This window comes from Topomyia yanbarensis, chromosome 2 (assembly GCF_030247195.1).
Source record: "Topomyia yanbarensis strain Yona2022 chromosome 2, ASM3024719v1, whole genome shotgun sequence".
NCBI classification, from domain to species: domain Eukaryota; kingdom Metazoa; phylum Arthropoda; class Insecta; order Diptera; family Culicidae; genus Topomyia; species Topomyia yanbarensis.
The window spans coordinates 325608206-325884554 of NC_080671.1; the positions used below are offsets into that span (position 1 = coordinate 325608206).

At 39.6% G+C, this 276349-nt stretch overlaps 1 protein-coding gene across 3 annotated transcripts; it reads right to left on the bottom strand.

Annotated features, from left to right (window-relative positions):
* Positions 1-71260: 71260 nt before the first annotated feature.
* Positions 71261-242604, bottom strand: LOC131683823 (basement membrane-specific heparan sulfate proteoglycan core protein-like). Of its 3 annotated transcripts, none has more exons than XM_058966155.1 (10): positions 241579-242604; positions 177847-177936; positions 155847-156232; positions 139457-139602; positions 139148-139358; positions 138692-138949; positions 115393-115490; positions 114865-114926; positions 96119-96570; positions 71261-73012 (listed from the first exon to the last, which is right to left on the bottom strand). In XM_058966155.1, the coding sequence occupies exons 3-9, from the start codon at positions 155932-155934 to the stop codon at positions 96567-96569; spliced, it is 867 nt and encodes a 288-aa protein (XP_058822138.1). In that variant the 5' UTR covers positions 155935-156232; positions 177847-177936; positions 241579-242604; the 3' UTR covers positions 71261-73012; positions 96119-96566. The 3 variants fall into 3 exon arrangements, with proteins under 3 accessions (XP_058822138.1, XP_058822137.1, XP_058822136.1); XM_058966154.1 differs by having other exon boundaries at positions 71261-73016; XM_058966153.1 differs by lacking the exon at positions 96119-96570 and having other exon boundaries at positions 71261-73016.
* Between the last annotated feature and the right edge of the window lie 33745 nt (positions 242605-276349).

A 276349-nucleotide genomic window follows, 5' to 3' on the forward strand; every position in this document is an offset into this window, starting at 1 on the left:
CTACTTGAAAACGTCAAAACCACTGCTTAGAACTACCCCGATGCACCCACCAACACCAACACATTCAGAACGCAATTTACAGAAGAATGAGAAAGCGAGTTATTTACTGGTATATAATGTTTCATATAATAATAAATTCCAATTGGAAACTTCTCACCGGGTCCGAAACGATGGTATCACGCCGTAGCAAAGAAGATTCATCCACCACTGTTGTGGTATTGCATACCAATACCAATATCGTGATAGTTCACGTCCAATGCCAACGCCATCCAACACAATTGTGGCGCTACGCCATCCGGATCACAAAATAAAAAAAAAAACACAAATGCTACCGGCTTGGAACACACTTAATATAGATTTCACAACATTCTGATTAATCATGTCATTCTTGGGACCAATAAGTAGATGATTACCAAACACCGAAACAGTCCATTGCATGCCTTTTACACACTTTTTCCTTAAAACTATAGACAAATAAAACTCTCTCATGAGCTACCACACACCAAAAAAATCTGAAATTTTATCATTGACGTAATTGCAAACATGACACAAATCAACAAACCGTAATTTACGAAATGACGGAACATTACCGTGTTCCATTTAATTTTACATGAAACATATACTTTACATGCGCAATGACATAAAATTACACTTCCTACCATTCAGAACAAACGCTGTATGTGGAGTAAAATTACATGATTTACGAAATTAAACGGCATGTAAAATTAAAATCAAACGTAAAACTAAGTTATTTTTGATGCTCGTATATGTCAGGGTCAGGAGACGTAAATTTACATTATTTTTTCTAGGTGTGCAAGCTCATCAACACACGGATAGCAAAGAAGATTAAACACAAATTCTCAAATAAACCGAAATTCGACCTTTTTTCAACTCAATGTTTTGTTTAACTTTAACTCAACCAGGTTTCAGAATTTTTCGATCACTTTGAAGGACGTTATAAATTTTCATGACAAATACATGTAGTTCCATTAAAAAACTTTTCCGACACGAATGTTCCCTTCCGGTGTAAAATGTCGTTAAACAACAATTAAAAAACTTCGATTCAATATGGTCCAGTTTCGGTCCAACTTCACTCAAATTTTTATTTTGATATCTTGATTCATTTTTCGACCGGCGATGGACAAAATTTCTACAAGCAAAAAGTAACTGACACCACAAAGTTTATGTACAAGTTTATGTGCAAGTTTATAAACAAGTTTATGCACAAGTTTATGCACAAGTTTATGAACAAGTTTATGGGCAAGTTTATGTACAAGTTTATAAACAAGTTTATGTACAAATTTATGAACAAGTTTATGGGCAAGTTTATGTACAAGCTAATAAACAAGTTTATGTACAAATTTATGAACAAGTTTATGGGCAAGTTTATGTACAAGTTTATGCACAAGTTTATTCACAAGTTTATATACCAAATATTCTCAGAAGATATCTTTTGGAAATGAAACTTAGATAAGTATTTGGTATTTAGTATTTAAAGTAGCCACATTTTTGTTGAGCATTATCATATTTTTCAAATTTCATTAAAATATTTCGGGGGCGGATTGTCCCCAACCTCTACCGACCCCCCCTCCCAAACCTACTACGCCACAGCACTGGATCAAAGTCTGTTAGATACACACAGTTGAACAATTGCCAGATATCTCCCACTGACCGTAGAATTGAAGGAAACGCTGATGATTGATGAGGTTCCGAGAATTGTTCCTGTTGTGCTTTCGACGACTTCAGTCGTTCCGAGGAAGCTACTGGAGGCGCTGCAGGAGTTGAAGTTGGAGAGGGAGGCTGATATCCAGAGGTCCGTGATACTAAGCTCCTGCATGATCGTCCGAGAGTTTCTGGAGAAGGACAATATGCTGGTTCCAGATGATTGGCTGAATGAAGTTTGAATGTTTTTTGATACAATATGAAATTTTTGTATTAGGTATGTATCTTGTATTTATACCTACCGATATATTAATATTGACCCAATAGGTGTTTGTGAATGTCGCTTAAATTTTTTTTAAAAGGTAAATAGATAATAAATAAAATAAAAAAAATAACGAGAAATGTTAAACTGTATTATTAGTTTCAAGAAAATCTTGAAATTATTTTCTTTAGTAGTTTTAGAGGATTTTGAAACTTAGGTAACTCAGGCACAAACTGTGCTGTGTCGAACGAAATAAAAAAAAACTGCAATCCAATCAGATTAACCAGATCGGTTGCATTGATGTAGCTTAACAAATTTTAAACCAAAGCAATTATTGCTCGAATCTTGAATCTTACATTTTTTCCGTAGCCTTGATTACGGCAGCAAGTCCTATCACATGCAGCTGGGAAACTCGCCTATCGCTCCATACAGTGCAAAAATGTGCCGGCTTGCATAATTTTGCAGTAATCTGGAATGCCTTCCAGCGCCGAATGAGCTTTTGTTCTAGTGGCCGCAATAAATCAAGCTTTCTTCTATCGTGCGTCCAAAAGGAGGACTGTTGGTTGTACTGAATGAAAATCTTGCAACTGACATTTCAATTCCGGAATACAAATCAAAATTTTCATTCATTCTTTCAATTACTTATTTATTTCTTGGTAAGCTTAACGTTCGGCTTGGTTCGGCCATAAATTTCCGCTCGATGCTAATGCGAGCTGGGCACCTACTCAGCAGCTTGCACTCAGATGGTCGGAATTGGAATACCAATTCGTAGCAACAGCCCTGTGGCATCCAAAATCCGAATATATAGCAGTCCCTTTTGTTTTCTACTGTTTATGGATAATAAGTTGGGAAAAGTTGGGGGGTAGCATCTTCCCCCGTGGCACAGTGATCAAACATTGAGCGATATTTTTCGATTTTGATTGGGAGTCCATTCTAGTTTAGGTGATACCGAGAATTTTAGTCGATCTTCGACCACTGTGTATAACCCAACCATACACGATAACAGAAAACGACATGAAATGAAATGCTCGAAATGCGTTTTTCGGGCTTGTTGGCCGGAAGCGCAGCTCAGCACTCTGCATTGCTTTTTAAAAGCATCTCCGTTCCGCTGAAAAACCAACTAACTGCTAACACCCAGCTGCTCTGCATTGGCCGGGAAATTCAAACATTTTCTCACGAGAACAACCCACAATTGTGCAGTTGCTGAAATCTGTTCCTGATCTCTGTGGAGTATTCAAGAAATTTTTCTCCCCTTTCCAACAGGCGCTATGAAAGCTTATAACGTTGAGAGCGTCAGGATAACCCCCAGGGTGGATGTCGTTTTTGAATGTGGCGAGGCCTGCGGGAGCGATCCATACACAAAGGAACCTCATTTGAGGTGCAAATTTTTCCTAATGCTGTACAGATCATTTTGAGTACTGCCAAATAAAATCACGGATTTCCAGCTACCATGATTTATACGAGAAATGCACTTTCTTTATGGACGAACCCCCGTCATTTCCTGCGGCAGTGATGAAGCTCTCTGAAAAACTATGAAAACTGTGGCAAAGCACACAAACTTATGAACAATAAAAATAGTGAATGCGCTTGGGAAGGCAAATGGGAAACTTGTGGTTTGAAGATAGAGTGCTCGGGGTTTTTCAGATATCATAATGAGATTCTACAGATGACATCGGTTCTATCTCCATAGAGACTCTCTAGCGGATGGTTGTTCACTGTAGCTCGTCGGACAGCGCGGTTGGTTAATTGGGCGGCGCTCGAGGGCGTTAAAGTGGTGCAATAATTCGAACACTCCCACTCGGAAGAAGTGTTCTTTTTCAACAACTTTTATTTGCGCCGTCTCGGGGGTTGTATTTGAATTCGTCACCCGTTGCCTCCAAGCGGTTGCACAAATGATTCACCGAGGCCCGGGAAGCTTTTTTGCAGCACACGCACTTGCTGCTTGTTTTTTCTTTTCTCGTTCGTTCGCTCAGGGTGCGACTATTCACTTGTTGATGGTGGTTGAAACGAAGAGGTAGCAGAAGTGAAACTTTGCTAGTATTTTGTAATTAAATCATGCATTCGGATGTCGCTCACGTTTTTACTTACGTCCGGAAAGATTATCTTAGCTAGTTTAAGTGGATAAAGTTGTGCAGCTTGAAACTTAAGATTTCTCACTCAGAGGAAAGCTGCGTTGGCTGAGAATGGAACAAGAAGCGTGTACGGAGAAACGACGTTTCTCATCTTGCTTGATCAACAAGACCCTGTCTATTACATATGTACATCGCACTGTACACGTGTGCTCTGTGTCCACTAGTAGGCAGCGTGGGCGTCAGAAAGCAACGCGATGACAGAGAAGAAACAAAATATTGAGTTTTTTCGCTTGCGCACTAGTAGGACTTTTACTGCCCGGCAAACTGGGGATGCAAAAAGAGATCTCGGCGATAAGGGATCACATAGCTTGTGGTATTTCTACTGATCACGGATGTGACCGATTATTTTACTTATGTCAACATATAGCGCCATATGTGCTTAGGCAAATGTATAAGTTTGACAATTGTGCTTGGCTGGGCCTTCCATTAGTTGAAAATTTCGCCACCAGAGGCGCTATAAAGTGGAAGTAGATTATTTTGAAAGTGTGTGACTCTGGAAGTGTAGTCCAGAAAGCTAAGGCCTTCTCACCAGGTAGCGCTAGCGTGCATACAAACATACAGCACCTGTTATAATCATGCTAAGTATATCAAGATCATGGTTATTTAGAGAAGCACTGGCTTCAGCAAAGTTGGTCAAGGGGGTCAAGAGCTGACAGGTAGTGACAGATAGAGTTCTGTTTGAACAACAGTGACGATCGGTTCGTTTCTGTTGTCGCGCTCTTCATTTAAGCTGCTTTTACTTTTCGAATCAGTTGTTTGTGTTACAATAGCCTGTGGACCGGCGCAGTGAAGACATTGTAACGGTAGTTCTGTTGTTAGCCTATTATTATTCAACTCATTTTTCATGGACAGCACAAATTCAGCTTTGGTTGGTAAATGACTGGGCAGAGTGTAATATAGACCCGGTGGTTTGCCACAGTGGCCCTTAGCCTCTTGTCCAGTAATTCCTATCCCTACCTCCCCGTGGTGCCAGCTGGGGTACGAGTAACCATAGGAAAGATCGGGTAACCAACCCCGGTGGGATCATGGTCGTATGCTGACGGGGAAGGGGGGTTCCTCTCTTCGGAGGGTGAGTCCATCCGAGCGACCCCATGTTAGGGGCGGCTCAAAACAGCGTCTGTTCTCCATGTTAGGGGCTGCTGATGTATCGTCCTCGTGCCAGCACGGGACTCTAAACAGAGCTGACACGAGGTTGGGGAAGGCCCAACAAGCCGCCCTGGAAAATTAACCGTTACAAACAATGCAGAAGAAAATATGAATCGGAACAATCGGCAAAGACCTACGCGACGAAATAAGGACTACGATTGAAAACTCGGAACATGGAACTGCACGTCACTCTGCTTTCCAGCTTTCGACAGGATAATCTATGACGAACTCCAATCACGCAACTTTGAAGTCGTAGCACTGCAGGAACTTTGCTTGACAGGATAAAAGCTATGGAAAAGCGGACATCGGGCGGCTACTTTCTACCAGATCTGTGGCACCCCCAACGAGGTGGGAATCGGCTTTGATGTGTCATTGCGTGATTGGATGGATTCCGATCAACGCAAGGATGTGTAAATTAAGGATCAAAGGCCGTTTTCTTCAACTACAGCATCATCAACGTACACTGTCCACACGATGGGAGACCCGACGACGAGAAGGAAGCGTTCTACGCGAAGCTAGAGGAGGTGTTCGACGGCTGTTCGCAACGGGACGTGAAAATCGTCATCGGTGATGTGAGCGCTCAGGTAGGACGGGAGGTAATCTTTAGACCGGTAATCGGGCCAAACAGCTTGCACAGCGTATCGAATGACAACGGCCAACGATGCGTGAACTTCGCAGCCTCCCGTGGCATGGTAGTCCAAAGTACCTTCTTCCCTCACAAAGATATCCACAAAGCCACCTGGAGATCATCTGACCAGCGCACCGAAAACCAAATCGACCACGTTCTAATCGATGAGCGATTCTTCACTAATATCACCAACGTTCGTACCTACCGCAGTGCGAATATAGATTCGGCCCATTAGCTAGTTGCAGTATGCATGCGCTCAAAACTTTCAATGGTGTACAACACTCGTCGTAGTCGGACGCTAAGGCCCAACATCGCACAACTTCGAGACTCCGGGGTTGCCCAAGACTACGCACAGCAGCTGGAAGTAGCACTATCCACGGAAGAACAGCTGGGTGCAGTTACTCTTAAAGATGGTTGGAGGTAGATCCGTTCCGCCATATGAAGTACTGCTATAGCGGCACTAGGTTCAGCGATTCCGAATAGAGGAAACGACTGGTTCGATGACGAATGTAAGCAGTTAATAGCGAAGAAGAATGCAGCACGGGCTATGATGCTGCAGCACAGAAAGAGACAGAATGTGGAGCGATACAAACAAGCACGGAACAAGCAAACCTCGGTCCTCCGGAGAAAGAAGCACCAACAGGAGGGACGAGATCGTGGAAGTTCTACGAGAAGCTGAACAGTTCGCGCAAACACTACGTTCCGCAAACTGATATGTGCAGGGACTTAGACGGCAAGCTTCTTACGAACGAGTGTGAGGTGATTGAGAGGTGGAATCAGTACTATGGCGAGCACCTCAACGGTGAAGCAGCAGAGGACGAAGGCGGTATGGCAACGGATCTTGGAGCACGCGCAGAAGATGATAGGCTGCCGTCCCCTGATCTCCAGAAAGTCAAGGAGGAGATCGGTCGGCTGAAAAACAACAACTACCCAGCGAGCTATTAAAATACGGTGGTGAAACACTGGCTAGAGCGCAGCACAGGGTAATCGCCAAAATTTGGGAGGAGGAGATTCTTCCGGAGGAATGGATGGAGGGTGTCGTTTGCCCAATCTATAAAAAGGGTGATAAGTTGGATTGCTGCAACTACCGCGCGATCACACTAATTAGCGCCGCCTACAATGTCCTCTCCCAAATTCTTTGCTGCCGATTGCCACCATTTGCAAGGGAGCTCGTGGGGCACTACCAAGCGGGATTCATGGGTTCACGCGCTATCACGGACCAAATATTCGCGATTCGGCAGGTTCTGCAGAAGTGCCGCGAATACAACATGCCCACACATCATTCATCGATTTCAAATCGGCGTATGACACAATCGATCGAGATCAGCTGTGGCAGATAATGCACGAGTACGGTTTTCCGCTAACACGATTAACCAAACCGACGATGGATCGGGTGATGTGCGTTGTTCGAGTATCACGGACACTCTCGAGTCCCTTTGAATCTCGAAGAGGGTTACGACAAGGTGATGGTCTATGGTGCCTGTTGTTCAACGTTGCGTTAGAAGGTGTAATAAGGAGAGTGGGGATAGACACGACTGGCACGATCTTCAGGAAGTCCGTCCAGCTTCTTGGCTTCGCCAACGACATTGACATAATGGCACGGAACTTTGAGGCGATGTCGGAAACGTACATCAGACTGAAAGATGAAGCCAGCAAAATTAGACTTGCCATCAACGTTTCGAAGACAAAATACATGAGAGGAAGAGGTTCTAGAGACGACAATGTGAACCTACCATCCCGAGTTCGGATTTATGGTGACGAAATCTAGATGGTCGACGAATTCGTGTATTTGGGCTCATTGGTAACTTTGGATTCCGGAGGACGTTCCGGTTGAACACAATTCGTCGCCGCACGAAGTTGATTATCTACAAGATGATGATTAGACCGGTGGTCCTCTACTGCCGCAAGACCTGGACTATGCTCGTGGAGGACCAGCGCGCCCTTGGAGTTTTCGAACGAAAGGTGTTGCGTACCATCTATTGTGGCATGCAAATGGAAGACGGAACGTGGTGCAGGCGAATGAAACATGAGTTGCATCAGCTGCTGGAAGAACCATTCATTGCGCACGCCGCAAAAATATGACGTTTGTGGTGGGCTGGACACGTCGTAAGAATGTCGGACGACGACCCGGTGAAGATGATTCTTGAGAGCGAACCTACAGGAACAAGAAGACGGAGTGCACAGCGAGCACGGTGGATCGCCCAGATAGAGGACGACCTGCGAGGACGAAGAGACAACAAGGCTCTAGCCTGAATGGTACGTAAGTACAAATACAGCTTGCCGGTCAAAAAATAGGTAGTCATTCCAGTATATACAGTGTGTTTGGCTCATGTTTAAAAGCCTCTCGAGGGCTGATAGAGGACCATATTTGGAAAAAAGTCGTTCTACATGTACCCTCAAATCTCAATCGTTACAGAGTTATTAAAACTTTTTCTATTAATAACTTGCTTGTCTTACAATACCTCTACCTCAAAAAGAATTCTTTTAATTTTAAATATTTTGGTTCACTTGGAATGGTGAGAGAATTTTCTACTAAATAAAGCCTTCATATCATTCGAAGTACCCTTGACCAATTGGAGTACCAACCGGCATATTAGGATCGACAGCATTAAGATGATAATTACGGCATATTGGCCGCAGAAAACGGATGTGAATAAGGATTTCATCGAAATTAATCCACGGACCAACAGTCACGCCATTCCCCCACCCTAGTAAGGATGGCCCGATCAGAAACACACAGCAAGAATATTTCAAAAATATATCTCCCGTTGTAACTTGTTATAATTTTCTGTTATTTTAACTACTAACGAGACCAAATTTATTTATTTATTTATTTGTATCATACTCGTATGATATATGTATACTCGTGAAGTAAGGATGAATCCAAATTTATAACACAATTTGTTACGAAAATTGCATTCTGTTACAATCTTATTTCATTCTGAACGGGTGGGTGACACTTCCCCGAAACGGCGAGTGGTCTAATGGTACTGACTACCCCCTGTCCCGTTAAAAATTTGGTAGGTCTCCAAGTACGTTCGAAACCCGGCACCTTAGCCGGTGGTAGTAAGCTCAGTTGAACATTCCTCACTAGCGCCAATCCGGGTCTGAACGCGGAATCCCATGATGGACCGCGTCAACCCTCGCATGCGACTTCACCCCGATCAGAATGAAATAACAAGATTATAACAGAACACAATTTTTGTAACATATTGTGTTATAAATTAGGTCTCATTAGTAGTTAAAATAACAGAAATTTATAACAAGTAACTATGCGAGATATAGTTTTGAAATATTTCTGTTATGTGTTTCTGATCGGGACTACTTGCAAAGGTGACCATGAGAACCTATAGAGGCGACTACTTGGCTTGGAGTTGGGACCCAAAAACGTATGAAAGAATACAAAAACAAAAATAAAATAATTCTAACGGCGCAAGTGTGGTGAATGCATTCGCCAAAGATGGCCTGGCGAGGTCGCCGACCAAGCAAAACGACCAAGTGCAACAGAAAATGCAACCGCAACAGCATCAGCAGCGAGAACAGCCCAGGGAGTTCATACCGAGCACCAGTGGTGACAAACCAATAGGGCACCAAGGAAAGATAAGGTTTCAAGTGCGCACGCCGAAAGCAAGCATTGTCTAATAATACCAGCAGTACGGGTTGCCTAAAGTGACGAATTCGTCAAAAGCAAGGTCAATTTCACGGACAGATCAGGGATCTAGTGATTAGCAACAAATCCGCCGTAGAAGAAGCCAAATGCGAACAGATGGTGTTACTGGAGAGAGTTGAAAACGCCAAAAAGGCACTGAAAACCACGGAGATAGAAAAATTAGAAGTCTATGAGACGCCGAAGGGTGGCCGGTATTCCCGTTTTGCGAAAAGACTAAGGGTAGGAGAAGAGGTGGAATCGAAGAAGCCCAAGAAGGTCGATGCCCTCCAGCGAAACAATCGACAAATGGAGAGTGAATGGCGAACCGTAGAAGAGAGGACAAAAAAAACAGAAAGAACTGGACGAAAAAAGAAATAGAAGAAAGAAGGCCGTACTAGGATAGAAGGGACGCTCTAATCGTCAAAGCAAACGACAATGTGACGTACGCTGCGATCCTGAAAGGTAGGATTCCGGTCGAACTGAAGAAAGATCCATCGATCAAGAGTTCGGCCTATCGGGAACTCGTGGCAGAAGCGATGGAGGAGAAGCCAGCGTGAGAGCTTTAGTTCAGACAGTAGTGGTCGAGTGCAGGAATCTGGACGAGATCACAACGGAAGACTAAATGGGGAACACGTCAACAGAGCAATGTAACCTAGAAAAAGAGCAGATGTCAATCAGGTTGAGGAAGGCGTACAGTGGCACACAGTGAGGAGCAATACGCTTATCGCCAACCAGCTTATGTCGACCGGAAAGATCAAAGTCGAATGATTGGTGTGCTCATTATCATTGAATACAAGAGCCACTAAATGAACGGAGAAGTGTTTCAGATGACTGGGTGTCGGCCATCAGGCAAGAAACTGTAGAGGCCCGGAGAGATCTGATCTGTGAAGAAAATGTGAGGAGAATTGCACATTGCTAGAGACTGCACAAAGCAACCGAAGTGCTTGCTCTGCACAAATGAAGTCGGAAGGGACTACGTGACGGGAGGCTTCTAATGCACAGAGTACAAAATACGAAAGCAGGCCAATGATAATGGAGATAACTGAAACTTTTGGGGCAGTCAACAACAGAAACGACAACGTGTGACTTTGCAATTATTGCAGAGTCGTATTGTGTTACTCCCGATATCGGTAACTGGGTGAGGGACAGAGCAGGAATGGCGGCAATACAAGCGATGGGCGGTTTCTCTGCCCAAGAAGTGTTGGATAGCACACACGCTGGTGGATAACATGAATTGGCGAGTTAGTGGGCAGTAATCAAATAGCGACCACCAAGCGATCAACTACACCATTGGTCGGCTGAATTGTATCGTAACGCGGTGAGTGAGGAGTGTCGAGTGGAAGCGGAAATTAATGGACTTCGACAAGGACGTTTTTATGGAAGCACTTCGTGCTGACATCCTCGCTCCAATTTCTAGTACTTATGAGCTGTCGGAAACATTAGCGAGGGCTTGTGATGCAACAATACCGAGAAAAACCGCTGGCAGTCGGCGTATTGGTGGAACGAAAGGCTCATCATCCTCCGTGTTGCCTTCCTGAAAGCCAGAAGACGCGTTCAGAGAGCAATATCTGAGGCTGACATAGAAGAGGATAAGGTGGCATTATGGTCAGTTAGTGCCGCTTTTAAACGCGAGATAGTGCTTAGTTAGTACACTTGCTTACACTTACCGGGTCGTTTTGGCCAGAATCAAGTGTCCAACAACGCAAGTCGGACAAAATGAAGATAATCGCTAATAACTTTTCCAGAAGCACGACCCAACCGCATGGTTACCTACACCGTACGTCGATGCAGACGGTGGCATTGTTGATGACAATCGAGTCTCAAACGACGAGCTGCTTATAGTGACTAAAGTGCTGAAAGCAAAGAAAGCCCGGACCGTAACCCCAACATGACATGTTCAAGATAGTTCTGGACGATGGCTATTTCCCGGATAGATGGAAGAACCACAAGCTGGTGTTGCTGCTAAAACTAGGGAGGTCCAGTATCGTATCGGCCTATATGCCTGCAGGATACTATTGGTAAACGTTTGGAAAGGGCCACCCTCAACAGGCTGTCGAACTACGCTGAAAAAGTGAACGGACTGTTGCAGACGCTGTTCGGGTTCCGGAAAGTGATATCGACGGTGGATGCCATCAGCACAGCCATCGCCAACTCGGAGAAAGCATCGAAGCAGTAATCGCTACTGCACCGTGGTAACGATCGACTTGAAGAACGCGTTAAACAGTTCCCGTTTGGTGGCAATCGCCGCTGCACAGAGTGCGGGTTCCGGCTAACTTGTTATTTTAAGAACCGAGTACTGGTTTACGAAACGAACATGGGGCAGAGGTCGATTGGAGCAACGGCGGGAGTACCTCAGGGCTCCATACTCGGTACAAGGCTTTGGAATATAATGCACAACGGAGTGTTAACACTGGAACAGTCCAGAGGAGTTGAGATCGTCGGCTTTGTAGATGACGTTGTTCTGACGATAACCCCTCTCACCCCTTGAGGAGGTGGAAATGTTGACGACAGAGACAATAGGCATCGCGGAAACCTGGATGGCTGACGCCAAGTTGCAGCTGGTTCACCACAAGACCGGGGTAGTGCTGGTCAGCAACTGTAAAAAATCCAGCGTGCGAGATCAGCGTCGGGGGACAATCCATTCCATCGATGCGTGCGCTGAAGCATCTGGGTGTGATGGTCGTCGATCGGTTAATTTATAAGAGCTATGTCGACTATGCATGTGAGAAGGCTGCGAGAACAGCTAACGCATTGGCTAGGATAATGCTGAATAATGGAGGAGCAAGAGGCAGCACGGGTGTATCATCCCCAATACTGAGGTATGGTGTACTGGGCTGGGCTGCTGCACTGAACTCAAAGCGGAACCGGACGGAATTGACAAGCATGTTTCGCTTAATGGCTATTCGTGTCGCGAGTGCGTACAGATCGATATCGTCTGAGGCGGTATACGTAATTGCTGGGATGATTCCTATCTGCATCACTTTGGCTGAGAACACGGAATGCTACCAACGGAGGAATGCACGTAATGCATGGGGACTGCTTTGAGCGGACTCATTGACTAAGTGGCAGCATGAGTGGGACAACGCGGAGAATAGAAGGTGGACCCACCGACTCATCCCAAAATGAAACGCCGCCGTGAAACAACAAATCGGGGTTCGGGATGAATACTGCCGCCGGGAAACTCTCCGACGGTGTAGATTAGAACCACCGTCGGGACCAGTTGAGTAGAGCGCGACGTAGCACTGGGTTCGGGTCGTCGGGGCGCTAGAGAACCGGATGACAGGCTTCACCGGAATCGCCAGACCGACCTCGACGCCCTACTAGGTAGCTCGTGAGTAGGCTAGATCCATCACCGGGGATTAGTGAACCGGAAGCTACCCTCCACGCGGAACCGCTGGATGGCCCTCAGCACCTACTGGCTGGCCCGTTTAGTAGGCTAGATCCACCACCGGGGACTAGGTCGAGTAGATCGGGATAAAGTGTGGAGCTAAATGGCTTACAGAAGCCACCGGAAAGAAGCAGGGAGCTAAATGGCTTACCTACCACCGGGGAGTTCATAGTAGGGAAGATTAGCTGCCGTTGACTATCCGGCTAAAATGTGACAAAAAATGGGCTCACAAACCGGTACCGAGAGAAAATCCGTAGCCAGGGAACTCTCAGTCGGAGTAGGAAAATATCCGAGTCGATCCCGATAAAGCTGGGAGCTAAATGGCTCAAGGAAGTGGGTATCCTCCGTCGGGAAACTATCGGTCGGAGTAGGGTGAGTTCACCGTCGGGGGCTATCCAAGAACATCGTGAGAAGGCCGAAAGCTGAATGACTCATGGAAACATGAGCTAAATGGCTCAAACAATCAGTACATAAAAGGGTCACGATGACGAGAGTAGATGGTGACAAGAAGCAAAAGAAGAGTCTAGAATTAAATCTAAGCTCAAAGGTTGAGCCATTTCATGAAGTGAGCATAAGCAAGAGGTGCGACGAAAGCACAACGAACCCTCTTCCCCACGAACTAATACCTTGATGCAGCTCCGTGGGAAAAAGGGCGTAAGGAGTGAGAAGTGTTTCAGAGGTTAGACACGAACGTGAGTTGTGAGTCCCACGCATTTCTAATACACTACAGGCCAGGATTTTAAGCCTGACTATAAAAAACACACGCAGACATTGCCCCAAATCGTTGAGCTGAATCGATTGGTATATAAGATTCGGCCCTCCGGGTATCGCAAAAATCTTAAAAGTTTGAGGGAACTCCATACATTTCTCTTGTACGAAACTAGCTAATACCCATCGAGCGTTCCTGCAACTTTCAACGAAATAGGAGGAAAACTCCATTTGCTCCATAGCATCTGGCGAGCAGATGAGAGGCTGAGAGCAAGAGTTGGTTAAAATTTAGCTAAGAGCAAAAGTGGGTTAAAATATTCTGTTAGATCAGAAATGATATATTCATCACAACCTCAGGCAAAAGTGGGTCAAATATTAATTAGCGCAAAAGTGGTTCGACAAAATTTTCAGGGCAAGACTATTTTAGAATATTAACCCACTTTTTGCGCTAAGAAAAGGATCAGATATTTCTTATTCGGACTTGTGGATAATGAAATTTTGGTCAATGTTTCGATGCCTTAGAAATGATGAGATATAGTATCCGTATAGGTTAGCAGACATCGGAAATGGACAATATCGGCCATTTTGAAATCCAAGATGGCGACTTCCGGTTACGACAAAATAGAGAGAACCACCATCAATATGGGTGTCATTTGAGAGGGGGTGGTCAGTGGATACCAAAAATTGACGATTACCGCCATTTTGAAATCCAAGATGGCGACTTCCGGTTACCACCAAATAGCGAGAACTAGTATCAATACGGGTGTCATTTGAAAAGAGGTGGTCAGCAGAACCCGAAAATTAACAATTACCTCCATTTTAAAATCTAAGATGGCGACTTCCGGTTACCACAAATAGTGAGAAACACCATCAATATGGTGTCATTTGAAAGAGCTTGGTCAGCAGACACCGAAAATTGTCGATTAGCGCTATTTTGAAATCCAAGATGGCGACTTCCGGTTACCACAAAGTGGTAAGAACCACCATCGATATGGGTATCATTTGAAAGGGAGTGGTCAGCAGACACCAAAAATTGGCGATTAGCACAAATTAGAAATCCAGGATGGCGACTTCCGTTTATCCCAAAATAGTGAGTATCATCAATATGGATGTCATTTGAAATAGGGTGATCAGTAGACATCGAAAATTGATGCTAACCGCCATTTCAAAATTCAAGGTGGCGTTCTGGTTGCCACAAAATAGTGAGTCATTATCAATATGGATGACATTTAAAATCCAAAATGGAGACTTCCGATTTCTACAAAATGGTGAGTGGCGTCATTATTGTGAATGTCATTTAAAAGAGGTGGTCATTGGAAAGCGGTTTTAGATTTTTAGGTTATTTAAGTAACTATATGATACCGTGAGAATTGTAGTTTTTTCTCTACTTTTAATTGCATTTAGGTTAACGTATTGTAATGGATTTGTGATACTGATTTATCAAAGTTTTTAACAAATAATTTAAAGATATCCACAGAAGTTACGGCCACGTCTCCTGTCAAAATATTTTTGTATGTACCTAGGGTGATAAGCCTATATCCCTTCCTATGTTTTATTGGCATACCCGTTCCATTTTTCGGATGTACCTCATGCGTTTTTTATTACTTAGTCATCTCACAACATGCTTCTGTAGGCATTTCTAAAGAACGGATAGACTCCACTGGGTTTGCGTCTACTGAACGGCGGGGGTGAGGTGGAAATTTTGGTGGGTGAGAAGATTGAGTTATGTTAGAGTAGTTGCAGTTTTGATTTGTTTTCAAAAAGTTGCGAAGCAAATCCGAAGCGATCCTTGGTAGTCAAGCCAAAAGTAATGATATCTGACCGAAAGAAAGAACTGAATAGCATTAATTTATATAACAGGTTTGGAAGCATTGATACCTATCAAATTCCTTAGGGCATGTTCAGTAGTATAATATTTTATGTAGAAATTTCAAAGCACAAATGTTTCAGTATCATTACAATGTTTTTCTATTTGTTGCCTCATTTGAAACACGTTTAGAACTTTGCTTTGGAAAAGGGTATTCAGCACATACACAGGTTCGGTCGACGGGGGAAAACATTTCGGTCATGTAACGACATAAGGACATGTTCAGTAGTGGTTCAGTTATAGATTCATAATTTTGAAAGTTCAGCAGGGATGAACATGCAGTTTTTTTGTGCAACTAGGAAAAAACATTAAAAAATTAATTAAATCGGGAATCTATATTTTCGCTCGAAAGAACATACTTTGCCATTTATTGTTTGTAAACAATTTCTAATAAATTTTGACCATAGCAGCCCATAGAATTTTGACTTAGCCCCATAGAACAAAGTCTATAGATGTGATATCACTCGATCTAGGCGATCAACTGACAGGTCCATGGGAAATTAAACGTTTTTCACGCAATTATTTCAATGTTTCATTACTTGTGTGCCACGTGGTGCTGTCTTATTGGAACCGAATTTTGTCAAGACTACTGGATTCATGTTTGCGCAGTACCCAGTCTGTTGATATGCTTTTTACCAAGACTCTTCCGTAAAATACGCCATATTGTTGCATACGACAAGCCAAGTTATTGAGAAAGGTGTCAAATCGATTCTTCGCGATCATCCCGTACTCTCGGCTACTGCCGCCATGTTTTCTTCTCTGCGTATTGCATGTGGTCGATTTGGTATCGTCCAATAACGTGAACTGCGACTCTAACTTTTCGATTGTATGGCGAATAGTGAACTCAGTTGGCCGATTATTTCGACCATAGTATGATAGGAGAGCACGAAACTCATTACTTACAAAGCACTGTTTTTCGTAATACCATTGCATTTATTTTTACCCATTTTTGCGCAAAGGTTTTTTTATTCCATTTTTGCTCTGACTGCTACTTAAACCGGTTTTGCTCTTAATAAAACGTATACCACTTTTGCTCACAGTAAATTTTTAACCCACTCTTGCTCTCAGCCTCTCAGATAATCCTCAACTAACAGCACACAAACACGCTCCATCACAAATACCTAACGGTTAAGCCGTTTAAGAGTCCATAAATCATATACATACAAGCATTGACTTTTATATATACAGAAGATAGAAGATAGATAGATAAATAGATAAATATATAGAAGATAGATAGATAGATAGATAAATGTAAAGCTGTCACGTTTGATATGGCGCTTGGTATTGGTGGTATCTTACAGCTTTAATACTATCATTTCGTTATGGAGCTCGGCCTTCTGTTTCAACATATTTCGCAGCCGATTCTTAGTGAACAGGACAATTGCAGGGTTAGTGCTACGATTCTACTGATCACTACAAATTCTTCCTGGATGAGACTCACACATGCGACGAAGCGCCTCACCTTCTGAACATTCAAACCAAAAATCGTTTCAAGGTTGCCCAAAACTAGCAAATATGTCTCCAAATTTATTTAGACAGTTGACATTTATGATGTGTATTTATACTCAGGTTATTCTAAGGCGCACTTCGAGCCACAAGTTGTATGATTATTGAATATGGGTCTGAGAGACCCAACGGGAGTTCTTTGTAAATTCAAAATGGGGTTCTCTGACCTAACGAACAAGTATAGTCAATGAATCTTGAATAATTTTCCAATCATTTTCAGGTAGTTCAGTTAAAATCGGTTGAAAATCGAGAAAACTAGTTCAAAAAACATCTAAATTTTTACATGATAAGAATTTTTTCGTCTTGTTGTCCAAACCCGTAATTTGGCGGGGTAAGTTCTTTAGCTCATGAGTAAAGTTTTAAGTTAGTACACAACAAAATTTCATCTCTACGGTATAGTACTACTGTAAAGTAATTTACCAGTATTTGTTTTTAAACTTCAGGAAGTGTGATATTTTTTCAAGTGAATTATGCTACCACTCTTAAAATAATTTTTTCTCGTTTTCCTCAAAGTCCAACAAGCACTGCACTGCGACCAGTATTTAGATCTATGTGCTATATTCCACTTCCTTTGAATCTTTTTTCTTGTGATGTAGAATTTAAAAGAGTTTATAACCTCTTCTGGCATGAATTTATTCTGAGTTCCAGCTGTGACGCTTATCGTACGCATTGCTCCGAGTTGACCATCTTCGAATTTTCTTGAATTAAAATGCAGTTCACACTCTGGAAATATTCGACAGTCAAGATCTTTGACAATCGCATGTTAGAACATTTTTCAGATACCTTGCGGGATTGAATCGAACGTTTGAAAAGGACAAAGTCGGTCTAACAACACGAAGGGTATCAACACTTCTTAACTTGAAAGGCATATTGTGACTCCAGTTCCCGAACAGAACAATGTACAACCAAGAGCCAAAAAATTACTCATATTGTTTGATATACAAGGATTATATGGTACAAATGAAAATAGTTCCCTTTTCTTATTAAAAAGAATATTTTCCTTATGGATTTAATTTTTTAAATTTGTTTTATGATATTACGTAAGAAAGGGCAAACCCTCCCTCCCCCTCAGATCAGAAGTTGTAAGATATTTTGAAACTTCCCCTCCCCCCATATGCCCTTACGTAATTAGTGTATGGCCCCTGAACCCCGTCAAACGACGGGGATCGGCAGCAGAGGGTTAATAAGCACATTGTATCACACAAAACGAAAAATCTGCCACTCATCGCTGACCCTTTTGTTTTACCCGTACTCGAAATGTGACAAAAACACTACTGAACCCCAACCTTCGATGTCACATTATCGCGAGCCAAAATCATTTCCCAACAATGCTTGCAATTTGTCTTGCGCCTAAAATACCATTAAAACAAAACGCGTCGCATTTGGACTTTTAGATGAGTCGTCCACATCCTCCCTTGCGTTTTTTTCTTTCTTCTTTTCCCGCGTCCGCGATATCGTTGGGTGGCAGGCAGCAATAAAACATGCGGAAAACGTCAAGTTTACGACCAGGCAGCAAATAGTAAGGGTAGATTCATCGTCGTCAGAACGAAAAAAAAACAATTAATCATTCGTGTTTTCGTTTCGGATTGCGTGTTAATCAGAGTAGTTCAAAAGGAGCGAAAACGCGAAAAGGTTCTTCCAACGATGGAGACATTTGTAACAATCAAGAACAGCCGGTCTGGGTGCCTTTTCGGGTGGTAAATTCAAGCCGTGGGATTAATTTTTGCTGTTGTTTAATTATATTCATGGCCCAATTAAAGCCGAACCGTGAATAATCACAGATCAGCCGTGGTTTTTTTTCTTGATAACAATATTGGTGGATAGGTGATGATCGGAACAACTCATCTGTCTATAATAATGGATTCAGTGCAAATTAATTTTCCGTATCAGAATGGTATTGGTGCACATTGAGGTCAATGTTTTTTTGGCAATTATATTTGCGTTGCAGTTTTCAAAAAATATAAGGTTATCTCATGAGCTGATTCATATCCATCTTATTTCAATTAGTTAATTAACTGAATACTAAATTTTAATGAAACTCTGAACATGGCCGTCATAAGACCACACGGGGTCGCTGGGCACTATTGAACTAAGGCCCCTATCATTGAACAGACGGCCCAGAAAAATAATGAATTTTTGAAAACTCAATCGGCCCATCCGTGAGTCGATTCATAGTCCCGCCAGGAGTACGTGCACCAAATTTGAAGCAAATCGGACAAGTCTTAGCTATCGGACCAACGTGTCTGAAGGTTGTATGGGGTTTTCCGACAACTTACATAGAGAAAACCCGCTATTGTCACTGTAAGTGAAAATAAGAAATAAAATTTACTTGTCTACAACTTTGGCGAAGACTGCTTGTCAATCCGGCTTTGTTAAAAGCAGTTATTAAACTTTTAACGTGGTGATGTCTGAGTCAGTTTTACATGGGGCCTAGCTGGAATTTAAAATCATGTATAAAGTTATTGATAGAAAAACTTTTTCACCGATAAGTTCTCCATCATGCAATATGATTGAACATATTTCTTATCTCTAGGTTTTTGTTGACAAAATATAAAAAATTAAAAAAGAGATAATTTTTTTAAATTTTAACTTTCAATATAAATTTTTGTTTTTGTGAAAAATAACACATTTTTTCAGTGTATATTTTTTCGTACATAAGTATTCATTCTCTGTAACTCGTTTTCAGATAGTTTTGCTGTATAAAAAGGGCAATCGAGCAAAAACTTGGAAATCAATGCACGTAGAAACGCCCTTTTGGCTGTGGTCCACTAAGAAGTTGATAACTCTATTATCTTTCTCCGGACAAAACCAGCCTAGAGGCCGCGTGGCATCCGGCGGGTTTGAAGTATGTCAGTTATGGAAATAACTGTCAAATTCATTCGCAAAGGTGGCCGCATCACTTATGAGGAGGCAAAGAGCTTTAGACCGATCAGTCTGACCTCCTTCCTTCTCAAATCAGTGGAACGTTTAATCGACCACTACATTCGGGATGGTAGCTTGGGCGAGCACCCGCTGCATGCAATGCAACATGCATATCAGCGGGGGAAGTCTACTACCACCCTGTTACACAATGTTGTCTACAACATTGAAAAAACTTTTTCACAAAAGCAATCAAGTTTAGGAGTTTTTCTCGATATTGAAGGTGCTGTTGACAACGTGTCTTTCGAATTCATTTTGGAAGCAGCACGAGATCATGGAGTACCTTCATATATCACGAACTGGATACACGCATTGCTTAGCAACCGACATCTGTGCTCATCGTTAAGACAAGTAGAGATGAGGAAACTGAGTGTCTGCGGATGTCCTCAAGGTGGTGTGCTGTCACCACTTCTATGGAACCTTGTCGCCGATAGCTTGTTGAGAAAACTAAATGTGCTTGGGTTTTCGACATATGGTTTCGCCGATGATTATCATATAATGATCACCGGTATTTGCATTAACACACTTTTTGATTTGATGCAACAAGCCTTATGTGTTATTGAGCGGTGGTGTCTTCATGTTGGACTATCAGTTAATCCAAATAAAACCTCAATGGTGCTTTTCACGCAACGAAGGATTACAACCGGAGCTCGTCCATTGCAGTTTTTTGACTCTGAAATTATTGTCGAAGATCAAGTTAAGTACGTTGGGGTAATTCTCGACTCAAAACTTAATTGGACAGCTCACATCGATTTCAGGATCAAGAAAGCTTGCATGGCCTTTGGCCAATGTAGACGGGCTTTCGGCAAATCTTGGGGACTCAAACCCAAGTACATTCAGTGGATCTACACAACAATTGTTAGACCAATACTGGCATACGGGTGCCTTGTTTGGTGGCAGAAGGGAGAAGTCATGACAATCCAATCAAAGTTAAACCATCTTCAGAGGATGGTCTTGATGGCGATGACTGGTGCGTTCTCGACAACACCTACTGCTGCTCTCGAGGCACTCTTGAAAATAAAACCACTACATGTGTTTCTGAAACAAGAAGCACTTTCTTGTGCATACCGTCTTAAGGTTACTGGGCTCTGGAACAGTAACCCAATAGATCGTGTAACTAGCCACACAAGACTGTGGCCCCAAATGGCATGTCGAACTCAAATCGAAGAACTTAGCATTTCAAATGCTATCTACCTTCTATGGGTACCCGGTCATTCCGGTATTACTGGAAATGAATGGGCGGACGAATTGGCTAGAGCTGGCGCTGCGACTGATTTCGTTGGTCCAGAACCAGTTCTACCACTGTCAATAAGTTGGATAAAGCACAAGATTCGCTCTTGGGCTGCATTCGAACATGCCAACCATTGGCGTAGCTTGCAAACTTGCGTTCAAACAAAGGCTTTTCTGCCGGATGTGAGTCCGAAAATGTCAAGAAATTTATTGCATTTTTCCAAGCACAACTGCAGTATTCTGGTCAGGGCACTGACTGTACATTGCAAACTCAATTATGACATGGATACTATTCAGCGCGCTGAGTATTATTCATGTGATCTTTGTGAATCCGATTACGGAACATCATATCATTTGATATGCAATTGCCCTGTATTATTGCAATTGCGCATCCGGTTTTTTGGTTCTCCATACATAGATGAACCTATGTACAGAGAGCTAAAATTTAAGGATATGCTTTTGTTCCTAACCCAGTGTGGTAAAGAGCTATAGTTTTTTAGCCGTATTTGAATGACAATATCTCTTCGGGGGTGTTGTCGTTCTGTTATCTCAATATCCCCTCGGGGGTGTTGATATATCCGCTCACTGTTTGAGTAGAGGTTCTAAATCCCTCCGGGGGTTGGAAGTTTTATTCCTGCTGTTGTAGCACCTGCAGATCGTTCAGCATCACTCCGGGGGTGCAGAATGCTCTGTTTTAATTGTTCTGTGTCGTTGTTTTCCTTACCCCTAACCTTACCACTTCCCCAATCCTTCCCATCAGGAAAATGATGAAAAGACGATTCTTGGCAAGGCACAAATCTCCGATCAACATGGGGAACGTGCCATTTGAGCCAGACGCTACTGATTCCTGATCTTTAGGTTTTTGTTGACAAAATATAAAAAATTAAAAAAGAGATATTTTTTTTAAATTTTAACTTTCAATATAAATTTTTGTTTTTGTGAAAAATAACACATTTTTTCAGTGCATATTTTTTCGTACATAAGTATTCATTCTCTGTAACTCGTTTTCAGATAGTTTTGCTGTATAAAAAGAGCAATCGAGCAAAAACTTGGAAATCAATGCACGTAGAAACGCCCTTTTGAAAAATTGCTTTTGTATCAAAATGTTGCAATTGGCAGAGAAAATCGTGAAGATTTATAAACCGGACACAACTGCAAAGTTTCGTTCAAATCGACGATAGTGATATTTTGCGGTCGGCCAGTTTCCCGTTGGAATTCCTCCTGGCTTGTATCTAGTTGTCATGCATAATAAAAATTTAATATATAGAGTAGAGTGGAGTCAATTAGGTCAGTTTTTTGGCGAGTGGGGTCAATTAGGTCAGTTTTTATGCCTGGGTAAATATTTTTCAAACTAATTTTAATAAAGCGAAGGTACTTCGGCGTATTTAGGCGTGTTTAAAATCTGAATGTACGACAGGTCACTACATTTGAGGTTAAATAAAACAATGTACACGCCTAGAAAATCAGCGGTTAAACTTTAATTTGAAAAGTATGCATATTGCAGATTAATTATAAATAAATGACACAAATAATAAACGCAATCCACTGATGTCATTCAGGTAAGAAAATGAGAAAGTGGCAAATGAAGTGAAAAATCATGAAACCGCGAAAGGAAATATTGAAAAATATGTTTTTTCAGCGGCTGTGCCTGGCTCTGTATTTGCAAATAACTTCTTCGGTATCATTGTCGTCACCAGAGTGTGGGATTGAAGTTGTGCATTCCGGCTCACGTGGTTACTTAGGTGTGCGACGATCACGTTTGCGTTTGGGAGCATTTTTGCCTTTCTCATATAGAAAGGTTATGCAATCACTCTAAAAATCGTCAACCTAATCCCGGCCATAATTTTTTTGTCCTATATAGGCTCAGGTAGGAGTATGAAATGTGGGGTTGTTACTTTAAAATTAAAACTAGTTTAAAATTTCTTAACATTTTCGGCAGGGTCGTGATCCCCCGGATCTTCTGCCTTGATCCGACACATAGTATCTCAAGATCTTGGCTGTCGATCCATTGTATGTATGTGCGAATCGTACTGAATATGTAATATACATTTCCATCATTGTATTGAACATAACCAGCCATGGAATCGTAGTTTGGACAAATGAGAAAAGCCCAATTGCACTACTAGACGAATTAAAACAGGTTTTTTGGATTTCTTTTCCTACTCTTTCATGATTTTTTTCGATTATTCACTTCAACAATACCTTAAATTATTATATTGCTAACACACGCGGAATATCTGACGCGCTTTCGTTGATGATGACGCTGTCCTTTCATACGAGCACGTAATGTTTTTCAAATTTGCATTATAGTGGTGACATATACTGCCTATGATCGCAAGTCAATTCTATGAAAATAGGAAATTCCATAGAAAATGGGACAAATGTGCGATCATGGGTAGTATAGCACCTTCAAGCGGCTGACCTATTGTGCCCCCAAGCGTAAGTTTCATGTAAGTGTTGATGTCCATAAAATATAGAAGTCAAAAATATAGAAAAACCAACACAATACTCGTCATCAGCATTAATTTTTATGCAAGAAAAACTCACTTGACATTTTTCACAATGTATAAATAAACAGTACAAAGGACGAAAGACAATGCAGAACAACAAGCGAAAACATAAACGAAGCCTTAACTAATACCGCTGATCCATTGCAACAGCCGAAATGACAGTCATCAACGATGTTCTCTACCGTGTATCTAACTCACGCAACATGAGTGGCCTCTGCAAAATGTCCAATCTGATAATGTCCTATACCTATTGTACCCCCATACCTATTTTACCCCATTCTACTACACATTGACAAATTATAATACACATAAGCAATTATAATACATTATAATTATAATACACATAAGCAACCATGAAATCCGAGTTCCTGTTTGAAGAAGACCCAATTGCTTTATTAGGCTGATTAAAACAGGTTTTTGTTATAAAATAAATACACAGAAATCTCAGACATTTACGAACGTAATATTAGATATACGCAACTTTTTATGAACTAAATTCGAAATAACGAACTCTTTTTTTTACGAACATAGTTCGTAAAAAGTTTGGGTACGTACAGTACAGTTTGAAGTTGTACATCATTTAACATATTATTTGCTAGCCTATCCCTCTCTCTCTGTATATATATATATATATATATATATATATATATATATATATATATATATATATATATATATATATATATATATATATATATATATATATATATATATATATATATATATATATATATATATATATATATATATATATATATATATATATATATATATATATATATATATATATATATATATATATATATATATATATATATATATATATATATATATATATATATATATATATATATATATATATATATATATATATATATATATATGTATATAAAAGTCAAAGTTTGTATGTATATGATTTATAGACTCCCAAACGGCTTAAACGATTTCCGTAAAAATTTATACACAGTAGGTATTTGTTATGGGACGTGTTTGTGTGTTATTAGTTGGGGATTATATGCCCTCCAGATGGCGCTTTGGAACAAATTGTGTTTTTCTCCTATTTCGTTGAAAATAGCAGCAACGCGCGATGGGTATTAGCTAGTTACTAATAACAGTTTGGTATTTTCGGAATTGAGTTGGCGTGCATAATGGAAATCGATGTCGGAAGCTATCTTGAAAACCAAGATGACTTCAGGTTTAGATGAATTCTCTATAACATCAACAATTTAGGCATTTTAAGAATTGTCGAGTTCGAATATTTTTCATCCAACAAATTTTTATAACAATGTGAAACAACCTTTTTTACGAACTAACACTTTTTTACGAACTATTTCAATTTACGAACCCCCGGTTTGGTTCGTAAATGGAGGTTCCAGTGTGGACGATTTGTGCATTCATTTAATATGGCCGCCGCGGGAAGACGTAGAAAATGAACTAAATAGTGGAGTAGAATGGGGTCAAAGAGGTATGGGGGTACAATAGGTATAGGGCATTATCTTTACTATGTTATTGCAGAGGTCACTCGTGTTGCGTGAATTAGATACACGATAGAGAACATCGTTGACGTTACCGTGGATCAGCTGTATTAGTTACGGCGTCGTTAATGTTTTCGCGTGTTGTTCTGCGAAAACGCAACCATGTAATAAAATGTGAGTTTTTTTTCCTACGTAATTGTTGGTTTTGAATATCTTTGTTTTTGAAAAAAATACGAACATCAATATCATCATAAAACATACGGTTAGGGGCACGATAGGTCAGCCGTTTGGGGTCACTACAGTTCACAACTATAATGTAAATTTGAATTATGTTGACAAGAAAATTATACGTACGAAAAATGCCAAAACTAAGTGCAGAGCACATAAAGAATGCAATTGCATCTGTTCAATATGGCACCAGTATTCGACCAGCCTCCAAACGTCCAAAATAATATGTGCTCGTATGAAAGGAAAGTGCTCGTCATTGATGAAAGCGAGAGAAATTGACGATAAGGAATCAAAAAAAAAAATGGTACGAAGCGCAAACGTGATCTTCGCACAGCTAAGCAACAACATGAGCAAGAATACGAAGAACTTCAATTCCACACTCTGCCGACGATGAGGACACCGAAGTCATTCGCAAGTACAAAGCCAGATCTTCTGTCGTTCTGTTTGTCGCCACGCCACGAACTTTGTATATTAGACTGGTTCAATTTTTGACTTTTAACTCCACCAGGCTTTTCTGATTCCTTTTATGGTCCTAAGTAATTGTGCAAATATTGGTACCGATTGGTTGTGTCTACGGACCCTCCAAAAATTTCAAAGTTTATATGGAAGTTTGTATGGAAAATCGGTTAACATTGAAAATTAATTCTTAAAAAATCACTTTATCAATCAATTCATGAGAACAATATATATTTCTAAAGGTAATCTTCTACTGAGCACATTCGGGGAACATTGCAAGTTTATGAAAATTCGTTGAGAAAAGTTATTAACAAAGAAGCAGTGTGACTTCAAAACTAGTGGATTTTATTAGTAACCATAGCAACCCTGTGGTATCTTCGACGAAGTTGTTCAAAACATAATATTCTACAACTTTGCCGAAGACATCTACCCTCTAAAAATTTTTTATAGTTTTTTTGCTCGGGTGCTCTACTTTAGTATAATAAAAAAAAAAGATTTTATTTACAAAGATGCAGAATAATATTGTACACATATTCTACGTAGAAAAGCTGGCTCGAAAATGACATCTATGGTCTCAAATAGGTTTTGTCGAAACATTTTCGGATTGGTCCCACTGCATTATGCTTTCTAATGAGTCAAAATGGGATCATCATCATACATATCCATGGTTTTTAGTCGGTTGTTGGATACTGCGTTTATATTAAATTCTACCCATGCTCTCCCCGAACGAACAATCTGCTTGGAAATGAATCAACAGAAGTACCACTCCACAATACAATACTGCTTTCCAGTACACAATACAACGCTCTCTTATTCTTATTCATTTCCACCGTTGATTTCATCCGAAACGTTCGCTCTAGCCACAGAAAATGGTAGTTCGCACCTTCGTGGCTGGATTTATTTGTTTCAAGTCATTCAATCGCCGCTTCGTCATTGTGTTTTGATTGCTTGCGTGACAAAGCATGGTCCCATCTACCACTAGAGTATATAATGAAAAATATGGCACAAATTTACAGCATCCTTTTAACTTTCTGCGAAGTACTTTCAACAAGAATGAGCAAGTTTTATCGCTCTTTTCACTTTACGTTTACTAGATCCTTGCGTTCAGGGTCCCTCCGAAAACTACGTTAACGATATAAGATTTCCAATTTGTTTGCTGTAGTCACGTACCGTCTGACATCGGAATTTTATCTATATGGCACGAAGATAGGGCACATATTTTTCTTGCTTCTGTTATCAATAATGAAAATGAAGATTCAAACGATTCAGTAAACAAAGCGTTGGCCACAATATTTACATATGCCCTCGGAAGCACTATCCGCACACAACTCACAGGTTAACAAAGAAATGCCAGGAAAGTTTTCCCTCCATCTTTCTATTTACCCACCACTTCCGGCGACCCACTTCATTGCCGTCGGAATAGAGGACATTGAAAGCCCCCGTGTAGCCAGGACAGCAAACTGATTCGGACAAGTAAAAGTCTCGTCTGGAATGAGTCCCCATTTTTATTATATCGAACCGGGAGTTGTAAATTGAAATACACTCCCAAAAGAGCCATTTTTCTTGCCGGACGACAGTTGGGGAATTGAGTTTGTATGACGGAACTGGTTCACACTTCACCGGTAAGCTACCGGTGGAAGGGAGAAAAAAGAAAAGATAGACCAGATAGCACCTTCTGGAGTGAAAGATAAATCTAGGAGGAACTGGGTTGTGAAATTAATTTACCATATTTTAATCGAGATCTTGATCGATCTGAAGGCATTGTTCTACAGCGGTAGTGTTCTGTGCAAGATAATCTACCTTGGGGATTTTTTTACATGTTATGCACACAAGATATACATTTTGATGGACGATTATTTTTTATTCAGTTCAATTATTTAATAAGGCACGTTTCCGTTAGCTCCAAGGAGCCAATTTCTTTGTTTTACATTGCAAATTTCTTAAAACTAGGGGATTACACACTGAATTTTTTTTTATATTGAGGCTAAGGAAATTTTACAGCTATCTTAGGGCTAGGGCTATATTTCGATATACAAAAGGGGACAACATAATTTTATTCAGATTAGGGTTTCCTCCGTAGTATGGCTCAAATGCGTGCTGTAGGGTCAGTGTATGTTAACTTATACGACAAACATGTTTCTTGTCATCTTGAAGCTTCATCAAATCCCTGACGGTGCACTTTTGAGAATGAGAAGAACAACACAAGGCGGTCGTTCGTTCCTTTGCCTTTGCAGATGCCAAATTGTGTCTCTGACAGTAAGCCATTAGCTTCGACCCAATTGTCAAGGTGGAATTGAACCATTTTCTCGAACAACTTCCGGATTCACGACAGTATTGTAATCGGACGATGCGAGTTGTGAGGCTGGTTTTCCTAGTTTTTGGATGGTGATGACCTTCATTTGCATCCTGTCATGAGGGACAATGTTACCTTCAAGAAATTTATTAAATAAATTCAATAAGAAAATAAGAAATAAGTCTCTGGGTAGAATCTGGCAGATTCTTCAACTTGTTAAATCTAAGTCTATCTGGCCCTGGGTCATTATTATTACATGATAAGAGAGCAAGTGAGAACTCCACTATTGAAAAAGGTGTTTCGTACGCGGTATCGTGGCTTCGTATACGTCGAACCGTGCCTCAAAGAGTGCTCATCGATGTTTCGCTCGTTAGTCCCTCAACGAACCGGCGCCAGTAACTACGTTTCTAGGCTTTCTTCAAACTCTTCATTCGCATTTCGAACGTCGCGTACTGTCGATAACTAGCGGGTAACCCGTCATTCTTAAAGGTCTTATACGCGGTGGTCTTCTCCGGGTAAATGCCTGAGCACTCTTTGTCCCACCATGAGTTGTAGGAACGTCTTTGTATATTTGAGCCGTGTACTAGCTCCGCCAGCGGTGTATTCAAGTCTGGGGGAGATATACAACACCTACACAGATTAGTTCTAGAACGTTGTTGTTACATATTTTTGTTTTGATATCAACTGATTAGAGATTGCTATTGACATTCCACCACTTCGTGTTTTTCATGAAGTAATATTGTCGCGCTCGTTGCAATATACTGCATATGTTAAACCGAACATTTTTAGCGAGTTTATGTCATCGTTCAGCCCCGTTTCAGTCAGTACAATAAGGTCATGATCTTCGTTCGATGCAGTCACGAACAACTCATCAAATTTTATTCGTAGTCCTCTTAAATCTTGGTAGTATATTCCTAGCTCGGAGAGAAACATCGTGGTGTCATCAGGGTCTGGGTTGCTGATCGCAAGATGTGTGGCGGTGACGGAATTGGAGCTATGTTGTTTGTCGGTTGACTGAAAACGGATATTTCATTAAGGGGGGCGGCAGTATCGAGTGTAACTTGGGATGGGGTCTGATGATTAAATTATATAATAGAATCATATATCAGGCCTAAGACCAATTGATTTCGCCACCTCCAAGAACATGGGCATAAGGAGCACCTTCTTCCAGCATTGCCAATTGACGCAAATTGATCATGTTCTGATTGATGGACGGCACTTCTCGGACATTATCGACGTAAGGACCTGTCGGGTGCTATAGAATCTGGTGACGATTAAACTGCGTCAAAAACTATCCGTAGTGAACAGTGTAAGATACCGGCGCTCGCCGCGGTATAACCTGGACCGACTGAGGAAAACCAACGTCGCGACAACGTACGCGCAGCCTCTTGAAGCAGCGCTGCCACCGGAGAAGGAGCTCATCGATGCTCCCCTTGAGGGCTGCTGGACCAAGACAATAGCAGCCATAAGCAGCACTGCGAAGAGCGTCCCGGGATACGTACAGAGGAGTCGACGGAACGATTGGTTCGATGGCGAGTGCCAAGAGATATTGGACGAGAAGAATGCAGCACGCGCAACGATGTTGCTTCAAGTCACTCGTCAGAACGTGGAGTCATATCGACGGAAGCGAAAACAGCAGACTCGTCTTTTTCAGGACAAAAAGCGCCGCCTGGAAGAGTCTGAGAGAGAGGAGATGGAACTGCTGTATCGCTATCAGGAAACGCGGGCGTTCTTCAAGAAGCTGAATGACTCTCGCAACGGTTTTGTGCCGCGGGCCGCAATGTGTAGAGACAAGGAATGTGGCATCTTGACGGACGAACGTGAGGGGGTCGAAAGGTGGAGGCAGTACTACAATGAACATTTGAATGGTGCGCAGGCGGACAATCGGGCGTTCGAGGAGGACGATTATGTCAGTGTCGCAGCCGACGGGGATGTACCGGCGCCCACTATGAATGAGGTTAACAAGGCTATTCAACAGCTCAAGAACAACAAGGCAGCTGGTAAGGATGGTCTAGGAGCGGAACTCTTTAAGATGGGTCGGGAGAAACTGACGGAAAGCATGCACCGAATAATCGAAAAAATCTGGGACAGAGAACAGCTACCGGAGGAGTGAAAGGAAGGGGTCGTCACCTCGATTTACAAGAGAGGCGACAAATTGGACTGTGAAAACTACAGAGCGATCACAGTGACAAATGCCGCTTACAAAGTGCTATCCCAGATACTGTTCCGGCGCCTATCACCGCTGGTAAATGGATTTGTCGGGAGTTATCAGGCAGGTTTCATCAACGGCAGATCAACAAACGACCAAATCTTTTCTATACGGCAAATCCTCCAAAAATGCCGTGAATACCTGGTCCCGACTTTAAAGACCGTGTAGAGCTATGGAAAATGATGGACGAGAACGGCTTCCCTGGGAAGCTGACAAGACTGATTAAGGCTACGATGGATGGTGTAAGGTGTTGTGTCAAAATTTCGGGCGGCCTCTCGGGTCCGTTTGAAACACGCAGGGGACTAAGCCAAGGCGATGGGTTGTCCTGCCTACTGTTCAATATAGCGCTGGAAGGTGTTTTGCGAAGAGCGGGTTTAACAAGCGGGGCACGATTTTCACGAGGCCCGGACAGTTCGTGTGCTTCGCTGACGACGTGGACATAATCGGTAGAAACAAGGAGACGGTAGCAGATCTGTATACCAGACTGAAGCGCGAAGCAGCACGTGTAGGACTGAAGTTAAATGTGTCTAAGACCAAGTACATGCTGGCTGGCGGAACCGATCGCGATAGGGAACGCTTGGGCAGTAGTATTACGATCGATGGCGATGAGTTCGAGGTGGTTGACGAGTTCATCTATCTAGGTTCATTGGTGACTGCGGACAATAATACCAGCCGGGAAATCAGAAGGCGTATTATCTCTGAAAGTCGTGCTTACTATGCCACAGTGGTCCAGATCGCTAATTTAGGAGGAATTTTTACTTTCTGACAAACCTGTATAATTTAGCCGTATCATGTCTTAGGATGAATTTGTGTACTTTAGAAGATGCTTCTTTTTATTGGAATAGTTATTAGGGTGGTTCTAATTTATCTAAAATACGAAAATAAACTTTTTACTGATGAAAGATAGAGCTCCACAGTCTTCCACAAAGTTGTAAAGTAACTTATTTTGAATAAATTTGTTGAACATATTAAAGCTCTATCTCTTTTAGTTTTTGTTATACAAGAAATTTAAAAAAAAAGATTAGGGTGTTCCTGAAAAAAACGTTTTTTTAGTATAACTTTCGTATCTTTTACTTTTTGTTAACACAACCTTTGAACAGCTTATTGAAAACTTCAAGCCGAGTATTTTTCTCCAAGACACCGAAGGTCTAACTTTTTTCTTTAAAAAGTTATGGACACTTTTCGTTAAAAAAATAGCCTATTTCAAGGCTCAATATCGCTGATGCGGGCACCTAAAATTGAATTCTGTTTCCACCACATGAAAGACCATACTTATTAGTATATTTGAGCAAAAATTGGCGAATACGATATTTTTTTAAAATTTGCAATTTAGATTTAAAGTTTGTAGTTTTGCAGGTTCAACGCATTAAAGCATTTACACACATATCGTTGTATTATGAAAAAAGCCACTTTCAAATATCATTCTCTCATCGCAGCAAGCTTTGCATAAGTGAAACGACTGTCAAAAAAGGTTTCTGATTTTATTCGTTTTAAATAAAACTAGTAAATATGGATATTAGTCGAAGAGAGTTGGCGAATTTGCTTATTGCTGGTAAAAAGACAGATGAACTGCTTAAGTTCATTACAAGTAGTAATCCAAATGTAAAATTGAGACTTGTTAGTGTTCGGAAGAAAATAAAAATCTTCATGTTGGAATTTAGAAGGTTGTGGATTCGGAGTAAGCGCACGCAAATTCGGTTTGAGCTGGAAAATTTTGTGTGGCTTGAAGGAAAGCTAAGATTCGAAGTCGAAGGTAAAGGTAAAGGCCGAAAGAGGAAACCATTTTCCGAAATATGTCGCAGAGCCAAAATAAAAAGATTAGGAAAGTTGCGCGATAAGTATTCCACGGAAGAACTTGGTTTAGCGTCAGCCGTCAACGCTAATTCTACTGGTTTCCGTTTAGTTGGCAGACAAATCGAACGATTGTCGAAAAGTCCCGTCAGATCTACCGTAGAGAATTTAGGATCTATGGCTGTCCCGATTGCAGAAGCGTTTACTGCGGAGGAGGCACTTAGATTTATTTGTGAAAATGATTTTTCTAAGGCGCAGTACCAAAACATACGCAGCTCAGTTATGCAGAAGGGTTTGGACATTTATCCCGCGTATAATAAAATAGTAGAAGAAAAGAAACTATGCTATCCGATCGGTATGTACTATTCTCAAAGATTCGTCCCTGAATCAACAATTTTTTTCAGGAATTTCTGTTCAGCCTTCTTGTGCGTATGTTCCCCTTCAAGCTCTTGTTAACCATACCGTGGAACGACTCATCTCGTTTCTGAATATTGGAGTTCTACCACTGCATCCTGAGGATAATACGTTTGTTATCTTTAAGTGGGGCTGCGATGGAAGCAGCAACCATTCCCGGTAGGCAACATTATTTTTCTTCTAAACTTTGACTGACAGTCTCTTTTCCACTTGAACATAGATACAAGCAAATGTGCGTTGACGAAGATGAAAATGGAGAACTATTCGAGTATAACGATTCGCATATATTTGCTCTATCTATAGTACCTTTACGTGTAGTTAGTCGCCGGAAAGATGAGTCAAGAGATTGCATTCTTTGGAATAATGATTTTCCATCTTCAGTATCCCTGTGCCGACCAGTAAAATTAATTTTCAAGAAGGAAAATCCTGAACTAACAAAGGATGAAGTTGCCGCGATGAACAAGCAAATCTATGAATTAGTCCCGACTATAGTAAATGTTAATATGCGCAAGATTCCGATTAGTTCAAGCTTCATATTTTCCATGGTTGATACGAAGGTAGTGAATGACGTAACAGGCACACCGTCTCAAGCGTGTTATATATGCAAACGCTCCGGAAAGCGATTGAATGATCCTTTACTGGAAGCCAGCGATCCACCGGATAGTTTATATGTTTTTTCACCTTTACATGCATTAATACGAGCAATGGAGTTACTATTGAATATTGCTTACCGTTTAGCTCTAGCAAAACCGCGTTGGCGCGTAGGCAAAAATACCAGCGAGCTTAAGGAACGACAAATAAAAATTCGACAAGCGTTACGTGACCGTTTAGGTCTTCGTATTAGCGAACCTTTGCCAGGTGGCGGAAATTCTAACGATGGTAACACAGCTCGAAAATTTTTCAGAAACCGAGATGTCGTTGCAGAAGAAACCGGGTTGGACGAAATGTTGCTAGAACGTATGTATGTGCTATTAACAATCATCAACAGCAAATTGGGAATTAACGCGGATGCTTACCGGAGTTACGCCGAAGATACACGATTGCTTTATGTACGCCTGTATGGTTGGTACGCTCTCTCACCAACCGTGCATAAACTCCTGGTCCATGGAGGAAGCATTATTCAACATAACATGCTGCCAGTAGGTATGTGCAGTGAAGAAGTTCAAGAAACCAGGAATAAAAGTATTCGCAGATTCCGAGAATTCCACGCACGCAAATTCGATCGACTCGTCAATCTTGATGACGTTTTCAAGAGACTTCTTGTTTCATCAGATCCTATAATTTCTCTTAAATGTAAACGTCGAATTCAACGAGCACCGCTGGATATACCTGAAAATGCAATGCATCTACTTTTGAATTAATTGGCATTGAATAAATTCTCCTTATATGAATCATAAATTGTTGTCATAGCCAAATTATTTTTAATGAACACATTCTGTATTGTTGATATGTAAGCAAAACAGAAAAGGAAATACAAAGGCTTTAGGCAATTTCTTTTATGTCGCTATGCGATAAAATTTAAAACTTTGGTTAGTAAATTTAAAATTACATGCTTAAAAAAATAATATTTTCCAATTTTTGCTCAAATATACTTAAAAGTATGTTCTTTTCTATGGTTCAATCCGAACTTACTTTTATTTGCCCCAATCAGAGATAATGACATTTGAAAAAGGGCTATTTATGAGCGAAAAGTTTCCATAACTTTTAAAAGTATAAAGTTAGACTTTCAGAGTTATGAAAAAACGTGGATTGAAGTTTTCTAAAAGCTGTTCAAAGGTTGTTTTAACAAAATATAAAATTTCTTTCGAACATTAACAAGTCTCAATTTTACATTTGGATTACTACTTGTAATGAACTTAAGCAGTTCATCTGTCTTTTTACCAGCAATAAGCAAATTCGCCAACTCTCTTCGACTAATATCCATATTTACTAGTTTTATTTAAAACGAATAAAATCAGAAACCTTTTTTGACAGTCGTTTCACTTATGCAAAGCTTGCTGCGATGAGAGAATGATATTTGAAAGTGGCTTTTTTATAATACAACGATATGTGTGTAAATGCTTTAATGCGTTGAACCTGCAAAACTACAAACTTTAAATCTAAATTGCAAATTTTAAAAAAATATCGTATTCGCCAATTTTTGCTCAAATATACTAATAAGTATGGTCTTTCATGTGGTGGAAACAGAATTCAATTTTAGGTGCCCGCATCAGCGATATTGAGCCTTGAAATAGGCTATTTTTTTAACGAAAAGTGTCCATAACTTTTTAAAGAAAAAAGTTAGACCTTCGGTGTCTTGGAGAAAAATACTCGGCTTGAAGTTTTCAATAAGCTGTTCAAAGGTTGTGTTAACAAAAAGTAAAAGATACGAAAGTTATACTAAAAAAACGTTTTTTCAGGAACACCCTAATCTTTTTTTTTAAATTTCTTGTATAACAAAAACTAAAAGAGATAGAGCTTTAATATGTTCAACAAATTTATTCAAAATAAGTTACTTTACAACTTTGTGGAAGACTGTGGAGCTCTATCTTTCATCAGTAAAAAGTTTATTTTCGTATTTTAGATAAATTAGAACCACCCTAATAACTATTCCAATAAAAAGAAGCATCTTCTAAAGTACACAAATTCATCCTAAGACATGATACGGCTAAATTATACAGGTTTGTCAGAAAGTAAAAATTCCTCCTAAATTAGCGATCTGGACCACTGTGCTATGGACTCCACAAAACTTTGAGATTCAGGAAGCTTCATCACCGCACGAAATGCGCCATGTACAACACACTGATTAGACCGGTGGTTCTCTACGGGCACGAAACGTGGACAATGCTCGAGGAGGATCTGCAAGCACTCGAAGTCTTCGAAAGAAGGGTGCTGAGAACGATCTTCGGTGGTGTGCAGGAGGATGGCGCGTGGAGGAGAAGGATGAACCACGAACATGCGCGACTCTATGGTGAGCCAAGTATCCGGAAAGTAGCTCAAGCTGGAAGGGTACGGTGGGCGGGGCATGTTGTGAGGATGCCGGACAACAACCCCACCAAGTTGGTTTTCACCTTCAACCCGGCAGGTACAAGACAGAGAGGAGCGCAGCGTTCTCGGTGTCTGGACCAAGTGGAGCAGAATCTGGCGAGTATCGGGTACCTGAGAGGTTGGAGACAAGCAGCAACTGACCGAGTGAAGTGGCGGAATATTATGGAACAGATTAAATCATGTTAATATGGTGTACAATCAGGAAATATAATATAATAATATAATATATCAGGACGTTTCCGAGGCCTAAGATTTCTGCTTGGACTAGTTGATGTATGATTTTTCCCACTAGTAACACTCCCCTTCTTCAAAACCTCAGCAAATATACCCACTTACTTTTTAGCAAATCTCCAATTTTCTATTGTTCTGCCCCGCAATACTTCCAATTTCACACCTTCCATTGCACTTTCAATTTGTTTTCCGTTGACATTTTCAAACGATTTCATTCTTTTGCCAATTTTGATTTTCCAATTGGCGCCTCCAACTATTATCAGTTCTATGAAATCATCATTTGATATATTCTAATTAAATGAAACCATTTTCAAGGTTGATCTTGGCCTAGCAGATCAGAGCCACAGCCAGGAAAAAATCTTGGTGATCAATAGAATCAAAATGTTTATTTCAATGATTTTATCATCTAAGTGCAACTGGCCAGAATTTAATATATTAAAGAAATTGGCCACAAATGAAAAGAAAATCACTTAACGAGCGCAATTCCGAATGCACTCGAGTTGAGTTTATAGAAAAGATAGAGTGCTCTTGAGTCGATTCCAATTGGTTGACTCTTTTTTCTATCTTTTCTCCATGATTTTTGATCATTTCTCTCATTTTATTCAATAACGAACAAAAATAAAACGAAAGACTGTCATATACGGTAAACTTGACATCGAAACAATAGTCCAAGCTTATTGATTTATAGACTCAACTAGTTACAACATTATAGTCGCACTCCATGATTGTCTACTGATGTCTGTCCAAAGGGTTCTTCCTGTGGTTTTCAAACGTAGGCATTAACTGGAAACCAAGGAAAACGACTAAAATATTGCTGGTGGTAGAAACATTACGTTCATTATGATTGGTTGACTAATATGTGATTTAGCGTCAATTGACATCCAATGGAAAGTAAGCACAAAATCACGACAGTTAGTCCCACCAATACCGTCTCCATATCAGCAAAATTTAATAATACACGAACGTGTTTAATTCGTGGGTATATGAATCTCTTGGACAAACCACTGCTTTATCACTTTTTGGCTTGTTTACTTTTACACGTTTTTCTTGTTTATTGTTCGATTCTTACAGGGTTTTCCGGATTAATATTGTTTTAGTACGGAACGTATTCCCCGCATAAAAAATTAAATTGAGTGTCTATAAAAATACTATTGCATTAAAATGACACGAAAATGCAAACTGTTTTCTTCTCTGTATCAACAAATTGAAATGTTTTTGCCAAGCACGCTTGAGTGAGGTTCCTGGCGTTTATACAAAGCGTACAGTGCACTAACCTATTACAGAAATTCGTATAATTTAAAAACTTGCCATTTAAATAACTAACTTTATTCCGACCAATAGCGTAATATCTTGGTTTTGTTTAACGTGACAATCACCAGCGATAAAGTCTCATTTTTGGAGAGTTTCTGTGCTCAGTTTCCTATGAAACTGTTACTTTTTCATTTTATAATTATTTGATTTGATTCGGTTCAATGCATTAGCTAAAGGGAATCGTGGGTCTTTCATATATTTTCATGGCACAAACTATAAAAATAATAATATGTTAATGGTCATTCATTTCTATCTCGTACACTTCCATGTCGTCATCATGGTTTCTGCAATGTTCATGTTCGCGAGCATCTGATTTTATATTTATTTCTTGTCCTTGTCCTTGGGTACTAGTGTGGACTTCCTTAACAGTTATGTGTCCAACAAAAAAAAACACCTTTAACAGGCCAACGAAGGTACCCGGGTACCCACAAATTGAAATGTTCATAACTATGGTTTCACTCAACCGATTTGGACACTTTTAGATGGTTTGGATTCAGGAACTCGTCCAATTTTTGATTCCGTAAAACAGAACCGGAATAATGGATCTGGATTTTGGTAATCCGGGTTCTCCGGAGTAATGTTCCAGTATTAGTGCATGATTTGTAAATTTTAATAAGGCCATTACAAATCCTTTTTAAAATTTATGTCACCCCCCCTCCCCCTTCAAAATCACTGGCAAAAATAGCTTTCATAGAGTTTTGCTTTTCGTCATTCAAAACTATTCTAGTAGTTTTGGAAATTGCCATCCCATGATTTTTTTTCATTTTGACCAAGAATGGTCAATATGGTAGATAGGTCGTCCGAATAAAATCTTTGATCCAGTCTAACATCAAACGAAACGTTTACTGTTCACGAAAGGAAGGACCCGCCCGTGAATTCTCAAACAAACATCTCATGGCAAGACTAACAGACCGACTTCTGAATCGATTCCATTTTAAACGCAACAGTCGATAGAGATCGGTTGTTGCATTCTAAAATAATTTCTATAAGGAAACAATCTGAATTCACATAAGACTCCTGGCGATTTATATGTGGTTTAATATTCAATATGCATGAGATTTATCGAAAGGCTTTTGAAATTTAAAGATTTAATATGGGATCGCAGTGTTTAATATATTAAAGAAATTGGCCACAAATGAAAAGAAAATCACTTAACGAGCGCAATTCCGAATGCACTCGAGTTGAGTTTATAGAAAAGATAGAGTGCTCTTGAGTCGATTCCAATTGGTTGACTCTTTTTTCTATCTTTTCTCCATGATTTTTGATCATTTCTCTCATTTTATTCAATAACGAACAAAAATAAAACGAAAGACTGTCATATACGGTAAACTTGACATCGAAACAATAGTCCAAGCTTATTGATTTATAGACTCAACTAGTTACAACATTATAGTCGCACTCCATGATTGTCTACTGATGTCTGTCCAAAGGGTTCTTCCTGTGGTTTTCAAACGTAGGCATTAACTGGAAACCAAGGAAAACGACTAAAATATTGCTGGTGGTAGAAACATTACGTTCATTATGATTGGTTGACTAATATGTGATTTAGCGTCAATTGACATCCAATGGAAAGTAAGCACAAAATCACGACAGTTAGTCCCACCAATACCGTCTCCATATCAGCAAAATTTAATAATACACGAACGTGTTTAATTCGTGGGTATATGAATCTCTTGGACAAACCACTGCTTTATCACTTTTTGGCTTGTTTACTTTTACACGTTTTTCTTGTTTATTGTTCGATTCTTACAGGGTTTTCCGGATTAATATTGTTTTAGTACGGAACGTATTCCCCGCATAAAAAATTAAATTGAGTGTCTATAAAAATACTATTGCATTAAAATGACACGAAAATGCAAACTGTTTTCTTCTCTGTATCAACAAATTGAAATGTTTTTGCCAAGCACGCTTGAGTGAGGTTCCTGGCGTTTATACAAAGCGTACAGTGCACTAACCTATTACAGAAATTCGTATAATTTAAAAACTTGCCATTTAAATAACTAACTTTATTCCGACCAATAGCGTAATATCTTGGTTTTGTTTAACGTGACAATCACCAGCGATAAAGTCTCATTTTTGGAGAGTTTCTGTGCTCAGTTTCCTATGAAACTGTTACTTTTTCATTTTATAATTATTTGATTTGATTCGGTTCAATGCATTAGCTAAAGGGAATCGTGGGTCTTTCATATATTTTCATGGCACAAACTATAAAAATAATAATATGTTAATGGTCATTCATTTCTATCTCGTACACTTCCATGTCGTCATCATGGTTTCTGCAATGTTCATGTTCGCGAGCATCTGATTTTATATTTATTTCTTGTCCTTGTCCTTGGGTACTAGTGTGGACTTCCTTAACAGTTATGTGTCCAACAAAAAAAAACACCTTTAACAGGCCAACGAAGGTACCCGGGTACCCACAAATTGAAATGTTCATAACTATGGTTTCACTCAACCGATTTGGACACTTTTAGATGGTTTGGATTCAGGAACTCGTCCAATTTTTGATTCCGTAAAATAGAACCGGAATAATGGATCTGGATTTTGGTAATCCGGGTTCTCCGGAGTAATGTTCCAGTATTAGTGCATGATTTGTAAATTTTAATAAGGCCATTACAAATCTTTTTTAAAATTTATGTCACCCCCCCCTCCCCCTTCAAAATCACTGGCAAAATAGCTTTCATAGAGTTTTGCTTTTCGTCATTCAAAACTATTCTAGTAGTTTTGGAAATTGCCATCCCATGATTTTTTTTCATTTTGACCAAGAATGGTCAATATGGTAGATAGGTCGTCCGAATAAAATCTTTGATCCAGTCTAACATCAAACGAAACGTTTACTGTTCACGAAAGGAAGGACCCGCCCGTGAATTCTCAAACAAACATCTCATGGCAAGACTAACAGACCGACTTCTGAATCGATTCCATTTTAAACGCAACAGTCGATAGAGATCGGTTGTTGCATTCTAAAATAATTTCTATAAGGAAACAATCTGAATTCACATAAGACTCCTGGCGATTTATATGTGGTTTAATATTCAATATGCATGAGATTTATCGAAAGGCTTTTGAAATTTAAAGATTTAATATGGGATCGCAGTGTTCATACCGTATTTCCGCACCCATATGTGCGATTCGTATGAACTTCACCAGATCAAAGTCTGCTACTAAACCTTCCATTTAAGACTAAGCTTGTGAAAATCGAATTAGCCGTTTTCGAAGGAACCGAAGAGACTTTAGTTCTGAAATATTCCAAGAACTAGGGAAATGCCAAATTGTCGAGAAGGACGCTGGAATCAAAAGGACTTTGTCTGACCATCAGCGATCAAGAAGACTCTAGCAAAGCTAAATGTAGATCTTACAAACAAAGATACCATCAGCACTTATCGCAGAGAGAGAGCCGGGAATCCTTTATCCATGTTAATGTTTGTAGCCTTGTAGTGACAGGAAAGATGGACTGAAGTGTTCGAGGATATACCCACAGCGACCATCAAGGTCGGTTTGGACACGGTTTGAATAACGAGTGAAAGTGGAAAACAGCGATCTTTCACAAGAACGTGTCCGTCGAAGAATTTAAATTTGAGGGCATCCTCTTCAACCTAAATGCGAACGAGTTAATGACAGCACTAATAAGGGCGTGTAATGCGACCATACCGAGAAACGGTCGTCGGCTGTAATACGACGGTTACCGATTTACGTATACGTTATTCCGAGCTTGGAGAAGAAGTTAGAGTGCTTGTAGTGATACCGAAAGAGGGAAACGAGCTGCACGAGGCGCTCTTAACAAAGCAGTCGAGCTGAACAAGAAAGCTTGAATTGATGAGCTTTGCCACAAACCCTACGCGAATTCTCGGGAGACGTCTACAAAGTTGGCATGGCAAATATAAAAGGCCCAGCTGCACCACCTGAAAGGTGTCCGGAGAAGCTAGAGGTTACCATCGAAAGGTTTTCCCCGCAACTTGAACCAATCTTCGCCGTACAGTGAGGAGGATGATCACGAAGAAGAAGCTCGAATTACCGACAAGCAGCTGATCGAGATGGCGAAAGTCATGAGTGGAAGGTCCCAGTACCAGCCTCTCATATATCGCTGAAAAAAACGATATATGAGAACCCGGATATGTTCAGAGAGAGAGAGAGTAATCCTGGACAAGCTAACCAAGTACACGGATCGTGAGAACGGCATGTCAAGCAATTCGACTTCGTTATAGGCAGGTCTACAGTGAATTCCACCTGAATGGTTGTGGGATCTGTGGTGACAACAGAGAAAAGGATATCGCTATTGCGTGGTGGTTATCTTAGACGTGAAGAATGCTTCAATAGTACTAGCTGGGAACCAATCGCCCATTCGCTGTACAGCATGAGTAACTCTATAGGATATTACAGAGCTACTTTCAGTACCGAACACTAATCTATGAGACAGACAAGGGAGAATGACAACTACGACTGACATTCCTGACGCTGTGAAACGCAGTGTACGATGGAGTATTGAAGCTGAATCTTCTCAGAGATGTAAAGATTTTCGGTTTCGCGGATAATGTGGTGTTCCAAGTTCCAAGAATCACTAGAAGAGGAGGCACTCGCCATGGAGACGATTGCCCATCATAAAACAGAGTTGGTGTTTGTGATTGTCTGAACTGTTGTCTAGAAAGGAATCGCGTATTAACTGTAGGACAGTTGAAAGCTGAAAGAGGCAGAGTCAAAGATTGCTTGGATTAACTGCATATGTTGTCACTTACGATGAGTGTAAGTGCACAGTGTGATTCCGTAGATGTCCGGTATGGAATGCGCTGTATAATTAGACCTCTTAAGTAACCCACCCAGTCTTGACTAACAGCCGAAAGACAGCAACAGGCGAAAATCGCGGTCGGAGAACATATTATTGACTCGAACTGTTAATGTCACGACGATTATGCTAAGGGGAAGACTATGAGAGTAACCACAGCTTTGGTTGAGGCGCCAGTGTACCGGGCACCACGAACCATCTGAAATCGCCGGACCGAAGCCCGTGAGCAGACTAGTTACACCGTCAGGAACTAGATCGAGTGAAGTGCCAGCGGTTGGTCGCCTAGTTTTCAGCGAACCGGAAGCAGCGAACCAGAAGCTACGCTCCATCCGGTATCGCCGAACCAACATCGCCAAGTACTGGTTGGCCATTTGAGTAGGATTTATGGAGTATCCGAGTAGATTGCGACAAAACTGGGAGCTAAATGACGCAACAGGCATCGGTATCGGGAGAAATTCCGCCGCCGAGGAATAAATGACTCACTGAGATGACTCGCGTAAACAGAAACGGGAGCCAAATGACTCACGGAAGTTCACCACTGCGATTAACCGAATGGGTGTTCGGAGCTTAACGGTTCGAATGTATGCTCTATTGCATCCGAAATCCCCCTGCGGAAACGTCCACGAGAACGATCGCTGGAAAATGTAAAATGAAAAAAAATATAGGTATTTTTTGTGTTAATAAAAATAAATATTTATTTTTTGTGTGCCACCCTCTTCATTGGAACCTGGAACCTGCTTTCGGAAACCCGGATTCCCGGGAACTGAATGATTCATTTTTATCAAGTCCAAAAGTGGATGAGTTCCTGTATCCAAAACACCCAAAAGTATCGAAATTGGTTGGATATTACCTTAGTTATGGGCATTTTAGTTTTATGGGTACCCGGGTACCCACGTCGGCCTGTTACGTAGTAAAAAATTCAGGAGCCCCTCCTCACTCCTCCCTTACTATATCAACAATATTATTAACCAAAAAGCTTGACTTAGTGAAGTTCTAAGATGTCACAAAGTTTCAATTTCCAGCTATGGATAAAACATGGGAATTTCATTAATTGAAACTTAAAAAGGTACCCGGGTACCGCGTCGGACACATAACGGTTAATGATGGTGCTGGTTGTTAATTTTGATATACTTGACGCAACTTTTGCCGTCAATATTACCTGAACATCAGGCATAAATTTAGCAATTGTTTGTGGTTCAAGTAATTATATTTGATACTATGAATGTGCAAAGATGTAATGTGTGTAATGATACTATCGCATTATGTTTTGTCCATGCTAATTTAGGTAGGAAGAAATGAGTTGGTGCACCTAGATATCCATCACAAAAACCACCTTTAAATATAGAAGTCAATAGCCTCCGTAATTGGCTGGAGTACCACCTCTTGGTTTTGCGACTCACTCATTTCGACAGATCACCATAGCACGAATGAAGGTAACAGTTTTTTGTTCTTCCGAGTCACACAATGTGAAAGAGAATGTTCTTGTCACACTCAGCATACTGAGTAGTTATCGTGACCGGTGTCTTTGGTGGTTCGAAGTAGCAACCTGCCTCAAAATTCTTTCATTAAGGGGGGCGTCTGGTGTAGTGGGTAAAAAGCGACTTCTTTTTTATCTGCTTAATTGTTAGTATTGAACCCCTAGAATCGTCTCTTGCAATCGTGGTGGCCACGCTGAACTTCGCTTTTACACAGTCATGCATTTCTCGCGCATATTTGCTATAGCTGCACGCAAATTTCAATCTATCGGCAACAATTTTCGAAAAAATACAGTGTAAACAATACACTCTAGACTACTTCTGCTCAAATTTTCATGAGTAAATACCCAATAGATTATTTTCTACAGTGTTTCCCGTGATTTAATTTGCGTTTTTCTCGAAACCGCGTTTTTAAAACTGGCGAACACGATAGCTCAAAAACTGATCAACTGACATGATTTTTTTATGAGAACTCACAATATGTGTAGCCTGTCGATGAACCACAGAAAACTGAATAATTTTTTTTCTCCCTACTATTTTGATGAAATGTAGGCGAATTTCACATTAGAATATGAGATTTTTTTGATTTTCAAGAAGTCATTTTCCGAAAATCGAACGTTTTTCTATTTTTTTGGCTCATCGAATAACTACAAGTCTAGGTTTTACAATTCTTATTGGATTTCCTGTGTCAGACAATTTTATCAAGAGTTATCGTGTGCGCGGCAGCGCTCCTCGACGTGAGTTGGACGTCTATTCTAGGAACGCTCGTATGTGTGACACAATGAATGTATAAATAGATCTTGATATTGCAAAAAAGTTCCATTGTTGCCTTGCCTATAAAATCGTCAAACAAAGTAACTTTCGGTTTGAGCACTTTACATCAGACGCCCCCCCCCCCCTTAATTTGTCCAAACCAAACAAGATTCAAATTTGTGAAGAGTCACAGAAAAACGTTTTTTCTTAAATTTATTTGTGTAAAATTTCGCGGGGGCTTTAGCCTCTTAGCCCCTTCGCCCCACTGGCTACGTGCCTGTACTCCAGATCTATCACTAGAATCAATGCTTAAAAAATTTTATATGCACACAAAAATCTTCTCACAAAAATACGTAAATCACTGATTACGTGCAGTTTAAACGCGAAAACAAACTGTTCACATTCGACCTCGGTTATTGTCATTACTTAACTTGTGTTTGCGTTGAATGCTAGATTTTTGGATGTTTGAAAGGATTGTCTCTGTGAATTGAAAATTGAATGTTACCGAAATAATCTCAGAATTAATCTCTGGATTCTGCTGGATATGCACTGAACAAAAATATGCGAAGTTTGCATATTTTCTATTTCAGTCTCTTTTATTCTGCAGTTATCTTTATGTATTTTCTTCCCATAATCACAAAACAGTCCCATATTATATGGGACTCCCTATATTCTGACTGGCGATTATAGACCGAATATACTCAATGCATAATATTTACAGCAGAAAAAAGAGAGGCAGATAGAAAAATATGCTTACGATGAATACATTAAGTTATTCGTGTGGAATCCCTATTACAGGAGCCTCGGTTTGTACCCAAACTTGTATGCAATATGAATTAATTTGTTTAGTATTAGCGCATTTCCCCAAAATTCCAAGCGGCCTTTCCTGATCGAAAGCAACGGCCGCGCTTCATGAAACACCGCGCTTAGCCAATCTGTCATAATGTTGGAAATTTGTATAACGACGGGCTGAATGAGTAAACAAGTTGTTCCAAAAATTAGCCCTTCGTTATGCATCGTTTTTTGAAGGTTGAGTATACCAGATGCAAGTGGTGCCAAATTCTCCACGTTCAGTGAAATTCAAAAATTCATTTTAGATTACAGAATTGATAAAATTGGTTTAATGAACTATAATTATCAATCAAGTTCTGTTTTTAAAATTGTATTTGCGTTTAAACCAAAATAACAGGCTTATTACTACTGCAAATAGCAAATACAAGTACTAGTTACACAAAAAGCTTGCTGGCAACCTTAGAGCGGCGTTTAGTAAGCAGTTGGTGCGGCGTGTACGTTTCAGTGAATGTCTCAATATACACCCGCATTTAGTTGAATAGAGTGAAAATTTTGGTTTGGTTTAAGGTTAGATACAATAAAACTTAAAAAGCGTATGCAAGTTACGTGCGTACTATGCTACCTTGCATTTACTGTTGCAGTCTACTGAGACTAGTGCGAATAAAACGAATGCAGCTAAATATTTTTTTTGGTTTAGGGTGGAAAACCGGAGCAAATCAAGCCTTTATCTCATAATCCATGGACACCAGGACAGTCTCTTAAAAACCAGAACATGTGCTGGGAAACTAATACGTATGGTCACCCTATTCCAAGCGACCACGTTTTTCGCTAGTAGAACGAAGCCGTAAACAATTCTGCTCTGCTTATTGCAAATATTTAATCATTTCAATTCATTCCCATTGCAGACAGGAGAATTCTACCGGCCATATTCCACCCAGTCGGGTATTGAATTATGTTGGGCACCGCTGAGCAAAAGAACACAACCGAAAGTGGCAATTTTCTTTTTTGGCACCTTCTCACAAAAAAAAAGTTTTTTATTGTTCTTAAATGTCCGCCGCTCACCCGTGTCTAAGAAAAATCCAGCCGAGCAAATTTAGGACAAACGAAAACTGGGGTTAGAGTAAAACGAATGAAATAACAAGCAATAAAATATCGTGGGTTATATGCTGGTAATTTGAAATTTTTCTTTGGTGTCCTAGCATAAATATACTATTTGAAAGTACGGAGTAAAGCAGGCAAGGCCAGGGTCAGTCGCTTTTCCCCCGTGCGGAAAGAAAAGTGTCTGGAACATCTCGGTCGTTGAGTTATTCTGAAATCCTAGGAGATACAGTCGGCACCGGGTTATCATAACGGGCGAATGGGAAAGGTGTTGCGAAAGGGGAGAATTTGGGATTGTTCTGTCGTTCAGCTGATTTTCCTACGACTTCGTTCACCCCATGAAAGAAGGTCGTGAGAATGGGAAAAGGGTCGAACTGGGAAAGGGATTCGCTCAACATTACCCTTTACACTTCATTTCCTTTGGAGAGCGTATCTTGTTCCTGGCTGTCTTTCATCAGATGGGTCGAACTTGAGGTACGCAGGCAGGTAGGTATATTTCGCTCCATGCATTAGCGCCGTTAGGAGACAGAATAACAGGCACAAATTGGCACACGAAATGTTCATCGACGTTCCATTCGGAATTCCCATGACGCTCGCATGTTCCGACCATTTCGGATTCCTTTTTCCCGAGCTACCTTTTTTTCCATCCGAAAACCCTGTGAGCATTGAACGGGAAATATACCGACTATTAGAATTGTAGCTCGATATAAATTCTCAACATGAGTGGATGTTTGCAGGAGAGATTCCTGTTTTCATCCACTTATTAAATTTGGTTGATTTGGAAAATTGGATTCTATTGGATGATCTGTGGATTGTAGTTAGGGTACGAACAGAGGAGGAAACGGACTGCAATCGATACGAATATCTTGCTTTCAAATTGAGCCGAACACGTGATTGGTGATTGAATTTGCTAATGCGAGGTGAATCATGGGATTTTCGCTCTACACTTTCATGGAAGGGATCGGATTTGGTAGGAAACGATCTTTTAATGTCGTAAGAAAGGCACACCAGGAAGCATTATCATTAGTGCCGCGATGTATACCGGTAGCTAACGGAGCGATTTTTTTTCAGTACGACTGTGTCGGTGGGTGATATCGAATTTCGACCTATCAAATTCACGAATCAAAATTATGTCCTATTCAGTTGATTATTATAATGAAGTAAGTGACAATTAGAGGAAGGAAGGGATTTGTGGAATATCCCAATATTTGATGGCTCAACAAATTGGGTACTTTTCGAGACAAAATCTTTAAAAGACAATACTGCCTACCGGCTAAATCTCTTGTTTTTCAATATCCTCATCCTTCAGGAACTACCGTTACGTATTACTTCGGGAGGAATTGACCTCTTTTCTCGTTAGTGTTAATTGTTTGTTTTTTTCTTCAGATGCTGTTAATATTGCGTTTAATGATGTTTGTGAGGAATGAATAAAAAGCAAACTTGCCTTTCGGCGCTATTACAACCAGCATAGGCACGTGAATGTGGTGGCAATCTTTTCATGATTGTGTTGAAGAAACATATGTAGGTAGCAAGAGATGAAGTGATACTATATAACTGCAAAATTGCAAGGATTACATTATTTGCAAGTGATTGTCGCTTGTAATTATTGCAAGAGATTTTTGGTTTGTGTGCAGAGAACTGGAAAGTGACACAACAATATAATCACATCACTCAGTAATCAGGTTCTTCACTGCCAAAGGAAAAATGGTAAAGCTTATATCTTTTTACCACACTGGGTTGGGAACGATAAGCTATCCCTGAGTTTAAGTTCGCTGTATATAGGTTCGTCTGGAAATCAGGATACCCAATTGCATTATGATCATAGGCGACTCCAGCCGGATGGTAAAGGGGGGGGGGCACGCCTTCTTGGAATAATATGTCTGATGCACGATTTGGAAAATGAAATTTCGAATCTTGGAAACGTGTTTCCTGGCAGGCGTGGTGTGTGGGGAAAAATTGGTCAAACAAAACACAGAAATTATTTTTCATGTTTCTTGAGGAATCCTCTAAGGATGGAAAACTTTTTGGTGCCCCCTCGCGCCTCCCACTGGAGCCACCAGTGATAATGATAGGGCAGTTTCCAAATGGTGTGATGTTTCGTATTCGGGATTAAACAGATCACACTAATAATACTATTCGCATGCTGAATACTAGTCATGTAATAATTGAGTTGGCAATGTCCAGTCAGTGTCTTGCTGTGTTTTTTTTACAATGGAGAAGACGTTTACGTACTAGCCCAGTACACGTGCTATTAGTAGGTGCCAAGCTACCACACGGGGTGTACTGGGGGCAAGTCGGGCTCGAATGGTGACGCTGCCATTAATACCGGCTAAACTCCATTGGGCTCCGCCATCGTCCCCCCCAGGGACTACATCTCGGTATTACTTCCTGGGGGATGGCTGTACTTGATGTACTCATTCACTCTCGCTCACGCGTTCATACGTCCTGTATGAGGCTTACTTGGGTGTTCTCTCTATCGCGCCTTGATTCACTCTCTAACACTCAACATGAAACTGACTTTAGAGCTCACCTTTTTCGTTCCTTGCGAGGCTGACTTGTGTGCTCACCTTTTTCATTCCTTGCTAGGCTTACTTTTGTGCTAGCCTCTACCATACCATGTGAGGCTGACTTTTGTGTTCACCCTTAACATGCCGTGTGAGACTGACTTGGATGCTCACCCTTTCACTCCTCTGCCACGTCATGAGGCATCGATAGCTAAGTCCCAACATACTACGCTACGACCCTCCCATCTTGGCATGAGGCAGTCCACATATACGCCTATACACTCGCTCTTCTGCCTTGCTTCGGGGTGGCTGGGTTTACCCCTAACGCGGTTGCCAGTCGCTGCGCCAAACCTGCCTCAGCATGAACAGACCATTCACTCACTTTTCTGCGCTCGGCCTTTTTCGCTCCAGCTAACCAATTACTAGTTAGTCGTGCCCGTCGTCTGTTGCTCGGTACGCCAAATTACCTGTAGCCTACAGGCAATCTGGGTGGTTGCAGTCGAGACTGCGTTCCACTTCTCCACCGCTTGACACATCCACTGAATAAGGGTATCAGGGGTTGTGTCCCAGCCACAGACGTCAAGCATTGCTCTTCTTTCGACGTCGAAACGAGGACATACGAACAGTATGTGTTCGGCAGTTTCGTCTACACCTGGGCAGTCAGGGCAGGCTGGGACCCCCGCGTGCCCGAACCTGTGGAGGTACTGTCGGAAACAGCCATGGCCTGACAGGAATTGTGTCAGATGGATGTGAACTTCACCATAGAGTCTTCCCACCCAGCTCGATATGCCAGGTATCAACCGGTGGGTCCACCTACCTTTCGAGGAGTTATCCCGCTCACGCTACCATCTGGCGACCGAGGTCACCCTGGTGCGCTCGCGGGCTCTTCTTTTCCACGTAGCTCAAAGCACTCCTCATCTTCCCGAATGACCAGCCCGACTGGCATCATGCTCGCTATCACGCAGGATGCATCGTGTGATACCATGTGGTAGGCAGATATCACTCTGAGGCACATCATGCGGAAGGTGCTCTCCAGTTTCTGTAGGTAACTGGTTACCCCCAGTGCTCTTGACCATGTCGGGCCGCCGTACCTGAGGATAGATTCTGCAACGCCTGCCAGCAACCTACGTCTACTGGCGCACACCTTTGAGCTGTTGGACATCATCCTCAATAGTGCCGCAACAGCAGTCGACGCTCTCTTGCATGTATAGTCGGCGTGGCTGTCGAAGGACAGCTTGTCGTCTTTAATAACTCCGAGAGACTTCAGACTCCGCTGTGAAGTGATCGCGAGTTCTCCCACATGGATAACTGCATGTTGTGCCGACTTGCGGTTGTTGACGATAACTACCTCCGTCTTATGGTGAGCGAGCTCCAGGCGCGCGCTAATCCATTCCTCCACCGTGTTGATCGCGTGTTCTACGTTTACTGTCTCAGGGATTGACTCCCTGTAGACATCCAAGGTTACGTCGTCGGCAAAGCCGACGATCTTGACCCCAGGGGGGAACTTAAGTCTCAGAACCCCTTCATACATGAGGTTCCATAGCACCGGGCCTAGGATCGAGCCCTGCGGGACTCCGGCGGTAATCGGAACCCTTTTCTGATCGGCATCGGTCTCGTATAGCAGTACGCGGTTCTGGAAGTAACTTTCCAGCATCCGGTACAGACCCACCGGTAGACTAAGCCGGTGTAACGAGAGCACGATGGCATCCCAGCTTGCGCTGTTGAATGCGTTCTTCACGTCAAGTGTCACTAACGCACAGTATCGAATGCCTCGCCTTTTTCGTTATCTCGGCAGTCTTTATCACTGAGTTGAGAGCGTACGGGGTTAGCCTGTTGAGGATAATCCTCTCAAGCAGTTTGGCAGTCGTTCCGATCAGACAGATTGGTCTGTACGCCGATGGGTCGCCTGGCGGCTTCCCGGGCTTCGGCAACAGCACCAATTTCTGCCTTTTCCATCTAACGGGGAAACGACACTCGTCAAGGCACCTCTGCATAGCTAGCCTGAACATGTTCGGGTTCGCTATGATCGCTGCCTTGAGAGCGCTGTTTGGAACTCCATCCGGCCCTGGAGCTTTGTTCATTGCTAAGCATTTAGTCACTGCGAGTAGTTCTTCATTCGTCACCGGAGCCACCATTTCGGCCGTGCCCGCACTGTCTTGGAGGTGAGGTGGCCAGGGGCTTGTGGCTCGAGACGGGAAGAGTACTTCGATAATCGTTGCCAACCGGTCCGGAGACCGTTCTGGGGGTGAAGAGACCCCTTTGGTCTTGGCCATCACGATCCTGTAGACGTCACCCCACGGATTCGCGTTGGCACTCTCACACATGTTGTCGAAACACGCTCTCTTGCTGTTTTTAATGGCCTTGTTAAGGGCCGATTTCGCAGCTCGAAACACTTCACGGCGGTTCTCTCTTGCATCCTCGGTGCGAGCTCTTTGCATCCTACGTCTAGCTCTGAGGCAGGCTGAGTGCTAGTCTGGCTTCGGAGAAGTGTGTATTCGTCACCCACTTTAAAAGTTCATTCAATGAAACTAATTCATCTGCTGATCAAATTGATTTGCCGTTGACAACTCTATTCCCCAATTCCTTTAGGCAGTGTTGTTATCCTTCCACCTGGAAAAGGTCAGTTATGTTTCCTGTATACAAAAAAGGAGATCGGCCAAATGTTGAAAATTACAGAGGAATTACATCAATGTGAGCCTGCTCCAAAGTTCTTGAGATCATAGTGAACGATGTGATCTCTGCATCCTGTTAAAGCTACATTTCTTCTGATCAACATGGATTCATCCTAAAAAGATCATCCTCCACGAATCTCGCTCAGTTCGTTTCATTCTGCTAGCGTAACATGGACGCTGGTGCTCAGATCGACACTGTATGTACCGACTTGAAATCAGCATGTGACAGAGTTGATCACGCAATACTTCTGGAACGGTTGAAATTAATAGGAGTGTCTTTTGATCTGATTCGTTGGCTCCAATCATATCTGAGAGATCGAACGCTTGTAGTAAAAATTGGAGGTGTGTGCTCTGCCCCATTTTCGAACAACTCGGGTGTTCCTCAAGAAAGTAATTTGGGCCTACTTTTATTCACACTCTTTTTCAATGATGTAGCTACAGCTTTACCATCGGGATGTCCCATGTTCTACGCTGATGACGTTAAATTATACATGATCGTCAAGTGCATCAGGAATTGCTTAGCTTTACAACAGCTCTTGGACACTTTCAGTGACTGGTGCTCTTTAAACTCGCTTACAATTAGTATTCTCAAGTACAGTGTAATGTATCATCGCAAGCACAAGACAATTTCATGCGACTACTATTGGAGATCAGAATCTTGAGCGTGTACTACAAGTGTGTGACATTGGAGTCACTTTGGATTCTGCACTCACATTCCGACCTCATTTCGACTATATTATTACCAAGGAAAACCGCCAGATGGGATTCATGCTTAAAATTTCTAATGAAATTAATGACCCTCTCTCCTCCGCTCACTATACTGTGCATTGCATAGTGATCGCAATGGTACCAAAACGTGCATTTAATTCATTGTACTCTAGGAGTTGATTTTAGTGATTTGGTGTGTTAGGAACACTTTTTAGAAATGTAAACCCCCTTCTTTTGATATACACTGAATTGTGATAAATCCACCTAAAAGTGAGATAGAAAATTTAATTCTGCTAACTTTCGAGATAGAGTCATGATGTCAATGACAAAGTTGTAGAAAATTTTACTACGAGAAAACTTGCTAAACATGTAATTTAATGGTGTTGAGATAACGCGTGTTGTTCGTGGGAGGCACCCAAAAAATCATTTTTTCATTATAACTTTTTTCTGAGATTTTTTCAATTCTTTAAATGTTTTAAGAAGTTGTTGGAATTGAGAAACTACAGATATTTATTCAAGACATCAACATTTTTTATTTGAAAACTTAAGAGTTATTGAATAAAGTAGTTTAAAAATACCGCCATTTTGAATGTCAATTACCAGGAGATGTGGAAATATGTGGAAGACATTTCAATTCTATGAGAAAGACAGTGAGAAGTACTACAAGAAAAAACCCTAGTAACAACGGGCATCAACTGGCCTGTATGTAAAAATTATTTTCCAACAAGGCATGTTTTGTATTTTGTAACGAAATAAGTACAACTTTTTCAACATAACTTTTCTTGGTGATTTTTTCTATTCGTCAAATGTTCTAAAATATCATTGGAAATGTCAAAACACACATATGAATCCAGAACTCTTAGTTTCTGTTATCTGAAACTTACGAATTAATCATTAATTGACACGATAACAAATGTAAATATAGTCGTGATTCGCAGGTTGGACCACAGCCTCTGTCCATCTAACGAATTTGATTCGCTAAGTGGACCGACTGACAAATGTCAAAAACTCCCCGAAGGAGACGCTAATAGTGTAAAATGCGTCCGTTCTAATCTCTAATTACTGTCAGGTAGATTGTCAAAGAATATTTGACATGAGATTTCAGAAGCTTTTTTGTTGGATAATGGTCCAACTTACGGAGGTCTAACCAAAAAACGGTCCAGGAAAAAAGTGACCAACCAGTGAATCACGAATGTACTAAAAAGATGCGCAAAATTTTTTGAATCCATTAAAAACCATAACAAAAAGGTGTAAGCCGTTTTCATGTAACAATTACGTGGCCAGAATGTCCATTAATTCTTTTGTTTTTCAAATTGCGTTTAATCCTTCAAAATGCGTGTTTAAGCGTACATTGAATGATTAAATATTTGAAATTAAAATTTTAATAATAATAATAATAATTGTAATATAGACGTGGAAAGTCTGGCAAGTCTGGTCCTAAAATGCAATATGTAATCGTTTCGTGAAAACGTCATCTAATACTTTTGGTTATGGTTCTTACTCCTGCAAATTCTGTCAAAATTTGTGCACGTCTTCAAGTAGATATTAACATTCGAAATTATGTTTCAAAGGTTTTCTTCCATTTAATTCCACTATGTATATATTCGAAATTATGTTAATTTTTGAATAAGTCATAAGTTTGAAACTACAGAAACTGAGAGTTCTGGATTCATATGTGTACTTTGATACTTCCAATGATTTTTTAGAACATTTGACGGATAGAAAAATGACTAAAAAAAGTTGATTTTGCGTTGCGTTGCGTTGCGTTGTGACGATGATTTTGGCGGATTGCACACTGACTTCATCATGTTTGACTGCTGATTATCTAATAAGAGTTGCTTAGGAAGTGGTAAGTAGGAATTCATACCAATCCGACCCATATTAAAACCTCAACAGCATGATAGCCATCATTGCCGGCCGCCCCCATCTCCATCGTTCACGGGGAAGGATAAAGGATAAGGTAGACGGGAAGTGTTGATGCTCCACCTACTTAACGGAAGGACGACGATTCATCAGACTCTTCCATAGGTGTCGCGGAGTTGGTGGTTTGGAAGGGTATCAGGTCTAGGATTCGCTCCAAGCAAACGATGCGACCTGTAAAGCATGTTTTATTAGGTAGTTGTTTAGTTAGTCTTCGAGTGCACGATCACTCGAAAAAGAGATGATCTTGTTTAGTTTTTGGTTATTTTTAAACTCTGGGCAGCTGGCTACCGAGAGTATACTATGTTCCCTAAACAAAAGCAATTTGAACTCCACACGGCCGACCGTGGGAGTATTGCCTAGAAAAGCTAATCTTATCCGCGTAATGGGCCGGATCACTATTTATTGCAACAGTATTTGGACAGAATTCGCTACTTCTTCTCTACGATATATTTATTGGCTTGAAAACTACCGAGTGATAACACATTATACAGGCAAAAATAGCGAGAGATGTTATAAATCAAGGAAAGTATTTCTTATTTTCCATATCGGATTGTTTGTGGAATACAAGTATACGAGCGATAATACCGAACATTGAAGGGAAATATAAAGGATTGTTAACCTGATGCACGGGCTTGTTAGCAATAACGGAGCTTTAAATTAGGTTCATAAAAACAGACGCGGCGAATTTTCAATACGTATTGACCCGTGTTCATAGATACTAGTCAGATTAGTCGTATTGGGGCTAATTTCCGATCAACTATTCATTTTTACGGCAATGTTTTCTCGACTAGATCTGTTCGCACCCTCTCATTCTGTTCGCACCCTCTCATTCTGCGGTCTAAGGACCAAATGTCATCAATAGACTTAGACTCGCGTGGAGGCATGAGATAGGAAACTTGTAAGAATTTTGCTATCCCACCGTTTGACTACCAGAATGGATGGGAGAACAGTAATACTAGCAAATACCGACTACCATAAGAGCGGTGCAAATTTGAACGAGTGACGTAGAGTACTGCACTGAAAAAAGGACCAGGAGTGCGATTTTACGAAGTTTTAGCTTCCGATGGCCCTACATTTTCTGACAAAGTGAAGTTCTTAAATGTTGAGATTTTTATTACTGTTTAGAAAAGCAAAAGTATCATAAAGCTAGTGTCAGGCCTTCATGAGACCTCAAGGAGTCACTTTTGGAGGTATTCGTAAATGTAGATTTGTCGGTAGACGGTTCCAAATATAATAGAAAAATACCTAATTTAACACAACTACAGATCACTTGCAACATAAAAAGCTTTTTGTGAAATTCGACAGCTCCATCTTAGGCCAATTCAATAAATTTCCTACATGAAAGTTTCCATTTTTTAAAAACGGTTTTTAAACCAAAGCTTTGGAAGTTAAACCTTGGCGTGGAAGTGCCGGTATATTAATATATTCTGTTACTTAGTGTAGAATTAGATTTCGTCATTTACGGCTAATATACAACCGCCAGAAGAAACTTAAAACGTTGGTACACAATCAAGAAAGGCGAATCAGAAAAGGTGAGTATATGTCAGTGATTCACTAAATACAGACTGGAAAGAGGGTAATATGGAAAACCTTAAGGTCCGTCCAGATTAAGTCTTCGGTACGGAGCAAAACGTCGGCCTAGGAACTCCTAGCATGTTGTTAGTCGCCTCTTACGACATGGGAGCAGTTCCCAGAGGTTCTATTCTTGGTTGAAATAGTGCAAAAAGATTTCAGCCCGCCGGACACCACACGGCTTAGAAAAATGACTAAAAAAAGTTGATGTTGAAAAAGCCCTACTTATTTCGTCACAAAATACAAAACATGCATTGCTGGAAAGTAATTTTTACATACAGGCCAGTTGATGCCTGTTGTGACTAGGATTTTTTCTTATCATACTTTTCACTGTCTTTCTCATAAAATCGAAATGTCTTCCACATATTTCCACATCTTCTGGTAATTGACATTCAAAATGGCGGTACTTTTAAACTACTTTATTCAATAACTCTTAAATTTTCAAATAAAAAATGTTGATGTCTTCGATAAATATTTGTAGTTTCTCGATTCCAACAACTTCTTAGAGCATTTAAAGAATTGAAAAAATCTCAGAAAAAAGTTATAATGAAAAAATGATATTCTGGGCGCCTTCCACGAACAACGCTCTTTATCTCAACACCATTACATTTTGGAGAGTTTGAATGTTTAGTAAGTTTTCTCGTAGTAAAATTTTCTACAACTTTGTCATTGACATCATGACTCTATCTCGAAAGTTAGCAGAAATAAATTTTCTATCTCACTTTTAGGTGGATTTATCACAATTCAGTTTATATCAAAAGATGGGGGTTTACATTTCAAAAAAGTGTTCCTAGCACACCAAATCACTAAAATAAACTCCAAGAGCACAATGAATTAAACGCACGTTTTGGTACCATTGCACAGTGTTTTAAAACGTCGTTTTCGTGCTCAAAATTGATAGCGTCTAAACCGTTGACTTTATAAGTATAGTTTGTTCGGTGAAATTGTTGTTCTTATGATTGCGCATCCACAGAAGTATACCGCTCAGTGATTAATTCACCTATAAGTGATATACGAAATTTATGTTCCGATCTAATTAAGATAGAGACTTTGTGTCTTCGGCAAAGTTGTAGCAAATATTACTTCAAAAGAAATTGCTGAAGACATTATATATCTAGCTTTAATAGTTTACAAGTTATGTAACATATTATATGGAAGACCCCTTAAAATTAGTTTTTTCATGATAACTTTTTTAGACATTCTCCTATCTTCTTGGAATCTTCCACAAAGTTGTTTGTGGTATCGAGTCACATATTTTTGTCGAACATAATTACTTCCTATCTGTTAAATTAAAAAAGATATTCCAAATTTTACGATATTTTTGGGGTAACTTCCACCTTAAATAATTCGTTAAGGAGCAAAAAGGAGCAAACAACAGCATAACATACTGAAAATACTAGCTTTTTACTTTGAAATAGTGGCCCGATTGTTAGTCGATGCGATTCTCCCCGAGTGTTATGTTCAATATAACGTGCCATCGCAGTGGTATAAAATGAAATATTCAAGCGCACTGCGACAAACAGCTTCATGTTTCTATGGTAAATTGCATAGAATACGTTCACCTACAACATGCAATGCATATGGTTTGCCTTTAAAAATCGAAGTGTAGATTTGGATGTGTTTAATAATGTCGATATTTTCATTATAAATTAGATAAATAAATTTATTTTTAATAATCGTTTTCTCCGTCATCTTCAAACCTTTCTTTTTCCGCTAGAAGAGCTTTGGCGTTTTCTAAAAATCGTTTCATACTTTGTTTAGCCATCCCCGAGCTTCAGTCACGACAGGATCCACATTGTGAATAGGTGACGTTTATCAACTTCCATTATAAATGTCTCAATAGACATTAACAAACCTTCTCGTGGGTTTTCCATCATTTTTTCAAGCTTATCTGTGTCCACTGATTGATTAATGTTCACTTGACACACTTCTCGAACGCACGATATGCTACGTTTCGTACATTGATCTTGATTGTGGTCAAAGTTCCCTTTTCCTTTTTTTGGACATCGAGGAATATTTTTCATGCAATTTACCATGAAAATATGAAGCTGCTTGTCGCAGTAAGCTGGAATATTTCATTTTAAACCACTGCGATGAGATATTGCTTTGAACATAATACTCGGGGAGAATCGCGTCGACTAACGATCGTGCGACTATATAAAAGTAAAAAGCTAGTACTTTCAGTATGTTATGATGTTGTTTGCTCCTTAACGAGTTATTTAAGGTGGAAATTACCCCAAAAATATCGTAAAATTTAGAATATCTTTTTAAATTCAAAAGATAGGAAGTAACTATGTTCGCTAAAAATATGTGACTCGATACCACAAACAACTTTGTGGAAGCTTCCAAGAAGATAGGAGAATGTCTAAAAAAGTTATCATGAAAAAACTGATTTTAAGGGGTCTTCCATATAATATGTTCCATAACTTGTAAACTATTAAAGCTAGATTTATGGTGTCTTCAGCAATTTCTTTTGTAGTAACATTTGCAAAAACTTTGCCGAAGACACAAAGTCTCTATCTTAATTAGATCGGAAAATAAATTTCGTATATCACTTGTAGGTGAATTAATCACTGAACGGTGTACTTCTGTGGATGCGCAATCATAAGAACAACAACTTCACCGAACAAACTATACTTCTAAAGTCTACGGTTTAGACGCTATTAATTTTGAGCACGAAAACGACGTTTTAAAACACTGTGCATTGCGACCCCTGTGCATTGGTACGGTCGATATTGGAATCTAACTCCGTAATATGGTGTCCGTATTAAGCAACATGGATAGCAATAATTGAAGCAATTCAAAGAAAATTCGTTCGTTATGCACTAAGACGCTTTCCGTGGCAGGACCCTATTAATCTTCCGCCATACGAAGATCGCTGCAAATTATTAGGTCTATACTCGCTGGAAAGGAGAAGAAGAGTAGCCTAAGCTGTTTTAGTCGCTAAGATTCTTCTTGGAGAGGTAGATACGCCGGAATTATTGGGTCAACTCCACATCTATGCACCGGAACGCGTGCTCCGTGAACGAAGCTTTTTGCTATTGGAACATAGGAACTTACTGTATGGTGGTCATGATTCGATTCGCTTCATGTCTGCCACATTCAACGAAGTGTTTGCGGATTTCGATTTCATCGTGTCATCTACTACCTTCAAAAACCTGCTACTACGGAGTTACTGACTTGACAGATATTTACCGACGACATTTTAATCTGTATTTTTATTTGCTGTTTTTGTATATTTTTTACTTTTGTTTTATTTGTTATATTAGGCTGGTTTGTTACAATTTTTTCTTCTTATTAAGTTATTGTTTATTGTTAAGTTCTGTATTGTGTATTCGATCGAAAAGATGTGGGGTTTTTATGCAGATTTGAGGAGAGTTAATGTTTCACTCAATAGGTTTTTCCCCATCTCCCCATATTCATTAAGATCAACTAGGTCAGATGATTAATAAATAAATAATGAGCAATGAGCTTACTACCTTCGTACAATACAGGCGCTGCAACCTCTCTTGTTTCGCATTTGAATGTTGGAAAGAAAGGGATGTCTGCCTTCTTGATGTGCAGTCTTCGGTGTAATGCTAGCACAAACAAGCGTCATTCGATCTGAAATATAACATATTTGAAAATTTTTGAAATGGCGCCGTAATAACCAAAAGATAAATTAAATGGGGTCATCAAAAACCAAAGCATTCAACCGAAATCTTCTAATAAAAATTTCTCAATAGATCGCATGAAGGAAAAGCATTCAAGATTTTAGCAAACTTTAAACGCATCCTGGCCGAAAGCTAGTAGAATCTCTACCAAAAATTGTGTAAAGCTGGTAACTGTCAATGCTGATAAAAATGGTACAAAGCATAAACCCATTGACGATAATTCCAGACCCTACTACCTCAATTTGTGGCTGCGGCACCCAGCACCAGCTTAGGCTTCGGCAAGAGGCGGAGAATCGATCAGCCCATTTCCAATTTAAATTTCACTCCATTAGCCTGTAACAAACAAAACTTTATTACCGATTCAATCAATCCCTCCATTCAGCCAGGCTTCTTCTGCAACACGAGCGTTTATTTTCTTCTCGCTTCGAAGCGAATGTCTGTTCACCGAAAACGAATGTCGACGTTATCCTGATGTCGATGTCTTTTTCGAATGACTCAGTGACAAACAATAGATGTAATGAGAACGGAATCGTTCAACTAATATCAAACCGAAAGTAAAAAATTCGATCGAATATTGCGATTGTTGGAGAATCGCTAGGAGGGAAACTTGAATTTCCCATAAAAAATAGCAAATCTATATGGGATCGTGTGAGATGCAATAAACACAAATATAAGCGCAGTCCAGCCGGTGATAATGAAAGAGTCATTAGAAAGCAACAGAATACAAAGATACGGCCCAGCATCTCGCCCTCGGAACGGCACACTGATTCACGTTGCTTGAAGGAACAAAACGACAGCAAATGGAGCGGAAGTGATTGAAAAACGATTTCCGACTTTTCTCTCGTCTGCCTTAGCGCCACTGACAGAAGTTGCTGCAGCCTACGGCACCAGTCGGTACGGAACAAGGCAGGTAAATGACTTCTGTCTTCAGTTCCGTCACAAACGGTGGAACGATTTGATCCCGTTGGGGGAGGTTCAACGAGGTTAGGGACCTCTGATTTGAATATCTGCAGCTTCCGCGAACGTTTTTGGTGTTATTGTCAGTGGCGCGAAATTGGGAAAAAAGTGTTTTATTTTGAATAGGTCGGTTTTGGCCATCATACGAAGTAAAATCAGTCGATTCTCTATTATTTATATTCAAGTTTATTGATTTGGATTCCTTATTATATATTTTAAGCAAATAAATTAACAAATAAATTATCAAAAACAAAAATAAATATCAATTTCCCCAGAGCTGGCTGAACCGATATTTACAAATTTAGTGTCAAATTGACGGTATAACGCTCCCATAAAATGCTATTGAATTTTTAGTTTTTCGAACTTCAGGTTCAGGAGCCACGAATTGAAGAGTGCGGTCTCATAGCAAGTGAACTGGGATCTCCATGGTGTCCAAATGGCACGATACATATTAAAATGGATGTATCGTTACTTGGATTCGCGGTTCTAGATCTCTAACCATCAATTGAAGTAGCTTGAACCACATTGGCCACTTATGATACCCCGGAGGAACTTGTCAAACTGCTGAGTCAAAACGAAACACAAAGCCAATTTATCTAAGTTAGATATTGTACCCTCATTTGATCAAATCATACAATTTTTGCCCATTTAGAGAGCTAACTTTTTTCATATTTACAGCCATTTTTCTTTCAAGTTGACAAAATTCGAATTCTCTTTTTCGTTCTCATAACAGGGTTTATTTAGACGTTCGTATATGTTGTGTGAACTGTTTGGATTTAGTATCTAATTAGCGCCAAACCATTCATTTTCGAACGCTAGGTCGAGACACAAGTGTTTTGTTGCCAGTCCGTTCAGTAAGAATAGTGCTAATCCGCGTTCAAGGTTATCTTGCAAACTCTCCGCCTCGTCGAGGTTTCAGTATTTTTTCCCATCTTTTGTGTTTTTGTTTCTGAGTAGCGTTAGCCGGCCAGTGACCAGTGAAGCTCTGTTCTTCTAGTAACCCGTTTGTATACCGTAATATACACAAGTTAAGTATTAGTTTATGTTTCCCCTTCTTGGTTGTCTTACTAACGTGCACTGGGCAATAGGCTCGTGTAAAAATGACTTCCCCTGACGGCGGTTCATCTCAAGGTGAGATGGACGTCGAAACAAAATCGGCTCCCCGGCTCAAAGTATATCCTAGCTCGACCACCGGGCCCTTCGTGACCTTCTTCCGGACCAAAGACAAAAAGTGTTTGAGACTGTTACTCGAGTTCTGACGGATCGGTATTCGGCCGTGACAAAAATATCGAAACTTCGCCCTGATAAGCTTCGGGTGGTTGTAAACAGTTTAACTCAGGCAAACGATATTGCTGGCTATGGGCCCTTTACGAAGGAGTACAGGGTGTATATACTAGCAAATAGGGTTGAAGTCTGTGGGGTCGTTTCCGATTCGAGTCTAAGTTGCGAGGACCTGCTGAAATATGGGACTGGCTGATTGAAAGACCCCATGCTTAAGCCAGTGAAGATACTGGAGTGCCAACTTTTGCATTCAGCATCAGTCGCAGCTGACGGGAAGAAAATATACGTCAACTCAGACTCTTATCGGGTAACCTTCGCCGGTTCTGCTCTACCCAACTATCTTCTCTTTGACAAGGTTCGTCTACCTGTTCGCCTCTTTGTGCCGCGGGTTATGAACTGTACTAATTGCAAGAAATTGGGACACACAGCCTCCCATTGTAGCAATAAAGCCCGTTGTAGGAAATGTGGTGGGAATCATCAGGATGAATCCTGTAGAAGGGATGTGGAAAAGTGTCTCTACTGTGGGGGAAACCCACATGATTTCCCAGCATGCCCCGCGTATAAACAGTGCGAGGAGAATCTTAAGCGTTCCCTACAGGGACGCTCTAAGCGATCTTTTGCAGAAATGCTTAAGATAGCTACGCCACCGGTCCTTACGAACATCTATACTAACTTGTCTACTGATGAAGGCGACAGTGATGAACCCCAGGAGGGAACATCTTCTGCTGTGCCTAGAAGCAATAGAAAAAGGAGGAGCATTTCCTCTCCCAAGCTTCGTCGTAAAGGCCAGAAGGTGTCTCTTCATGCCCCCCCCCCCCCCCCTAAAATAACTACTCAAGTAAGTACTGGTGCAAAACCGAAGCAAGTCGCTCCCGGTTTCAGTAACCTGAGCTCAGAAAAGGAATTCCCAACACTTCCGGGAACATCAAAAACCCCAAGTGTTCCCATATCTCAGCCAGAGAAAGAAAACAGCGCTGGCTTAATAATTTTCTCTGACATTGTGGACCGGATTCTTACAGCTTTAAATATTTCTGACCCCCTTAAAAGCATATTGATAAGCTCTCTCCCCACAGTAAAAACATTCTTGATGCAGTTCACTGCGAAATAGCCCCTCCTTTCAGCAATTGTATCCTTCGATGGCTAATTCATCGAACGAGGTCACGGATTTAATCACTGTTCTAAAGTGGAATTTCAGAAGCATTATCCCGAAAATCGATTCGTTTAAAATCTTACTAAATAATTTGAAATGCGATGCATTTGCCCTATGCGATACATGGCTCACTTCAGCAATAACCCTACACTTCCACGATTTTAATATTATTCGCTTGGATCGAGTAGACTCTTTCGGAGGAGTACTTTTGGGGATCAAAAATTGCTATTCTTTCAATCGAATCGACCTTCCCTCGACACCAGGCATTGAAGTTGTCGCTTGCCAAACCAGGATTAAAGGCAAAGACCTTTGCATTGCTTCCACCTACATCCCCCCTAGAGCCTCAGTTAGCCACCGACGGCTTTGCGTTATTGCGGAACTCCTCCCCGCACCGAGGCTAGTTTTAGGTAACTTCAACTCCCACGGTACGGCACGGGGTTGCCTTCATGCCGGTAATCGATCTACCCTACTCCATGAGCTTTGCGACAACTTCAATATGACCACTTTTAACACGGATGAAATGACACGGATAACTGCCCCTCCTGCGCGACCGAGCGCCTTAGATCTGTCCCTCTGCTCGACATCGCAGCGGTTAGATTGCATGTGGAAGGTATTCTCTGATCCCCACGGCAGCGACCATCTGCCAATCGTAATTAATATTGCTAACGGTTCGGGGCCACCGAATACAATCAATGTTTCGTATGACCTCACACGAAATATTGATTGGAAGAGCTACGCGTCTGCGATATCCGACAAAATGGAGTGCACTCAGGAGCATCCTCCGGAGGTAGACTACGGGTTCTTGGCTGGCTTGATTCTCGATGCCGCGATTCAAGCTCAGACTAAACGCGTACCAGACGCGAACTCTCCCGGGCGTCCTTCAAATCCATGGTGGGACAAAGAGTGCTCAGACGTGTACGCGGAGAAGTCCGCTGCGTATAAGACCTTTCGGGACGACGGGCTGCCAGCTAGCTATCGACAGTACGCGAGAGAAGAGTTTGATGAAAGCCATAAAACGTAGCTACTGGCGCCGGTTCGTCGACGGACTAACGAAACATCGATGAGCACCCTTTGGAGTACGGCCCGGCGTTTACGAAACCGAAACAGTACTAATGAGAGCGTGGAATATTCAAACCGTTGGATATTCGATTTTGCCAAGAAGGTTTGTCCGGATTCCGCCCCGGCACAGAAGATCTACCGCGCCGTGTCCCCTCACGATAACGTGAACGAAACACCGTTTTCGATGGTGGAGTTCTCACTTGCTCTCTTGTCATGTAACAATAAAGCCCCAGGGCCAGACAGAGTCTCATATTATAGAATCTGCCAGACTCTACCAAGAGACGCTTGTTGAAATTATTTAATAAGTTTCTTGAGGGTAATATTGTCCTTCATGACTGGAGGCAAGTGAAAGTCATCGCCATTCAAAAACCAGGAAAACAGGCAGGCAAAGGCACGAACGACTATCTTGCGTTGCTCTCAACAGAAATTCAAATGGCTTATGCTAGCAAAGAGCCGATGGCATCAGTTTTCCTAAATATAAAGGGGGCTTTTGATTCAGCAGAATGTCATGTCAATTCCTGCACGCTAAGGCAGCTTGCAGATGACAGTGTGGTCTCTATTACAGGACCCAAAGTCGTCGATCTGCAAGGACCATTGCAAGATACCTTGGACAATTTGTCTGCTTGGGCCCTCCAGCTGGGTATCGAGTTCTCCACGGAGAAAACTGAGCCAGTCGTATTTTCAAGGAAGCGTTAACCAACGCAACTATAGCTTCAATTAATGGGTCGAACTATTGCTCAGGTTTCAATTTTCAAATATCTCGGGGTCTGGTTCGACTCTAAAGGAACCTGGAGATGTCACATTAGGTATCTGAAACAGAAGTGCCAACAAAGGATCAACTTTCTCCGTACAATAACCGGAACATGGTGAGGTGCCCACCCAGGAGACCTGATCAGGCTGTACCAAACAACGATATTGTCGGTAATGGAGTACGGGAGTTTCTGTTTCCGCACTGCTGCAAACATACATTTCATTAAACTAGAGCGAATCCAATATTGTTGTTTGCGTCTTGCTTTGGGTTGCATGCACTCGACACATACGATGAGTCTAGAAGTGCTGGCGGGCGTCCTTCCGCTGAAAAATCGAATTTTGGGAACTCGCATATCGATTGCTCATCCGATGCGATATCTTGAACCCGTTAGTAATTGCAAATTTCGAAAGGCTTGTCGAGCTCAATTCTCAGACCCGTTATATGTCCTTGTACTTCGATTGCATAGCACAAAATATCAATCCTTCCTCATATTATCCCAACCGTGTCAATCTCCCCAATGCTTCTGATTCTACTGTTTTCTTCGACATATCCATGAAGGACGAGATTCGTGGAATCCCGGATCACATACGTCCGCAAGTGATCCCAAGCATCTTTCATAGTAAATTTCGAAAAGTCGACTGCAACAAGATGTTTTACACCGACGGGTGAAGCCTCAACGGCTCCACTGGCTTCGGTATGTTCAATCAAAACCTCACACGCCTCATTCAAACTCAATGCAATGATCCTGCTTCACTTTACGTCGCAGAACTTGCTGCTATTCAGTATACCCTTGGGATTATTGATACTTTGGTCACCGATCATTACTTTATTGTCTCGGATAGCCTCAGCTCAATCGAAGTTTTCCGTTCAATGAAACCTAGAAAGCACATTTCATATCTTCTGGGGAAAATCTCGGAGCACCTGCGTGCTTTGTCTGTAAGATCGTACATGATTACCTTAGTTTGGGTTCCCTCGCATTACTCCATTCTAGGTAATGAAGAAGCGGACTCTTTAGCTAAGGCGGGCGCTTTAGATAGTGACATATATGAAATACCAATTTGCTTCAGCTAATTTTTCATTATTTTTATCAGAGAACCCTCGAAAGTTGGTAAACTTCATGGAGCAATGGTGAACTAGGAAGGTGGCTACATTCGATAATCCCAAAGGTATCGACGAAACCTTGGTTCAAAGGGATGATTGTGGGTCGGGATTTCATTCGTGTGATGTCTCGGCTCATGTCCAATCACTACACGCTGGACGCTCATCTCCTACGTACTGGGCTCGCAAATAGCGGTATCTGCCCCTGTGGCAACGTTAACACGATATTGAACATATCGTCTGGGCATGTGCTGATAACTGTTCTGCCAGATCATAACTATTGGATTTCCTTCGGGCCCGAGGTAGATCGCCCAATGTCCCTGTTCGAGATGTACTGGCACTGCCAGGTCGATCGTTATATATTTGTTGCATTTATCTTAGGCCAAACAGTGATCCTGACTTGTACAACGTTCACTCTTCTGCAGTCCAAAGCATCCTGGACAAATGCAATAGGCGCGACAATGTACTTGTTGTAGGTGATTATAATCTTCCTAATCTTCGGAGGATTTTTGATGATGATTATAAGTGCTACCTTCCTGAAAATGCAACCACGGAACAAGAGACGGCCATCACAGAAACTTTGGTCGCTGGTGGCTTGTATCAAATCTGCTCTGTTAGCAACGTGAATGGACGGACCCTCGATTTAGCTTTCGTCAATGACACGGACGTTTTCGAACTGATTGAGCCTCCCACATCTATAAGGAAGGTTGACCCTCACCATAAACCCTTCGTTTTAAGATTTGATATGCGTTCTGATGACGGTGAAGCTTTTGATACAATTAACGACCACTTCAACTTTGACTTTACTCGATGCAACTTCGATAAAGTCTCAATGGCCATTGGTGCACTCAATTGGCGTGAGATGCTGGTTGGAAATGACTTAGATCAGGCAGTTGTGGCGTTCTATGATGCCATATATGAGATTCTTCGCCGTAATGTTCCTAAAAAACGTGTCAGCAGAAACGCAGAATATAAATTTCCGTGGTGGAACGCTGAGCTTGGTCGCCTACGCAACGTACTCCGGAAACAACGAAAGCGATATTTACATCATAGGACCGACGACAACAAAACTATTCTTCGTAAAACTGAACTGCAATATGAAACAGCCCGGAACAGTGCATTTGGTGAATATCTGAACCAAGTTCAGTGCAGCCTTCGAAATAATCCTTCGACATTCTGGACATTTATAAACATCAGAAAACGTTCTGTGGGTGTACTAGAAAATGTCTATCTTTGAGACAAAAATTTACAGCCCGCTGCCAAGTCGGCGAAACTTTTTGTAGATCACTTCCGAGATGTATTTTCCAGCCCTCCTGTCTATCCATCGCAACAGTACCTTGAAACTTTGCCAATGCATAATATCAATCTTCCTCTTCCTAACGTATATGATTCTGATGTAGCGAGCGCTCTGTCCAGTGTTGATCCTTTGAAAGGGCCTGGTCCGGCTGACTTGCCTCCTGTGTTTATAAAGCATTGTGCCCGAGCACTTTCTGCACCAATAAGTATTATTTTTCAGCGTTCAATCTCGGAAAATATTTTCCCAATGGCATGGAAAGAAGCTACTATAGTTCCTATTCATAAGGCTGGAGATAGGCACAATGTTGAATACTACAGAGGAATCTCGCTGCTGAACTGCCTAGCTAAAGTTCTGGAAAAGTTTGTGTACAATGCGATGTACGCTGCTTCTTCCAACATAATCGACGAACGACAACACGGATTTATGAAAAAACGCTCCGCCACTTCGAACTTGATGACGTACACGAGCTTTCTTGTTCCAGCTGCAGAGAAGCGTCAACAAGGCGACGCTATATATTTTGATTTCGCAAAAGCATTCGACAAGGTGCCCCACAACATTGCTGTTTTGAAGCTGGAGCGACTAGGCTTTCCTGAGTGTGTTACCAGATGGCTGCATTCTTACCTCTCACAACGATCTGCCTTCGTTAGAATTGGCACTACATGCTCAAGCGCATTCGTAACGCCAACCGGTGTGCCTCAAGGAAGTCACCTAGGCCCACTGATCTTTCTCTTATTCATCAACGACCTCTGCACCCGCATCAACTCTGAAAAACTGCTCTATGCTGATGATCTGAAAATCTTTCGTTCAATTGCTTCAGCACTGGACTCTGCTGTGCTCCAAGACGATATAACCAATATAGAGGAATGGTGTTTGCTGAACGGTATGCAGATCAACATTGATAAATGTAAGATGATAAGTTTCGGACGCTCGGCAAATATAAGGCGTTGCGAATGTACTCTTCAAGCCTGTGTCATCGAGCGGGTGGATTCTATCCGTGACCTGGGAGTGTTATTCGACAGAAAACTTCGTTTCGCCGACCACATCACTGCAACAACGGCGAAGGCTTTTGCAATATTGGGTTTTCTAAAACGGAACGCTGTCGATTTTGTGGATTTCTACGCCCTGAAATCTTTATACTGCGCACTGGTCCGGAGCACTTTGGAGTATGCTGTACAAGTATGGGCGCCATCAACGCCGTTCAAAGTAGCCGACTGGAGCGCGTTTAGAGAAGTTTTGTACGATTTGCTCTCAGAAAGTTGCCTTAGAACGACCCGATCCGTCTTCCGCCGTATAATAACACTAGTTTACAAATTTTGGGTTAATTGCATGAAGTTAAGAAAAAAGGTGTTTTCTAAGTCAATTTTGGGTCGCTGAGCACGAAAATCATATCCATTTTCTTTTTCAATGAACTATTTTTGTGATTTTTTAAAAAAGGTGTTTTTGAGCACTTTTTGCGGTTTTTAGCGAATATCTCAGGAACAAATCTTCCGATTAACACAAACGATAAAATACCAACAATTTAGGGTTAAGAGCAACCAAAGTCAAAAAAGTAGTGTTTCGTAAAATTACTAATTTTTGGTTGATTATTCATAAAAAATAAATCTGCAAAAAAAATCTTTTAAAATCTTATGTGACAGGCAAACTTCTCACGTGAATTTTAAGCCTAAGATCACGAAAATCCGACAAAAACTGATGATGTTATTAGGCACCGAGTGAAAATTGCTCTGTTTTTCACATATTTCTTTTGGTCTTAAATAAGATTACACTAGTTTACAAGAAAAATGAAGTTACGAGAAAAAGTGTTTTCTAGATTAATTTTGGGTCGCTGAATACGAAAATCAAGTCCATTTTTTTTTTTCAAAGAAGCATTTTCAAGTTTTCTTTGAAAAAGGTGTTTTTGGGCACTATTTTGGTTATTTGTCAATATCTTGTTCAAATAGGATCCGATCGAAACAGTTCGAAAGGTATTGATGTGCCCTTTCCGAAAATGTATAATATGCGTAGATCAAATCTCGACAAACATATGATTACGGCTTAAAAGCCAGCTGTCAAAATTCTCTTTGAAATGAAATTCAAAAAAAAAATGTTACACGCCAATCACAGATGTTTATAGCAAACAAAAGAAAAAAAGTTTTCTCTTGTATTAACTGCTATGAACTGTGTTTAGCTAGTAACGGTTTGTCCGGAATTTCCTTTCAAAGAGAATTTTGACAGTTGGCTTTTGAGCCGTAATCGTATGTTTGTCGAGAAATGTGCATTTATTATGATTACAATCGACCAAAGTAAAAAAAAGTAATGTTCGACCTTTTTTAAAAAAATGCATATTTCTAGTAAATTTTTTATAATAAATCAAGGACAGAAAAAAATTCTTTTAGAATCTAATGAGATAAATAATCCTTTTGCATCAATTTTAATCCAATGGTCACAAAAGCCAGATGAAAAATGTAGATGGTATGACGCACTGAATGAAAATTGTAACTTTTTATTTTTCGCACAATCATACTTTCGGTTGAAATAATCTTCTATACTTGATAGTTATTGTTTGTGTTGGGTACTGTTTTCTCGAGCTTGCATCCATCCATCCTGCGGCATTTGAATGGTTTTGGATATTTTATTGTACAACTAAGTGCTCTTTTTAAAATGTGGAAATATCGTTGAAAAAGTTTTGTTTTGTCTGTGGTGAGTACATATTTTACGAATTAAAGGAATTTTAGCCTTCTGCTTCAGCCGGTCCATCATCAATACACAAGAATTCACTCTCAAACTTCAAAACTCAAGTGAAATCAAAGACGATGAGATTATGGTCTCCTTTGACGTAACCGCACTATTCCCAAGTGTCCCTGTAAAAGATACCTACTAGAGGATTGGTTATTACAACAAAATAACAACAGTCTATTGAAAAGCAAAGTAATATCATATATCCATCTTACTCGCCTTTGCATGGAAGAAAATTATTTCACATTCCGGGGTGTCTTCTATAAACAAACCACGGGTGCTCCGATAGGTAACCCACTCTCTCCATTTCTTTGTGAACTTTTTATGGCAAACTTAGAAGAATGTTTAAAAGAAAAAGGTGAGCTACCAGAACGCTGATGGCGATACGCTGACGATATCTTCTGTATTATCAAACGTAAAAATTTATCCCGGATGTTGGAAATCATTAACAACATCCATAAAAATATCAATTTTACACATGAAGAAGAGAAAGATAACAAATTGCCCTTCTTGGATGTGCTTATAAAAAGAGAGGGGGGGGGGGGGGTCCTTTGTAGGAAACCTACAAATACTGAGAGAATTATACCAAATACTTCAAAACATTCATATCAGCATAAAATGGCCGCTTTTCACCACATGGTCCGTAGAATGCTTACTCTACCATTAGGGGAGGAAGCAAAAACTAAAGAAACTGAATTTATTTTCGAAACAGGTAAGCTCAACGGGTATCCAGAGCAAACCATCCAATCAATAATTAATAAAAAATTTAGAATCCTTCATAAGCGAAACCTCACAAACTTAACTCCAACAACTGAAAATTTAAAAAGGATAGCAGTAGATTTCAACCAGAATACGGCTAGGATACCACTTAGGAAAAAATTAAAAAAGTTTGGTGTAGATCTAGTTTTCAGTAGTAAAAATTACCAGCTAAAATCAATACTAGGATCCACAAAGGATCCGATAGAAACACTGAGCAAATCGGGGATATACAAAATATCATGTTCACTTTTAAGCTAACGTGCCTTATCAAATTAACGAATTGAATAAAAAAAAGAGTTATGTTTCAGTGTACCGTTCAAAATATAAATATTACAAAATGGCATGATGAAATGAAATATGAAACTGCAATTGACTGCTCGTATTCGTGAGTTACACTTGGATACTGTTTCGGTTCACTAAGCGAATATGATGATGTAGCAGATATTTCATCTGCTGCCTGATTATTAGTTCGAAACCAAGTGAAAATCGGCTCTACTGCTATAATGGGCCCAACACCTTACTTAAATCGTAGAAATAATGAATTGAATTTTTTGAAAGCTACATCTGTTTGACGAAATAGATAAATTTTTAATTTTCGGATTTCAATATAACGTTTCCTCGGATTCCATATGACAGTGTTATATGTTAGAAAAATTATTTATTGACTTACTTACTTTTTAATAATTAATGTTTGGCAAACACGTCGCTGCGATGAAATTGAGACCACGTAGGCGAAGACTGTTCAGCGGGTGAGGCAATGATGTAACAAGTCACAATCAGTAAGGATTATATGTGTCAGTAGGATTATAATACTGGTCATGTACACTGAGAATCGATTGCGAAGTCTAACCGAACCAAAAGGTCAAGTTCCACAACGGAATGTAGAACAGTGGGTTTTCCTTAGGCGATGACGGTGATCCAAAGTGATTTGGTGGGCCTACGACAGGGGATCATCCTGCTTACAAATAGAAACCTTTGAATGCAATTTCCGTATAAATTGAACTTCATAACTTGCCCTTCGTCGAAACGTTTCCCAACATTCCATTCCCTCACAACTTTGGGATTTGAACTTTTTTTCCTGGGAAAATTGGCTGCCACAGCCAATTTCGGTTTTCACGCCGACGAGCGCCGTTATTCGCACTTTCTTTCTCTTTGCGGGGCTTCCGTTCGGATGAATAAAGATTTTGGGGAAAGTATGAATGTAAATGAAATTCATCATGCTTCATAAATATACATTTTCATCTCATTTTTATTTCGTCTTTATTTCGTTCCATTCACTCTTATTCCATAGTAGCTATCAGATTCAGCTAATTTTTGTTTATACATTTTTTTTACTTCTGCTAAGATTACGTGAATCCCGTAATTCATTCAACTATTCGTTTTACGACACTTTCCTGTTGTCACTTAACGAAGCAGTGTTAAAATCTTACCAGTTACAGTAAACTATCAAAGTCTAATGCTGTTTAAAATTTATATGCCGCTGTTTAACGTTACGTCATTTTAATAGTTTTTTTTACAGATTATTTTACACGGGCGCAACCTTTACTAATGTATTTTCCTAACGATTTAATTCCAATCGCCACCAGGGGTGAATTTGTCTAAGGCAGCAAGAGATCAAATATTAACATGCCAGATGCAGTGCACTTTTCCGAATAAGTCTTAACGCAAATATCATCAAAAACCACTACACCTGCTACTCTTCTGCATCAGCAAGGTAAGAACATACATCAACTGGAAGATGATAGATATATTTTTAATCTCTTAGCGATCGTCTTTCCCTCTCGTATGTGCTCAGTGCAGAGATTCTGGTGAAGTTTTTTTTATTATAAAATGAACAGTAGATGGGGCGTAACCGGATAGAAGTCGAACTAGTTAAACTAAGCAGGGTCGATGTACCAATAGCCGTTTACTTATGGAAATAAGTTATTAAAATGTGGATAACTTATTTCCAACTCCTGCTTTATAGAAAATCAATATTTGAATTTAAAATCGCGTTTCTCGTTTTATAAACACATGTACCAGTAGTTTCGCTATGGCGTATTTCGTTTTCTAAAGATGCTTTCCCTTATTGATGTTATAATTAATTTCTTCTGATCCTCCAAATAAATTTTAATCTTGATGGTTGGCATTGCAATTAGTCCTATACACCCACTGTAGCAACTATTGATACTTCTCGACAAATGAACCACCCACCCTACGTTAGCTCCATCTAGTTCGTCTGATTTTGATTTACTGTTCTAAATCAAGCCATCGATGTTGGCTACAGAATATGGATGGGTGTTGATTTTAATTTATCGATTATCTTCTCGTCCTCCCGTTATGTTTTCCTAGTTAGAGTCTACCATACGTGTGGTATACGCCAGCAAGTGCCTAAATAACGATGTAACGGCTATTTAAGGATTATTTAGTCCTTAGAATGAATTTTATCGATGTGAACAACCTAACTAAATTGCCTGACAGAGGTGATATGGCCTGTTAATAGAAAAATGATAGACCCTAACAAAAAATGATTTTCATGTTGCGTTATTAACACTTTTCCTCTTCCCATTGTTTATTGATCAGCACAGAAATTGTTTTCTAAACTGTCACATTGACGTTTACCTACACTTTGATGTGATGTTTTCTGAAACGCTTCCCCGGAATGTATCTGCCAACCGCGTTTGTGTAGCAAATATTGATGCTCAGCTCTAAAAATAAAATCGATCTCTTACCGCCATCAATCATGATTTAGAAAAATTGCTCCTTTTTTATTCGATCCACCGTTGCTATCGTGTTCGGTTGTTTTAGACTATATGTGCAGCCGTGGATGTTTATGGTCGCCACTTCAGGAAAGGGGGAACGAACGTTTTATGTACTGTCGTAACGAGCTACCCAAAAAGAAACAGACACTTCACCATAGTCCTGGCAGCAGCAGCAGCAGTTGATCGGGAGGTCGTCGTCTCACCACTCGATGAAAAATTGAAGGGGATTTATCTGCCTGGAGGAAAATTTGAGAAGAGAAGAAAATTTACTGTAGTAGGAACATACTGCGGTGTTGTGGCACTCCCATGACGATCAGATTGCAGGAGCTTAGCATTCGAGGGGCAACTAAATACCCTACTGTCGATTTTGACGAGTGAGTGAAAATAGGATGAAATGTGATTTGTATTGCTGCTGTTTGGGTTTGATTGAGTGGGAGAATGAAAGGCGTTTGATATCAAAGATTTTATTTGTGTCGCTTCTGGTGCGGTGTAATCCGTTTCCAATCAGGCCGAAGGCTGTAAAATAATATTTTTCGTGATTGCGGTTTAGGGAACTTATTTGAATATAAAATTGTTTGGGACTCAACTTTTCCGATTGTGAAACATCTCTTGGAAGTGTTGCAACTAAACCGAAGCCAGTAGTTCCTAGTCTCGGAGGATTAGAGCTCAGAGAAAAAGTTCCCGGAACATCCGAAATCTTAAGTGTTCCTTGGTTTCAGTTCGAGACCGATCGCAGCACTGGAATTATCAAATTTCCAGACATAGTGGACTGGATAATAAAAACTTTCAATATTACTGATACTATTAAAAATCTTATGTTGGATTTTCTCCCTACAGTGAGAGCATTTTTGAAGCAGTTGACTGCGATTGTATCCTTCGATGGCTAACTCAACGAACGAGGTCACGGATTTGATCACGGTTCTATAGTGAAATTGCAGAAGTATCATTTCGAAAATCGCTTCCTTCAAAATTTTAATAAATAGTTTGAGTTGCGATGCATTTGCATTATCTGAAACTTGATTAACCCTTTCATGCCCAACTTTTTTCTAGTACATATAGGGTTTCAAAACTATTTCTCCTTGAAAAAGGTGGGATCAAGATACACGATAAGCCTTTTTTTTTTCATAAAGATAAGTGCTTCCCTCGCAGTGCTAGAAGCTGCTCAATTTTTGCCTTCCAATGCTCAATACAATTCACCTAGCATATTTACAATAGTCCAATTGCGTGGAAAACGTAGTCAAAGACAGTCTAAATTGATAAGTTGAATCAGTTTTCAATAACATTGCAACATAACGAAGATATATGAAAAATTCATTTTCCGTCGTCAACGTCAACTGTTCCTGGCAGCACTGCTCCATGGGAATCCAATCAGACTAATTGCAATAACTTCAGTTCTAGAGCTGATCCTTGGAACTATAAATACTCAAATGAAAGACAATAGTCACATTTATTAGCCTTACTTGTTTTTGTGAGTAAATCTTGCATCAATCAAAGGTTATAGCTGTTTAAAAACGTTGTTGTCCACAAACAACATGGGCATGAATGGGTTAACTTCCGGTATAGATCTCAACTTCCACGATTTTACTATTATTCGTCTGGATTGAGACACCCTCTATGAAGGAGTGCCTTTGGGGATCAAAAAGTGCTGTTCCTTCTACAGAATAACCCTTCCCTCGATAACAGGTATTGAAGTTGTCGCTTGTCACGTTGAAACCAAATGTAAAGGCCTTTGCATAGCTTTCATATATATTCCCCCCAACACCGCGGTTTGGAACCGACGGCTACAAGACATCTTAGAATCCCTACCTGCACCGCGATTAGTTTTAGGAGACTTCAACTCTCATGGTACAGTATGGGGATGCCTCTTTGATGATAACCGGTTTTCCTTAATTCACGATCTTTGCGATAACTTCAATTTGACAATTTTAAACACAGATAAAATGACTCCCCCAGCGCATCCGAGCGCCTTAGACTTGTCTTTCTGCTCAACATCGCTGTGGTTAGACTGCATGTAGAGATAATCCCTAATCCCCACGGCAGCGACCATCTACCGATCGTAGTCTCAATCAATAACTGTTCAAGGCAATTGAAATCAATCAATATTTCGTATGACCTCACACAAAATATCGATTGAAAGAGCTATGCTGCCGTGACAACATCGACTCTACCCAAGAACTTTCTCCGGAGGAAGAGTACAGCTTTTTGGTTTGCTTGATTCTCGACAGCGCGAATCAAGCTCAGACTAAGCCAGTACCCGGCGCGAACATACAAAAACGTCCTTCCAATCCGTGGTGGGACAAACAGTACTCAGACGTGTACACAAAGAAGGCCGCCACGTATAAGACCTTCCAGGATGAATGAAGAGCTTGATGAAAGCCAAGAAAAGTGCACACTTAGAAAAAATATTGTAAATTTACGTCTCCTGAACATGGTACGAGCATCAAAAATTACATAGTTTTCGTTTGATTTTAATTTTACATTTCGTTGAATTTTGCCAGTCAAGTAATTTTACTCCACATGTGGCGTTTGTTTAAAATGTTGAAGAGTGTAATTTTAGGGCACTGCGTTGGAAAGTACATCTTTCATGTAAAATTAAACCGAACACGGTTATATTTCGGTTCGTTAGATTGTGACAAGTTTGGAATTACGTCAACGATAAAATTCAGATTTTTTTAGTGTGAAGTTACTGGCGCCGGTTCGTTGACGGACTAACAAGAGAAACATCGATGAGCACTCTTTGGGGCACGGTCCGTCGTATGAGAAACCGAAACACTACTGACGAGAGCGCGGAATATTCAAACCGTTGGATATTCGATTTCGCCAAGAAGATTTGTTCGGATTCCGTCCCGGCACAGAAGACCTACCACGCCGCGTTCCCTCATGGTAACACGAACGAAACACCTTTTTCGAAGGTGGAGTTCTCTCTCGCTCACTTATTAACAATAAAGCTTCAGGGCCAGACATAATCCAATTCAACTTGTTAAAGAATCTGTCAGACTCTGTCAAAAGACGTTTGTTGGACTTATTTAATAAGTTTTTTGATGGCAACTTTTTCCCAAACTGTTGGAGACAAGTGGGAGTCGTCGCCATTCAAAAACCAGGAAAACCACCCAATTAGCAATTGAAGCTTTATTGCACGCTACAAGTGCAATCTAAGTTTTATGAGTGGCTATAAAACTATCATAAAACCTCAACTGTTGCTAGGGCAGTCTCCGATCACAACTCGTATTGACCGATTGCAATGCTGTTCTGTACCCGGAAGTTGTTCGAGAAAATGATCTTGTTTCGTCTCGACAATTGGGTTGAAGCAAATGGCTTTTTGTCAGATGCACAATTTGGTTTCTGCGAAGACAAAGGGACGAACGATTGTCTCAACAGAAATTCAAATGGCTTTTGCTAGAAAAGATCAGTTTTCTTAGATGGGGGCCTTTGATTCAGTTTCTTTTAATATTCTTTCAGAGAAGCTGCACCAGCATGGTCTTTCAGCGACTTTAAACAACTTTTTGCTAAACTTATTGTCGGAAATGCACATGCATTTTTCGCATGGTGACCTATCGACATCACGATTTAGTTACATGGGCCTTCCCCAGGGCTCATATTTAAGCCCTCTGCTATACATTTTTTTTTATTTCGATTATAGAGGTACCTTTAGGTCATTCGTCTCTTCGGGTTAGAAAAATTTCTTATGAAAAATTTCTAATCCTATGTGCGGGGTCGGGACTCGAACCCAGGTGCGTTGCGTACAAGGCAATCGATTTACCAATACGGTACGCCCACCTCCTGTTATACAATTTCTATGTCAACGACATTGATGAATGTCTTGACAATTCCTGCACGTTAAGTTAACTTGCAGACGATGGCGTGGTTTCTGTAACGGGACCCAAAGCTGTCGATCTACAAGGACCATTACAGAATACCTTGGACAATTTGTCTGCTTGGGCTATTAAGCTGGGTATCGAATTCTACACGGAGAGAACTGAGCTAGCTGTTTTTTCTAGGAAGCGTGAACCAGTACAATTACAGCTTCTACTAATGGGTCAAACTATAGCTCAGGTCTTCACAGTAAAATATCTAGGGGTCTGGTTCGACTCGAACGGTACTTGGGGATGCCACATTAGGTATCTGAAACAGAAATGCCAACAAAGGATCAACTTTCTTCGTACAATTACTGGAGTATGGTGGGTTGTCCATCCAGGAGACCTAATTAGGATGTATCAAACAACGATACTGTCGGTAATGGAATACGGATGCTTCTGCTTTCGCTCCGCCGCGAACATACATTTCGTCAAACTCGAAAGAATTCAATATCGTTGTCTGCGTATCCCCTTAGGATGCATGCAGTCGACCACTACGATGAGTCTCGAAGTCTTGTCGGGCGTTCTCCCGCTGAAAAATCGGTTTTGGGAACTCTCATATCGATTGCTCATTCGATGCGTTCTTGAACCCGGAGGTGATTGAAAATTTCGAAAGGCTTGTTGAGCTCAATTCTCAGACCCGTTTCATGTCCATGTACTTTGAATACATGGGACAGAATATTAATCCTTCTTCTTGCAATCTCAACCGTGGGCATTAAATACTTCTGAATCTTCTGTTTACTTCGATACACCCATGAAAGACGAGATTCGTGGAATTCCGGACCACATACGTACGCAAATGGCTCTAAACATTTTTAATAATTAATTCCGAGAAGTCGACTGCTCCAAGATGTTCTATACCGACGGATCAAACCTCGAAGCATCCAGTGGCTTCGGTATTTTTAATCAAAAGTTCACCAGCTTTCTACAAACTCAGTGACCCTGCTTCAGTTTACGCCGCAGAATTGGCTGCTATTCAATATACCCTTGGAGTCATTGATACACTACCTGCAGACCATTACCTCATCGTCTCGGATAGCCTCAGTTCCATTGACGCTATTCGCTCGATGAAACATGGAAAGCACTCCTTGTATATTTTTGGGAAAATACGTGACCTTCTGCGTGCTTTATCAGACAAATCTTTACAGATTACCTTCGTGTGGGTCCCTTCTCATTCTCCATTTCGGGCAAAGAGAGGCGAACTCTTTAATTAAAGTGGAAAGCCGCGCAAAAGGCACACTGAACGAGCAGCCGATTTCGCTAGATTTTCAGAGCAACGTGCACTTAGTGCACTAGCGCGACTTCCGGAAGGTTAATGAAACACCGATTTGCTTCAGCGAATTCTTCAGTATTACCCATCAGAGAACCCTCAAAAGTTGACAAACTTCGTGAAGCAATGGTAAACTAGGAAAAAATGACGAAACATTGGGTCAAAATTTAGTCCCTCCCTTTATTTTTTGCTCGTTCTCAGAAGTCTCCTGTACTGTTTCATGGCGCCGACTCATATCACAGCGCTATTATTGTCTTCACTCTCTCCTTGGTGCAGACATAAATCATAAGTGGATCCAGAACGACCGGAAGATCCGACCTATTTGGAAGATTCCCGACGGGTCCGATGTGGACCAGCCGACGCACAGTGGCCGGTCTTCGAATAAAAGTCGGACGAAACCAAAAATGTTGCCCAATCTGGCTGACAATTACATATTAAGGTTATTTTTTGGTGCTGAGCTCATTTTTAATGTCAAAAGTTATAAAAGATGAAATTAATTTTCGCATACAGTACTATCGAACCTTTCTTATAATCATAATATCATTTTTATGAAAAATCTTTTTTTACCGATTAGATATAACTGAAACTAGATATAGCAACATAATAATTGGATAAAACTTCTTTCAATCTCTACGAAAAGTGTTTGTTTACGTTTTATTTAGTTGTTATTTTGTACTAATCACCATGCTCCTCCATGTCAGCAAACATTTTAAAATGTCGATTTGGACCCCTCCGGGCAAAAAGGGGCAAAACGAGACCTTAAAATTCGAAAAGCAGAGATGATTTCCCATAGAATGTATAATAAGTGACCGTTCCGAACTGCTTCATCTGATTGTACAGAATACATTTGTGATAAACGAATTTGCTATCAACCCACTTAAAATATATTTGTAATAATAATACATTGTTAGAATCAAATTTGGCAAACATGTTGAAATGATCAACAATATTCTTTAAATGCTCTTTAAAATGAAACTAGTTGTGCTCAAATCAGATTAAAATTGAAGGAGTAACAGGTTTTTGAAGTGAACATAGATACTGTGATTTAGAAAATGAATTTCATTAGAATTGTCTGACACAACGATAAATAAATTGCTATTGAAAATCTAATTCTCATTCAGTTTTCACAAAATTTGGAGAATATGTCATTCAATACATAGGAAATGCAGGAAAAATAAAAATATGAATATTTGAAATATAGGTTTTGTCCGGTCTCCGGCCACTGTGCGACGTCCCGCTGCGTGCTATCTTGGCAGCACAGGCGTACAGGTCGTACCGTAGACGATCTACCATAAACTGCAAGCTTGATTCGTCTCCACTCGTTCATCGTTGTCCATCCTCTCTTCCTTGTATATTGCTGTTACTACGATGATGAAACCAAATTCCAATGAAAATTTATCTCTTAAGTAAATAGTTTGTTAGAAAAAGTGAATTTGATTCTGTTTCCCCTTACTTCCCTCAATAACATTTCCGTTCCCCTAAAAATTAAAACTAAGGTGCATGTATAATATTATATTAAGTGACCCTCCGCTCCCTTCCTATCTGTAGGCTTAGTGATTAATTCTCCATTTACATTGAACTATATTCCTAGTTAAGATAGTCTAGAAATTCTTCTTTCCACCAAGATAGTCTAAAAATTGCTCTTTTTTTACTTTTACTCCTTTTGAAAATAACTCATTAACTTTTGAAATGTAGTTTACTGTAATCTTCTAGTTTGAAGAAATTTAAAATGTGAAATGCAGAAATTGGCACCTTTAAACTCTAATAGTACCGTGCCTTATCAAATAAACGGATAGAATAAAAAAATCACACTACTTTGCCAGACAAATCTGATTCGAAACTCGTGAATAAAATATGACGGTAGCGTGTATGGTTCGGTTCACGAAATCGTATTTTTGGTGAATTTATTAGCAGATTTTTTCCGAGATGGTCAATTTTGAGAGCTGATAAATGGGTAAACAAAAATATGCACAAGTCTATTTATCATTTGCAAAAAACTATTACGTTTTTTTTTACAATGGAGAAGACTTTTACGTCCTAGCCCAGTACACGTGCTATTGGTAGGGTCCAAGCTACCGCACGGGGTGCACTGGGGGCGTGTCGGGCTCGAATGGTGACGCTGCCATTAATACCGACTAAACTCCATTGGGCTCCGCCATCGTTCCTCCCAGGAACTACCTCTCGGTATTACTTCTGGGGGGATGGCTGTACTAAATGTACTCATTCACTCGCACTCACGCGTTCATACGTGCTATATGAGGCTTACTTGGGTGCTCTCTCTCTCTATCGCACCTTGATTCACTCTCAAACACTCCCACATGAGGCTGACTTTTGTGCTCACCTTTTTCGTTCCTTGCGAGGCTGACTTGTGTGCTCACCTTACTCATTCCTTGCTAGGCTTACTTTTGTGCTCGCCCCACCCATACCATGTGAGGCTGACTTGGGTGCTCACCCTATCACCTGGTTCACTCTCAATCGTGCCACTCTATTGTACCTCTGTCACTCCCCCTGGCATCCCATGTGGGACATTTTTCTTAGGCCCCACTTCTGACATACCATGTGAGGCTGACTTTTGTGCTGCCGTGTGAGACTGACTTGGATGCTCACCCTTTCACTCCTCTGCCACGCCATGAGGCATCGTTAGCTTAGTTCCAACATACTACGCTACGGCCCTCCCGTCTTGGCATAAGGCAGTCCACTTATACGCCTATACACTCACTCTTCTGTTTTGCTTCGGGATGGCTGGGTTTACCCCTTACGCGGTTGCCAGTCGCTGCGCCAAACCTGCCTCGGCATGAACAGACCATTCACTCCCTTTTTTGCGCTTGGCCTTTTTCGCTCCAGCTAACCAATCACTAGTTAGCCGTGCCCGTCGTCTGTTGCTCGGTTCGCCAGATTACCTGTAGCCTACAGGCAATCTGGGTGGTAGCAGCCGAGACTGCGTTCCACTTTTCCACCGATTGACACATCCGCTGAATAAGGGTATCATGGGTTGTGTCCCAGCCACAGACGTCAAGCATTGCTCTTGTTACCTCAGTGCTCTTGACCATGACGGGCCGCCGTACTTGAGGATAGATACGGCAACGCCTAACGGTAACCTACGTCTACTGGCGCACACCTTTGAGCTGTTGGACATCATTCTCGATAGAGCCGCAACAGCAGTCGACGCTCTCTTGCACGTATAGTCGACATGGCTGCCGAAGGTCAGCTTGTCGTCTATAATGACTCCGAGAGACTTCAGACTTCGCTGTGAAGTGATCGCGACTTCTCCCACATGGATAACTGCATGTTGTGCCGACTTGCGGTTGTTGACGATAACTACCTCCGTCTTATGATGAGCGAGCTCCAGGCCTCTCGCGCTCATCCATTCCTCCACCGTGCTAATCGCGTGTTCTGCGGTTAGTTCTACCTCAGGAATTGACTCCCCGTAGACCTCCAAGGTTACGTCGTCGGCAAAGCCGACGATCTTGACCCCAGGAGAGAACTTCAGTCTCAGAACCCCGTCATACATGAGGTTCCATAGCACCGGGCCTAGGATCGAGCCCTGCCGGACTCCGGCGGTAATCGGAACCCTTTTCTGACCGGCATCGGTCTCGTATAGCAGTACGCGGTTTTGGAAGTAACTCCAGGATCCGGTACAGACCCACCGGTAGGCTAAGCCGGTGTAACGAGAGCGCTATGGCATCCCAGCTTGCGCTGTTGAATGCGTTCTTCACGTCAAGTGTCACTAACGCACAGTATCGAATACCTCGCCTTTTTCGTTGGATCGCTATCTCGGCAGTATTTATTACTGAGTTGAGAGCGTCCACTGTGGACTTACCCTTCCGAAAGCCAAACTGGTTGCATGACAGACCGTCCGTACCTTCCGCGTACGGGGTGAGCCTGTTGAGGATGATCCTCTCAAGCAGTTTGCCAGTCGTGTCTATCAGACAGATTGGTCTGTACGCCGATGGGTCGCCTGGCGGCTTCCCGGGCTTCGGCAACAGCACCAGTTTCTGCCTTTTCCATCTATCGAGGAAACGGCACTCGTCAAGGCATCTCTGCATAGCTAGCCTGAACATGTTCGGGTTCGCTATGATCGCTGCCTTGAGAGCGTTGTTTGGAACTCCATCCGGCCCTGAAGCTTTGTTCATTGCTAGGGATTTAGCCACTGCGAGTAGTTCTTCATTCGTCACTGGAGCCACCATTTCGACCGTGCCCGCACTGTCTCGTAGTGCAGGTGGCCAGGGGCTTGTGGCTCGAGACGGAAAGAGTACTTCGATAATCGTTGCCAACCGGTCCGGAGACCGTTCTGGGGGTGAGGAGCCCCCTTTGGTCTTGGCCATCACAATCCGGTAGGCGTCATCCCACGGATTCGCGTTGGCACTCTCACACAGGTTGTCGAAACACGCTCTCTTGCTGCTTTTAATGGCCTTGTTAAGGGCTAATTTCGCAGCTCGAAACACTTCACGACGGTTCTCTCTTGCATCCTCGATGCGAGCTCTTTGCATCCTACGTCTAGCTCTGAGACAGGCTGACCGTAGAGCTGCAATCTCGGCACTCCACCAGTATACCGGGCATCTACCGTTTCTTGGCAGAGTTTTTCTCGGCATAATGGCGTCGCACGCGCGTGATAGAACAGCTACCAGCGCATCCCCGCTTAGACTGTCGGTGTTGGCCTCCAGTCCCAGGGCCGCGGTGAAAGCTTCGCTGTCGAAGTGATTGGACTTCCACCCGCGTACCTGATAGGGATCTCCCGCCCTCGGATGCTGCACACCATAGTTGATCTTAAAGCGGATTGCTAAATGATCGCTATGGGTGTATCCTTCGTCTACCCTCCATTCCATGCCTGGAGCCAGACTCGGGCTGGCAAAGGTCACATCAATCCACGCCTCCACTCCGTTTCTACGGAATGTACTAGCGGAGCCATTATTAGCTAGCACAGTATCGAGTTTCGCAAGCGCTTCCATTAGCGCTTGACCCCTGCTATTTGTACAGCGGCTGCCCCACTCCACTGCCCAAGCGTTAAAGTCTCCCGCTATTACTACCGGTTTCCGGCCCACTAGGTCCGACGAGAGCCTGTCGATCATCTGGTAGAACTGTTCTATTGGCCACCTTGGTGGGGCGTAGCAGCTGCAATAGAACACACCATTGATCTTGGCAATCGCCACACCCTCGGCGGAGGGGTGTATTACCCCTTGAACCGGGAACCGTCCCGTTGAACAGATTGCCACCATTCCAGACCCGTCCGACACCCAATTGCCGTTGCCGGCAGGGATGCTGTACGAGTCTGATAAGAGGGCGACATCTGTCCTCGACTCCGAGACCGACTGCCACAGCAGCTGTTGGGCTGCTGCACAATGGTTAAGATTTAGCTGTGTGACGTTCACGGCTTCTTCTTATTTAACTCACCGAAGGGACACGAAGGTCCGCCCATAGCATGTTTATGGGCTTGCTTCTTAGCGGTGCAGATAAGGCACTTGTGTGCCTTAGTGCACCCCCGCTCTTTATGTCCCTCCTCGCCGCAGCGACGACATAGTTTGCTCCTATCTATGCCTTTGCACTCGTATGCTTTGTGGCCGGACTCAAGGCACCGATAGCACCTATCCACTGAAGGCGGCTGGGGTATACTAATAGGACATACCGACCAACCGATCTTCAGCTTTCCTTTCTCGGTTACCTTTTTGGCATCCGCCTTCAGTAGCCTGAGGTAGGCTACTTGGGTGCCAGAGGGTCCATCTCTCAATCGCACAGAGGCCCGCTCGATTGTGACGTCGCAATGCTCCTTAACGGCTGCGACGACGTCTTCTGCGGTCGTGAACTCGTCCAAGTGCTTGCACTGGAGAGTCGTTTCCGCACCTAGCGACCTGATTTGGGCGCCCTCACCAAGGACCTCTTGGGCCAAGGCCTTGTATACTGCACTAGATTGTGCACCTCGCTTCAGCACCAGAAGCATCTCTCCCGTGTTGGTGCGTCTTACGCTACGCACATCCTGCCCAAGGGCCGAGAGGCTTTCGGCCACCTTCATCTATTTTAGGACATCGGCGTATTTGTCCTTGTCGGTTTTTAACCACAAGGCTTCGCCTCTGTCCTTGGCCTTCTTCGCAGGTCGCGGTACCTCCGGTGTCGGTGCCGGCTTTTTCTTGGTGACCAGCATCCAGGGGTTTGAGCCCCCCTGCCCCGGTCGTGCCGGGTTGCTGGTACCATCGCTCTCCACAGCGAGGTCACTCTCGCCCTCGCTTACCTCGCCCAAACGGCGTTTGACCTTAACGGTTGCACGTCGAGTGGTGTCGGTTTTGGAACCCTCGCCTGGCGACTTCCTAGGGCGCTTCGCGTTCGATGCCGTCTTGCGATTGCCCTTGCCTTTTCCCTTCGAGGGGAACTCGGTCGCCGCTCCGATCGACGTGGCTGCTCCGTAGAAGGTAAAGGCCACTGTCTGTGAACCTCTATCGACCTTCTCTCTTTCCTCCCTATTGGAGGCCACTGTCTGGGTTTCTCTGTCGGGCCTCTCCCGACATTCCACCCTCTTAGCATAGGCCTGCTGTTCCTGTCTTGCGACACGAACAGCTTTCCGGAGCTCCAGGAGGCTCAACTTCAACTCCTTGGCTATATTCTGCTTTGCGCTAGTGAACTCGATTATTGAATCGAGTTGCTTCGCTACTTTGCGCATCGCAGATAGTGGCCCCTCCGGTGCATTGGTAGGGCTATTGCCTACCGCTGCTGGGGGGTCACTGGTGCTTTCAGATGCAGCACTCATCGCTCCACTACTCTCCCCACGGGGGGGGAGACCTCGCCAAACCACCTCTAGCGAAGGGGTTTGGCACCTCCGTTTGTTTGTTTTTATTTTTTGATAACTCCATGTAAAATCCCACGAGTCGCGCGAGAAATAAATGTCCGCCACGCCAGAGCTCCGCATTAGCGTGGTAAGGGACGCTTACTGTGGGGGTTGCCCAGGTACCCCACAGGCTCCGTTAACGATCGAGCATCTTTTTCACCCCCTCGATCACTCATCCCTCGGCACGGGTCCTTCACGACTTGGAATTGGGGTTATGCCCTACCTTGCTTTACGTGGTGATCTCGGCCCGGATCATCACAACCATCCTCCTTTACCAGGGCTTTGGACCTGTAGCTCTGGTTCTCAATAGTTCCATGTACGTATATTATTACAGACATGGTACTATTGAGATCCGTCATTCGCTAGCGGAGTTATGTGGAAAACACTTGAATTGATTCAATTGTAAAACACATGAAAATGATACGTTTGCCATGTGAATATCTATTAGAGTGTGGACAATATGACTTTCAAATGAAATTCTTGCGAACATTATGTGAAAATCACATCAACATCATAAGAAATACCATTGACTAAGATTTTCAAATGAATTACACGTGAATATCAATTAGTTTTACGTATAGATTTAATGGGTAGAAAAATCGGTGAAATCAATTGTTTTACATATGGATAGTGCATTGTTTTTCGCATCGATGTCATGTGGAAAGTTCATACTATGTGACTCAACAGCATGGCAACCAAAATTCAATGGTAAAACATATCGTATTCATGTGAAAGTAGCATGAATATAATTTGAAATAGCACATGAACTGCGTTTTAATAGATTTTCATGTGAAATTCGAAGGGAAATCATTTGATTTGCATTTCAACATTCAAGTGCACTTGAAAATGATGTTAAATTTCCTTTGGTTTTATAGTGTGATTTTTTATCAGTGTGGGATACTGTATATGAAGAACCATTATTAATTTGCCTGGCTTGGTCGTGCCATCGAATTTACTGAGCCATTTTCTCAATCTTCACGTCCTGGCCAGGAAGAATTCTTAGTATCAGTATTGTATTTGATCACAGTTACAGCTGTTATTTTTGCAAAGAATTGGTAACAAAGTCTATCAAAATGATAAAGTAAGTTCTTCATCGGAGTATAGAAACAACATTTTGCTTGTTATTTGGCCAAATTCTAAAATAATGAAAACCAATGTCAAAATTTGATTTGTTTCTTATCTATGATTGTCATTGGATGGCAGAAAAGTTGTTTAGGTATTTATATGACATTTACTCTCAATGCTTCTCTGTACTATCAAAAGCAATGAATTGCTAAAAACTGTGTCTAGATAAAATTCAATTCACCATGATGTACCATAGCAACATAGTTGTTTCAATGTAGATAAATCTTGTTTCGAATACATTCACAACTAGTCTCAGTTTGCAGTTTGGTACAAAAATTAATTGGAACTTCATCTGCAGCAAGATGTGATTCATTGTTGTTGGCTTGAAAACTCAAAATGAAACGATACAAAGTTTTCAGTTTTTTTTATTTCTCTCGCTTTGCACTCATCTGACAGACGTGCACTTTATCCACAAACGTGTCAACCCAGCCACATGCTCCACTTCTAGTTTTACTATCATTTCAGATGTAGATACCTACTCAAGGTCGCCCTCATCCCGGAAAGGAACATACGTGATGCGCTCGTTGCATGGATAGACGCTAGACCGCTTCACGCTTCCCTTGGAAAATCCTGCTCAATATAAAAAAGTAATGGACTTTTGCCAAACATAAGCCTTCGTTTTGTTGCATGGTCAGAGGTTTTAAATAAATTTAGTGCTTTCCATGTTCATTTTGTATGTAAATTTTCAATGGGATCATGAAAAACTTGTGTTTGAATATTTACACCATCGAACGAGCAGCTCTTTGTGGTGAAACCTGCAAACTCATTACCCATTATTTCGAGCATTTGAATTTTTCGTTGAAAAACCTTGCACCGGTCTAATAGAAACGCGATGTACTCCTCAAACTGTATGCTGTATGATGAGAATCGGTGACAAAGACAAATGGTACCTGTGACTAGCAAGGTTTCATTTTTTGAAATGCATTGTGTTCGCAAAAGCACGTACACACCTATGCACATGCCCGGCGATTACTATCTCGCGGGCGCATCGCGAAAGTAGCACTCTCGATGCAGCACTTTGTTACCGGTGCGCGCTGGCAAATACGGGGTAGGTATTTTTTCCCATGTCACATAGCGGCATGATCGCCGCGACGCGGATGAATTGTATTTCCGTTCGAATGGCGATGCTGGGGGTGATTCTGTGAACTAGTTTTGCCCGTCTCTTTTAGAAATGTTATGCATCCATTCCGAAAATCGACTCGTAACCCATTCGACTCAGTTCCTTGAATTGGGAAAATGTAGATATAAAGTGGTTTTTAACTGCTTCATTGGAATATTATATAGCACATTTGTGTGTTTGAGTGCTGATTTGAATATTTTTCCATACTATCCTATCGTTCCTCCTTTGGTTCATCCGCACCCTTCACCCTTCTCTTTGGAGGAAGTTGGTGGCGATACCGTTTTATCGATTGCCGTAAGTAAACTTTAAAATAATTCGAGAACAAATTTAAAAATACTGACAAGCCGCGATCTCCTCTATATGTCCTTTGCATACACCTTCCTAAAACCATCAATATTCAGATTTTACTGCCCCTATTATTTTTTTTATAATTCTCAGAAGTGCCCTCTTCCGCCTGTTCCAACTCCAAGATGACACAAAACATCTCTGCCGAATAACCCAACAAGCACGATACGTACAGCACAGCATCACACGCGGAACGCGGTATGTTACTGACGCGCATCTGAACCGTACTAGGAAACCCCCACTGGCTCGATAAAGACCTCCCGGCGTTCCAATACATGATGCATCCTGATGAAGACCGACCTGGTCTCTAATCCTTACCGTTGATTCGCGATGCCAAAAACTGAAAATTAATATCCTTCTTTCCCCTGTTCACTTTGTCCACCCTTTCTCCCCTGTCTCTGATATACAGATGCAGGACTTCACTGCCCCCCTCCTCCCCTGAATATCTCCCCAAAACTTAATTGCACCCCTGTCTTTTCTAGTATTAGTTGATCAATACATAATCTCGTTAAGAAATGCCCAACAGTACTACCAGCGGCGTAGTATCGGGAGAGGGCTCTGGGGATAAACAACCTCCCCCCTCCCCGAAATATTTTGAAGAAATTTGAAAAAATTGAACGTGTTCAACAAATATATGCCTAATATTTTAAATGGAATTTTCAAAGTTTCATGTGCAAAAGTTATCTTGTGAGAATATTGTAGTGAAAATTGGCGGCAGACCTCGACCTACTGGTCAGATCGTTGTGGTGGCTAGGTTTATCGCCGAGGACTACAACGAGTAGATCGCGGTGAGGCGGGGAGCTAAATGGCTCCTGGTATCGTAACAAAACTGGAAACTTATTGGTTCACGAAACGGACATCGGTACCAAGAGAAATTCCGCCACATTCTGTAGTCCATGACTGACGGAGAACATGGACTGGAGAGTGTGCGAGAAGTACTCCCATAGCGACCACCAGGCGATTTGCTACCGCATCGGCCAATGGAACCCTGCTGCAGCACGAAGAAGGTCGACCGGCAAGCTAAAGTGAAAGACGAAAGTCTTTAAAAAAACCTCTTTAATGAGTCACTTCGGCGAACAGAGGAATCAAGTACGTTGATGCGGTTGATCTAACAAGAAGGATTGTAACGGCTTGTGACGTTACAATGCCACGAAAACTGGAGCCACGCAGCAGACGCGCAACTTACTGGTTAAATGAGTAGCTCAGTACGCTACACGCTGCTTGTCTTAGAGCCAGAGGGCGGGCTCGGAAAGTGAGAGAGGAGGGCAAGCGACGTTTCGAGTAGGTAGGTACGCTTTTAAAACGGAAGATCAAGCTAAGAAGCTGTGCTGAGAAGTTGACGCCTATTCCTGGGGGACGCGTACTGAGTGGTCAAGACGAAGATGAGGGCCGGTCGACACCAGCTGAATTATGCCCGGTTAAGCTAAAGATAATCGTTGAGGGTCTCTTCCTGAAGCACGTTCCAACTACCTGGTCAACGACACCGTACGGCGAAGAAGAAGGAGCAAACACAGCCGAGTGGCAAGCGATTAACGACGAGCTCAAAAATGCGTCGCTGCGACTAAAATCAAAGAAAGCCCCTGGTCCGGATGGAATACCAAACGTGGCGCTGAAAGTTGCGATCCTGGCATATCCGGACATGTTCAGGATGCTACTGCAGAAGTGTTTAGATGATCGCAGCGCTGCATAGAAGAATGAGCCAGATCCTGAAGAGCTACTTCCAGAGTAGAGTACTGCTATACGCGACGAACGAATGGCAGAAGTCAATTCGAGTCGCACCGAGCGTTCCTCAGGGCTCCATTCTCGGTCCAACTCTTTGGAACGGGATGTATGAGGGAGTCATAACACTACGGCTCCCCAGAAAAGAAATCGAAAATCGTGCGTTTCGCGGACTACATGACACTAACAGCGATGAGTGAGGCACTTGGAGAAGTGGAGGTGTCGGTGACAATCGACGCGATCGAGAGCTGGATGAACGGGGTCAACTTGTAAATAGGCACGTGATTGCATCGAAGCGTGCACTGAAGCAATTGGGCGTGATAATCGACGACCTGTTGAGCTTTCACAACCATGTTGATTACAGTTGCGCAAAGTCGGTTTGTTATCTAGTGTTTCGTCATCGATACTGCGATATGAAGTTCCAACCTGGGGTGCAGCGCTTAAAACTAAGCGAAACCTCGAAAAGCTGAACAGAACGTTCCGGCTGGTGGTCGTACGATTGCGTACAAAATAATATCTTCGGAGGAAGTATGCATTATCGTCGAAATGATACCCATCTGCATCACCCTGGTGGAGGATATCAAGTGCTACAATCAATGAAACGCAAGAAACGTGAGGAAGATGATGGAAATCGTTTCGATGGTGACGTGGCAGCAGGAATGGGGCAATACGGAGAAAGAAAAGTGGACCTACCAGCTCATCCCAAATCTGTCGACGTGGGTCAATAGAAAGCACGGAGAGATGGCCTTCCACCTGAAACAGCTCCTGTCGGGCCACGGCTGCTTCAGGAGGTATCTTCATCGGTTCGGGTACGCAACGTCACCGTTGTGCCCAGAGTTTGAGAATGTCCAGGGGACACCGGAGCATGCGGTCTTCGAATGACCGAGGTTTGAAGCGACGTGCAGGGATCTACTTAAAACGGGAGGACAGGTCATCATCCCGGATAATGTAGCCTACAGAATGACAAGCGACGTAAAGACGTGGGACGCAGTCAACAGAGTTATGATGTAGTTTATGACCGTCTTATAGCGGAAACGGCGTGATGAACATCGAGCAGCAGTTTCGGGTAAACTGCAACAGAGCACCGAGCATGAGTCGTCGAAACGCCAGCGAACTGGACGCCACGCTCCATCCGGAATAGCCAGACCAACCATGGCACCCCACCGGTTATTCCGATACAAATATAGCGAAAACCAAAGAAGAATCGGTATTAGGAGAACTTATTTCGCCAGGGAACTCTCCGTCGGCGTAAGCTAGATTCACCGCTGGGGACTATACTGAATAGACCGCGGCGAGACACTACTAGTTGAGGGTAATCGGGGCACCAGTGAACCGGACGCCCTACTTCATCGGAATCGCCGAACTGACCTCGGCACCTAGCTTTCTCTCGCCGGGGAACTATCCGTCGGAGTAGGTCAAATCCATCGTCAGGTACTAGACAGTGAAGTTCGCGAACAAGTCGGGGAGCTGAATGACTCATCAAGAAAGTAGTGCTAAATGGCACAAGAAAAGAACTAAAGGGCTTAAATGAGTTGCGGTACTAAATGGCACCGGACACGGAGCCAAAGGTCTAACGAAGTTTTGGTACTGAAACCAAAGAAGAATCGGTACCGGCAGAACTTCTTTCGCCGGGCAACTCTCCGTCAGCGTACAGTCAGATTCACCGCCGGGAACTAGACTGAGTAAACCGCGACGAGACACCACTAGTTGCGCCGGGGCTCCAGCGAACCGGACGCCCTACTCAACCGGACCGAACTGACCTCGGCACCTGGCTGGTTGGCTCGCTTTTGAAATACTCTCGCCGGGGAATTCTTCGTCGGAGTAGGTTAGATGCATTGTAGGGGACTAGACCGAGTAGTTCGTGAACAAGTCGGAAGCTCAACAAAGAAGTGGTATTAACCCATTCATGCCCATGTTGTTTGTGGACAACAACGTTTTTAAACAGGTATAACTTTTGATTGAGGCGAGATTTGCTCACAAAAATAAGTAAAGCTCATTAATGTGATTGTTGTCTTTAATTTGAGTATTAACAGTTACAAGGATCAGCTCTAGAACTGAAGTTATTGCAATTAGTCTGATTGGATTCCCATGGAGCAGTGCTGCCAGGGATAGTTTACGTTGACGACCGAAAATGATTTTTTCATATATCTTCGTTATGGTTAACCCTTTCATGCCCAACTTTTTTCTAGTGCATGTAGGGTTTCAAAACTATTTTTCCTTGAAAACGGTGGGGTCAAGAAATACGAAATGCCTATTTTCATAAAAATAGGTGCTTCCATGGCAGTGCTAGAAGCTGGTCAATTTTTACCTTCTAATGCTCAATAAAATTCTCCTAGAATAATTACAATAGTCCAATTACGTGGAAAACGTAGCCAACGACAGTCTAAATTGTTAAGTTTTATCAGTTTTCATTAATATTGCACCATAACGAAGATATAAGAAAAAATCATTTTCGGTCGTCAACGTAAACTGTCCCTGGCAGCACTGCTCCATCGGAATACAATCTGACTAATTGCAATAACTTCAGTTCTAGAGCTGATCCTTGTAACTGTTAATACTCAAATTAAAGACAACAATCACATGAATGAGCCTTACTTATTTTTGTGAGCAAATATCGCCTCAATCAAAAGTTATAGCTGTTTAAAAACATTGTTGTCCACAAACAACATGGGCATGAATGGGTTAAATGGCACAAGGGAACTGAAGGGCTTAGTAAATTGGACAGTCTGAAGTTTGCCGCCCAGATTGTCCTCATAGGGAAAGAGCGCTAATTCTAGACCCACAGCTAGCTTTCCTAATATCAAACAAAAATTCCCACGTTGTGGGGGTGGTCGAAAACTGGTAGTGTGTCGAAGATGGGTGCTGTAACCCTAATAAAGGAACTAACTACTAAGTAGTTGGATAGGAGTGTGTGTTAAAAGTTCTTCCCGAAGTAATGCTGGGGAGGAATCAAATTGCGTGCAAATGTAGTTGTATTAGCAAGTCGGGTGGCTATCCAAACCCGTTCACTGAGTTGTTGGTTTTTGTATTTTTTTTTTCCTGCTCGGGTTGAACATTTTTTATGTTCTCTAAAAACATACATGCATAACTTGTACATACATACAAAAATTATTCATATCCCCCCGAAAAAAATTTCTCACTACGCCACTGAAAACATCATTGCATAACTATACATCTACAGTCACACAAATTGTATTATTGTAATTATTGGTGATCATTATATGATAATCATCGGATAAACCAAATGTCGGAAAACCAAGCTTATTAAGTTTCATCCACAAGTCTTAGGCGACAAGACACCATAAACGTGTTGACAGCACACCAAATTGAGGACATCCACAGATACTCAGTTTACTCAGTTCTACTTATCTTGACGATGAGCACAGATGTCGGTCGCTAAGCATTGCGTGTATCCATTTCGTGATATATAAAGGTATTCCATGATCATGATTTTTCTAAAATAGAAATTCTATGTCAAGAACAACTCCTAAACTTGATTGGTTTTGTGAAAAACCTTTTAGACAATATTTTGTAATAGGATGGAGATAGTCTTTTCCTGCTGAGATGCATGTTGAGTTGGATGAAGCGGGTGCTTGCCCAAACTATTATCCCGAATGTAGTGGTCGATTAAACGTTCCACTTATTTGAGAAGAAAAGGCGTCAGACTGTCTCCGACTCTTAGTCTCCTCATATGTAACGTAACACCCTTTGGGAATCAATTTTTCAATTATTTCCCCTCACGTCAAACTATCCTTTAATAAGACTATCAGTAAGAACCTTTTTCAAAATATGCATGAAGCGTTCGTATCCTCTATGAAGTAAACATGGAACGATACCATCTTTTCCCGGAGATTTATACGGAGCAATATTTTCAATGGTCCATTCGCTCGATTAGGTTATCACAATTCTACAAGCAAATGCCCAATTTCTGTAAGCTCCGACCCGTCTCTGAGTCTGCGATTCCAAGCTCTTCTACATAACTTTTTGAGTCGGGCAAGTTCGGTATCCCACCAAGAGGTTCCTCGATAAGCACGGTTAACTCGAAGCGGACCTGCCTTTTGGTATGCTGCTACCGTTAGTTAGTTTGTTTTATACACTCATTCAACTCGCATGCAGATTAGAGTGACAAGAAAAAAATGACCCCCATCGGCCCACCCCTTTGTCGATTCCTAGTTCCATCAGGAGTACTTGCACCAAATTTGAAGCAAATCGGACAAGTCTAGCTACCAGACCAACGTAACTGCAGTTTGTATGGGATTTTTCGTAAAATTAATTTGGAGAAACCCCACCAGCTCGCATTTTCGCCGCTAGGTGGCACTGTATGCATCGTATTATCACTGTAAGTAAAAATAAGATAGATAATTCAATTGTCTACAACTTTACTGAAGACTGCTAGTCAATCTGACTTTGTTAAAAGAAGTTATTAAAATTTTAACGAAGTGATGTCTGAGTCAGTACTCGATTCCCACGAACTATACATTTTTGTGAAATAATGGTAGAATTTAGCTCAATAGTATGTTCAGAAGAATTGTAGTACATAATACGAGTTATCTTTTGGTTAGACAAATTTAGTTACACCTGTGACCGCATAGAGGGCGCCAACACTAACTTTTCAACGGAGAGAGATAGAAATTAGGTGTCTTCCACAAAGTTGTAGAACAGGCATTTTATAATAATTCTTCTGAACATCTTGATATTCTATCTCTCTTCTATAAAAAGTTATTGTTGGCGTCCTCTATGCGGTCACATTTGGAACTAAAATTTTCCTACTAAAACATAGCTCGTATCATGTGATGCAATTCTTCCAAACATACTATTGATCTAAATCTCACCATTATTTCACAAAAATGTATAGTTCGTGGGAATCGAGTACTGATACATAACCATGCACTGCTAGGCCCCATGCAAAACTGACTCAGACATCATTTCGCTAAAAGTTTAATAACTTCTTTTAACAAAATCGCATTGACTAGAAGTCTTGGGCAAAGTTGTAGACAATTAAATTATCTATCTTATTTTCACTTACAGTGATAATACGATGCATACAGTACCACCTAGCGGTGAAAAAGCGAGCTGGTGGGTTTTCTCCATATAAATTGTCGAAAAATCCCATGCAAACTTCAGGCACGTTGGTCCGGTAGCTAAGCTTTTTTTATTTGCTTAAAATTTGGTGCAAGTACTTCTGGTGGAACTATAAATCGACTAAGGGGTGGGCCGATTGAGTTTTCAAAAATTCATTCTTTTTTTTGGGCAGTCCAATGCAGATACAATTGTTAAAAAATACTCATTAAACCTAGTTGCTAAGCATTCTGCGTAGGGGCCCCAGTTCGTAGGTTTTGTATTACGATATCTAGCGAGACGTTTGAACGATCAAAGATGCTGTATTCAGATTAGATAATGACGGATCGAGCTCGTTTGGTGCGAGTCAGCTTGCCAACTCATGCGTACTACTGTCGGAATTGCAGGTTTTATCTGACACATTTTGTGCCAATGTTGTGCGATTTACTTCATGGAGTATATGCAGAGTTGTGCTGCTTATGTATTCCATTAGTTCAGTGACTCTTGAATTGATATTTGAGTTGGCCTAAATTATGTGATGCGCATTTGCATAGCTGCCGATTATGAGTGGAAGCCAATTTCTGTCATAGTAAGGTACTATTCCTTTGAAATTACCAGAAGAAAATAATTCATTATGCGGCAAATATGTCGAACAATAAACAATTTCCTGTCTATGTTATCAACAACCATATTGACTGTGGCAGTACAAATATTGCGAGTTGTGAGCTCGAATGTAAGACTTGCGTCAATAGTACTATTTACAAGTACACGAAGCATTCTGCACTTTACGTAAATCAGTCATACTAATTTTGTTGAAAATTACTAAGGCGGGGTTAAGTAGTTTTTCAACTTAGAAGTTTTCTATATGGAAATAACGTTCTTCAACCAAGGTTATGGAAGGTTTTCTTTCCTGTACGAGGCGGGATAGATTCATAGTCTTGTACAATTATGTTGAAGAATAATTTGAGCCTCTCCAACCTTTGTCGATCAGACTAGAAGATACCAAACACGTTGGCCTTAAATCGCTTATAGCGAACCCCGATATTATTATTAGGAACTTGGCCATCATTTGAGTCCCGCGAGTTGCAAAGAAACAAACGTCCACTTTATCAGAGATTCGTTTGACACAGTAAGAGTAAGAACCACGACACTTTGTGCACAACGGGTATATTCAGTCCTCGGAACGGAGAAACACCTTGACTTAAGGGACTTTTGTTTTCAGTCGTCTCTTACGGCATGGGAGCAGGAACCCAATGGATCGATTGCTATCAATCTCCAAGTGGACCACAGTCAGAGCAAAAACTCCAACTTTGGAGTTGGGAATATTTTTATCTAGTGGTCGGTTCCCAGTATACTTACGCATATATCAGTCGTGTCGTAGTTGCATATGCGACCACAGGGCACAGATCCAACTATATATGCTTTCAAGATGAACGTTAAACCTGGCGAAGAATTGGGTTCGGATGATATGTCTATTGGTCTGCGATGCAACCGCAGTAAGACGGAAGTAAGACCGTTTGTTGGTGATCCCGGATTGATATACTAGAGTGGGTTGTTGCATTCGAGCTGGAATCCCAACGTAAATTGGCCCACATTCCGCATCACATTCCCAATGAGTTATACTGGGATGAGACTATTTTGTAGTGCGGACATATACTGCCTATAATCGTAAGTCAGTCCCATGTAGATAGGGAATCCCATAGAACATGGGACTGACTTGCGATTATAGGCAGTATAGGTGTCGTCATTAAAAAGCTCTTGTTTCACAAATATTTCAGCGAGATGTTCATAATCAAAGAAAAAGCGCTCCCTTTCATATATAGTAAGCAGAAACGACATAAACCACTAAATTCGTTTGTCAGTATAATTACACACTCTTTTGTTTTTTCCCAAATCTGTATTCATACAATTCAACCAAAAGTCATAAACTCGTTTGACATAGTGTTCACAACATGCCGCGCCGTTGTGCTGGATCCCAAACCAAAAATGACAGCTATTGCATTAAAAATATGAACACAAACACGATATCTTACCTCAAAATTCCTGGGTGAAGCATGGCATGTATGTTTTTATGTTTTTGTTCTCTTATCTCATCCGTTTTCATTTTTTGTCACTACACGGGCGACGATGCTGCATGCTTTCTCTCGCTCTCACTTTGTCACTGTCTATCTCTCCGCGGGAAGGTGTGGTTCCATCTAAAAGCTTATGTACCTACTGACTCGGTCCTATGTGACTGACGTGGATAATATCAAACACTGTGTATGCTGTCACTGCTGATTTGATGTCCTGCCATTTCGTGGCTCAGCCTGTGCTGTGGGACAATCCCCTGCGACATGGTGCTGATGATGTGATGGCGGATGTGTTGGGAGGGAAGGAATCGGGTGCTGCGATTTTGTAATCTTAATCCTAAACGAGAAAAACACGGTCAGCTGATGCTGATGCGGCTGCTGTGTGTGATCTGCTTTTCATTTTTGTTTGGCCTTATCTGGAACAGGGTAGAAATAAAAACAGTATGATATACTTACAGTGGGAGGAAATATTTTGACCTGATCAAAACGAGAAAACTTCAATCCTAGCGACGATTCGAGGAAATAGAAAGCAGAAACTGATCTCAGCTTACGGTTCCGAATAACATTATTTCTTTCATGATGCTTCGGACCACTCAAACGACAAAGGGAACGGATTAGTTTGAGGCAGACTATTTTTTTGAAGCTTATCGTTTGTTTGCAAGGATTTGGATTATAAGCTTTGCTGATCTTTAACTTTTCCGCTTTTATTTAGAGATTTCAACATCTTTGTAATTATCAAAAATGTAAAACTTTAATTATGACATTAATTTATCTACGTACAAATTGAAGAATCGAAGAAATGTAGAAAAGCTCTCTTTTAATTTGGCGTCAGAAAAATATCACCCATTCCCCACAAACATCATGACTGAATATCATTTCTATACGAATGTATTCAGTGTTCCGAATCGAAATGATATCGTTGTTGAGTTTGATATTAGTCATAAAAGGTGAGCACAACATTATTTATTAAATTCACATTGCATTCAAGGTACGAGTCTCTGAAATTTGCAAAAAATAGTTATATTGAAGAGAACTGACGTTAAAAAAAATCCCAAATATTGTTCTATATTTCGGCATGCTGCATTCATGTAGCCTTCATATTTTCAACAAAATAGTTCAAAATCACATTATCAACAACTTTGCTGAAGACACCAAGTCTCTTACTATTTTTGAAGAGTTAACCCTCTGCTGCCCCATTCCGTCTTTTGGCAGAGTTCAGCAGAATCGCTGTAAAATCTCCAATACACGATTTTGTGTTGTCAACCCCACTAAAACCTCTCCAAAATATTCCCACCTATCATACAAATACGTTATCTGTTTGTTGAAATCATGATATAAAATTATATTTGAGTTGAAAATTGGAAATTTGAGGGAAATGAAAAAAAACTATTTTTCATGTGGGAGCACAATTCAATTGGACAATTATCTCACATTTTGGAGTTTCTTTTATATATAGAGATTTTTGTTGGCCCAGCTGCCCAACCCCGCCTTTTGGCGGGTTGCATGTTTCGAGGTTTAACTGAAAAACCCGTAACTTTCATAAACTGGCAATATATTTTTCGGTTTTCTCTTCGTAAAAACAGACTATTTAAGTTTTTTGAAGGGAAACAAAAATTTGGGCAGTAGAGGGTTAATTCTCCATATTTACTTCTAGGATAATTATTCACTACAATTTTTGATATAAAATCATACGCTGTTTTATATTGGAAAGCTTCTTCGAAGTTGTTAAAACTTCAAAGTTTATAATTTCGAAATTATGTGTTCTTGACCGTTGAAAAAGAGCTTTGAAAACTGTTCCATATTGATTCTACTTGTTTGTAGGCTAGAATTACATCTATTAGACTACTTTTGTTTCTGAATTTTCAATAAGTTATCAAACTCATTATATTTCAACATTAAAAAAAAATCAACGATTTTCATCAAAACCCTCCCAAACCAAATTTATGGCTACGCCACTGATTGTGGCTCTGGTACACTAGGAGGTTGATAACAGTCTATTATCTTTCTCCGGACAAAACCAGCTTAGAGACCGTGCGGCATACGGCGGATTTGGGTATCTCAGTCAAGAATTGATTCATTGGGTTTATAGGCGGCTCCCGCCGGATGACAAAGAAGGGGCGTCGAAGCCCAATTCCTAACACAGTTCTTATTTAGAGAGTGGCGAATAATGAGACAAATCGTACTGTACTTGAATGCAATCACTTTTTTTATAATTCGTTTATTTAGAATAACTCATTGCGATAACCTAACGGAACTGCAAATATTTACAATATTTAAAATATGTAACTAAAAATATGAATAATTAAAAACAAATATATCCGTTGAATCTCGAGCACGCGGCTTTCGATTACGCATCTTTTGCGATGGGCAAACATTTGTTTAGTCGCCTACTCATTAATAGTGCTGGCTGTTGAAGTTGGGGTGCACGATGCTGTGTGTATAAGAGCCCGTCTTTTAGACTGAGGTATCGTGGATGAGTGGTAGGGCACGCAAATTTTTTTTTTAATTCTCAAAGACCCCCCTCTCATATTGTGATAAATGTCAAAATAAGCTCAGATGCCAAATGTCACATCATTTGGACAATTCTAGACTCCCGCCCATTTCGATTAAAATTTTTGAAATTAGTACTAAGGGAAAATATGGAGGAAAAATATATTAAATGCTATAACTTTTGAAGTAGCAATTAGAAAATTACAATTTATACCTCTTTTTAAAGGAAATAACCTTAGTATTTGAATGGAGATATCTCTGTTTCTAAAAAGTGAAAGTGGCGTGCTGGGTCATTTTGGCCCCAAAATCCCCTATTTTTAATGATTTTCTGCTCCGTGATGCAAATCATACATATTTTGCAGTTTTTCTAATATAGAAAAAGTTGGGGTTATAGGGTCTTTGTCAGTCATATTAAATTTTATCATTTTCTCGTGCATATATCTCTATTATTCTTCAATCAATTTTCATAAAATGTACCTTGTTGAACTTGGAAAATTCTTAGGAATACAAAAAAAAGATTCGTTAGCGTTAAAATTAAGAAACATAAAAATTTTGACATTAACTCTTCAAATCACATTTTTTTCATTAAATGTCCTAATACCTCACCTTTCCCTATTTTTCCAGAATGGAAACTTTTCTCACGTGATCCCCAAGCGTAATTTACACTAAAAGTAGTAAATTAAATAAGAATTTTGTTGTTAAATGGAGTTAATTTGTGTAGTTTCATGATAAAAATGTGAAATCGAGACTATATATCAGATACCTTGATGTTTCTTGATTTTATCAATAACGAATCTATTTTTATTTTGTTCCTAAGGATTTTACACGTTCAAGAAGGTATAATTTATTAAAATTGAGTGAAAAATAATAGAGATATATGCATGAGAAAATGATAAAATTTTATATGAATGATAAAAGGCCCTATAACCCCAACTTCTCGTATTCGGACAAAGGTTTAAAAGGTTCCGTTCGATTTCTGAGATTTTTTTTCACATTAGAAAAACTACAAAATATGTATGATTTGCATCACGGATCAGAAAAATTATTAAAAATAGGGCATTTTGTGCCAAAATGACCCAGTACCCCACTTTTCCGTATTTTGCTAGAAACGGAAATATCCCCATTCAAATACTAAGATTATAATTGTAATTTTCTGATTGCTACTTCAAAAGTAATAGCATTTCATATATTTTTTCTCCATATTTTCCCATAGTACCAATTTCAAAATTTTCAATCGAAGAGGGCGGGAGTCTAGAATTGTCCAAATGATGTGAAATTTGGCATCTGAGCTGACGTTGTCATTTGTCACAATATGAGAGGGGGTCTTCGAGAATTCGAAAAAAATTTTTTTTGCATTGTCCTAATGAGTGGGCATTCTTCTCACGGTTAGGATTCTGCTTTGCATGGGTGCATAACGTAGTTTGTTTAATAGTAGTTCCGTCAGGTTTACGTTCCATCGTAAAGTAGGCGGGAGTAGGTCTTTCAACTCGCATCCTGACCAAAAGGCATATCCGGGAAGCAGTTTGTCCTAGTATTAGGTGTAATAGCATGTATTTTTCAATATTCTAACGAGGGGTACGTGGTGATAGATCATGTAGCCTTACGTCCATATTGTCATTTTCCAAATACACGAGAGTCTTACTTCCAACGCTTTCATTTTCAGCCTCGTGTTTTAGGTTTCTGCAAAACAAATCTTTCGGCTTGTTATAATCTGTGGAACATCAGTCCTGTATTGTGTAGACGATACTGAAGATGGCCGATTTCCATACGCCTAAGCTCCATTTTCACCGTCAGAAAACACTCCAACTCACGAAGAGTTGGTCGAATTGAAACAAATTTGAAGTCAATGACCGCGGTGTTGGGTCAAAGTACCATTATTTTGAAAACTACTATATGTATTACTCTTGTTCTTGAAACAACGACATCACATTTTGATGTTATCTTATGGAATCTTAATTTGGATAACAATGCACGACTGCTGATTTGTTGCCAAACTGAGAAGATACGCGAATACCACCTACCATTTGTCTAAACATATGCCACCAGTCAGCAGAGTTTTCATTAATATTTTCAGATGGTCAACTAGGCCGAGACCATCTTTAAATTGATATTTTATACTTTTCACTGATTAAAGTTAATTCCTCGTTTCTTGAAGGGCAGATTAAGAGATTAAGAAAATTCCAGCTCACCTCTCGAGGTCATCGCAGCGTCCCTGATGGAGTCGGTACACCAAAAAAGAAGTAAGAAGAAAACTAACACAAGTCCTAATAGATGTTTATGATGTTGGTTGAAATACGATATTTTTCGATTTAGGGGCAGCTCAATCTTAGATGAAATGTCTATAGGTTTCACTCGTGGAATGCACCTAGAACACTTGATCGTTGGTGGATTCGATATATGCTCTATGCTGCATCGTGATAACCTTCAAATATTTAGTTCTAAAGACTAGATCATTTAGAAAGTGGCCATTAGACTGGTTCAATTTTTGACTTTTAACTCTACCATTCCTTTTATGGCTTAGTAATTGTGCAAATTTTGGTACCGATCGGTTGTGTCTACGGACTCTCCACAAATTTCAAAGTTTATATGGAATTTAGTATGGAAAATCGGTTAAAATTGAAAATAAATTCTTATAAAATCACCTCATCAATCAATTCATGAGAACACTATATATTTCAAAAGGTATTCTTCAACTGCACATTTTCGTGGAACATTTTAAGTTTTGTGAAAATTCGCTGAGAAAAGTTATTAACTAAAGAAGCAGCATGACTTAAAATCAAAAGAATTTTATATTAATCTGTTTGAATAGCTCCATCATTATACAAGTGTAAACTAAGCTTACCACCAACCGCTCCCGTATAGCAGATGCAGCTATTCAAACAGGGTTGTTTTGATTAACAATAAAATCCACTTGTTTTGAAGCCATGCTGCTTCTTTAGTTAATAACTTTTCTCAGCGAATTTTCACAAACTTACAATGTTCCACGAATGTGTTCAGTAGAAGAATATTTTTAGAAATATATAGCGTTCTCATAAATTGATTGATGAGGTGATTTTATAAGAATTTATTTTCAATTTTAACCGATTTTCCATACTAATTTCCATATAAACTTTGAAATTTTGGAGGGTCCGTAGACACAACCGATCGGTACCAAAATTAGCACAATTATTAAGGGCCATAAAAGGAATCAGTAGAGTTTGGTGGAGCTAAAAGTCAAAAATTGAACCAGTCTAGTCGTCATGCATAAATGACGTAGCATTTTTGGCGGTAGGGGAGGAGGGGGGGGGGGGGGGTCATACCAAATGTGTGACGAAATGTGACGAGGGGGAGGGTCGGGTCAAAATTTACGCGACGTAGCATCAAGTTCAATTGTTTTCGGCGGGCTTCAGAGCCCATTGATTAGAAAAAAAACAATTGAATGTTCTATGCTATATTTCACCCTAAGGAGGAAAATTTGGTAAACACCAAAATTTCTCACTAGGGTGAAAATTTGTTGGTAAAACCAGTCTTTGCACTTGAGGACACAAATCCTTATTTCTTACACAGTTGTGTTTCGGCTTCGCCTCATCAGAAACCGACACTTACTTTTTGTCGGAATAGATTAGCGCCGGCTTCAACGCAACTGTGTAAGAAATAAGGATTCTTTCCCTCAAGTGCAAAGATTGGTTTTACCAACAAATTTTCACCCTAATGAGAAATTTTGGTGTTTACCAAATTTTCCTCCTTAGGGTGAAATATAGCATAGTGCTTTCGCATAGGCCTGCTAAGCCAAGACAAGTTTCGGCTTCACTGTGTCTCATCGACATAAACAAAACTTCTGCTAGGACGGGACATCACGTTTGATCAGTCGTTCGATTGAAACACAAAGTGTGTTTTAGTTTTAAGGGATTTGCGTCAAACCGGCGCTAATCTATTCCGACAAAAAGTTAGTGTCGGTTTCTGATGAGGCGAAGCCGAAACGCAACTGTGTAAGAATTGAATGTTTCTCCTTTCCCAATAAATATAAATTCACACAAGTTACTTTTCACGCGGATTTTCATGCGGTAAGATTTTTTATTCGCGGACTTGTAAGCTAGCAAAAAACGAAAAGATTTTGTATGCGGATTTAACTTGCTACATTAGTTTGATAATCGTGCTAACTAGTAGACATAGTTTGGTAGCTGAATAAAATTTTGGATTCAACCAGAGAAAATTTAGTAATTTAATTGAACGTATGCTTCTTAGAATCTTTGGTAGTTACAGGATTGTGAACTGAGAGAACTTCTCTTCATGCTCCATGACATAAAATTCAAACAAAACAATCAACGCTATATTCGTCATGAAATGCGATTATTTTGAACGCAATCTGCCGTTATGTTGTTTATAAAAGCTATGGAACATTTTGTAGGGACATGTATTTGAAAGAACTGTAAAGCATATTTAATTTTTTTCAACGGCCGGTCGGTGAGGTTAGAATTTTGTGACAAAATGCTACGAGGGGGGAGGGAGGGGTCGAAAATCGCTGAAAAAACTACAAGGGGCAGCCGTATGGGGTTGCACGAACTGTAGACTACACTACTTAATATAAAATGTTTATTTTCCTAGTACGTTAAGAGTAAGAATAAACCAAATATATTTCTTACGTACAGTTTAAGCACAACCAATCAACATCGTATGTTACATATTGAACCAAACCTTCTTGGTTATCAGGTCATTTAATTTGTAGTAGGTAATCGAATCCGATTAAACTTATTTGAGAAAATCTGAAGAAGGAAGACAAAACTGTGATTGAACTAATATCTGGAACTAAATCTTTATAACACAAGATTAGCTTTTTAAAATTGTAAAAACTTTTCGATTGTGTGTGGTAAAAAACCCGGACCGGCGAAGAAAAATCAAATTTTAGACAATATAATCTAGTATAGACCAAGCTTTCTAGTTATATTTTGCCATTATTGTAATTGTAAGTACGCATACAAATGTAGCGAATGCAGTGGTCTTAATCATATATCGAAACTATAAATATACAAGGATCGAAAACAATTTTATATATGGACTTGAATGCGTTTTTGCAACAGTTTTTCGAGTATCAGTGTATTCATTTGTAAATAGGCTTTGTAGTATGTACTTATTAGCAGAATCAAAATAGGATAGGCTAAGTGGAAATGAGTCACGTGAAGTGGAAATGAATCAATGAATTGATCGAAGGTAAACAATAGACTGTCATTGTGCTTTCCATCGATCCGCGTAAATTTGTTGCTAAGAAAGTTTTCATCTTTGCGCAACGAAAGCACAGATTGCTATCATGCAAGTTACACATGCAACCGCTAACAAACAGGGATGCCACATTGAAATCTGTGTCACGGTCAAAAATATCTTTTTACCATCTGTGATAACTAAAACAGGAAAAAAATCTGTGATAAATTTCCGAAAACTCTGTGAAAAATCACAACATTTCCAAAAATCTGCGAAATTTTCATCAAAATGCTAAAAATCTGCTATCTGTAAAAAGAATCTGTGATCAAAAATTGTGAAAAGAATCTGTGACATTACAGAAAAATTTGTGAATATGGTAACCCTGCTAACAAATTAGATATACCTACTTACACATTCGCCTCAAACATTGAACCCAAGCGCGCAAAGCAAAATGAGTCAACGCTGATGATGATGGGTAGAGCGAAAGAGACAATTAGTACCACGACACTATGTTAACCGTGTTTGCAAATGAAGCTCGAATGTACAAGCGATTTTGTGTATGAATAATTGTGTTCGAGATTGTACATAAAAGTGTGCTGGAAACGAGCACAACACAAAAGAAAGCAAAGTGTTTTAACGGACAAGCTCAGTCGCGTGTTGAGCGACACTGGGTAGCGTACTGTCACAACCAATGTACGGACTTCTAACTCAGCTACACTGGTTGTGAAAACACACAGCGCAATAATCTGCTCCGCCTGCCGTTCAACAGGCAACTGAGCTTGTCCGGCCAAATCCGTTCTTTAAATAGACGATGATGACGTCATTCATAGAAACTTAGCGCACTAGGTACACAAATCTGTCGTGTCGGACTTGGGAAGCGCTACCTTCTGTGTGTAAATGCGCGATATTTTGACTGGTTTGCACATTATTTAAATTTTTAATGCCATGATATCAAAAATCTTTGGGTTTATCTATTGGAATCTATTCTTAGAAGTATTTCGGGGCGATATGCGCAAAAATTTTAAAATTTATCATGAGATGGCTGATTGACTTTTCGTTGCATGCCATTTTTGTAGAAATTGCAAAGTGCACCCCCATATCGAAAACAAAGACGTAGTCCTACTTCAAAAACTCCCCTCTTGGTTGCCATTTTCGTAGCTTTGACCGTATATAATATTTTTCCCTACTTTTCATCGAAATGAAAAAAAAAATCATCACAACCACTCATCCGTAAAATGCTTGTTCCGCATTCCCACATAAAACATAATTTGATAAAAGAAATTTCCCCCATAAACCTTCTGTGCCTAACCCTCCGGGCTGAAAATATATGGCCGAACGGACAAACAAACAAAAAAAATCTGCTACCGAGGTTCGAGGTTGGAATTAAAGTGTAATTTCATTGCTATAGTGCCGACTGTTCCAGTCAGCAGACGGGACTCATCGCGGGAGCGTACAGCTGGGGCAACGTGTTGTAAATAATTTGAAAATTGGATTCCGTTCAACCCCCGGGTACTGGTACCATATGTAGATTGATTTTATAGCGATCCTGAAGCGTTAAATCTGCTAGTTGGTCAGCATTGTACAGTAGTGTGGCTCCACACGTTCACACTTATTATCGATTTTGCTGTGCGGTTACAGTTTTAAATGTGTAGCACAAAAAGTACTGATTTGGATTGACTATTGAAGAAATAAAGATCTTCGTTTTTGACAATTTGAATAAATGGGATTTTGGTATGAAATAACTGATGGTTTGAAATATTGCCAAAGTTTCTTTAATACACTTTTGGTTCCATTACAATATTATTTCGAACAAGGCTCCTGTCATTTTTTTGCAAAAATAAATCACTTTTGCTTACTGTAGCCGTTTGAATCGGAGATTGAATCAACCGTTTGCCAGTATTGGACTAACAGTTGTGTAGATCCACTTACTTGAGTCCCAAGAGTTGCCGAAACCCCCCCTTTTTTGGCCGGACGCCATTCTGAAATCGATGTGAGCTGTCCAATTATGTTTTGAGTCAAGCATTACCCCAACGTATTTAACTTGATATGCGATGATAATTTCAGTCAAAGAACCGCAATGGACGAGCTCCGGTTGTAATCCTTCGTTGCATGAAAAACCCAATTGACGTCGGAAACCATACATCGGAAACCCAGGCTCATTAAGTTTCTTTAACAAGCTATCGGTGACAAGGTTCCATAGAAGTGGTGACAGCACACCACTCTGAGGACATCCACAGTCACTCAGTTGCTTCATCTCTACTTGTCTTAAAGATAAGCACAGATGTTGGTTGCTAAGCATTCTGCGCATCCAGTTCGTGATATATTGAGGTATTCCATGACATTGAGACTTTTTTCAAAATATGCTTGACGTGTTCATATCCTCGTTGAAGTAGTACCGGAATGATTCCATCTTTTCCATGAGATTTGTACGGTGCAATACTTTCAATCGCTTATTTGATCGATTCGGCTGTAATAATTCTATGAGCAAATGCCCAAGAATCAGAACTACCTGAAAAGAACTCAGGGGCAGTCGTGTCGGTGATGCATCAAGGTAAGAAGGTTTGGTGCGTGGCACTCTAGAACCTTAAGAATAGGGTAAGTTTACACTATCTTGTTTTTTGACCTTTTCCATACAAAAATCAACAAAAAATTTTTTTTTGCCACGATTTTTGAAATTCTTGGTTTGATATTCAATTACAAGCATTATTTTCACATATATCGGAATATTTCAGATTTTATAAGCGTGGGAGCAAAAATGTGAAGTTTTTAATATTATTGGAGATCCTAAACTGATATATACCCAGTTAGACATGTCATAATGAATTTAATGCTTACAAAAAATGTCATACCATTAATTACTAAATTTTACGGAAAAAAACTGAAAAAAAATTTTTTTTGCCTATTACTTTATCATGTTTTTTTTACCTTTTCCATAGAAAAGGTAAAAAAACATGATAAAGTAAACTTACCCTATTCTTAGGGTTCTAGAGTGCCACTCACCAAACCTTCTTACCTGTATTGTGCATAGTTTAGACAGTGAAAAAAGTGCCTGTTCGTGCATTTTGGTTTGCACCTTTCTTTCTTATACATAGTTGAAGTTGGTGTAAAAAATGTAAAAGTCTTCAATAACTTTTAAACGAATGAGTATTTTTACATGCAGTCTTCGGCAATATTAGGGGCCATGCATAAATGACGTAGCATTTTGGGGGGTAGGGAGGGTATACCAAATTTGTGACGAAGTGTGACGAGGGGGAGGATAGGGTTAGAAGTTGTGCGATGTAGCATTAAGTTTAAAACCCATTGTTTAGAGAAAACAATTTAATTATCCTAATTACCAAGAGAAATGAATTTAAATTCGAACAAGTTACTTTGTTGCAGTTTTTCATGAGGTAAATTTTACGATTCACGGAATTACAAGCTCGCAAAAATACGAAAAGATTTTGTATGCGGATTTAACTTGCTACATTAGTTAGCTAATGTTGCTAACTAGTAGACTCAGTTTGGAAACTGAATTAAATTTTCACTTCGGATTCAACCAAACAAAATTTAGCAATTTAGATGAACGTATGGTTCTTAGAATCATTGGCAGCTGCACGATTGTGAACTGAGAGAACTTGTCTTCATGCTCCCCTTGACATATAAAATTCAAAACAAAACTATCAACACTATATTTGTCATGAAATGGGCTTATTTTGCACGCAATTTGCTGTTATAATGAAAATGTTGATAAAAGTCGTCAAACATTTTGAAAGGACATGTATTTAAAATAATTGAAAAACATATGTAATTTTTTTTTCATCACTCGGGCGCTTTGCATGGGAAATGCTACGTTATTTACGAGGGGGAGGTTAGAATTTTGTGACCAAATGCTACGAGGGGGGAGGGAGGGGTCAAAAATCGCCAAAAAAGCTACGTCATTTGTGTACGGCCCCTTATGTAGTTTTGATACCTACACATTTGTCTAGAACATAGTTTGCACGAAAAGCCACAATGAAAAAAGGTATTTTAAAAATACTAGATTTAAGGGGGTTGCCATAGAAAACGCCTTATAAATCGATAACCTTTAGTCCTACAAGCTCAAGCTCTTCAACAAAATTCTTTACTATGAGCATTTCTAAAACTTTGTCGAAGACACCAACTTTCTACCTCGTCAGGATAAAAAGTTATTTTTTTTAGTTCGATCATAGTAAGCCATGCCTAATTTCAATTGTTATCAGATTGTGGGGAATATTCATACGAACACTTCCTCCAAAGACACCCTGTGAATGTATTCGATGGTTTGGCCTCTAGTGAATTAAATTCACGTTTTTGGCGTTTCCGACCACTGTGTGATGGCTCCGTACAGCCTGGAAAGTGTGTGTTATAAAGATAGTAGAGTACTACATCTTCGTCAGACTATTTTTAACCATTAGCAGTTCTAATTGAACTAATATGAAAGTTTATCATTTTCGAAAGTATTTATTTAATCTCGTTGAGATTTGAGACATTTGTGCAGCATTTTTTCCAACCACTTCGCTCAGGGGATCGAAGGGCTTTTATGTATGCTTTGCCAGCGAAATGCATTCAACCTGTCCCTGCGTCTGCGATTCTAAACTCAAAAAGTTATGTAGAACATAACTTATTGAGTCGAACAAGTTCGGTATTCCACCACAGCGTTCCTCTAGAATCACGCATAACTCGAAGCGGACAAGCCTCTTGGTATGCTGCTACTATGAGTGAGCTTGTTTTATCCACGACCTCATCCAAGTCACTTGGAGATTCAATCGTCAGAAGATACCCATGAAACCTAGTCGCCAAGCTCTCTTCGTAGAGGTCCCAGTTCGTAGCTTATGACCAGATAAGCATGGTTCAAGCTCTTTTGGTACGAGTCAGATTGTCAACTCATGCGTAATACCGTCAGAGCAGAGAGTTACATCTAACACCTCTTCTCTGTCAGCTCGTGCAAATGTTGAGCAATTTCCTGCATTGAGAACGTGCATTTTTGATGAAAGCTATGAAGACGGGGTTAAGTAGCTTTCCAACATAGACTACACAAATCATGTACAGTCCTTCCCATCATGTACGGGAAGACCTACGGTTTGGATCCACATATCCGAACCGAGGGTCCGGATCCAAACTCTTGTCTGGATCTATGTACATATCAAGTCTGGGTCTGGTTCACGTCCGGACCTGGTAAGGGGAACAAGGGTTGGACTGGATCGAGGGACTGGTCTGGGTCCGGGTACTGGTCCAGATTCGGAAACTAGTCCGGATCTTGGCGCTGGGAGGACCGGGTTTAGGAACTGGTCCGGATCCAAGAACTGGTCCGGATCGGGAAGTGTGACGGATCCGGAAACTGCCTATAATTTTTATTTCACTATCCAACCTAACCATTAAAAAATCCTTTATCCCGGTAGGTTTCTGCCAGCCTTAATTTGGGAAGAAATCTGCCTGAATTCCGGTTGGTTGGCCCGATACTAACACTATCATAGAAATAGACCGAATTATCCTAAACACGAACAGAGCCGAGGTTGACACATACTCAAAAAGTATTTGGTTGTGTGATACACATACATGAACAGCAATCGAAATTCGTCATTCCACCGTTTACTACCTAGGCCGGAATATGAGTTTAATACCGCAATGCGCAAGTGCGTGGTCTGTTACCGAAAAGACAATAGAATCTTACCAAAAAGTAATAAAAACATACCCATCGGATTTTGGGTGTGCTAATTCAACTTGAACCTCTTGCTGATCGAAGAGTGAATATGCAGCGTCTCTTCATATTTCACCTGTTAGACGGCAACATTGATTGTCCTGCACTCCTACATGAACTATGCATCAACATCCCATACCACCTACGGATACAATCAACCGTTCAGCTCCTGCATTAGGCACTTCAACGCCACCAATTCGCTTTACGAGTTCAATATCTCCAAAAACGTGTTTAGAAATAGATCAAGCAACTTAGAATAAGAAATTGTCTGTGTGGCGCTTTACGCCAAAGACGAATGAATAAATAAATAAATAAATAAATAAATAAATAAATAAATAAATAAATAAATAAATAAATAAATAAATAAATAAATAAATAAATAAAAATAAACCTGTGATTTTTAATGACGATACTGTATACATCTATGTATGCTAAACATGACCCTATTCGGCACCGATCCTCACTGTCAAGCTAGTCAGAAACGGTAGTATTTACCAGAAACCAGAAATTGAAACTCTTACAAATAATTTGGGTACAAGTTCTTATAGATTTGACTGAAAATGTGTCTTAAATAAGTTCAAATTCAGTGTCAATATGACCCGCTAACACGTTTTCGTTACTCTTTTATACACTGTAACCTCCATTTACGAACCAATCCGGGGGCTCGTAAATTGAATTAGTTCGTAAAAATAGTGTTCGTTATTAAGGATTTAGTTCGTAAGTTTGCTTCACATTCTTATTAAAATTCGTTCGTTGAGCAATATTCTCGATAACCCTGACAATATGGGTATTTTTGGAACGGGCTTGACGTGTCTGATAAAAACGGACAATTGGAACCTTTTCATGGGTATTTTTGGAACGGGTTTGACAAGTAATGATAAAAATGGACAATTGGTAGCTTTTTGAAATCCAAGATGGCAACTACCGATTGAGCAATATTCACGATAACCCTAACACGAATATAGAAATTTAAACCGGAATTCGAAAATTCGGGTTTCAAAATAGCTCCAAATATCGATTTTTGTCATGTACTAGTCAACCCCTTGCTGAAAATACCCATATTCTTGATTTTTTAGAAAATTTATCTAAATCGGAAGTCGATTCCCGTCATGCACTCGTCGATCCTATTCCAAAAATACTCATTTTTTGAGGTTAAAAAGAATTTTTCTAAACCGGTAGTCGTCACCTTGGATTACAAAATAGACCAAGACATCGATTCCCGCATGCACTCGTCAACCGCATTCCAAAAATACTAATTTTGTGAGGTTATGGAGAATTTATCGAAACCGGAAGTCACCATCTTGGATTATAAAATCCGGATTATCCGCTCATCAATCCCATTCCGAAAATACCCATTTTGTGAGGTTATAGAATTTATCTAAATCGGAACCCGTCATCTTGGATTTCAAAATGGCTTCAAACATCAATTTCCGCCATGAACTCGTTAACCCCATTCCAAAAATACCCTACTTTTATTAGCAACAATTAGTTGAGAATATGTAAAATTGTATACAACTTCTTACTCAAACTTTTTTTACGAACTCGGTTCGTAAAAAAAAGAGTTCGTTATTTCAACTTTAGTTCGTAAAAAAGTTACGTAAATCGAATATTTCTTAAAAAAGAGTTCGAAAATTGAGGTTTCAGTGTACAGCCCCTCAGGAATGCGTGTGTGTTAACCTTCTAAATTTCACTGGCAGGCAGTGGTATTATGGAAAAAAGTTTACTGCATAAGGTCTGGTTACCTCATGCAAACAACTTGATTTCGGGATTTAATAGGTGTCAGCTCTGTCGATTTTCCAATGACCCATTTCAGAATGACAGAGACCTAGCGGTACATTCCGAGGACATTTTCCCGTCAGCAAGCCCCGTTCAATTATAATACGAGTATCAAAGATTATCAAATTTATACCAGTACTGCAATTAAACTTTCGATTCCTTGCCACGAATAAGTGCGCATGGAACCGACGCGTATTTAGTGTATCATGAAATTTTAATTGGTTGACACATCAATCCGTATACTTATCTGGTATTGGCCAAACAATACAGTTCTTCTAATTGTTGCCCGGGCTCCCGCGAACCTGTCGACTGACAAACCCGTGGACACTGGCAGCTTTTACATCTATGAAACTTCCTAGATTCACTGACCTGCCGATGCACCTGATCAACACTTCAATGTTAGCAGTATCCACTTTAAGAGCAACCAGAGACCGTTCAAAAATCTAACATCCAGAATCATTACCGATTCAAAAAAAAATGTTGACGGGAGCAAAAATTTCACGCGTCCGACGCACACTTCAGTGTACAGCCCTTCTGGAATGTCCTAAAATTTTGAACTGCATTGAAAATAGTTCCATGAAAGCGGAAACGTCAACAAAATTCTAGATGCAAAAGTTAAAAAGCCTTTTGAAAATTTATTTATTTATTTTATTTATTTATTTATTTATTTATTTATTTATTGATTTATTTATTTATTTATTTATTTATTTATTTATTTATTTATTTATTTATTTATTTATTTATTTATTTATTTATTTATTTATTTATTTATTTATTTATTTATTTATTTATTTATTTATTTATTTATTTATTCATTTATTTATTTATTTATTTATTTTTTTTTATTTATTTAATGGAGCAGGGAAAAGCTCATTTGAGCTGAACACACATTAGCTCTTTATCAAGTGGGCGCAAAACCTCCTCGTTTTTTCGTACCAACAGATAGAACATAATCCAAATGATACATAATATTCCTTGAAGCTACACAAATAACAATTAAAATTAACGGTCTGACTAAATTAAAGTAATAATAAGGGAATGATGCATTTATGAGATTATGGTCAAGTTTTAAAAACATCACTCTAAAGACGTTTAAGGGAAACACGGGACAAGTTAAAGTCAAAGGACGTGTAACATCGGTTGAATTGTCTGGACATATTTAACATTGGTTCGATGAACTCATAATTCGTTCTTGTGGAGGAAGTGATGAGAATATTATTACTTCTAAGAGTTTTGTACCTGGTGTTTATGATCAGTTGACTGATAAGACTATAGGACAGTCAATATTGTCCAAAAGCACGTCGGATATAAACATAGGATATAAACAAAGCAGGGGCGGATCCAGAAAAAAATGTCGGGAGAGGTCCGATATTTTGATTTTGTAATGAACATTGTACAATACGTCATATGTCAAAACCTGATTTAATGAATATCAGTTTTAGTGGTCAAAATTAGTCAATTTTGAGTTTGAAGCCATTTGACAAGTGAAAGTAATTTAAAATTTCTTAAAAAGTTGATAATTTTCGGAGGGGAGTCCGGACCCCCAGGAGGTGGGAGGGTCCGGACCCCCAGGAGGGAGAGGGCCCCCTGGATCTGCCACTGAAACAAGGAGAGGCTAACGTCATTGATGTATATCAGGAATAAGAGAGGCCCAAGGTGGCTTCCTTGGGGTACGCCTGAGGGAGTGGTGAATGTTTCAGAGATGGTGTCACCAATGTTCACTGACATTTTTCGACCTACCTGGCAACCAGTCCAGAAATTTTCCGTGGAAACCAAAACGCTTAAGTTTTGCTATAGCAATGTCGTGAACTTATCAAAGGCAGCAGACAGATCGTCCGTTTGATGCCTTTTCTTCATCTCCTGGATGACGAAAGAAGTATAAGTTGTAAGATTGGTACACTGAAACCTCCATTTAAGAACATTTTTATTACGTAAAATTCGATTTACGTAACTTTTTTTACGAACTAAATACAAACTCTTTTTTTACGAACCAAACGTAAAAAAAGTTTGTGTAAGAAGTTGTACATATTCAATTTTACATATTCCTAGCCAACTATTACTAATATAAGTTGGGTATTTTTGGAATGGAGTTAACGAGTTAATGACGGAAATGTCTGAAGCCATTTTGTAACCCACGGTGGAGAGACTTGACCAGAAAAACTTTCATACACAGCAAAAACATATCGCGTAACTTTAGATCTTGGCAAATGCACATAAAAGAAGTGTCCCAATTCACATAAATTTGCATTTAATTACATACAAAAATGCAGGTTGTTCGGCTTTTTCAAGGTCATTCAGTCTGAGTTTTGCATCAAAAGAATCACAATACTTAATTTTACATATAAAATCCTATTGTGAGACAGAAATCGCTACGTTGTTAACGTCAAATATAACTTTCATTTTTTCTAAGAGTGTAATTTTTGAAAAAGTAAATTAACAATTCTGTAAAAAATAATGCATACGCACAATCAGGAATTGTAATTCTCTCTCACTCACGCGAGAAGAGGCTTATCCGATGTCCAACTTTTCCGAGATAATATGAGTCGCGAAATTCTCGGTCTTCATAAATAGCGTGAGAATACATTTTCCGGATAAAATTTATTTGATTTGATCTTTCTCACCGGAGAAGGTGATGATTTTTTAATTTCGTGGAAATCAATGAAAGCGTCAAAACATACACTTAATTTCAAAGAAAAGCGGCAAAGAAGTACGACAGACTTGTTTTTTCGTGTTTTGGAATAGCGACAGTAAGGCAGCGACCGCAAAAAGGATACCATGATAAACTCATTCGCTCATTCTTCGGTGGTTTTCTTTATCCGGAGAAATAACACGTTCCATTTATCCGGAGAAGTTGCGTGAGTGCCAATAACTTTTCGTGTGAAAATGTGAGTTTTTATTGTCGCAGTAGCAAATTATCCGGACGCATTTACTCATATGAGCGATAAATGTAATGCCTGCGCACAATACTTTTGCACATTACATTTCAACGAGTTTTGTGGGATTGATTTTTTTTAGAGATTTACGTAGGTTTAACTGAAAACCTGGTCAAGTCTCTCCATGTTCCCCTAAATATAAAAAAGGGATTGCTTTATCAAGATTTAAAAAAACACGAAAATACAAACGAAATTTTTGTGGGTCGTGCAAAACTTAACGTACAAAAAATGTCTTGGCAAACTTGTGCGGTGAATTTAAAGTATGTTTTAGGACTATTTAATATTTAATAATACCAGTCATACGATTTGAACTCTTTATTCCTTTTTCCCGCTAAAACAGCTCATGCCCGTCGATAAACAGTATCAAATCCATGAGACGTGTTATATTCAACAACTAGTATTGAACAACACAAGGCTTCGTTCCAGAGCACGTCACTCTGTTAGCACTCTAACCGTACGTCAATAATTAAGGTTGATTACAACCAATCGCTTATTGAACTGACTACAGCGGGGTAGTAACTTTTGTAATTGTTCAAACTAGCTAAGCTCCCGGAGCGAGCGGGCATCTGCATTTGTCGGGTTTAGTCATACTGGGTAACAATCCTTAGTCGATACGAATTAATCAATTTCAAGCAACTTACCTATTGGGAAGCCCACTGGCCAACAGATGGAGGCAGAGTGCTACGACGAGCACACCGATGACCTGTGCCGCGTTGCCATGACGGTTACGTCCCGAGGTGCATGTTGATCCGCCGGATGAACAGTGATTACAGTCATTTTCCAGGAGGAAGAGGGGGAAGCGAAACAGCACATAAGGAAACACGATTAGTAAATTGTTTTACCGATGCTGGTCGTTCAGTTAACGAGATAACTGGTGTAGTGCTGGTCCCCGGTAGGAAATGGATACGGTACACCGGCTGGTGATTGCATTGGGTCATGATAAGGCCAACACTCGTGGCGTTAGTTAGACACACACTGATTGGCTCTTACAACCGAACTATCTATCTATCACGATTGCAGTACTGGTTTGGACAGTAAGTGGCTTCCAGCGCTAATCCACCGATCACGCAGTCCATATCAGTGCAAAAGTGAGTGCCCCCTGCCAGTGCTGTCCATTTCAACCGGGCTTTGTTTCGAACTGTGCGGAGAAAACATCAATCAATACTTACGGGTTGCGATTTGATTGCGTAATCGGCGCTATTCACGCCATGTTGCATCGCAGCCGGATGTTCGCCTTTGATAACGTGAACCACAACGCTGGCAGAGTCTGTGGAATGGAAGAAAGGCAAACGATGTATTATTATTGGTATGTGATACGTTGCATCCTCAACGTAGAGATGTAAGTGGCAGTTAACGTACGGAGAATTTTTTACTAGTTTTCAATCAGATCAAATGGAAGCGATGGTGGTTGGTGAGTTATTTCTTGTTCATTCCATTAGGGATCGAACATAAAATATTGTGCGTTTTCCTGAATATCATAATAATATGAATGGAGATATCTGATGCATTCTTCCAAAGTATGGATGACATATAGTTTATTTCAGTGTTCTGAAAATTCTATAACCCAGTGCATATTTGTATTATTAAGTATATCTAAATACGTTTTAAATTGGTCGGTGTTTAGTCAGACCGGACCAAGTCGCAAAACATCAAAAAATAAGTTAATGATAGCACTGGATAAAGAATTTCTTAATCTACATTCCACTTTTACCAGATTTGAAATATGAAACAATAAACAAGAAATGGTAAAAATTATTTTCCAATTATAATGTAAAGGATGCTGCGATTCAAACTTTAAACGCGTTTTTCTCGAAATCAATGCACTGTCACTTAGTCTGGTCTGACCTAACACCGACCAATTGGAACAAAAATCATAAATTTTTAATGAATTTTTCTCAATGTAATTAAGATTCTGCTAATCAAAAATCAGTGAAATCAACTGAAAAAACTGAAAATACGACATTCTGACCAATCATGTTTTCAACTCGTAATTGCATTCAGTGCTGCACTCGGTAACCGTAAAAAGAATTAGAGATTCCATGAGAAACCGGCCGAACGCAAAGTATGACCATTGTCTATTCAAACGAAACTGTACATTTGTGTTCGGTTTATAAATCTCCATGATTTTTTCTGGAAATTGCAATATTCTGATACAAGGGCAATTTTTAAAAGAGCGTAGACGTTTCTACGTGCAACAATTTCAAAATATTTTGGTTCGATTACACTATTTTATACAGTAAAACTATCTGAGATCAAGTGCGCAGACGGGAATGAGCCGTAAATGTGTCAAAAAGGGAGATTTTTCTTATCTGTAGGTAAATTTGTTTTCCACGACGCATCAGTCCAGCTTATAGGGGAAGATGGGGTAAAACCCACCCCCGGGTCAAAATGCACCCCTTGCTTATTTCGAAAACAGCTGAAAATTTTTAGAAAATGGTAACACTAGTCGAAAGTCCGCAATAGTAAACATACACTGTCAAAGTTTGATAACCGTACATCAATAGCAGCTTGAGAAATAAACTAAAAACCATAACGTGCTATTCTCATGTAATTATTGTAGCTCAAGGATTTTCAGCTGTTGTAAATGATGTTTTACTATTGTATCAGAGCTTTCCAGTTCTATTTATACCGTTGAGCATTGTTCTGTTGCACTACATATGAAAAATGTGCTAAATAATTCACTTTTGATAAATTTATATCGTTGCTCCATCTGGGGCAAAATGCCCTCTTCTTTGATTTTGCTGATTTTTTAAGGTTGCACAGAGAATGCGCAAAATTCGCAAACGAAAAAAGCAGTTTTTTTCCACACCGTATTGCAGATCTTCATAAAAATCAATCAGCAGTACTGTAATAACATTCTACACACGCTGATTGATTTTTATGAAGATCTGACATACGGTGTGGAAAAAAACTGCTTTTTTCGTTTGCGAATTTTGCGCATTCTCCGTGCAACCTTAATCGAAAACAGAAAAATCCTTCTGAAAACCTACTAAATGCATAACCTAAGGCTATTTATTGGAACACTCTTGTGAAATCCCGTCAGAAAAACAAAACTGCCTGCTTGTTCGCCGAGCATTATTTCCCCGTTGTTATAGCGCATCATGCCCGTGTTGTGGTGAATTTTACCCCCGCACAGGTGCGTTTAGCCCCGCGTATTTTTCAAAAGGTAATTTTTAATGATTTAGACGAATGGCATTATTTTCACGATTTCGAATATTTTGCAAAGCGTTATGATTGTGATTACAGAGGAAATTGTTGGCTAAACGATATCGTTAATTAAATTCTCCCAATTGATGTTCTATAGCTGAGTTATGATAATATTTCCTTAGGGGGTGCGTTTTACCCCATCTTTCCCTATAGCTGGCTATTGTTCTATGCGAACAAAAGGCGAGGAATGCGGTCTAACGGTTAACACGCGCACAAAAGAAGAAAAAAGTCCAAAACTTTGAACGGCAGAGAATGCGAAAGATGACCTTGAACGCGGATTAGCACTATTCTTTGTCGCTATACACTTTCGAACTGGGAAAAAACACTTGTGTCTCAATCGAGCGCTCGTAAACGAATAAGTTTAGCCAAGCTTTGATCGCCATTATGGTTATAGCGATATGCCTACTTGCATGTAACTGTGTCTTAAAGAAGCTTAATTGATATTTCAGCACTTTATGGGACTCCACAGGACACTATTTTGTAACTTTTTGAAAGTAACGCGCTTTCGAAGTTAGTGTTTTTCTAGTGCATGGTATTGCGATTTTTGGCAATCCTCAAAGCATCCCTTCATATTGTGACAAGTGTCAAAGTTAGCCCAGATGCCAAATTTCGCATAGCTTGGGCAATTTTTAACCCCTGCCAACTTCAATTGATGTTTTTGCCATTGGCATTTTGAAAAAAAAAATGTCAGAAAAAAATGCATTAAATCCTAGAACTTTCGAACTAGCCATTAGAAAATTACAGCTCATACATTTTTTTAGGGTGCAAACTAGTGTTTGAGCATTTGAAGATATATGGGTCATTCCACGCGAAGTGACCAAAAAAAGATGCAAACTTGAAATCGACCTTCACGGATTTTTTTTTTCCTTACATTGTTATATTTCATAATGATCTAGTATTTTTTGTATTTATTTACTTTTTTTCTGTTATTGTCTAAATTTAAAAACTGAATATTCTAGGACACTTTAATTGGTGAATGATTAGCCTTGGATGAGAGTATGAGGAGATGAATTTAATTAAATTTTGACAGACGCTGTTTTTAGAAAATGATAGATAAGTTCCATGTATAGAGGATCGCGATACGCCAGGATGTCTCTAACAGGAACATGGATTGGTCTTCCTCGGACTTGTAAAGAATCTACTAATTGTGATCTGGCTTCACGATATTCAGTGCAGGACCAAACAACATGCTCAATGTCATGGTAACCCTCTCCACAAGCACAATGATTACCCTCAGCGAGCCCAATACGACGGAGATGCGCATCTAAAGTATAATGATTGGACATGAGTAACCTTCACGGATTTGAACCAAATTTGGAGAAATTGTTCATCTAGGGCCAATATATAAAAACCCAAATTTTTGTGTCAATTGAACCACCCCTCCGGTCATGGTAGCACCCCCCGTTTTGGCAAACTGCCAAAACCCTTGATTTTCTTTTGATCATATCTCCGGTTCTATTTACTCTAGTATCAAACCGCAAATTGGCTTTTGAAGAAAATTGTTCAAGGAGTCTAAAAAAAATATTATTATGGTTATATTATATTCCTGTCGGCAGTGCTGCCAACTATGCGATTTTTTCAGTTAAACATTAAAAGTTATTTTTTCTCGAAATACATATATTTTAATTTTGAAAATTTTAATGCCATCGCGTTCCTCAGACATTTTTACATAAAAAACACTTACCATCCCAATATAATATGAGCGCATCCTGAGATATACTGTTTTGAAGGGAAAACTCCCATTTTCTTATATAAAAATCCATTTTTAGTGTCCAAAATTGAGAAAATCTTCAAACGGTCATTAAAATCGACCCTGATCTGCTAGAAGCAAACCAAAATATAGTTTTTCATCATTTCTCGTCTACTTCACGAAAAATTATGTTTGAACTCAAAATACTCAAGATGGTTTTTTAGTGTTGTGCGCTTGCGATTTTATATGGGAAATTGCGGTTTTTTCTCTTCAAAACTGTGTATCTCAAGATGCGCTCATATTATATTGGGATGATAAGTGTTTTTTATGTAAAACTGTCTGAGGAACGCGATGGTATTAAAATTTTCAAAATTAAAATATATATGTTGAGAGAAAAATTAACTTCTAATATTTAACTGAAAAAATTGCATAGTTGGCTGCACTGCCGGAAAAAAATGATACTTTTTCTAGATTCCTTGCACAATTTTCTTCAAAAGCCATCTTGCGGATTGATTCTAGAGTAAATAGAACCGGAGATATGATCAAACGAAAATGAAGGGTATTATTAATTTGCCAAAACGGGGGGTGCTCCCATGATTCGAGGGGTGGTTCAATTGTCACAAAAATTTGGGTTTTTATACAGGGTGTTTGGTTCATGGTTAAGAATCTCTCGAAGGGTGATTGACTGTCATATTTGGAGAAAAAAATTGTAGAACAACATACCAAATCTCAACCGTTACAGAGTTATTGAACTTTTTGTGTAAAAAACTTATTTGTATTAAAATACCTCTAACTCAAAAAGTATACTTTGTATTTTAAATCTTTCAGTTCAATTCGAAAGGTGAGAATATTTCCTATTGAATGGTGTTCTTATATCTTTCAGTTAATTAGTTTTAACTACCTTTTAGTTGTAAAGTGGTTAAAAGTTAGTGTTTTGAGGAAGTTTTTGTTAATGTACTCAAAATAATGAATTATGAAAATAGAAAAATCTAATATCCAAATGTTGGACTTTAGGACGATTCATTATTTGTTCTTCAACATAATATTCCTATCTCTTCTCATTTCTTTGTAATTTCATTAATAAACTTTTCCTGTAATCGACTTGCAAGTGCTTAAATGACTCTAATCTAAAATATGCTTTATATCGTTATTTCCAAGGTTTCATTGGAAAGCTGAGAAAATTTTCTATCGATGTATGCACAAATATTTCTTAGTTAAGAATACTAAATGGCCTTTTACCAAGAAAATAGCTTACAATTAGCGTTTTTCGAGGAGTTTTGTAATTATTCTAATTATTAATCAACAATATTTATCGTTACTATTGTTCATTTGGTGCCCATTAACATTCTCTATAACTTGTTACTGGACACTTTATCCATATCTCTTTTCATTTCGCTGCTATTTAATAGTTAATATAGCACGACCTCGCCACAAATGTACTGGGTTCGAAATCGTTATTTTTGCGTATGAAACGATGTGATAAAAATGATTTTGCGTCGAAACAAAAAGAGATAATGAAGTAGAGTCAAAGAAAGAATTGTAGAACTTGCTGAGATGCATTATTTCTATGATAATAATGGTGATGTTTATTATTTACTATTTTAAGAAAATTAACGAAAATGCTAATAATAACACTAACTTTAAACTAATTTACTTCTAAAAAAATGGTAAATTCACTTAACTGAAAGGCTGGCTTTCGAATGAAAAGAAAAAAAAATACAACAAGTGTCATACTTTTTTCAATTAGAGCTAGTATTAATGAGAATGAGACTAAAATATCCAAGTTCAATAACCAAAACACATGAAAACAAGAAAAGATAAATCTATTATGTCAAAGAGCGAATGATGCAGCTCTTCAAGACTAACAATCTGAATTATTAAAATGATGATGATAACTATTAAAAAATCGATCAAAATTGATAAATTTTAAATAAATTGCTTTGAAAAGGTTACTTAAATTCATTAACTGAAACATGTGAGGGCATCACTCAATGGCAAATTTTCTTACCTTCCCAATGAACCTAAAATATTTGGAATACAAAAAATACTTTTTGAGTTAGAGCTATTTTAAGACAAATAAGTTTTTAACACAAAAAGTTCAATAACTTTGTAACGATTGAGATTTGATGATATGTGTAGAACGATTTTGTTCTCCAAATTTGACAGTCAATCACCCCTCGAGAGATTCTTAATCATGAACCAAACACCCTGTATATTGGCCCTAGCTGAACAATTCCTCCAAATTTTGTTCAAATCCGTGAAGGCCGATTACACGTGCCTTGATTACTTCGCATGGAATGACCTATATGCGTTTCTTGAAAAATGCGAAGTTGGGGTTTTGAGGTATTTTGTTTCTAAAATCTCCGCACCGCGACGAACCCTAGCATCGACTCTCGTGTCGGGGGCTTTGATCTCGATGATTGTAGTGGTTCGTCCGACTTGAGTAGGTTTTTATTCGGTTTCACCGGTCCTTTCTGCTGTACATGTCACGTTTGCGTATGACTGATCGACTGAGAGTTTCTGTACAAGCAGCTTTTATTTTGCACACATGGAATGCCGATGTGTGCAAATTACCGACAAGTTTAACGCTACCCCTTGTAACCGACCGCGGTGTGCCCTGGATTGTGACGAGAGAAGGAATGTTCTTCTTCAACATCATCCGAGCGACACGAACGCCGGTCTTCACACCTTCGAAAGGGCCATAACGATTGTCCCACAGGAGGTCACGAACGGTAAGTACTTCACCATTTTCGGCTAGGAAAGCCGATATTTGTTCATTGGTGATGTCTTCGGGTAGGTCAAAGATCTGCACGTCCACTGACGTCCTCCATCGCAATCCGCAGCTTGTGTGCTTTACCGTCGAGTATAAATTCGTGTGTAAATTCGCGCTTGGATGAATTTGAAGCACATTTTCTTGTGTGAGACCAAGTTCTTTCCCGACGAGTTTTAAGATTACATCGTGGGAAAGGTGTTTCGGAAACTGTCAATAGTCTAAGCGAAATGTGTTTTCGCGCATTGCGGAAAGGCACTGTCGCGACGAATGCGCAATGATTTAGAGCACCGATGAAAAATTGGCAAATAAACGAGTGGTATAGCTCGTGAGCAAACTTTCGGTTTAACGCATCCACGATTAATCAACCAATCAGCACGGAAGCTTGCTACTAATGGGATTTTCGATTGATTGACACCGGTGTAGTGGATTGCACTGGTTTTGCACTTTCTAGCAGAAGTGTCAATGGTACATACCCAGTTTTTGCACTTCTGCTAGAAAGTGCAAAAACGGTGCAGTTTCAGTGCACTCCACTACACCGCTGTCAATCAATCGAAAACCCCATAAGTGTGTTCACAAGTAGTGTTTCCAATTTTGGACTTAGCATTAGGTGTATTGGTCAAGTGCCGTGGTACTGAAGAGACGAAGTCGAAACGCAAACACCTGGACTAATTATTCTTTTCGTTATAATTTCTAATTAATCTTTGCCATAATTTTTGCTTATTGTAACATATTCCAAGCCTGGTAAAAGTCGAATGTAGCTGTAGAATTTTTTTAACGCCGACCATATTTACTTGTGATAAAAACGAAAAGGATTTAAAAAAAACACAACTTAACGTAGGAGTTACATTGTTGTGTTCTTTTAGGGTTGCCACCCCTCCGGGTTTGACCCGGAGGCTCCGGTTTTCGAACCTGTAGAACCCAGAGGCTCCGGTCTCCGGGTCTCTGGGTTCTACATCAAATTCTTCGGGTTTGGTGGGAAGCAGCATAATTTCGACTTTTTTTAAATCAAGTGATTCGTTGCAAAATATTTAAAAAGTCTAAGTTTACTATTACTCTGGTTCTGATTTATTTTGCCGTTTCAAGGTGGTGAAGATGAGTTCACCAAACATTGCTTATTTTATTCGCCAAACAATGAAAATGAAAAAAAATCAATTAACTTCAAATTAAGGGAAGTAATATTTCGCTATATGGTGCAAAAAAGTAATTTTGCTGTAATTTCACCAAATCACTCATCACTGCTGATGGTGCGTATCTGCAACTGCACCAAGGTACGACGGATTTGTTGTTATCCAACGGGCTAGGTCAACATCAAATGAATTCTTCCGGTGTTATTGCTACTCCTGCAGTGACCCTTAACTGTTGGCTAAGGAGGTGAGTTTTGCCCCTTTGTTGGGACCTCTGGTCATGAATAACGGACACCACATAGTGCTTCCCTTGTGATGCCGCCGTCCTGCCTCCTTTATTCTCCTTTTCCTGTTAGTTGTGGAGGATAGCAATGCTCGTTCGATTTATCCACCACAGCGAGAGTAGCTGGTGCTTTTGTATGCTTGGCACTTAGCCGGGCAAGTGAAATACTACTCCCAATTAAACAAGGGCAAGTGAAATACTACTCCCAATTAATTAAAAAAATAATTAAAGTCGTTCTCAAATTTACGGTTTTCTTTTTAAGCCATGTAAGAGAGGTGCGCACTAAACTTGGAAATGGAATAACACTCGTCGGTGATTGTGAGAGAATTTTGGTAATTTTCTAATCAGCCAGTGCTAAAATCCTTACAGAAAGTATCTTTGTCTCTTTTTCTCTCAATAAAAACGATTAAAGTGCACTAAAATGCCGAGTAATCGCTTTTATCTCAATTTCTGTCTAGTTTCACTCAAAATCCACCATACCCCAGCGAAAATCTCCGGGCTAAAGCATCTCCAGAGGTGGCAACCCTGGGTTCTTTGACAACATTACTTAAAATAAAATTTTCAACATTCGCTGCTGCTCTGTCTATTCTCAGTCAAAAGTTGTTTTTTTATACATGCTTTTGAGTCTCAACTTGAACCGTGTGATGTTTGTAGTTAGAAGACCATAAACATCTTTCTACCTGTTCTAGTTACTGAAATGAAGTGATCGCTTCCTCACTCACATTCCACAACATCCTCCTGCAATCAAGCACTAGAATTCGCCAATCATCGTTGCAATATCGATTACCTAGAGCTGCCAATTGGACTCCTTTCGAATCAACACTGCTGTTTACTCTAAAGACTTGCCAGACAGCTTGGCACAACATTATTTAATTTCAAGCGAAAAAAAAAGAAAATAACCACTCTATCCCGTCATGGAGCAACGTGGTTTTGAAAAACGAATCTTCGCTTCGAGTTGGTTCGGCACGTACGAAACGTACTCTTGGATTACTTAAAATAGTTTCAAATGTGAGCTGGTATTTGTATGTGTGTGCATGTGTTGGATGATGCAATTTCTTGGTCAGTTTGGTGCGGTCTTCCACTTCGACATCACACCGGTCAGGTCGTGAGGATTCTGTACCGACCCGGTTTTCCCCAAAACACACGTATATTTTTCGGTGCTGCAGTGTGTAAGACTGACTGTAAGACACCATCCGCCAGAACCGGTTTGCCTGCAAATGGCTAAAGAGGCGATAAATCGGCGTCCATTTGGTACAACCCACTCTAAAGTGTTCCGTGTCCGCACCGGGTACGTGAATAAGCACCGGTTAGTCGGCTCCGGGCGCAGGTCGTGCCCAAAGAGGCTAACAATCAGTCTCTTTTTCGAACGCCATTAGACGGGTACGTAGTTACGTGTGAATGTAGGTGTGTGGAACTTGATGTAGGTGGGAAGTGGGCAGCCAGTGTCAATGATGCTGAATGCTTCGTTGTGATGAGCATGAGTTCCTATTCCCATGGCTCCCGTGTAAATTGCGCCTAATGTGTGCATAAAATTTTAAAACGAACCGTATCTTATTTTAAACACGACCCCTTGAGGCACGTGAAAGCAACGGATTGCGCTGTAAAGAATGCCGAACGGAGATCACACATCACGTTGGATATCTGCGAGCAGGAGGGGGTGGGGGAGAGAAAATAGCATTCTGTGCCGAGCCACATCTGTGTGTAGTGATGGAAATGGAACAGTCAACCGTAAAGGATTATCTTTGATGTTAGAGCCTCGCCACGTTCATTGTAGGTGGGAAATTCCATGTAACCTATCCATAATTCAGCCATGCTGTGGATTCGAATGGAATTATCATGTGGATAGGTTATCATTTTCAATTAACATGAAACAACCAACGCTTCGATAGGTTTGTTTTGTTGAACTAGGTAGGGTACCGTACAACTGCAGTACATTGGACATTTATGGAAGCGCATGGTTATCTGTGCAATTTTTGCTTAGTAGGGGACGGTGGGGAGTTGTTGTAGTTATGTTTTCGGCGCATAGCTACCATAAACATTGGTCGATTTTCGAAATTCGACCTGGTATTTGTAAAGGACACCTTAATACATTCACACAATTTAAAATAATTATTATCTTCTTTGAGTTGTGGTAGAATGCGTGAAATGCGTGGGATCGCCATTTTTTTGTTAGGTGGGGAGTAGTGAACCATCGGAAAAAGTAGAAGAAATGGAATATTTTTGTGGCTTATTTTTACTAGGGCTATAGAAGATAAATTTTAAGATATTTCTAAACTAAAGATGAGATGGAAAAGTGATCTGATTCGCAATGCGTAGGTGACAAAATGATTCGCGCCAAGCCATCTGAATTCGCGGTTGTAGCACGGGGAGTCTAAAAATGTGGTAGAATCCTGCTCTTCGTATAAAATTTAACCTTTTCATATCATAATATGTATGGGTAATCCCCGATTTTCGAATTATGATACTGTTCATTTTAGAAAAAAAAACTATAATCCACTGAAATGTATGGTTCGCAACTCTCCACTAATGGTGGTACAAAGCTCCCCACTGTACATATCTTCGAAAAATACGTATCTCTATCGACACACTAAAGTTTCATCCAAATTTTTTGTCAATGAAAGCCAATTGCCCAAGGAATGTTTTGCGCTAATTTACCGTGAAATTGGGACTCCTCATACCACAAATTAAAATGAGTAAAAAAAAATTCTTGTTTGGTGTATTTATTCGCTAATTACCTGACACGAAGAATACGAGTTGACTTGAAACACTTGCTAATGAGAAAGTGACGTTATGACAGTGGAAACATTTAAAAGTAGCGTGAATTGACGGTGTTTACAACTCCTTCATCATGATCATCACGATTTAGTAACCGTATCCGTGTTGTGCCGGTTTCAGGAATATTTCCTGAACCTCTTTCGCTTGCAATTGTTCCTGAGTCCGAGGCAGTACAGTTTCAGTTGAGCCATCACGAATTGCTCGTTGGTTTTGTATGAATAAGTTTGAGTTTTTCTCTGCTGGAGCAATGTCAAAATAATGTGCTATTAAATACGAAAGCTTCTCTTGGATGAACAGAATAAATTCGTGCAACCAACGAAATCGTTTGTAATATACACAAACCTTTATTAAAATAAACGAATAATTTCGTTTCATTCACGAAAAATAATTTGGGAGGGGTCCGAAATATCGATTTTAAAATGAACATTGTACAATTCGTAATACGTAATAACCTTATATAACAAATATCAGTTTTGGTGGACAAATTTGGTTTGGAGTGATTTTGAGATTGAAACTAATATAAAATTAAAACTAATTTGAAATTTCTCAACAAGTAAAAACATTTCGGAGGGGGTCCGGACCCCCAAGACCCTCCCCTGGATCCGACACTGGATCCCATGCACAGTAAGTTTGCCTGTTTTAGGACTGTTTAATAATGGTATAAGCAGGGGAATAGTGCTTATGTAAGCAGTGGGATACAGCGATAACAACCCGAAAGAATCCTACATGTCAAATAAAACTTATCAAAATATGGATGAACAAGAAAATCTCCAAGACAAAATCAATCAACTCCATATTCTCACATACTCCATTTTGTATTCAATTTATTCACACTACTGGCAAATCTATAACGCATAGACCTATCATAGAACTCTGACAATAGATTTTGCAGTTTTCATCAGCAATACTGCCTCAGGGTACGTTGAAATGAAATTAAAAGAAGATTGTTACAAAGCACTGGTTTTCAAGACAAAGCGGAATTGATGCTCAAGCGGTTTCATAAATTGAGTATGAGTGTTCGCAGGCATGCACAAGAACGGTGCTGCTCCGTGTACTATTGCTGTGCACTGACTCATAATGTGCCAGCGTTAAATTCATTGAGCTAGTGCTTGCGCTGGTTTTCGATGAGCTAGAGTTAGCAAGTAGCACGAGCACCGATGAGCGAGAGCCCTCGCTAGCACGGTGATAGCTAGCACGCTGCACGAAGCTATAGCTCAGCTATAGCAAAGCAGAATAAAAAAACAACGCGTTAGTGTGAGTAATGATGCCTGCATCGTTTTTTTAGCAACCTGTCGCACATTCACCAACGCATAGTTCTTGCTTTGTCCTATTCTTTCGTTCCATAGCTTACACTACTGCACCGTTCTAGCTCATCGGACAAGCTTACCGTGCCAGCTCATTGAGTTAACGCGTGCTAGCTCACTGAGCTAGCTCACCGAGCTTGCTCGTGCCAGCTTACCGAGCTGACTCTTGGTGCTAGCTTATCGTGCTAACTCGTTGTGCTAGCTCTTCGAATCCTGCAGCTCGAGCACGAAGGTTACCTAGCACGAGCGGTGTCAGTGCTTATTGCTTGTGGTTCGTTCAAAGCGGCCGCTCAGCTCGTGTTAGGCTCTCATGCTGTGCTTCATGCATCCCTGAGTGTTCGAATGACACTTTTGGATACCAGTGACAAATTTGACCTTGATCAACCTGTCCTATAGCGTTTTCGTTTTCGATAGGCGGAAACCCGTTCCAATTTATAGTGAACATACCCTTCACGTCCGAGCATTTGGATAACCAAAAAACAATGCCTTCATGTCTGATTTTCTATGTGTTTGTTTTTCAAATCTCGGAACGCCGACTGCATCTACCTAATCAATGTGCTTTTTGGACTAATAAGCGACGACACTTTGCATACTACGATACAGAAACCAGATGTTGAATCACATCCTATTTTTTAATTTAATTATAGAGGTTTTAATCTTAGGGTCATACGGCTCTCTTTTTGAGTTAGAAAAATATTTTTAGAAAAATATCTAAACCTATTTGCAGGATTGAGAATCGAACCCAGGTGAGCTGCGCATAGGGCAATCGATTTACCAACTACGCTATTGGACTTTAAAAAAGATCATAATACCATAAGAGTAATCAAATCAACATTCATAAAGCTTTTTCGATATTGGAGTACTTTAAGAGCAAATCATGTTCTGTGTTAAATGATCAAACACCCAATTGGCTTTGTAAGTTGAGCGATTGTTTTGTTAACAGTTTGTATTTTGTTAGATTCCGGTTTTCACCGGTTTTACCGGTTGTTACCGGTTGTTACCGGTTTTTTCATTTTCAATACCGAAAAAATCGGTTTTTTAAAATCCTCCGGTTTTCCCAACCCTATTTGGTACCATTTGAATTTATGAGGTCACGTAAGTGTCTCATCAACGTCGACAGAACATAAACAACTGATGAGCTAGAAGCCATAATTGAACGCGTTATTCACATTCTCCAGTCGTTCTCGAGAAATTGACTAAAACGATGAACTAGGGAAAGTTTGGTTTATTTATGATGATTCTCGAGATAATGAAAATTGAAATAATTAAACGAAATGATGATCGCATCCCTCTATTGATAAATGTATTACTAAGAGGAAAATATTACAGCAATCAAATACTCTCACTTCCTATTTTATTGAAAAAATATCAAAGTTGCGAGTGAATTTATTTTTCAATTTGTGATCTTCATGTTTATGTTCACTTGTGGAGCATATGTGTATCATATGGATGCTTTATTTCCAATTTCAATTCTCATTACAATTGAGTTCTTATTGCTATCTATAGATTCATTATAAGAAGCGCATATATAAATACATTTGATTCACTGTTGGTTCAAAATAGCTCTGGTTTTAGTGAAAAGTATTAATTTTTATAGTTTCTTGTAATAATATTTCCCTATGCTTTTCATAGGAGTATGACCCAATAGTTCAACAATTGATGTTAATGCTGTGTACTGCGGTAAAAGAAACATTCCCTTTTAAAATGTCTCAATAAAATCGTACATGTCTCATGTTTACAGTTTGTCTATGCACCGGATATGGTATAGTTGGCGCCACCGTACTGTTCAGTGCCTGTATAATATCAAGTGTAGCGCATGAAGTGTCACCAGATAATTTTCGCAACGTATTCGAAACAAAAATATAACGTAATTATTGTTTCGTTCAACTTTAGTTATGAATGTGTCGATTCAGTGTTGCGAAAGCTTTCATCCACATGTGTGAGTTTGTGCTTCAAAATATAATGATGATATGTATCGGACCCTCGGAATGATACTGTACCTTGATGTGGTCCGGGGGCTTTTCCACCAAAGCAGTATTACAGTGATTATATCACATAAACTTGGGATACTATTATTTTCTTTTCAGTTAAGCTACATTGTGATCAATATTAGTACTTAACTCAGCGACCTTTATTATCTACTGCCATGGTCAAATAATATACAATGTGGGTTTAGGGCCCAAATCTCTCTAGAGGCACCCTTCTTTTATTGCTATATTTTAAATTAGATCCATGCTAACACTCACTAACACAAATTGCTTATTCTCTCATTTATACTCAGAATCTCTCATTCCAAACGCACAAACGTGGCCTACGTGATAACGCAAACCATATGCCCGCGATCTCGCCAACATTCAAACTCCCCGGTAATTAAGTGAACGTTTGCACCTAAAAATTTACTAACGTGGTCTCAAGCATCAACCCACCGTTCGCGCAATCATGAATCGGTCGCGTCCGGAAGTCTCTGCCCTCGATCCTAGCAGCCAAAATTCATATCTTCAGTTGGATCAAGAGAAATACAATCTAGACAAGAAGTCCACGCGCGAATATTGCCGAATACGCGAACATGCAAATGGCCCACTCTTATAAAAATAATGGGTTCACGCAAAGTTACATACATAGCACACGCGACAAAAAGTCAACATACTAATGCTCGAGCCCTTCGCGATCATCTACGTACTACCACACCCACGATCTCGCAAACAGGATAACATCCTGGTGACTAAGTGAACGGTTTAGTACTTATAAATTAACAAACGCGGTCTCAAGAGTGAACCGTGTTCGCGCGATCATGAATCGGTTTCGTCCGGAAACCCCTATTCTCGGCCCTAGTAGCATAAGTCCAATGCTTTCAGCTGGACCAATCAAAAAGATGATGCTCATATCCACTAAACTACACGTTCCATGGAGGCATAAAAATCGAATTTATACACACAAATGCACATACACGCGACAAACAAACAAACATACAAATGCTTGAGCCTTTCGCGACCATCCACACAACCTACACCCGCGCTCTCGCAGACATGCTAACTGGTCATAATATGAACGTCTCAGAACTTATAAGCATTCAAGCGCTGTCTCAAGCGTGAGCCTACAGTCCCCCGTGTTCGCGCGATCTTGAATCGGTCACGTCCGAGATCTATACTCTATTCCAGAAATCTAGGTCCATGCCGTCAATTGAATCAATTATAAAGAAAGCACTCATATCTACTGGACAACACGTTCCACGGCGACATGACCGGGAACTCTAGTGATATGGAGTAACTCACTTCCTGTCAGAATGTGATCCGTACACCGAAAACTAAATATCAGAATGACGCTCCACATACACACACACACGAAGTCACACATACACACGAAGTCACATACACGCGAGCACTAGAGTGACAGGAAAAAAATGACCCCTATCGCCCCCCCCCCCCTGATTAGATTCCTAGTCCCACTAGGAGTACTTGCACCAAATTTGAAGCAAATCGGACAAGTCTAGCTACCGAACCAACGTGCCTGAAGTTTGTATGGGATTTTTCGACAATTTACATGGAGAAAACCCACTAACTCGCATTTTTGCCGCTAGGTGGAATTGTATGTATCGTATTATCAATGTAAGTGAAAATAAGAAAGATAATTTGATTGTCTACAACTTTGTCGAAGACTGCTAGTGAATCTGGCTTTGCTAAAAGAAGTTATTAAACTTTTAACGAAGTGATGTCTAAGTCAGTTTTACATGGGGCCTAGCAGTGCATGGTTGTGTACCAGTACTCGATTCGCTCGAACTAAACATTTTTGTGAAATAACCATAAGATTTAGCTCTATGATATGTTCAGAAGAATTGTAGTAAATGATACGGGCCATGTTCTGATTAGATCATTTTAGTTCCACATTTTACCACATAGAGGGCGTTAACACTAACTTTTCAACGAAAAGAGATAGAATTTAGGTGTCTTCCACAAAGTTTTAGAACAGGCATTTTGCAATAATTCTTCCGAACATCATGATATTCTATCTCTTTTCTATGTGAAGTTAGTGTGGGCGCACTCTATGCGGTCACATTTGGAAATAAAATTTTCCAACCAAAAATTAACTCGTGTTATGTCTTATAATTCTTCTGAACATATTATTGGGCTAAAACTATCGATTATGTCACAAAAATTCATAGTTCGTGGGAATCGAGTACTGATATATGTACAACTATGCACTGCTGGGCCCCATGCAAAACTAACTCAGACATCTCTTCTTTAAAAGTTTAATAACTTCTTTTAGCAAAACCGGATTCACTAGCAGTCTTCGACAAAGTTGTAGACAATTAAATTATCTTTCTTATTTTCCCCTATAGTGATAATACGATAAATGCAGTGCCACCTAGCGACAAAAATGCGAGTTAGTAGGTTTTCTCCATGTAAACTGTCGAAAAATCCCATACAAATTTCAGGCACGTTGGTCCGGTAGCTAGACTTGTCCGATTTGCTTCAAATTTGGTGCAAGTACTCCTGGTGGGACTAGGAATCGAATCAGATGTGGGCCGGTTGCGTTTTCAAAAATTCATTATTTTTCTGGGCAGTCTAGTGAGCACACGTGACAAACACGTCAACAAACGAAGGCTTAAGCTCTTCGCGATAATCTACGCACACCAACGTTCGCGATCGCCCAAACTTTATAATACACCGGGAACAATGTGAACGTTTTGATACTTACGATGTTACAAACGCGGTTTCGAATGCGAATAAAATAAAGCTCATATCCACTTGACAACATGGCGACATTATTGGGAGCTCTAGTGATATGGAAGAACCCACTTTGTTCTGGAATCTGACCTGTACACGTAAAATTAAGTATCAGATTCACGGTCCGCGAGCGGTCATTCTAGAACAAGCGCGAATATGCGAAAGGCAAACAGTTTTAATATAGAATTTATACACGCGAAGTTACATACACGTTAGCACACGCGACATACAAACGCACACGCGATCGAACACGTTAACGTACAAATGCTCGAGCTCTTCGCGATGATACACGCGATCGCAAGTCCCTACGCCCGCACATACCTGAACCGTACAATAAATATCACATTCAGAATCACGGCCCGCTAAAATTGGCCTAAAGCAGTGTTTTGTTGGGCACCATTGCCTGTCTCGTCTGCAATTGTAGTGTGTGATTCTGACGGGGAGTCCTTCCGAGAACCTAGCTCTACAGCTTCAGTAGGACAACTCTCGAAAAAGAAGAATAGTGTGGTTTATGTTCATGACTTCAAAATCTTAGTCACGATTTTCGTAATTTCTGTTCACGTTATCCTGATATTTTATTATAGAGCTTACATTTCAATTTGACAGGTGACAAAACATCACACTGAACCTTATCAAATGAATAACGTTGTTCGAGGCCCTAATAGTTTTCTTATATCTACTGCTCGTGCCTATTACTGGCCGCTAGAAGCTGAACATTTCATGAAAAAGTACATGGAACAAAAATGGTTCCACGAATATTACCCCAAATTTCATTACCATTCATTTCATTTCCATGTTGCATGAAATTCAAAATGGTAAGAAATATATTTTAAATATTACAAGCACACAAAATATATCGTAAATCATGTACTATGAATCATGAACTAGTTCACGAATCCATGAATAATATTTCATAATTTTGTGAACTATTTGACGAGCAGGAATTGTCAAACGTATACTAGAAATCATGAACCAATTCACGAATACATGAATAATATTTTATGATTTCGTGAACTATTTCACGATCACGAATGGTAAGTAGTGACTGTTATGTTAGGTATCACGAAACAGCTCACGACTACATGAGCAATATTTGATGATTTTGTGAACTATTTCAAGAGCACGAATGGTAAGTCGTGACTATTACACTAGGATTCATGAACCAGCTCACGTATACATGAAAAATATTTTATAATTTTGTGATTTATTTCACGGGTACGCATGATCCGTCGTGACTATTATATCAGGCATCATGAATTAGTTCACGAATACATGAACAATATTGCATGGTTTTGTGAACTATTTCACGAGCACGGATACAAGATCGTGACTAATATATTAGGAATCATGAATTAGTTCCCAAGGATTGAAGGGATTAATGAATAAAATTCCGAGTTTCGTGAACTAGTTCACGAGAAAATATCCAGAATGTTTTGTTTTGTGGACTAATCTTCCTAAATCTATGAATAACATCACGAGTTAACCTTTGGTTTTATGAATAATATTCATAAAGTTGTGAACTAGTTCACGTACAGAAAATCGATTTGGTAGGGGATCATCCATAAATGACGTAGCATTATATGGGGGAGGGGGAAGTTTTGTATTTTGTGATGATGTGTGACGACAGGGGGGGTAGGGGGTCATGTCATGCTACGTAGCATTTTCAAAGGGGAATAGAATAGAATTTTTAAAAAAATTACGGGGAAAAGGGGGGGCAGAGTTACCGTCAAGCTACGCAATTACCAGGGGGGTATTTAGAGGTTTTTGACGAAATGCTACGATGGGGGAGGGGGGTGTTAAAAATCACTCAAAAAATGCTACGTCTTTTATGGATCATCCCTAGTGACATGGCGGAAACCGTGACTAAAGTTTTCAAAACAAATACAAATATTTTGTCTACACATTGTTGGCTACACAGTACAGAGAAAACTTGAAGAACACACACCAACGTCTCCACTCTGTCCCGCATATGATCGCTGCTATAGTGCTAGGGTATGGTGTAAGTAGGCGTTTTAATGAGTAGATGTTTGTGAATTCGGGTTCAGATGCTACCCGTTAGCTTTTTTTAGTAAGGCTTAGTTCCCAACACATACATACAAACAGAATAAAACAGCGGGAAAGTGGTACAAAGCAAAAGGCGTCAATATCGATACTGAAATACCGGCGCGGCGGTGGGGAGCCAAATGATACTATTTCACTCATCATTAGTGTGAAGCGTATATATGCCATTTTACGAGTCAGCGAGTACATGTCGTCATGGAACGGGTTGTAACGAGGTGTTTTTAGCGAATAGATGTTTGTCGGCTCTAATCTAGGAATCTGACGGTTGGGTTTTTTTTACTAGAAGTTTCAGGTCATGAGCTATTTATAGCAGCGGAGAAAAGAATTGAACAAAACAAAATGCAGTGGGCGGGGGGCATGTATGGTATAAAGTGGAGAAAAGGGAATATTTTGTGAGATTCGTAAGCAGCAATTTGATACGAAACAAAATAGAGTAAAGCCATGTCAAGTGATCCTCGAATTTTTCGCAAAATCACCGATCTTCATGAGGTATATTTTATTGGATAGGGATTATGGTGAATAGCTTTTGGTATAAATATTTCGTTAAAACACCTTTTATTCTTTAAGATATTAACCCTTAAACTTTATTGAAAGATAAAATTGTAAATTTTATATCTCAAAAACTAATAAAGGTAATTCAATGAATTTTTGCACACTTATGGAATGATATTTGCACTATCTTATAAACATATTTTTACTGTATAATTTTGTGAATTACGGTACTTTGGTCCTATTTAAATATTTCAATTGCATTTTTTCTTGTGTTCTTCACGCTAAAAAATTTCCAAACGTAGGTCAAATTATGCGGCAATCTTTCATCTTCAATAATCTGTATTGATCATTTTTCATTTTTGTTCCTATCGAGAGTTATGGAGGATTTTATAACAGTGCGCTCTTTCAACGCACGGCCCACATTGATGCAGCCCGCGAGAACGTACATATTGGCAACGTCGCACGTCGCAACGACGGAATGCGCATCGCGTTGGAAGTGCGGATCGCATGACAAAAAGAAACCACATCTCTTGATTAGTGCAAAAGGGCAATCTTTTCTATACGGATTATCGAAGATGACTTTTTTCCAGATATTTTGAGATGCTTTAAAATTTTTTGACCGAAGTAAACAACAAAAATTATAGTTGCTTAATATTTTTTGTTAATATTATTTAACGTTTCTAACAATTAACATAATCAAAAACACTTTTGTTAGTCAAAGTACATCTACGTTATATCCAAATTCATTTTTAGTCTACAACATTAATATAGGAAAATGAAAAATCTTATGACAACAGCATTTTATTTCACGTTTTTATTTTCACCGAGTGATATTACCTTTAAACAACGATGTGTCTTTTGATAAAAGTTAACTTAGAATCTTTACTTGTTCAATCGCATCTATGTTGAGGTTTTCTTTTATCGCTATTGCTTCTGTTAATTCTGTTAATTTGTGGTTCTCCAAGTTCTGGTAATATATTATTTATTTTATCGAATTTCAGTTAATCATCAACGATCTTTATTTATAAATCATCGTTACAGTTTTCCGCATGAACCTGTTGAGTCAACGAATATTCCTTTTTCATTACTTTGGCAAACACTATAAGATGAAAAAATCTCCTATATTCTAAACGCGTAATTGAGGAACCCACTACTATAAACATGCGATGAAAAATTGAAAATTTAACGAAAATTGTGTTTTGTTCATGTCCATATTTATTTTCGTAGTATTTTTTGCACCCATTAAGACATATGTTACACATGTGTTGACCAATATAATTTTTAAATTTATCACTCCACAATAACCAGATACGACTAACACATTTATGAATTTTTTTTAACGGAATAAATCATTCGTGTGATCGACCCATATTTATAACATCAAACAATCCAATGCTTTTTTGAGCAAAGTTTGTCTATTTTGAGATAATCTATCATTTTGTTCTTGCTATATGGGAAACACTCGAGTGCGATCGAAACAAAAACAAACGTCAAAACGTTTTTTCACTCGCACTGATGCAAATTAAATGGGCGCGTAATGTACCGCAAGTCCCGATGGCGCATGGCTGAGTTGTAATGTGAATTTAAGAAAAGATTCGCAATAAACCATGCTACCTCTCAGACAAATGAACTGACAATCAAATGTGGTGAAGTATGTCAATGTGCAAAAAATATATCAACGCAGATTAAAACATGCCCACTGCTCAGCTTTGCTCATCGGCTGCCAATATCCGAGCGCGCATGTCCGAGGTATTGAGTGACAGAAAATTAAATAACTCCTGAATAAAACATTCATCTTCAATAATCCATAAAGAAAAGCCTGGCTTTTTGCTTTAATCTCATAGATGGCAATTTTGCACATGAGATACGCTCCTTCAAAGCGATGCGCATTAGGAGGTTGCAACGTGCGGCGTTGCCAATATGTACGTTCTCGCGGGCTGCATCAAAGTAGGCCGTGCGTTGAAAGAGCGCACTGTTACAAAATCCTACATAACTCTCGATAGGAGCAAAAATGAAAAATGATCAATACAGATTATTAAAGGTGAAAGATTGCCGCATAATTTGACATACATTTTGAAATTTTTTTGCGTGAAGAACACAAGAAAAAATATAATTGAAATTTTTAAATAGATGCAAAGTACCGTTATTCACATAATTATACAGTAAAAATATTTTTATAAGATAGTGCAAATATCATTCCATAAGTGTGCAAAAAATCATTGAATTATCTTCAGTGATTTTTGAGATATAAAATTTACAATTTTATCATTCAATAAAGTTTAAGGGTTAATATCTTAAAAAATTAAAGGTGTTTTAACAAAATATTTATACCAAAAGCTATTCATCATAATCCCTATCCAATAAAATATACCTCATGGAGATCGGTGATTTTGCGAAAAATTCGAGGATCACTTGACATGGCTTTACTCAATACTAACAAAGGCTCGTTGTGTGTGAGTGTATGTTATCGATTTTTTATGTGAGCGTTGCGTTCATCTCGAACTAGTTCACGAATCCATGAATAATATTTCATAATTTTGTGAACTACTTGACGAGCACGAATTGTCAGACGTATACTAGGGATCATGAACCATCTCACGAATACATGAATTATGTTTTATGATTTCGTGAACTATTTCACGATCACGAATGGTAAGTCGTGACTATTATATTTGGTATCATGAACCAGTTCACGAATACATGTACAATACAATATGAATACAATATTTTATGATTTTGTGAACTATTTCATAAGCATCAATGGATAATGGATTGTGACTAATATATTAGGAATCATGAATTAGTTTACGAATACATGATCAATATTTGCTGATTTTGTGAACTATTTCACGAGCATGAATGGTAAGTCGTGACTTTTGTACTAGGATTCATGAACCAGTTCACGCATACATGAAAAATATTTCATAATTTTGTGAACTATTTCACGAGCACGGATATTGGATCGTGACTAATGTATTAGGAATCATGAATTAGTTCACGAGGATTGAAGGGATTCAGGAATAAAATTCCGTGAACTAGTTCACGAGAAAATATCCAGAATGTTTTGATTTTGTGAACTAATGTTCCTAAATCTATGAACAACATCATGAGTTAACCTTTGGTTTTATGAATAATATTCATAAAGTTGTGAACTAGTTCACGTACGGAAAATCGATTTGGTAGTGACATGGCGACAACCGTGACTGAAGTTCACAAAACAAAAACAAATTTTTCCACTAATAAAAGCGATATGCGGGCGTTACTGAAGTGAAATTGAACATAATTATAAAACACATGATTTTTGTTCATGGTCCTGTTTTCGCAACGTAAAAACGTGATTGTTTCAGAATTCACGATTTTAGGAACAATTTTTTTCCGTGTAGAGGTAAACAAAAATATACTACATTAGACTTCAATGAAATTCATGTGTTGCAAGTTACCCCATATGCAGGGTTACTTGCAACAGACATAATTTTTGGCCATCCTGAATGTAGGAAATGATATTTTGATTCCATAAGTATAATTTCGTATTCTTCATACTCCCATTAGCGCTTGTGCCTGTTGAATATTATTCTTAAGTTTCAGCATTTGTATAGTTATACCGCTTTGAAGTTGAAAAGTGTTGCAAGTAACTCCGTTTGGCGGTAAGTCATTTTTCCATCGATTCGTACACCCTACTCACCAAACATTCACCATAAAATTTCACTAAACGTAGATTTGAAATTAAAATAATATTTTCGTAATTTTCAGTTTTAGTTCCAAGTAAATGATAACATACATCGATGTATTCATATTAGATCCTTTTCCGGATTGTGTGTCGTTTGTGTATGAAATAAATGTATTATTTCCAGTATGACTATTCCGAATCAGCATGGTCTGAATTAAATTGTAACCTCGTGAACTATAGTAGAGGGAAGGATTCTACATACACAATGATGATAATAATCTAGACTGAGAGACACGTGCTCAAACAGTCCGCCTGTACGGGGGGACCGGAATTTAACTAGTAATCTCCGAATTCTTTGATGTACTTACCGGAATTACTTGGTGAGCAAGTGTAGTTTCCGGAGTCCGAGGGCGATGCTCGTGCTATCACTAGCCGGCTGGTTCGGGTTTGCTGCTCGGTCAGGACACTGATGCCGCCCCGTTGTGAATAATTGATCACCCGGCCGCCCTTGTACCAGTAGATGAAGGAGGGTGGCTGCGGCGACTGCAGTGCGACGCAGGTCAAATTAATGTCACTGCCACTTTTCACGAACAGCTCTGTGTTCCCTAGAATTTTGGCTTTTGATACTGCCGGAGAGAAGATGAAAATGAACAAAAGGCAAATTAGGAGGCGTTTTGACAGTGAGAACGGCTTGAACATTTATTAGTTATTCTATCTAGTGTCTAATAACTTTTGCAGAGTTTATCACTAATTTATTTAAATTCTATCTTTGTGGGGAGTTAAAGTTTCTTAACCATTATACAGCACTTTTTTATTATACATACCAACTACATTCAACCGAAAAGATTGACTAATTTTCGGCTCAGTCGAAACCTGGCACTCGTACACGCCAGAGTCACGTGCCTGGGGAGACGTGACGCGTAACGTCCATTCGTCGCTGCCGTCGGTGTGGAGCGACTGGAAGCGCTGATCGTTGGTGTACGTCAGTATCCCAACGGTGAGGATATGTAGATCTCGTTTCCGTATCCAGGATACCTGCCGGACCGTGAAAAACATCAAACATCAAAGAGTAAAGATTAGCTCGCCCTGTCCCTCAGTTCCGGTTAAATGAACCAGGCTAAATTAATGCTTACCGCTCGGTCTCCCAGACTTTTGACCCGACAGTGAAGCTGACACGTCTGTCCGGCAATGGCCGTCAGCTCTCGCTTGGTGGTGTTTTCGAAGTATGGTTGTACCATGCTATTTTCCCAATACATTTGAAGGTCGGGGCTCAGTGTGTCTGTGGGAGGAAGTTTGTTGAAACGAGAGTTAGATGAAATCACTACATGGATGGTTTTATGTTTTATGAAATGCGGCTTGCAATTTACAGGGCGGGCACATTTTTGATATCAAAAAATATTTTTGGACCATTGTTGTTTTAATTTATAGCATATTGATTGTCATGGAACTATTGAACATTTGTGGGCTAATTTAATTCAAACCTCAACCGCTACAGAGCAATTGAATTTTTGCAGTTATTGACTTATTAACATTGAAATGCCTTTAGTCATACTAGGCGAGCTCAAGTCTGTGACAGGCTCTCGTCAGGTGCACGGTAATATCATTTTGTCAGCTAATCGTTAGTGATCCATCTTTCCTGGACAATTTTGTTTAAGTGTGCCCGACGGAATTACCGAAACAGTTTCTGCCGTTACTCGTAAAAAAAGAAAGGTCAGCAACCAAAAAAATTACGACGGAAAGCTGCCGGCTGCTGGTGTGAAGTGCGAACGGTACATACGACCGAAGTTAAGTACCGCTAGTATATTAACTTCCCCATTCTTGTCACGCCTACCGTTATGCACTGGGCTCTAGGCCCATGCAACAATAGCTTCCCTTGACAATGGTTCTCCTCAAGGTGAGAAGAATGTCGAAATAAAATCGACTATCTGGCTGAAACTATACCCATGTTCTTCAACCGGGCCATTTGTGATCTTTTTCCGGGCCACAAACAATTTTTTTTAAATCTATGGAAGATTTCTCGAATTCTGACGAAAAGATTTTCAGACGTGGCCGAAATATCGAAAATTTGCCCCGATGGGCTTCGAGTGGTAGTGAATAGTTTAAAATAGGCTAATGATATTGCTAGCTACGGGCCTTTTACGAGAGTACAGAGTATATGTACCAGCTAACCAGGTGGAAATATATGGGATCGTTTACGTGCTTCTATCAGTACACGACATTTAACTTTGAGGGACTCCTCAAAATGTAACGAAGCCGGGACTTTCGGAATTGTCGATAGAGGACAATAAATTCAAAGAATATTTGAATGGCAATCTGTAGATTTCTGCCCTCTGAGGTATTGCGATTGCAACGGTGTATATGGGAAGTTCCAGTGTGACCTTACTAATCAACGTATAAATGAAATTCAATAGCAGTTATTGGAATTACTGTATCTTGCATTGGAAATCATGTTTCCAAAAATCAATCACGAATTTGCTGGGAAATAGGTGTGATAAAAGCTTAGGAAATTATCGAGTTCCCCAGGGGAATCAAGAAGCGTTTTACCGTTACGAAATGGTGGCCATTGTGCTCAAAGCTACTTCAATTGGTCATAAGTGATTTTGACCCGTAAATCTAAGGAATATGACATACATTTTAATATGTATCGCATCATTTGGCTATCATGGTTGTATCAGTTTATATGAAAATTTGCTGTGAGACCGCACTCTTCAACCCGTAGCCCCGGAACCACCTTTCATTTGAAACTAATTTTGTGTAGATCGGTTCAGTCACCTCTGAGGAACTTGTGTAAGTTTTAATGACTCACACACACATAGTAAGAATCTAGCGTGTCCAAAAAGGTGAGATTCTCTTCGAGTTGAAGCAGGATCCCACCATTAACAACTCGACCTTACAGGAGAGTATTTCCAGTTCAATGACAGAAGTTGAAATCTTAAACCCGGAGATGGTGATTTTGTGCATGGATCTTGATGAAATCACGACAGAAGACGAGCTGAGAGGTGCACTGAAGCAGTAGTGTAACCTGGGCGAGGCGCATATGACGATTCGGTTAAAGAAGGGATACAGCAGTACTCAGACAGCGATAAGTTTCAGTGAAAGCTGCCGACACCGTGAAAATCAGCAACACATGTGACCATATGGTTCAGTTGCTGTAGCAATCACAATAGTCGATCAGGCAGGCCATTATTGAGGGACAAAAAACCAGCGCATTCACGCCGCAAAGACTTAGTGTGAAAGTTTTCCGTGACTTAAATTTTGGTCGGTTCTGACAGCATGAAGTACAAAGTTACTTTACGCTCGTCCGGACATGCCGCAGACTCAGGTGATTCGCATTTCTAATACCAAAATATTCTGAGTCCTGCGGTAGCAGACAAAAAGTTGAGTCGTCGGGAAACTCTAAGCTTGCTCATATGACCCTATTCCACGCTTTTCTAAACTTTCTTCCTTGCTCTCCCTTGAGTACTATGGCTCTTAATATTGAAAAATATACTTCACCTTCCAGTCCCTTGCTAATTAAATGCCGTTACAACAGCGATCATTCGTTTACTGTTAACCGCTGCCGATAAGGCGCTGGAGGTAGGCAAAGTTACGGTTGGATGGTCGAGATGCCCATTGAGAGTCGCCCCACGAGAGCGGAGAAATGCTTCAAGTGCTCGGCTTTTGGACATTTGGCAGGGGCTTGCAAAGCCTCGGATAGACCCAGAATGTGCTGGAAATGTGGGGGGGGGGACGTGCGATCTTGCGAGAGACTGCACGCAGAGGCCGAAATGCTTGGTTTGCACTCCAGCGGACGGAAACGACCATCAGACGGGTGGATTTAAATGCCCTGCCAACAAGAGGGTGACTGTAGACCAACGGTAATGGAGAGAACCCATATAAATCTACGACAGAAACTATGTGTGATGTCTCTTTGATTGCAGAACCTATCAAGTACCCCCCCCCCCTCCCCCCGATGACGGTAACTGGATGGCGGATTCATCGGAAACAGCTGTGATACAAGTTATGCGCAGATTCTCTATTCAAGAAGTGGTAGAACGAAGGCTTCCTGATCGCCAAAATCAACAGTGTCTTCGTGTGCAGCTGTTACGCTCCTCCAAGGATACAGTGGAGCAATTCAGCTTAATGCTGCATCAGTTTATCGAGCAGTTGATCGGTCGGACGCCGGTAGTCATTGGTGGTGGCTTCAACACCTGGGCTGTTGAGTGGGGCAGTAGACTAACCAACACAAGGGGTGTGTCCTGCAGGAAGCTCTAGCGAAGTTAGAAGTATGATTGTGCAATGAAGGTTCTGTTAGCACATTTTGGAGAGACGGGAGGGAGTCTATCATCGACGTCACATTCTGTAGTCCTTCATTGACTGCGAACATTAATTGGAGAGCATGCGAACGTATACGCATAGCGACCACCAGGCTATTCGCTACCGTATCGTTCAACGGAACCCTGCTGCAGCACGAAGAAGGATGACCGGCGAGTGAATGGAATTGGCCGAACGGCGGGACCAAGAACGTGGATGCTGCTGACCTAACAAGAAGGATTGTGACTGCTTGAAACCACGCAATAGACGGTTTCCAGTTCACTAGTGGAACGAGACGCTTAGTATGATATGCGCTGCTTTGCTTGTCTTAGAGCCAGAAGGTGGGCTCAACAAGCAATCTCAAAGCCAGACAGAGAAGCGCGCACGACAGCTTTTCGGGAAGCTCGAGCCGCTTTAAAACGGACGTAGCAAGTCAGGGCCACAAGGAGCTGTACCGAGAAGTAGACGACAATTCCTGGGGTGACGCGTACCAAGTCGTGATGGCGGAAATGAAGGGCTCGACGACGTCAACCGAAATATGCCCGGGAAAGCTGAAGAGGGTCTCTTCCCGAAGCACAATCCAACCACCTGGCCACCGTCACCGTACGGCGAACAAGAAGGAGCAAGCACTGACGATCGGCAAGTAAGTGACTAACGATGAGCTCGTAGAAGCGTCAAAACGCTTGAAATCAAAAAAGCCAAGGAATACCAAACGTGATGGAGAAAGCTGCGAACCTGGCATACTCGGATATGTCCAGAATGGTGCTGCAGAAATGTTTAAATGAAAGCATCTTCCCCGAAATATGGAAGGTATAGAAGCTGGTGTTGCTGCCGAAGCCAAGGAAGCCACCGGGCGATATGTCTGCTGGATGCATCCTTGACAGGTTAACGAAATGCACGGAGGGTAAGCGCGGACTGTTCAAGATGCAGTACGGATTTCGAGAAGAAATGTCGAAAGTGGAGGCAATTCGGACAGTGTTCGAGACTGCTGAGAAGGCATCTAAACTGTAAGTGTTGGCCAGCCCCAGCCGTAAACACTGCTGAGACTCCCTGAAACAAAGACCTCAGGGTCGGCACACTTATCCTGGAGTTTCGCGGGTAGCAAGGAAATGCCCGATTAGTTGATGCAAATTCTATTTTTATTCTCCTCACTTTCACAAACTCTATCTTCTATCTCTTCCACTTTCCACTTCTTAATTCTATCTGACCTTTTTTGCTGCCCCACCACAAGATTTTCCTACTGTCGAACTCCCGTTCTCCTTTTCGCCGCGTCTACGGCCTTTGCCGTCCGCTGGACTGGAACCGATGAAGGGGTGGCAATTTAAATTTCAGTTTATACTATTCAGCTACAATAGTTGCTCTTTGAACCACTCTACTGTTCGCCGCTTTCCGGGTAAGTGACCGACCCTTTCCCGTGAGAAGTTGGTCAAAGCAAGCTAGAGTAAATTCCCCTTGGTCCCCGTCTACGGTATATAACGCGCAGCGAGCTACCCAATCAGATCGATCGCTACCTCACCCGTTCTTTCGCCAACCGCCTCCCCCTTTCCATCGATGGCATCTGGTGATGGGTTTTAAAAGCTATGGTGGCTGCATGCTGATGGTAGTATGGTTTCCAAAGGTTTATCACCTGTGATTAGTGTAAGGTCGGTTCACAGCAAACACATCAAACAAACACAAACATTTCCCGCTTTATATTTTAAAAACTTATTCGACTATTTAAAACAAGCGGTAGTATCAACAATAGAGCTTCCATTTCCCGACGGTTTTCAGCTTCCCGGGATTCGGGAAATAAATAATAAATTTCCCGGGAAATCCCGGGATCCCGGGAATACAGAAGAAAATTAAAAAGGAGAATGATTCCCTTGAAAACAAAAGAATAAATTGAAAATTTTTCAAACCCGTTTGATTGCATGTATATCTGTATTAAAGCAATTGCCAGAAGATGACGATTTGGTGGCCTACACATCATTCAGTCATTTGATAACTCGTCAATAAGTTAGTACGCAACATCAACTTTTTCTTGGCTATATGTATAACCTAAATTTTGGTAATTACGATTACGATTAGAACGATATACTAAACGTATCCGTGTCAAATAAATGAAATAAAAAAAAATATACTAAACGCAGCTGCTGGAGTTACTGTTCAAAATTGGAATTCGTTATTCTGATACGATGGAATGTGATCAATTTAATGCAAAGCACCTTCTTTGGTAATTTTGAATGAAAAGATTGAGCTGCTTCAGGGTAGTGTGCAGTTACTTCCGATCAAAAGAGGAAAGTTTATATATGAAATCCATTTCCGTAACAGTAGGATCAGCATCATTTCGAATTAAGTGTGAATCAAAATCAAGCAGATAATGGGCGAACTGTGCAGCGATGGATGAAGCCTACTATCGATTTCCTGTTACGGGCAAGTATTTGGATTGCTTGATCGTATCCCTTCAAAAATCTTGCCTGCATCCTTGAAAGCGACATTCAATGCGTTTGGATGCGCATGATATTGGACAGATACAAGGTTATGTATTTCCTTTCATACATCCAAAAATTTACAGATATTACAGTTACGGTATAACAAATAAAACGAAATATGCATTCGATGAACCGACCAAATATTTCTGAAGACGTTCTAGAAACATTCCTTATTTTAAATAGCGTTTGCGTTAAGCGTGATATCACTACAAACGATCCCAAGTTTTGAAACAAACACATTGATTTTTTTAAAAAAGTAATGCAATTTCCATTACTAATTTGATTCCAAGCCCTTTCATTCAAGATCTAACTATTAAAATAAACTACAAAAAGAACTGTTAAAAAGTCTGATCAATCAGCTCATCGGTTGCAGAGATATCGTGCGCATCACTAACGCTACTGTAAGGAAATGGTTCGATAAACGGACGGCAAATTAATCCATTTTTGAATAAAAAAAAATCAACATTCTTTAGCAGTGTTTTGAGTATGGCGTGGACTATATACCTAAAAATCATGAAAACATATCAGTTAGCCTAAAGATATAGAGTCCATTGATCTGCAAATCAGTTGGAAAAGCACAAGCTGCATTCACTACTCACTCCAAATGTTTGCCGGTAAAGATATTTCCTACAGAATTTCATTTGGAGAATCTAAGTCTTTTGGAATAAATTAAAAATCTTTTTTTCCCGGGATTCCCGAATCCCGGGAATGAGAAAACACAATTTCCCGGGAATCGGGAATCTCGGGATATCCAAAAATCCCGGGATTCCCGGGAAATAAATTCCCGGGATGGAAGCTCTAATCAACAATCTTCAAGGAAGAGACTTTCAACACTTACAAAACTGAATCGAAGAAGAAATGGATACTGCGCTGTGATAGATGTGAAGAATGCATTTAACAGCGCCAGTTAGGAAGTCATCGCTGCAGCGCTGTATAGAATAAGGGTTCTCGACTATATATGCCAGATTCTGAAGACCTACTTCCAGAGCAGAGTGCTTCTGTGAGAGACGAGCGAAGGGCAGAAGTCAGTGCGAGTCACAGCGGGCGTTCGGTAGAGCTCCATTCTCGGTCCAACTCTTTGGAACGGGATTTTCGGAAAGTGAATTATGTGGGTTTGGCGTGTCACTAACGGTGATGGGGAGGTTTCGGTAACGGAGACAATGGGTAGAGAGCTGGATGAACGGGGTCAAGCTTCGAATAGCTCATAATAAGAAGGAGGTGTTGTTGGTCAGCAACAGCAAAGTGGTTCAGTGGATGCAGATTGACGTCGGAGCGCACGTGATTGCGTCGAAGTGTACACTGAAGTAATTGGGAGTAATAATTAACAACCGTTTGAGCTTCATCAACCACGTCGACTACCCCTGCAAAAAGTCGACGAAAACAACGCGATAGCAAAAGCGAGAATCATGCCAAACGCCGGCGGTCCAAAAAGAAGTACGAGACTTTTGCTACCTACTGTTTCGTCATCGATTCTGCGATATGGGGTTCTTGCCTGGGATGCTACACTGAAAACCAAGAGGAACCGTGAAAAGCTGACTAGGACCTTTCAGCTGATGGCTGTACGAGTCGCGAGTGCGTACAGAACAATATCGTCGGAGGCAGTATGCATAATCGCTGGGATGACCCCTATCTGCATGATCCTGGCGGAGGATATCGAGTGCTACAATCGGATAAACACCAATAACGTGAGGAAGATGGTGAGAATCGATTCGATGGCGAGGTGGCATTAGAAATGGGACAGTACAGAAAAAGGTAGTGGACCTATAGGCTTATCCGAAACCTATCTATGTGAGTCAATAGAAAGCACGGAGAGCTGAACTTCCACTTGACACAGCTCCTGTCTGGCCACGGCTGCTTCCGAAAGTATCTTTATTGTTTCAAGCAAGTATGAGAACATCGCGGAGAAACTTGAACAAGGTGACTTTGAAAGTTCGATGTTCGAAGCGACACGCAGAGAGATACTCGAAACGGGAGGGCAAGACATCAACCCGGAAAATATTGTCCGCAGAATGACTAGCGACGTGAACATGTGGAACGCAATCAATAGAGCAGGTCAACAGGCAGATCATGACTGCCTTACAGCGGAAATTGTATGATGAACAGCGAGTAACGATATCGGCAGAGCAACCATCGCCGGGAATTTCTCGCCCAGAGTAGACTAGATTCATCGTCGAGGACTAGTTGAGTAGACCGCGATAAAGCAACGATAAAGGTCGTCGGAGCACCAGCGAACTGACCTCGACACTTGGTTGGTTGGCTCGTTTTCTGGAGAACCTCTCTTCTTCCGGAGAATTTTCCGTTGGAGTAGGCTGGATTCACCGTCGGGGACTAGACTGAGTAGTTCGCGAATAAGATTTTAGTAAAATCGGCTCATCGGGAAAGTGGGACGAAATGGAACAAGAAGGGGACCGAAGGGCTTAAAGGAGGTTCGGTGCTAAATGAAAAATTGGTATCGGGAGAACTTTTTTCGCCAGGGAACTCTCCGTCGGCGTATGCTATATTCACCGCCGGGGATTAGACTGCGTAGACCGCGACGAGACACTACCAGTCGTGGGTCGTCACCAGTGAACCGGATGCCCTGCTCCAACGGAATCGCCGAGCTGACCTCGACACTTGGTTGGTTGGCTCGGTTTCTAGAGAACTTTTCTCTCAGGGGATTCTCCGTCGGAGTAGGCTAGGTCCATCGTCGGGGACTAGACTAAGTAGTTTGCGAACAAGTCGGGAGCTCAACGAGTTAGTAGTGCTGAATGATACGCGAAGGGAGTCGTGGTGCTGAAGGGCACAAGGGAGTGGAGGGGCTCGGTAAGTTAGACAATCAGCTAGCTTTCCGACTGCCATGCAGAAACTGCCAGCCTGTTTGTATAGTCGAGAACTGGCGGTGTTCCGAGGAGTGGTGCTGTAACGCTACTGAAGGAACTAACTACTAAGTAGTTGAATTAGAGTGGGTGTTATGCACATTAAAAACTCCTCCCCGAAGTGAGGCCGTAAGGTAGTGCCGGGGAAGAATCTAGTTCTGGGCAAGAACAATAGTTTTAGCGAGTCGGGTGGCAGCCCAAACCCGTTCCGTGAGAGCTCGGGTTTTGTACAGTTTTTCCTGCTTACTCAGGGCTTTTTGAAAGTTTTTTTTCTTGCTGCCTAAAAAAACGAACACACAGGTATCATTGAGCTGAAGCTATAAATTCAAGCGATTTAGCACACATTTTGTGATGTTTTGCATCTTTTAGATGACATGCTAATAGCAATTTCTATGGGGATTCCAAAGGTAGCCGCACTCTTCAATCTGTAACTCCAGAACCGGAGGTTGGAATTAAATGAAATTCAATAGCAGCCTATGAGAACGTGGTATCTTTCATTTGAGACTAAGCTTGATAAAATCGTTTTGGCACACACACACACATATATAAGCACACACAAGGTAAAATATTGCCGCAAACTCCAAGATGTCTGATCTGCGCAACCAAAGAAGGTAACAACCACGTTACAGGAGGCCCGCTATGTCAGGCCTTCAAGCAGGCGACAGCAACGAAGTTACAGTGGAGGTAACGCAAAACAACCTCAACCACTGCGACACAGCACTACACTTGCTGCAGCAATCTGTAGAGGAGTCTAAATGCGATGTAGCTATCATTTTGGAGCCTCACCGTATCCCGGCCAGCGATGGAAACTGCATAGCAGATAACGCAAAATCAACGGCGATTTGGGCGACGGCGAGATATCCTTTTCAGGGAGTGCTTTATCATGCGGATGAAGGCTTCGTAATCGCCAAAATCAATTGAGTTTTCTTATGCAGCTGCTACGCACCTCCGCGGTGGACGACCGATTGTTCAACGAAATGCTTGATAAGTTGACAGAAGAGCTTATTGATCGGAGACCAGTCGTTATAGCCGGCAATTTCAACTCTTGGGCAGTAGAACGGACGATGGTAACTTCCCCGAGATCTGGAAGCGACTGTGGATGCCATACGAATAGTTGTGGAAGTTATGATGTTTGCGCAGACGCAAAAGAGAAGAGGAAACCGTTACTGCGGAGTGGTTACACTGGGCGTAAAAACGCCTTCAACAGCACAAGTTGGGCCGCAATCATCGATTCGCAGCACAGACTGAGGATTCTCGAGTACCTCTATAGGATTCGGAGGAGCTACTTCCAGAACCGGCAACGAAACTGACGCCAGAAATTGAAGTGTAAGCGTAATAACTGGCATTACACAGGGTTCCATACTCGGCCCAATTCTTTGTAATGCTATGTACCGCGGAGTACTGAAGCTGAGTCTCCCCAGGGGCGTGAAGATTGTCGGTTTTGCGGACGATGTGGTGCTCCTAGTGATCGGCGAATCACTAGGGGAAGTAGAAGTACTCGCAACGGAGGCGATAGATGTTGTGGAAAACTGGATGCGCGAGAATAAGCTGACGTTAATTCACCACCACAGTTGGTTTTGATAAGCAACCGAAAGGCAGTGCAGCAGGCAAGAATTTCGGTCGGAGAGTGTATCATCAACTCAAAGCGGGAAGTTAAGCAACTGGGAGTGATGTTAGACGACCGGCTAAGCTTTAATAGCCACATCAACCACGTATGCGGGATGGCCGTAAAAGTGATCTTGGCACTATCTCGGATCATGCCCAACAATACGGCGATCAGCAGCAGTAAAAAGCGACTACTGGAGAGTGTCGCCACTGCGGACGAAGAGGAACACATCTCGGCTGAACAGCACGTTCATGCTGATGGCCATGCGGGTGTCAAGCGCGTATCGAACTATCTCTTGATAGCTGGAACGATTACCATTAACTTTCTACTCGAAGAAGATGGCGAGTGTTAAAGGGATCGAGGTACGAGAGGAGTTCGTAAACGAGCCCGAACTGACATCTTAAGCAAGTGGCACCATTAGTGGGATAACGCTGTAAACGGGAGATGGGCCCATCGACTAATTCCATACCTTGTCGGTGTGGGATAAAAGAGCGTACAGTGAAGTGAACTTCCACATGACGCAGTTCCTGCCTGGTCATGGCTGTATCAAGAAGTACCTGAACACGCTACACGAGATCGCAGTTCTGCTTCGCGTGCTGTGTTGCAGAGGAAACGCCTGAGCACGTGGTCTTTGAATGAGAACCGTTGTCGGTTAATATGAATAATATTGTCCAAAGAATGTGCGCGGACAAAGAAAAATGGGACGCGGTGAACAGAACAGTCGCTTAGATAATGTCAGCGTTGTAACGAAACTGTCGAGAGCAGCAACGACCAGCAACGTAGCAGTATACGGCCTCGGGTCTTTGAAGCAGCGATGAACCGGAAGTTTCGCTCCAACCGGAATCGCCAAGTAGGTCAGCGGAATAAAGATAAAGTAGGGGGGCGAAAACTGAGATCCACCAACGGAGACTAGATAGAGCGCACGCATTATCGACGGTAGGCCGTCGTGGCGCCTGAGAACCGGAAGTCATCCTCCCTCTGGAGTCGCGAGACTGACCTCGGCACCTAACCGACCAGCATCGAGATAACGGTTTCGAGAGAAACTTCAACGTCGGGAAATTTTTCCATCGGAGTAGGCTAGGCCCACCACCGGGGACTGGTTCGAGTAGACCGGGAAGTAGCACCGGCAAATGGTCGTTGGGGAGCCTGTGAACTGGAGGTCCACCAAGAACCGCAGGACCAACCTCGGCATCTGACCGGGTAGCATCGGTTTCGGAAGATCTTCCACTGCCGGGGAACTCTTCGTCGTAGTAGGCAAGATCCACCGATTCAGATTTTTGAATTTTGCCAATAATAAATTACCTTCTATTTTATTTCTGATGATATCCCACGTTCGACAAGGAACATTTGATAAAATTTATGTATGAGTAAATGTTTAAATTTGAAATTGATGAACTCTAGAGCTCCTAGGACTCCAATTTTTCGTATTCTGCCAAAGGTCACAAAGTTCCCATTCTATCCCTGATTTTTTCAAATCAGTGAATTGCCAAAAATGTGCGATTTGCAACATATAGTTGATGCGTTATTAACGTTCGCTCTAGTTTTAACAATTGTCAACGGATTTCAATCAAACCACTTGCAAACGATCGGGAATTCATTCAAGTTTCTTGGGCTGAATATGTTGGTCAGGTCAGATAACCGATTCCGGATTTATACGAAAATTCCGTGGGGTCTGTCCGAGGGTCATTTTAGCTATTTTCTTTAACTTTTCAACATCTAGCTATAAGTCTGGTATTATTATATCCCGTACATAATCAAAACTTGAAGTAATTTTGGGATGGTAATGGCCACATCCGGGCATCCTGGAACCGGTTCTGGGGGACCTAGTAAATCCGAAATGCGTTATCTTTACCAAAAGGCATATCAAATATTGCAAATTTTCATGAAAAATACACAACGATGCAAATTGCATGCTCATAGACTATTCCTGGACCCTTCCGAAAGCATCCGGGACATCCAAGAACCGATTCCGAGAGATTTCCTGGAACGGATTTCCGGAAACAGCAAAAAATGAAAAAAATTTAAAAAAAATTATACCTGTCATGCGGCACATCAAATTATTTCACCGTGATGATGTATGATCAATGTAATCTTGTTTAGGTCATCTAGACATACGGGGATACTTTAGTACCGCATCCGGATATTCTGGAATCCGGTTCTTCGGCACAAACATTTTTGGTAAATATGCGTGTCATGCGGCACATCAAATTACATTAGTTTGATGATGTATGCACTTTGCGATCACGTTGTATGTCATCCGGCCACAAGGGGACACTTTACGACCGGTTCCGGATATTCCGGATGTTCCGGAATCCGGTTCATCGGACCAAACATTTTTGGTGAATATGCCTGTCATGCGGCACATCAAATTACTTCAGTTTTATGATCTATGAACTTTGCAATCACGTTGTTTGTTATCCGGCCACAAGGGAACACTTTACGACCGGTTCCGGATGTTCCGGAATCCGGTTCCTCGGACCAAACATTTTTGGTGAATATGCCTGTCATGCGGTACATCAGTTTGATGATTTATGAACATTGCGATCACGTTGTATGTCATCTGGCCACAAGGGGACACTTTTCGACCGGTGTCGGATGTTCCGGAATCCGGTTCTTCAGCCAAAAAAAAAAAAGAAAAGAGATGAGGGATTCAAGCCAGGAAAAAGACATCAAAACATAAGTCGTCTGTTGCAACTGCAATACACTTTTTCACTAGTGCTACTGGTTGTAACAAGTGATCACATTGAATGCATGTTATGTACTGTATCGTGCTTCTTGCAAACAAGTGTATTGCAGACGACTTATGTTTTTATGTCTTTTTCCTGGCTTAAATCCCTCATCTCTTTTTTTGTCTGAAGAACCGAGTTCCGGAACATCCGGAACCGGTCGAAAAGTGTCTCTTTGTGGCCAGATGACATACAACGTGATCGCAATGTTCATAGATCATAAAACTGATGTAATTTGATGTGCCACATGACACGCATATTTATCAAAAATGTTTGTTCCGAAGAACCCGATTCCAGAATATCCGGATGCGGTCCTAAAGTATCCCCGTATGTCTAGATGACCTAAAACAAGATTACATTGTTCATACATCATAACGGTGAAATAATTTGATGTGCCGCATGACAGGCATATTTTTTCAATTTTTTCATAGATAAGGCTTGTTGTTTCCGGAAATCCGTTCCAGGAAATCTCTCGGAATCGGTTCTTGGATGTCCCGGATGCTTGCGGAAGGGTCCAGGAATAGTCTATGAGCATGCAATTTGCATTGTTGTGTATTTTTCATGATAATTTGTAATATGCCTTTTGGTATAGATAGAACATTTCGGTTTTATTTGGTCCCCCGGAACCGGCTCCAGGATGCCCGGATGTGGCCATTACCATCGCAAAATGACTTCAAGTTTTGATTATGTACGGGATATAATAATACCAGACTTATAGCTAGATGTTGAAAAGTTAAAGAAAATAGCTAAAATGGCCCTCGGACAGACCCCACGGAATTTCCGTATAAATCCGGAACCGGTTATCTGACCTGACCAACATATCCATGAAAGTTCGGCCGGAAATGAACTGGAATTCTGGCTGGTTCCAGTTCGCATTTCGGCTCCAGTGACACAACCGATTCTAACTAGAATCCAACCAGAATTCCAGTTCGTTTCCGGCTGAGCTTAACTGGGATACAGCCTAAGAAACTTGAATGAATTCCCGATCGTTTGCAAGTGGTTTGATTGAAATTCATTGATGAGTGAAAAGTATCACGGGGACGCAAAGGTTAATAATAAGAGATTTTAGGGAGAAAATTTATAGAAAAACGTATTAAAGAAAGGTCATACACTCAGGTTTTTTACGCGGTTTTTTTGCGCGTTTTTTACGAGGTTTTTTACGCGAATTTTCCAATTAACGCGATTTTATTTTACGCGGATTTTCCAATTAACGCGGTTTTTGCAAAATCCTTTTCAATGCAAAGACTTAGACTTTTTTCTGAAAAAAAATTTCTAAGTCCTTTTAACTGCAATGAATTTTTGTTATTTTTTATTTTGCGCAGATTTAGCAATAAACACGGTTTTGCAAAAAATATTCTAAGACCTTTTGTATGCAAAAGACTTAGTAGATTTTCGGAAAGATGGAAGAGACGGGTCTGGAAGACTTCTTATGGCCCGCATCCCAACAATATGGGTATTTTCGGAATGGACTTGAAGAGTAGATGCCAGAAATTGATTTTTGACGCCATTTTGAAATCCAAGATTGCGACTTCCGGTTTAGCGAAATTCGCTATAACCCAATCAATACGGGTATTTTTGGATGTTGAAGTTGTGGTACAAATAGTTTTAATTAAACAGTAGAATTTACTTAAATTTAAGCAATATATTTAATTTGAATAAATTCAAACCCCCAACTCACACCACATACGTCTCTTTCTTCTCTCTTCCATTCTCACCGCACTCTTCTGGATTAACACATAAAAATATTTTGCATTTTGCTGGTTTATGATAAGATCTTATATTTGAGGGTTGTGTAAATCCGGAACTTGCTGCTAAGACGGTTGAACCCGGATTTGAGATTTCCACGGATCATCAAACGACACTATGTCAACGAGCCGATAATTTTAACCAAAAACGACTTTATTTATCCGAAACAACGTGTATTAGGTAAAACACAAGTTTATTGAGGTCCGTCCTCGAGTGATAAATTTATAATGACTAACTGATTTACTCTTGCGTATCCCTTTATACGAAGCCTAGCAGAAAATTGCACAATTGGCGAATTGAGATGCATAACGGGAGTGCTAACGAACGTGATTTCCTGCTGTTTCGTTTGTAATTTCGCATTATTTCCTATCGTTTCCTGTGCTATCAATAATCTATCGACTACTAGGGTGGTACTAATATAAATTCAATAGGGTTTTCTTATAACTACTAATTCGACAAATTTTCAATGAATCAAGTATGCGCTAAAAAGGGTGTTTCGGATGATTGCCCAGATTTTCTATGTGGGAATTTCAGTAAACCGGATGTCGCCATCTAGAATTGTCTCCTACTCGTTAAAACCATTCCGAAAATACTCATATTGATTGAGTTATAGAGAATCTCGCTAAGCCGGAATTCGCCATCTGGGATTTTAAAATGGAGTCAAAAATCAATTTTTCGTGGAAAACCTTGCGTGGAAGGTGCAGATTTATTTATTTCTGGCACCTACTCTTCAAGACCATTCCGAAAATACCCATATTGTTGGGGTGCGGGCCATAAGGAGTTTTCCAGACCCGTCTCTTTCATCTTTCCGAAAATCTTCTAAGTCTTTTGCATACAAAAGGACTTAAATATTTTTTGCAAAACCGTGTTAATTGCGAAATCCGCGCAAAATAAAAACTGCCAAAATTCTTCTAAGTTCTTTGCATTTGAAAGGACTTACAATTTTTTTTCCAGAAAAAAGTCTAAGTCTTTTGAAAAGGACTTAGAATATTTTTGCAAAAATTGCGGTTATTGCGAAATCCGTACAAAAAAACTTCTAAAAATATTCTTTTTAGTCTTTTGCTGAGTTTTTTACGCGGATTTTCTAATTAACGTGGTTTTTTACGCAGATTTTCCAATTCACGCGTCTTTTTACGCGGTACGTATCGCCCGCGTAAAAAAACCTGGGTGTATTCTCGTTTAATTTCCTAAACGGTATTTTTTCAAAAGAGGTATAAGCTGCAATTTTCCAAAGACTCCCTCATAGTCTCTCGTGGTACCATTGACAAAAACTTCATACGATGTGGGTGGGGGTCAAAAAACGTCCAAATGATGTGAATTTTGGTACTTGAAATTACTTTGACATTTGTTACAATATTAAGTGCGGGGGACGGCGCCGGGGTTTGGATTGTTTTTTGTAATATCCTACTAATCATCCGCATTCGGAATTTAAAAAAACGAAAGACATTTCAGATCTATCTAGAAATTAGATTAGATCGATCTCTCAATGATGATAATTGTTAAAGTGTTTATTTTAGAGAGATTTTTACTAGCATACGTAGGTCTTCAAAATATTTTGAACCATGTTGTATAAAACATGAAACTCCGGTTTAAAAAAGTTTTGAAAAAAAAATCCTTCATTATGCAATGGCGCTACCTGTCTGAAACATTTGAGATATCAAATTAAATCATCTTTCGCGTCTTTGCGCATCGCGCTTCGCTTAATCCCTCCGGGAATTTCTCGTTTCCTTCATTAAAACACCCACTTGGAAGCCGGCCGGGTAAATTGCAACGAAACCGCAATGCTGTTAGTATCTGTCATGTAGTTACAATCGTGCACCACTTACCTGCCACTGCGATGACGAGGAAGTTAATCAACGATGCAATTAGTCTCAGCTTCGTGTTCATAGTGAAGCGGCACGGCACTATTACCATTAGGCTGTAGTACGACGAGTTGTGCTGATAATTTGCCGCCACCGAGTCACCATTTCGCGCACCAATGGTTGTTGGTTTTTCACTGCTGCTCCTGTTATTTTTTCTCACTCACCCACTCTCCAGTTTAATCCAGCGGGTTGCTCAATGCCGCGACTCGCACTCTAATTTGAGTTCGCATTCGCAATGACATTTTTGTAATTAAATTCACTCACGTACTTGGGCAGGAACTGCATTTGCCCGGCTAGTTTTATTTTCAATTAAGCGTACATGTGCTCGCAAGCGTAAACAACACTAGTTTCTGTGTTTGAAGTGGGAAAGAGGTAGGTTGGAAAATAGTCGAGTCGAGCAAACGACACCGTAGGCGTCCTAGTTCGATTCAATTCATGTCAGCCAAGGAACCTACGCCTACGATGTCGCCATAAGTGCTTCGATGGGGTGATCAATAGTGGCACAAAGTGTAGCCCAAAAATGATCGGAAGAAAGTCTTTGTCGGAAACCAGAAGCGACGCTTTACTAAGAGCGCCTTCAAAATAGCGTTTTAGTCAGAAGTTTCGAATTATTTTGCCCGTAAGGGTATATTTCCAAATTACTTATTTAGACCACCCCGATATTCAGTCCTAGTCGGTAACGAGCGAATTGCATAATTCAAATGAGATGATTTCTTTTTTGGTACTAGACGAGGATGTGGAAACCTTTTACTTATTATTATGTATATATTCACATGGATCTAAGTTATATGAAAACTTCCTACTTTATCTTCGCATTCTTCTCCCTACCCTGATACATTTTTTGTTCCTAATGTGTGCCGTGCCCTATTCGTAGTTTTTTTTCCACTGTCCACGTTGCCCACTACCACTGTCGACAAATCTTCCGGTCGACATAAATATTTCACTTTTATCGTGAAAAACCAGCTGGCCGTGGTTGACTTTGAAACGAGCAGAGTTCAACTTGATATAATATGTGAATGTATGGTTGGCCGAACGGGCGGATGTGCGGAACAATGGAAGGGAAAACTCGCTGCGGCCTGCGCCGGAAACCCATGGGCAAGCAACCGCATTTCGGTTCGCACTGGCCGGGAGCTTCCCTAGCTACACGGTCAACGTCACCGTCAGCTCTCGGGAGAGCACAGTTTGTTTTGCTCGTGTGAGGAACTACGGACGGTGCTCGACGACACGCGCGGTTAGCCAACCGAAACGAGCCAAAGGAAACAGGTCATGGAAAGGAGCGACAAATTCATATGCACTGTGTGCCGTGGGAAGTTGCGACCACGGTAGCAGCAAACGACGATTCTATTATTAAAATCCCTCTTGGTTGTTTGGTGGCTAAATGTTTGCTGAAGGAATCCAGTACATACTTGCAGCTCGCTTGTTTGCTGTAGACGCTGCGTATCACAGAACCGTTGTGAGATACGTTGCGTCTTCATGGTGAAATGGTTTTCCACATTTCATGGATTACATTGCTTCAGTGGCATGCATGCTGACGAAACAGGGTAAGTATTTTCGGATCTTGAAACACAATGGAAGAGTGGCGATACATTATTGACTTATGTGAGCAAGTCATGCTTTGGAGAGTAGTGAAACATAATGTATATAGCGTGCTGTTTTGAATATACGAGACAATGAAGATACACGTACTTGACGGAACAATTTCGAGGAGCATACATAGTATGTGCAGAAGATGATTGAAAGTTTTGTAATTTGTCCATCAAAGTTTTAGGATAAATTGCAACAAAATTCAGTTACCGCATGTTCACATCGATGATAAAATAATGGAGAAGCATGGTAGCTGACAATCATATTAAATTAAAAAGGTTACAAATGATGTAACACGTTGAACCGAATGGCAAGATATGGGTGATTGGCGTGTACAACTGTACATTCCTATATGGCTGTATCATTTGGATTGTTAATGATTTGAAGTGAATATGTGTAGAGTAGAATGGGGTCAAATAGGTATGGGGTACAATAGGTATAGGGCAATATCTTTGCTATGTTATTGCAGAGATTGCTCTTGTAACGTGAATTAGATACCGTAAACCGGGGTGACTTTGATCATCGGGGTGACTTTGATCACTCGAAACTTTTTTCGTAGATCGCTTATCAAACCAGAATAGTCTACCGAATCAATTTAGTTTGAAATGATTTTTACTCTAAACTTATGAAATACTGGTTTGTTATACTTTTTGAGCATTTTGTTCGGTTTTTGGGTACAAAAACTACAAACAACCGAAATTTAACTTTACCTTATTTTTACGAAGCTTCATAAAGTGTCTATTTTTTATGAAACAAATAAATCTCAGATTTGAGCAAGAGTAATAAATTACAAGCAAGATTTTATTTTCCTTTAGAGTGGGATGTACCAAATTTACTTTTAATAGTTTATTTATTTTAAATACAATTTTTTGTGAAACTAGTTGGCAAGTATTTCAATTTTTTTAAAGCTAAAACTCGCAACTTTTTTTATTGTTCGATATTCCAACGTGTTAAAATGGATGAAACATTTTGTACATTGATAACGCACTGAATTAAACAAATTTTAGGAGTTTTAAAGGTTTTCAGAATCTTTTATTCTAGTTGGACACAAATTATACGAATTTTGGTTACTCGAATTTTACAGTACATTGAATACTTTGTATAATACCAATTAACATCTATTTAACAATGAGCATCTTTCCAGAATTAGTTTAAACAAACATTTGAATGAAAAACATTGACATCAATAACTTAATGTGGGTGAACATGCAGGTTATCAAAGTCACCCCGGAATACGAAAACGAACATCAACTTGAAATCAGTTTTGGAAAAATAGCTGTAAGCGGACAATTGTAGGTAAAACCATCCAATCTTGTTCTCCTTACATCAGTACATGATTTAAAAATATTAAACTTGAAAAAAATGTGTTGCGTCTAAAAATATGCAATGATTACTTCGAAAAGTGATCAATGTCACCCCGGTTTACGGTACACGGTAGAGAAAATCGTTGACGGCTGTCATTACGGTTGTTGCTGTGGATCAGCTGTATTAGTTACGGGGTCATTTATGTTTTCACGTGTTTTTCTGCGAAAATGCATTGTATTTCGTCCTCAGTACAGTACATTTAATCAATCTAAAAAATGTCAAGTGAGTTTTTTCTTACGTAAAAATTAATACTGAAAACGGGTATTGCGTTGGTTTTTCGATAGTTTAGTTTTCAAAAAAATACGGACATCACCATGAAACAACTTGGGGGTACGATAAGTCAGCCGTTTGGAGGCACTATATGTCACTACTATAAGGGGCCGTTCATAAACCACGTAGACTCATAAGGGGGACGGGGGGTCTGGCAAAAGTCTACGTTTGTCTACGAGGGGGGAGGGGGGGTCTTTGAAAAAGTCTACGTAGACTTTTATTTTTTGTTATTCTCGTATTACTAATTATAAATGGGATTTAAAGAGAATTGTATTCAAAATATCGGTCTATTCAGTATTTATGCAGACACTTCAAAGCTAGTACACTATTGAGGTAACTACTCGTTAAGCGACCACTCAACCCAGAACCCACGATTTTTTTGGACAACCTCACACAGTTTTCTTGCGTATATTTCGATATAGTTTTGATCTAGGAATAATACAAAATGACAGTTTCAAAGACGATCGCCCAAAATTCCTCTCGACGGAAGATTTTGACTGTGAAATCATCTGAGACACCACTAGTTAGTAGACATGCATGGACCATTAAATGCATGAACCACAAAAACGTAAAAAATGGTCAAAATGAAGCATTGTAACAACAAAACACCCGATTTTTAACAATAAGTGGATTAATTTTATTTTTTATTTATTGATTTCGGTGGTTAAAGCAGTAGTGTAGTTAAACTTCTACAACAAAGTGTTCACTCGAGTTAATCAGTTTCTCTTGCAATCATTTACACTGATTTCAAAATCTTTAAACACCCGTTAAATTTTACGTCTATATATTGAAATTTGTTCACGAAAAGTGAAATTTGTGTGCATGTTTGGTTTATTATTTTAGTCTAGATGATAGTACACATCGACAGTATTATTTCGTAAATGTTTCTTATAATTTAACAATTTTGAATGCACCAGTAAGGCTCAAAAAATGTTTAGCAATTCTGCATTGTTCACACACTTCGGCCAAAATTTAAGCTAGTTATAGCAATATATCTTTTTACATATATTTGAGTGACTAATCTTGAAAAGAAGTATTCCGAACGTTGAACGAAAGAAGTACACAAACGTTGGAAAGCACCTTGAATTGGTACTAATTGATTTGATCAATCATAGACAAAAAACAAATGTGAAACACCTTTCTTTAATATTTAAAAAGCTTGAAATAAATCTGAACGCTAATTTTTAATTGAACATTATAATGTGCTTCTTGCTAAATACACATTTCCCGCGAATAAAAAAAATTAAAAGTCTACGTAGACTTTTGGTGGAGGGGGGGGGGGTTGGTAAAAGTCTACTAAGGTCTACTAGGGGGGAGGGGGGGTTAAAAATTCTCATATTTCGGTCTACGTGGTTTATGAACGGCCCCTAATGTAAATTTGAATTATTTTTCCAGGAAAATTGTTCGTAATTTCGTGCGAAAAATTCTAAACCCAAGTGAAGAGGACATAAAGAACGCAATTTCATCCGTTCAAGATGGCGCCATCAGCCTCCAAAGGAATTCAAGGTTTCGCTTGAAACATTGCGTGCTCGCTTGAGAGGAAAACGCTCGTCATCAATGAAAGTGCGTAGACATTTCGAGTGAGTTAACCCTCTACTGCCCAAATTTTTGTTTCCCTTCAAAAAACTTAAAAGGACTGTTTTTATGATGAGAAAGCTGAAAAACATGTTGCCGGTTTACGAAAGTTGCGGGTTTTCCAGTTAAATCTCAAAATATGTAACCCGCCAGAAGCCGGGGTTGGGCAGCTGGGCCAACAAAAATTTAAAATATTTTTTTCTCACTAAAACATTCGAGATGATTTTTTTTCTGGGAAGAACACAGAGGTGGGAAAATACCGGTTGAGTATCGGTGCGCTAAACCAAATCTCCACACGTGTTTGTGTTTCCTTTACATTGTGTGCGGTCTTATCGCTGGTTGCGTTTCAACGAGACACGAAAACCAGACCGTGTTTCGTTTAGACACCACCGCGGTTTGGTTTTTATTTTCGTTTACCGGTGCACGAGTATGGGAAGGAAATACGAGAATAACGAAACCAAGCTTCGGTTGTGTATTCGGGTTGATGTTTATCGGCTATGCTAGTGCTGCTAGTATTTTTTATTAGGGAGTCTAAACAAATTTCTTTTGGGTATAATATAAGGTATTTTTTCGGTAATTGGAAAAATAAACTATGTTCGTGGTCATAAATGACGTTCCTTAACTCAATATTGCGAAATTTTCATAATGATTTATCATCAGGAAGTTTACAACATGGGAATGTTTGGTATGGGAAACTGCCCAAAAATCGAAAGTAAAAGGAAATTTAATAGCCTCCGCTATTTTTATATCTAAGATAGCAGATCAAAATTTAACGTGACGGTATATTCAAGATATTCTGTCATCTAGAATCACGCGACATGGACATTTTTAATATAAAAAAATATGTCAAAAGATCGCAAATTGATGTCTGCCGTCATTTAAAATCTAATACGGCTATATTCAATACTACTGGCATTCAATAACGTTTCAGTGGTAAAAAAATCATGAAACAATGGTATTTTTGATATCAAAAAGTTATTTAGACATTATAAATTGTTATTCGTCGCCATTTTGCATCTCAATATGGTGTTATTTTTATGACGATTTAGCATTTAAAAGCAAGCATATTTAAATAGGCATATGGTTCCAAGGAAACGAAACTTGAATTGCGTCGTAAATTAGAAAGGCGGAATTATACTAAAAATGATGGCATATTCATGATGATTTATCAACTAGCAGGTCGTTTTACATTTTTTGTTGTAATGAGACAGACAATTTCGTGATTGGTGACAATGCGAATAATTTTTTTTTCATTCGAATGTTTGCGCAACATTTTTTTTAAATTTAATGGTTCTGCAGTAGATTTACAAACACATATCGACTGGTATCGCCGGAAATATTTATTCCTTAGTTCCAACGGCGGCCCATTATATGAAAGTGTTCTTGCTATTCGTTATTTGGTTGCTGATCAAATTTCAATATTACGGCAAACTACTACTGTAAAGAAACTTGCCAATAATTTTTATTTTCTTGAAAACTCCAAGATGTGTCATAATTTTTCAATTGAATTGTACTACCACACGCAAAATAGTTCTTTTCTCGTTTCCCTCAAATTTCCAGATTTCAACTAAAAGATCATTTTATATCATGATTTCAACAAGCAGATAATGAATTTGTATGATAGGTGGGAATGCATCGAAGAGGTTTCAGTGGGATTGACAACACAAAATAGTGTATTGTACATTTTACTACGATTCTGTTGAACCCCGCCAAAAGGCGGGGTTGGGCAGCAGAGAGTTAACAATATAATATTTCACTATGCTATATTTCACCCTAAGGAGGAAAATTTGGTAAAAACCAAAATTTTTCACTAGGGTGAAAATTTGTTGGTAAAACCAGTCTAAAACTAAAACACACTTTGTGTTTCAATCAAACGACTGATCAAACGTGATGTCCAGTTCGAGCAGAAGTTTCGGCTTCACTGTGTCTCATCGGCATAAACAGAACTTCTGCTCGAACGGGACATCACGTTTGATCAGTCGTTCGATTGAAACACAAAGTGTGTTTTAGTTTTAAGGGATTTGCGTCAAGCCGGCGCTAATCTATTCCGACAATAAGTTAGTGTCGGTTTCTGATGAGGCGAAGCGGAAACGCAACTGAGTATGAATATAATATTTGCTGTATGTTTTTGAAGTAGATAATCAAAAAACATGATAAAAACCTGTTTTAATCCACCTAGCGGTGCAATTGTGCCTTTCTCATTTCTCTAAACTATGGCACGGAGGCTTTTTATGTTCAACATAATTGTGGAAATGTCCATTACATTCTTAGTACACTTTGCACTTATACACAATGGCATGCCAGCCACGAACTTGATGAGCTACGTGTCGACGGTGAAACACTTGAAACAAAAAAATATCATACTCCATTAGCCTAATCAGCATTAGATCAATGTTATCTGCTTGCTAACTCATTTTGTCATGCAGGGGTGGGTATGTGAGGAGGGCGAAAGTCCCATGAACGAACGATTCCCCAGCTTAAATTGGTATGCTTTGTGATATAGTGGTGGTTTAAAGATAATGGGGTTGAAAGAGAGGGGTATGAGGGCTGGATGGGGTGGTGGTCTGAGGGGTGATTTAAGGAGATTTTTAAACGAGGGGAGTGAACAGTAGAGCGGGGGTGTAACCCCTCCCCGTAAACCATCAACTACACCCCTGTTAAAATCCAGAAACCTTATGCGAGTCGAAAAAAAAATTTGGCCGGGATTAGGTTGACGTTTTTCAAAGTGATTGCATAATCTTTCTATATGAGAATGGCAAAAATATGCCAAAATCCAAAAAAGTGAATCATCGTCAAATTTTTTTTCGAGTTTGCATCAAATCTCGACGTTTCATGCACCTTGAACACATTTAGCATCAAAAATAAAAATTCTATTTTTAATTTTTCCTATAGTTTATATGAGAAATTTTTGTGTGGCCGCACTCTGAAACCCGTAATTCCGGAACCAGAATTCCGCTCGATCCAAAATTCAATAGCAGCCGATGGGAAGGTTGCACCTTTCATTTGAGACTAAGTTTGGGCAAATCGGTCCAGCCATCTCTGAGAAAAATGAGTGACATTATTTGATACAGACGCACATACATACACACACACATACACACATACATACATACACACATACACACACACATACAGACTTTTTCCGATCTCGACGAACTGAGTCGAATGGGATATGACACTCGGCCCTCTGGGCCGGGATTAAGTTGACGTTTTTCAGAGTGATTGCATAACCTTTCTATATGAGAAAGGCAAAAAATTAAGTAAAGGCCCCCAAAAAATGCTACGAAACGCAAACGTGATTGTCGCACAGCTAAGCAACCATGTGAGTCATAATGCACAACTTCAATTCCACACTGAGGTGACGACGAGGACACCGAAGAAGTCATTTGCAAGTACAAAACCAGACGCAACTGCTGAAAAAATATGTTTTGTCAACATTTCCTTCCGCGGTTTCATGATTTTTCGCAACATTTGTCACCTTATCATTTTCTTATCTGAATGACGTCCATGGACAAATTAATACCTAAATAAATATTTATTAATTATGTATTAATTTTTAAATAATCGGCAGTATTTATATTCTTTAAATACAAGTTGAACTGCTGAGTTTCTAGGTGTGTACATTGTTTTATTTACTCTCGAATCTAGTGATTTATCGTATCCCCAGATTTTAAAAACATGGAAAAAAGTACCATCGCCTTATTGGATTTAGCTTGAAAATTATTTAGCCATGCACAAAATCATTATTTCCAAAACGTTGCCAGATGAATAACCGTTCCAAAGAGTTCTTGTTTGTCAAAATCAGTGCGAAAATACCAACGCCAAAAAAACTGACTTACTTGACCCCACTCTGCTCTAACATCAAATGCATTCAATTTATTCATAATATAGGTAAATATACGCAGCCCTACAAGAGAACGTGATAAAATATCAAAGAGCTCACATTTCAAATTCACCCATTTGCCAAAATCTATATCATCTGTGATTAGTCCAACCGTTTCTGTATCTGAAGATAACATCATTTTTTTTTAGGTCAAGTCAAGGTCAACCCGATTAATTTGAATTAAAGCCATCAGATAGCACTAGCGAGTGTGTAATATTCTAGGCATTCTTTAGCTTAAGATCTTGGTTTTTTAGAATATTGGCTTTTTCAAAAATGCACGTTTGTGGATCAAGAGCTGCCTAAAAGCAAATGATTTATTTCAAAAATTATCTACTAGCCAGTGTTGGGGAGCGTATGGAAAGCTCAGTACATATATGGTAGAATAAGTTCCAAATTATAATAATTTAGGAAGATACTGTTCGGAGTTTTTGCGGAGGTTAGAATTGTTTGATTATATTAAAATTGATTTAGATTGTATGAGCCAGGCTGCGTTATTTTGTGTGAATTTTTGTATCTCAAGTCCATGAAAATTGAAGGGCAGATAGTTAAGGTTAATTCTACCGAAAGACACATTTTAAAAAAATTCCAATTTCAATATACTAATCTCACGAATAAACAACATTTTTTTCAAAATTTCATTGCAAAATACTCGAAATTGAACGAGTGACAGTGAATCTACGGAGGCACCTCTTCGAAAACATGTTTTACGAAGTACATCATAACTCAAAATCTACTAGATCAATCGTTTTGAAAATTGCATTGTTCTTCTTCACAGGTGACTGCAGCCTTTTATTTTTCTCGCTTTTGAATTTTTTCGTAGCTCCTTAGAATCCAAAAACCCGATCTTCGCTAAAAAAATTAATTAACATGTTATTGTAAAAAATAATATCAATAATTTTGTAAAAAGCTCCCGTAAACACTTGGGCAATGATACGAAGAAGAACGGTGCAAAATTTCAGAACGATCCAGGACATTTTGAGTTATAGTGGAGTCACTCACACATTTTTCTAGATTTCGCAATAAAAAAAATATGTTGTTCATATGTTGCTTTATTATGTATATGGAAATTGAATGAATAGACTAACACTTTCTGTATCAAATCAAACGCAAATATTTTTCACCAAAAAACCTTGTGAATAGACTAATTCAGTATGGAGTCCAATATAACTCCAACGTATTTGACTTGATCTGCATTCATAATTCGCTTCATCGTGAAAAAAACCATTAAAGTTTTATTTGGATTACCTGATAATTTAACTTGTTGGCACCACTGTTCGACAACTCTTAATGCTTGTAGTAAAAAGTCAAAGTGCAGTAATTAGTATCTGGTAATCGTCAGCAAACCCGTAGATTTGTAACAGAACGTCACCCTGAGGACAGCTGCAAATACTAGATTTCCTTATCTCTGACTTTCTCAGTGACGAGCAAAGAATGCGGTTACCAAACATTGCGTTTATGCAACTCGAGTTTTGTTTATTTGTTGTACCTTCACCGACAGATCCCTTGGTCCCAATTGTGGTTACTTAAACTAGTATCGTTTCAGAATTGACATTATTTTAGCTTTAATGAAATTCCTTTTTGAAGTCAAAAGCCGTCGCCAAACTGTTAAAAACACGCTGAAGTCCGGTAACAGCACTTTGGCGCTCATAATTGGTTCTCCTTAACGCGACTCGCAGAAGAGAGTTATTGCGTAGAACTTGAACGTGAGCTTAAAGATCCAGGCTTCCGAGGATTGTAGGGCAAGCCACCCTGGCAGACAGTAAGTCCGTGATGAACAGGGCTCGAAAGCAGTCCCTCCGGATGCTTAGAGTGTCGAGCTGTGTTAACTGACAACGGTTTTCGTAGCTCGGCAACTGAAATCTGTTTTACCAAGGAAGATGTCGGAGTGCAAAGCGTATGAACCGGCGTTGGATAACCTCGATTCTGTTAACGCCGTTCTGGTTGTACGGATTTCAAACAGCAGAATAATATTCTAGTGTTGAGTGAACCCAAGCTGTCATGATGACTTATCCTCAATGAATGATGTATGTGGTTTGAATGTTAGTGCCGAATCCATGATGACTCCGAGATTCTTGACGTGAGAGTGTTTTGGAATGCTCGAGTCGAAGAAATGGCTGTTAAACTTAATCGGATAGCGTTTTCGCGTGAATGTAACGATTGAGCATTTACTCTGGTTTAAAATCATTCTGTTTAGATCACAATCCGTACTAAAGTTCTCTAATTCACTATGAAGAGACTCGGTATCGGTTTTATCTCGTATTTGTCGAAAAAATTTCATGTCGTCGGCGAAGGAAAGGCGGGGTGCCTGTAATTTGATATTGACGTCATTAAAGTAGAGGATGAATATCACTGGGGCGAGATGGTTTTCTTGAGGGATGTCGAATGTAGCGAATAATGGTGCAGATAGACAGTCCTTAATACTGATTTGGAGTTGCCTTCCATCGAGGTAGGAACGAAATCAGCGCAGTAGTAGGGTCTAAAACAACCAGCTCGAATAGTTTGATACGGCACTTAAACACTAGATTCCCCGATAATTATCAATGTTCGATTTGTTTCCTTTTTGCCTTTCTCATATAGAAAGGTTATGCAATCACTCTAAAAATCGTCAATCTAATCCCGGCCCGGAGGTCCGTGTGTCATATGCCATTCGACTCAGTTCGTCGCGATCGGAAAATGTCTGTGTGTATGTATGTGCGTATGTGGAAAAAATGTCCCCTCTGTTTCTCAGAGATGGCTAAACCGATTTGCACAAATTTAGTCACAAATGAAAGGTACAACCTTACCATCGGCTATTGAATTTTTCATTGATTGGACTTCCGGTTCCGGAGTTACTGGTTGAAGAGTGCGACCACACAGCAAATTCCCATATAAACTGAAATGAAAAATTCTCAAAGGGGTGAGTAAGGGAAAATTTCAAAAATTGAATTTTTGATGCCAAATGACTTTAAAATGCATAAATCGTTGAGATTTGATGAAATCTCGAAAAAAAATTTTTGACGAAAATTGACTCTTTTGGACTTTGGCATATTTTTGCCTTTCTAATATAGAAAGGTTATGCAATCACTCTAAAAATCGTCAACCTAATCCCTGCCCTATAAAGGCTTAGGTAGGAGTATGCAATGAGGGGTTGCTACTTTAAAATTAAAACTAGTTTAAAATGTCCTAACCAGTTGAAAATTTTTGGCAGGGTCCGGACCCCCCGAATCTTCCTCCTTGATCCGCCGCTGGTTTCAAGCCATGTTTCAGTGTCGACACATAGTATCTCAAGATCTTGGCTGTCGATCCATTGTATGTATGTGTAAATCGTACTAAACATGTAATATACATTTCCATCATTGTATTGAACATAACCAACCATTTCCGTTGTTTGGGCAAACGAGAAAGGCACAATTGCACCAATAGGTGGATTAAAACAGGTTTTTATGAACTGCATACATGTGCACTGCTTTCCAGCAGGAAGGAAATGTTCCAGTAGTGAGTGATAGCACGAAGACCCTCCGAAGTGATCCAAGAAACCCGCTGATGCACTTTTTGATAAGAATCGAGGAAACCATCTGGGCCGGGGGAACCAGACAGTCAGGTAATTTAAAGTCGCCCAGTATGACAATATCATTAGACGGGTCAGCGATCGAGGTGATGAAAGAAACGGAGGAAAGATGTACATCAATCAGACTGTAATCACGAATTCTGTCAGGTGGGAAAACACACGACCACAGGATCAGATTGCAATCGGCAGTTTTCACTGGCAGTTATACTTGCTCGGAGCTCGCCCACCAGTCATCGTTGATCACTCGGGCTTTTATAACATGGCGAACGGCGATAAGTACCCGAGCAAATGAAAAGCCCATAATACACCCATGGCCATGGGGTTTGACATGGGTGTTTGAAATGGGTTCAACCCATGAAAACACCATCACCATGGTCCGGTAGATCCCATATAAAATACCATATGTTGGTGTATTTATGGGTCATTGAGACCATTTTATGGTGTCTTGATGGTTGTGAATTTTGGCACGGACCACGTTTAAGGTCTTTTCAAGGGGCTATGTGGTGTTTGAACCCATGAGTATTTGCTCGGGTACACCACCACCTGATGTCTTGTGGCTAATGAGGGCGTTGCGGTCACAGAGGTAGACATCGAATGTTGAACCAAACACCTGGCGAAACAGAGTACGGTTGTCTAGCCACGTTTCGGTTAAGGTAATGACGTCATAACAGCAGCTCGTGGTCGCGAGCAAATAGCTGTCCGTTAATGAATTTAAGCCACCAACATTCTGGTAGTAAACCTCGATGCTATTGGAAGATGGATCAGGTTCAGCAGAGAGCAAATCAGCTACGTCGCGCCCCAGAATGCGACGATCGTCGTCGGCGAGAGAAATGGTTAACATCTGGTAACAAGATGTTAGAGCAAAAGGCAAATTACTGGAAGCGAAGAACACATCAGCGCTTTGTTTGGTATAGTGGCATCGCTAATCGTTGCGGAGTCGTTTGTAGGGTTGATGGACCGGGTTGGATTAGCGGAGTACATGCGACTTCTGAGGGCGGAGGAAAATTAATCGGCGGGCACCAAATCTTCTAGGTACGACTATTCTCAAATTCCCAGAACGATATGCCTTGCGGTCATGTGGCAGGGTTAAGAGTGCATCACGGTACTTTGGGTGAACTCCAACTTTGAAGGATGTGAAGTTTTGGGTACTGACGTGCCTTTGCAGGGTGCCTTTTTCAACAAGCGGAATAACTCTCCTCGTTTCAATTTAGTTTCTCTTTGGACATTTTTTCGACAGTCTCCTTGCTAACGACAAGAATTACTCGGATCAGGGCCATCCTCGCGACGACGATTCTGAGGTGGTCGAGAGGTGTCGGAATTTGGCCGGACTGGAGTGGCTGTTGAAACCTTTCTGGCGAGGCTCGAAACTTGCAGGTTGTTTTTGATAACACGACCTTTAGTTCAGTACATACGTCATCCCTTTTCCCAGCGATAACACATCCAAGCAAAGAAACGGTATTACGAAAGCGAGCAAAGCTTGACGCATTGATTGCACATCCAAAATAAATTTGGGTTTTTCGCAAGTTTTTTCCAGAACGGCTTGTTAAGTTGTTTCCTGTACTACATATGCACATTTTTGCAAAATCCCATGCATTCGATAAAGTCGTCCTCTGATTTGCCATAATGACGATTTTCTACCCGCCCTAGGTCCGGCTTTTCGTTTTCATCTCACTGCACTGTGCGTCAAGTTGTAAGGCCATTACAAATCTTTTTTAAAAATTATGTCACTCTCCCCCCCCCCCCCTTCAATATCGCTGAAAAAAATCACGGGGCATTTTTTTTATAATAACTAAAATTTAAAAAAAAAAACTGTCGCTTTTTATAGAACAACAATTGCTTTCATAGAGTTTTTTGCTTTTCGTCATTGAAAACTATTATGGTAGTTTTGGAAATTGCCATCCCATGATTATTTTTATTTAGACTATTCGCTGGTAGATATGACGTCCGAATGAAATCGTCAATCCAGTCCAACATCAAACGAAACGTTTACTGTTCGCGGAAGGAAGGACCCGCCTGTAAATTATCAAACAACCACCTCCTGGAAAGGCTAATACAGACCGACTTCTGAATCAATTCCATTTTAAATTCACCAGTAGATAGTGACAGAATCGATTGTGGCATTCGAAAATAATTTCGATGAGGTAACAACCTGAATTCAAATCAGACTTCTGGCGATTTATATGTGGTTCAATATTCAATATGCATGAGGTTCACTGAAGGGCTTTCGACATTTAAAGATTTCATATGGGATCGTAGTGTTCATATCGTATTTCCGCAGCCATATGTGCGATTCGTATAAACTTGACCAGATCAAAATCTGCTACTAAACCTTCCATTTATGACTAAGCTTGTGAAAATCGAATAAGCCGTTTTCCAAGGAGCCGAAGAGACTTTAATTCTGAAATATTCCATGAGCCAGGAACATGCGAAATTGTCGAGATGGACGCTGGAATCAAAAGGACTTTGTCTGGCCATCAGCGATCAAGAAGTCTCTAGCAAAGCTAAATATAGATCTTACAAACAATGGTATCATCGGCACTTACTGCAGGGAGAGCCGGGAATCCATTATCGATGTCAATTTTTGTAGCCTTGGAGTAACAGGTAAGATGGACTGGAAAGTATGCGAGGATATACCCACAGTGACCACCAAGCCATCTGGTACAGCATTGATAACAGGGCACGGTTTGAATATGTGGGAGATAAACGAGTGAAGGTGGAAAACAGCGATCTTTCACAAGGACCTGCTCGTCGAAGAACTTGAATTTGAGGGCATCCTCTTCAACCTAAATGCGAACAAGTTCACGGAACTACTAACATGGGCGTGTAATGCGACTATACCAAGGAATGGGAAACCGAGAAACGGTCGCCGGGTGCAATACGCGGATTATCGATTTACGTATAAGTTGCCTCCGAACTTGGAAAAGAAGTCAGAGAACAGTTCGATTTCTCATCTCGCTCAGTTCAGAAGCTATAAATCGCTCAGCTGCTATAGTAGGGCAAGTAATCAAATTTACCCGCGCGACGCTTGGTCTATTTGCAAAGGCAAAAATTGATTCCTTCTACCTAGTGTGGGAAACGTGAACAAACAATGAGTGACAATGCAAAGCAAGAGTATGTGCTATTGCGGGCAAACTGTGTTGCTGTTGACGACACGAAATGTCCGGTAAGACAATCAATTCCTGAAGTGGAGCACATGTTGAAGGTGAACATGAAGCTCAACGTAGCAGAAGTTAACGCGGTGCAATCCCATCATTTAGGCCATGCAGTACTGAATATGATAAAAAACATTAGTCAAGCAGAATAATTTGCTTTCCAGAACAACATGAATCTAATGTAATGACATTTTATACATTATCCCAACGCATATAGATGTTGACAGTATTGAAATAAAGATACATGACCTGGCAGCACGTACTAGTTCCTCCGCTATCAAACAAGTCATGTCAAAATACGGAGTGGTGAATAGTGTTAAGGAAGATACTTGGAGGAACTTCTCCCCATTCCGCAACGACGTTCGTGTGGTGAAAATGCGTCCATCAAAACCTATTCCCTCTTACTTGACTTTCACATGCAAATCACCTCACGGTGTTGAAGATTCTCAACGAACACTAGTCACGTACCCAGGAGAGATTCCTACGTGTCAATAGTGTGATCAGCCGCTACACCACGAGAAATCTTGCGCATAAACTGCTAAGGAAATTCCACCTGATACGACCAAAGCCGGTATACAATCATCGTATGCTAAACCACAACCGGTTGGTAAACCAACGACAGCGGACCGGGCATTCACAAACACCAGTACAACAACGATCGAGCCCAGTACCACTAAACCAACTGCCATTACCAACGTCGAAGTAACAACAATTACAGCAAATGTTTCCAAACAATCAACCAGCATCACCAATAAACACCGATGAAGTAGGATTTACAACAGCGACCCGTAAGCACAAACAACAAATAAGAACATCCGACCGCAAGCAAGATGAATGCAGTACCGATGACGACATAGATATAAACGAAAACACGAGAGAAGACGGACCGAATGACCCCCAAGGTGCGGCAGACATCGCACCTAATATTTCACCATCAAGGAAGAGGATCTCAACACGCCGCAGTAAGATGTCAACAAAACCCGACGAACATGCTGTAACTATATTTTTTTCTATTTTTACATATTGTAAAAACACGAAAAATCCACGGCTCAGTTGTGCTAACGCATGGAGCCGCGTCAAATATATTTAAAATAACAATAAAAAGAAGTCAGAGGGCTCGTAATGACACCGAAAGATGGGACCGAGCTGCAAGAACCGTTCTCAACAAAGCAGTCAAGCTGAACAAGAAAGCCTGCATTGAGGAGCTTTGCCACAAAGCCAACTCAAATTCTCGCTGTATTTCAGGACCGAATCAGCCTCCACACGTTATACTATAAAACATACAGACATTTGTAGATATCGACGAACTGAATCTAGTGGTATATGACACTCGAACGAACTGAATCTAGTGGTATATGACACTCGACACTCTAGCTTAAAAAGTCGAGTTTCAGAGCCTTCCTTATATGAAAAAGGCAAAAACTAACTGATGATTCCTATACGTTTCGTGAATCCGTACTATAAAATGAATTTCTCTGATGTGGCTACCTACTGCGCAACAAAGTGGGGAAAAAATGCAAGGATTTTGAAGATGTACACGGAACAGAGCCGTATTACTATCATGTACCAAACAAACAAATCTAAAAGTCTTCAAGCACAAGCGATAAACCAAAGCTGATGTTTCCACTAGAGCTCGAAAAATCATAGTATGCACAGAATGTACGTTCACCAGGCTAATGTATACGAAATACGCCATCGAAAAAATGTCCGAGAAAACCATATCTGCAATAAATAAATCCATTGACGCACATTTTACATTTGTGGAGCCCCTTTGGATTCATTCCAGAATGTTTTGCAAAAGTAGGGGAACTGGGGGTAAGACGGACATATTAAGCATATACTGAAATATAACATAGTAAGAGCATGTTTTTGTCAACATGTAATACTCCAAGCTGTAGCTCCATATGTTGGCTTTGGAGTGCCCAGAGGAATTATATTACAAAAATCAATAAGTAGCATTTTTTAAAGAACTGGAAAACGAAGAAATATCTGCACTTTTTCCAGACTGCGGGTGAAACGGACATATGGTGGGGGTAAGACGGACATGCTGCAGAAAAGATGATCACAATGCAAAATATTAAAATTTACTGTTTCTTGCGGATGTTTAGAATAGATTGTGGTTCTTCTTGATATATATGTTCAATTCGAGGTGAAAAATGACGTTTTGGGGTTCGATTTAGAGTTGAAGCAAATGATGCATTTTCTAATATCGTTTTTGCCGTTGTCATAAAGAGAGCTAGACAATCAGTTCCAATGATCAGTCACAATCACTTATACAAAACTGGAAAGTTATATCTTAAACGCGTAATTGGTAACATTAGTTCCTCGATTACACACAGCCAGAGTATGGGACCTGCACAAAATCGTCTACCAGGTTCTAGGAATTCCGTATTGAGCCTCGGGCACATTACCGTACATCCTGCAGTTTACTGCATGTGAGACTTCAGCTAACTTGATGGCTCTTCACATTTGACTGCTTTAATCTCGTTTCTACGGGCGAGACATTCATAAAAAGGATGAATCAATAGAATTAATCAAGACTGTTCGTCTTACCCCACCAGTACACAAATTTTTTAAACGTTTGTACTTATTTACGCATAAATAAACTTACCTGTTATTTTTCACGAAGGTGTTACTTAAGAGTTACTTTATCGAAATAAAGAAAAAAAAAATCCGCGAAAGAATTGATTTTTTCATCGCTAAACCTTAAAGTCGGAAACTTGGAAATTACATCCGCACGAAACTGCACTACTGATTATCAATATTTGCTTAAATTGTACACGTTTAGCAGTATTCAAGGCCTACTAAGTGTTTCATAATTCAAGGTTACCCATAATGATACACAAACAATGCAATTGAAGTTTTAATGTTATATCCCTAAAATAACCATGTGTCCGTCTTACCCATCCTGTCCGTCTTACCCACAGTTCCCCTACATAAGTAAAATGTTGCAATCCTATTTCTGTACATTGTTATCAAGCAGGGTCATCTTTAACGTTTCATGCTTTTTGTGGAAAGTCGGTCCATGTGCCGCCTCGACGGAACGAAAACTATTCAAACAACCAAAAGTATTAACCTAAAAGAACTCTAATGTTCACATCAAGTTCTTAGAGAACTTTCAAGCTTTTATTGGGAATTTAGAAACAGATTAAACCACTATTAGAAATTGCAATGTTCGGGAAATTATTTAAAACGAAAAACTTTAGTATCCCTTTCTTATATGAACTTTTGATTGATTCAGTTATGTTTGCCTGAGTTGCCCAAGTAAAAAAAAGCTAAACCCTGCTATACGGAATCACTTTGCGAAAATGTCTACGAGAACAATCGAAAGAAATTGTAAAAAGAAAAAAAAAATGTGTTTTAATAAAAATAAATATTTATTTTTTGTTTGCAACTACCCCCCCCCCCCCCCCCCCCCCCCCGTTCAGAAAAAATCTGTGCTGGGACATAATTTTTAAAAAGATTTGTAATGGCCTAATGTGGAAAATACTTTCCGCTACACGCGTACAGATGGCGAAGCGAACGCGTGAATTTTTTTGTGGGTAATTACATACAGATACGGTGAAGTAAACAATCTCGATTTTTCACTGGATTTATCACGACACAAAAACAAAAGGAAACACTTTAAAATTTCACAATGTCAAGGGCAAAAATAAAATTTTGAGCCGACTGATACGATAAACGACGATTTAACGGCACAAATCACGTCAAATATTAAAACAATAATTGGAGCGATCAATACAAACAACTAATCGGTGGAAATACACTGTACAAAAAAAAATCTATCCCCACTCTCCCCTATGATTAGATTTGAAATAACAGCACGAAGTGTAATCACAACACTCCGGTTATGTCACAGACATTACCCGCCTATCTTTTTTTCTCTTCTTCAGAGATGCCTGATTTGAAGATTTGTCTTTATTTGGAAGACATTTGAAATGTTGTGATGATGTGTTTTTCATTTCGAAGACAAATAGGGTTGCCACCCCTCCGGGTTTGACCCGGAGACTCCGGTTTTCTGGAGCGATCTCCGGGTCTCCGGGTTTTACATCAATTTCTCCGGGTTTGGTGGGAAGAAGCATAGCATTTTTTTGGAATTAATTGATTCTTTACAAAATATTTAAAAAGTCTAAATTAACTATTACTGTGGTTCAGATTTATTTTTCCCGACTAACCCTTCGTTTCAAGGTGGCGAAGAGTTCAAAAAATATTGCTAATTTCTTTCACAAAGCAATGAAAATGAAAAACAAATAAAATTTACTACAAATTAACCTTCCGGAAATCGTGCAAGTGCACGATGCTCTGAAAAACTAGCGAAATCGTCTTAGGGGACCAGCGGCTGCTTGTTCGGTAAGCCATATGCGCGACTTCCGGAGGGTTAAGGAAAGTAATATTTCGCTATGTGCTACAATTTAAATGTTGCATTCCACTAAGTCGCTCAAAATGGTGTAAAAAAGTTATTTTACTGCAATTTTACCAAATCATTTCACTCTTAGTGGTGCTTATCACCAGCTGCACTAAGGTCTGGCAGATTTGTTCTATTCCAACTGACTAGGTCAACATCAAACGAGTTCTTGCGGTGTTGTTGCTACTCCAGCAGCGATCCTTAACTGGGCTAGGGAGGTGAGTTTTGCCCTTTGTTGCGAAATTAAAATTTGTTGGTGACGAATAACCGACACCACATAGTGTGATGTCGCAGCTCTGCCTCCTTTGCTCTCCTTCTCCTGTTAGTTGTGGAGCAGAGCAATGCTCGTTCGAGTTATCCTCCACAGTGAGAGTAGCTGGTGCTTTTGTATTCTTGGCACTTAGTCGGGGAAGTGAAATACTACACCACATTAAACCGATAAAACCGTTCTCAAGCGTGAAAAATTTACAGTTTTACTTTAACGTGGTAATAAAGAGCGATTAAAGTGCTTTAAAATGCCTAGCAATCACTTTGATTCCAATTTCTGTCTCGTTCCACTCAAAATCCACCACCCCCCAGATCAGTGAAAATCTCCGGGTCAAAGCCTCTCCAGAGGTGGCAACCCTAAAGACAAATTTGCTTGCATGTCTGACTGATTTATGGTCGAATTCTGGCTCAAAATCAATAACCGATTCAGAATCCTGACCGTTGAAGACAAAGGAAGACATTTTTTATGAAATGTGAAGACATTTGAAACATATACCTGGCATCCCTGCTCTTCTTTTTTTCCTTTCCGGAAATTCCCTGTCTCCTTTTTGTCGGGTCATCGTGGTCTGCAATAGACACAAGGTTCTGCATAATCTGAAGCCACTGCTACAGCGAAGCGAATGTGTATTGCATCTATTAGAACAGAAAAAGTCAACCACCTCGGGTTCTGCTGCATCATCATCATCCTGGCAGCACCGTCCCAGAGCTAACCCGCTCCAGAGCCTTAATACGAGATCGTGTTAACCCGCCTACAGATAGTTGGTTGGACAATCTTAATGTTCTTCTTCCGCTCTAGCATTCTCTATCTTCTCTCTCTTCTGTCCTTGAAATGTGCTTTTCCTAGTATTAATTAAATTTAATATTATTTCCTATTTAAAAATGTTAATCTGTATCCCTAGTCTGTAAAAATGCGATCAACAGTGTTATTAAACTCAATTATTCCCTGCAATCTTTTTTCCTAGTTCATGTTAGTCTCAAAGTTGTCTCCCTTAGATTTAAAATAATAAACAAAAATCATTTTCGAAGCAATGTACAATTATAAAGAAAATTTAAATCTACAAACCATCGTAATAGGCAAAGTCAAATAAATGGATTGAAAAAAAAAACAATCCCAGTTATATGTTTGTAATTAGTGATTTACGTCATTCCGATCAAATGCTTTGACATATTTTCGTCTTCCGTCTATAATCGAATTTAGCGAGTCTATCCGTTCGAGACGTTTTTCTTCTTAGAGAGATACAACATATCATCGTATCTTACTAAGCAAACAGTTTGCTCGGTAATATCGCCATTTTTCCTACTACGCAAAGTTATTGATCCCTGCCCATTTCCAAGATAAACACGAAATAAGCCCTCGGATCACGGAACAAGACAAGACAAGACAAGTTTCTTCGTTAGAACTTCTCTGGAAAAGAAAACAAGCCGTTCAATTTATTTTCACAAGGACCTTTTTGTTTCCGTCTTGTTTCGTTTTCCCCAAACGGGGACCGCGCGGCTCTCACGACGGAGTTTGAGCATGGTTTGAAAAATCGCAGAAGCAAGAAATCATCTGCCAGAAGATTGAGTCTCGCTGTGTTTCCTACAATCATCGATCGGTTTTTCCCATTTCGCGTCAAATAAATGTCCGCTCGTTTCTATCCTCTTCGCCGGTACGCTGGCTGGTTAGTAATTGAGTCACATTTCTACTTTTTCATTATGTCATTATTTCTTTAGCCGTCTCGTCAGAAGCTCAAAAGCGTCACGGTAATGACTCGATAGTGAGCCATGGAAAGGGAATGGAACGTCTCGTAGAGGAAAAGTGAGGAAATGAAGTGTGCCCAGTGTGGGTGTTAGCACTGCTCCTAGGATGAGTTAATTGGGTCATCTCACAGCTGTCTCGTGTAGATGATCGATTGGCGAGGGTTTTCTGCCGTTACCTGCAAACAGGCAGCTCTTTGCTCTCTCGGAGAATGCAGCGGTTGCGTTAAATCACGATCGGAATGTCGGTCCTTATCACACTCACAAATCTGAAATGGAAAGAAGAAAATATATTATTCGTTAGTTAGTTGAAATTTTATCACGTAGTTTTGGTACTGAAATTGACCTAATTTTCGGATTTTTCATTCAACTCCATCAAATCAAAAATAACCAAAAATAATAAACAGGTAGTAATATACACCAACGATTAAGCAAAATATTACGATGATTTTAAGCAATTTTCATTAACGAATATTTGTTAATGTAGAATAATCACACTCAGAATGTAAACAGTCATTCGCACTGTTTTCAAAACAAAGCCTAGCTAACAGCCATTTTGGTTTATTATATACTCAGCCTAAATCTAACTGTTAGCTGTAACACCTGTTTCAGCCGAACAGCAATTTTTTGCTCCAATCGTCACGCATCCGCCTTGGTTCAGTGCAACGCTAAATGCTGTTCCGCATTTTTCCGGTTAACGCTTCATCCTCACGAAACAACATCCACGCTAAACTGAACTCCGCACACCACTAGGTAAGTCCACCTACCTGCTGTGTACTAACCAACATTTCAGCAAACAGGATCCATGATAGTGAGAAAAACTCGTACAGGAAAAGCAGAGCAAATATTTACCTCGCGTGCTGCAAATTCGTTAGAGCGAGCATCGGGAGCACAAAAAGTGAAATAAATGCACGTTCGGCAGAATCAGTGCCGTACATTCCCACCGCAACACCAGACCAACATCCTCCAGAAGCAAGAGCAACGGGTGATTAGGAGGTGGAAAACATATTAAAAATAACAAGGCATAGAGTCCAGATGGGAGTAGCTAGAATGGAAACGCTTGTCGTCACCCTAGACCCCATAAAAGTACACTGGCCATGCCCAAATAGGCGACCGAGTAAAGCACAATTCATCAAATCGTTTCGCCCCATGCGCTAAAGTTTTGAATTCATGTACAATTATTATTTCGAACCGTAAAAACTGTCGTTCACAAAGTTTTCATGCACTGGTGCCGGCAGCTGTTGGAACTTCACCGCAGAAAAGCGGAAAAACGGGAAGTAGCGTAAAATTTGACTGCCAAAAATAAGCGCTAATGACCGCTTTTGGAATTTTTTGGAAAACGGGCACAGACGGCTGCGGTGCGCGGGGTACTTCTAGAAACAAACGTTTTGATCGGCACCGTTTGCGGTTGTTAGTTAATAATTTAATTGGATCACTTCAAAGTTAAAAGCACGCTCCGAAAAAAAAATAATGGATATTCGCCGGGTAAGAGTTTCGATTTTTAGCCCAGAGCTTAACTCAGTAAAAGCATAGTCAATCCAAGTATGGCGTAATGGCGTTCTTATTTCATAGCTATGCAAATGGTCGGCTTTTAACAATAGGATTTATTTGCAGTTCGTTTTATGGCATGGAACACTGTGCTTGTTTGACGGTGCCAATTTTGTTGTTTAACATTTCAAGTGACATTTGACCACGAGCAGTGATGTATCGTTGGAAAAAATTCCATCTTCCCGGGTTGTTATTTTAGGGGTTTAATCGGGTTTTTCCAAATCATTTTAACCCGACCGAATCGTGGGTTTTTTCATTTCATCGATTTCATGAGGTTCATTTAACGTTTTTGAAAATCTAGTATTTATATTCGAACGACCGAAAATAAAAGTTGCAAGGACGCTTTGCAAAACCTATTAAAAATATTTTAGAATGTAAAAATCGAATATAATAATCAGGCGTAAAAATCGGACAGGGATCCTTCAGCATAAGAATCGCTTAGAAAGTTCACATTAGATTAATTATCTCGTAGGAAAATCCGAATAGCGTTACCTTCAAGATTAAAAGTCCAATAAAGAAGTCTTAGGGTTTTATGCTGAAGATTTTTTCAATTGACTCGTGTATCGAAGAGCTCCTGTACAATTTTTACGCTTGAAGTTTTTATCCTATTTTTACATTCTGACGAATTTCGCGCCAAATTGTATTCAGAGTTGGCAGCACCCTCTCAGATGCCAATAAAACTTTCTGTACATAAAGACTTTGTCACAAAAAGCCACTTTGCATATTTTGTTTTTCCAAAAGTGATCTAGACTGTTCTTTTTTTTAATTAGGTTATTTGGCACGGCTCAATGCGTTAGCTTAGAGGAGCCATGGGTCTTTTATATATTTACTAGATGTAAAAAATGAAAACTACAAGACATTTTATTTTGAGCCCATAAGATCCCGTGCGCGCAACTTGCTATTGTGAGCTGAGATCTTTTTTCGCGTCGGGAAGATGTTCCTTCTCTCGCCAATTTCGGGGTTATCCATGTCACTCTCGTTGTCGTTTACGCCCGTATCAGCATCTTGATTACTGACTTGATACTCACGATCAGATGTTCTTCCTGACTTCTTGCCCTTGCGGGTCACGAATGTGAACACTCCATCCTTGGTGGTAGTTTCTTCACTGGTGGTATTAGTTGTTAAGTTTGAAGTATTGACGTAGCTTTTACAGTTGTCATTATTGCCTGAACAGCAGCCACAAATTTGGCAACCGTTTGCGGTTCAGTTGAAAATGTTGGAGCTTGGGTGTTGGCATTTCTTTCTGCAGGAGAGTCTTTCCTCAGCGGTTTCTGGGCAGGGTTGTCCGTAGTGTGCCGTTTGTTCACAGAACTGGCACGTATTCGTTTGTCCTTAATATGTACAAAGAGTTCGCTGTGTAATGGTATCACCCCCTTCAGTTTTGTACTGCAGGGTAAGGTAGGAGGGAATGGGTTGATCTACCCGCATTCTCACCACAAAGACACCATTTGAAATACCTGGGAAGTAGTTTCTCCATGTGTCCTCCGTAATAGATCCCACTGCTCCGAAATTCGACATGAATCTTTTAATTGCCACTTTGCAAGTAAGTGGAGATAAATCATGCAATTTAACTTCAATATTTCCATTGTTCATGTATTTAGGGATCTTGATTTCAGCGTTGTCACAAACAAGCGCATGTTTCAAGTTGTTCTGCGAAATAAATCTTTTCGCCTGAGCGAATTTGTTGAACGTTACCAGCACCGCATGCCTGACGTGCTCAAGCTGTATGCAGGTGACTTCCGAAAACCGAAGCTGCATTTTCACCTTCAGCAGATGTTCCATATCACGAATATTTGATCTTATGCGAAAAGACCTGAAGTCAATGGCCACTGTGTTAGGCCGAATAATCACGTTTTGTTGATGAGACTCAGTTATCTTGAAAGATCACGCAGGAATACAAATAACGGTATCCTTTGTTCTTCAAACAATGCACACAAGTAACTGTTTTTTTCGTTCGCTTTGCACTGGCTCGGATAGAAGCAGGAGCACACTGAGTATCGTGACCGCTGTCTTTGATGGTCGAAAGTAGACTGATCTAGACTGTCTTTAGAAAAGGGCCAAATTTTTTTCCCTATTTTTTTTCAATGGCTATAGTCTAAAAATGACAAATCCTACAAAAAAAGATGTAGGAGTGGTTTTTACAAAATTAGTCAAATTTTCTAAAAAAATATTGAAAAAATTCTTCATTGACTCCTACACTGAAAAAAATATATTTTAAAAATTTAAAGTCGATTTACAAAAAAACATTTTTGATTTGGATGAAGTTTTGTTCCAAGGTAGATACTTATGTTCCCTACCTACCATCAAAAAATCAAGTTGGGCACTGTTAAGAAAAAAAGTTATTTGAAAAAAAACCCTTTCTTATCCAAACTGAATTTTTTTCTTTAGTGTATTGTTATCGAGAACTAAACCAATGAAAGTCATAATCATCTCAGAATCCAATAAATCTCAGTTTGTGAGAAGATATTGTCTAATTTACCAACTAAGCATATTTTTATTAAGGCGTTAACTACTTTTTCATTTTCCTTGAAATCGAATTTTTTATTACTTTATCTGAGTAATAGAATCGATCTAAATTTACAGCGCTTCCAAGCGCGCTTCGTCTACCAAGAGCAGCGGTAATTTGAAATTTTAAACTCGATTATCTCGAAATGTCGTTTTACTAAAAATGGCTTTTCCGTGATCGCGATAGCCGATAAACTACTCAATCGATTATTATTTATTTTTTTTCAATTGATCATAATTAATTTTTCTTGTGCTTTAACGATTCTTTTTTTATTCATAAATTTTTGTTTCATAGATAAGATTTTTTAATACAATTTTTAAAGTTTAAAACAGCGATTTTTTACTAAAAACGTTGTCGAATGCAGGAAAAAATTATTATTTATTCAACTCGTTGAGGTATGAGGAATACTTATAGACCAACGGAATTTTTTGAGTTTTGGGATTTTAGATGTCTTAGACCAGATTTAGACGACCAATAGATGTCTCCAATCGTGATCACCGCAAACCTCTCAAATAAAAAAGGGTTTCGGGGAAAAAGCCATAGCACCGCCAATTATCAATTTATTTTTATAAACTTATGCTTGTTTATTTTACTGAAAATGTACTACCAAAATATAAATTTGATGTAATGAAATCATTGCTTTAATCCTTTACGTAAATTCAAACTTTCTTGGCATTTTATCACTAAAAGGTATGTAACCCCTTAATCAAGAATCCTATTGAAAAGAGGTTATGTCGTTAAACAAATGTTCCATTATTACTTATTTATTTTCTTGTTCAGTACTGAGGAAGAATCAGAGAAAGAAACAACCACGACAACATTATGTATTGAATTCTACATAATTATTTATTTATTTATTTTTATATATTACATTTGTCTTAAAACTATCTTCGTGCATGCTATTTTGTATTATTTCTATACAAGGAAAATATTTTTAATTAATCTTCTGAATTAGAATACCTTTTCGTCTCTACTTTGCCACTTTTGAATAGGCACAAAACTGTAGAATTTTTGAGTTCCAGATATTGTTTTGGCGTTATTATACAGCTCTTAGAGTTCTTCTGACATTTTGTTGTACTGTTCAGTGAATATGTAGCAGTAAATTAATTTTGTTAAATTTTTAATCAGTATGTTCAACTGCACAGTTATATAACTCTCGGGGAGTTATTATGGTATTTCCATAGTCGCGAGCAAGCCTGGATCTTTTTGCCATTCGCTTGAGAGTGCCACCAATGGTATCATAAGGTCCTTTTCCATGGCATGCTGCAACAAAATGCCATTCTGCGCTTAACTCATACTTTGACTGGAATCTACACAAGCTTGCAAATTTTGCCTTGTTTTTGTGTTGTGCTGCTGGAGCAGACATAAAATAAATTTTAGAAAAGTTTGTCAATTGTTCATTAAATTTATCCGTTTTGAGAGAAACAAATGAACTGCAGTCTTCAAGTCTTCCAGTCTTCCGATCTTCCAATCTTCCAGTTTTCATTCAGGTTTGTTATGAATATATACCAAATTCGTTACTGATACTTTTTGTATGTATCAGGCAACTAGCAGCTGGGAAAATGGATTCTAACATGATTATGACTTTCATTGGTTCAGTTTGCGATAAAAATACACTGAAGAAAAAAAATCAGTTTGGACAAGGAAAAGTTTTTTTCAAATAACTTTTTTTCTTGAAAGTGCCCAACTTGAATTTTTGCCGGTAGGTAGGGAACATAATTACCTATCTTGGAACAAAATTTCATCCAAATCAAAAATGGGGTTTTTTTGTAAATCGACTTTAAATTTTTAAAATCGATTTTTTTCAGTGTAGGAGTCAATGAAGAATTTTTTCAATATTTTTATTCAAAAATTTGACTAATTTTGTGAAAATCACTCCTACAACATTTTTTTGTAGGATTTGTCATTTTTATACTACATCCACTTGAAAAATATGGTAAAAAAAGTTTGGCCCTTTTCAAAAGACAGTCTCGATCATTTTTGGAAAAACAAAGTATGCAAAGTGGCTTTTTGTGACAAACTTCTTATGTACAAAAAAGTTTCATTAGAATCTGAGAGGGTGCTGGCAACATTTGTTCGAGTTGGCGCGAAATTCGTCTTCTAGTATATTTAAAACAGTTTTTACGAAGCATGTTCTATTTTCGCGATTTTTATTTTCGGTGTCTCATTTAGTCCGCAGCCAAATATTCTAGCTCGTTTTATATAATATGGATAACTTTTATATAGCGAACAATAGTCATAGTTGCTCAGATTAGTGAACATCAGAATAATAGTGACAAAGCCACTTATTTCTCATTTTAGGGGCTGTTCTACTTTTGACGAAATTAGGTAGGTACTCGCTCAAAATACCTACTTTTACAGTGAAAAACGCAATCGACTTAGCTTAGAACATGTTGAACAGCTAACATATCACTTATTTCACTACAAAATTTGTAAATAAACGTGGGGTCAGCGATTAGATATTGATTAAATTGACCAAAACTTATCAGAATTTTCAGATTAAGGCAAAATTTAATGACAATAATTCTATTCTATTTTAACCCTTACACAACCAGTATTGAAAAGCATCCTGGAAAACGTTACTGTTATTTTGTAGTGTTTTCCTTGTCAATATTAATATTTGAAGCATATTTTCATACATCGCAAATATTAAAACGGCCAGGCCTACTGTGCAGAGGTGGGTTTGAAAATGTTTCAAACATAGTTGGAACCTGTGTACATTTTTCGCGACCTGTCAAGCACCCGTACATTTACGCTCTGCTAAAAATGTCTCAAACTGGTTAGCTTCCAAGCTAACCAATTTGAGACATGAGACATGGTAGACAATATATATAAATTCAATTATTTTGAACTTTTTGATAATAAATGTTGTTTGCTATTGCGAGTTACGAAGAGTTGAAAATCAACAGTTTTAAACATTTTAAACGCACACTGGGTAGTAGATGCGTCAAAAACCGAAAAATTTTCGGCTTTTCACAGATAAATATTGTTTGTTATTACGAGTTATTATTCAGTTTATTTAATAGCCACAAATGCGTTAGCTTGGCGGTGCCAAATTATTTTTTTACATTTTGAATATCTTAAAACTAAAAAAAATAATACTGGGGTGGGCGTAGCGTAGTTGGTAAATCGATTGTCTTGTACGCAGCGCACCTGGGTTCGAGTCCCGACCCCGCACATAGGGTTAGAAATTTTTCATAAGAGATTTTTCTAACCCGAAGAGGCGAATGATCTTAAGGTTAAAACCTTTATAACCGAAATAAAAAAAAATCTTAAAACTAAGAGGTTACAATGCACAAATATTTTTTAATATTGAGAGAAACATTCCTTACAACTATCTTAAACTAAAAATACGATTCGATATACAAGATTAAACAATAGTTATTTTTTACAAAAAAAATTTTTACAGCTATCTTAAGACTAGGAACGTAGCTTAATATACAAGAAGGGGAACAAACTTTTATGAGAAATTTCACAGCTATCTTTAAACTAGGAATACAATTAGATATACAAGATGGGAAATAAAAAAAATGAAAAGGTTCAAGGCTATCTTTAAACTAGCAATGTTTTACAAATTGGTTTTTGTATCAGCAGCAGGAGTTGTATCAGGAACAGGGGGAGTAGGCGAGCACGATGACAGGGAAAGAAGAACAAAACTTGCAACTTTCAGGCAAAGAGAAGATCAGTGGCATGAGTTAGAGCCTCAGGCTGGTAGATGGTAGATGATCAGACCATCGACCTGCTCTCGCTTTGAATTCATTTTACGCAGGCGCGGTAAAGGTGACGGCAGTCACTAAAATGATTAATATAGGATATGGACTAGATTAGGATATTTGTCTTTTTAATAAAAAGGTAGATGAGAGACATATAGGGAAGATCGCGACTTGCCAGGATATCCCAAACTGGAACATCGGGCGGTCTACCTCGGGCCCGGAGGAAATCATTTAACTGTGATCTGGCGCCGCAATACCCGGCGCACACCCAGACAACGTGATCGATGTCGTGATAACCTTCATTACAAGTGCACCGACTACTCTCCGTGAGCCCAATACGTCGCAAATGCGCATCCAATGTGTAGTGGTTGGACATAAGCCGGGACGTATGGAATCCCGACCCACATCCACCCCCGCTGAACCAAGGCTTCGTTGATACCTTCGGGATAATCGAATGTAACCATCGTCCAAGTTTCCCATTGCTCCACGAGTTTTGCCAACTGTCGAGTGTCCTCTGATGACAAATACTGAAAAATTCGTTGAAGCAAATTGGTCTTTCATAGATGTCAACTTCTAATGCGCTCACCTTTGCTAAAGAGTCGGCCTTTTCATTACCCTGAATAGAGCAATGAGAGGGGACCCAAACAAAGGTAATCTGGTAAGATTCTGGTAAGAATACGGCAATTACTTTTTAGGCTTCACCGCACAAAGAGCCTCGATTGAGCTGAGGCTGTCCGAAATGATGAAGTAGTGATCTGTGGGTAGAGTCTCGATGATGCCAAGGGTGTACTGAATAGCACCTAATTATGCGACGTAAACTGAAGCGGGATCATTGAGCTTGAATGAAGCGGTGATAGTATTATTGAAGATACCGAAGCCAGTGGACCCATCGAGATTTGATCCGGCAGTGAGAACATTTTGTCACAGTCAACTTCTTGGAATTTATCATAAAATATATTGGGGATCACTTGAGGGCTTATGTGATCCGGGATTCCACGAATCTCTTCCTTCATGGATGTGTCGAAGAACACAGTAGAATCAGAAGTATCTAGGAAACGGACACGGTTGGGATTGCACGAAGCAGGATTGATGCTCTGTGCCATGTAGTCGAAGTACAAGGACAAGGACAAGGATCGTATGGGTCGAGTGCATGCAACCCAAGGCAATGCGCAAGCAATGATACTGGATTCTCTCCAGCTTGATGAAGTGTATGTTTGCAGCGGAGCGGAAACAGAAACACCCGTACTCCACCCCGACAATATCGTTGTTTGGTACAATCTGATCAGGTCTCCTGGGTGGGCCCCCTACCATGTTCCAGTTATCGTCTGGAGAAAATTGATCCTTTGTTGGCATGTCTGTTTCAAATACCTAATGTGACATCCCCAGGTACCTTTAGAGTTGAATCAGACCCCGAGATATTTAAATGTGAAAACCTGATTGATCGTTGCATCCATTAATAGAAGCTGGAGTTGTGCCGGCTCACGCTTCCTAGAAAAGACAACCAATTCAGTTTTCTCCGTGGAGAACTCGATACCCAGCTGGACAGCCCTAGCAGACAAATTGTCCAAGGTATCTTGCAATGGTCCATGCAAATCGGCAGCATTGGACCCTGTAACAGAGACCACCCCGTCGTCTGCAAGTTGCTATAGCGTGCATCAATTATGTCAATGTCATTCACGTAAAAATTGAAGAGTAGGGGACTTAGACATGAGCCCATGTAGCTAAATCGCAATGTTGTTAAATCGTCATGCGAAAAGTGCATGTGCTTTTCAGACAACAGGTTTAGCAAAAAGTTATTTAAAATTGGTGAAAGACCATGCTGATGCAGCTTCTCTGACAGAATGTTGTTCGAAATTGAGTCAAAACCCCGCTGATGCCATCTGCTCTTTGCTAGCATAGGCCTTTTGGATTTCTGTAGAAAGCAACGCAAGGCAATGGTTCGTCCCTTTGTCTTTGCGGAAACCAAATCAATTATCTGACAGTAAGCCATTTGCTTCAACCCAATTGTCGAGGCAAAACAAGATAATTTTATCGAACTTTCGGATACAGGACAGCATTGCAATCGGTCGATACGAGTTGTGGTCGGAGGCTGGTTTTCCTGGTTTTTGGATGGCGATGACCTTCACTTGCTTCCCTTGGATTCTATTCTGTCAACCTTTTCTATCTTTTCTTTTCGGAGTCTGCAAAAGGCATCAATAGTCTCTAATAAACTCCACTAAAGATGGGGTTTCTAGGGGTGAATGACCCTTTTTTACCATTTTTTTTATTAACGACCTATTGAGTCAATTTGTCAACTGTTGTTACGGCTTTTCATTAGCAAGGAACTGGAAGGTGAAGTATATTTTTCAATATTAAGAGTCATAGTACTCAAATGAGAGCAAGGAGTTAAAGGAAAAAAAGTTTAGAAAAGCGTGAAAAGGATCATATCAGCAAGCTTAGATTTTACCGGCGACTTTACCCGTTGTCTGCTACTGCAGGCGTCAGGATCTTTTGGCATTAGAAATGCGAATCACCCGAGTCTACGGCATGTCCGGACAAGCGTAAAGTAACTTGTTACTTCATAACAGTAACAAGTTACTTTACGCTTGATTGGTCCTCCTGCGCCAAATTGCTTCATTCATTTTTCCCTTTGAGGAGTTAAAAAATAATAAAAAAAAATTCTCTCGTAGAAAAGAGGTAACAATCCCTAGTAACAATTGAGGTTTTATGGCTCTCCTGAAGCCCTTCTTAAAACTTAGAATGAACTTGTAGTATGCTATAAAACTAGAAATGGTACTTGGGATAGTAAGGAACGGTGATACGCTAAATGGACGTTTTCTTTTATTTGTTTTGGTGATACAGAGAGTATTAGTATTCTAACAAATTTAAGCAAATGTTGCTCAAATCTTCCATTAATGTATGTAAATTGACTGAACAGACTCTCTGTATCACCCCCTCTTAATTTAACATGCGCTTTTTCGCAAAGTTGGTCAGATTTTTTTGAATTTGATCCTCACTCACCTCGAAGCATTGCGCATAACAGAGGGTAAGTGAGAACTTGACCAAAGAAAACGAGGTTTCGATTGCGATTTCTTGAGAATACGCGATGCGGATCTCCGCTGGAGCAGAGTCCGGAAAGATCTACTAAGCGAAAGCGACATTCCAGCGGATTGCATATTGCACACTCTCGTTGAAATTATTTCTTTTTCGCATACGTCGGGCCGTGCCTCGGTACGTATTGAAGTTTTTTTTTCGTTAATTCGTCAACTAACCGGCACCAATCACTGCGTTTATTGGATTTCATCGAGCTCTTGTCATTTCTAACATTGTGCAACTATCCGGAACACCAAGACACCATGCAGGAAGGTTTTTTTTACGAACATGGCAATCATCAATCCAGGGAAAACCTTGTACTCTTCCTCTGGAAGAAGTTCTTGAGTGTATTTGATTTTTTCTGGTATCGTGCACTCCTCGAATGAATGTTTTATGTAAGGACATACGATGCATTGATTTCTCACGATGATCTTAAGCCGTTAGGAATTGAAAATTCCTTACGATGTCGTATTAGACACAGTTTTCCTACATTCATTTTTCACACACCTTCCTCCTGCTGTGTTGCAATAATTGGTCAGCAAACCTATAAAATTTGGTAAATTGAATCGTATACTTGACGATGTCGTATTATTTAAATTCCAACTGGAAGTCAGCATCTTTATAAAACTCAAAGTGGACGAGAAAAATTACCGAATGCAGTGATATAAACCATGAACGATGCTCATCATCCATAAATTTGTACTGCAACCATTTCGATATGCGGCTGTGCTCGTTTTTGTTTAGGCTTCATTATTCGAGCTTTCTGCCAGGACGTTGCTCGGTATGTCCGAATATTTGTGCTCTCCACCGAACCTGCTTTCGATTTCCTCCCTTCCTCTAATCGCTCCGTCGCTTTAACGATCATTGACGAGGCGGGTAGTTTCCGAAGGAAATTAGCTTCGGCCGGGTTCACCCCGGGGTGCCCGCTGTTTACCATACCGACCGCGACTCATTGCCGCCGGCACGCAAACGGACGCGGAAGAGCAAGCGAACCAAATTAAAGTGAATTTCACCCCAGGGGCGATAACCGTTAGCAGCAAAGCCTAGAAAGCGGTCCGGGGCAATTCAGGTCCTAATTTAGTGTTATGTAGTTAGTGGAAAGTGTCTGGCGTAGCGTGGCGCACTGCGGGGGAGAAAAAAAATGATCGGTCATAAAATCCAACAATAGACCGAATCGGGGGTCATTTAAAACAATTTTTCGCCTATAACAGATGGCTTGTTCCGATTGGGAGTAGCCTATTAGCGGGTGGTGACGTTTCCTCGAAGCTGCGGATGTTTGTCACTGATTTCAGTGACGGTTCTGAGTCTTGTGAGGGAACTTTTATGGTCAAAAATTGTTGCATTTTGAATTATCATAGTCGGGGAATTCACAAACGATATTTTTTTTTAATTTTATCGTTGCGATCACACTCCATTTTTAAAACTGAGATTGTATATCCGGTACGAAATTTTTATATTAATTTGAATCCAAGGAATACGCCGCTCTTTTACTTTAAATATCAAGTATGGCCCATTCTTACATCGGAATGGTATATCTAAACCAAAACTAGTGATTTAACCTCTATACGTTAAAAAATTGGTCTAACAAGAATATTTCTTTTCAAGTTCAATTCATACAGAATAAAGAAAAAATATTGACGCATGTATCCTTTCCAGCAAATGCGGATTGTCGGGCCTTTCGTTTGACTCCTTCCATCAAGTTTTGCACAACCTTCTTGATCATTTTCCTCGTAGCAGAACACTAGTATGCTTCTAAATCTCGTTTGCAACTGTCTTCCGCATCTTCTTGAAGTTCTTTTCAATGATTGCCCAATTATTTTCTATTGGGCGGAGCTTCGGCGTGTTGGAATGGTTCATGTCCTTGGGCATCACCTAGACAATGGCCATAATCACTCCATTGCTTTTTCCCCATAATAACAAGAAGTCAAATCCGGCCAAAACAGAACGGAACAATTGTGTTGCTTGAGGAAAGGCAACAGATGCTTTCCAGGTACTTTTGCACATAAATTTCCTGTAGGATGTTCCGGGTTGCGAAGAAAATGGTGCTCTTCAAGCCACAGGAACAGATGGCCTGCCACACGAGATATTTCTTTGCAGCTTAATGTGTTTGAAAACCTCTACTACCTTAACTCTCCCAGTTGACGTATCATATTCTAGGAAGCTATTTAAAGTCTGCCTTGACCTATGTTTCGTCATCTTGTAGCACGCAATCAAACTTCGTCAGCATCTTCATGTACAGCTTCCACGGTCGTTCTCTGGCCGACTTGTTTTGCTTATCGTCACGATTTGGAGTCACCAGCTTATTGTAAGTCGACAGTCACGTTTGTTACCTCAATACACGGTTACAGACGACACTCTCGGACGGAGAGGTTGAGGTTCCGCTTCTAACAGCTGGTTACTCTTTTGTCGTTTTTTGCGGCATCCGGCTTTCGATTTCTTCCAGATCCAGTCTTCTACCAATCGACAACAGTTCCCGAACATTCGTAACCGAACGCTCTTTAGATAGAGTCGAGTGTGTTGTTGTAACAATACCTTGAGTTAGGCGATATCGGTGAAGGTGTTTATCCCAACAAGGGCTGGAGTATAAACATTATAAACGTTAAATTGTGTCAGACAGTGCAGTGTAGTGCGGCTCTAAACAGTTTTCTTACCTGTAAGACGGCTTTGTTTAGACGAGCTATACCAGCTCTCTACTGTGTGAAGGTCACGCGGGTGACAGATAAAAGAAACGAAAGATCAATTCACCTACCAGCTTGTCAGGGACCAACTGGTGAAGTGTTTCGTTTTTTTACTCTTCTTATCGATATTTTTTTATTCTTTTTATCGTTCTTGATTTTTTTAATAAGTTAAATAGTGCGGTCGAGCGTGTTGGTCCCGCAACAAAATGGAACAAACAGAAGGATCACCCTCCAAAGACGAATCTTATGGTGAAGAGGAACGTGTATCTGATTCGGAGACAGATGATGTTATGGGCGATCCATTTCCCCCCAATGTCTCACAGCCCCCCCCCCCCCCCCGAGTCAAGGTTTACCAGGATGGATCCGCTGGTCCTTGGGTGGTATACTTTCGGCCCAAAAATAAACCGTTAACCAGCATAACTGTTGCACGGGAGCTGACAAAACGTTACTCGGCCGTAACCGAGATTAAAAAGGTTCAGTCGGATAAACTGCGCGTAGTCGTTACTGACTTGAAACAGGCCAATGATATCGTTAGCAATAGCCTCTTTACGCTGGAGTATCGCGTCTACATCCCTTCTCGTGATGTGGAGATCGACGATGTGGTAAGTGATGCGGGTCTAACTGTCGATGATCTGATGAATGATGGGGTTGGCCGCTTTAAGGACCCTAACCTTCAATTAGTTAAGATTTTGGAGTGCAAGCAATTGCACTCAAAGTCCATCGAAGATGGGAATTACTATCCATCAGACTCGTTTCGAGTAACCTTCGCCGGATCTGCACTTCCGAGCTACGTTGAAGTGGGAGGAGCTCGTCTACCTGTGCATCTGTTGTACCGCGGGTCATGAATTGTTCCATTTGCAAGCAGCTAGGTTACACGGCCACCTACTGTAGCAACAAGCAACGGGGCGGTAAATGTGGGGAACGCCATGCGGATGATACTTGCAGTAGGCCCGCTGAGAAGTGTGTTTACTGTGGGGAGAATCCGCATGAACTTTTGACATGTCCAACGCACAAACTTCGCGCGGATAAACTGAAGCAATTCGCCAAAGATCGCTCCAGACGCTCTTACGCAGAAATGCTTAAAAGAGCTGTTCCACTTATCTCCGAAAACCCATTCGCTCTCTTGCCAACTGACGATAACGCCTCTAACGACCCTTGCGAGGGCCATTCTTTGGCTCTGCTTGGAAACTCTAAGAAAAGACCTAATCAAAACTCACCTGAGCTTCCTCGTAAGGGTCTTAGGTTGTCCGAAACAAGGGTACAAAATAAAAATAATTCATCAACTGAAAATGCTGTCATAAATCCGAAGATAATACCTCCTGGTATTGGGAAATTGAGATACAACCAAGCGTTCCCAGCACTCCCCGGGGCACCAAAAATCCCAAGTGCTCCCGTTTTAGAGTCAGAAACTCAACCTAAAACGGGATTCCTTAAATTCTCTGACATTGTGGACTGGATATTCACAGCTTTCAACATTACCGATCCTTTGAAAAGATTGCTGGTTGCTATTCTTCCAACAGTAAGAACATTTTTAAACGGAATCACGGATCTGATCACTGTGTTACAGTGGAACTGCAGAAGTATCATCCCCAAAATTGATTCATTAAAACACTTGCTAGATTACAATAAATGTGATGCCTTTTCCCTATGTTAAACATGGCTTACTTCTAATTTAAAACCTCAACTTCCACGCTCTTAACATTATCCGCTTGGATCGAGAAGACTCAGATGGAGGGGTACTTTTAGGGATCAAAAAGTGCTAGTCCTTCAATCGAATCAATCGCCCTTCGACGCTAGGCATTGAAGTTGTCGCTTGTCAAACAACAATCAAAGGCAAAGATCTTTGCATTGCTTCTATTTACATTCCTTCTAGGGCCATGATGGGATATCGAAGACTCTCCAACGTGATTGCACATTCCCTTGCCCCGCCTGCAATTACCACTCGTTCAAGACCTTCGGACCCAATCAATGTTCCCTATGACCTCACATTCAACATTCAACACTGGTACTTCCTCCGGAGGAAGAGTATAAGTTTTTTGCCAACTCGATTCTCGATATTGCGATTCAAAGTCAGACGAAACGAGTACCCGACGTGAACACCTAAAAGCGTTCTCCCAGAGTGCTCAGACGTGTACGTGGAGAAGGCTGCCGCGTATAAAGCCTTCCGGAACGACGGGTTAGTCGCTAGTTATCGACTGTACGCGATATTAGAAAATGGAATGAAAAATTTAATGAAAGCCTTACAATACCGCGAACGAAACACCGTTTTCGATGGTGAAGTTCTCACTTGCTCTTTTATCATGTAACAATAAAGCTCCAGGACCAGACAGAATCAAATTCAACTTTTTGAAGAATCTAACAGAGTCTGCCAAGAGACGCTTGTTGAATTTATTTAATAAGTTTTTTGAGGGTAACATTGTCCCACATGATTGGAGATAAGTGAGTGTCATCGCCATCCAAAAACCAGGAAAACCAGCTTCCGACCACAACTCGTATCGACCGATTGCAATGCTATCCTGTATCCGGAAGTTATTCGAGAAAATGATCTTGTATCGCCTCGACAATTGAGTTGAAGCAAATGGCTTACTGTCAGATACACAATTTGGCTTCCGCAAAGGCAAAGTGACGAACGAGCCTTGCGTTGCTCTCAACAGAAATTCAAATGGCATATGCTAACAAAGAGCAGATGGCATCAGTATTCTTGGATATTACGGTGGCTTTCGATTAAGTTTCTATCAACATTCATTATGAGAAGTTGCACCGGCATGGTCTTTCACCAATTTTAAATAACTTTTTGCTAAACCTGTTGTCTGAACAACAAATGCATTTCTTGCATGGTGATTTATCGAAATCACGATTTAGCTACATGGGCCTTCCCCAGGGCCAGAGATGGGAATTATCATTCATTCGCATGATTCTTGGCGAATCCGTTCATTGCATTGACAGCAGCCAGTCGTTCATTCACGATCCGACTAAAACTCTCCAAATGAACACAACTGAACGTAGGTAGAGATGAGCTTCCGAAAAAGTGAGCCAGGTAAAAGAATGACACGTACAATGTTGAATGAAGAAGATTGTGGTTCTTTATTCGCAGATTGAATCGGAAGATTGAAATGAATGTGAGATTGTATTCTCCAGTTGGGTTAGGTCAACTTTATACCGCAAATGTACACTATAATCAATATTGGGAAGTATATTGCACTAGAATCCGCTTGAAATTGATAATGTTATATGCACGGAATCGTTTTATGAAGTTATTTCTGGGCAAATGCATTCTTGTACATGACATACATGAAAATTGCATAATTAACAATTTAGTATTTTTTAAACAATCCATGTTAGGCTTTCTCGTTTGGTGGTGCTGTTAAATTCATTACTGCGTATACAGCAGGGTGCATTTTAAAAATGTTCCTTTTGAAATTTTCGAGCATAAGCGGTGCTTGCTTGTATTCACAATTTTCATCTGCTTTACAGTGGAATTTTCTGCCCTCCTCCTGGATAACTTGCAACAGAATCTTTTTCTGGTTACAGCGTCGTTAAATTCTAAAAATTGTTTTTTTTTCACCAGCACATTGCAAATTACTTACTTGACAATTAGTAGGGTGACCATACGTCCTGGTTTCCCAGGACATGTCCTTGTTTTTCACTGACTGTCCTGGTGTCCTGGGAAGTCAAGGAAAACGCTTGATTTGTCCTGGTTTTTGCCCTGTAAGCCTAAAATATTTTTCTTTACTGAGTCTTCGCGTTATTTTCTCTGGTTCAGATCGCTGTTATGACCGATCGCAACCATAATTGCAACGTAAATTCACCCTCAAGCAAAATACGACAAACAAAATTTTAAATACTCGAATCCCTCAATTGTACAATCCGATGTCTATTTTAATCTCTCAACTTTCTTCTCTTACGTGGAAAATTAAAAGAAAAACATGAGACGTTCGTACATAACATGTGAATGACCTCTACTACCGTGATAAACATAACAGTCCCATATGTATAGAAAATCGATAGTAAATGGGACTCTTATGCGTATCACGGCAGTGTGATCCGTTTTCAAGGAAATTTGGCAGTCGAACAAATCGAAATGGTTCCAGTTGTGAACCAATCTATGGCCGATGAAACAATGATAACTAGAGTTTCTTCCCGGCTTAAATTGCCTTTCAATCCAGGATCTCAAACCGATATTATTTACACCAACCAATCCGCTATTTTCTTATAACAATTGATAAACTGGAGGAATTTCTAATCAATGGTAGTTTTTGCAGTTGTTTCGATCATAGTTCTCAGATCGAGAGATAATGATTGTCATTGGAGATTGATAGCTACTTAACTTAAAATCAAGAATGAAGTAGGGAAGTTACTTTGGACCGTTGATGTTTCTACTTTACTTCAATGACCCCTCGCCGGTGCTGCACAGATGATTTCAGAATATTTCGTATCATCCGCTAAATTGATGATAGCCGATGTATCCAACAACATCATGTTACATTTGCTGTTGGTAATGTAACAAGAACTGCGTGTGTGTAAATCCGAAAAAAGAGCTCGGTGATCGAATTCTCATGCAAGACTTTTTGGCTGAGCTTTGCCTGGAAGACCCCAGACTGTTGTACTGCCGAATAGAACGTTTTAAGCTGCCGAAGACGGGGGGAGAAGGCACAATCGATTAAGAGGTGATGGAGGGTGGTAGTCCTTTTTGGACTGTCCTGGTTTTTCACTCGCTTGATATGGTTACCCTACAATTAGAGATCACCAAGTGAAAGTTTCAAAGGTCTATAAACACGAACGACAAGTTTTTTTTATTAGAACGATATGGTGAATGTTTTGAAAGGAATCTTTGTGAATGAAAGAATGCATTCATTTGCGATCCTTTCTGCTTTCATTCAAAACACTATATATGTAATGGAGAATGAATCGTTGGGTGAACACTAACACTGCCGTGCGCTGTCATTTTTTCAGTTTTTTGTTTTGTTTCTCACTTTCGCACGAACGCGTAACTCTACACAAGAAGGGTTACCGAGATCGGGTTTCACAGTAGGAGCATGTTAGCGGATGATTTCAAATTGATCGTTTCGTGAAATGATTTTTCCCATGCCTGCCCAGGGCTCATGTCTAAGCCCTCTTCTCTACAATTTTTACGTGAATGACATTGACGAATGTATTGTCAATTCCTGCACGCTAAGGCAGCTTGCAGATGACGGTGTGGTCTCTATTACAGGTACCAAGGACGTCGACTTGCAAGGACCACTGCAAAATACCTTGGACAATTTGTCTCCTTGGGCTCTCCAGCTGTGTATCGAGTTCTCTACGGAGAAAACTGAGCTAGTCGTATTTTCTAGGAAGCGTGAACCAGAGAAACTACAGCTTCAGTTAATGGATAAAACTATTGCTCAGGTTTCAGTATTCCTAATCAGGCTGTACCAAACAACGATATTATCAGTGATGGAGTACGGATGTTTCTGCTTTCGCTCCGTTGGGAGCGTACATTTCATCAAACTAGAGAGAATCCAATATCGCTGTTTGCGTATTGTCTTGGGTTGCATGCACTCGACCCATACGATGAGTTTCAAAGTGCTGGCGGGCGTCCCTCCACAAAAAAAAATCGATTTTGGGACCTCTCGTATCGATTGCTCATCCGATGCGATATTTTGAACCCATCGATGATTGCAAATTTCGAGAGGCTTGTCGAGCTTAATTCTCAAACCCGATTCATGTCCTTGTACTTAGATTACATGGCACAGAACATCAATTCATCTTTGTATAACGTTAACCGTGCTCATCTCTTAGATACTTCTGCTCCAACTGTATTTTTCGACACATCCATGAAGGAAGAGTTTTGTGGAATCCCGGATCACATTCGCCCACAAGTGGTCCCAAATATTTTCTAAAATAAATACCATTAAGTCGACTGCGGCAAAATGTTCTACGCTGACGGATCATTTCTCGACGGGTCCACAGGCTTGGGTATCTTATACGAAAATCTTGCTGCCCCATTCAAACTCAATGATTCTGCTTCAATTTACGTCGCAGAATTAGCTGCCATTCAGTATACTCTCGGGATCATTGACACCCTGCCCGCAGACCATTACTTCATCGTTTCGAACAGTCTCAGCTCCATTGAGGCCATCTGTGCGGCGAAGCCTGGAAAGCACTCACCGGATTTCCTAGGGAAAATACGGGAATATCTGAGTGTTTTATCTGAAAAATCTTACCAGATTACCTTGGTTTGGGTCCCGTCACATTGTTCTATTGCGGGCAATGAGAAGGCGGACTCTTTAGCCAAGGTGGGCGCATTAGAAGGCGATATTTACGAAAGACTAATTTACTTAAATAAATTTTCTCAGTATCGCTCGTCAGAGGACGCTCGATAGTTGGCAATCTTCATGGAACAATGGGCATCTGGGACGGTGGATTAATTCTATTATCCTGAAGGTATCAACGAATGCTTGGTTTAAAGGCTTGGGTGTGAACCGGGACTTTATTCGTACGATGTCAAGGCTCATGTCCAACCATTACACGTTTGATGCGCTTGCTGACAGTAATCATTGTGTTTGTGAGAACGGCTATCATAATATCGAGCATGTTGTTTGGCTGTGCGCAGAGTACCGTGTTGCCAGGTCCCGACTAATAGATTCCCTTCGGGCCCGACGTAGATCACCTTATGTACCAGTCCGGGACGTCATGGCAAGCCGTGACCACCCCAACAGTTTTCTTATCTACAACTTTTTGAAAACTATTGATGTTCAAGTTTAATACATTTTCCCCTCTCATTCACAGTAGAACCTTGTCAACCTCTCCCTGTATCTACAATATGGCATTGCTTCACGAGTCTACGATGCATACCTTTCTTGATGACCGTCCATCCAGAACATGACACGCGTCACAAGAACATCATGACAGCAGCGGAGTGCCAATAATCATCCGAAATGTCGACCCTCCCCTCGCCCCTGCGGTTACATAATGGAAACCACTACAATAAAGTGTGCATATCCCCCACAATCATCAACCAGTCAACGAGAATGTCAATTTTACAAAATTTTACAATATGTATCCTTCTTCCTACCTTTTTCCTTTCCTAACATAAGAGGGGAGCAAGCCGCCCTTAAATACGGCTTTCTCTTCCTCCACTAACACGTGCGATGTACCTTAAAAATGAATTATCCGCCTCGTTAAGCAACCGCATTTGGGCCTAAATAAACTTAGTTATATATAAAAAAAGTTCCCGAACACTTTCCGATAAGAAACACATAACAAAAACATTTTAAAACTATATCTCGCGTTGTTAGTTGTTATAATTTTCTATTATTTTAACTACTAACGAGACCAAATTTATAACGCAATATGTTGGGAAAATTGAATTCTGTTATAATCTTGTTATTTCATTCTGATCGGGTTTTATTGCGTTGGTGACAGTTGACTTGGCCACATTAAAAAATTTCGCTTATTTGGCGTGCAATTAGTCCGAACTTTCGTGATGCGCGAGCAAACGTCTGTTCCCGTTTTTCCCTTGCTTCGATGCCATTTTCATAACTGCAAATCAAACAGTAGGCATGATGCTTCAAATATACATCATTTAAAAAATTAAAAAATGTGTCAAGCTGAAGTTGACCAATTTTTAATATAGAATACATTTAAGCTTTTAATATAGAGGTCCCGTTTCAAAATATGGGCTGAGACTGCCGCGTCAGTTTATGAACGTCAATAACTTCCGTTGTACTGTATGGCACGTTTAAATTTTTCCACTACGAGACTGATAATAGTTACATGATTCTTGAACTAATACTGGAATGTGCACGATGATTTTATGAAGGAAACCTTTAACAGTGCCTGCTCTTGTGGGTGGTCCACTGCACAGTGGTCCAGAATGTAAATCTAGCAGGAATTTCGACTTTTTGCTAAAATTAAATGACTTGGCCTAACAATATGTTTGACAAAGTTGTTGTACTACACACCAAAAAAATCTGAATTTTATCGTTGACGTAATTCCAAACATGCCACTATCTAACCAACCGTAATTGACGAAATTACGAAATATAACCGTGTTCTGTTTAATTTTACATGAAAAATGCACTGTCCATGCGCAGTGCCATAAAGTTACACTCCTCAACATCTTACACAAACGCTATATGGGAAGTAAAATTACGTGACTCACAAAATTCGACGACAGGTAAAATTAAAATCAAACGTAAAACTATGTCATTTTTTATGCTCGTATATGCCATGGTTACGAGACTTAAATTAACACGATTTTTGGCTTTTCATATAGAAGGATTATGCAATCACTCTGAAAACGTCAACCTGATCCCGGCCCGGAAGGCCGATTGTCATATTCCATTCGACACAGTTGAATGTTTAACGACTGTGGGTATATACTTATTATGCGAGTTTCGGCAAAGCAGTCAATAAAACAGCAAAAACGATATGTTGTTTCAATGTCCGACAATAATTACAGAATCCTTGAAAAAGGTGAAATACATTCGACACAGTTCGTCGAGATCGGAGAAAGTCTGTATGTTGTGTATGCGTGTGAATGTATGTGCGTATGTGCCAAATAATGTCACTCATTTTTCTCAGAGATGGTTGGACCTATTTGCCCAAGCTTAGTCTTAAATGAAAGGTGCAACCTTCCCATCGGCTGCTTTTTGAATTTTGCATCGATCGGAATTTTTTTTACTGACATAAGGTTTCTGGATTTGAACAGGGGCGTAGTTGATGGTTTACGGAGAGGGGATACCCCCCTTCCCTCTACTATTCACTCCCCTCCCTTGAAAATCCCCTTAAATCACCCCTCAGGCCACCACCCCATCCAGCCCTCATACCCCTCCCTCTCAACCCCATCATCTTTAAACCACCACTATATCACAAAGATGGGGAGTCGTTCGTTTATGGGACTTTCACCCTCCTCACACACCCACCCCCGCATGACAAAATGAGTTAGCAAAGAGATAACATTGAACTAATGCTGATTAGGCTAACCAAGTATGATATTTTTTTGTTTCAAGTGTTTCACCGTCGACACGTAGCTCATCAAGTTCGTGGCTGGCAAGCCATTGTGTATAAGTACTAAGAATGTAATGGATATTTCCACAATTATGTTGAAAATAAACAGCCTCCGAGCCATAGTTTAGAGAAATGAGAAAGACACAATTGCCCCGCTAGGTGGATTAAAACAGGTTTTTCTAGGTGTGTATGCAAGGCCCTTCTTTTTGTTTGAACAGATGCTAGGGTGGATCTAATTTTAGCAATAATTGAAATTGCACTTTTAACGGTTCGAGATTGAGCTTTACTGTCTTCGATGAAGTTGTAGAGAAACACAGTTTAGACAAATTTGCTGAAGACATGTAAGTTCTAGCTTTTATACTTTCCATTGCACGAGAAATTGAAATGTAAGCTTTAGGGTGTTTGTGAAAAAACGGTTTTATTTCTATAACTTCTGTAGTTTTTATTTTACGCTAAAGTGCCCTTTGGACAACTTGAAGATAATTTTTGGGCGCATAATTGGCTTTAAAACACCAACTACTAAGCTCTCTTCGTTTTTCAAAGTTATGAGAAGTTATTCTATATAAAAATATAACTTTTTCAAAAAGCATTATCTTCGATTAACATTAAATACCGTTGCTGCCATATGAAATAGCATTAGTATAGATCACCAAAAATGGCAAATACGATATTTTTTATATCTTGTAATATTTACTCAATAAATCAGTTATTTTTAGTAAAAAGTATACATAACTTTCTAACGACAGAAGCTAGAGGTTCGTTACATTGAGACAAATTATTCTCCTTCAAAATATCTGAAAGTATTTCTAAAGTGATCTTAATGAAAATCAAAACTGCAAAAGTTATACAAAGAAAACCATTTCTTAAGAAACACTATTTTTTTTATAAATTTCTTATAAAATGAAAAGTACACGACATAGAGTTTCAGAGTCTTCGACAAAGTTTTTAAAAAATTTATATCCTTAAATTTTCTGGAAGATAGCGAAACTCTATCTCGAACCATTAAAAAGTTAATTTCCTGGTTTTTATAAATTTCGAACCACCCTACCCACTATTTGAAATAATAGAAAATTTTTGTAAAGTACAATATTTTATCATGAATACGAAACTATACTTTTTATTTTGTCCACCGTGAAAGTAATTTGAACATATTAAAAAGGGTCTATTAATGAAAAACCTATTTTTTTCAGTTTTCATTATTTTCCAACCTATGCTTCCGATGTTTTTCGAAACTTTTGGAGACGAACATTTTCTTCTAACACATCAAAACTCTAGCTTCTATCGTTCAAATGATATAAGCACTTAATATAACAAAAATAGATTATTTTAACTCAGTTTTATGAAAATTTAAAAAATATCGTATTCGCCATTTTTGCTCTATTATATTAGATTAGATATGTGGTGCCATGAAACAAATTATTCGCCTTAAAACAATCTTAAAGTTGTCTGAAGACTACTTCTGTTTTAAATCAATACCGCAAAAGTTATTGGAATAGAACAGTTTTTTCTAAGAAACACCCTAACCCTCATTTTAAATATGTTGTAAAATGAAAAGTATGACTGCTAGAGCTTACATGTCTTCAGCAAACTTTTCCAGAATTGGTCATTCTAAAACTTCGCTGAAAGTCGTTTGGCTTTAGCTGAAATGATTAAAAAGTTTTTTTATCTTGGTAAAATTAAAACCACCCTGACTGTTGTTTTAACAAAAAGAAGGCCATAAAGTACGACAACTTATCCAAAGACTTAATGAGGCTAAGTTATTTGGTTTTAGTAAAATTGCAAAATTCCTGCTAAATTTTCATTCTGGACCACTGTGTAATGGTGGCAAACACGCTTTTAACGTTTTAATATGGGCCGGATAGGTGGTAAATCCAACTTAGTATTTTAAGATAGTCATGTTTCACGACGAAGTCAGTGTAATCCTCCAAAATCATCATCACGGCGCAACACATCTTCGAATGCCGTTTCCGACTTCAGTACCATAGTACCGGGACTAATAACAAAGCTCAGTACTAGGATTCCCAACCGCAGTGTAATGGAACATGAAAAATACGGCATTAAAGGAACTGGAGGTAAGCCTGACACCTTAAGTATAATTCATTGAAAAAATAAAACACCCATTAAAATTTCGTTTACATTTACTTTTTGTTTAAAAAAATGGAAAATAGAGATAACGATTTATTTGTATAAGTATCCAAAGGAAAAAATGATGACTTAATGGTATTCAGCTATGTTTCACGTTTCAGTTTTAATGAAATTTTAAACAACGGGTTTTGAGATTTTCAATGAATGTTATATTCACTGTAACAATGTAAAACAGGAACTAGTTAAATAATACACTTACTAAGTCTGTTCCGCATTACTGACAATCACACCAAAAACGGAATTAATTTAATTTTCCTATACATTGTCTGTTACGTAAACCCAACTACAAATAACATCCAAATGCGTTTGAACGTTGCTTTCGTACCTTAGGTTCACTTACGTTTGACGTACCAATGGGTGTTTAATATGCCTCGAAATGCTCAATATAATCGTACTGATAACAACCTGTTATTGTTAAATGATTAAAAAAAAAGTTTTGGGATAAAATTATGTTGGGCTTACCCCCACTACACTAATGTACATCGCTTGCTATATTTAATGCAAGGCTTTACCGGCTAAACTCACAGCATCAATTTTGATCCTGTATTCTTTGCGTAAAAATCAACTTTTAAAACTCGATCAGTGCAGCACTGTCTAGCTAAATTTTCGCACTTTATATACTCTTCCCCCTCCACTTCCGACGTGGCTGCGATTCATTAAATTCTAATTCATCGCTTTATTTCCAGCTGCTCTCGTCGACGCCCGGTGGCTCCCATTGTTTCGCCCAGCTAGGCTGCCATTTCCATCCATTTGTGCGGAAAGCGTTTTTCTGTCGCCGCTTCACGGCAGGCTCATCGTGACGAGATGAAAGCTTTTTTTCTCGCAGCTGTTGACAGTTGGCTCAACATTCGCGCCTCGCGTTGGCTTATCTCATTCCTGCCAGTCTGTGTGGCGCGGGTGTCAAAAGTGACTCTTCCCTCGCCGAGCACATCAGCTGTCAGTCGAAAGCAGAACACATCGCTGGGTAATGCCGGGGTGATGTATGGTCGAAAGATTTTTTTTTGTTTCAACGGAAGTACACTCAGGTTTTTTTTTACGCGGGGGATACGAGCCGCGTAAATGAAAACCGCGTAAATGAAAACCGCGTAAATTTCAAAATCCGCGTAAATGAAAACCGCGTAAATTTCAAAATCCGCGTAAATGAAAACCGCGTAAATTTCAAAATCCGCGTAAATGAAAACCGCGTAAATTTCAAAATCCGCGTAAATGAAAACCGCGTAAATTTCAAAATCCGCGTAAATGAAGACCACTTAAATTTAAGAATCCGCGATAAAGGGAACCTCATTGATGGATACCGCGTAAATTCCAAAATCCGCGTAAATGAAAACCGCGTAAATTTCAAAAACCGCGTAAATGAAAACCGCGTAAATTTCAAAATCCGCGTAAATGAAAACCGCGTAAATTTCAAAATCCGCGTAAATGAAAACCGCGTAAATTTCAAAATCCGCGTAAAAAAAAACCGCGTAAAAAAATACCGCGCAAAAAAAAACCGCGTAAAAAAAAACTTGAGTGTACTCCCCCCGATCGACAGTATTGACTATTACTGGCAGACGAACGTAAGTAGATTTTTTATCTGCTAAGCCCAGTTTATTTTTATAAACGATGCGGTTGTCAGTTAAATAGCGACCGGGAGGCGGTAATGGTATCTATGGAGTACAAACATATCTATCTGATATATTTTTAATTTTGAAGTCGTTTCGATTTATTTTGACTACTATTAGCAACATCAAGAAATATTTGTTTTAGATACTGTCTTGGGTATATGATTAAACAAAATGGCTTTCATTTAACGAGGAATATGATACTAAAGGTGTTTTTTTATTATAATGGCATTTGAAAAGCCGATATAATTTTTTTTCAACTAGCACAAAATGGCGTCTGCCATTTTTGTACTTCGCACTGGCTCAAATTGTAGCGTAAGAATTGGGTTATTAGATTGAAATATTCGTTACGCTCAAATAGAAGTTATTAACAATTCTTAGGACATTTTTGGTATTTTTCGTTTTTGGTAGGTTCGATACCTAAGTAGAGACGCCCATTTATAGGTCGTGTAAATCATGAAATAGTGTGGCACCCTCCCTAATGAGACCAAAATAGGCACATCACCCTATCCCTTCAAAACCACGCACATTTGCCGCAGTGGGCTGAATGTAGCTTGACTTCATTGTATGTGGTGTGTACAGGTGTAATATATTGCGAAAGAATTAAAAAGCGACCATTTCTGCAAATATATACGCATTTCTTCGGTGCTGATCATTTCATAACACATTTAGAATAAATAATAATCGTGAAACCGGGCGGATTGCTTTGTATCAAATGGCATGTACATTTTTTTTCAAATGGCAATATTTTTTTTTCAAAATGTGTTTATCATTTTGAACTTCCTACAAGAGATACCGCATGTTAACGCAAGCGAATATGTCATACTTATGGCGTTTTCGTTTTTTCTTGGTGCTACACCGGTGTAGTGCAAAGAAAGAGATAGACTGATTACACCCAAGTTTGAATGAGTGTAGCACCGACTACACCGGTGTAGTGCACTGTCAAAAACGAATATGCCATTAGTTACTATCAAGCCCAAAGGTGATATTCGAAATAAAAATTGGGCGGGATGAAGTCGGAGTAAAAATACGTTGGATTCATTTTTATAAATTGTTTTAGAAAATAGACTTTTTGATGGTATCCAACGGGGTAAACAGATCGAAATGGTGAGTTAAAAGAAAGAAATTATGTGAAAAAAATCTTCCTAGAGGCAGGATTCGAAGCTGCAACCCTTGGGACCGCAGCTCAATGCACAAACCCTTATGCTATCCTCGAGCTATGATGACGTCCCAGGAAGAACACATGATTATCGCATTGGTGACAGTGAAAACTTCTCTGAAGACACTATTCTTCTATCATGCTTCGTTAAAAATATGTGAAGGTCATACCGGTCGTGTTATGAACTTCCTCGATGCAATCACATGAAGGCCGAGATACTAAGCATTAATTTCGTTGAAGGTAATATACTCCAATAACGTAACAAAGAGGAGTTGTTAATTTGTTCTACTTTTTTTCAATTTCATCAATAACGGAACTCCACCACTTGAATTGCAACTATCCATAGCGTACTATCTGTTGGATCAGGAATCAGTAGCGACTGACTCGCCGTGACGTTTTGGAAGCCATAGTTAAGTTTATAAACCAAAGACACAGAGAATGTATACAATACACTGAAGTTTTTTTTATGCGGGGGATACGTACCCCATAAAAAAAATCCGCATAAAAAAACCGCATAACTTTGAAAATCCGCATAAAAAACACAAGGTGTGAAATATTTTTCAATATTAAGAGCCATAGTACTCAAGGAAGAGCAAGGATTTGAAGTAAGAAAGTTTAGAAAAAAGCGTGGAGTAGGGTCATATGAGCAAGCTTAGAGTTCCCCGGCTACTTAACTCTTTTTCTTCTGCAACGCAGGAGTCAGGATCTTTTGGCATTAAATGCGAATCACCTGAGTCTGCGGCATGTCCAGACAAGCGTAAAGTCACTCAATGACTTATGCTGTCGGAACCGTGACTCCTTGGAATCGCAAGACTGACCTCGGCACCTAACCGACTAGCATCGAGATAACGATTTCGAGAGAAATTTCAACGTCGGCAGATGCTCGTCGGGGCGCCTGACAACTGGAAGTCACACTCCACCCCGAATCGCAGTACCGACCTCGGCATCTGCCCGGGTAGTATCGGTTTCGGAAGATCTTCCACTGCCGGGGAACTTTTCGTCGGAGTAGGAAAGCGCCACAGTCGGGGACTATTCCGAGTAGTCCGTAGCGAATCGCCGATTTGAATCATCAGGGCACCAGTGAACCGGACGCAATCCTCCACCGGGAATCGCTGGACTGATCTCGGCATTCTGCCGGACTGCATCTAAGGAAGAATAACGTGTCCGTCAACGGTTGCAGGAGACATTCTTTCGTCGGGGAACTCTCCGCCGAGGTAGGCTAGCTCCACCGTCGGGAACTACGCCGAATAGCACCGGGTTATGCCGGGTCGGCGTAAAAGCTTTATCACCAGGTAAAAAAAATACACGCTCAGAGACTTTTTTTCCGATCTCGCCAAACTGAGTCGAATGGTATAAGATGTCGGCTCTGCGGGCCTCGGTTAAAAAGTTGAAATTCCGAGTTTTATTATGAGAAAGGTAAAAAGGTATTCAGTCATTTTCTGTTTTTATTTTCACTGCATCAAGAATGCTTCTCATATCCTTAACCCAAAGACTAGTAATTTATAACCTAAAATAAAAATATGAACATTTTATGTCTTTTGTTTAAGCATGTGCATTCACGAGGATCTATCTTTCGATAAAAGTCGCTTCAGGTGATGCCCTAGAAATTAAAAGCATCGCACAAGTTTGAAAATTCGCAACAAAACCGCATAACTTTGAAAATCTGCATAAAAAACCGCATAACTTTGAAAATCCGGATAAAAAACCGCATAACTTTGAAAATCCGCATAAAAAAAGTCGAATAAAAAAAAATCCGCATAAAAAATCGCATAAAAAAGACTTCAGTGTACCGTTGTCTCGTTATACCGATCGTTGAACATTTTTTTTCCAAATCATATACCCAAAATATTAACCGCACGATTTACATGCAAAAAAACATGATTCTAGCGAATTTTGTATTATAACTGGTATATTGCATATAAAGAGATCTTTACCCGATACAAAAAGCATTTCATGGCGATTACGCCGCAGAAACTACCACAATGACGTTGGGAATGTATCGGTGAATTGAACGAAATCAGAGAATTGGTTTTAGATTCATGCTGCACTAGCAAACATCTCGACAAATATATCTAGCCAAACATGTCAAATGGTCCTAAAAGCAAATGATAGTTTCTCTTTGTTTACTTTCTCTTTCGCTAATAACTTGGTAGTTTATAAGTTTGTTACTCAACTCTTAGCAGAATAAGCTAGTCGAAATCAGAGTTTTTCGATATATCCTGAAACAATATTGAAAAGTTTTGAGATGACGCCAGAGAGAGGCTCTCATTTGCACTTAGGACCATTTGACATGTTTGTCGAGATTTGATTAGGGGTCAAAAACCAAATGTCAAAATTCACTTTGAAGGCAAATTTTAGAGAAACCGTCATTTACCCAAACACCATGCATAACAGTCAACGAAAGAGACAACTTTTTTTTTGTTTGCTATCAACGGCTGTGCTTGGTTTATTCGGAATTTCCCCCCAAAATGAATTTTGACAGTTGGCTTTTGAGCTAACTAGTTGATGTAAAGAGAATATTCACTCGTATATAGGTGCATTAGTGTGAATCTGTGGCTGGCGCTCTAAAAGCACTAAAACCCGCTTAAAACCTATTTCAATTTTCTCTTTCGAGCACTAGCATGTTGCATATTACAGAGAGCAATCATAGAGCTATTGAGCTTAATGTTTAATGGATGGTATTATTCTAAGCATTCGACGTTCTCTAAAACCTATAAGTACCAGTAATATGTGGGTTCTAGCGCGGTCGATGGATTCCTCTTCGAAGGACTAAATGAAGGTCTAATCGACTGCCTAAGGCCTTCCCCCTGACCCAAGCGATATCCAAAGCTCTCAACGGGTCCCTTCGTTGTCTTCTTTCGATTTAATACTCAATAGCTGACTCGGTTCTAACCGAAATATCAAAGGTTCCCGAATAGAATTTTACAATAGCATTTACCCTACAAACAATCATAAAACAATAAATATTATAGTTATTACTGTTTCAACATTGTTCGACGCAGAGTTCTCGCAGTAGATTTACAATAAAATTTCATGTAACAATCAATTTCACTGTTCAGCAAAAAAACTGATACAGTAAATTCACATTAAATTTTACTGTTTTCGAGAAAAAAATATATGGGAAAAAATTAAATTTTTTGATGTTAAGATACATAACCACCCCTCTTTTTTACTGTAAAAGTCGATTTTACATTGAAATTTACTTTAGAAACGTTAAATTTTATTGTTTTTGTATTGTAGCATAACACTAGAATTTACTGTAAATTGTTGTAAAATTACCGTACTGTCACAGTGAAAATCATGGTTTTGTTACTGTACATTTCTATTCGGGTTAGCTTAGACAAGTTCTGAGTCTTGCTGTCCAACTCAAAGCAGGCAAACGAAATTGCTTACTGCAAGCATTTCGCGTGGGACTATGTGAATATTCCATCTGTAAGGGTAGAAATTGTAGGCGTTATCAACGGTGGGAGTTTGACATGTGAGGATCTGCTTGAGTTCGGTATAATAGGGATCCTTAGGGGTGCGCGGGTCACGGCATTTTCTGATGCAATTTTGCAAAGTGCTCTTACTGCGCAGAGAGTCTGCGTGATATCTCGGCATATCCCGCATACGAGCTAGGCGTTGGTAAACTAAAATGTTCCCTTGCGGGATGTTCCAAGCTACAATGTTTTTAACTAGGCAAAAACGTGATCGAAATTGTTTTGACCACGAGAAAATGATTTTTGAGCGATAGTTCAGCAAAGTTTGTTTACAAAATATTTCTCATTTTATAGGAGTATTGTGTTAGTGATTAATCCCGTAAAGCTGAGAGGCAAATTTTTGTTTAGTCATTTATGGAAATAAAAAAATTGTGTTCTGCAAAGTTTTTTTTATTTTGATTATAGATGTTTTAAACTTAGTGTCTTTCGCCTCTTTGTCGGTTTAGAGAAATCTTTTTAGAAAAATCTCTAACCCTATGTGCGGGGTTGGGAATTGAACCCAGGTGAGCTGCGTCCAACTACGCTAACTCCACCCCCACTTCTGCAAAGTTGTAGAGAATATAATAAGAAACAACTTTGCCGGAGAGATTATATGTCTATTTATTGGTTTTGATAGACAATTCTAGAGGTTTCTTTGAAACACCCACCCCTGATTTTTTTTTCAAAATAAATTTTCTTGGTGATTTTTTAAAATTTCAAAATGTTCTACGATTTTGCCCGGCCTAATAGAATACAATTTTTTTGTGATATAAGTTTATTTCTATCTCCTATATCTATGCCAAAAGAAGCTTATTGAATTTATTTATTTATTTAGTTTCTGAGGCTTACATTGTCGCATACGATTAGAGACATGTGAGTGTCATCACCATCCAAAAACTAGGAAAATCAGCCTCCGATCACAACTCGTATTGGACGATTACAATACTGTCTTGAATCCGGAAATGACTCGAGATGGATAACTTGGAAGGTGGCTACATTCGATACCCCTATAGGAATCGACGAAACCTTGGGTCAAGGGGAAAGATGACCCTAGGAAATTCTCATGGGTTCGATCACAATACAATCCTTTGAAAATACCATGAATATGGTCCGCGCCAAATTTCGCAGCCATAAAAACATCATAAATTGATCTTAAAAAACCATAAATACACCAGGTTCAGGACCATTATGATGGTTTTTTCATGGGTTGAACCCATTTTGAACACTTTCAGAACGCCATGCAACGTGGTTCAGTTTGGGTCATGAGTTTGTGGGAATTATGGACTTTTCGTTTGTTCGGGGTGGGTCGTGACAAATACAAATACAAATACAAAACATATCTCTTCTCACTTCCAATCATTATCAGGATTAAGGGGTTACATACCTTTTTGCGAGAAAAATCTCAAGAAAGTTTGACTTTGCGTAAAAGAATGAAGCAATGGTTTTATTACATCAAAGCTATAGTATTTTGGTAGTACATACACAGCAAAAAAAATATGAAAATTAACTTCAGCGCATTTCCTGATATCTTGAGCTTGAGCTTGAGGTTGTGCGACCACCCCTGGCTACTACTCCGCTACTTACTACTGCTACTTGCTTTTGCTAGAGGCCGTATATACTACTGCGCACTCCACAAATATCACGGGAGGAGGATATTTTTGTTAGTAGAGTATAGAAGTTGAATATACTTCTTCTTTACCGACGCCAGAGAGGTGATTTCCACTACCTAGATTAGATATCGATCCACCAATTCCATGGACCGGGGACCAACAGCTTTACTTCCCTTCCGAAGGAAGACGTGACCACAGATTTTTTCACCTCAGAAGAATCTCAACGACCTCGGCTGGAATTGAACCCAGGCCAACTGGAATGAGTGGCGGTCACGCTTACCACTCAACCACCGGCACCGTCCTGTTCCAAGCTACAATGTTTTTAACTAGGCAAAAACGTGATCGAAATTGTTTTGACCACGAGAAAATGATTTTTGAGTGATAGTGTCTTCAGCAAAGTTTTTTTACAAAATATTTCTTATTTTATAGGAGTACTAGCTAATACCCATCGCGCGTTGCTGCGACTTTCAACGAAATATGAGGAAAACACAATTTTTCCGAAGCGCCATCTGGCGGGAAGATAATCCCCAACCAATAGCACACAAACACGCTCCATAACAAATGCCTACTATGTACAAATTTTTACGGCAATCGGTTAAGCCGTTTGGGAGTATATAAATAACATACATACAAACATTGACTTTTATATATATAGATTAGTTTGGTGATCAATCCCCGTAAAGCTGAGAGGCAAATTTTTGTTTAGTCATTTATGAAAATAAAAAAAATCGTGTTCTGCAAAGTTTTTTTTCTTATTTTGATTATAGAGGTTTTAAATTTAGGGTCTTTTGCCTCTTTGTCGGGTTAGAGAAATCTTTTTAGAAAAGCTTTGCTGGGGAGATTATATGTTTACTTGTTGGTTTTGATAGACAATTCTAGAGGTTTCTTTGAAACACCCCTGATTTTTTTTCAAAATAACTTTTCTTGGTGATTTTTTAGAATTTCAACGATTTTGTCCGGCATAATAGAATACATAATTTTTGTGATATAAGTTTATTGCTATCTCCTATATCTATGCCAAAAGAAGCCTATTGAATTTATTTAGTTAGTTTCTTAAGGCTTACATTGTCGCATACGATTAGAGACATGTGAGTGTCATCACCATCCAAAAACTAGGAAAATCAGTCTCCGATCACAACTCGTATTGGACGATTGCAGTACTGTCTTGAATCCGGAAATGACTCGAGATGGATAACTTGGAAGGGTGCTACATTCTATACCCCTATAGGAATCGACGAAACCTTGGGTCAAAGGGAAAGATGGCCCTAGGAAATTCTCATAGGTTCGATCACAATACAATCCCATAAAAATACCATGTATATGGTCCGCGCCAAATTTCGCAACCATCAAAACATCATAAATTGGTTTTAAAAGAACCATAAATCTGGTTCAGGATCATGATGATGGTTTTTTCATGGATTGAACCCATTTTGAATACTTTCAAAACGCCATGCTGCGTGGTTCAGTTTGGGTCAAGAGCTTGTGGGAATTATGGACTTTTCGTTTGCTCGGGGTAGGTCGTGATTTTATTTGTGTGATACTTAAACCATTACACGCCGGATGCACATTTCCGACGTGCTGGGTTCGTGGATAGTAATGCTTGCGCTTGTGGAGATGACTATCACGATATTGAGCATATTGCCTGGGCGTGTGCCAAGTATCTTCTGCCAGGTCTCGGCTAATAGATTCCCTCCAGACCCGAGGAAGACCACCAAACGTTCCGGTTCGAGATATAATGGTAATCCGCAAACTCCCCTATAGGTTACTTATCCATCTCTTCCCAAATCTAATCATTATCAGGATTAAGGGGTTACATAGCTTTTTGCGAGAAAAATCTCAAGAAAGTTTGACTTTGCGTAAAAGCATAAAGCAATGACTTTATTACATCAAAGTTATAGTATTTTGGAAGTACATATTTCAGTGAAAAAAGAAGCATTAGTCTATAAAAATATATTAATAATTGACGGAGTTATGGCTTTTGCCCCGAACCCCATTTTTATTTAAAAGGCTGGCGGTGATCATGATTCCAGACAAATAGATCAACTAAAATCCCAAAACTCAACAAATCCAATTAGTATAGGAATATTCATCTATCTTAAGGATTAGTTGAATAAATAATAATTTTTTCTGCATTGCGGAACGTTTTCCCTAAAAAATCGATGTTTTAAGCTCTAAAAATTGTATAAAAAAATTCTTATCTATGAAACAAAATTTGATGGGTAAAAAAGGAATCGTTAAGGTACGAGAAGAACTAATTATGAATAACTGAAAAAAATTTAATAAAATCAGTTGAGTAGTTTTTCGACAATCGTTGTCACGGTAAAGCCATTTTTTGGAAAAATGACATTTATGGATAATCGAGTTTGAAATTTCAAGTTACCACTGATCTTAGTAGATAAAGCGCGCTTCGAAGCGCTGTAACTTTGGATCTATTGATCGGATCTCTACGAAAATTTGGGAAAATGTTCTCAAGGAGTTGAATTCAGATAAAGTATGTAAGCTCCTCTCTTTCTCTTTTTCTCATTCGCAGAAGCCCGCTGTACTGCTTTTGTGGTGCCGGATGGCACCTGAAAGCTACTACGTGATCGTACTCACTTTGCTGCTGTTACCTCGACCCTCCCCTGAAAATGTCTTTTTCAAGCAAACAGGCCCCACTTTAACTAAGCAAATTTGAATTTATTTACAATTTATATAAAAGTCTGCTTTCATATCTCGTACAGATCAGAAGTCAAAAAGCGCGCCTCTTGCTAACAGCATACAAACAAAAAACTACGCCAAGCCGCTCTAACGTTTACGTGTAACATACAGACACAGTAAAGTTCCATTTCCCCTAACTGCCAGTGAAATGAGTGAAATTTCGTCAGCTACGGAAGATCACAATCGTAATTGATTTTTCACAGACTCGTGTTAGACCTTCAGTGCGCAAGGTGGAACAGTTCATCGAGGTTAAAATGAAACTTGTTCTTATAGTTTCACACATACAGCTACATCATACGAGACAGGTAGTATTAATAACGTTAAACTCCTCAGTCGAGGCTGAAAGCTTCGTAGTGAAAAACAACATTCAACAGGTCGACGTCGAATATGAAAACGTTAAAACCAAGACTCCAGTGTGCATGGTCCTTGGTCTAACGGAAATACGCCTACAGGATTTGGCACCTCGTACTAACACTGATTACATTAAAAGATTCATGTCCAAGTATGGATAAGTAGACTCCGACTCTAACAACACTTGGAGAAACTTTTTCAATGGCATTCTTAACGGTGCTCTGGTGGTCCGAAAGCGGCTGAACCAGCCTACAATGATAATATAAATTCGTAAATACAATGAAATCGATCATGCAATGCACAAATTCATTTGTCGTTTTCTGAAACGAAGTATTTTCGTGCATTTTTTTATTTCTATTATAGAGGTTTTAACCTTAAGGTCATTCGCCTCTTCGGGTTAGAAAAATCTCTTATGGAAAATTATTAATTAATTATGTAACCCTATGTGCGGAGTCGGGACTCGAACCCAGGTGCGCTGCGTACAAGGCAATCGATTTACCAACTACGCTATGCTCACCCCCTTTTTCGTGCATTGTAAATAGTAGATTTCGTTTATTTCATGAACAAGAAAGCTTTCGTGAATTGTACACATTTAATGTACACTGCACGATATTATCGTTGATTCACGACGATTTTTCGTGAATGAAACGAAATGTTTTGTTTATTTTTATAAACGTTTGTGTATATTACGAACGATTTCGCTGGTCGCACGAATTTATTTCGTTTATCTTAGAAAAGTTTACGTATTTATTAGCCACTTATTTTTTCAGTCGATCTTTTGGGATCGATGTTTGACAACATCGATTTTTTATTGATGAAAAAAATCGATTTTATTGTGGTACGAAGAAATGAACGAAAGTTTTCGTAATTTTTACTTATTTAGTGTACATTGCACGAATGTTGTCGTTGAAAACGACATTATTTATCGAGAATGAAACGAAATGTTTTGTGATTTTAATAAACGTTTGTGTATATTACGAACAATCTCGTTGGTTGCACGAATTTATTTCGTTCATCTAAGAGAACTTTTCGTATTAACCCATTATTGCCTGTCTACGATCACGCCGCTGCTAGGTCAACTAAACGAACACAGCCAACACTACTATGATCATACTTATTGGTCACCCTATAATGTCGGAGTATACCATCTTCGGGATAACGAAACAGATGATCATCGCCATTACCTATCACTGAAATCGGATCAGAAGTCAGCCTCCAAACGATCACGGTCGGATACGGTCGATCAGGGCCAAGCCCTTTGCACGATTGTAAATTGTTTAGTTTTAAGAATAAATGTTAGAATAGTGAAGTAAAGTAAATGTGTCTTTGGTGTTAAATGGAGTGCGCGTTTTAATGCTCCGAAATGCATGCGCGAATGAACGCTTGAAAAGCATCTAAGTGCCGTGGTGGTCAATTCCCCGTGAAGGTGCGAAGACAACGGAACGATCATCCATCCAAGAGAACCACGGCATCAAAGGTCGTCTGAAGGACATCGAAGGTAGGCTGCTGCGGAACAGGATCCATCCCTTAAACGTACATTGCCCAACCTACTATATATAGAAGGTGATAAGAATAACTCCTGTTACTCATTCAATAACGCAGAACAGACATTATCAATGAAATAATATTGTTCATATACTCTTGCAGAATGCGTTTAGAGAAGTTAGAGTGGTTAAACCGGTGTTTATGTTTTCTTTTTATTCAATTTTCCCTTAAGGGGTTACACATTTTTGTCAGGATTAAAAAAATCGAATTTTTGATAATTAGATATTCTGAAACTATATACGCTGAGGAAAATTTTCTCAAAATTTTATTAAGATCGGAATACTACAACTTGAGTTACATTTATTCATAGACCGCTACCCATTGACCACTCGTAGGCGGTGCGTAATGTTTGATATGCTAGGCTGTCGACTCGCTGCACCGACAGTAAAACTCGATTATCTAGGACTTGTATTTTATTGAAAATTTCATTCGAGGCGATCACGCTATCTCAGGAACCAAATAATCGATCAATCTGAAATTTTCACTGGTTGTTCCTTATTATATCAGCTACTTTGAGTACAAAAATAATTTTACTGGAAGGACCACATTATTTTTTTCCGATCGGAAAACTCAATTTGTGATGCGCGTGAAAAATAAGTTCGTCAATAATGGGTTAAGTTGCATATTATTTTGTTATTTCTCCGGCGGAGAAGAGCTCAAACTTATTCATACAAAACCAACGAGCAATTCGCGATGGCTCAAGTGAACCCGTACTGCTCCGGATCTGGATCAACTGAAAGCGAAAGAGGTTCAGGAAATCAATTATCTGACGTATAGTGACTCCATATTGAAGCTCTTTTGACGTTGACGGTTTGACGACTGATGCTCGTAAATATTATAAAGATATTTGCATATAGCAGCGAACAATTCGTTTGCCGAACGAAGCTGTTTCGTAATAAGCCAAAAAGTCGTTTCGTGGTTTTCACTAAAAACTCGCAATAAAAAATAAAAGTGTTTCAATAGAACTACGAACGATTCATCATATGTACGAAAACTTCGTATATTTCATGAAAATTGTCTGTACGAAAGTAATGCCTAGCGATTTACAAATATATTTTATCAGTGTATACCGTCTTACTTGACTTTCTAAGGGTAGATCATCTCAAGGTGTTAACTAAATACAAAGAACTTCACAGTGGTACCAACTCAAAAATGGAGGACAAACCTATTTGAGGCCTTAGAGGTAATTTTAGAGCCAGCATTTCTTCATAGGATGTGTTCGAAATATAAATGTGCAACTTTGAAAATAAAAACTTTTTGGATTAGACTGAAGTAGAGCAACCGAACAAGAAAGAATATAAAAAAAAATTTACAAGTTGCTGATGTCTTCAGCAAAGTTGTTAGAGCATTATGTTTTAAATAACTTTGTCGAAGATACCACGGACGTTAATGTGACCTTAAATCAGTTATTCCGACTTTTCCATGTTAAAATCCTGATTGATTATTTTAATATGTTCTACAAACTTGCATGTATCACTAAAATACAACTTTTTGTTGAATGACCATTACTGTCAAATCAGTGTTTTGACTTTTAGTACTATTTTCCATGTAAATTTGCACTATTTTCATCAAAGATTTCTGATTTCAGGGTCATTTTGTAGCATCCAAATTTTAGCGATTCCGATACTCTGTTATTTCAGGAATGTATTAAATATTACATAGGAAAAAGATATAGATACCCATTGTCATTAATATTCTACAACTTTGCTGAAGACCTCAACCCTCTGAAAGAATAAAAATTGTAGATTTATATTGTGAATATATTTCCAATGACACCTAGGTTCTATAACGCTAATTAAGGCCTCACTTCCACTTTTATGAAATTTTTAACCTAACTTTATTGGTTAAACTACAGAATAGTCCCCGGTTTGGTCCAAATTCATATTTTGTTTAATGGTTGAAGTCTTCAACAAAGTTGTCATATATTGTATTTGCTACCATCTTGTTGAAACTTCCATATTCAAAGTGTAGATTTATGTTTTAAACCGAAATCGTTGGTTTTTGCCAGTTCAACCTCGTAATTAATATTTTGCTACCTTTCCAAATTGCAGCCGCAATTTGTCAACTTTATATGTTCTACATACTTGTTGGCGCGTGTAAAATAAAAACTTTGCTTATAGCTAATAGTGTTTCTAAATCAACAATAATGTAATCCCATTTTATAGTATGGACTGTCATACATAAATGATCACCCAAACAATGGCTCCCACTATATCCTGCTCCTAAGTAGTATTTAATTCATTCCTGCAATAATGGAGTATCGGAATAGCTATAGCTTGGTTGCTACAAAAAATGAATTGATGAAAATAGTGCAAATGTACATGGAAAATAGTATTAAATGTCAAAACACTGATTTTGACAGTATTGGTTATTCAATAATAAGTTGTATTTTAGTGATAAATTAAGTTTTTAACATGTAAAAATTGTAAAATTGATTTTGAGAACATTTTAGGACATATAAAAAACAATAATTTTGCCTCGAAAATGCGTTCTGCGCTATCTTCGACGAAGTTATTTAAACATTAATATTCTACAACTTTGTCAAAGACATCAACCATCTACAAAAATTTCGGAATTTTTTTTGCTCGGGTACTCTACTTTAGTCTAATCAAAAATCTTTTTATTTTCAAAGTTGCACCACAATATTGCAAACGTATCCTGCGAAGATATGCTGGCTCTAAAATGCCATCTAAGGCTTCCAATAGGTTTTGACCAACCTTTTTTTGATTGATCCTACTGTGCACCCTGTGCACATACCCTGAACATGGGTTTATCGTTCGCTCAGGTACCTAGAGAAGAAATAAACAAGAAAGAAGGCGGTTACACCAAAGTCACTCGAAAACACAAAAGGCACCAAACATCTCACAGCGAAAATCAAAGCTCGATCGACAACGATATGGACGGTTCAGGTTCAACTGAGAACGCCTCAATAAGTGGTCATCTTGGAAAACGAAAAAAGCAGTTTTTTCTCACACCGTTGGTAAAATCTCCATGAAAATGAATCACTGTATTCGGGGCATTGGTAGAGTATTGCTGATTGATTTTCATGGTGATTTTTTCAACGGTGTGAGAAAAAACTGCTTTTTTCGTTTTCCAAAATGGCAGCTTTTACAAGCTTTCTCAGTTGAGCCTTAATTCAAGTAGCGGAAAGCAGTGCGTCCAGAATGGCCGGTTGCAATAAGCTTAGATTATTGAATTATTATGAATTGTAATTTATTATTTCCTTGAATTGCATATTATTTTATGAAAACGGGAATGACCCTTGGACTTAAAACCTTCATAGATAAACAAACATTCAACAAATTATATATTTTCAAAAACAAAAACTAAAGTGTATTTCTATAGAAATCCGACGAGTATGTTTCTATTACTTTTGGGTAAGATTCTATTGTCTTTTCGGTAACAGACCACGCAATTGCCCATTGCGGTATTAAACTCATATTCCCGCAAAGGTAGTAAACGGTGGAATGACGAATTTCGGTTGCTGTTCATGTATGTGCATCACACAATCAACTTTTTCAGTATGTGTCAACCTTGGCTCTGTTCGAATGTAGAATAATTCGGTCGATTTCTATGATAGTAATAGTACCGAGTCAAACCAACCGGAATCCTGGCGGATATCCAACCAAATTCAGGCTGGAATCTACCCCAATATTAGCAGAAACCAGCCCGAATTTCGGATTTTTGACTGGGTAGTTTGGATAGCGAAAATTTTTTTTGGGAAGTTTCCGGATCCAGCCTAGTTGCCAGATCCGACACAGTTCCCGATCCGGACCAGTTCTCGGATTCAGACCAGTTCCCAAATCCGGACCTCCCGGATCCGGACCAGTACCTAGATCCGGACCAGTTCCCGGATCTGGACCAGTAAACGGATCCGGACCAGTACCTGGATCTAGCCCATCCCCTCTTCCCCTTTCCAGGTCCGGACCTGGACCAGGCCCAGACTTGGTGCTTAGATCCAGACAAGTGTCTGGATCCGGACCCTCGGTTCGGACACGTGGATCCAAACCATAGGTCTTGCTTCCCGTAAATGACGAGAAGGACTGTTCATGTTTTGTGCAGTCGCTATCTTGCTGTCAACGTCCGCGATAGTAAAGACATTTCAATTTAGCGCGATTCAGACGATACATCAGCTTCCGTCAACGTCAACGGAACGTCACCGTTCCGTCAGGATAAGTTAAATACTTTTCTCTTGCGTCCGTTCACACATGCCGTACGTCAAAACGTTCCGTGCCGTTGATGTTGTGTGTGAATGCCTCCATTTAACTGCATGTAACTTATCCTGACGGAACGGTGACGTTCCGTTGACGTTGACGGAAGCTGATGTATCGTCTGAATCGTCCTTTTAACACCGGCCGAAGTACCCCACCACTATTCCGAGTCGTTTTTTTTCTGACTGTGCTTTGAAGCTAGCCGAGTGTGAGCCGATCTTCAAATACGTATTTTGTTGTGTAGAAAAATCGAAACTCGTCTTTATCCTCATTGTGTTTACTCCGCTTGAAGCGCAATACAATGACAAGCGAAGCGCTACACACTTCCAGACAATCCGACGCGTTAACATTTATTAAGAATTGATGAAACATGAGTGCGACGCAGAGAAGATTTGAATGTGTTGGTATTGCCGTTTGGGGAATTTTTTGTTGGGACCGTTTTAGCATGAAACGTCTTGCTACTAGAGCAATTTTTTTTATTACGGCCGAGTTTTTGTAGTAGTCTTAGTACAAACTTTATCGATCCCTGTGTATAATGAATCGTATACCTTATAAGTTAGTTTACAAATTGTTTCTTATTTTTAAGAGAGTCTAAAATTATTACTTAAATCTTAAATTTAGTTTTCAAATAATTTCAAAGGACGTTATAGTTTTAAGAAAGTTACAACGCAAAAATAAAAACGCCAAAATTGTCCCCTTTAAACTACATCGGTACTTCCTTACGAAATAAACATACTGAATAAAAATCGACCGTATTTTTAAATTCAGGTATCATCATTTCAGTTTTTTCAGCGATAGCATCTCTGTGTATGACTAACGTAAATATACGAACGGTGATGAAGTGTTTTTGCACTTTGAAGCTGATGTGGCAGTTGATCATTTCAGTTGTTTGCACTTCACCTGGAACATGCAATCCCTGTGCACAACACCGCCCTAGTCAACGATCGTTGAAAATCAATTTGAGCGCGAACCATTTGTTTTCACGCTTTTCTGAAGTAACGATGGATAGAGCAAACATTTCACTGCATCAACCATTCGCTGTGGGAGAAAATCAGCACGTAATTCTCACACTATCGTAAACCGATAAAATGTGTATACGCGTTTGAGGTGGTTGGAGTTGAACTGTTTTCAAACGAAAAAGCGTCACTGCGTGCGTTCGTACAAATACCAATGACCATCTAATACTTTTACATGCAAACAAAATTATGGTGAAAAGTGCCTCTGCGGCAACCACAATATCTCAGGCACTATTTTACCGAAACGAATATGAAATTATGAACAAATGATTCATATTGTATTAGCTAGTGCGTGAATGAAGATATTTTTATTTAATTTATTTTTCTGACATAAAAACCCTAGCGTGAAATAATAGGTGGCCAGTAATGGGTTTATTTTAATATTGGTAGTGGTGAATGTTTTTGATTAATTACTCATGAAACGCCGGAAGATGAACTGAAACTCTGGCTGGTTCTAGCTAGTATTACGGCTCCAGTGACACAACCGATTATAATTAGAATCGGTTCTCACTGGAGTCGGAATGCTAAATAAAACCGGCCAGAATTCCGATTCATCTTCCGGCTGAACTTTACTAAGCGCACTGAGAATTGACATACAAGTAAAGTTTTTAACTTGTGTAAGAAATTGAACAGTCGCTTTGAAATGACAACAGCAAGTAGCAACCTGCCACTAGTCGGCTCTTTGATCGACCAGCAATTGTTGAGCGGGACTTGTATACAAACTGGGATACAATGGTGATTCAAGCATGCGAACCTGTATGCGATGGTGATTTTCAACGTATTTTCATTTAAATGTTTACACAGGTTTTTCGGGAAAGTTTGTTCTAGCTTATATGTCTGTTCTCTGTGCTAAGCGTATAATTATTTGTAAAACTGATGCTTCTGTCACCAATCAATAGATTCTATTTGTAAATGTAAATTATGTAAATTCATGTAATAAAACTGGTTAAATAGACAATCCTTGTCCAATAGCGCCTTGATAAAGTTTTGCATCAAACTACAAAAATTATATATGTCACATCGGATTGGCATCAAACTTGTTGAATAACAATCAAGTTGACCAGCCTCCTGGTAACTTTTCCGACTTCATCCTCTTGATTGTCGATAAGCAAACATAAATGCTACACCACAGCGAACAGACATCCAAGTTCGAATAAAAAGGGGAGTGAGTAATAGTAAACATCTGAACGAATATGCGTTAGAGCAGTAGCGCCGCCGTACCAGTATATCACAACTAGAGCTAAAACCATGTTGGCCATATTGAAGTCTTTATAAGATCCGCTGTGAATTCAGTCAAACTCAGTAGCGCGCTTTGTGATGTTATCCTAATTACCTTTGTATAGGCTGTTAATTTTGGAAAACTTCAATACTCAAGGTAACCATCTGTTCACTGTGGCTACATCGAACCATTCAGTGAATACATACTCATTATATATAAATACAATACTGCTAGAATTGCTATAATTGGATAGAATAATTAAACAGCACCATTTAATTCGTTCATTGTAGAACCCGTACCGCATTTTGCACTTGATTGTCTTGCGATAGATCCCCATGCGCTAAATGAGAACTGAGTCAATTTTTTTTGACCTTGCACTAGTTCATCACTTGACAAAAACTGCAGCTCATCAAGTCCATAAGTAGTTAATTATTAACCACACTCCCCCTGTTCGGTAACCAGTAACTGGTGGACATCAACTTAGCACATCGCTAATTATTTGAATACGTATAGCTTGGTAGGTTAACAGCTGACTGCATCCATTGTGAGATGCGGTAATGAACGAACAAAATGATTGTTCTCCCACCGACCGGTGGTCCGGGACCAGGAAGGTCTCCCGGAAGCACAAAGGGCCCCCGAATAATCTGCTAAAACAAGTATCCACCTCTGGTCGGGCGGGCGAGCCAACTGAAGCGATATTTATTCATTATGTAAAGCCGCATCCTGCGTCTGAATACTGCTGGGGAGCATTTTGTGTTTTTGTGCTCGGTTTGATTCTGTCGCAGCGTGACGTTCCACCACCGGACTGTTGGAATCCACTGCGACGGAACCGAACCGTACCTAAGTTGACAGCGAAACCTACACGCAAGCAATCAGCCGTAAAGGCTTCTAATCCACACTGCTGAGGGCTACTACGGCCAATGTCGGCAGAGCTAGTGCAGGGAAACTCATTTCCCCCCGGACAATAAACCTGTGCGACGATGAGCAGTGGAACGTGTACTTTACATGCATAATTTATGAGCCAATGTCGGATAGTGAAACATGAGATGCGAAAAGTCGTAAAAACAACAGAAAACATCCCTTGGTGTGAATGCTTCTACGCTCTTATTCTGTCATTTCTCGATGCACATAGTGCTATCTCATCACATTTCAACGCTAGCATCAAAAGAATTTTCTGAACGATAATGATCGTCGTCATCATTATTGGACATGCTGTTGATTTTTTTGCTTGTGTGTCGAATGGTGTCTGGGTTGCTGGATTTTCACACGTCGGTTTTATGAATTTCGTTTGGACCCCAATCCAAAGACTTGACTGTTCGACATAGCACGTCGGATATAGCTGTCAAACCACCCCTTAACATTAGAGCTACTCTCAAGTTACGTTATTTCAAAGGTTTTTAATATTGATGAGCTCTTGGTAGGGTGTTTGAGAATGGTATGCATCATGGTGTGTTCAGCATTTCATAACTTTTAAATTTTGGATGAGGTTCAGTTGAAAAAGTTTTCAAGAAGACATCTTATTTTCAGGTATTGAAGATTATGTACACAATGATCAATGCCCAAATGTGTATTTAGTCCACTTGAGGGCATTTCTCAATTCAATGAACGATGCGAAGCCGACCTGCTGATGCTGTGATTGCTTGTCTTTAGATGAGCCAAATGGAAGATGTGCTTGAGAAACATCAATATCGCAAGAGCATGTCCTAGTATGGGGATTAGCTCTCTTGCTTCATTCCGTACCTGTATGACCGTACACGAGAAAAAAAATACGTTCATAAATTCATGAACAAAAGGTCACGATTTCTTGAACTGAACGAATTATGTGAACCGTGACCAAGTTCCTGAAATGACCTGATATATGAATAATAAACCTCGTATTAATGAAACTATTTATGTTTTCAAAAAACTAGTTCGCCCCGAATATATACATGGCATTACATTAGAATGTTTGGTTGGGTTACTGTTGTTGCTCCCTGGACATGTTAAGTTTTTGTTATGATTCTTGTTCATGATTTGGAAATACACAGCCGACAGTCAAACGTTGTTCATTATTTCAAGAGCTTATTCGCGATTCTTGTGATTTCTCATCACGTTACCGTGCTATCTATTTTATTCCTGAGTTATCTATCGAATTTTTCTGTCAGACTAGCAGGATGGAAGTTCATGATTTCAGAAGCTTGGGCGCGATTTTCGAAATTTTAGTTATCGTGATATTTTAGGCATGAGTAGAGTGATTTATGTTCATGATTTCAGGATCTTAGTCACGATTTTTGTAACTTCTGTACATGTTATCGTGATATTTTAATTGTTTTGATATTTTAGTTTAGAGCTTACTTTCAAAGAGTAGGGGTGACCGGGGCTGGTTGGCCGAGTGCCTTTTATGAAAAGGCTATTATGCGCAGTAGCGACATCTATAGTGATTTTGGTGGGGTATTAGATCACCAATCTACCGACGTAATTTCAGATGTTTTGGTGGTGTCGTTTGTACAGGAGCACGTTTGTTCTTTTTTGGCACTGGTGAGTAAATTTCTGTTCCTGAAAAATAATATGTGTAACGAGAATCAATTTACATCCGATTACCAATAACTTTGTACTGCTGGAAAGGGTATTCAAAACCCAACAAAATGGTATAATGGTTACCAGTGTAACCTTATATTTGTTTGTGTAAATCGTGATTGTTCTCGAAAATATACATTGGGGTAGGTTGGCCGAGTTCTGTGCGGGCTGATTGACCGAGTTGTAAGTTTAGGGTAGAATAATGTGCACTTTGATATTTGTGAAATGCCAACCTTTTTCGAAGCAAAATTTGATATGCTAATATTGATGATTATAAGGAACAATATACACGAGAAATAAGTAATAAAAATAATTTGAAATTATTACCAAAAAGAAATAATAGATTAGAATCATTAAATGTCGGAAATTGTTTATAAAAAAGTTGATTCCGATATTTTATGAATTAAATGCCAAGCAGCTTTCAGAGTCTCTGGCGTGTGCCGCTTCAATCCTGGAATTTTTCCTCCTGAGAGTTTCTAGCAGGATTAGTCACAGATCGACCCAACCCCGAACAAAACTCGTCCATTAGCATAGAATCTGCTGCAGATGTAAGCCTCTCTGAAGACGTCAGACCTCTTCCCCAGGCGTGTGTTCGATCTGATTCGAAGAAGTGACAAGTTCGTAAACGCCGATCTTCTCAAATTTTGACCGATTCCCCAATAAAAGCAGTATTGGAGGAGCAGAAAAATGAAATCAAACGTAAGCGCACGCTGGCGGAGGAAAAAAAATCAGCGAGAGCTGGTAGAAAGTTTAGTAAAACTGCCAAAGGTAAGTCTAAAAAGGTTAAAAAGACTAAAAATTGAAGAGTGGATTTTATTTTCCTTACCTATATACGAAAAAACGATTTTTTTTAATTAAAAGCTTTCCACTGATACATTTGATGTGTTTAACTTATTTTACCAAAATCGGCCAACCTACCGCAGACCTGGGGTTGGTTGGCCGATTTTTCATTCCGCATTTGTTTGCTAATAACATTTTCACTGACTTTTTTTTCATGAATGAAAAAAAAAATACATATGTACTCAAGGATTGTATCTTCATTACAGCGCAAACCGGTTTTCAAAAAGTCTAACCAGAATTAGTACAGAACTTCCGAAAGCAAAACTCGGCCAACCAGCCCCGGTCTCCCATAATGTAAGTAATGTTCATGATCTCAGCAGTTTTATCATGGTATTCTGATTCGCGATATCTTGTTCTGTGCACTATATCACGCACACTAGTTGGGGTTCTCAGCGCAGTTTTCGTTTCCTGTCCGGACATCACAATGAACCTAATTAAATAATAAAGATGTTCAAGGTCCTAATAGTTTTCTTTATATCTTTTGCTCGTACCTGGTCGCTGGCAGCTGGACATTTCATGAAAATATGCATGAAACAAAAATAATTCCACGAATAATACCCCAAATTTTATGAGAGTTCACTTAAAAATTTCATTACCATGTTGCATGAAATTTTAAATGATTAGGGATATCTTCTAAATCAGTGGTTTTCAACTAGTTCACGAATACAAGAATAATATTTGATGATTTCGTGAACTATTTCACGAAAACAAATGGTAAGTTGTGACTATTATACTAGGTATCATGGACCAGTTCACGCATGCATGAATAATATTTCATGATTTCGTGAACTATTTTACAAGCACGGATATTGTATCGTAACAAATATATTAGGAATCATGAACTAGTTTCTAGGATGGCTGGAAAAGGATCTATGTCAAGATGGTCGGATTCTCTGGATCGGTCCACGTTTCGACAAGTTTCGATATTAGCAACAGTTGTGAGTAGATCAGTTACACGACAAAGGCCAGACAGCGGGCTAGCAACGGGTGCTAAGAAGGAAAAACACGAAATTGGAGAAAATTGGGATATCATTATCTGGAAAAATTTCACCGCTGTAGTGGCTGGCAGCTAAATGGCTCGCGAAAATAGGCATCGGTATCGGGAGAAATATCGCCGCCGAGGAACTCTCAGCACTAGCTAGTAGATGAATAGGAACGAGTAGCTACCAGAATAGTAAGATACAGGGTTTCTTAGGTGTTTGTAAACAGATGTAAATCGTTATGGTCGACACCTTCGGATCGAATCTCAACTGGTGACGATATTTGCAGAAGACCTGAGTAGGTCACATATACCGCAAAAGTTGGACAGCAAGCAAGAAAAGCAGTAATAGAAAAAAAGAACGATTAACAAAATAAAAAAAGAGCAAGAGCACAATCTTTACTGAAGTAGTACCCAATGGTTGCCCCGGATAGATGAGGATTGTGAGGTAGAAGAGGTATAATTTTTTTCGGTAGACTACAAACCAATCCGACACTACCAAGAGCCAGCAGGAAGCGGTGTCTATTGAAGATGCCTTCTAGATAAGAGACCATCACTCAATCTGGTGAAGTGAGTCGATTGGTACACAAGGTTTGATGATATCTGTACCTTTCTTTTATAAGAAACGTAAACAAATCGAAACATTATCCTTCAGAATTTTCTGCGTACGCGACTGAAACTGAACAATGCGTTCTCACGTCTCCTCAAAAGGGATACATTTCGTGCAAAACACCGCGTAAAACTCACTTAAAACCCGTGTTAAGGGTGTGATACTTTAGGAGGCAAAAAACTGTTCATATTTTTTGCGACAACGGAAATTTAAATTTTTTAGATTCATATTTGAAGCTATTTATTTATTTATTTATTCGTTAATTAATCGTAGACTTATATATTATAATGTATACTACACTTATATGCCTACCTACTATAATACCGCAAAGAGTTGAAATACTGTTTCAAAATTGTTCTGTGCATGTTGGCGTCAATCCTTTCACACTGCTCATTATAGACAACTAACTGGTTCAGTGTTCCGAATTTAGCGTAATCTGTTCGATTATGACCTACCACGATCAGATATGAATTGTATAATTGACGTGCAAGAACATATACATTTTGGCAATAAGTAAGAGTCAGTACATGACGATATCGTTTAGGAACGAAAGCATAGCAGAGTCCCGACGATCGTCCAATAGGTCTGATGATAAATAAAAAATAAAATAAAATGAAATGAAATAAAAAAATGCCACATGCATGCATGCACTGCTAGGTCCCATGCTAAACTGACTCAGACATCACTTCGCTGGAAGTTTAATAACTTTAATAACTAGCAGTCTTCTACAAAGTTGTAGACAATTTAATTATCTTTCTTATGTTCACCTACGGTGATAATACGATGCATAAAGCGCTACCTAGCGGCGAAAATGCTAGCTAGTAGGTTTTCTCCATGGAAATAGTCGAAAAATCCCATACAAACTTCAGGCACGTTGGTCTGGTAGCTAGACTTGTCCGATTTGCTTCAAATTTGGAGCAAGTAATCCTGGTGGGACTAGGTAGGATTTATGATTGATTGTTGTTGAGTCTATTGCAGTTGTAATAGCTGCATGTGGGGATATAGTTGCTATTATTTTTGTTGTTGTTGTTGTTGTGGTAGTTGCTTCTGTTATTGTTGCTGTTTCGGTTGTTGATTCCATTGAAGTTGCTGTTGTTGTTGATTTTGTTATTTTTGTTGATATAGTTGTTAATATTTTTCTTGTAGTTGTGATTATTATTATATTTGTTTACTACTGCGTGTTGAAATCTTCTTTGTTCGTGGTGAGGCTGCGTTGTTCGGTGTACTGCCCTATGGATAAATTAGTTTGCCTTCTCTCGCGGTATTGTTCACAACCATTTGGTCATCGGCACAGCTATCTTGATGTTCACGGTCAATTTTTGATGTTCGTTTCTTGTTCTTATTGATAAATATTGTGAATCTGTCCTCTTCGGCGTTCGCTTCTTTCATGGTAGTTCTAATTGCTGGTTTAGAGGTATTAGGCATAGTTGTTTTAATCGAATATTTACTCCTCTCAGATCCGCAGATGTTGGGCTTGCAGTTTTTTTTATTCATTTCGTTTATTTGATAGGCACAAATGCGTTAGCTTGGCGGTGCCAAATTCTTTTGTTTTTACATTTTGGATATTTTAAAACTAGGAGGTTACAATGTTGAAATATTTTTTTATGAAAGAGAAAAATTTTACAGCTATCTTAAGACTAGAAATAAGATTCTATATACAAGAGAGGGGGCAAAAAAAAATTTTTAATGAAAAATTTTAAAACAAGGAATTCAATAGTAATAGTTTTTAGGAAATATTTACAGTTATCTTAAAACTAACAATATAGTTTGGTACACAAAAGGGGAACAAATATTTATGAAAAATTTCACCGGTGTTTTAAAACTAGGGATACAATTCTATTTACAAGATGGGGGACAATAGTTTTAACAAAGAGGTAAAATTACAAATATCTTAAAACTAGGAATACGGAATACAAATTTGATTTTTTATCGGAGACTTATGCTTGGTCAAGATATTCAGAGGGGGATTATTTCCAAAATAGGTGTAGAAGCAGTTGTATCAAGGACAGGGGAGAGAATGCGTAGATGGTGACCGGGAGAGAAGAGCAAAACTTGCAACTTTCGGACAAACGGGAGATCAGCGAAACCAATTAGCGCCTCAGTCTAGTAGGTCGGATTGGCCGATGGTATTCTTCGGACCCGCGGGGAATCCTTCAAAAGTCATCGGACCTCGAGTCGCTCTCGGTTCAGTTTCCGTAGTGGTAGGGGCGACAGCGGTTACATAGTGGCAGTCTGGAGCTGATCGGTTCCACACGGCAGGAGGAAACTTCTAAAAACGAGAAATAAAAAGAGAGGGGCTAAATTGGGATATTTATCGTTTTTATGAAAGTATAAATAAGGGACATATGGGGGAAATTACGATTTGTCAGCATATCTCGGACTGGTACATTGGGTGGTCTACCTCGGGCCCGAAGGGAATCCTTTAATTGAGACCTGGCGTCCAAATACCCGGCGCATACCCAGACAACGTGCTCGATGTAGTGATAGCCCTCATCACAAGCGCACAGACTACTCTCCGCAAGCCCAATACGCCGCAAATGCGCATCTAAGGTGTAGTGGTTGGACATAAGTCGGGACATTACACGAATAAAATCCCGACCCACATCCATCCCTCTGAACTAAGGCTTCGTTGATACCTTTGGGATAATGGAATGTAGCCATCGTCCAAGTTCACCATTGCTCCACGAGGTTTGCCAGCTGTTGAGTGTCCCCTGACGACAAATACTAAAAAATTCGTTGAAGCAGATTGGTCTTTCGTATATGTCACCATTTAATGCGCCCACCTTTGCTAATGAGTCGGCCTTTTCATTGCCCGGGATAGAGCAATGAGATTGGGCTTGCAGTTGTTTAGCATAAGATGGTTGCGTGCTGTTTTTGAGTGCAGTAGGCAGTCTTTCTGTAGCTGCACAAGGTTTTCTGTAATGTAGTGTCTCGTTACAGAATTGACATGTAGGAATCTTCCATGAGTGCTTTCTCTGGCTAAAAGTGTCATTTTCGATTGATCTGCATATAATGGTCGCGTATGAAGGGATTGGTTTGGTCGGACGCATTTTCACCACACGAATACCACCGGAAAATAGTTGCTCCAAGTATCAGCTGGGACGGAATCCATTTATCCGAATCCAGACATGTATTTTTAATCACCCCGAGCAACACCAGTTGTTGACTAGCAGTTTCAGCAATATAATTCGTTACATAAAGGTATATGGCAACCATTATTGCGCTGGTTTAGCAACCCAAAAAGCGCACGTGTAAAAGCCTTTGCTTATGCAACTAACCGCTGTCGTTGCTTGTTACAAGTGCTGCTTGGGACGATGCCAGGGGTGCGCAGAGATAAGTTATGTAAGGGAACTTCTATAGTCGCATTGTCAATATATACAGGTATACTGATTTAATGTTGCCGCATTGAGCGGTGTGCCGCATATTGTTCCGCGAAACGAATGACTCCACTTGGGTGATGCCCTTGAACATAATAAGCACTTGATGTGAAATATGATTCAGTTGAAGGGTGTTAAGGGGTTATATATGTTGAGATGCGGGAAAAAAGGGAAAAGTTTGAATTTTTATAATGGTATATAGCCATATTTTTATGAAATACTTGTTATACGTTTAGCGTAGTACAATGTCCAATTTGTAAAATACACTTGAGAAAATAAAAAAAATATTAATAATTGTCGAAACTATAGCAATTTTCGCAAAATGCGTTTTTTTTTCAAAGAGGTTTACCGTGACTGCGATTCCAGTCCAACAGCTCAACAGAAACCATCAAACTTTAAAAAAATCATTAGTATATGTACCTGTGGTGTCCTTGAACGATCGATTAAAATAAAAAGTCTTCTTTTTGGAAACGGGGACGATTTTTACAAAAAAAAATCACTATTTTCACTTGAAAAAAATTATTAAAAAATACATAACAATAATATGAAAATTTTGACGAAAAAATGGAATCATTCAAGGACACGGCAGTTAAATTACGAACAAGTAAACAAAAGTTTTGAGATCGGTTGAAAACTTTTCCGGCAATCGTAGTCACTGCAAAGACGCTTTTGGGAAACATGATTTCGAGATAATCGCGTTTAAAGTTTCAAGTATAAGCAACACCTCCATAAGGGAGCAAGATGAGAAACGCTATAACTTTGCGTCCACTGCTCCGATCTCTATAAAAGTTTGAGGTAACATTCTTAAGAACCTGAGCGATATACGATAGAAGAATAAAAAAAAACGATTTTTTGGCCGACCTCAACATACATATACAACCCCTTAACTCATGCCAAATTGGGCTCCATCTGTACTTTTAATAATTGTTCCACTTCCCGAATAACTGATTTCGAAAAGCAACACTGTTAGTCCGCAATGAGGCTTGCTTTTGCTGTGTATCGATACTCATCACTATTTTACATGGTGGGTAGAGGCAACGTGTTTGTGTCATTGTTATGGACAGCTATGTAGCTTCCAACCGCTCTAAATATAGAGATGACGGCAATCAAAGCTGGATTATAACATAGTAGGGTTTCTTGTTGCACATCGTAAGTTTCTTGCCCCATCGCACAACTCAAAACTTATCATTTTGATGATTTTTACGGCAAATTTATGCCAGGAGCCGTACACTAATTACGTAAGGCTTTTTAGAGCTTTTCAACCTCCCCCTCCCCCAGATAAGAGTTCGTAAGATTTTGGTGAACTTCCCCTCCCCCTACATAAGATCTTATCATGATTATCGTAATTAAAAAATCGAATTGTTAATTCATCAAAAAATAAGATAGCGAAAACGATAGGGTAAGGTGGGGCAAATCCGACCTAGTAAATAGTTTTGGCTGTAAAATGCTCATTTTACATCGGATCAAGTCGTTTTATATACCAAATTAAAGGCTAGACTCCTGGACAATTTTCTGTATATAGCATTTTATTTAGATCTTGGGAATATCTTGAGATACAAGCGTTTTACAAAAATGTTCATTTTTGCTGTTTTCAAAAATAGTGGGGTTAACCCGACCCCCTATGGTTTCGGTTGATTTAATGCAGATATTACTCAAATTTAATGGTTTTTCAATGATAAATCAATGAATGTTGTGTTATTGAATTGTAACACGAAGAAAATGGAGTTCAATGTCAATCTGGGAATGCTAAAATTACGAGCAGTAGCACGTAATGATATTCCCATTTGCATCGGAGCAATTACTCGACAAATACTATAATCATCAGGTTTTTGTGTCTTTGGTTTGTAATTATGAACCATTTTGCATAAAAATAATAAATAATAACAATAAAAAATATTTCAATTTGAGAAATAAAAATTTTCTTAGCAAAAAGCGGTCAGATTTACCCCAATATTTAGAGGTCGGATTTGCCCCACCGCGTCATTTTTCATTACGATGCAATTAAAAAAAATATGAAAAAGGTTGAACTAAATCCATCTACGCACTTTGTAGGACTTAAATCAAAGAATTTAAATCCACTTACATTTATTATGCAATCACTTTAACAATCAGAAATATCCTGTAGTTAATGATGCACAAAAGTCAAATCAAAAGTTGAAAAAACACACTTTTTGTCGTATGAGCATCTCAATGTAGACTAATAAAATGCTGTGTTACCATCATTATGATTATTTTCGATGCTCTACACGACATCATTGATATTAGTTCGCGTAGTGCTTCTGATTTTCGGTAACAGAGGGGGGTCGGGTTTACCCAACGGTCGGATTTGCCCCACCTTACCCTATGTATATAATTATTACAAGAAAACTCATGACAAAATTTAACTGTAATCATCTGCAGAATTTTTATTGCATGCCAATCTCGTCCAGTAGAAAGAATAACTTTTGTCAGATATTCAGTAACTCCAATTTGGTCCACATGATCTGCTTTGCTATATTCCACATCCTTTGAATCTATTTTCTTGTGTTGTAGAATTTAAAAGAGTTTATAACCTCTTCTGGCATAAATTTATTCTGAGTTCCAGCTGTGACGTTTATCGTGCGCATAGCTCCGAGTTAACCATCCTCGAATTTTCTTGAATTAAAATACAGTTTACACTCTGGAAATATTCGACATTCAAGATCTTTGGCAATCGTATGTTAGAACATTTTCCAGATACCTTGCGGGTTTGAATCGAACGTTTGAAAAGAACAAAGTCGGTCTAACAACACGAAGGATATCAACACTTCTTAATTTGTAAGGCAGATTGTGACTCCAGTTCCCGAACAGAACAATGTACAACCAAGTGCCAAAAAATTACTCATATTGTTTAATATACAAAGATTTCATGGTACAAATGAAAATAGTTCCCTTTTCTTATTAAAAATAATATTTTTCTTACGGATTTAATTTTTAAACTTGTTTTATGATTTTACGTAAGAAAGGAAAAACCCTACCTCCCCTTCAGATAAGAATTTGTAAGATATTTTGAAACTCCCCCTCCCCCATATGCCCTTACGTAATTAGTGTATGGCCCCCAATGTAAACTTTCTCTCAATAAAAATCCGCACGTTATGCGTATTTATTTTTTGTTTTAATTTTGATTGGATTGGATGTCCTCTCCAGTCCTATCCGGAGATGGTTTAAATCTTACTATTGTTTGTGGCACTAAAAACTGGATTCTAAGCGAACTGCGTACTTACTATTCTTCTATTAAATTCTTATCATAGACTGGCTAGTGCGACCGGTCTATCTATGAAAGTACCATCTCCATCACTTTAAATACATGTGTTTTGATAGCTCGCACTTTGAAAGTGCGGAGTCCAGGTTGGTGGGAAGTGCGCAATGAATAAACGCGGATTTAGAAACACCCTACCATACATTTCAATTTCGAAAGCTAACCTCCACACTTGCCAGACGACGCCCGTCAAGAAAAGCAAAAATCAAGAAACGTTATCCTGTCAGCGTCATAATAGCTTGTTTTGCTACGCAAGCTGTTTTTCAATGGCCTCTAGGCGATGTATCAGTGTTCTAATACAAAGTGTACAACTTGACGCTTTACAAGATTTAAATTGAATGAATTATTTCTGGCTTCTGGGATGACTGAACGTGGCGTGATTGAAAAATTCCAGATGCTTTCTTAACGTTATCGACACAGATATCAAAATTTGAAATGAAAATGGAGTTGCTACATTCTCTACATAGATAATCGTCCTGGTTGAGTCAAAAAGGTGGCTAAAAGTATAACATTTTCTTCTACTTAGAAAGAGACAACAATGGATGGAAATAAGTGTAATAAGATGTGCAAAGCAGGTTTCTCATGGAATTATATTCTTGACATTCATAAACAACCTTTTTCGAGCGTCTTCGTGGAATGTCACACTCATTACGCCTAAGACAGATGTCTTCCTTTTAATTCCACTATGTATATAATAATAAAATGCACTTGCTCTTCGCAATAAAAAAATGTATTTCGTCTATGACTTATAACCTTCCTCAGTGTTCATATTCAAAGGTATTAAGCTGTACGAGGTGGCAGGACACATGCACAAAAAATACTCACTTTGGATTTTGTTCTAGCTAGGCCAACGAGGCAACTGCAACAGCTTTGGAATAGGTTTGAAGGGTGTGTTCTGCCGCCTCGTGTGCTAACAGCTTTGATTAGAAGGAAGACGTCACAGCAGAAGAGGGTAATGGTTTCAGATCGTCAGTTAATTCTTTTTCAGGTAGACCGCATTTTTCATTCGCCTTGACGAAAATCGTATTTGTCCCCCGATAGAGACCGGCAGGCCTTCGGATGCCAAAGCTATTTTTATACTGCTGTTAGTCATACCTTTATAGCATATTGGTGGGTCTTGTTTTGTAGATATGCCAGATAAAGACCAACGATGCGCATAATTCGGGTGTCATGAAGTCGTGCTTTCTAGGAACGCCCACAGGCGTCGGCTGATTGCTGCGTCAAACTCACGATGGGTGGGCGCAAAGAGGATTAGTGGACCAGCCCTGCTTTGGATTTGCATCTAATTAAAACGCTTGTGAAGGGGTTTCCTGACGCGGGTTTATTGTTATATTTTTTGATAAGCGTTTGATTTTCTTGTTCATATCGCTGAACCTGTAATTGGATATTCGGTGGTTGTTATAGGAACGGAAAGTTGTTGTTTTTTAGGAAGCAGATGAGATCATATTCCTGTCTTTTATTTCCACATACGTCATATAATTCACTCCTCCCGTTACTATATCGTCGCTGTTGTGCTATCTTATGACAAGCGCCATTTTGCACATTTCGAGAAAAACGATTTTTAAAGTTTGAGATTGAGTATCTTGAAACTTATAAATGGTATAAATAATTCAAAGAAGACAAATGATGCTTCTATCTATGCTGCATTAATCTCTCAAATATTACGAGAATCGGTTAACTACATTGCGAGTTTTCTTTAAAAATGTAAACAAAAGTCGGTTTCACACGTGTCATAGGTGTGTATTGATGACAAAATTTGTATGGCGTGTCATAATCGTGCATGGAAAATTTTCCATAGAAAAAAATCATCAATTATTAACTTTTATTCATATCTTTGGCTTCATTTGGTCTATAAACAATCGGTGAGATGCATTTTGAAGGAAATGAGTCAGGGAATCTAGAAAAAATAGTTATTTTTGGTTACAGTGTTGCCAAATATGCTATATTTCCAATTTAAAACTTAAATTGCTTTTTTCTCACAGTTCGTGCATTTTTGTTTCGAAAATGATTATGCCATTGTGTTTATCAGATAGTTTTACATATAAAAACATCTCATACATAAAGATAATTTGAGCCAACCCCCAGACACAGTCATTTGAAGCAAAAAATTAGAAATTTCTCAGCACATTTCTCGCTATATCTCAGTAACCAAGCAGAATGTCAAAATTCTGTAAACGCCACTTTGTAGAGATTTTTTAGACAAGTAATGTGGCATATCTAACTCAGTTTACCCCAAAATGGCGTTTGTCATAAGATAGCACAACAGCGACGATATCAACAATATTATTAACCCAGCAGCTTGACCTAGTGAAGTTCTAAGATGCTAAAAAGTTTCAATTTCCAGCTATGAATAAAACTTTGGAATTTCGTTAATTAAAACCTAAAACGTACCCGGGTACTGCGTCGGACATATGACGTTTAAGAACACAAAGCATTAAGTGGAGTACGCCCTTTTCGAATGTGAAGCAGGAGTATCCAACTTTAAATGTTAATAACTATTCAACGGGTGCTTGAATTGTCTTGCAGTCTTCGACAAACTTATTCGGCACATTTTCAAAAGCTCAACTCCTTTCTAGGTAAGTATTCGGATAACTATAGCGACCTCTAGCGGCGATTTTGTGAACTGCGATACATTTTGGCCAAAAATCCCATACCAACTTCAAGCTCTTTGGGGGAGGGGTTAGGGTTAACCGATTTCGTTAAAATTTTGACAGCGTCATTTTTTCATGATTTGGAATGACGCTAGGGGGTGTAGATTAGTGATTTCAAATATGGTCGTTTTATTGTCACCCTAATCGACACACATTAAGACAGTCAGCACAGTCTAAGACACGCAGTAGCTCAAGGTCAGATAGTCAGCACCGTCTAATGGGGTTTTCGATTGATTGACACCGGTGTAGTGGAGTGCACTGAAACTGCACCGTTTTTGCACTTTCTAGCAGAAGTGCAGAAAACTGGGTATGTTCCATGGACTCTTCTGCTAGAAAGTGCAAAACCAGTGCAATCCACTACACCGGTGTCAATCAATCGAAAATTTCATAAGACTCTCAATAGCCCATGCTCATAATGCGGAAGTAAACCACGAGAGAAAATAACCCGCGCACGAGAACGTGACGCAAGAAAATAGACAATCCGACTTAGCCCCTCCTTTTTCCAAAACGAATACACATACTAGCGAGATAGCCATAGCAGTAACTTTAGACGTAGACAATAATCATGGCGAGCTTTCTAAGCCACGAATTAAGTCAGCTATCAGATAGGAAAGTTAGCTTTAAGATTTACATGTATTAGTTAGTATAAGTAGCTTAAGTTGATGAAATAAAACGAGAGTTGCAGTACGCAATCGTGTGAACACCGTTCTTTCAGTTATGAAATAAAAGAAAATGCCCAACTAGTCTGAAGTATAATATATCAGTTTGTTTACTATTTTTAATTATTTATGTTTTCGAGACTAATTGACGAATTTCCTTTTGCTTGTTTGTCTTCTCTAAGAATAATATTAAATTAAGTACATTGATAAACATTTCCTCGCTATTCGTCGTAATGATATTACTAAAACGTATTGTTGGGCAACTAAAGGGTCTTCTGGTGGTACCTATCTCTCCTTTCCATATCCCGTGACACTTGTGGAGTGCGCTGTAGTTTATACGGCATCTAGTACTGACAAGTGTCGGACTAACATTCTTTCTCTTTCCAGATGCGATCCACAGACGGATATGGCAGGGACTGGTATTGATCAATAAACAACTTTAATTCTCTGTGCTAGTCCCGATGAATAACAGAGTAGGGTTCATCGCGGTTGCGGTAATTACCGCAACAGCGCGGTATTTACCGCACCCGCACCGCAAAATATGCGGTGCGGTGAGACACTTTTTCCTGCAGATGCGATGCGGGAAAGAGCTTTTACCGCGCGGTTTTACCGCAACCGCACCGCTAAAAAAATTGATAAAGTCTCACGTTTGCATTAAAAAGTGGATTAAAAATAGGACTTTAACCATTCGAGAAGGACGCAACTATATTCATTTCCTTAGCAAATGCTTAGCAATGGTATTGTTAGGGAACCCCCTTTGTCACAACGTTCGAGTTTTTCTTTTCACCCTACAATAGAGAAACATGAAAAAACTTTGACTTGGCATAATTTCCATTGACTTGCTAACGATTGGAGAAGAAAACGAAATATAATAAATATTCGACTTATCGCTACTTTATTTCTCATATTATGGTTATTCTAAATTGATAAACAGACCGCTATTACGAAAGAAAATCTAGCTGTTTCGGAAATAATTTGACACTACAGTAATGTTTCGATTATATCACGGTCGTTCTGCATTTTAGCGTGATATATTTGAAGCATAATATATTCAGAACAAAACAAAAAATTACATTTAAGCATCAACCCATGTATTTCTATAAACAAAAAGTCATAAAAGTTAAAGCTAATCAAAAATAATTAATCATAGTAGGGTAATGATCCTATTGTTGCCATGTTTCTATTATCACACCACCTATTTGAAGCCGTTGGTTAGAGCAGCGTCTGCCATCTTTGTTCAACGCATTGGGTCAAATGGTTTGGCATCAGCGGATAATTTTTCCCAACACAACTTCACTTTACGTATCCCGTACCTTTTCTTAAAATCATAAAAATAGACACATCTCCAATTATTTTCCAAAAGAAAAGTATTCACATCAATTTAAGAGAAAGTGCATATCTCGGCATACCTACCACATCTTGCGTATTTTGTTTTTCTCATTATTTTGTTAGATTTTCCTGCGGAAAACTAACAATTAAGCGAATAAAATATATACCAGGCGCCCGCTTTAGGACACGGAAAATGAGTTACGAAGAATTTAAAACAAAAATTGGAATCGGTCAAAAGATATTTCGACAATCCTAGTGATTACAACAACGTTTTTGGTAAAACATGATTTCGAGATTATTCACGTTTAAAGTTTTACACCTAGGCCTTCGCCTACGTAATGGAATAGGATGAAAAGTGCTATAACTTTGCTTTTACTGCTTTGACCTCCATAAAAAATTAAGATACTTTCTTAAGAATTTATACTTTAAGATAAAAGAATAAAAAGTTCGGCTTTTTGACCGACCTCATCATATATAAACTCTTAACGAAATGGTCCGAACCCCACTAATAGGCTCATTACCCTATATGTAAATAAGCAAATTAATTGTAGAAAAATATTAAAAGTGCCAGGACACATCATGCGGCTTAACTGGATCAAAATGTAGTGTGCCTTTTCTGTTTTCAAAAAGCGTGATATAATCGAGACAAAACCGTGATATAATCGAGGGTGATATAAACCAGTATTGATATAAACGCATAGTGATATAATCGAAACATTACTGTATTATTTTTACGTGATATTTTGGACACTAGTTATTTTATAAGTAAAACTTCACAAAACTAACCATGCCAAACGCATAAAATGCAAGATCCAAATAGAGACAAAATTATTAGATCATTTAAAAACAATAAATTTGTACTCTTAAATACAATTTAAAAGTGCATCACATCTCCCGACTCCTGTTGGAAATCGTGTAAAAGTACCACTAGAGGCGGTAACCCTGCCTCTATTTGAGAGCTCAATTGGTCAAATGAGTCATCAAAAACTCTTGATATACCAAAAGAATTCGATATTAATCAAAAATTTAAATTTAAAATTTAATATATTTGGTTTGCCGTTCATTGATACAAAATCCATAAAAAATCATATTCAGGTACGAGATGATACCGAACCATTTTTGTAAAAGGGTCATACTCAAATGACGTAGCTTTTTTCGGCGATTTTCGACTACCAATTCCCCTTTGCAAAGCGGCCAGGGATGAAAAAATAAATACGTTTTACAATTCTTTCAAATACGGCCTTTTATCAACATTTTCATTATAACAGAAAATTGCGTACACAACAAGCCCCTTTCGTGACGAGTATAGTATTAATAGTTTTGTTTTGAATTTTATATGTCATGTAGCATGAAGAGAAGAGTTCTTAGTTCACAGTCTGGCAACTGCCAATGATTCTAAGAAGCATACGTTCAACTAAATTGCTAAATTGTGTTTGATTGATTTCGAAGAGAATATTTAACTCTGCTACCAAACTAAACCAACTAGTTAGCAAGATTTGTTAACTAATGTAGCAAGTTAAATCCACATACAAAATGATTTCGTTTTGGAGGAGTGAGCGTGAGATTTTGAACGTCGCTTCCTGAACGTAATCATTTTATTTTTATTTTTGAACTATTTTCTAGAATTAGTTCTTGTAAAATGTATTAAGGTGTGCTAACACACCAAAACAAATAAAAGAATAATTCATGTTTTTATAGGATTATGAATGTTTTCGAAACCAGCATAGCGTAAAATCCAACCAAAACCTTTATTTGAAATTTGATCCATGTTTCTCATTTGTTTTAATTTTTTTTTCCTACATGTTTTTTTAATTTTGTTAAAATTTCATTGATCTATTTTTTCAAGTTGTGGATTGTATTTGTATTTCTACAATTATAAGATTCTGTCTTTTTTATCTATTTGTATACTTTTATTTTATCCATCTTTTTACGTTCCTTACTTTTGCTTTTTTCCTATTGCTATCACTATCACTTACTTTAATTTATAGTTTTTTCTCTGTTATTTAATTTTATTCGCGATTTTTCGAGAAAATTCTGCTTTCTTTAATTTTTTTCCTATTGTTTCATATTTTGATACCCTGCTTTTTTATTTGTTTCTTTTGTCATTACATCTAATTTTTTGAATTTGTCTATTTACTACACTTATTCTTGTCATAGCCTTTTTCTATTTCCATTTTTTTCATATTATTTTGCATTTCTAAAAGCAATTTTACTTATTCAAATTCATTCCAATTTGTCTTATTGTTTAATTTTTTACCTTTCTCCTATTTTCTTCCTCATTTTCTAGTTTTTAGTTTTCCGTTTATCGTAGTTTTATTTTTTCCCATTGTTCATTTAATATAATTTTATTTATTTTTTATATCTTTTTTTTAGATTTAATTCGTTATTGTTATTTCTTCATGTTTTCCATTTAACCTATTTTGAAAATACTTTTTCAGTTGACCATTTTCCTATACGTTAACATTGAATTTTTTTGTTCCTAAAAACATTTGATTTATTTTTTCTTGACACTATGCGCACTTTTTCTTAATTTTACAATTAGTTCGTTGTTTGAATTTATTTCAAATTTCTCTTCTAGTGCTTTTTCTATTCTTTAAATAATATCCATATTATTCATTTTTTTCGTCTTAATACCTTCATTTTTGTGTTTCTATAGTATGGCTTTTTTCTACTATTTTTTGTTTTCCATTTTGTCTGTTTGCTCCCTTTTTGTTCGATACTTCCAATTTTCTTTACTTTTTCGTCTTTTCATCAATTAAATTTTCCAGATTTTCAAAATTTTCAGGCTCGTCCATTTTTTTTAAATTTATCTATGGTTATTTTATTCTTGTCTTTTATATAAACTCCTCTAGTTTTCTTAACGTTTATTTATTTTTTCTATTGCTTTAAATATGTCTTGTTTTTAATGTTAAATAAATTTTATTATTCTTGATTTATCAAGTTTTTCAGTTTTATGCATTTTTTATATTAATGCTTATATTCTTTTTAGTAGTTTTTTTTCATTTTAATTGATTCTAAAAAAATTTCTTACTTTCCTATCGATTTTTTCATTATTTTCACCATTTGTTTAATAATGTTCGACTTTTTTAATCTTCGCAATATGTTTTTCTAGTTTCCTGTTTTCTTTTATCAATTTTTTGTAGGTTTTGTTTCGGTTTTTCTCGATTAAACATTTTTTGACAATTGACATTAATTTGTTTATTTGGTTGATTTTGTTGTTTTTAGCTCTTTTGTACATTCTTTTAATATTTAGTTTTACTATTGTTTTTTTATCTTTTGCCGTTAATCACTGTTTAGTTATTTTTAATTTTTGTAATTACTGCATTTTTAATCTTGCCATTTCCTTACTTTTATAAATACTATTAACGAAAATGGCGCTTTTAAAGTCACAAAAACAGTCGAAGAGGTATTAAAAACTCCCAAAGTATAAAAAACTCTATTTTTTTCTTCATTGGCACTACAAACAAATAGAGTAAAAAATGGCACATAAATATAAAATTTGAGTGTACTATACATAATATCAGTGAACTCCAATGGATTTCAAACATTAACTTTTTTGTACTCAGGCAATACAAATTGGTAGGGGCCCGTACGTTGGACCACCCGGGCCCGTATTGTATCTCTGCGGCCCTGCGTGCATCCCACTGAGATGCTTTTTCAGTCCATTTCGCTTAGTGTTATTCATGACTGTAAATGAGCACACTTTGGGCTACTCTGTGATCAACAGCAGGAGCTGCATGAAAAAGTTCGAAACTTGAAAAAATTAGCATAAAAAGGCGCATAAAAAACTGCATGAAAAAGATTGCAGTGTATATCAAAACATCATTTGTGGCAGATATTTTAAAACCCGATATTTTACTTCAAAACTCTTACCCCCCGGCTTTTTTTCTGGCGACGTGCTTGGGCCCTTTATAATTAACACAACCGTTCCATAACAAAAATAATCCAATGTTCGTATTTTCCCAACTATCATCCTGTTCCGGTGGTTCAAAACGAGCGAAACAATTCCCAGTTGCGAAGAATTTGGAAAATTTCATCCATGTTAAAATGTGAGAAATGCTGACACCACGCAAAAGGTATGCAAGAAAATAGCAGAGGAAAAATATTCACCATTAACACCAACACCGTCGTTCTGCCACTGCAGCAACCTTAGCGATATGATTGCGAGTTACGAATTCCGACAGCACTTTCACTCTACGTGTTTTCTGCGTTTCACATACCAAACATTTATTCACTGCTGCGAGCTGCTACTATAATATCCACTCGACCAGAGAGACATTCGTTTGCATATCATGTAGTGTAACAACATCTCTAATAACAAGTTTTCATCCCTCGCCCCAAACGTTGACCACTTCCACAAGGGGGGCTGATCACTTTTTTTCCCTAGCTCCTGTATCGTATGTACACTTCAACTTTTCCAACATTTGGTTTGATTTATTTTTTTTACCACAACATCGGTTGTATGCAATTAATAAATCATTTCACGTTTACTGCAGCGGCTTTCGTTTACAACAGCAACACCGAGCGGGGCGGGTTTATGTTTCCACCATGTGCCATCGACCCACCCCACAGAGCTGGGCGCCAGGCAGTGGGTGGTAGGTAGTGGCTCACTTTCATACTGTGTTGTCGTATCAACTTCACACCAACAAGACACTTATTCCCTTCGGGGAGTTGCTGCACCAGGATTGTAGTTGCAAGTACCATACGATGCAATACACAATTAACAGCACATTTCTCAGAAACACGGCGCTAGAACGTGGCTGGAAGCACTAAATTTATTCAGGATTTTCTTCGTTTTCGGATCATTAGCACCCAGTCGGATATGGCCTGCTAGCACGTACAGGCCTCTTCTGGTCCAGTAATCCCAACTCACCGACACTGATATTCCGGAAGCACTCGGCACACGGATCCCGGCTCGGTTTGCACACACTTTCAGCCAAACTCACCAACCCGTCAGCGCCTGCAGTCCGGAATATGCATAAAATTAACTGCACCACCCAATCTCATGCCCCGTACATATCGTGACCGGAAGGGACCAGGCGAGAGGGCAAAAATACACTCACTGACCGATAAAAGGAGCAATCCAATCAGCTCAGCCCGAGCACGGATTCGCGCACGTGTCCGCTCGTCTCCAGTTCGTCATCGAAACTAATCAATCTCATTCCAGGCACGCTGGAACCCGCAGTTTAGTTTCGTCCTACAAACGCATATTTTGCCTTCGGCTTCAAGACTAACAACGGGCTACACCGCGCAGGTCTCACAACATTCCAGTACATACACACACACCTCAGTGGAAACGGAACGAGCTTTTCCATCAATTTCTCACTGAACCGGTTCCACTAAAACGATAAAGTGAGTGAACATGAAAACGTGGAGCCTGAAATGAGGGAGGTGTTTTCCAGGGGGAACTGCGCCAGAATGAACAGACACATCAGCAGCTAAATGAAAGGAAATCAAAAGAAAGTGAGCTGTGTTGTGCTTTCCTTTCGATGGTGCCTGGCGTAATACGCAACCTTCTACTGGATGTATGCATAGGTCAGGGTTAACTATATTTTCCTGTGTTGTCTTCATGTCTTCATTCATAGCTTATCACGATTTATGTGTGTACAGACTTTACTGTTCAAGCTGTAGTCTGTATCAGTAGACTTATGCTTCATCCTTCTACTCGTATTTCATATGAAAATATATAGGTGTGGAAATAAATATGCTTTAATTTTCAAGAGTCGTTTCTGAGGTCCAGGGTTGTGTTGGCATGGAAAGTCAGAATGACAATTATAATTAAAAAATAATTAATCCAAAAATGACTGCAATGGCTTAAGAGGGATACCATGAGAAACCGGCCGACCACAAAATATGACCATCTTCGATTCGAACGTAACTTTAAAGTTGTATTCGGTTTATGAATCTCCATTATTTTCTCTGACAATTGCAATATTTTAATACAAGAGCAACTTTTCAAAAGGGCGTAAACATTTCTACTTGCATTAATTTCAAAATTTTATTGTTCGATTACTGTATTTTATACAGCAAAACTTTCTGAGAACAAGTTTCAGAGAATGCATATTTATGTACGAAAAAAATATACACTGAAAAAAGTTGTGTCATTTTTTACAAAAACAAAAAATTGTGTTAAAAATTTAAATTGTAAAAAAAAACCATTTTTTCTAATTTTTTATATTTTGTCAACAAAAACCTCAAGAGAAAGGAAACATTTTGAATGTGATTGTATGATGGAGAACTTATAGGTAAAAAAAATTCTAGCGATAACTTTATACATGTTTTAAAATGTCATACTAATTGATATACAAAACTGTAATTTTTTTACAGAATATTATTTTTAGCCTCATTTTTAATCAAAATGTATTTAATAAAAATCTTGCAAAATGCGATAGTTTTCGAGATATTTGGAATTTTTTTTTCCAACAAAAACAGTTCTTTAATACAAAAACAGTTAAAGTAATCAGCAGTCATACATCGTCGCTGTTGTGTTATCTTATGACAAACGCCATTTTGGGGCAAACTGAGTTAGATATGCCACATTACTTATCTGAAAAATCTCTACAAAGTGGCATTTTCAGAATTTTGAAATTCTACTTGATTACTAAGATATAGCGAAAAACATGATGAGAAATTATTAGTTTTTTGCTTCATATCACTATATCTTCAGATTTGCTCAAGTTATATTGAAGTTTTAGATGTTTTTATACGTAAAAATGTCTGAGGAAAACACTGGCATAAAAATTTTCAAAAGGAAAATACACGAGTTGCGAGAAAAACACAGTTTAAGTTTTAAACTGGAAATATAGCATATTTGGCAACACTGCAACCAAAGTTACTATTTTTTCTAGTTTCCCTGATTCATTTCCTTCAAAATGCATCTAATTGATTTTTTATAGACCAAATTAAACCAAAGATATGAATAAAAGTTTATAATTTATGCTTTTTCTCTATGGAAAATTTTCCATGCGCGATTATGACACGCCATACAAATTTTGTCATCAATACACATCTATGACACATGTGAGTGCGACTTTTGTTTACATTTTTAGTAAAAACTCACAATGCAGTTCACCGATCTTCGTAATATTTGGAAGATTAATACAGAATAGATAGAAGCATGAATTGTCTTCTCTGAATTGGTTCTACCACTTATAAGTTACAAGATATTCAATCTCATACTTTAAAAATCGATTCTCTCGAAATGTGCTAAATGGCGCTTGTCATAAGATAGCACAACAGCGACGACATGATGAAGTCAGTGTGCAATCCGCCAAAATCATCGTCACAACGCAACGCAACGCAATGTATCTGCTGCTTGAAGTCGAGTGACAAATTGAAAATTCAATATACAATTATTTTATTCCTTTAATAAAACGAAATAAATCTCCCAATAACTAGAACGTTATGAATCATCAATGTACTAAGTTTAAAAATGCAATTAATTATACCTCATTGATTTCAAAAAAATTATTCGAAAAAGTGATCGATGCTACGGTTTACGGTATTTATTTTAGTATTCCGTGTGATCAAATTTTTCTGAAGTTTCTTGAACGTTTAGCACACCCTTTGTCCTAAATAAACATTAGTGCATAAATTGCATTCATTCTCAACCCAGTGCACAACGATACTTGCTGAAGTATTACTCCAAAATCAAATATTTCGGGTTATTAAGTTTTCTTTTCGGGCTATCCATGTCACTATTTTATTTTCTTCTATGGTGGAAAGCGTGGACCATTTCTTGTTCCTTCAGGTCAGTTTTTGCTGATATTCCGTGATACTTCGCAGTAGACTTGTAGTAGGTGAACTAATATCTGGAAGTAAATCTATATAGCACAAGATCAGCTTTTAAACATTGTAAAAACTTTTCGATTGTGTGTGGTAAAAAACACGGACCGGTGAAGAAAAATCAAATTTTAGACAATATAATCAAATTTCATTTATAGACCAAGCTTTCTAGTTATATTTTGCCTTTATTGTAACTTTCCTAAAGTACGCATACAAATGTAGCGAATGCAGTGATCTTAATAATATATCAAAACTATAAATATACAAGAATCGAAATCAATTTTATATAGGGTAATTTCGGGAGAGATGCCGCACTCTCTATATTTCGTATATATAGTGTTACTTTTATACGGAAATATTTATTTATATATATATATATATATATATATATATATATATATATATATATATATATATATATATATATATATATATATATATATATATATATATATATATATATATATATATATATATATATATATATATATATATATATATATATATATATATATATATATATATATATATATATATATATATATATATATATATATATGGGGCATTCCACGCAAAATTTGCCATAAAAAATTTTTTTGCCCAGATCAATTTTTTATCGGTTTAGTAGTCAAAAATATTCGACACGTATTTTTTTATTTCAACATAGTAGGTGAGACTTTCGAGATTTTTTGTGTTGAATTTTACCATTTGAATAAAACCTACTTTTTTCAATCGCTCGTACTGTCAAAAGTAAAGAAGGTACCCACAAGTGCCCAAAGCATGAAATGTGCGCCTTTTTCATAGCTTTCGGATGAAGTATACTAATATTTACTCAACGTATTGGTTTCATGGAAAATATTGAAAAGTTTAAAACATCGATTTTTTTCAAACTTGGACATGATTTTTTTTCTTTTTTTTATTGTATGAAATAGGAAAATCATTTTTCTTGTTGCCATAAAAATTTGGGAGTGGGCAATTAAATACTTACGGACACATGAATTTTTCAATAGCGCCTTGCGCGCGAAAAACATACCGCCACGCGCTTCGCTCGTACTCAGGTTTAACTGTATGAGATTTTACACACTACCGCGTTGTGTAAAACACACTTTCAATTAACTTCATTATTTATTAGAAATAAATAAAAATAAATAATAATTATTATTCAACGGACTGACTTGATTTTTTATGTGGATGCATAATATGTGTAGCCAGTCGATGAACCACGGAAAACTGAATAAAAAAATTGAAAAGTGAATCAATTTTACATAAAAATATCAGATTTTTCGGATGTACTAAGGCTATTCCATATTTCAAAATTCAAATCATTTTTAAAATTGTTTTGTTCATCGAGTAAATAATAGTCCAAATTTTAAAAATCTTATTGAATTTCCTGTTTCAGTCAATTTCATCAGTTATTATATTCGCCGTGGCGCTCCTCGACGTGGAAATGGTTGGACGTCTACTCTTGGAACGCTTGTGTGGTTCTGTGTGACTGAAATTTTTTCTCGTACATAATGAATGTATAAATAAACCTTAACATTACAAAAGAGGTCCATTGTTGCCTTACCTTCAAAATCGTAAACCAAAATCACTTTCGGTTTAAACACTTTACATCAGACGCCCCCCCCCTAAAGTAAAACATACACAGCTAATGCGTTATGTTTGTTTTAGATCATTATTGTTTTATACTCAATTTTGTAGTTGATTTTATAATATAAAACGATTGGGAATATCGTTGCATGAGCTAATTTTTAAAATGATTAAAATATGATATTTGTATTCTGGCGATAAATGATTGCTGAAGAGAGATTCTTGCAGTTCTGCAAAAATGTTAAACGAATGCTTTTTAAGTTTCTGGCGCTTTTTAAATCTTTTCAGTTTAGTTACCTATCCTTTCTACGTCGTACTCTTAATTCCATTCTTTTTGAAAACCTTGAATGTTTGCATTTATTTTTCTGATGGTGTTTCACCACAAATCTGATTGCATTCACCCCACACAGTGACATTTTCGCACAAGAGCCCATGGAAAAGGTGCTTGCGATGAAGCCATTATTTGTCGAGCCAGTTTACAAATGTTCAATGATGATCAAATGTCGACTGCAACTGAGTCGTACGATGTGACAAGGAACGCTTCTTTGTCACGCAATGTTTCAAGTTCAAATCCCAGAATAACATAGGAAACGTGCCAATCGAACCAATTTATTCTAATGCAAGAGCAGAGAAAATCCACAGAATTGTTTCGAAAAATTCCAAACCATACCTGGACCACAATCATTTCACTATGTTGAGATGAACGTGAACTTCAAATTAAAACTGAAGGTTTTTTCCTCCGGCGACACTTTTGAACGATTAAGACAATATAAATCTAAAATTAAACAGACATCTAAATGCAATAAATAGTAAAGTTAATTGCAAGTGTGTTTAACATAACGCGCTGGTGTGTAAAACTTCATACACCCAAGTCTCAGTACGAGCGCGGCGCGTGGCGGTATGTTTTTCGCGCGCAAGGCGCGATTGAAAAATTCATATCTCCGTAAGTATTTAATTGCCCACTCCCAAATTTTTATGGCAACAAGAAAAATGATTTTCCTATTTCATAATCAAAATAGGATAGGCTGAGTAGAAATGAATCACATGAAGTGGAAATGAATCAATGAATTGATCGAACGTAAATAATAAACTTTCGTTGTGTTTTCCATCGATCCGCGTAAATTTGTTGTTAAGAAAGTTTTCGCAGGTTACGCATGCAACCGCTAACAAACAGCGATGCCACACTGAAATCTATGTTACGTTCAAAAATATCTTTTTACCATTTGTGATAACTAAAACAGGAAAAAAATGTTTGAAACTCTGTAATAAATTTCCGAAAAATCACAATATTTCCAAAAATCTGTGAAATTTTCATCAAAATGCCAAAAATCTGCCATCTGTAAAAATGAATCTGTAATCAAAAATTATGAAAAAAATCTTTGACATCACAGAAAAATCTGTGAATATGGTAACCCTGCTAATAAATTAGAAATACCTACCTACACATTCGCCAGCGCACAAAGCAAAATTAGTCAACGCTGGTGATGATGGGTAGAGCGAAAGAGACAACTAGTACCACGACACTATATTAACCGTGTTTGCAAATGGAGCTCGAATGTACAAGCAATTTTGTGTACGAATAATTGTGTTCGAGGTTGTACATAAACGTGTGCTGGAAACGAACACAACACAAAAGAAAGCAAAGTGTTGTAACGGACAAACTCAGTCGCGCGTTGGGCGACACTGGGTAACGTACCGTCACAGCCAACGGACTTCTAACTCAGCTACATTGGCTGTGAAAACACACAGCGAAATGATCTGCTCCGCCTACCGTTCAACAGGTAACTGAGCTTGTCCAGCCAAATCCGTTCTTTAAATAGTCGATGATGACGTCATTCATAGAAGCGTAGCGCGCCAGGTGCACAAATTTGTCGTGCTGGACTTGGGAAGCGCTATCTTCTGTGTGTAAATGCGCGATATTTCGACTAGGTTGCACATTATTTGAATTTTTAATGCAATGATATCAAAAATCTATTGGAATCAATTCTTAGAAGTATTTCGGGGCGATATGCGCAAAAAAATTTAAAATTTTTCGTGAGACGGTTGATTTACATGTGTTTTAAATTGGACCACCTTTCGTTACATATTATTTTTGTAGAATTTGCAATGTGCACCCCCATATCGGAAACAAAGACGTAGTCCTACGTCAAAATGATGAGCGGCTGGAGCAGGCATTTGCCCACTGGGTTCCTGCTTGCGTGTTGTAAGGCGACAAAGATGACAACACTAACACTATTGTAGGGGACGGGTATAGCGTAGTTGATAAATCGACTGCCTTGTAGGCAGCTCATCAGGGTTAGATTCCCAACAAATCAGTGCACTAGCAAGACTACCGGAAGATTACGCAAGAACTTACATGCTGTTTGGATTTGTGCTCTCATTTTTTCTACTCTTTTCATTTTACTTCTTCCCTCCTCCTTCTCCTTTCCACTAATCAGTAAAATAATGAGAAGACACGGCAAAGGATGAAACCCCGACAATATACGGGGAAGATGTCATTGGAGCCAATATATTCTGATTCCTAAGCATAACTTACTGAAGTTAGGTACTGTGCCACTCATGCACATAATTGTTTTATCCAATTGTCTCCCTGGGAAAAAATGTACTATAGTAAACGAGACTATACCCCTGTACACAAAGAAACTTTCATCAGCAAAGTATTGCAGCTGTTCAAAATAAAGAACTGTAGAAACTATATTTCTAAAACTAGAAGTTGTGGACATATGAAGCTTTTGAGGAATTCCACGAAGATCCGTCCGAAAATAATTAAAATCCTGACCGACCATTCTTACGAAACTTTACACATTTCATCGGCATAGAAGAATAAACATTTTCCACAATCAGTAAGATTATTCAAGAGCAACTTTTCAACAGGGCGTAAACATTTCTACTTGCATTAATTTCAAAATTTTATTGTTCGATTACTGTATTTTATACAGCAAAACTTTCTGAGAATGAGTTTCAGAGAATGAATATTTTTGTACGAAAAAAAATATACACTGAAAAAAATGTTGCGTCATTTTTTACAAAAATAAAAATTTGTGTTAAAAATTTAAATTGTAAAAAAACTCATTTTTTCTATTTTTTTTATATTTTGTCAACAAAACCCTCAAGAGAAAAGAAACATTTTGAATGTGAATATATGATGGAGAACTTATAAGTAAAAAAGTTTTTATAACGAAAAACTTTATGCATGTTTTTAAATTTCATACTAATTGTCATACAAAACTGTAATTTTATTACACAATATAATTCTTAGCCTCATTTTAAATCAAAATGCATTTAATAAAAATCTTCCAAAATGCGATAGTTTTCGAGATATGTCTAATTTTGTTCCAACAAAAACAGTTAATACGTGTGATTATGTCCTTTTTAAAAGTTATTCGCGTTACCCAATCATAAAATGTCTAATGTTTATCGTTTCAAAGACGTAAAAAAACCTTTTCAGTGTATTTGGATCATGGAGAAGCTTTCAAAAAAAACTTTTCCTAACAACTTTTGACATATTTTCATAATTCATACTATTGGCAGTCAGAAATACTATTTTCTTTTTGAATACGATACTAAAAGCTATTTTAAATCAAAATGCTAATAACAAAAAATTTCTGAAATGTAGCAGTTCTCGAGATATTTCAAATTTCGTTTTAACAACACAATTCTTTTATTTTATTACGACCTTTTCAGAAGTGATTCTCCAGCAACAATAATAAGTTTTTCAAAAGGCCCATAACATTTCCCGTAACTTTCTCACTGACATCATGGTGATATTGTACACCATTTGAAAGCTATTCGAAAAGAATCAAAATACTATTCAACCGTAGGGTCTTAAGGCTAGTTTACAGTTCGGAAAACGTGTCACGGGATTTGGGTCCCTGTGTATTTTAAATGGAGCTCGGGATTTCAAATCCCGTGACGGGAAATGAGTCTACACAAAAATGACAGTTTTCCTGAAGTGTAAACTCAACCACGGGAAACATCACGGGATTTTAAAACTCTCCACACAAAAATCCGGCCGGGAACAATTCAACACAAATTGTTTCCGACGGGGAAAATAGTATTTTTGGAAGGTTTGCAATTTGCTGCAAGTTGGATACTGTTTGTATTTTTAAGAAGCAGCAGCGTTTTTGGTTTGACAGTTTGGAGAGATCTCGGCGGGAAATTTTCCCTGATCAAATCCCGACCCAAATCCCGTGCGAAATCCCGTGATCCATTTCCCGAACTGTAAACTAGCCTTTAGGATTAAACTAAATACTGGAGGGGCAAGAGAAATACTGTTACTACTCGGTTGTATTCAGGCAGCAAGCGGCAGTTTTTTGTGTTGCTCTCCATATTTCTGTCTCTTTTAAGCAATTCTATTTGTTCGAAATCGCCTGTTTGGCAATACTAGCTCATTGTATGCAATAAAAAGGCGTCATATTCGTATTAATCGTATTTTTACTACAAATAAAATGAACGGTCACTTTCCTCTTAATGATGATTCCATTGAATGAGATTCACGATAGAACCGTTGCTAATTGGAGTTAGAACTGTAATTCAATAAGCATCGCTTACTGTTACTGATTGCTAACAGTTTCATTGTCTACCAGAGTTACCATCAATATCGTGATAGCGCTCAGCACTGGTCGTAACTTGTGCCATCAATCAAATCACAAAGAGCATTCTATTCTATTCCGTCAGAATTCTATTAGCTTTGTTGACTATTGCTAATTTAGACTGAAATAGAGAAAGTGACGTGTAGATAATCCGTGGTAGACCGACTATGACCTTGTTTCTCAGAATTTACTTTGGTTGGCAAAAGTTTTGCCTGTGCCGAAGATTGTGCAAGACTTAGTTTTCCTAGATTAATTTAATAGATTTTCCGCCCAGTACCACAAACCGTGTGCCCCCTCCCCCTCCCCGTTCGTCAGATCAGATGGAGGTAATCAGCGCAGCATAAAGATTGTGAATCCTAATGGATTAAACTTCAAAATATCCAACCGCCGCTTCCATGACACGGAGGCGACACTGTTTCCGCCCGCTGCTGTCAGTCAATGGTACTTGTATCAATTATGAATCGGGCCTCTTGTTTCATTTCGAGCGTATTCTTTTGCGAGCGAAACTGTTCTGATCAAAGCTAATTTCGAGAACGTGCAAGTAATTTTTAAGTCCGTTTCAAAATTTATAATGAGATCAAATATTCTGCTTTGCTTTGCGGGAAACCATGATGAGCGTATTTCAACGGGGGGTATTTCAACTTTTGCTACAGCAAGACTGGTGAATATTTGAGAGGAAGAAACAAGTAACGGTAAATGTAATTAGTGAAAAAGGTTATAGCAGCTGTTAGGCAGCTTTTGCATCAAGTGAATATTTTATTCATTTGCCTAAAGGATTCAATTATCCATCGAGTTGTTGTACGCAATTTGGTCAACGTTGAGGTTTTTGGCATTCTGATGATTTATGCAGTTCGATCAGAATTGTTTTTCTCAATCAAACTATTAGTAATATTGTAATATTAGTATAAGTTACCACCAGTCTGTACGAGCTTGCTCGAAGACGATGCGAAATAAATAAATAAATAAAAGTAATGTAACAAAAACAATTGAAACTGGTAAATTGTTTGATTTTTACTGTAGAATTCCGCCATCCAGCAGCTTTATTATTACACCAATGGAAAAATAATCCCGCAATTTTCTATATGGGGTAACACAGGTGCCGATTTTTGTCAATTAATTTTCATTTTTGAGCCGTGTATAGCTGGTTGTTAAATTTAGTGCTAATAATTATTATTAATTATAAAACGATATTAGAAGTGTAAAACAAGTGTGAAAGAAGAAATTTGCAAAACAACATACATTTTGTTTTTAATATTTGAACGTATTGAATTTTACACATAAGATATTACAAATTTTCAAAACTCTTTCTAACGGCGATTTTGCGTTTTCCACAACCTTTAACACAGTTTTAACGGAATTGAAGGTATCACTTTATTTGACTCACATTGGAGTACTCCGAATTTGATTCTACTCTTCTCCATTATTTGACCGTGCACTCAAGGACTAAATAAACAACTATATAACAAACTATGTTTTGCAGGTCGCATTGCTTGCTTGGAGCGAATCCTACACCTTAACCCTTCTAAATCTCCAATTTAGTGACACCTATAGAGGAGTCTGATATATCGTAGTCCTTCCGTGAAGTAGGTGAAGCATCAACAATTTCCTTCTATTCGATCATTTACCCTTCTCCATGAACGATGGAGATAGGGCGGCTGGCATTGGTTGAGGATTTAATATGGGTCGGATTGGCCGTACTTAACTTTTCTTAAGCAACTGTTATTCGGTAATTAGTAGTGAAACATGACGAAACAAGTGTGCAATTCACCAGATTCAATGTCACAACGCAACGCATTCCACCATTATATCGGGCGTTCCTCAAGGAAGTTATCTCTGACCTCCTCTTTTTGTGCTTTTTGTGAACGACCTCTACAGTGAATTGTTGTCATCTATATAGAATCATGTACGCATGTTATCTGAAAATGTATCGAGTTATAACAATTTTGGTAGACTTGCACAATTGACGTCGACATAGTCATGGATTTTCCTGTAGAACGCGTTGTATTCGTCAAGGACCTAGGTATAACTCTCGATCGTAAACTACTTCTAACCGTACAACAATCGCGATTTCACACATTGCCAAATTAATTGTATCGAACCGGTACAGCAGAATTTCATCAGGTTTGTACGTCGTTGGCCACCCTGACAAAGTCGTTTTCAGTTGTCTCCATATGTAGAGTGCCGCACCGTCAGCAAGCTCCCAAGCTTAAAAATAGCAGCATTTTACTACAGTAACTTGTTATATTCGATCTAAGCTATTATCAAAGTTTGATTTCAACGTTACGGGAAGATCTTTACGGAGAATGGATTTTTTCCGGCATTCAACTAAGTCAACTTATCGCTTGTAGTACGACCAGAATAATAAACTAGATTGTCTATTTTCAGCTCATCAACGGCGCTTATCATTGATTTGATTTAACTATTAGCAAAGCAAAGCATACCCCGAACATTATACCAAAATAGGTGGTTAATAGTCCTGTTGGTAAAGGTACGTAGAAGACATTATCAGATTGCAGGTGACTAGACTCAAATTCTAACTGGGCGTTTAAGATTAGAACATGAGCAATTGTCACAGCATACGGCAAGTTAAGATGCTGACGGAAGACACTGAAAAAGGAAAACTGTCCCGAACAGTCCGTGGAGAAACTGGGGGACTGGAGCAAAAAGAAAAGAACACAAATAGAAAATAAAACAAAATTAATTATATCAATTACGATAGCTGCTTGATAAACCGAAGCAATTTATTAAAGTCTTGGATTTTCCTTCTTTGGCTTGCTAGCGTTCGCTTAGGTTGCTGCTTTTATGTTGGAAACATATTGCTTTAATAATAAGTATACATTTTCGCGGGTACAGCAGTTTAACGTATGTGGTTTAATTGTATAAAATAAAGTTTTAGTTTTTTCAGCAATTTGGAAGAAAATTTTATAAGACGTGGAGTTTTCATGAGCAACATATACAACTAAAACACGGAAAAAATCTGTGCAAAAATTCAGGGAAAAAGAACACGATTTCGTGAACTAAACGATTTATGACAACCATGATCAAGTTTCTGCAATTATGAATGATAAACTTCGTATTTTTGAAACTATTCGTGTTTCCGAAAAAACTAGCTCGCTCCGAATATTCCCTGGCAACATTTGGTTTTTCTTATGATTCTGCTTCATAATTGAAGAACACAACACCAACGGTTAAACGCTGCCAATGATTTCAGGAGCTTATTCGCGATTTGTACTGTCGGAATTTTCTGTTAGAATAGCGTGTTTTATGTTCATGGTCGTAGTCAATATTTTCTTAATTTCTATTCATGTTATTGTGATGTTTTAGTTAGTAGAGTGATTCAAGTTGATGATTACAGGATCATGGTCACGATTTTTGATATATTAATTACGTGTAATTTATGTTCATGATTTCAGGATCTCATTTACGAGTTTCGTAATTTCTATTTGCGGTATCGTGATATTTTAGTCACGAGTATAGTGATTTATGTTCATGATTTCAAGATCTTAGCTACGATTTTTGTAATTTATATGCTTATTGTGATATTTTATTCTTGAGCTTACGTTCGAGTTTGATACGTGGAGTGATATGGCTCTTGTTCATGATATCAGCAGTATCATGTTATTCGTAATTTCACCTCGCCTTATCACGAAATGTTATTTTTTGGTTACTATCGAATTTTTTACTTGATGCATCGTGACAATATTAACTGGATCATAAAAGTGTTACTAATTCGCGATATCTTGTTCTGTGAACTATATTACGGACACGATTTGTAACTCTATCATGTTTTTGGTGCTCAGCGTAGTTTTCTTTTTCTGTTCAGGCATCACACTGGACCTTATTAAATGAATATTGATGTTCGAGGTCCTAATAGTTTTCGTATATCTATTTTGATTTTGTGAACTAATGTTCATATATCTATGAATAAAGTCATCAGTCAAACTTAGGTTTAATGACTAAGGCTCATAAAGTTGTGAACTAGTTCACAAAACAAAAACAAATATTTCCACTAATAGAAGCGTTATACGGGCGTTACTGACACATGATATGTGTTCACGGTCCTTTTTTCGCAGCGTAAAAACGTGATTGTTCCAGAATTCATGGCACTTCATTCACGATTTCGGAAACATTTTTTTACGTGTACCTTTATGACAATAAAATGGTCTAATAGCAAGACGATTAATACTAAAACGGTCATAATAAAAACTTCCTAAACGACAATATTCAACGCATTCAAATCAAGTTTCATCAGCTTTCATACAATATCTATTAACGCTTCGGATTACCACAATAGACTTAAGCACTGGTCACAGTGGTTCGTCTTCAACAGAATAAAACGCTTCGGATCGTTTGAAAGAGTTTAGCATTTTGGTTGTTAGTGTATTGCGCACCATGCAAAGCGAACACAACGTGGTCAAAGATGAGTATCGTTTTTCACTACAAGACACATTTTCATATTTGCAGCTTGGCTTACGCGCGGTAAGCTTTAAGTTTCAAATGAGAAAATCTGAAAAAGCAGCGGTCTTTGAAATCGAAAAAAAATGTTTTTTTGCACACCGTTGGCAAAAATTTATGAAGTTCTAACAGTATACTAACAATGCACCGAATATTTTGATTGATTTTTATGAAAATTATGTAGAGGATAACGAAAAAGCTTCTCAGTGAAACCTTAAAACACGGTTGTATATTGAGTTGAAATCTCTTTTCTATCCCGGACCTCGAAAAATGGTCGAACCTCGAAAAATGGTTTTCTATCCCGGACCTCGGACTGCCGAAAGAAAGAACAGTCCTTCCCGTCATCTACGGGAAGTAAGACATACGGTTTGAATTCACGAATCCAAATCGTGAATCCGGATCCGGGGACTTATCTCGATCAAAGCCCCATGGCTGTGTCTGGTTCAGGCTTGGACCTGGTGTGGGGAATTTGGGTGGTTTGGGAAATCCAAATGGTGTGGGGAAAGGCGAGCGGCTCAGGGTCTCGTCCTGAACCGTAACAGGCATCTGGTACCCGAAGCGAGATCCCAGTAATTCTAATGAATTCGAGAAGCATACTTGAACCAGGATTTTGTTTCGGGAGGGCTTAAGTTTGTTTTTGCAATTTGTATTAATTTTGATGACTTGAAATAGTTACTAGAAACCGAATATGGTTTTCAAAAAACTTAGTGAAACTAAGTGTTTTCTGTTACAAGAAAGACTGTAGTAAATCGACAAACTTTTGATTTTGAATTTGAGTTTTATTATTTATTTACAACAAATAAACTCTAGTTACAAGAGTTCAAGGTATTCATGGGCTAATCGAGTATGACATTCTCTGATGGCACTAGAAAAGGTAGAATATTTAAGGTTACACATTTAATAGGTATAGAAGACGGTAAATTACAATGAGTAGAAATATATCGAGAGAAAGTTTGAACGAAGAGAATATCGAGCTTTCAACCAAATCTGATCTGGCAGGCGATTTGTATATGCGGTTCAACTTCTCGTTCAACTTTTCTTGATCTGGGATCTTGTCACTACTGCTAGTTATGTGGCTTCACGCTAACTCAATTTTATGATATTTTAACTAAATTTAAGGCTGTCCCTGACCTGGCGGTTCGGATGGTAAAGTAAGTCCCTTGTCGTATGTTCGATCCCCAGCCAGGAAGGGTTTTTAATGATCAGTAGGATCGTAGCACTAGCCCTGTAATTGGCCTGTACATTGATAATCGGCTGCGAAAGCCAATGTACAGATGTTCCGCTACGGAATTTAGCACCAAGGCTTTGCTTTGCTTTTTTACATTCAAGACTTCTGTGTACTTTCACACAATATGTTCTGTAATAATGTCACAGAAGTGAGAACAACTATTAGTTTATTTATTTAACCCTCAAAAAGGCAACCGGGTCCCAGAGGCCCAGCACGTTACAATTTTTTAGTTACAAAAAAATGTGTATGCAGTATAAGCTTGGGCATGGAAATTTTGATAAGTAGCTTTGAAATCTATAACAAAAATAAAGAATTGTGAAATTTTCGTCGATGGAGTGATGCGCAGCTATGTTTGAATTTTTTACATGCACAAAAAGGCAAGCCGGGCCTGGCAGGCCCGGTGTGCCTGCAACATTTACTAGGAATACCACGGGTTTTATACATTAATATTTATCTGAAAAAAAAACATTTTGATGAGTTCATCTTCATATTAGCAGAAATTTTTTTCATGTTTTGATTTATTTTATCTTTTTACCTTTTCTTATAAGAAAAAAATTTTGAAAGTTTGAGCGAATTCTATACATTTTGTTTATAAGACATGTAAAAATAGCATACGATAATGACGTGTGTCATATTTTTTGGGTAAATACTTTTATGTCACCCGCAGTGGTCTACTTGACAATTATTTGGATACAACATAACCTAACTCTGTCGTTATTGTCTATTTTTGTTGTCTATTCTTTGTGTTATAGTTGTCGTAATTATTCAAATAGTAGGATCTAAAAGCTACAAAAATTGAAATGGCTATAAAACGATATGCCCTTGTTTTCAATCGTCTCAAAGAATCTGAAATAATGGAAAAAATTCGAGAAAATTCAACAGCAGACGATGCCGAAGCTGATATGCTAAGCGAGGAAGAAGATGCGAATGATATTGCTTCCGACAATGAATCTGATGCAGACTGGAAAGAAGAATCTAAATATGTACTCCGCTTATGCATCAGAAGAAATTAATAGCAACCCAGAAACATTTATTGGTCGTGTTCAAACGAAATGGAGCTCAGATCCAACCGACAGTCGACGTGATCTTCCGAGTACTACCCTTTTGGAAATAAATATGACCTTTTTACATCCATCGCCTTATACGCTGAAATCGGGATTTGCTGCGTGTTCGTACTCATCATCCTGTAATTCCGGAACCGGAAGTCGGATCAATTAGAAATTCAACAGTAACCAATAAGAATGCTGTACGTTTCATTTGAAACCAAGTTTGTAAAAATCGGTAAAGAATTCGCTGAGAAATAGGTATGGCATTATCTTAGGAACTTAGTAAGTTCCCCCGGGGCATCAAGAACCGCCATAGCTGGCCAATGTGGTCGAAGTGCCTTCGGTGGGTCATTAATGATCTAGACATGCAAAGCCAAGTAATGTTGCACATATTTTAATATATATTGCATTATTTGGATATCGTGGTGGTATCAGTTTCTATGGAAGTTTGCTGTGTGATTGTACTCTTCAACACGTAACTCCAGAACCGAAAGTCGGATCAATAAAAAAATCAATAGCTACCGATGAGAAGGCTGCACCTTTCATTTGAGACTAAATTTGTACAAATCGGTCCAGCCACCTCAGAGAAAAATCGGTGAGATTGTTTGCCACATACATACATCCATACATACATACATACACACACATACAGGCATTTTTCGATCTCGACGAACTGAGTCGAATGGTATAAGAGATTTGGCCCTCCGGGTCTCGGTTAAAAAATCGAAATTTCGACTGATTGCATAACCTTTATATATGAGAACGACAAAAAGGTGCTTGAATTTAGACGGGCCTGAGAGGCCCGGCTTGCCCTTTAATGTTAGGATTTTAGCTTGCCTTCATAAGGGTTAAATATTAAAATTCTTCTACAAACCTTAATTTTTTCTTATGAAATTGAACTTTTGAATTAAAAATATTTCAGACTGATTCTTCTAGTTAAGAAGCTTTCCGTGAAAAAATGAAAAAAGGCAGTCCACTAATTTTCATTGTCATATTCAATAACATTCCCAGTCTATTCCAAAATGTGAACACAAACACTACTGATTTTTGTACAAAGCAACAATTACTTTAGCTTCAGTTGGTGCACCTAACGCGTAAAACTCGTACGATTAGTGAAGACGTAAGATGTTTTCGAAAATATCGGTTCGAAATGAGAGAATCAGAGGGCAAATCGCGCTGAATGTATAGAAAATATGAAAGAGGTGTTCTTAAGTCGATTTCAATTGATTGATTACTTTTGCTTTAATTTCTACTTGATTTCTGATTATCTCACTCATTTTATTCCATAACGAGCTAAAAAAACAAGAGAATGTCACAAGCTGCAGACATGAAGTCGGAACAATAATTAACTTAAAATTCAACTAGTCACAACATTTAAGTCGCTCTCCCTGATTGCCTTTTAAATGTATCGTCACGTCGTTTTGCCACTATCTACTTTTACACGTTTTTATTGGAAGCACGATACAATCTGAGAAAACAATTTCAATATTGGACCTAGAAAAGTTTTTAAAATTTTTTGTCCAGGCTGAAACATTCGTCTGCAGGCTGACACTGATAGCATCAAAACAACAACGACAGACTATCGTTTTCAAAAGAAAACTTTATTCGCCCGAATATCCCAAATATCTGGTCGATATCAAAAAACCAACTACTTTTTTGTTTGAAATTGTGATATGCCGGTTTTCCGTAAATGTTCAATTGATTCTTGTAATATTAACTACTAACTCTCTACACAAATAACTGAACCATTATCGCTGTACATCTCCTAAGGAGCACTGTGTAAATTATTTTTTACCTTGCTCTTACGAATTAAGAATGTGGGCTTCCCCAAATATGGTGCTGGCTGTTGATTTTGAGATACTTGCCGTAATTTTTGACGGTGTCAATCTAACCTCAGCAGCTGCTATTTGGTTAATTATTTGCGGTTCCGGTCATGGTATTGGCGACTGAATATGCAGAGAATTCTCTGTGTAATGATACTATCGCATTATGTTTTGCACTATAGGAACTGGGTCGGTCCACCCCGATTCTCACCACAAAAACTCCGTTTGAAATATTGGGAAATACATGTGTTCTTCGGAATGATTTCTTCCAAATATGACATAAATTCTTTATTGACCATGGCGCAAGTAAGTAGTGCAGATCTTGTGGCCGAACATTAATATTATCATCGTCCATATATACAAGGATCTTGATTATAGCGTTGTCACATACCCATACGCTTTAAATTAGTCAATTAGTTGAACGCTTTCGGCGTTGACTAGGCGACTTCCGTAAACCTCCATTTTCACCTTCAACAAATGTTTAACATCTTATGCGAAAAGGCCGGAAGTCAATATCAACCGGATTTGGCCGGAGCATAATGTCTTGCTTCTGCGACTCGCTCATCTCGGCAGAGCACCACGACAAGAATGAAAATAATAGTGTCTTTTGTTCTTCTGACAAGGCACACAATATCGCAGTCACTGTTTTTGTAGTTCGCTTTGCACTGCCTCAACATTTTCTCATTAATTTGTTCAAACCAAACGAGAAACAAATTTTTTAAGAGTTGTTGAAAAACGTGATTTTTTCTTTAATTTATTTATGCAAATTTTCGCAGAGGGCTTTAGCCCCTTATCAACCTTTAGCTACGTTCCTGATCTGTATACCCAATCAAATCAGTCTTTTTGGTTCATGCAAAAATTTCGGCAAAGCCACACTGCATTCCGGCTGGTTTGATTCAGTACTAGTACAATCACAGGAATTGACTGGATTACTTCACATACGAACAGAGTTGACCGAAGTTGACACATTATGAAGATCTGTTTGGTTGTGTGATGCAAACACAAGTGCAGTTTTTTACAGTTTGTCATTCCACCGCTTGTTATCCGTAGAGTAAAATGGGTTTATGATCCAAATGTGCAATCGCTTGGTTTACTATCCAAAAGGCAGTAGAATCTTACCCGAAAGTAATAGAATCTTACCCATCAGATTTTGGGTCTATCGTTTTAGCTCTCTACTTACACGAAAAACAATATGATTTGTCGATTATGATTATAGATTTTGGTATGTGGAGAGGAATAGTTCACTTAAAACTTACAAAGCCTTATCTGCAAAGAAAATTAAAAAAAAGCCCATTTTTTATAATTGGTGTACGGCCCTTTTTAGAAAAGTAGATAAGACAAAAATTTAGCGCTGATATCAAATAAAACAATCAATATGTTTTACAATTGATTAAATAAACGCATTCCCTCTGAGTTACGCTAAAATATATTGAAAAAAAAAATACATTCAATTTTCACTATGATGAGTATGATATCCGGTTTCATATGGTATTGAACATTCCACAACTATCCGAGATTGATTCTACAGTCCAATTTTCAAATTAAAATAAATTACAATTGCTTCGTCAGCTCCAGCAGCATCGGAAAGCGATATCGCTGCAAAAACGAGTAATCACACAAAAAGCGATTTAATCGATATTAAATGTGAAAAGTTTTTCTCGAAAACAAATTCCCTCGAGCCGAACACAACTTCGCAGTGCAGCCATAAAAGGGAGAATCAGCGCCAGCGCTGGCCCTTGCTTCATATACACGCACATTCCAGAAATGATTCAATAACCCCCAACTTCAGCTTCCGGCAGTCGTTTGTATTTCTTCCTCTCGGTAATTCCTCATTTGTTTCCAATCAGATTTTTTTTTTCAAAATATATTTTAGCCACCCTTTGCATATCTGCATCGAAAGGCACTTCCTGTGGATAGCTTTCAGCAGGTTACACTCGAAATAGAGTTGTGTTTGAAAATTGAACCAAGGTTTATTTTGTTGGAATTTCTGAACTAAAAAATTCAAAATAAAAACTTTCGTTCTAAATCTCAACATCGATTATATAAATAAAACTCGGTTTAATACACCTACTAGTGTGATGAGATCTTTTTGCCTTTCTCATATAGGAAGGCTATGGAATTCCTACCAAAACCGTCTATCTAACCGAGGCTTGGAGTGCCGAGACTCATATACCATTCGATTCAGTTTGTCGACATGGGAAAATGTCTGTGCGTGTGTATGTATGTAGGCTTTTTCACTTGGTGGTAAAGATTTTACGCCGATCCAGTACACGTTCAGTAGTTACACCATACTACCGATTTCGTTTCACGTGTGCCGGAATGAGGGACTCTGAACAGAGCAGATAACTTTGAACCCTACTCCTCTAAAGTTCACCAAGGAGCCCGACATTCACCTGATCCCCCGGATTCGATTTGATATGACTTCCTGGGCTCATGCACTTCGCTTGAGCCCAGGACTTGCTGGGCGAACTAGGCTGGTCTCATAACCGCTATATCAGTTCTGCATGGCATGATATTCTACATGCGCTCCTCTCTACGTTGACCAGTTGGATGCCATGGTCAATCCAGCGATTCCGGCTGGAGGGTGGTTTTCGATTCACTGGTGCCCCGATGACCCTATACTGGTGGTTTGTCGCGTTCGGTGCTACTCTGTGTAGTCCCCGACGGTGGAGCTAACCTATCTCGACGGAGAGTTGTCCGACGAAAGAAAGTCTCCTGAAACCGTCGACGAACGAATTTTTTTATTCGTTTATTTGACATGGCTCAATGCGTTAGCTTAGAGGAGCCATGGTTCTTTTTTATATTAACAATATGTAAAAAATAAAAATCACAATAAGTTTTATTTTGAGCCTGTAAGATCCCGTGCGCGCAACCTACTATTGCAAGCGGAGATCTTTTTTCGCATCGGGAAGACGTCCCTTGTCTCGCCAACTTCGGGGTTATCCACGTCTCTCTCGTTGTCGTTTACGTCTGTATCATCATCGTGCTTACTACCTTGATACTCGCGATCAGATGTTCTTCCAGGCTTCTTGCCATTGCAAATTATGAAGGTGAATACCCTATCCTTGGGGTAGCTTCTTCACTTGTGGCATTAGTTGTTGAATTTGAAGTACTTGACGCAGCTTTAACAGTTGTCATTATTGCCTGAACAGCAGCCACAAATTTGGCACCCGTTTGTGGTTCAGGAAATGATATTGGAGCTTGAGTGTTGGCATTTATTTTAGCAGCTGAGCTTTCCTCAGCAGTTTCTGGGCAGGGTTGTCCGTAGTATGCCGTTTGTTCACAGAATTGGTACGTATTAGTTTGTCCTTGATATGTACAGAGAGGTCGCTGTGTAATGGTATCACCCCCTTCTGTTTTGTACTGAAGGGTAAGGTAGGAGGGAATGGGTTCTCACCACAAAGACACCACTTGAGATACCTGGGAAGTAGGTTCCTCATGTGTCCTCCGTAATAGATTCCACTGCTCCGAAATACGACATGCATCTTTTAATTGCCACTTTGCAAGAAGAAACCGATGCTACCCGGGCACATGCCGAAGTCGGTGCTGCGATTCTGAGTTGAGGGTGATTCCAATTCACAGGTGCAACGACGACCATTTACCGGTACGCTACTTCACTTTAGAGTCGAACTAGTCCTCGGCGACGGAGAAAGTTCCTGATGTCGAAAGTGCTCTCGAGACTGTTATCTCGATGCCTGTCGGTTAAGTGCCTAGGTTAGTCCTACGATTCTGGTGGGAGGATGACTTTAAGTTTTCAGGTGCCCTGGTGACCTATCGTCGACGGCGCGTGCGCTCAATCTAGTCCCCTGGCGGTCGCTGGTCTGCTTTATCTCTCATCAGCAGACTGGCTTGTCTAGTGCCAAAGTCTATTCGGCGATTCCGGTTGGAGTGTAACTTCCGGTTCATCGGTGCCTCGACGACCCTGTACTGTTACGTTGCTGGTCGTTGCTCCTCTTGCCATCTTCGTTGCAACGCTGACATAATCTGAACGACTGTTCTGTGCTCCGCGTTCCAGTTTTATTCGTCCGTACACATTCGTTGGACAATATTGTTCATGTTGACGCCCTCACCGACAATGGCTCTAATTTCGTTTTGCTCCTGCTCGAATCGTGGGCATTCGAAGACCGGGTGCTCAGGCGTTTCCTCTGCATCACCACACGCGATGCAGAACGGCAATCTCGCATGGCCGAACCGATTCAGATACTTCTTGAAACAGCCATGACCAGACAAGAAGTGTGTCATATGGGAGTTCACCCCACCGTGCACTCTGTTCACCAACACCGATAGGAATGGAATTAGTCGATGGTTTCACCACCCGTTTACTGTGTTATCCCACTGATGTTGCCAGTTGCTTAAGGTATTAGCTCGGGCTGTTCAGTCGAGATATGTTCCTCATCGTCTGCAGTGCGTATCGGAGCAGCGATGTGAAGACACTCGTCAATTTTACGATCCTCCCGCATGCGTGGTCGATGTGGTTATTAAAGCTTAGCCGATCGTCTATCATCATTCCCAGTTGTCTAACTTCCCGCTTTGAATTGATGATACACCGAAATTATTGCCTGTTGCACTGATTTCGGTTGCTTATCACAATCATCTCGATTTTGTGGTGATCTAAAGTATCTATCGCGTCTATGGCGTAAATTTCTACTTCCTCTAGTAATTTCCCGATCACTAAGAGCACCACGTTGTCCGCAAAACCAACAATCTTCACACCCGTGGGGAGACTCAGTTTCTGCACTCCGTCGCACATAGCATTCCAGAGAGTTGGACCGAGTATGGAATCCTGTGGAAGGCCCACTGTTACGAATACACTTCTTTTCACGGCATTAATCTCGTAGATCTGTTTCCGGTTCTGAAAGTAGCTCCTCAGGATCCTACAGAGGTACTCGACGAATCTTAGTCTGTACCGTACAGCGAATCGGCGATTGTGGCACAACTTGCACTGTTGAAAGCGTTTTTACATCCAGTGTAACCACTCCGCAGTACCTTCTCTTTTGCTTCTGCGCAGCTTCCATAGTTTCCACGACCGTTCGTATGGCACTCACAGTGGATGTACCTCTCCTGAAACCGAACTACATATTGGATAAGCCATTCTCTCCTCCGCGTATGTTGTAAGCCTGTTAAGCATTACTCTTTTTAGCATCTTGCCGACTGTATCCAACAGGCATATATGCTGAAGGATCCTGCCTGGCTTCGACAACAGCTCCCGCTTTTGTCGCTTCCAGATGTCGGGGAAGTTACCGTCGTCGATGCACTTTTACAATGTAGTCCTAAACATATCCGTGTTCGTTAGGATTGCTGTTTTCAGAGCCAAGTTGGCGATACCTTCTGGTCCCGGGGCCTTCGTAGTTCTCAAGGCTTTTGCCACCTCTATCAGCTCCTTGTTCGCTATCCGAGCTTCTTCGCAATCATACTGAGCCCGCAAGGCGTGGGCGACCGTGCCACCGGTTACTTCTGTGCAAATGGTTCTTCTACGATGACTCTTATCCTCTCCGGTGGTACTTCCGGTCCTCTTATTATCGCTATGGCAACTCTACAGGCGTCGCGCCATGGATTTGAATTGGCGTTGAGGTAATATTTCTGTAGGAAAGCTTTCTTGCTGAGCTTGATTTGCTTGTTAAGTACGGCTCTTGCTTCTTTATTATACCCTGGTCTTAAAGCTGCTCTTTCAGTGACGTTGTGGGCCGTCTGAGGTCAACATGCACGAAGGTCGTCAATCGCCAAGTTCCATAAAAAGGCTGAGTGGCGACTGTACCTGGGTTTACCTTCCCTTGCCATGGTTGCATCGCATCCTCTTGCTTATGTCGTTATAAGTTTATCTGCACTGAGCTACATTGCATTCAAGTCTCAACGCTTCAATGAAGAATTTCTTGTCGAACTTCGTTTTTTTCCACCTGCGCTCGTTTGATTGGGTCACACGCGCTTCCGAATGTCTATTGCATCCGATAGTGTACGCTTGGTGCTTACTGTGAGTGTACTCCTCGCACACTCTCCAATTCAAACTTTCTGCCATTCCGGGTCTGCAGGAGGTAACGTCAATAAATAACTGATTCTCGACCTTCCCGGCGATAGGTGCTGGAATTACATCTCTCATTTGACGTGAGCTGCGGAAGAGTTACATTCTTCGATGTGTACTTTGTAGCGGGCCAAATGGCCGTTTACGGTTTCCGTCTACCAAAACGCTCTTCAGGACGTTTTAAACGACTAGCTTTAGCGCCACTCCCGAAGAGGACCACTCGTCAGGTTAGAATTGCCCAGCATGAAACCTCAGGGCAGGTTATAGAAATTGATCCCGAAATGGCGCAAAGGAACGGAAGTACGTATTTTTACAAATAGTACTCTTTCGACAACCATTTATCTCGCTTGAATTTTAAGAATACTCTTTCCACTTAACACATTCGTATCCATCCATTTCATTCTAATGCGCATTTGGGTTTTGGTGAGACGGAATATTTTGAAAAAAGTTCATCCGAAACAGGCTAAAATTGCATGCAAGAAAATATTTGTACACAAGCGTCTGAATATTTCTTGATATGATGCGTTTTGGCACAGTGAGCGTAGTGAACGAATAATGACAAAAATTACGAAAAAATGGAACAAATCTCTCTCGAGGAAACATAACGATATGTTTACTGAAAGATAAAGTACGGTATATAACTCGACTGTAGTACCTTACTAGTTAATCTGCTATACCGGGGCCGCAGAGTTCACCTTTCTCATCACGAAAATGTTCTTGGTTGTCCATATTTTACTCTCTCTGTTGAATTTGGGCCAGTTTTGCGGCGACAGCCACTTTGCGTTCAGAGCGAGTTTTACGTTCACCGTTGAGTCGAGTAGCACACCCTAGCAACAGTCGAGGTTTTATGGTGGTTTTATAGTTACTCATAAAACCTAGATTGCACTTGTAGCGTGCTATAAAACATCAATTGTTACTTGGGTATCTTTCAGCTTCAGTCTCCACCGTAATTCCCATGACCTCCATAGTTTGTAATATCGATGAAAATCCTTGGTTGAAGACAGGCCCGTGCGCACGGGGAGCGGGGGAATTTGGGGGTTCAACCCCCCCCCCCCATGAGCGTTTTGAATTACTTTAAAAAAATTATTATTTTCCTGTCCAGGAAAAAAATATACTGCAAACCGTTTGGACACATAAAATGTCATTTGAGTTCGGTCACTCTAGAAACAAGCCAATGAAGAAACCAAGGAAGAAACTTTGCGAGAGTGGCTGGAAAGGGATGCAAGTCAAGTTTGACGGCTTCTTTGAAGGATCGGTTAACGTTTCGACAAGCTTCGATATTAGCAAAAGTAGTGAGTAGACAGCAGAGGTCGGTCAGCGGGCTAGCAACGGCAGTTAAGGAGGAAAAACACGAAGTTGGAGAAAATTGGGATGTCGTTATCTGGAGAAATTTCACCGCCGATGATTATTCCGTTAGAGTGGCAGCCTGATATTTGCAGCAGACCTGAGCAGGTGAGATATATCGCGAAGGTTTGACTGCAAGTAAGGGAAAGTAGCTATGGATAAAAACATGACGATTAACACAAAACAAAATAAGCAAGAACACAATCCTTACTAAAGCAGTATTTAACGGTTGCCCCGGATGGATGAGGATTACGGGATACAAGAGATTTAAGTTTAGACGGTTGACTTAACAACTACTACAAACCAATCCGAATCCACCACGAGCCAGCAGGCAACGCGCAGTGGTCGGAAATGCCAAAAACGTCACTAGAGGCCAAACCATTGAATATATTCGTAGGGTATCTTTGGAGGAATTGTTCGTAAGAATATTCCCCATAATTTGATAAAAATTAAATTGAGACATGGCTTACTATGATTGAGCTAGAAAACTTATTTTTTTATACTGACGAGGTAGAAAGTTGGTGTCTTCGACAAAGTTTTAGGAATGCTCATAATAAAGAATTTAGTTGAACAACTTAAGCTTGTAGGACTTAATGTTATCGATTTATAAAGCGTTTTCTAAGGCAACCCCCCTTCAATTTAGCTTTTTAATATAGCTTTTTTCGCTGTGACTTTACGTGCAAACGATGTTCCATACAAATGTTGAGGTATTAAAACCACATAATATTGTTGAAGACTGCATGTAAAATATTGGCGCATACCTCTTGTAAAAATACTCATTTGTTTTAGAGTTATTGACGAATTTTATTTTTTTTTTACATTAATTTCAACTTCGAGAAAGGTGCAAACCAAAATGGACGAGCAGGCACTATTTTTAATGTCCGGACTACGCATAATAAAGGTAAGAAGGTTTTAAGCTCATTTTGAAATGTTTTTTTTACTTGGGTACTTTTACCTACAGTCTTCAACAATATTTGGTGGTTTTAATGCCTCTACATTTGTCTGGAGCACGGTTTGCACGAAAAGTCACAGTGGAAAAAGTTATATTTAAAAAACTAAGGGCGTTGCCATAGAAAACGCTTCACAAATCGATAAAAGTTCAACTAGTTCAACAAAATTCTTTATTACGAGCGTTTCTAAAACTTTGACGAAGACACCAACTTTTTACCTCGCCAGCATAATTTTTTTTTTAAATTTGATCGTAGTAAGCCATGCCTAATTTTAGTTTTTATCAGGTTGTGGGGAATATTCTTACGAACAATTCGTCCAAAGATACCTTGTGAATATATTCGATGGTTTGGCCTCTACTGAATTAAGTTCACGTTTTTGGGGTTTCCGACCACTGTGCAGCGGTGTCTTTTGATGACTCCTTCTTGATAGCAAACAATTACCCAATTTGTTGAGCAGAGTCGTTTGGTTCACAAGACTAGGTCCAGGCCTTTAAAAATCTTTAAAGTTTGAGGGTTTCTGTACGTTTCTTTTGAAATAAACGTTAAAAAATCAACCCACCCTTGAGAATTTTCTGCGCACGGGCCTGGTTGAAGATACTGACTTCCAAATCAGTCGCAATATCGACCAACTTTTATTTATTTATTTATTAACAGATTAAGGCCGAAGTGGCCTGTGCCGTATACAAAAGATTCCTCCATTCCACTCGGTCCATGGCCGCACGTCGTCAGCCACGCAGTCTGCGAAGGGTCCGCAAATCGTCTTCCACCTGGTCGATCCATCGTGCTCGCTGCGCGCCACGTCTTCTTGTACCGGTCGGATTGCAATTGAGAACCGTTTTGACCGGGCTATTGTCCGACATTCTGGCTACGTGCCCGGCCCACCGTAGTCGTCCGATTTTCGCGGTATGACAGATGGGCGGCTCCCCCAACAGCTGATGCAACTCATGGTTCATTCGCCGTCTCCATGTGCCGTCTTCAATCTGCACTCCACCGTAGATGGTACGCAGCACTTTCCGTTCGAAGACACCAAGTGCGCGTTGGTCCTCCACGAGCATGGTCCAGGTCTCGTGCCCGTAGAGAACTACCGGTCTAATCAGCGTCTTCGTACGACGGCGAACTCTGTTCGACCGAAGCGTCTTGCGGAGGCCAAAGTAAGCACGATTTCCTGCCACGATGCGTCTACGAATCTCTCTGCTGGTATCATTGTCGGCGGTCACCAGTGAGCCCAAGTACACGAACTCTTCAACCACCTCGATTTCGTCGCCACCGATGCAAACTCGAAGCGGGCGGTTCTCATGCTCTTCTCGTGAACCTGTTCCTATCATGTACTTTGTCTTCGACGTGTTGATGGCAAGTTCGACGCGCTTGGCTTCTCTTTTCAGTCTGATGTAGGCTTCCTCCATCTTCTCAAAGTTTCGTGCAATAATATCAACGTCATCGGCGAAGCCAAGTAGCTGAACGGACTTTGTGAAAATCGTACCACTCGTGTCGATTCCTGCTCTTCTTATTACACCTTTCAGCGCGATGTTGAATAACAGACACGAGAGACCATCACCTTGCCGTAACCCTCTGCGTGATTCGAAGCGACTCGAGAGCGTCCCTGAGACACGTACTACGCACATCACCCGATCCATCGTCGCCTTCACTAATCGCGTCAGTTTGTCCGGGAATCCGTACTCGTGCATAATCTGCCATAGCTGATCTCGATCGATAGTGTCGTATGCGGCTTTGAAGTCGATGAACAAGTGATGTGTGGGCACATTGTACTCGCGGCATTTCTGCAGGACTTGACGAAGAGCGAACACCTGGTCCGTGGTAGATCGTTCGCTCATGAAACCCGCCTGGTACTGCCCCACGAACTCTCTTGCAATTGGTGATAGTCGACGGCATAGTATTTGGGAGAGTACCTTGTAGGCGGCGTTCAGCAGGGTGATTGCTCGGTAATTACAGCAATCCAGCTTGTCGCCCTTTTTGAAGATAGGACACACGACACCTTCCATCCACTCCTCCGGTAAAATCTCCTCCTCCCAAATCTTGGTAATCACCCAGTGCAGCGCTTTAGCCAGTGGCTCGCCACCGTGTTTTAGTAGCTCGCTTGGTATTTGGTCAACCCCAGCAGCTTTATTATTTTTGAGCCGGCTGATCTCCTCCTGGATTTCTTGGAGCCGGTAGTGTAATGTCTTCCGCGCGTGCTCCCAGGTGCGTTACCGTGCCATCCTCGTCGTCTGCTGCATCGCCGTGCAGGTGTTCTTCGTAGTGCTACCGCCACCTCTGGTTTACCTCACACTGGTCCGTGAGAAGATTCCCGTATCTCTGCACATGTCGGCCTGTGGTACGTGGCCCTTGCGCGAGCGGTTCAACTTCTCGTAGAATTTCCGTGTGTCTTTAGCGCGGTACAGCTGCTCCATCGCTTCGCGATCTCGGTCTTCCTGCTGGCGCTTTTTGGTCCGGAAAACCGAGTTCTGCCTGTTCCGTGCCTGTTTATATCGCGCCTCGTTCGCCCTTGTGCGGTGTTGCAGCATTCTCGCCCATGCTGCATTCTTCTCTTCGACTAACTGCTCGCATTCGCCGTCGTACCAGTCGCTTCTTCGGTCCGGGCCCACCGTACCTAGTGCAGTGACAGCGGTGCTACCTATGGCTGATCGGATATCTCTCCAGCCATCTTCAAGGGCAACTGCGCCTAGCTGCTCTTCCGTTGGTAGTGCCACTTCCAGCTGCTGCGCGTATTCTTGAGCCACTCTGCCATCTTGTAGCCGCTCGATGTTTAGCCGCGGCGTTCGGCTTCGACGAGAGCTACGCACTGTCGAAAGTTTTGAGCGTAACCAGGTGGTGGTCCGAATCTATATTCGCACTGCGATAAGTGCGAACGTTTGTGATGTCCGAGAAGAATCTACCGTCGATTAGAACGTGGTCGATTTGATTTTTAGTTACTTGGTCCGGTGATCTCCAGGTGACTTTATGGATATCTTTGCGAGGGAAGAAGGTGCTTCGGATTACCATTCCACGGGAGGCTGCGAAGTTCACACATCGTTGGCCGTTGTCATTTGATACGGGATGCAGGCCCGATCACCGGTCTGTACATTGCCTCCATTCCTACCTGTGCGTTCATGTCGCCGATGACAATTTTCACGTCTCGCAGAGGGCAACCGTCGTATGTCTGCTCCAGCTGCATGTAGAACGCTTCTTTCTCGTCGTCGGGTCTCCCTTCGTGTGGGCAGTGCACGTTGATGATGCTGTAGTTGAAGAAACGGCCTTTGATCCTCAACTTGCACATCCTTGCGTTGATCGGCTGCCACCCGATCACACGTTGGCGCATCTTGCCCAGCACTATGAAGCCGGTTCCCAGCTCGTTGGTTGTACCACAGCTCTGGTAGAAGGTAGCCGCTCGATGCCCGCTTTTCCACACCTTCTGTCCCGTCCAGCAAAATTCCTGCAGCGCCACGATATCGAAGTTGTGGGGGTGTAGCTCGTCGTAGATTATTCTGTCACATCCTGCAAAGCCGAGCGATCTGCAGTTCCATGTTCCGAGTTTCCAATCGTGATCCTTTATTCGTCGCCTGGGTCGTTGCCGATTGTTCTGGGTCGTATTCTCTTCTGTATTGTTCGTTATGTAAGTTTTTTAAGGGGCGGCTTATAGGGCCTACGCCAACCACCTGTCTGGCCGGTGGGCCGTCGTGCCAGGACTGCTTAGGGTCCCACCTGGACACCAGGACAGGTTTACACCTTCCGAAGAAGAGTAACCCCCCCTTCCCTGCCAGCATACGACCAAAGTTCCCACCGGGTTGGTTACCCGATCTTCACTAAGGTTACTCGTATCCCAGTCGACGCCACGAGGAGGCCAGGGCTAGGAGTTACTGAGCAGGAAGTTAAGGACCGCAAGTGGGGTCTATTTTATGCCTTCAGGTACAAGAGGCTTACGCACTGCCCAGTCATTGTCGACCAACTGCCTCTCAGGATTTGTGCAACTGTTTTAGCGCTAAGGCACAGATTCCACTATTCAGAGACCCATTGATTTTTTGGGTGTGAGCTCCTAAGCATCTTCCTAATAAATAATTAGATGATAGACTTTCGTAGATCCTGTCATGTTCGAAAGATTCTAAAGTTCCTTTTACTTCAGCCTCACGCCACTGGTCTGTCCTCGCCGGTGAACACTTTGGGTGTTGGGGATTTTCGTTCGATGACGAGTTGTGTTCAAGGGAAGCCCAGATTGCATTTTGCATATGTTCTACAGGATTTGAATTTTTCCGAATCGCCTAATCTTAAAATTTTGTTAGCTGGCCGATTGATTTGTCCGTCAACTTTCCCTTTGCTTTCCCACCGGCCACCGATACAAATGTTTTCTTTCTTCAGTTTCCGCGATCTCGTTCCAATACGATTCTCAACATGTCCGACGCATTCTTTCTTCTGTACGATAATTTCGTCCCAAAAAAGCAAGAAACCATTCACAGACGCTCACATGTACATAAACCGTCAAGAATGGACCGGTGAATTATTCAAACAACGATTTTTCCATAGACTAGCGCCATCGTAGTGCCCCCGCACTTAGAATATCAGAAACGGCCAGAGATGTGTACCTTTCGGTTCCTAGAAACATGCCAAGGAATATGATTTTCACCAAATCCTTTCTGTGGCGTATTCTCAGATACATATAGATTGAAATTAAACAAAGAAAAAAAAATGATTTGAAGACCGCCTTAATTTACCTGTGTACTTTTTAATGATCTGATCTATGTCTTTACCAAAGAATAACAACGTTTGAAAATTATATCAACGTTGTACAGTTATTATTCCGTTCAATATACATTTTGTACGTTTGGCGTATCGTTCCAAATTGTTTTCAGACATTCATTCCGTTCAATTGTGCATTTCCCACATTGATATATGTGGTTCAGGTCAAATGATCTTTTCTATCTGCGATGTTAAAAGCAAACAATAATCTGTGCAAATTTTTCAGATAATTTATGGCAATATGAAGAATAATCGGCCTCGTTAAGCTACCGCATCCGGGCTCAAAAAAAAAAAAAAATGATTGTTAAAAAACGGTGCACAAATTTTAATTTATAGGTATAGTGGAGCTACAGATTGCAATAGCTACGCGGGAAGCCAACGTGTTGCGAACTGACTATGGCGACTCAACAGAATGTCTAATGACTAACTGATGAAAATAGGTCTTACAAATTAGTACGGTAGCTGGTAAGCTAAACTAATTAGTCGAGTGCTCCAGTCATAACAGTGTGGCAGAAATTAGTTTATAACATACCTCACCCGAATAAAATTCGCCTAAACAGAATAGACCACATAACTTCAGAATCATTAAACGATACTGAAATTTGCAAACATGGAATCATAGACAATCGGATAACAGGTTATACATAGGAATTATTCCAAAAATGAAATAGGCTTATGCATGTCCACTGCTTGACCAGCACAAGAGTTAACGAAAGTATTCATCGCGGTATTTTCTACACCAATCCTTACTATGTTGAACCAACATGACTCCAGCAGTTGTCGGCTTCGATATGCATAGCACGGCACGAATCGCCAAAGCGGCTAGCGATATTAGCGTAATGAAATGTTGTAATCTCCTACAGAACCCAGACCTATGTAACCACTTCTAAGCACCAATAATCAGCTCACCTGTTAGCCATGGTTAGATACCTAATTCAGAGTTGCAGTGTATAGGTGTACTCTACACCACATGCGAGACCATTCCCAGCACGTGCCCAGTTCAGACTCGGTTTGGAGTAGGAGATTATTTGCTCGGATGCCGACACGTACTCGAATAATACTATCGCATAAATCAGCATATCTGATAAACAAATTTCGCTGCATCCACGGTACAGTTCGGGACAATTCCAAACTAACATAGAACAATGGATCCTGACTCGGTGCGTTGTGTACAGAGGAAGAGGAAGAGCGAGAGAGATAGATAATAATAACCCGCAGGCCGGAATATTTACTGGGTCGGTCGGTGTATGTTCAATTGTAGAGGGAACATGACTTCCGGTTCGTATACTGAAACGATAATACGTCGGTTTTTTTTGGAAAATCGGTCGTTCAACCGGTTTCAGTGTAGTTTCATGCATTTTCGTTATAGCAGTGATTGTTCACTTTTTTTACCGCACATTTTTTACCTCTTACCTACCATTCGTTGCACTGAACCGGGACTTTAGCTAACTCTAGAAATGTTTATAATGGAAATTACTTGCCAGATCCTTCAGATCCTGGCTCGGACACTGTCCATCAGTAGCTTTAGATGTTCTCGTTTTGGAACGTCGCATAGTGTCCATAGGCAACGCACGACTGAGTGTTGGGTGCGAAAAAAAAACTATGGCACACGAAAAAAAATCGAGTGCACTGAATGGCGAGCGCGAGGGAAAAATACGATTAAATCGAAAATTTTACCAGCCACAGTTCACGGTGCATTGACTCGAGTGAGGGACTGGTAAGATTAGTCTTGTCAGATTGTTGCACAGAATGAGTTCGAAAGAGGTGGAAAGCGATGTCAGGTTAGTGTAGTTAGTGAAAATATTTGTTCTGCTAAAAGCTTATGGTTGCTCTACGAAAAAGATAAAGTAGAAGAAGCTTAGAGAATTAATTGTGATGACATCGAGTGCAATGTCTGTTTTGCGGTCTATCTGCACACTTTATCAAGCTCAAGCGAGTTTTCTGCTGTTGTTACACAATGCATTGTACTATGAGAAAACTCCTCGGTTTGAAATTTTGCTTTGTGCTGTCGAGCGATGTCGGTTTGATATGAGAAAAGGGTACAAAGTCGAAGAACTAGTGACAAACTTATCCGACTGCATCTATTGTTGTAATTATGCTTTTCTCATAATCCCTCACAGTTATACAGTAGGTACAGCTATATCCGCACAGCAAGTTTTTTATAACAACGTGTCGAGAAACGATTTCGTAATAAAAATCGAGCGATTCAATGGTGGTGCTAAGGGGGGGGGGGGCGGTGCAGCCACCCCGTGCGGCAAAATTTGGCGGCGGCATTTCGTGTGTGAAACGTTTCAATTTATAATATTTTGGCGTCTGTTGAAAATTATGGAGGTAGGATTTCGGAACGACGGATGTGACGCACAGTTCAAAACTATGTATTGCTCAATTTCAAAGGATGTGTCGGAAATTCGTCTCTGTTCACCTTGCGCATGATTTTCGTGTAACTAAATACCGGCATAGGTTAAACTGGGATGAACTTTCGAACGAACACTTCCGAATGAAAACACGTCTGTATAAGATAAACGACATTTTTAAAATAATTGTTCTGTATTTAATTTTGATTTTGTTAACAATTTTGCAAAAATGTTTGTTTTGTCAATTTGGAAAACGTTTTACTCTGGTGATTCCAAATTGATAAAAAAGGCCCTCTGCTTGGTTAATTATTTCTAAATTTCCATAACTCTGCTTCAATTCAATACAAATTCTAATTCATCTTTTTCAAGTAACCTTAACAGTTTTCGTCAAAATTTGAGCAAAAATGCATATGTGAGATAAATCGGTTAGCTGCAAATATGTAAACAATGTCATTTTCAGTTTTTCAATAGCTACGCTAAGGAAAAGTGTGACACTTCTACCTACAGCGGAGGAAAAAAAGATACAAATTGAAAATTGTATAACATATGAACAGACTTCCCATGATCATTGACAATTTTGTACCTGCGCACAAAATTTCATGCACGCGTTCAATCTCAAACATGCTTCGTCTCGATGTACAGGTTCGTCTGAAACATCGAACCCAATCGAACGGTGTACAAACTCTAGTTCAAACAGCCGTGTACGTACACCAAGTGCGTACACGAGAACGATTTGCACAAGGCAAAAAGAGTCAACGCTAGTGATACTGAGAGTGAGAAAGAGAAAACTAGTGCCTCGTACCTACGTATACGCACACCGTGTTCGTACATGGGGTTTGGTTGTGCAGGCGAACATGTGCACGTGTTTAGGTACGAAATAGGGTGCTTGAGTTCGTACACGAAGTGTGGGTTTAATATAAGCACAGAACCAGACCGAACATTGTGTGCGATATGCCTAGGGGAAGACTGC

Bases quoted from the DNA above. Each gene is read 5' to 3' on its own strand.
- LOC131683823 (XM_058966153.1), bottom strand. From the start codon at position 155,934: ATGGTAATAGTGCCGTGCCGCTTCACTATGAACACGAAGCTGAGACTA. The intron at 114,927-115,392 runs GTAAGTATTGAT...AACGCGGCACAG, and splicing joins ACGCAATCAAATCGCAACCC to GTCATCGGTGTGCTCGTCGT. The intron at 73,017-114,864 runs GTAAGTTGCTTG...ATTTTCCTCCAG, and splicing joins GCCAGTGGGCTTCCCAATAG to GCAGATAAATCCCCTTCAAT.